The sequence below is a fragment of the Ranitomeya imitator genome, chromosome 5 (assembly GCF_032444005.1).
Source record: "Ranitomeya imitator isolate aRanImi1 chromosome 5, aRanImi1.pri, whole genome shotgun sequence".
Classification (NCBI taxonomy): Eukaryota; Metazoa; Chordata; class Amphibia; order Anura; family Dendrobatidae; genus Ranitomeya; species Ranitomeya imitator.
This window is the reverse complement of record NC_091286.1, coordinates 198,960,233-199,248,590: the sequence shown is the minus strand read 5'-3', so window position 1 is coordinate 199,248,590 and position 288,358 is coordinate 198,960,233. Positions and strand designations below refer to the sequence as shown.

General features: G+C 44.4%; 2 protein-coding genes and 1 long non-coding RNA gene across 4 annotated transcripts; 2 read left to right on the top strand and 1 right to left on the bottom strand.

Moving 5' to 3' along the window:
• Positions 1–66,181: 66,181 nt before the first annotated feature.
• Positions 66,182–138,679, top strand: LOC138681714 (actin, alpha cardiac muscle 2). 2 transcript variants are annotated; one of them, XM_069769499.1, is made up of 7 exons: positions 66,182–66,201; positions 132,113–132,253; positions 132,971–133,295; positions 135,328–135,489; positions 136,550–136,741; positions 136,842–137,023; positions 138,272–138,679. In XM_069769499.1, exons 2-7 carry the CDS (start codon positions 132,125–132,127, stop codon positions 138,413–138,415), a joined length of 1,134 nt encoding a protein of 377 aa, XP_069625600.1. In that variant the 5' UTR covers positions 66,182–66,201; positions 132,113–132,124; the 3' UTR covers positions 138,416–138,679. The 2 variants fall into 2 exon arrangements, with proteins under 2 accessions (XP_069625600.1, XP_069625599.1); XM_069769498.1 differs by lacking the exon at positions 66,182–66,201 and adding an exon at positions 128,346–128,833.
• Positions 134,253–187,645, bottom strand: LOC138681715 (uncharacterized). Its single transcript, XR_011321970.1, has 2 exons — positions 187,436–187,645; positions 134,253–136,786 (listed from the first exon to the last, which is right to left on the bottom strand). It is a non-coding gene; the product is annotated as an uncharacterized lncRNA (long non-coding RNA).
• Positions 187,646–187,675: 30 nt separating this feature from the next.
• Positions 187,676–251,100, top strand: CCSAP (centriole, cilia and spindle associated protein). The gene is made up of 4 exons (XM_069769497.1): positions 187,676–187,787; positions 232,881–233,208; positions 239,718–239,962; positions 249,502–251,100. Exons 1-4 carry the CDS (start codon positions 187,686–187,688, stop codon positions 249,679–249,681), a joined length of 855 nt encoding a protein of 284 aa, XP_069625598.1. The 5' UTR covers positions 187,676–187,685; the 3' UTR covers positions 249,682–251,100.
• The last annotated feature ends 37,258 nt before the right edge of the window (positions 251,101–288,358 follow it).

The window sequence follows — 288,358 nt, the reverse complement described above, 5'->3', positions numbered from 1 at the left end:
CTGTACGTAACCCCTTTCTCATGTACAGCACCATGGAATTAATGGTGCTATCTACTATATAATTGTCTAAGGGTCACTTCCGTCTGTCTTTCTGTCACGGATATTCATTGGTCGCGGCCTCGGTCTGTCATGGAAATCCAAGTCGCTGATTGGTCGCGGCAAAACAGCCACGACCAATCAGCGACACGGTAAGGAAACACGGCACTCAGTAGATATGAGGGTTGGCGGTGCTCAAGTAGGGTGTCCACCCCGTATATTAAAGATGAATGAAACTTGGCACTCAATTTTTGAGAAGAAAAGCTTCTTAGTTTATTGATGCATCCAGACAAACAAAACCGCTAAACGTTTTCGGTCCACACCGGACCTTCGTCAGAGCGTTTCTTAGACATTGACTGGATGAGGAAGCTAATGAGCCTGAATGAGCGTCAGCCAGAGCACGGGATATAGGAGCTGCAGTCTGCAGGATCACAAAGGAAGGTGAAGCGCCAGAGGAGAGGCACAAAGCCTGGAGGGAGTAACGGCGCTGGATCCTGAGCGCTAGTAGAGCAGAGGAGAGCGACAATCAGCGACAGGCACAGTCCAGAAGAAAATGGCCGCTCCTTACTCCCCGCAGTCAGTGCCTGGCGCCCGCATACTCCCCTCCGGTCACCCCTCACACAGAATTAATGCCGGCGGTAACGGACCGCGTTATGCCGCGGGTAACGTTACCGCTGCTATTAACCCTGTGTGTCCCCAACTTTTTACTATTGATGCTGCCTATGCGGCATCAATAGTAAAAAAAAATGTAATGTTAAATAAACAAAAAAACCTGCTATACTCACCCTCCGTTGTCTGCCGAGCTGCTCGCGACGGCCGCCATCTTCCATTTCCGGCGATGCATTGTGAAATTACCCAGAAGACTTGACGGTCTCGCGAGACCGCTAAGTCATCTGGGTAATTTCACAATGTATCCTGGGAACGGAAGATGGCAGCAGCCGTGTGCGTATCGCCGGAGCTTCGTCAGGGGTGAGTATATAACTATTTTTTATTTTAATTATTTTTTTAACAGGGATATGGTGCCCACACTGCTGTATACTATGTGGGCTGTTAGAAACCGCGTGGCTGCTATATACTACATAGGCAGTGTTATATACTATGTGGGCTGCGTGATATACTCCGTGGGCTGTGCTATATGCTACATAGGCAGTGTTATATACTGCGTGGCTGCTATATACTGCGTCGGCAGTGTTAAATACTACGTGGCTTCTATATACTGCGTGGGCAGTGTTATATACTGCATGGCTGCTATATACTGCGTGGGCAGTGTTATATACTACGTGGCTGCTATATACTACGTGGGCAGTGTTATATACTGCGTGGCTGCTATATACTGCGTGGGCAGTGTTATACTGCGTGGCTGCTATATACTGTGTGGGCAGTGTTATACTACGTGGCTGCTATATACTGCGTGGGCAGTGTAATATACTACGTGGCTGCTATATACTGTGTGGGCAGTGTTATATACTACATGGCTGCTATATACTACGTGGGCAGTGTTATATACTGCGTGGCTGCTATATACTGCGTGGGCAGTGTTATACTGCGTGACTGCTATATACTGCGTGGGCAGTGTTATATACTACGTGGCTGCTATATACTGCGTGGGCTGTGTTATATAGTATGTGGCTGTGTTATAAACTGCGTGGCCACTGTTATATATTGCGTGGCCTGTATTAACGCATCGGGTATTCTACAATATGTATGTATATAGCAGCCATAGTATATAGTACAGGCCACGTAGTATTTGTCTGCTATATACTACATGGCTCCTATATACTACGGGGCGTGTGCTATATACTATGTGGCTGCTATATACATACATAAATACATATTCTAGAATACCAGATGCATTAGAATCGGGCCACCATCTAGTAATAATAATAAACTCGTTAAAGGGTTGATTGTGACTTGTAGGATCGCTACTTCCAACAGGTGGCGCTATAGAGTTTAAGTCCTCTTTTTCTCAGAAGTGGCATCTTGCATATTTGATTTCCCAGAGGAGCATTGCACGGCGAATAAGCCTCCCTACCTTGACAAGCCAGCTGGTATGTCACTCTCCATAAGGAGAAACGTTTCCCCTTAGACCCCAGTCCAGAGCCTCTCACCTAGCCAATTCAGTTCTCATACTTCACACTGACGAGGGCCAACAGCCCGAAACACCGTGTCTGCGAATTGAGGTACTGATTTGGCTTTTATACTAAGTCATATTGCACGACTCGTTAAAGGGTTGATTTTGACTTGTAGGATCACTACTTCCAACAGGTGGCGCTATAGAGTTTAAGTCCTAATTTTCTCAGAAGAGGCAATTTGCATATATAATAATAATAATACAACCCCTGGCAAAAATTATGGAATCACCGGCCTTGGAGGATGCTCATTCAGTTGTTTACTTTTGTAGTTAAAAAGCAGATCACAGACATAGCACAAAACTAAAGTCATTTCAAATGGCTTTTCTGGCTTTAAGAAACACTAAAAGAAATCAAGAACAAAAAATGCGGTTGTCAGTAATGGTTACTTTTTTAACCAACCATAGGGAAAAAAATTATGGAATCACTCAATTCTGAGGAAAAATTTATGGAATCATGAAAAAACACCCCAAAACATCACTAGTATTTTGTTGCACCGCCTCTGGCTTTTATAACAGCTTGCAGTCTCTGAAGCATGGACTTAATGAGTGTCAAACAGTACTCTTCATCAATCTGGCTTCAAATTTCTCTGATTGCTGTTGCCAGATGAGCTTTGTAGGTTGGAGCCTTGCCATGGACCATTTTCTTCAACTTCCACCAAAGATTTTCAATTGGATTGAGATCCGGACTATTTGCAGGCCATGACATTGACCTTATGTGTCTTTTTTCAAGGAATGTTTTCACAGTTTTTGCTCTATTGCAGGATGCATTATCATCTTGATAAATGATTTCATCATCCCCTAACATCCTTTCAAGTGATGGGATAATAAGTGTCCAAAATATCAACATAAACTTGTGCATTTATTGAAGATGTAACGACAGCCATCTCTCCAGTGCCTTTACCTGACATGCAGCCCCATATCATCAATGACTGTGGAAATTTGCATGTTCTCTTCAGGCAGTCATCTTTATAAATCTCATTGGAATGGTACCAAACAAAAGTTCCAGCATCATCACCTTGCCCAATGCAGATTTGCGATTCATCACTGAATATGACTTTCATCCAGTCATCCACAGTCCACGATTGCTTTTCCTTAGCCCATTGTAACCTTGTTTTTTTCTGTTTAGGTTTCTTACAGTTCGGTCACAGATGTTGACTCCAGTTTCCACCCATTTGTTCCTCATTTGTCTTGTTGTGCATTTCCTGTTTTGGAGACATATTGCTTTAAGTTTCCAGTCTTGACACTTTGAGGTCTTCCTTGGTCTACCAGTATGTTTGCCTTTAATAACCTTCCCATGTTGTTTGTATTTGGTCCAGATTTTAGACACAGCTGACTGTGAACAACCAACATCTTTTGCAACATTGCGTGATGATTTATCCTCTTTTTAGAGTTTGATAATCGTTTCCTTTGTTTCAATTGACATCTCTCCTGTTGAAGCCATGATTCATGTCAGTCCACTTGGTGCAACAGCTTTCCAAGCTGTGATCACTCCTTCTTAGATGCAGACTAACAAGCAGATCTAATTTGATGCAGGTGTTATTTTGGGGTATGAAAATTTACAGGGTGATTCCATAATTTTTTCCTCAGAATTGAGTGATTCCATAATTTTTCCCCTATGCTTGGTTAAAAAAAACGTAACTATTACTGACTACCACATTTTTTGTTCTTGATTTCTTTGAGTGTTTCTTAAAGCCAGAAAGTTGCCATTTGAAATGACTTTAGTTTTGTTCCATGTCTGTGATCTGCTTTTTTTCCTACAAAATTAAACAACTGAATGAACATCCTGCAAGGATTCCATAATTTTTGCCAGGGGTTGTTAGTTCACCCTGGGCTGGTGTCTCAGATAGACCACCATTTGAAAACCACAGGAAATGAAAAGGGACAGGGATTGCCAATGGAGAATTCATGGGTGGCAGATGGCAATACTAGATTAGTGTGAAAGCGTGAATGACACATTAACAAAAGTGCATAAAAACATATAGTACCTCACTAAACTGTTCCCTGCTGATATGAAATATTGCCTAGCTGCGGGGGTTGGCACCCTAATGTTCAGCGTATATGGCGCCCCCACTCAGCGGCAGCTCACCTTAGGAATCCCTAAAGATTAACTAATACCTTCATAGGCTTAGCCATATAATAGACCCAAGGGTGACCATATTAACCAATTTAAGGGAGAATGAAAACCAAAATAACACACAGCACAGATCAAAGACTGGTGTTATATACAGTTAGGTCCATAAATATTTGGACAGAGACAACATTTTTCTTACTTTGGTTATAAACATTACCACAATGAATTTTACACAAAACAATTCAGATGCAGTTGAAGTTCAGACTTTCAGCTTTCATTTGAGGGTATCCACATTAAAATTGGATGAAGGGTTTAGGAGTTTCAGCTCCTTAACATGTGCCACCCTGTTTTTAAAGGGACCAAAAGTAATTGGACAGATTCAATAATTTTAAATAAAATGTTCATTTTTAGTACTTGGTTGAAAACCCTTTGTTGGCAATGACTGCCTGAAGTCTTGAACTCATGGACATCACCAGACGCTGTGTTTCCTCCTTTTTGATGCTCTGCCAGGCCTTCACTGCGGTGGTTTTCAGTTGCTGTTTGTTTGTGGGCCTTTCTGTCTGAAGTTTAGTCTTTAACAAGTGAAATGCTGCTCAATTGGGTTGAGATCAGGTGACTGACTTTGCCATTCAAGAATATTACACTTCTTTGCTTTAATACACTCCTGGGTTGCTTTGGCTTTATGTTTTGGGTCATTGTCCATCTGTAGTATGAAACGACGACCTATCAGTTTGGCTGCATTTGGCTGGATCTGAGCACACAGTATGTCTCTGAATACCTCAGAATTCATTTGGCTGCTTCTGTCCTGTGTCACATCATCAATAAACACTAGTGACCCAGTGCCACTGGCAGCTATGCAAGCCCATGCCATCACACTGCCTCCGCCCGGTTTTACAGATGATGTGGTATGCTTTGGATCATGAGCTGTACCACACCTTTGCCATACTTTTCTCTTTCCATCATTCTGGTAGAGGTTGATCTTGGTTTCATCTGTCCAAAGAATGTTCTTCCAGAACTGTGCTGGCTTTTTTAGATGGTTTTTAGCAAAGTCCAGTCTAACCTTTTTATTCTTGATGCTTATGAGTGGCTTGCACCGTGCAGTGAACCCTCTGTATTTACTTTCATGCAGTCTCCTCTTTATGGTAGATTTGGATATTGATACGCCGACCTCCTGGAGAGTGTTGGTCACTTGGTTGGCTGTTGTGAAGGGGTTTCTCTCCACCATGGAGATTATTCTGCGATCATCCACCACTGTTGTCTTCTATGGGCGCCCAGGTCTTTTTGCATTGATGAGTTCACTAGTGCTTTCTTTCTTTCTCGGGATGTACCAAACTGTAGATTTTGCCACTCCTAATATTGTAGCAATTTCTCAGATGGGTTTTTTCTGTTTTCGCAGTTTAAGGATGGCTTGTTTCACCTGCATGGAGAGCTCCTTTGACCGCATGTTTACTTCACAGCAAAACCTTCCAAATGCAGCACCACACCTCAAATCAACTCCAGGCCTTTCATATGCTTAATTGAGAATGACATAACGAAGGGATTGCCCACACCTGTCCATGAAATAGCCATGGAGTCAATTGTCCAATTACTTTTGGTCCCTTTAAAAACAGGTTGGCACATGTTAAGGAGCTGAAACTCCTAAACCCTTCATCCAATTTTAATGTGGATACCCTCAAATGAAAGATGAAAGTCAGAACTTCAACTGCATCTGAATTGTTTTGTATAAAATTCATTGTGGTAATGTCTATAACCAAAATTAGAAAAATGTTGTCTCTGTCCAAATATATATGGCCCTAACTGTATTATATTATGATGATAACAGTAAGGCCGTAGTCACACTACAGCGAGATATGGCCGAGTCTCACAGGTTAAAAACAAGTTCTGGCACCGGCAAAAACCAGCTCTGGCACCGGCACTCCGGAGCGGAACGTGCGGCTCCATGTATTGCTATGCGGCCACACGCTCTGTACTGGAGTGCCAGTGCTTGGTTTTAACCTGCGAGACTCGGCCGTATCTCGCTGTGTGTGATCCTGGCCTAAGTCAAAAAAAGGTACTCATCATATGATGTCCAGACACGCCTTAGTGAAGGCAGACACATAAGAATGTAAATCAGATATGGTATGGCGGTCATTACGCATTGATGTAGATAGGCTAGCACTCCTGTACACTGTACACTTCCTCAGGCGACCGCATAAGACTCTTTATAATGAACTGAAAGGTGGGAGAAGACGACGCTGTCAGGGACATGTAATGAATTGGGAGGTGGCGGAGGATGCTCAGTACAAGATAACGTCTTCTCCCACCCCCAAATTCATTATAATGTTACCAAGGACCTTTAAAGAATGGGGGGGAGGTCACAGGACATGGACTAAGGTTATGTGCACACGTTCAAGATTTGCAGGGTAAAATTCTGTTGCATATCCTAATGTGTTGGCAGGAAACACGTTGAGTAAAATACATTTATTTTTTTGCAACGTTTTTGACATTCTATTGTTGCATATTTTCCTCACTTATTAGTACAGGAGAAATATGCTGCAAGAATTGACATTATGCAGATTTTAAACTGCTGCAAATCTCCAAGGAAAAAAATGAGTAGCGTGTGCATGAGACTTCTGGGATCTCATTCAATTCGCTTGTACTGTAAAACCTTGCATACAGTTAGGGCCAGAAATATTTGGACAGTGACACAAGTTTTGTTATTTTAGCTGTTTACAAAAACATGTTCAGAAATACAATTTTATATATAATATGGGCTGAAAGTGCACACTCCCAGCTGCAATATGATAGTTTCCACATCCAAATCGGAGAAAGGGTTTAGGAATCATAGCTCTGTAATGCATAGCGTCCTCTTTTTCAAGGGACCAAAAGTAATTGGACAATGGACTCTATGGGCTGCAATTAACTCTGAAGGCGTCTCCCTCGTTAACCTGTAATCAATGAAGTAGTTAAAAGGTCAGGGGTGGATTCCAGGTGTGTGGTTTTGCATTTGGAAGCTGTTGCTGTGAGCAGACAACATGCGGTCAAAGGAACTCTCAATTGAGGTGAAGCAGAACATCCTGAGGCTGAAAAAAAAAGAAAAAATCCATCAGAGAGATAGCAGACATGCTTGGAGTAGCAAAATCAACAATTGGGTACATTCTGAGAAAAAAGGAATTGACTGGTGAGCTTGGGAACTTAAAAAGGCCTGGGCGTCCACGGATGACAACAGTGGTGGATGATCGCCGCATACTTAATTTGGTGAAGAAGAACCCGTTCACAACATCAACTGAAGTCCAGAACACTCTCAGTGAAGTAGGTGTATCTGTCTCTAAGTCAACAGTAAAGAGAAAACTCCATGACAGTAAATACAAAGGGTTCACATCTAGATGCAAACCATTCATCAATACCAAAAATAGACAGGCCAGAGTTAAATTTGCAGAAAAACACCAAGAAGCCAGCTCAGTTCTGGAAAAGTATTCTATGGACAGATGAGACAAAGATCAACCTGTACCAGAATGATGGGAAGAAAAAAGTTTGGAGAAGAAAGGGAACGGCACATGATCCAAGGCACACCACATCCTCTGTAAAACATGGTGGAGGCAACGTGATGGCATGGGCATGCATGGCTTTCAATGGCACTGGGTCACTTGTGTTTATTGATGACATAAGAGCAGACAAGAGTAGCCGGATGAATTCTGAAGTGTACCGGGATATACTTTCAGCCCAGATTCAGCCAAATGCTGCAAAGTTGATTGGACGGCGCTTCATAGTACAGATGGACAATGACCCCAAGCATACATCCAAAGCTACCCAGGAGTTCATGAGTGCCAAAAAGTGGAACATTCTGCAATGGCCAAGTCAATCTCCAGATCTAAACCCAATTGAGCATGCATTTCACTTGCTCAAATCCAGACTTAAGACGGAAACACCCACAAACAAGCAAGACCTGAAGGCTGCGGCTGTAAAGGCCTGGCAAAGCATTAAGAAGGAGGAAACCCAGCGTTTGGTGATGTCCATGGGTTCCAGACTTAAGGCAGTGATTGCCTCCAAAGGATTTGCAACAAAATATTGAAAATAAAAATATTTTGTTTGGGTTATGTTTATTTGTCCAATTACTTTTGACCTCCTAAAATGTGGAGTGTTTGTAAAGAAATGTGTACAATTCCTACATTTTCTATCAGATATTTTTGTTCAACCCTTCAAATTAAACGTTACAATCTGCACTTGAATTCTGTTGTAGAGGTTTCATTTCAAATCCAATGTGGTGGCATGCAGAGCCCAACTCGTGAAAATTGTGTCACTGTCCAAATATTTCTGGCCCTAACTGTATTTTCCATGTGCACATAGCCTTATGGGTTGTTGCGGAGAGTCCCACAGACTGAATAATGTATATTATTGGGAAGCAGAAACTATAGGTAATGGGGGGGGGCACAGTGCTGCTTATCACTTTATATTTTTAATGGTGGGGTACATATCTGTACATATCATATACATATCTGTATTCAGAGGGGAGACACATGTATGTATACAATGTATGTGATCTTGTTATGTTTAGGGCTGCAATGATCATCGTGACAGGACAAGTAATGACTGGGAGATGTCGACATGAATGTCTGACCAGATGGAGAATAAACACCAGAAAATGGCTCTAATTAGACGAGACATCAGCAATAAGTTCCTGGCTGTAAACATTATTCTGTATCTGTACTGTGTGACATGCAGTAATAATGTTATCTGTAAAATCCCTTAGGCCACATTCTCGCATTCATGTGATATGTCCGTGTGCTTCTAGATTTTTTTTTATCAGACAGCACACGGAGTCATAAAGTTTTAGAGGTCCATTCACACATCTGTGAAAATCACAGATCTCAGAATAAGATCCGTGAGGGTCAGAGAATGTCCTGTTCTGATTTCGATCTTGAAAATTAGAATATGACATGCTCAATGGGTCTGAAAAAAGCTTGCAGCACACCGACACTGCACACACATACAGGAATGTAGCCTTATAATGTATAGCACAGTCCCTTAGTATATCGTGCACTCACTTATTTATAGCACAGTCTCTTACTATATAGTGCACTCACTTATGTATAGCACAGTCCCTTAGTATATAGCACACTTACTTATGTACAGCACAGTCCCTTAGTATATAGTGCACTCATTTACTATGTATAGCACCATCCTTAGTTACATAGTTTCCTCTTTTATTATGTATAACACCATCCCTTATTACATACCATCCTGTCACGATCCAGTTTTGGATTCGTGGCAGCTCTGTTTCCTCTATGTTTTAAATGTAGCTTTTTTCCTTTCAGGACTAGCAGGGGTTAATGTAAGTTTCCCTTGCTGGCAATCTGTTGCAACTGCAGAGTTGTTAGGTCAGCTGATGTGGGTGGTGACCAGTCCCACCATCCTTTAAATCAGGGGTGGGGAACTGTTGTGAATTCTGTTGTCAAGCTCCCTCCTGTGGTCATGAATGGTACTTCGGCTGGTTCTGTCCATGGGCTTCCTCTGTTGGTTGTGAGTGGGGCTGCGGCTTCTGAGTTTCCTTCCACAGGTGACGAGGTTAATTCGTTAGCTGGCTGCTCTATTTAACTCCACTTAGATCATTGCTCCATGCCACCTGTCAATGTTCCAGTATTGGTCTAGTTCACTCCTGGATCGTTCTTGTGACCTGTCTTCCCAGCAGAAGCTAAGTTCCCGCTTGTTTTTCTTTAGTTTGCTATTTTTCTGTCCAGCTTGCTATTTTGATTTTTGTCTTGCTTGCTGGAAGCTCTGGGACGCAGAGGGAGCGCCTCCGCAGCGTGAGTCGGTGCGGAGGGTCTTTTGCGCCCTCTGCGTGGTCTTTTTGTAGTTTTTTGTGCTGACCACAAAGTTACCTTTCCTATCCTCAGTCTGTTCAGTAAGTCGGGCCTCACTTTGCTAAATCTATTTCATCTCTGTGTTTGCATTTTCATCTTTACTCACAGTCATTATATGTGGGGGGCTGCCTTTTCCTTTGGGGAATTTCTCTGAGGCAAGGTAGGCTTATTTTTCTATCTTCAGGGCTAGCTAGTTCCTTAGGCTGTGTCAAGTTGCATAGGGAGCGTTAGGAGCAATCCACGGCTGTTTCTAGTGTGTGTGATAGGATTAGGGATTGCGGTCAGCAGAGTTTCCACGTCTCAGAGCTCGTCCTATATTATTTGTAACTATCAGGTCTTTCCGTGTGCTCTTAACCACCAGGTCCATTATTGTCCTTACCACCAGGTCATAACAGTACAGGTGGCCCAAAGTATTAATGCATCTCAATAGAGGGATAAGAGAAGTTTCTGAGACCATTTTTTTTTCTTTGCAGTGTGTTTTGTCTCTCTTTTCCCCTTTACCTCTGGGTGGTTCAGGATACAGGTGTAGATATGGGCATTCAAGGTCTGTCCTCTTGTATGAATAATCTCACTGCAAGGGTACAAAACATTCAAGATTTTGTGGTTCAGAATCCGATGTTAGAGCCTAGGATTCCAATTCCTGATTTGTTTTTTGGGGATAGATCTAAGTTTCTGAATTTCAAAAATAATTGTAAATTGTTTCTTGCTTTGAAACCTCGCTCCTCGGGTGACCCTGTTCAACAAGTGAAAATCATTATTTCTTTGTTACGTGGCGACCCTCAAGACTGGGCATTTTCCCTTGCGCCAGGAGATCCAGCATTGCGTGATGTTGATGCGTTTTTTCTGGCGCTCGGATTGCTTTATGATGAACCAAATTCAGTGGATCAGGCAGAGAAAATCTTGCTGGCTCTGTGTCAGGGTCAGGATGAGGTAGAGATATATTGTCAGAAATTTAGGAAGTGGTCTGTACTCACTCAGTGGAATTAATATGCCCTGGCAGCAATTTTCAGAAAGGGTCTCTCTGAAGCCCTTAAGGATGTCATGGTGGGATTTCCCATGCCTGCTGGTCTGAATGAGTCTATGTCTTTGGCCATTCAGATCGATCGACGCTTGCGTGAGCGTAAAGCTGTGCACCATTTGGCGGTATTATCTGAGCATAGACCTGAGCCTATGCAATGTGATAGGACTTTGACCAGAGCTGAACGGCATGAACACAGACGTCGGAATGGGCTGTGTTTTTACTGTGGTGATTCCACTCATGCTATCTCCGATTGTCCTAAGCGCACTAAGCGTTTCGCTAGGTCTGCCACCATTGGTACGGTACAGTCGAAATTTCTTTTGTCCGTTACTCTGATTTGCTCTTTGTCATCCTATTCTGTTATGGCATTTGTGGATTCAGGCGCTGCCCTGAATTTGATGGACTTGGAGTTTGCTAGGCGCTGTGGTTTTTTCTTGGAGCCCTTGCAGTATCCTATTCCATTGAGAGGAATTGATGCTACGCCTTTGGCCAAGAATAAGCCTCAGTACTGGACCCAATTGACCATGTACATGGCTCCTGCACATCAGGAGGATATTCGCTTTTTGGTGTTGCATAATCTGCATGATGTGCTCGTTTTGGGGTTGCCATGGCTACAGGTCCATAATCCAGTATTGGATTGGAAATCAATGTCTGTGTCCAGCTGGGGCTATCAGGGGGTACATGGTGATGTTCCATTTTTGTCTATTTCGTCATCCACCCCTTCTGAAGTCCCGGAGTTTTGTCGGATTACCGGGATGTATTTGATGAGCCCAAATCCAGTGCCCTACCTCCTCATAGGGATTGCGATTGTGCTATCAATTTGATTCCTGGTAGTAAGTTTCCTAAGGGCCGACTGTTCAATTTATCTGTGCCAGAGCACGCCGCTATGCGGAGTTATGTAAAGGAATCCTTGGAGAAGGGTCATATTCGCCCGTCGTCGTCACCATTGGGAGCAGGGTTCTTTTTTGTGGCCAAGAAGGATGGTTCTTTGAGACCTTGTATTGATTACCGCCTTCTTAATAAGATCACAGTCAAATTTCAGTATCCTTTGCCGCTGCTGTCTGATATGTTTGCTCGGATTAAGGGGGCTTGTTGGTTCACCAAGATAGATCTTCGTGGTGTGTATAATCTTGTGCGTATTAAACAGGGCGATGAATGGAAAACAGCATTTAATACGCCCGAGGGCCATTTTGAGTACCTGGTTATGCCATTCGGGCTTTCCAATGCTCCATCAGTATTTCAGTCCTTTATGCATGACATCTTCCGAGAGTACCTGGATAAATTCCTGATTGTATATTTGGATGATATTTTAATCTTTTCGGATGATTGGGAGTCTCACGTGAAGCAGGTTAGAATGGTGTTCCAGGTCCTTCGTGCTAATTCTTTGTTTGTGAAGGGGTCAAAGTGTCTCTTTGGAGTTCAGAAGGTTTCATTTTTGGGTTTCATTTTTTCCCCTTCTACTATCGAGATGGACCCTGTTAAAGTCCAGGCCATTTATGATTGGACTCAGCCGACATCTGTGAAGAGTCTGCAAAAGTTCCTGGGCTTTGCTAATTTTTATCGTCGCTTCATCAGTAATTTTTCTAGTGTTGCTAAACCGTTGACTGATTTGACCAAGAAGGGTGCTGATGTGGTCAATTGGTCTTCTGCGGCTGTGGAAGCTTTTCAGGAGTTAAAGGGACACTGTCACGTGGATTTGGAGGGAACAATCTTCAGCCATGGAGGCGGGGTTTGGGGGTTTTTGATTCACCCTTTCCTTACCCGCTGGCTGCATGCTGGCTGCAATATTGGATTGAAGTTCATTCTCTGTCATCCGTAGTACACGCCTGCACAAGGCAGTGCCAGAGTCAGGATGCACTTTGTGGGTGGAGTTTGTATGGTGTCGAAGGATGGTATAAATATCCAAATGGCTCTTGGCAGAAAAAAGATTCCCCACCCCTTCATTAAATGGCCACCTCACGCATCAGCTGACGGTTGGTGACAGAGTTATTCTATGGAGACCAGCCATGCAGTTGCAGCTCTCTTGTGTCAGCTACTTCTGGAGTTTGGAGTCCTGTTTCGGTATCATCTGTGGTGTGGAGCTTGGCAGCGGAGTCTGGAAGCTAAGTGTGATGTTTTTTCCTCACCTGCCTTGTGTTTGTCACTGTCCCCTGTGTTGTTCCATCTGCAGTGGTGAGGCTAGTGCCTTTGCCAGCCGGTGCACTAGCCAGAGCAGTGCTAGGTGACAGCAAGTGACCAGGTTCCTGATAGCAGTGGAGGGGAAGGACCCATTTAGAACGTTAGGGGAGTGCAGGGACAGGCTCAGGTTTGAGCAGGAGGTGTCCATCCATCATTTCGCTATCAGTAGGGCCTTCCTCTTCCCACTTCCATCCTGTTGTGTGTTTGTTGTGCTGTTCACTGACCGACCCCCTGTTGGGTCGTTGGAGGCTGCCATGTCCCTTGCTATCCGGGTGGATATATGCCTCAGGGAGACTTACACCGAATCTGCCCCCTGTTGTTCTTTCTAGGGAGGAGGACACACTGGTGCAGATGGATGAACCTATGCAGGTGGGAGGAGTCTCTTCTCAAACTGGGCTGCCTGCGGTTCGCCGTGGGATGGGGGCATGTTTCTACTGTGGTCTTACGAGTTATTACATCAATGTCTGCCCAGCTCGCGCCAAAGTATATACACCATCTCAAAAGCCGCATCCCCCTGGTAATGTGGAGGGAGGCGACCAGGGTGTGTATATTTCCTCCATCTTTTCGTCTCAGTGGACCATTCCTGCTGAAGTGGTAGTTGGTGGGGAAACTGAGACTATATCGGTGCTTGTTGATAGTGGAGCGGGAGTCAATTTGATGGATTCTCGCTTTGTTCAGACCCATGGTCTGATGGGTAGGACGCTAGCGAGACCCATAAGTGTTTAGGCAATTGACTCTGTCCCTCTCAGCAAGGGGAGGGTGACCCAAGTCAGATAATATTAACCTGCATATAGGATTCTTCATGAGGAGTCCCTGCCATGCTACGTCTTGGAGGGTATGCCAACTCCCATCGTCCTAGGCCTTCCCTGGCTGAAAAGACACAACTCGGTCATAGATTGGCATTCCAGGGATGTAGTCAGTTGGGACCAGTCTTGTAAGGAATCCTGCCTGGGAGCTACTGTCTCTGCCGTCCTTCTCCAATCTACTCCTTCGTTGGTGGCAGCTGAGGTGCTGCCAAGGAGTTGGGGCAGGATTCTACCCTCACCACAGGTAAACCCTGAGTCTCGAACTCCTCTCAGGAAGAGGGATCAGGGGAGGGTGGTGGTTCCCTCTGTCTGTAGTGAGGGTATGAGTTTGGTGACACAGGGACACCTCTGTTGTCTGATCCTCAAAGAGTTCACCATCCTTTGTATGGAAATAAATGTTCAGGTCTGGACCTGTGTGTGAATGAGTACGTGTGGTTGTCCACCAAAAACATCAAGTGGAAGTACGCAACTAGGACCTGGAGTTCTAGGGTGATTGGGCCGTATCGGGTGTCGACCATTCTCAGCCCGGGTACTTTCCAACTGGAGTTACCCCCCGTAATGCATGTACACAACATATCCCACAGGTCGGCGCTCTGTACATTTGTTGCGCCTCCGGAGCCTACGTTATTGCCATCTCCATTGGGCTGTATTTGCCATAAGTCTGAGGATCAGGTGACTGCGGAGGTGAATCTTTGTGTCCTCACTGTACATCATTTCTGGTGAGGTTCAGTGTTAAGGGACCCCAGATTCCCCATATTGAAAGGGGGGTGCTGTCACGATCCATTTTTGGATTCGTGGCAGCTCTGGTTCCAATATGTTTTAAATGAAGCTTTTTTTCCTTTCAGGACCAGCAGGGGTTAATGTTAGTTTCCCTTGCTGGCAATCTGTTGCAATTGCAGAGTATCTAGGTCAGCTGATGTGGGTGGTGACCACTCTCACCATCCTTTAAATGGTCACCTGATGCATCAGCTGACGGTTGGTGAGAGTTATTCTATGGAGACCAGCCGTGCAGTTGCAGCTCTCTGGTGTCGGCTACTTCTGGATTTTGGAGTCCTGTTTCAGTATCATCTGCGGTGTGCAGCTTGGCAGCACAGTCTGGAAGGTAAGTGTCATGTTTTTCCTCGTCTGCCTGGTGTTTGTCACTGTCCCCTGTGTTGTTCCATCTGCAGTGGTGAGGCTAGCACCCTTGCCGGCTATTGCACCTGCCCGGGCAGTGCTAGGTGACAGCGAGGGACAAGGTTCCTGACGGCGGTGAGGGGATGGACCAACTTAGGGCGTTATGGGAGTGCATGGAAAGGCTCAGGTTTGAGCAGGAGATGTTCATCCCTCATTTCCCTAACAATAGGGCCTTCCTCTCCCCATTTCCATCCCATTGTGTGTGTTGTGCTGTCCGCTGACCGACCCCCCCTGTTGGGTCATTGTATTTTGTGACACATCCTCTCTAGTTACCGTATAACTCGTGTATAAGCCAAGTTTTTCAGCACTTTTTTTTTTTTTGCTGAAAAGACCCCCCTTGACTTATGCACGAGTCATGGTCCCACTTACCTGTTCTCCGATGCAGTGCGGAGGTCCCTGGTGTCTCCGGAACATCTGCGTGCTCCCCTGCAGCCTTGGTAAGTATTCCAGTGGCTGCTAACAGGGCTGGCGGTAAGCATTGGCACCGGGACAAGTGCTGGGGTCCTGAGCAGGCAGGGACACCGGCACGCTATGGGGGCCAAGTATCTGTGTCGCTGCTTGCTCAGTCCCCCATCACAGGCAATATTCACATGTCCCCGTTCCACTGCTGCGCTGTCTTCTGCATCCTCTGGCTGTGACGTTCAGGTCAGAGGGCGCAATGACGTGATTAGTGTGCGCCCTCTGCCTGAACAGTCACTCAGAGAGCCGGCGACGCTGAGAAGCACCGGCCAGCGACAAGAGGTGAGCAGCAATATAGAATATACAGTTAGTTTGCATCTCGGCTTTGGGAAAATGGCCGCCGCGATCTCTAATGCGCACGCGCGGCATCCTGCGGCCATTTTCCTGAAGCCCCGTGCAGCAGAGCACTCGATCTGCGCACGCGCGGCCCCAGGAAGATGGCCGCCCCCACCGATGCAAGGGATTACAGCGCAGATCGCGCGCTGCTTGTTCACCACTACGCCACTACGCCACCAACGTAAAGCTGAGGAAGAACCAGCGATGTCACCACGCCCTCCCGACCTGACCAGCCTGATTGACAGGCGAAAACGGCGACTTTGGTAAGTTATATCTCAGCATAGGTGGGGAATCGGGGTACACTACATACACTATAGGAACACACAGCGCAGGCCCTATTTAACAGTATTTATAGCTCAATCTCAAAAAACGGGGTGACAGGTTCCCTTTAAGTATGCGGCGATCATCCACCACTGTTGTCATCCGTGGACGCCCAGGCCTTTTTGAGTTCCCAAGCTCACCAGTCAATTCCTTTTTTCTCAGAATGTACCCAACTGTTGATTTTGCTACTCCAAGCATATCTGCTATCTCTCTGATGGATTTTTTCTTTTTTTTTCAGCCTCAGGATGTTCTGCTTCACCTCAATTGAGAGTTCCTTTGACCGCATGTTGTCTGCTCACAGCAACAGCTTCCAAATGCAAAACCACACACCTGGAATCCACCCCTGACCTTTTAACTACTTCATTGATTACAGGTTAACGAGGGAGACGCCTTCAGAGTTAATTGCAGCCCTTAGAGTCCATTGTCCAATTACTTTTGGTCCCTTGAAAAAGAGGACGCTATGCATTACAGAGCTATGATTCCTAAACCCTTTCTCCGATTTGGATGTGGAAACTATCATATTGCAGCTGGGAGTGTGCACTTTCAGCCCATATTACATATATAATTGTATTTCTGAACATGTTTTTGTAAACAGCTAAAATAACAAAACTTGTGTCACTGTCCAAATATTTCTGGCCCTAACTGTATGATCAGCATAAACTGCATTATATGAGCATATTATGGGGCCCATCATCAACTTTAAGGAGCATTATATGGGGCAAATTTTTGTATGGAGCATCTTATGGGACCCATCATCATTTTTATGCAGCATTATATGTGGCATATTTTTGTATGGAGCATCTTATGGGGCCATCATTAACTTTATAGATCATTATATGGGGCACATTTTTGTATGGAACATCTTATGGGACATCTTATGGGGCCATCATCATCATCTTTATGCAGCATTATTTGGGGCATATTTTTGTATGGAGCATCTTATGGGGCCATCATCATCATCTTTATGCAGCATTATATGGGGCATATTTTTGTATGGGGCCATCATCAACTTTATGGAGCATTATATGGGGCATATTTTTGTATGGAGCATCTTATTGGACCATCATCAACTTTATAGAGCATTATATGGGGCATATTTTTGTATGGAGCATCTTATGGGGTCATCATCAACTTTATGGAACATTATATGGGGCATATTTTTGTATGGAGCATCTTATGGGGACCATCATCAACTTTATGGAACATTATATGGGGCTTATTCGGTATGGATCATCTGATCAGGCCCATGTCTCAATTAATGTAATTTTATTGGTGCATTTCGCACCCTAGGCTTATACTCAAGTCAATAAGTTTTCACAGTTTTTTGTGGTAAAATTAGCCTCGGCTTATACTCGGATCGGCTTATACTCGAGTATATACGAAAAACAACCCAACCACCAGAGCTATGGATATACCAGGATCGCAAAATTTGGTCATATAATTCAAAATAATATATTTATTAATTTATAGTAGCGATACAGAAAAAATATATAAAAAATATCTTTAAAATAAACAACAGTGTACCTATCAGGACAGTATATCTAATATATAATTGCCTAGAATACTACTTCCTGCAATTTGTGCCAACTTCCTGTCCGGAGCTAATGTCCGGAGCTAATGTCCGGAGATGATGTCCGGAGCTAATGTCCGGAGATAAGTGACGTCAACAGTGTCCAGTGTCTGATTGGTTGCCGCCTGCTGCGAGCGACCAATCAGAAACGTGCCGTACTGTGACACACTCCGCCCGCCATTTTGGTGTGATTTTTGAATTTTTACCTCACAGCAAGTTTCTACTGCGTGGAGGCGGGCCCAGTGACGTTGCTCTTCAAGCTCCTGCCGAATTTCGTCAAAAAAATGATAATACCATTTACCAAAACTATATATATTTAGTTGTGAAGTGGTTCAGTGACATTTTCACACCAATTTTGAACTTTTGTTTGGTGTTTTCTCCATATACTGCCTATTATTCACTGACTATTATACTGAGAGACTGCCGTTTATTTACCTCTTCTTTGCCACATTGGGTATATTGCTCTATTATTTGCCACATAAGGACATTGTCCATTATTGCCCAGCAATTTCTCTGCAATATAAACTGCCTATTTATTAATATCTGCATTCCTGCAAAGAACTATTGCCTATTATTAACTGGGTATTTTCCTACTACCTGACATTGTTCTTAAGCAAAGAACCGTTGTTGTGGCATTTGCCACAACACGCAAAGTTGTCGTCTGATGTCTTTCATCCCTCCCCTCATAAGCATGTTCATGGATCCTGTGTAACTGTACCTTAAATAACAAGAATTGTCAAGAGCTGGTGAGTGCAGCCATTTTTTGTTCTTTCTTACTATTATTTATTAATTGTATTATTTTTACATTTGAATAAATAAAGTATATATGGATTCTAGACTCCCGATTCTTTAGAATCGGGCTGCCATCTAGTATTACATATTTGATATATGAATCAAAGAATATATAAGCAATATGAGCCCATAAGCACAAATTATATAAAATGTCACAAGTTGACCTGTGCAGGTAATGATTTCCCAAATTTGGGTATAAAAAATCCCCTGAAAACTTCTATAAGTGCTAAAATATATATTTATAAAAATACACGTGCCATAGTGTAAAAAATAAATATATAAAAAATAATGCTGAGCGTATGCAACAATAAATTAAAATCACACAATGACTGTGCAATACCGCCAAATATACTGCCTCCCAACTGTCACTCAGGGTCTCCGGGCGCCACCTCCATTTCCTTCCTGAATGTCTCCGGCGCCTGCGCTGTAAGTTTTTTTTCGGGCATGTGCAGTTTGTGCTGCCCTTCGAACTTACAGCGCAGGCACTGGGGAGGACGTTCATGAAGGAAATGGAGGTGGCGAACAGAGGCCCTGAGTGACGGCTGGGAGGCGTTTGTGTCAGGGGGGAAAAGACATGCCCCCCTGACAAATTCAGGTATGAGGGGCACATTATAAAAGCGATTATTTCAGCATTTGCAGGGACCCGAACTAAAAGAGCCACCTTGACAGAATGCAGCATTAGTGCTGCACAAGGTGGATCTTTTAGTTAAAAACACCTGGGGGGGTGACAGGTTCCCTTTAAAACAGCAGTGAGAAATAAGTAAATAGCATCCTCCAGAGGGTGAATATCCAGCTGGTGACAGATGTATATGACAACAGTTGACACTCTGCTGCATCGACCCTTTACCAGTTCGGGAAGCAAACGGGTCCAGATTTACCTCTTAAATGCCGTTGTCAATAGCAACAGTGACATCTAGGTGGTTAAAAGATGGCTAAAACATCCCTTTTAACACTAACGCCCCCGGTGATCATAGTCGAGGGTACCGATAGTTGCCATGGCACCCCAAGGTCATCTGATGACCTCAGGGAATGGTGGCCTGTAAGACCTTGCTACAAGCAGGGTTTAACAGGCTGTGTCAGTGAAGAACTAACAGGTCTCATGTACTGCAGTACACTAGTATTTCAGTGTATGAGACGAGCGATCGAACTTACCCAAAGAATAAAGCTGTCTTATCACTTATATTTATACTGCGCAAAAAACGTGAAAAAAATAAGAACTCACACTCACAGCTTTGCACCATTCAATATTATCCTGAAAGAAGTTGTTTTTTTATCAGATGCACCACCAGAAAAAGTTGTAATAAAATTGGTGCCCCTCTTTTTTCATCTACACGGTATAAATAAGAACTATTTTTGCACTGCTGTTTATTTGTTCATTCTGCCTCCTAAAATACTGAGTTCACATTTATACTGTGCTTTCTCCACTGAGCACTTACGAATTGGTTTCTGTGAAAATCCCAAAAACCATGATTCAGACAAAACTGCTCACTATAGCAAGCGCATGTGTTGCGGTTGTCTAACAGCGGCGAATCATGCAGGAGCGGAGACTCGAACATATTACTCGAGCATGCCCAAGATACTCGGATAACACCAGAGCATGATCAGATAACACGAAATCTGAGCACGCTCGGTCATCACTAATGGGCATCTGAACTCAGAAATTTGCAGGTTTATGCATCATCAACAAAAAACAGGTAAAACTTATTATGAAATATAGTACTTGTGGTGCCCCAGGGTCCTGGTCATCACAGTAGCATTGATCTCCTCACGGGGAGAGTGATGTTACGCTTGAAGGCAAGAAGGGATAACTGTAATCAGGTACCACAAACATGCAACACATTCACACTCCAGGCCACCAGGGGGAGCTTTTGATCCTATTTACTAGGTGACTCCCCCATATATATATGGTAGTCTGTAGGGAAAGTTAGAGTTCTTGTCAGGAAACAGACTGGATCAGTCTGAGGCAGCAGACGGTTTACGGAGCTGTGTAGCCGCAGTGTAGCAGTTCCCGGAAAGAGACATTCAGAAAGCGGAATACATTGCAGTGAATGTACAGGAGAGGATACCAGGGGGAGACCAGCCCCGAGCAGGCTACCTCCTTCTGAGGCGCAGAGACCGGTAGCCGGAACACCGAGGATCGTAAGGCTCTCCACGACTTACATCAGAGACCGGCAGGACAGCTGAATTCCACGTTCCCTGTCCGCCTTAGTACCCAGGAGGCACGGTGACACACTTAGAGGCTGGGGCGTGCTAGAGTCCCTATAAACCGCCTCAAGTCACCAGTCATATGGGTCGTGTCCTATACGGGGGACAGAGAGAGAACATCTGTGAGGACCTTATGTGAAGCCCTAGGCAGTAAGGGACTACAACACCACGGCGCTAGAGGAAGGCTTTGATTTCCACCTGGGTAAGGGGACTCCTAACTTGCCTCCAAGCCGGCCGGACCCTGCCTGCCCTGTGATCTAGTGCCCTGGACTGTGGCTGCTGAAGTCTTCAGAAAATAAGGTAAAGAGCCTGCAAACCTGTGCCCTCGTTCTTAACTGCACCTCTCACCATCTTCCATCTACACATCGGGAGCCCTGGGGATATACTTCACCTGTGGGAAGGTATACCATCTAGCTGCCATAACATTACCCCAGAGGACCCCTTAAATCAGCGTCGGTCCCCACTGACCGAATACCACAGGTGGTGTCACGAACATAAACTTTATTCCCTTTAAAGACCTTTCCCTTTTAAAATGGGTGCCCAGGGCCACGGACTGGGTCACCACCGTGACATCCCCCTGTGAACAACACCGGTACCGAGTACCCCACGGCCCAGGCGGGGAGACTCATACTCATGGGCCTCTTCTAGGTTGACAGCATCCTTACATCCCAAATAACAATATTGTCATCTGTGACCATAATAAGTGTGAAATATTTCAGAGACGTAAGAAGAGGGAAAAAGGTTTCTTAGTATATCTATAAATAAATAAACTCCATCCGGCTTATGGGTTCTGTCCAATTTCATCTGGCAACTAGCCCCAGTTTGTAGATTTATCATACTCTATATTTAACATTCATGGCTTTCAGAACTGTAGTTCATTGTCAGTTAAAGATTAGGCTACGCTACCACAATGAGCTTTTGGTGCAATTTTGATGCTGCGTATTTTTGCTGTGTAAAAAATGCAGCGTCTTGCAGATCCAGCAAAGTGGATGAGATTTATAGACATCTTATGCCCACTGTGCTTTCTTTTACTGATTGTAAACTCACGTACAGTGCGTGTTTCAAATCCACAGCATGTCAAATTCTCTTGCTATACGATACACTTTATTGATCCAGAGGGAAATTACAGTATCACAGCAGCAGAACATAGACATGAATTACAACATAATAGCAGAAGTTTTGCAGATATAATCTCATACATTCCTATTCATAACTGGTCAGTATAATATACTATTATGATGCCAATAAAGCACTTCACATGGAGAATTTCACACTTACTGTAGGTAGTGGTTCATTCCCATAGCGGAATGATTTCCTGTATCTTTTCTTGTTGACCCTTAGTAGGATTAGATGGGTACTGAAGGTGCTCCTCTGCTTCATATAATGTGTGTGCGCTAGTGTTCATTATCGCCAAATACTTCTTCTGAATTCTCGCCTTCACTAACCCCTAAAAAGTGGCAAAATGGCAAACATCAGTCGAGCTTATTAGCATCAGACACCCGCACACTTTCAGGTACGCTGAGTTTTCTGTGAGTATTTTCTCCATAGACTTATATTTGACTAGATGGCGGCCTTATTCTAGCGCATCGGGTATTCTAGAATATGTATGTAGTTTATTTATGTGGTGTTTAAATCCCGCGCCAATATCGCTGATTGGTGGCGGTCGGCCGGGCGCGACCAATCAGCGATGCGTGGTTCAAATCCCGCGCTAATTCGCGGCTGGACTGCGCCTGTCCCTGATTGGTCACGGGCGACTGGCGCGACCAATCAGCGACGCGGGATTTCCGTTACAAACAGAATTAGACGATTATGTAGTAGATGTGGAAAATCCCCTGGAAAAAACATGCATTTTTAGTGCCCTAGCTTAGACAGTAATAATGGCCCCTCTGTGCCTTGCATAGTAATAGTACCCTCCTTTTGTGCCCCACACAATAGCAGTGCCCTCTCTGTGCCCCTACTCTATAATAATGCTTCCTTTGTACTTCCTTATGATACTTATGCTCCAGTTAGTTATACAGCAATATATAGAAATAATGTCCCACTCTTCCTGCTTTAATAATAATCCTCCCTGAACCCTTATAATAATTACCTTGTACCTCCTTATAATGAAAACTGCTCCCTCTACTTTCTTATAATCTTAATGTATTTCCCCTCTAGAAATAAAGATCCCTTAGTGGTCCTCCTTATAATAATTCCCCCTCCAATTCTGACTCCTTATAATAATGACGTTCAGTGCCTCTTTATTGTAATACAGTCCCTGAGCCGGTCCGTACATAGAAATCACAGGGCCCGATTATTCATGACTGTAATTGGCGGCCCCACGTGACCGCTCATACAGTAGAAGATGCGGCCAGGACAGGAAGCAGCGCCAGCCAGCGAGGGAGTCGGGTGAGTATTTTAAAGGGAACCTGTCACCCCGTTTTTTCAGATTAAGATATAAATACTGTTAAATAGGGCCTGCGCTGTGCGTTACTATAGTGTATGTAGTGTACCCTGATTCCCCACCTATGCTGAGAAATACATTACCAAAGTCTCCGTTTTCGCCTGTCAATCAGGCTGGTCAGGTCGGGTGGGCGTGTTCACAGCGCTGTTTCTTCCTCAGCTTTACGTTGGTGGCGTAGTGGTGTGCGCATGTTGAAGTGACTAATCCACTGTGGGCACGTGAAGACACAGCGTGCGATCTGCGCTGTCATCCCTTTCATCGGTGGGGGCGGCCATCTTCCTGGGGCCGCGCGTGCGCAGATGGAGTGCTCTGCTGCACGGGACTTCAGGAAAATGGCCGCGGGATGCCGCGCGTGCGCAGAAGAGATCGCGGCGGCCATTTTCCCAAAGCCGAGATGCAAACTCGGCTTTGGGAAAATGGCCGCCGCGATCTCTTGTGCGCATGCGCGGCATCCCGCGGCCATTTTCCTGAAGCCCCGTGCAGCAGAGCACTCTATCTGCGCACGCGCGGCCCCAGGAAGATGGCCGCCCCCACCGACTTTGGTAATGTATTTCTCAGCATAGGTGGGGAATCAGGGTACACTACATACACTATAGTAACGCACAGCGCAGGCCCTATTTAACAGTATTTATATCTCAATCTGAAAAAACGGGGTGACAGGTTCCCTTTAAGAACAGCGGGCGGGCGCACAGGGGGTATGAGGGGGTTGGGCACATAGATCTTTATTTTAAACATGATTATTCATATCTTCTCTACAGCAAACGCTGTTGCAGGGAAGATATGAATGGAGGCTTCAGCACCAGTGGGGGGGACAGCGCTTAATGTAGCGCTGTCTCCTGCACGGCACATGGACTGCAACACGGACAACGTCCGTGTGCGGTACGTGTTTTACACGGACCCATTGACTTTAATGGGTCCGTATAATCCATGCGCTCCCACGAAAACTGACATGTCTCCGTGTTTGGCACACGGAGACATGGTCCGCAAAAAATCAATGACATCTGCACAGATGCATTGATTTTAATGTGTCTACGTGTGTCCGTGGCTCCGGTACATGAGGAAACTGTCACCTCACGTACCGGAGCCACTGACGTGTGAAACCGGCCTAACACTTGTTTACCACAGCTTCCGTCTCCTCTTACGGCTTGTCTTGCAGTGAGCCAGTGTGGTAGTTGCAATGCAATAATGTTATCACACCGCCTGACATACCCTGTATAGTGCCACCACTGGAAGGCCACAAGTAACATGCATCCTGCTGGAGTAAGTTACAGAACACAGAGCTAGTGGCTCTGCATTCCTCCACAGCTGTTAACAGTAGCGGCATCCTTAGGACACCAATGCTGTTAACAGTGTTGCAACCAATGTGGCCCATGGCAGGCCCAGCCCATCTTCTATTTGCTAAATTTGCCCGATGGCTAGTCCTGGCCCTACTAACATGCTAAATAATAATTTAAAAAAATCTAATTTGCCACAAAAAGCTACAGTGTTACAGTCTATAATGTACAAAAGCTTTAGAAGTCTTTACCACTTTCTGTGTTAATGCTGGCATCATGCTTTCTTATTTTAGGGGAGCCATGTCAAATATGCCAAACCAGTTTCTCAGTCTAGTTTGAAGAAGAGAGGGCATGAGAGAGAGCATACTTTACTAGCAGTAGCATAGCTACCAGGAAGGCAGAGGGGGTGTTCGCCTTGGACCCCGAGCTCTGAGGGGGCCCACCCGAAGCTGCACTACTGTAACTGTATTGGCGTGCACAGCGTGCCCATACAATTACACTCTGTGACAGAGCAGGGAGAATAGATCTGCCTATGAGGGGTGCATTATACCATATAGAGTCTACATGGGGTGCATTATACTATATACTGTAGAGTCTGCCTATGGGACTGCATTATACTATATAGAGTCTTTTAGCTGCACAAAGCATGAATCAATGAATGAAAATTAATAAAAATGTATTTAATCTAAAAATATAATATAAACACATACATTATGTAATAAAATAATATTTACTGAATAAATATAAATAATACAGAAACAAGAAGAGAACAAATCATAAAATAACTCAGTTAAAATGCTGCTTTATTGTTCTTAAGTAGCTAAAAATTAAGCTTTTCAGTGTAGAAAAAAATCATAACATCAGTATTGCAAATTTATTATAGTATACATAAAAATGTGAAAAGAAAAACAGGAGAGGCAAAGGAATCAAATTTCATCAAGATGCTAACTTAGTTGCTTGCCATCTAGCAACTGTCAGTCAAGTAGGAAAAACTATACAACTCTGCTCACTAGTCTGGGAATGTCTGGAACCCTTTACTGTAAATCCGTAAGATATTGAGACCACAGAGTTGCTATTGCTCCTCTCTTCCACAAGCAATACAAAAAAATACCAAGCAAAAGATTTGACATAAAATATAGTATTACTCATTGGTGTTAGTAATCTAATATATAAAGCTGAATGTGTATGTATGTATGTATGTATGTATGTCCGGGATTGGCATCTGCACCGTTGCAGCTACAGCCACAAAATTTTGCAGTCACACGTCTGGACCCCGAGAGCGTCATAGGCTATGTTGTGAGGCAAAATTTTAACCCCGCACGTTCCAATTCACGAAAAATTTTTGCCTATCTACATAATGGGGAAAAAGTGAAAGGAAAAGTGTTGGAGGCAAGTTGACAGCTGTCAGATGTGAAGAAGGGGGACTTAAAGAATGAGAGCGATGGTGCCAAAGAGTATATACCGTACAATTGCTAAGGTGGGGCCCCGGGATACTCACCACACACGGGGATATAAACACACACACAAAATGCGCCACACACTACCACGCGCTTGAACACACATACCACCCTCAGCACACATTTCACCACACATACACCAACCTCGCCACATAGTAACATAGTAACATAGTTAGTAAGGCCGAAAAAAGACATTTGTCCATCCAGTTCAGCCTATATTCCATCATAATAAATCCCCAGATCTACGTCCTTCTACAGAAACTAATAATTGTAAGATATAGTAACATAGAAGTCGAAACACAAAGTCGGCACTGAAAACTGGCCACGCGCAAAACTCGCCACATGCAAAACTAGGCTCACGCAAAACTCGCCACACGTGCAAAACTCACCTCATGGAAAACTCGCCACACGCAAAACTTGCACACGCGGAAAAATTGCCACATGCACAAAAGTTGCAACATATGCAAAAATTGCCTCACACAAAACTTGCACATAATCAAAACACACCACACATAAAATTCGCCACGCGCAAAACTCGCCATGCGCAAAACTTGCTGCACACAACTTGATACACTAACCGGTCACATGCAACTCAACACACAAAAAGTTGCTACACGCATGTCGCCACACAAAACTCATCTCACAAAAGTCGCTACATGCATGTCGCCACATGCAACTCAACACACACAACTTGACACATGAAACTCGCCCTTAAATACACACAAGCCTGGTATTATCCTTCAAAAATAAAAATCTGATTAATAAGCAGACAAACTACAAGAGCAACAAATGTACCATATTCGAAATATGGCAGCTGTCAGTCACATGACCTATTATGTGTATGCGTCAGCTAATATATACTGCCGGGGTAAGGGCTTCCTGTTGGCTGGGGATTTATCAGGTTGCCAATAGCAACCAACCACAGCTCAGCTTCTATTTTGCTACAGTTAATTAATCTGAGCTCTGATTGGTTAACTCCTTTCTGACATCTGACATACTATCCCGTCGAGGTGGTAGGGCCCGTATGACCACCGACGGGATAGTACGTCATTACCAAATAGGTCACGCTTACGGGGGGAGTGCGGCCGATCGGGACCGGGGGTCAGCTGACTATCGCAGCTGACATTCGGCACTATGTGCCAGGAGCGGTCATGGATGTGATTGTGTTGCACTGAGGGTCTCCTACCTCCTCCTCCCTGCAGGCCCGGATCCAAAATGGCCGCGGGGGGCCCCCGGGGCAATGTAAAAAAAAAAAATGTACATGTGTAAAAAAAAAAATTTAAAAAATTCCTAAATAAAGAAAAAAAAATATTGCTCCAATAAATAAATTTCTTTATCTAAATAAAAAAAACAATAAAAGTACACATATTTGGTATCGTCGCGTCTGTAACGACCCGACCTATAAAACTGTCCCGCTAGTTAACCCCTTCAGTGAACACCGTAAAAAAAAACACGAGGCAAAAAACTACGCTTTATTATGAAACCACCAAACAAAAAATGGAATAACACACGATCAAAAAGACGGATATAAATAACCATGGTACCGCTGAAAACGTCATCTTGTCCCGCAAAAAACGACCGCCATACAGCGTCATCAATGAAAAAATAAAAAAGTTATAGTCCTCAGAATAAAGCGATGCAAAAATAATTATTTTTTATATAAAATAGTTCTTATCATATAAAAGCGCCAAAACATAAAAAAATATAAATGACGTATCGCTGTAATCGTTCTGACCCAAAGAATAAAACTGCTTTATAAATTTTACCAAGCGTGGAACGGTATAAGCGCCCCTCCAAAAGAAATTCATAAATAGCTGGTTTTTGTTCATTCTACCTCACAAAAATCGGAATAAAAAGCGATCAAAAAATGTCACGTGCTCGAAGATGGTACCAATAAAAACATCAACTCATCTTGCAAAATACAAGACCCACATAACTCTGTGGACCAAAATATGGAAAAATTATAGCTCTCAAAATGTGGAGACGCAAAAACTATTTTTTGCAATAAAAAGAATCTTTTAGTGTGTGACGGCTGCCAATCATGAAAATCCGCTAAAAAAACTGCTATAAAAGTAAATCAAACCCCCCTTCATCACCCCCTTAGTTAGGGAAAAATAATAACATTTAAAAAATGTATTTATTTCCATTTTCCCATTAGGGTTGGGGTTAGGGTTCGGGCCAAATTTAAGGTTAGGGTTGGGGCTAAAGTTAGGGTTAGGGTTGGGGCTAAAGTTAGGGTTGAGGCTAAAGTTAGGGTTAGGGATGGGGCTAAAGTTAGTGTTGGGGTTAGGGTTGGAGTTGGGGTTAAAGTTAGGGTTAGGGTTGGGGCTAAAGTTAGGGTTAGAGTTGGGGCTAAAGTTAGGGTTGTGGCTAAAGTTAGGGTTAGGCATGGGGCTAAAGTTAGTGTTGGGGTTAGGGTTGGAGTTGGGGCTAAAGTTAGGGTTAGGGTTGGGGCTAAAGTGAGGGGTAGGGTTGGGGCTAAAGTTAGTGTTGGGGTTAGGGTTGGAGTTGGGGCTAAAGTTAGGGTTCGGGTTGGGGCTAACGTTAGTGTTGGGGTTAGGGTTGGAGTTGGGGCTAAAGTTAGGGATAGGGTTGGGGCTAAAGTTAGGGATAGGGTTGGGGCTAAAGTTAGGGTTGGGGCTTAAGTTAGGGTTTGGATTACAATTAGGGTTGGGATTAGGGTTAGGGGTGTGGTTAGGGTTATGGTTGGGATTAGGGTTAGGGGTGTGTTTGCGTTAGGGTTTCAGTTAGAATTGGGGGGTTTCCACTGTTTAGGCACATCAGCGGCTCTCCAAACGCGACATGGCGTCTGATCTCAATTCCAGCCAATTCTGCATTGAAAAAGTAAAACAGTGCTCCTTCCCTTCCAAGCTCTCCCGTGCACCCAAACAGGGGTTTACCCCAACATATGGAGTATCAGCGTACTCATGACAAATTGGATAACATCTTTTGGGGTCCAATTTCTCCTGTTACCCTTGGGAAAATACAAAACCGGGGGCTAAAAAACTATTTTTGTGGAAATTTTTTTATTTTATTTTCACGGCTCTGCATTATAAACTGTAGTGAAACACTTGGGGGTGCAAAATTCTCACAACACATCTAGATAAGTTCCTTGGGGGGTCTAGTTTCCAAAATGGGGTCACTTGTGGGGGATTTTTACTGTTTAGGTGCGTCAGGGGCTCAGCAAACGCAATGTGACCCCTGCAGACCAATCCATCTAAGTCTGCATTCCAAACGGCGTGCCTTCCCTTCGAGCTCTGCCATGCGCCCAAATGGTGGTTCCCCCCGACATATGGGGTATCAGCATACTCGGGACAAATTGAACTACAACTTTTGGAGTTCAATTTCTCCTGTTACCCTTGGGAAAATACAAAATAGGGGCTAAAAAATAATTTTTGTGAAAAAAAAAAAGAATTTTTATTTTCACGGCTCTGCGTTATAAACTGTAGTGAAACATTTGGAGGTTCAAAGTTTTCACAACACATCTAGATAAGTTCCTTAGGGGGTCTTCTTTCTGAAATGGTGTCACTTGTGGGGGGTTTCAATGTTTAGGCACATCAGGGGCTCTCCAAACGCGACATGGTGTCCTTTCTCAATTCCAGTCAATTTTGCATTGAAAAGTCAAACGGCGCTGCTTCCCTCTGAGCTCTGCCATGCGCCCAAACAGTGGTTTACCCCCACATATGGGGTATCAGCGTACTCAGGACAAATTTTACAACAACTTTTGGGGTCCAATTTTTTCTGTTACCCTTGGGAAAATAAAGAATTGGGGGCGAAAAGATCATTTTTGTGAAAAAATATGATTTTTTATTTTTACGGCTCTACATTATAAACTTCTGTGAAGCACTTGGTGGGTCAAAGTGCTCACCACATATCTAGATAAGTTCCTTAGGCTGCTTTCACACATCAGGTTTTTTCATTACGGCAGATTACGGCTCTTTTCTGAAAAACCGGAACCGGCAAAAATAAAAACCGGAACCGTTTTTTCCCCATTGACTTGTATAAGCGCCGGATTGCGCTAGATGGCCCAGCGTTCCTTCCGTTTTTTTCCGTATCCGGCGAACATTTCGATTCCGGCATCTGGAAAAAACGTCTACTGTAACGTTTTTTGTCTGTGGCAAAAAAGCCGGAAGGGCCGGATCCGGCTCTTCCAGCTTTTCGCTACAATGCATGTCTATGGACGCCGGAATGCGCCGGATCTGGAAAAAGGCGGATTCGGCGGCCTGATCCAGTTTTTTAATGTGAGCATGCTCAGAACCGATAGGCCTGCCCCCAGGACACATATATAAAACAATGCTATTGAGGCCCTCACTCATTTTCAGCCTTCCAGCAAGAGAGCCCACACCCTGCCTTCCAGCAAGAGCCTAGCCTGCCTGCCTTCCAGCAAGAGCCTAGCCTGCCTGCCTGCCAGCAAGAGCCTAGCCTGCCTGCCTGCCAGCAAGAGCCTAGCCTGCCTGCCTTCCAGCAAGAGCCTAGCCTGCCTGCCTTCCAGCAAAAGCCTAGCCTGCCTGCCTTCCAGCAAGAGCCTAGCCTGCCTGCCTGCCAGCAAGAGCCTAGCCTGCCTGCCTGCCAGCAAAAGCCTAGCCTGCCTGCCTACAAGCAAGAGCCTAGCCTGCCTGCCTGCCAGCAAGAGCCTAGCCTGCCTGCCTGCCAGCAAGAGCCTACCTGCCATCAGCCATGTCTTCTTCTGGGAGCCTTCCCTCTAGTCGTCAGCACACTGAGGTGAATATATCTTTTTTATATAATTTCTCGCTCAAGCTCTCACGCTCTCTCTCTGTCTTGCTCTCTCTCTCTTTGTCTAGCTCTCTCTCTGTCTAGCTCTCTCTCACTGTCTAGCTCTCTCTCTATGTAGCTCCGTGTAGCTCTCTCTCTGTCTAGCGCTCTCTCTCTCTCTTTGTCTAGCTCTCTCTCTGTCTAGCTCTCTCTGTTTAGCTCTCTCTTTCTCGCTCTCTCTCTGTATGTATGTACAGTGGCGTAGGAAGGGGGGGAAGTTGTGCCGCCCGGGCAGCACAATGCGGGGGGTGGGTCACTGGGCCGCGGCCGGCGCTGGCTGAAGAAAAAGAGCGCGATCTGCGCTACATAGGGTTGAGCGACCTTGACCTTTTTAGAGTCGAGCCGTGTTTCGCGAAACCCGACTATCTTAAAAGTCGAGTCGAGTGGAATCGGCTGATTATCGCGAAAAGTCGGGTATCGACCGAAACACGAAACCCAATGCAAGTCAATGGGGGAGCATAGTCGGCAGTGAGTGGAGGCCAGGAAAACACCTACACTGCCCATTTTAATGGCAAAAACATCCATTCTTGTTACAGAAGCTTGTCAATCGTAATTTACCTTATAATAATTGGAAGGCATTTGAAATTGGGGGTCATTTGGCTAAAGTTGTGGGGGGTAGGGCTGCTTCAAGTAATTAGTGGGCCCAGTAAATCTGGACCACGTCACGGCAGTGGAGCAGGGAGAGGTAAGTATTTCAACTTTGCAAGTGCTGTGATCCTGAGCAAGCAGGGGGGGGCCCACTCGTTGGCATTGGCACCGGCACAGGGCCCCTCAAAGTACAGCGGTGTGTTTGCACGGCGGGGGCGCCTCCCACCGGCAGCAACACTTTTGCGTACTATGAGAGGCCCTGTGCCAGTGATGTCGCCAACTAGTATTCCTCCCCCTACCTGATGAAGGAACCTGCACTTTCATCTGCACCTTCCTCTTTGTCCCCGTGTAAGGTGGTATGGTATGCGGGAAGAGAAACCTGACTTTCAGCAGGGTCACAATCTTGCTGTGTAGCGTGCACGGGGAATGTTGCGTTATGGGTCAATGTACCAGCAGACTCATCTATCACTGGCTGGGCAATGGGCAGGATGAGGAAGAAACACAGATATAGGCCCAAAGAATAAAGTGGGCTAAATGCAGTTCAAAATTGGTAACACAGGATTAACCAGGGGGCATTGCAGTGGAGGACAACTGGAATGAGAGGCTGACACAGAGAGTAGGCCCAAATCAGTAAGTAGTCGAAATGCAGTTCAAAATTGGCAACAGTAGTAAACAGGCGGCACAGCTTTGTTCAGTGGAGGAGAACAGCAAGGAGTGGCAGACACTGTTAGTAGGCCCCAACCCAACTAGTAGGCCAAATGCAGTTGTTCCATTTAACAACTATTTAATAAGAGCCTGAAGATAGAAGCTCAGGAAAGGCAACCTGGAGAACACCTTGGAGCGGAAGACACCGTCTCTACAACCCAGACCCAACTTGTAGGCCTAATGCAGTGTTGTTTCAACAACTACTTAACGAGAGCTAGAAGACCGAAGCAATGGCGAGGAAACCTGGGGAACACCTTGGAGTGGAACACACCGTCTCTACACCCCATACCCAATTTGTAGGCCTAATGCAGTGTAGTTTGCAACAACTACTAAACGAGAGTAGGAAGATCGAAGCAATGTGGACGAAACCTGGGGAACACCTTGGAGTGGGACACACCGTCTCTCTACACCCCATGCCAAATTTGTAGGCCTAATGCAGTGTAGTTTGCAACAACTACTAAACGAGAGTAGGAAGATCGAAGCAATGGAGAGGAAACCTGGGGCACACCTTGGGGCAGCAGACACCGTTAGTAGGCCCTACCAAAGTAGTAGCCCCAATGCAGTTTTCAAATTCCTAGAGGCTGAAAACAAGACTATTGACGCTCTGCTTTTTTCAAAGGAGGACAGCTGTATTGAGTGGCGCAGACAGAAACAAGTAGTAGGCCTTGAACCAAAAATGTGGCTCACTGCAGTTTAAAAAAGGTTACGGGGGTACACAGGCAGCATTGCTCTGGGCAGTGGAGGACAATTTCAATAGTGGACCGCAGACAGACTTTGTACGCCTACTATTAAAAAAAGGATGCTCTATGCAATTAAAAATAGGTTCCAGGGGTCCACGGGCAGCAGTGGTGTGGTCAGTGGACGAGTATTGGAAGGAGGGACCGCAGACAGGCGTAGTAGGCCTAACATAACAAAATTAGGCTGTAGGCACTTTAAAATTGGTTCCAGGGGTACACGGGCAGCAGTGGTGTGGTCAGCGGAGGAAAATTTGAATTAGGGACTGCAGACAGACTTTGTAGGCTGTCCCCTGTGGACCATGCATCCAACACATTAACCCAGTGCGCCGTAATGGACACGTAACTTTTTGTGGACGTGCCTACTGGTCCATGCGTCTCTTGTCAGGTGCACCTTTCTACTGTTTGATTGCCTGAGTGCTATGACAATGCAGACTTTTTCATGCCGGTGGAGGGCTGGGATGGCTTTTCTCGCAAAAGAAATGTCGACTGGGTAGCTTGAACCGTGGTACAGCGTAGTTCATCTGGGCTTTCTAAATATAAAACAAAGAAAAAAAGGAGGCTCCATGCACTTTCAGCTGGGTTCCAGGGGTACACGGCCAGCATTGGTCTGGTCAGTGGAGAACTATTGGAAGGAAGGACCGCAGACAGGCTTCGAAGGCCTAACATAATAAATTAGGGCTGTAGGCACTTTAACATTGGTTCCAGGGGTACACGGGCAGCAGTAGACTGGTCAGTGGAGGCCTAGTGGAAGGAGGGACCGCAGACAGGCTTCGAAGGCCTAACATAATAAATTAGGGCTGTGGGCACTTTAAAATTGGTTCCAGGGGTACACGGACAGCAGTGGTCTGGTCAGTGGAGGAGTAGTAGAAAGAAGGGACCGCAGACAGGCTTCGAAGGCCTAACATAATAAATTAGGGCTGTAGGCACTTTAACATTGGTTCCAGGGGTGCACGGGCAGCAGTAGACTGGTCAGTGGAGGCCTAGTGGAAGGAGGGACCGCAGACAGGCTTCGAAGGCCTAACATAAAAACATTGGGCTGTAGGCACTTTTAAATAGGTTCCAGGGGTACACGGGCAGCAGTGGTCTGGTCAGTGGAGGAGTAGTAGAAAGAACGGACCGCAGACAGGCTTCGAAGGCCTAACATAATAAAATTGGGCTGTAGGCACTTTATAATTGGTTCCAGGGGTACACGGGCAGCAGTGGTCTGGTCAGTGGAGGAGTAGTAGAAAGAACGGACCGCAGACAGGCTTCGAAGGCCTAACATAAAAAAATTGGGCTGTAGGCACTTTATAATTGGTTCCAGGGGTACACGGGAAGCAGTGGTCTGGTCAGTGGAGGAGTAGTAGAAAGAAGGGACCGCAGACAGGCTTCGAAGGCCTAACATAATAAAATTCGGCTGTAGGCACTTTATAATTGGTTCCAGGGGTACACGGGCAGCAGTGGTCTGGTCAGTGGAGGAGTAGTAGAAAGAACGGACCGCAGACAGGCTTCGAAGGCCTAACATAAAAAAATTGGGCTGTAGGCACTTTTACATAGGTTCCAGGGGTACACGGGCAGCAGTGGTCTGGTCAGTGGAGGAGTAGTAGAAAGAACGGACCGCAGACAGGCTTCGAAGGCCTAACATAAAAAAATTGGGCTGTAGGCACTTTTAAATAGGTTCCAGGGGTACACGGGCAGCAGTGGTCTGGTCAGTGGAGGAGTAGTAGAAAGAACGGACCGCAGACAGGCTTCGAAGACCTAACATAATAAAATTGGGCTGTAGGCACTTTATAATTGGTTCCAGGGGTACACGGGCAGCAGTGGTCTGGTCAGTGGAGTAGTAGAAAGAACGGACCGCAGACAGGCTTCGAAGGCCTAACATAATAAAATTGGGCTGTAGGCACTTTATAATTGGTTCCAGGGGTACACGGGCAGCAGTGGTCTGGTCAGTGGCGGAGTAGTAGAAAGAAGGGACCGCAGACAGGCTTCGAAGGCCTAACATAATAAAATATGGCTGTATGCACTTTAGAATTGGTTCCAGGGGTGCACGGGCAGCAGTAGACAGGTCAGTGGAGGCCTAGTGGAAGGAGGGACCGCAGACAGGCTTCGAAGGCCTAACATAATAAATTAGGGCTGTAGGCACTTTGAATTCTCTTGCAGGGGTACACAGGCAGTGGGCACCATTGGTGTTGTCAGCGGCGGCCGATTGTAATGAGTGTCTGCCAGTTAGTAGTCCCAAAAAATCAATACATGTTAATGTCTCGCATTACAACAAAAAGAAAAACCAAAAGGGTGCAATCATTAGTTACAGGGTTGGGCTCCTCTGCGTAGTTTCAGACCTAGTAATTTTGCACAAAGTATTTACTTGTGTAAATATAGGACACTGCCCCTGACTATGTTAAGTACCATCATACATGTCAACACAATGGTATTGTCAGTGGCAGCAGAGGCGTAGCTAGAGCTTTTGCCGCCCGGGGCTGTTCCCGAGTTTGGCGCCCCCCCCCCCCCAGCTCAATACACACAAAGGTTACCAAAAATGGTTTTCCTGTTTTGTAGAACTTAAACTGGGCCTAATGGTGTCACCCCCACATGCCACACCTGTGACTTAATACCACCACACCATGACCAGGCCACATAGTGACCGAATAATACTACATACAAGGGACAAATACCACCGCACCATTTCCAGACCACATATTACCACCACATAGTGACTGAATACTACAATACTGATCAGTAATAAAAAAAAAAACCACAATACTATCACCATAAGTGCCAGTATTCACAGGAGATCTGTACTTAGTATGCAGTGTCTGTGTAGAGGTAATACAGAGATCACTGGTGACATTATACACAGGACCTCTATATAGTATACAGTGTATAGTGTCAGTGTATAGGTAACACTGACTCACCAGTGACGTCTCTAGGTGAAGTCCTTCATCTTTTATCCAGCACAGACCGCCATCATTCCTTCCAGCCAGGACTCGTTTCTGCAGGAAATAACACAGTTATCTCGAGCTCCGCTTGCAGAACACATTACTTAATTTTTCACAACTTCTACATTACACCACATGAAGAAAAAAAGGTGATATAGTGTCACTCTGCACAGTAACAGGACCGCCCCCCCATTTAAAACAGTATACTCAAAAAATAAAATAAATACATCACTGCAGTAATAATATCCCTTAATTATCCCCTATGGTAATAATATTCCCCACCCTGGCCCCGTTTATCTCATTCCTGGCTCCAGCCATATGTTGTCGTATCCTGCCCTCATGAGTATCCATTCTGCCCCATATGATCTCCCCATCCTGCCCCATCTGTCTCCATTGTATCCGTCCTGCCCCATGATCCAATCCTGCCCCGTGTCTCCAATCATGCCCCGTATCTACATTCTGCCCATGCCTCAAGTCCTGCCCCCAGTGTGTCCAGCATATTACCCCCATGTTGTCCAGCAATCTGCCCCAGTGTGTCCAGCATATTACCCCCATGTTGTCCAGCAATCTGCCCCAGTGTGTCCAGCATATTACCCCCAGTGTGTCCAGCAATCTGCCCCAGTATGTCCAGCATATTACCCCCAGTGTGTCCAGCAATCTGCCCTCAGTGTGTCCAGCAATCTGCCCCAGTGTCCAGCCTTTCCCCAGTGTGTCCAGCAGTCTGCCCCAGTGTGTCCAGCATATTACCCCCAGTGTCCAGCATTGCCCCAGTGTGTCCAGTATATTACCCCCAGTGTGTCCAGCAATCTGCCCCAGTGTCCAGCATTGCCCCAGTGTGTCCAGAAGTCTGCCCCAGGGTCTCCAGCATTGCCTCAATGTGTCCAGAAATCTGCCCCATGGTCTCCAGTATTGCCCCAGTGTGTCCAGCAATCTGCCCCATAGTCTCCTGTATTGCCCCAGTGTGTCCAGCAATCTGCCCCATGGTCTCCTGTATTGCCCCAGTGTGTCCAGCAATCTGCCCCATGGTCTCCTGTATTGCCCCAGTGTGTCCAGCAATCTGCCCCATAGTCTCCTGTATTGCCCCAGTGTGTCCAGCAATCTGCCCCATGGTCTCCAGTATTGCCCCAGTGTGTCCAGCAATCTGCCCCATGGTCTCCTGTATTGCCCCAGTGTGTCCAGCAATCTGCCCCATAGTCTCCTGTATTGCCCCAGTGTGTCCAGCAATCTGCCCCATGGTCTCCTGTATTATTGCCCCAGTGTGTCCAGCATTCTGCCCCATGGTCTCCAGCATTGCCCCAGCCCCAGACAGTCAGAAATAAAGAAAAAAAAAAAAAAAGTAAAATCCTCACCTCTCTCGTTCCCAGCGCAGGTCCGGTGCAGTCAGCGTCTCTCCGGCTCTGCGACGCTCAGGACAGAGAGGCAGAGCGGCGCGCACAGTAGTGACGTCATCGCGCCCTCTGCTCTGAGACGTCGCAGAGTCAGAGGAGGCTGCAGCTGCCGGCGCCGCAGGAACCAGGAGAGGTGAGTATAGAGCGGGGGGCGGGGGCGGGACTCGGGGGTGGGGGGAGCTGGCCCTGGTCGTGGCGGCGGACGGCGCCGCCCGAAGATTTAAAGGGGCGTCTTTTTTTTTTTTTTTTTTTTTATCTTCTTCTGCAGCGCCGGCCGCCCCCAGCATTGTGCCGCCCGGGGCGGACCGCCCCCCCCGCACCCCCCTTCCTACGCCACTGAGTGGCAGTAATTTATGGATGTCCGTGCATAGACTAAACATAGGTGTAACTGTGAGAGATAATTGTGCAAGTGGTAGAGCATTGTTTGAGCTGGGGGTGGGTGAACTCTCTTGTGGCCGGCGGTACATGCCCAGGGCCCCTCATGTTACAACAGTGTGTCTGACGTTGGGTGCGCACCACCACCGCCAGAGACACTTTATTGTACTATGAGGGACCCAGTGGCAGTGCCATAGACCAAAAGCGGGCACACCCACCTCTTCAGACAAACAGCACTCTCACGGGTGCTTGTGCCAAGTGGCGATACCACGGCCCCGTGTGGGGAGTTTGGCCATTTAGGGAGGTGTAAACATGTCGTATGCTGGACAATCAGCTGCTGCAAATTACGAGATTGGTAAAGTCATTCAGAGTAGTCCACAGGCAATACCTTTTCATAGGAAAGCTAGGTGTCGGCCGGGCAAGGTGGGGCAAAAGAATTCGATATCCAGTTGTGGTTCATTTTAATGAAGGTTAGATCATCAACATTTTGGGTGGCCAGACGAGTCCTTTTTTCTGTTAATATTGAACCTGCAGCACTGAATACTCGTTCTGATAGGACACTAGCTGCCGGGCAAGCAAGCTCCTGCAATGCATATTCTGCCAATTCTGGCCAGGTGTCTAATTTGGATGCCCAGTAATCAAATGGGAATGACGGTTGAGGTAGAACATCGATAAGTGATGAAAAATAGTTCGTAACCATACTGGACAAATGTTGTCTCCTGTCACTTTGAATTGATGCAGCAGTACCTGTCCTGTCTGCGGTCATAGCAAAATCACTCCACAACCTGGTCAGAAAACCCCTCTGTCCAACGCCACTTCGGATTTCTGCACCTCTAACACTTCTGTTCTGCTGCCCCCTGCTGCTCGTGTGAGAACGATCACGGGCACTGTGTGCTGGGAATGCCTGAAGCAAACGGTCAACAAGAGTTGATTGTTTGGTTGCTAATATTAGTTCCAAGTTCTCATGTGGCATAATATTTTGCAATTTGCCTTTATAGCGAGGATCAAGGAGGCAGGCCAACCAGTAATCGTCATCGTTCATCATTTTAGTAATGCGTGTGTCCCTTGTGAGGATACGTAAGGCATAATCCGCCATGTGGGCCAAACTTCCAGTTGTCAAATCAGCGGTTGTGTTTGGTTGAGGGGCAGTTTCAGGCAAATCTACGTCACTTGTGTCCCTCTAAAAACCAGAACCCGGCCTTGCCACGCCACCAATTTCCAGTGGCCCCGGAAAAGCTTCCTCATTAAAAATATACTCATCCCCATCATCCTCCTCGTCCTCCTCCTCTTCGCCCGCTACCTCGTCCTGTACACTGCCCTGACCAGACAATGGCTGACTGTCATCAAGGCTTTCCTCTTCCTCTGCTGCAGACGCCTGATTTTTTTATGTGCGTCAAACTTTGCATCAGCAGACGCATTAGGGGGATGCTCATGCTTATTATGGCGTTGTCTGCACTAACCAGCCGTGTGCATTCCTCAAAACACTGAAGGACTTGACACATGTCTTGTATCTTCGACCACTGCACACCAGACAACTCCATGTCTGCCATCCTACTGCCTGCCCGTGTATGCGTATCCTCCCACAAAAACATTACAGCCCTCCTCTGTTCGCACAGTCTCTGAAGCATGTGCAGTGTTGTGTGCCACCTTGTTGCAACGTCTATGATTAGGCGATGCTGGGGAAGGTTCAAAGACCGCTGATAGGTCTGCATACAGCTGGAGTGTATGGGCGAACGGCGGATATGTGAGCAAAGTCCGCGCACTTTGAGGAGCAGGTCGGATAACCCCGGATAAGTTTTCAGGAAGCACTGCACCACCAGGTTTAAGGTGTGAGCCAGGCAAGGAATGTGTTTCAGTTGGGAAAGGGAGATGGCAGCCATGAAATTCCTTCCGTTATCACTCACTACCTTGCCTGCCTCAAGATCTACTGTGCCCAGCCACGACTGTGTTTCTTTCTGCAAGAACTGGGACAGAACTTCCGCGGTGTGTCTGTTGTCGCCCAAACACTTCATAGCCAATACAGCCTGCTGACGCTTGCCAGTAGCTGCCCCATAATGGGACAACTGGTGTGCAACAGTGGCAGCTGCGGATGGAGTGATTGGGCGACTGCGATCTGTGGACGAGCTCTCGCTTCTGCAGGAGGACGAGGAGGAGGAGGAGGGGGTGCGAACGCCTACAGCCAAATGTTTCCTAGACCGTGGGCTAGGCAGAACTGTCCCGAAATTGCTGTCCCCTGTGGACCCTGCATCCACCACATTCACCCAGTGTGCCGTGATGGACACGTAACGTCCCTGGCCATGCCTACTGGTCCATGCATCTGTTGTCAGGTGCACCTTTGTACTCACAGATTGCCTGAGTGCATGGACGATGCGCTCTTTAACATGCTGGTGGAGGGCTGGGATGGCTTTTCTCGAAAAGAAGTGTCGACTGGGTAGCTCGTAGCGTGGTACAGCGTAGTCCATCAGGGCTTTGAAAGCTTCACTTTCAACTAACCGGTAGGGCATCATCTCTAACGAGATTAGTCTAGCTATGTGGGCGTTCAAACCCTGTGTACGCGGATGCGAGGATAAGTACTTCCTTTTTCTAACCAGAGTCTCATGTAGGGTGAGCTGGACTGGAGAGCTGGAGATCGTGGAACTAGCGGGTGTGCCGGTGGACATGGCAGACTGAGAGACGGTTGGAGACGGTATTGTTTCCGCCTGTGCCCTAGATGCAGTGTTTCCTACTACGAAACTGGTGATTCCCTGACCCTGACTGCTTTGGCCTGGCAAAGAAACCTGCACAGATACTGCAGGTGGTGCGGAAAATGGTGGCCTTACAGTGACGGCAGGGATGTTGCATTGGTGAGTAGCTTCATTGGCCGAGGGTGCTACAACCTTAAGGGACGTTTGGTAGTTAGTCCAAGCTTGCAAATGCATGGTGGTTAAATGTCTATGCATGCAACTTGTATTCAGACTTTTCAGATTCTGACCTCTGCTTAAGGTAGTTGAACATTTTTGACAGATGACTTTGTGCGGATCAATTGGATGTTGTTTAAAAAAATGCCAGACTGCACTCTTTCTACCATCGGATACCTTTTCAGGCATTGCAGACTGAGCTTTAACCGGATGGACACGCTGTCCTCCAACAGTTTTTGGCTTTGCCACGCGTTTTGGGCCAGATACGGGTCCGGCAGATGGAACCTGTTGCGATGTTGATGCCTGCTGCGGCCCCTCCTCCTCCGCTTCAGAACTACTGCTGCCTGCACCTTGTTCCCCCAATGGCTGCCAATCGGGGTCAAGAACTGGGTCATCTATAACCTCCTCTTCTAGCTCGTGCGCAACTTCGTCTGTGTCACCGTGTAAGTCAGTGGTAGAGCGTTCGTGACGGGGCAACATAGTCTCATCAGGGTCTGATTCTGGATCAGTACCCTGCGAGGGCAATGTTGTGGTCTGAGTCAAAGGACCAGCATAGTAGTCTGGCTGTGGCTGTGCATCAGTGCACTCCATGTCAGATTCAACTTGTAATGGGCATGGCCTGTTAACTGCTTCACTTTCTAAGCCAGGGACGGTATGTGTAAAGAGCTCCATGGAGTAACCCGTTGTGTCGCCTGCTGCATCCTTCTCTGTTGTTGTTTTGCTGAAGAGGACAAGGAAGCGACTTGTCCCTGACCGTGAACATCCACTAACGACGCGCTGCTTTTACATTTACCAGTTTCAAAAGAGGAGGCAAAAGAGCTAGAGGCTGAGTCAGCAAGGTAAGCCAAAACTTGCTCTTGCTGCTCCGGCTTTAAAAGCGGTTTTCCTACTCCCAGAAAAGGGAGCGTTCGAGGCCTTCTGTAGCCAGACGACGAACCTGGCTCCACAGCTCCAGACTTAGGTGCAATATTTTTTTTCCCACGACCACCTGATGCTCCACTACCACTACCATCATTAACAGCTGACAATGAACGCCCACAGCCACGACCTCTTCCACCAGACTTCCTCATTGTTTTAAAAACGTAACCAAAGTAACGGTATTTGTTGCTGTCAAACAACTTACACGGTGAGCTATAACTTCAGTATGATTTAGATATCCCTTTACAGGTGGGTGAGACCGCAAGTAAAATCAGGCACAATGTTACACACTCTGTTTTCGGTGGCACCAAATGAGAGAGATGCCACACACGCAGGACTGTCACTCAAGCAGAAATGTCAATATTGTTCTCCCACTTTTTTTTTTTATTTGTTCAGGGAGAATTTAGAAACCAAATAAAAAAAAAAATAGGCTTTCTATGGCCCACTATTTGAGAGAGAGAGATGGCACACCCAGGAGTCAAGACTGTCACACAAGCAGAAAGGGCAATATTAATCTCCCACTGTTTTTTTTTTTTTCAGGGAGACTTTAGAAACAAAATAAAATAAAATTATTTTTTCAGAGAGAATTTAGAAACCAAATAAAAAAAAGAAAATAGCCTTTCTATGGCCCAGTGCCCACTATATGAGAGAGAGAGATGGCACACCCAGGAGTCAAGACTGGCACACAAGCAGAAAGGGCAATATTAATCTCCCACTGATTTCTTTTTGACTTTTTCAGGGAGAATTTAGAAACAATAAAAAAAAAAATTAGGCTTTCTATGGCCCAGTGCCCACTATTTGAGAGAGAGAGATGGCACACCCAGGAGTCAAGACTGGTACACAAGCAGAAAGGGCAATATTAATCTCCCACTGTTTTTTTTTTTCCAGGGAGACTTTAGAAACAAAATAAAATAAAATGATTTTTTCAGGAAGAATTTAGAAACCAAATAAAATAAAATTATTTTTTCAGGGAGAATTTAGAAACCAAATAAAAAAAAATAGCCTTTCTATGGCCCAGTGCCCACTATTTGAGAGAGAGAGATGGCACACCCAGTAGTCAAGACTGGCACACAAGCAGAAAGGGCAATATTAATCTCCCACTGATTTTTTTTTTTCAGGGAGACTTTAGAAACAAAATAAAAAAAAATAGGCTTTCTATGGCCCAGTGCCCACTATTTGAGAGAGAGAGATGGCACACCCAGGAGTCAGGAGTGGCACACAAGCAGAAAGGGCAATATTAATCTCCCACTGATTTCTTTTTGATTTTTTCAGGGAGAATTTAGAAACACAATAAAAAAAAATAGGCTTTCTATGGCCCACTATTTGAGAGAGAGAGATGGCACACCCAGGAGTCAGGAGTGGCACACAAGCAGAAAGGGCAATATTAATCTCCCACTGATTTCTTTTTGATTTTTTCAGGGAGAATTTAGAAACACAATAAAAAAAAATAGGCTTTCTATGGCCCAGTGCCCACTATTTGAGAGAGAGAGATGGCACACCCAGGAGTCAGGAGTGGCACACAAGCAGAAAGGGCAATATTAATCTCCCACTGATTTCTTTTTGATTTTTTCAGGGAGAATTTAGAAACACAATAAAAAAAAAAATATAGGCTTTCTATGGCCCACTAGTTGAGAGAGAGAGATGGCACACCCAGGAGTCAGGAGTGGCACACAAGCAGAAAGGGCAATATTAATCTCCCACTGATTTTTTTTTAATTTTTTCTGGGAGTATTTAGAAACCCAATAAAAAAAAAAATTAATAGGCTTTCTATGGCCCACTATTTGAGAGAGAGATGGCACACTCAGGACTGGCACAGAAGCCCAAAGGCCAATATTAATCTCCCACTGTTTTTTTTTTATCAGGGAGAATTTATAAACCCCACAAAAAAAAACAACAGAAAAATGAAAAGGCTTTCTATGGCCCACTATGTGAGAGAGATGGCACACATAGGGATGGCACTCTAGCAGAAATGCCAATCTTAATCTCCCACAAAAAAAAAACAAAAAAACAGGGACTGTCCTACAATTACTATCTCCCTGCAGTAATCTCAGCCAGGTATGGCAGGCAGCAATAAGGAGTGGACTGATGCACAAATGAAATAAAAAGTGTGGACAAACAAACAAGATATCTGTGCAGAAAGGAAGGAACAACAGGATTTGTGCTTTGAAAAAAGCAGTTGGTTTGCACAGCGGCATACACACAGCAATGCAGCTATCAGGGAGCCTTCTAGGGCAGCCCAATGAGCTACAGCGCTGAGGAAAAAAAAATGTAGCTTCCACTGTCCCTGCAAACAAAAGGTGGTGTTGGACAGTGGAAATCGCTACAGCACAAGCGGTTTGGTGGTTAATGGACCCTGCCTAACGCTATCCCTGCTTCTGACGAAGCGGCAGCAACCTCTCCCTAGGCTCAGATCAGCAGCAGTAAGATGGCGGTTGGCGGGAACGCCCCTTTATAGCCCCTGTGACGCCGCAGACAGCAAGCCAATCACTGCAATGCCCTTCTCTAAGATGGTGGGGACCAGGACCACACTCTGCGTCCACCTTCATTGGCTGAGAAATGGCGCTTTTAGCGTCATTGAAACGCGACTTTGGCGCGAAAGTCGCGTACCGCATGGCCGACCCCACACAAGGGTCGGATCGGGTTTCATGAAACCCGACTTTGCCAAAAGTCGGCGACTTTTAAAAATGAACGATCCGTTTCGCTCAACCCTAGCGCTATACAATGATCTTCAAAGCCGTGACATTGTGCTTCAGAAAAGGAACAATAGTTTGCAACGAGTAGCAGAAACTCACAAGTCCTATGATGTACTGCAATATCCAAACATCTTTTGGCAGGGACAGGATGGCTATCACTTTGGAATACCTCAGACAGATCCTACAACAGGCAACCCTTCAGGAAAAAAAGTGTCTGCCATGGACTTCTATGCATATAGAATCATGACAAGATTTGCAGAGGAAAATCACATCTTGAAATGCAAACACCTCTTACACCAATTTATTATTGACATGTAAGCAAAGATTGAGAGTGAACGTCTTTCATATATCCGACTAAATCAAAAGAAGCTCAGGGCAGAGGAATATATTCACCTTAGAGATGCTGTTGCAAATGATGCTGATCCAAAAGAGTTGGGGAAAATGATTATTCTTCCATCAACTGTCACTGGAAGCCCACGACACATGCATGAATTCACACAGGATGCAATGAGTTATGTGAGAAAGTATGGCCGTCCAGATCTTTTCATCACCTTTACTTGCAATCCTGCCTGGGAGGAAATTGGAGGGCACCTGTTGCCGGGCCAAAAAACAGTGAATCGCCATGACCGTATTGCTCAGGTTTTCAAACAGAAACTTTCAAAAATGACTAATCTCATCACAAAATTACATATATATGGTGAGACGCACTGCTGGATGTATTCAGTTGAATGGCAAAAAAGAGGCCTTCCTCACGCCCACATCTTGATCTGGCTGAAGAAAAAACTACAGCCTACCGAAATTGACAATATCATCAGTGCCGAACTGCCAGACCTTCAGATTGACCCATTGCTGTTTGACACCATCACAATAAACATGATCCATGGTCCGTGTGGGTGTCTCAACAAAAATTCTCCCTGTATGATTGATGGCAGGTGTTCAAAGCATTACCCACAATCCCTGGTCCAAGAAACCCAAACAGGACAATATGGATATCCAGTCTACCGAAGAAGAAAGCCTGGGGATGGTGGTTTCACAGCAAAGCTCAAAATGCGTGTTGGATCATCACTCCAAGAGATAGAAATTGACAACAGGTGGGTAGTGCCTTACAACCCTTTGCTCTCAAAAATCTTCCAGGCCCACATAAATGTCGAATCTTGCCACTCTGTGAAATCAATCAAGTATATCAGCAAATATGTCCACAAAGGAAGTGATCAAGCAGTTTTTGAACTCCAGAAAAATGGACCTATTATATTGATGAAGTGAGGGCATTCCAGATGGGCAGGTACATAAGCAGCAATGAAGCTGTTTGGAGAATATTAGGATTCTCCATTCATGAGAGCTACCCACCAGTTGTGCATCTGAGTGTGCACTTGGAAAATGGACAGAGAATTTACTTTAACCCAGCAAACTTGCAGCAGCAGCTCCTAATGTGGCGCCCCAGGGTCCTGGTCGTCACAGTAGCATTGCTTTCCTCACGGGGAGCGTGATGTTACGCTTGAAGGCAAGAAAGCATAACTGTAACCAAGTACCACAAACAAGCAACACATTCACACTCCAGGCCACCAGGGGGAGCTTTTGACCCTACTTACTAGGTGACTCCCAATATATATATATATATATATATATAACTGGTAGCCTGTAGGGAAAGTGAGTCAGTTCCAGGAAGGTCCAGTCAGTGAGCTCTCGCTAGGAACCAGACTGGACCAGTCTGAGGGAGAAGAAGGTTTTACAGAGCTGTGTAGCCCCAGTGCAGCAGTTCCCGGAGACATTCATAAAGCCAAATACATTGCAGAAAGTGTGCAGGAGAGCAAAGCACAGGAGAGAATTCCAGGGGGAGACCAGCCCCGAGCAGGCTGCCTCCTTCTGAGGTGCAGAGACCGGTAGCCGGAACACCGAGGTTGTAAGGACCTCTATGACTTACATCAGAGACCGGCAGGACAGCTGAACTCCAAGTTACGTGTCCGACCTAACACCCAGAAGGCACGGTAGCACCCATCAGAGGCCGGCGCATGCTAGAGTCCCTATAAACAGGATCAAGCCACCAGTCATACGGGTTATGTCCCATCCTATCTCTCCTAGAGAGGGAGAGATAACATCTGTGAGGACCTTACTGCATGTGAAGCCCTAGGTAGTAAGGGACTACAACACCACGGCGCTAGAGGAAGGCTTTTGATTTCCACCTGGATAAGGGGACTCCTAACTTGCCTCCAAGCTGGCTGGACCCTGCCTGCCCTGTGGTCCTGTGCCCTGGACTGTTACTGCCTGAAGTCGACAGTAAACAAGATAAAGAGACTGCAAACCTGTGTCCTCATTCTTTACTGCGCCTTTCACCATCCTCCATCTACACACAGGGAGCCCTGGGGATATACTTCACCTGTGGGAAGTTATACCATCTAGCTGCCATAACCTCTCACCAGAGGATCCCTTAAAGGAGCGTCGGTCCCCACTGATCGAATACCACAGGTGGCGTCACAAACATAAACTTTCTTCCCTTTAAAGACCTTTCCCTTTTACATGGTCGCAGCCACCGTGACATCCCCTGTGAACACCGGACCCAGGCGGGGCAACTCATTAACACCATCTAAGACCACCCTCTTGGCATTTTTTGAGGTTAACAAGACCCTTTTGCAAAAACAATTCTCTACTGTGATTTACCAAAGTACTACACTTGGAATGCCTCCAGAAAAACACTGGAACGGAGGAAACGGGGCTTGATATTGAAGGATATCCAGGGGTGAAAGCAACTAATACTCTTGGTAGCGTCTACACTGTTCATCTGTCAAATGCAGAGTGCTTCTACTTGTGCATGTTACTTCATGTTGTCAAAGGCCCTACATAATTTTCTGACCTGAAGACCGGAGGCCATGTGTGTGAAACATTCAGGGAAGCTTGCCAAAGAAAAGGACTTCTGGAAAATGATGGACACTGGGACATGACCCTCAGTGAAGCAGCAGCCACACAAACCCCAAAGCGACTAAGACACCTGTTTGCTATTATTCTAACAACCTGTTGCATTTCAAATCCTCTTGAGATTTGGACAAAGTACAAAACTGATCTCAGTGACGACATCCTCATGCAGATTAGAAGGGAAAATCCTGAGCAACTCATCAACTTCACTGAGGAAATGTTCAATGAAACTTTAATGCTCCTTGAAGATCAGTGTATAGCAATGTCAGGAAAAGCCTTACAGTTGCTTGGTTTGCCTGCTCCAATAAGAAATCCTGACGGCATCCAAATGTGTAGGGAGATTGTCATAGAAACAAACTACAATATTCATGAACTGACAGCATTTGTGTCTCAGAACGAGCCAATATTGGTACCAGATCAAAGGGACGCCTATAACTACATTTTAAGTTTCAGTGAAACCAACAAAGGTGGAACAGAAAAGACATTTGTAATCAAAAATTTCGATTACAAAAAAAGATTGCACTTGCAGTGGCATCTTCTGGAATTGCAGCTACGCTTTTAAAAGGTGGCAGGACAGCACATTCGACATTCAAACTACCACTTAATCTGTCTCATAGTGACAGCCCCATGTGTAATATTGCCAAGGGATCACGACTGTCCAAATTGCTTAAAAAATGCAGTACCATCATTTGGGATGAATGCACCATGTCACACAAAAGGGCTCTGGAAGCAGTGGACAGACTGCTGCAAGACCTGCGTAGCAACCAATATCTCATGGGAGGAGTAGTTGTTGTTTTGGCAGGTGACATCCGCCAAACACTACCTGTTATTCCAAGATCAACCCCTGCAGATGAACTCAATGCCTGTCTCAAAGCATCGTACCTTTGGAGAAAAGTAAAGAAAATGTCACTGAACACAAACATGAGGGTCTACATGACAGGCGATGTTTCTGCTGGACTGTTTTCGAGCCAGCTGTTGAGTATTGGAGATGGCAAGGCACCAGTAAACTCAACCACTGGACAGATCACCTTCCCAAGCAACTTTTGTTGCATTGTGACTTCCATTGAGGAGTTGAAAGCAAAGGTTTTTCCAAACATTCAACTCCACTTCAAAAATTTTGGCTGGCTGTGTGAAAGGGCTATTCTAGCTCCCAAAAATGACAGCGTCAACAAGATCAAACTTAAAATTCTAAATCTCCTTCCAGGTGTGTGCACAACCTACAAGTCAGTGGATACAGTAATAGACCCTGCTCAAGCATTATTTTATCCAACTGACTTCCTCAATTCCTTGGAACCACAAGGACTTCCTCCCCCCAACTCTTTCTAAAACCTGGAGCACCTATTCTGCTATTGAGAAATTTGGATCCACCAAAGCTGTGTAATGGAACAAGACTCTTGATTAAGAACCTGTTTTGACATGTAATTGAGATAACCATTTTGACAGGGTGTGCCACAGAAAAAGATGTTTTCATTCCAACAATTCCTCTCATTCCATCTGATTTGCCTTTTGATTTTAAAGGCCTCCAGTTTCCTGTTCGACTGGCATTTGCTATGTCCATCAATAAGGCTCAGGGACAGTCATTAAAAGTAGTTGGAATCGATTTACAATCTCCATGATTTCCTCATGGTCAACTTTATTTGTCCTGTTCAAGAGTTAGAACAGCCAAAAATCTGTTCGTCTTTGCATCTGAAGGAAAAACTAAGAATGTCGTTTATCAAATGGCTCTTGAATAAGTAGTAGAAGATTACTTCACATTACTTGGCCAATTTAGTTAAATATGTGTGGAATATCTCTGGTGTTGAAATATATGTTGTGAAATGCTTCTATTAGCTTAGTTTTTGCCTTTTAATAATTACATTTCTATCTATTTGGTTTGTGATTTTTGTGTGCAGAATAAATTTTTGTTAACACATTCTATTTTGCTGACAGCAGTTATTAACCCAGACGAAGCCGGGTAGTACAGCTAGTTAAAGCAATAAACATACAATATATCACAAAAGTGAGTACACAATTCATATTGTTATAAATATTTTATTATATCTTTTAATGGGACAACACTGAAGATATGACTGTTATGACCTGGTGGTTAAGAGGCCACACTGATATGACCTGGTGGCTAAAACACAACATGGGACGAGCTCACCATAACATCTTTAAGGGTTTCAGAAAGACCTTTTCTGAAAATAGCAGCCAGAGCCTCTTCCATTTAGTGAGCACAAAACATTTTCTAAATTTCTGGCAGTATAACTCTGCCGCTTCCCGACCCTGACACAGGGCCAACAGTGTTTTCTCAGCATGCTCTACAGAGTTAGGTTCGTCATACAATAATCCAAGCGCTTGAAAAAATGTATCTGTATTCAATAATGCCGGATCCCCTGTTTCAAGAGCAAAAGCCCAGTCTTGAGGATCACCACGCAGTAAAGATATGATGATTTTTATTTGCTGAATGGGATCACCAGAAGAACGGGGTTTCAAAGCAAAAAACAATTTGCAACTATTTTTAAAGTTCAAAAACTTATATCTGTCCCCAAAAAACAAATCAGGAGTAGGAATTCTAGGCTCTAGAGCCGGAGTCTGGACAATATAATCTTGGATACTCTGGACTCTTGCAGCAAGTTGATCCACACGAGAAAACAAACCCTGAACCTCCATACCAGAGCATATATCCAGCACCACCCAGATATCAAGAGGAAAAAAAAAGACAGAACAGAGCACAGAAAAAAAAATGGTTCAGAACTCTTTTTTTTCCCTTCTTTTGAGATGCATTTAATTCATTTTTGGCCTGCTGTACTGTTATGACCTGGTGGTTAAGAGGCCACACTGATATGACCTGGTGGCTAAAACGCAACATGGGACGAGCTCTGAGAAGGTGGTATCTCTACTGACCGCAATCCCTAATCCTAACAACAACACTAGAAATAGCCATGGGATGTTCCTGACTCTCCCTAGACACCTCTTCACAGCCTAAGAAATAACTACCCCTAAAGAAGGAAATAGAAAGCTATCTTGCCTCAGAGAAAATCCCCAAAGGATAGATAGCCCCCCACAAATATTGACTGTGAATGGAGAGGGAAATGACGTACCATGAAATGAAATCAGAATTCAGCAAAGGAGGCCAATTCTAAACTAGATAGACAGAGAGAAAAGGATACTGTGCGGTCAGTATAAAAAACTACAAAATCCACGCAGAGTTTACAAAAATGAACTCCACACCGACTCAAGGTGTGGAGGGGCAAATCTGCTTTTCCAGAGCTTCCAGGTAGCCTGAATAAGACATAGTGACAAGCTGGACAAAAAGAGACATATTTGCAAAGCAATAGAGTCCAACAAAATGGACAAACAAAACTAGCAAAAACTTATCTTTTGCAGACAAGGACTGGCCATATGAGAAATCCAAGGAGAGAACCAAATCCAACCAAGAACATTGACAGCAGGCAAGAACTAAAGCCCAGAGCAGGTTTAAATAACAAACCCAGGCAAGGCGATTAGTGAAGGCAGCTGCTACAGCTACCTAAAGGAGCAGCAGTTCCACTCGAAACCACCAGAGGGAGCCCAAGGGCAGAACTCACAAAACTACCCAGAGCAGGCGCTGGTAAGCCAGGAGCAGTGCACGTCAGGTCGCTGATCTGACATAGTGCTCTGCAAAGTGTCAGATCAGCGATCTAACCCTATAACATGATGCCCCCCCAGGGCAATGTTATAAAGAAAAAAAAAATATTGTTCCCATAAATACATTCCTTTATCTAAATAAAATAAAAAAACAATAAAAGAACACATATTTAGTATTGCTGCGTCCGTAACAACACGACCTATAAAACTGTCCCACTAGTTAACCTCTTCAGTGAACACCGTAAAAAAAAAAGAAAAAAGAAAAAACAGGCAAAAAACAACGCTTTAATATCATACCTCCGAACAAAAAAGTGGAATAGCACGCGATCAAAAAGACAGATATAAATAACCATGGTACCGCTGAAAATGTCATCTTGTTCCGCAAAAAACGAGCCGCCACACAGCATCATCAGCATAAAACTAACAAAGTTATAGTCCTCAGAACAAAGCGATGCAAAAATAATTCTTTTTTCTATAAGAGTTTTTATCGTATAAAAGCGCCAAAACATAAAAAAAAGATATAAATGAGGTATCGCTGTAATCGTACTGACCCGAAAAATAAAACTGCTTTCTCCATTTTACCAAACTTGGAACGGTATAAACACCCCCCCCCCCCCCCCTTCCCAAAATAAATTCATGAATTGCTGGTTTTTGGTCATACTGCCTCACAAATTCGATATAAAAAGCGATCAAAAAATGTCATGTGCCCGAAAATGTTACCAATAAAAACGTCAACTTGTCCCGCAAAAAACAAGACCTCACATGACTCTGTGGACCAAAATATGGAAAAAAAACTATTTTTTGCAATATAAAGCATCTTTTAGTGTGTGACAGCTGCCAATAATAAAAATCCGCTAAAGAAGCTTCATCACCCCCTTAGTTAGGGAAAAATAAGAAAAAGTAAAAAAAATGCATTTATTTCCATTTTCCCATTAGGGTTAGGGCTAGGGTTAGGGTTATGGCTAGGGCTAGGGTTGGGGCTAGGGTTGGGGTTAGGGTTGGGGCTAGGGTTAGGGCTAAGGTTGGGGCTAGGGTTTGGATTACATTTACGGTTGGGATTAGGGTTAGGGGTGTGTCAGGGTTAGGGGTGTAGTTAGGGTTATCTTTGGGATTAGGGTTAGGGGTGTGTTGGAGTTAAAAGTGTGGTTAGGGTTGGGGTTAGGGGTGTAGTTGGGATTAGGGGTGTGTTTGGGTTAGGGTTTCAGTTACAATTGGGGGTTTCCACTGTTTAGGCACATCAGGGCTCTCCAAACACAACATGGTGTCCGATCTCAATTCCAACCAATTCTGCGTTGAAAAAGTAAAACAGTGCTCCTTCCAAGCTCTCCCGTGTGCCCAAACAGGGGTTTACCCCAACATATGGGGTATCAGCGTACTCAGGACAAATTGGACAACCACTTCTGGGTTCCAATTTCTCTTGTTACCCTTGGGAAAATAAAAATTTGGGGGGCTAAAAAACCATTTTTGTGAGAAAAAAATGATTTTTTATTTTCACGGCTCTGCGTTATAAACTGTATTGAAATACTTGGGGGTTCAAAGTTCTCACAACACATCTAGATAAGTTCCTTGGAGGGTCTAGGTTCCAATATGGGGTCAATTGTGGGGGGTTTCTAGTGTTTAGGTACATCAGGGGCTCTGCAAATGCAACGTGACGCCTGCAGACCAATCCATCTAAGTCTGCATTCCAAATGGCGCTCCTTCCATTCCAAGCTCTGCCATGTGTCCAAACGGTGGTTCCCCCCACATATGGGGTATCCGCGTACTCAGGACAAATTGCACAACAACTTTTGGGGTCCAATTTCTCCTATTACCCTTGGGAAAATACAAAACTGGGGGCTAGAAAATAATTTTTGTGAAAAAAAAGAATTTTTATTTTCACAGGGGTTCAGAGCTTTCACAACACATCTAGATAAGTTCCTTAGGGGGTCTACTTTTCAAAATGGTGTCACTTGTGGGGGTTTCAATGTTTAGGCACATCAGGGGCTCCACAACGCAACATGGCTTTCCATCTCAATTCCAGCCAATTTTACATTGAAAAGTCAAGCGGCGCTCCTTCCCTTCCGAGATCTGCCATGCACCCAAACAGTGGTTTACCCCCACATATGGGGTATCAGCGTACTCAGGACAAATTGCTCAACAACGTTTGGGGTACAATTTCTTCTGGTAACCTTGGTAAAATAAAACAAATTGGAGCTGAAGTAAATTTTGTGTGAAAAAAAATTAAATGTTCATTTTTTTTTTAAACATACCAAAAATTCCTGTAAAACACCTGAAGGGTTAATAAACTTCATGAATGTGGTTTTGATCACCTTGTCGGGTGCAGTTTTTAGAATGGCTTCAGACTCGGTTATTTTTTTATCAAATATACACCTCAAAATGACTTAAAATGTAATGTGGTCCCTAAAAAAAATGGTGTTGTAAAAATGAGAAATTGCTGGTCAACTTTTAACCCTTATAACTCCCTAACAAAAAAAAATTTTGTTTCCAAAATTGTGCTGATGTAAAGTAAACATGTGGGAAATGTTATTTATTAAGTATCTTGTGTGACATAGCTCTGTTATTTAATAGCATAAAAATTCAAAGTTGTAAAATTGCGAAATTTTCAAAATTTTCACCAAATTTCCGTTTTTTACCTAAACAAACAGAAAGAAGAATGGACTACAAGAAGGCTCGCACAACCATATGTAATATGAAAATGCAAAAACGTTTATTCAAAACACCACAAAACAACGAATAAAAACACTAAAAACACAATATCCTATATAAATCACCCACGTATATATATATATCTGTAGGAAATAAATCCATATGGCTGTATCATATGTACCATGCAATGAAACTGAGTTGAACACAGGATATAATACCTCAGACACTATAACAGCCGAGACCAGAGCCCACATAGATATAATAATTCACAGTGGCTCCGCTATGAAAAGAATACCCCCTAATAGAATCTGGATGAAGACATAAGTAATAATGAGGTATAATACCTATACAGACCTAAAGGGTGACATAGCGCCAAAATGTCAATCTGTTCAACTAAGTAAAAGAAGAGCTTGAGCCATCACCCGCACCTGAACCAGCCATGAGATCCTAAACAGGTGTCCATGCCTAAATGTCCGGCATAAGGATGCAAAAAATGGGGTGAAAGGAAAACGCCCCACGCGTATCGCCGCCGCGGCTTCGTCAGGGGAAATTTCCGTTTTTTTTCACAAATAAACGCAGGTAACATAACATAGTTAGTAAGGCCGAAAAAAGACATTTGTCCATCCAGTTCAGCCTATATTCCATCATAATAAATCCCCAGATCTACGTCCTTCTACAGAACCTAATAATTGTATGATACAATATTGTTCTGCTCCAGGAAGACATCCAGGCCTCTCTTGAACCCCTCGACTGAGTTCGCCATCACCACCTCCTCAGGCAAGCAATTCCAGACTCTCACTGCCCTAACAGTAAAGAATCCTCTTCTATGTTGGTGGAAAAACCTTCTCTCCTCCAGACGTAATAAACCTTCTCTCCTCCAGAGGTAATATCAAAGAAATGTTACCACTACCATGAAGTACAATATGTCTTGAGAAAACAATGTCAGAAACACCGGAATCCGTTGAAGCGTTCCAGAGTTATAACCTCATAAAGGGACAGTGGTCAGAATTGTAAAAATTGTCCCGGTCATTAACGTGCAACCCACCCTCGAGGCTTAAGGGGTTAATGACCGTGTGAGGAATGTTATACTATGTTGAATGCACTTGTGTGAGCAAATTAAGATTTGTTGCTCCCTTTACGATTGCCAACTAATGGCATCCCAGATATGCTGAATGGTGGACAAATCTTGACAGCCATGGTAACCACGCAGGCTACTCATAGTGTAGTACCCCAGAGTTGGATATTACCATAACTCTAGAGAATCAAAAACAGGTCCTCCAGCATAGAAATAATAAAACTTCATCTTTAATGGAAAAAAAAAGTCATAAAAACAGGCACAAAGGGGACAACATGTGGATCCCAGAGAGTTACCAACCGATGCGTTGGACAACCATGATTAAGACCGGAGTGTTGAAACACGTCGGTTGGTAGCTCTTTGGAATCTACATGTTGTCCACATTGTGCCTGTTTTTATCATTTTTTTTCCATTAAAGACAAAATTTTATTCACCCTATGCTGGAGGACCTTTTTTTCTTCATTCTCTTGAACTTGCACGCCCAAGCCAGTGCGGTTCCGTGTGTGGAACTCACTCTTGGAAGAGACTGCAAATGGTGAGCTGACTTTTCCTGTTCCCTATCCCTTTCTACATATTACCATAACTCTGTGTACTTTTATTTATTATTGAAGTTTAGTGTTATTTTATTATCAATGTGAATCAGCACTTAGTGGAGAAGACCAGTTAGTAAGGAGTTAAATTCCCCACTGAGACAGATGCAAAAGCACTGTCGGACAGGCCCACATGGACACCGGAGAATTCTCCAGTGGGCTCCACAGAGAGAAAAATGAAAGAAAAAAAGAAAAAAAAAAATGGATAAACATGTCCTGTAAATGAGCAGGAGGCAGGGGTCCTGACCCGCTACCAAGACCAGGGTCGGCATCACCACCTGGCAATGGAGGGGGCAACTAACGCTATGGGTTCATTGAGTCTCAAATACTCACTGCTCCTCATTCCCAGCAGCTGCAGTGTCTTCAGCGCCCTCTAACTCTGTGACATCTCAGGGCAGAGGCACAATGACGTCACTACAGTGCACTCTATCCTGAGCACTGCATTGAGTCAGAAGGCGCTGCGTATTTCGGACCTGCGGCAAAAACGGGAGAGGTGAGTAACTGATTTTTCTAATGAATGCAGCATTATCTGGGGCCCATTATATCCTGTATGGAGCATTACATGGGGCCTATTATGGGCACAGCTCCTGACAGTTTAACTCGCTAAATGCTGCGATCGACATACAGCTCTGGCAAAAATTAAGAGACCACCACATCAAAACCCTGTCATGGGCAGCCCAATCACCAAACCTGGACCCCATTGAAAACCTCTGGAATGTAATCAATCAAACAAAGAAGAACTGCTTAAATTTTAGCGCCAGAAGCAGTGTGAAAGACTGGTGGAAAGCATGCCAAGACGAATGACAGCTGTGGTTAAAAATCACGGTTATTCCATAAAATATTGATTTCTGAAGTCTTCCTAAGTTAAAACATTAGCATTGTTGTTTCTAAATGATTATAAACTTGTTTTCTTTGCGTTATTTGAGGTCTAAAAGCATTGAGTTTTGTTTTTTAATTTTGAGCATTTCTCCTTTTCAGAAAAAAATACAAAACTTATTGCTTGGAAATTCGGAGACATGTTGTCAGAAGTTTATTGAATAAATTAACCATTTACATGTTACTCAAAAATATACCTATAAAGAGAAAAATGAGACAAACTGAACATTTTGCAGTGGTCTCTTAATTTTTTGCCAGAGCTGTAGATCGCAGCATTTAGAAGGCAAACAGAAGGAGGGAGCCTATAAAGCATAGTAATGCTTTATAAGGGATCAGAGCTGTCAAAGTGAAAGTTCAATAGTGGGACAAAGTAAAAAAAAAAAAAAATTGTAAATTATAAAAAAAAGACAAATAATATATATATATATATATATATATATTGTACCCATAAACAAATCTTTTTATGCAAAAAAAAGTACACATTTTAAAACTGTCCCACTAGTTAACCCTTTCAGAAAACACTTTAAAAAAATATAATAAATAAAATAATATAATAAAAAATAATAAAAAACGAGGCAAAAAACTATGCTTTACTATCATACTGCCAAACAAAAAGTGGAATAAAACGTGATAAAAAAGATGAATGTAAATAAAAAATAGTATCGCTGAAAACACTATCTTGTCCAGCAAAAAACAAGCTGCAATACAGCTCCATCCTAAATAAAATGGGAATGGTTGGTGATTTCAACTTTCTTTTTGTGGCACATTAGTATATGGGAGGGGGGAAACCTTTCAAGATGGGTGGTGACTATGGCGGCCATTTTGAAGTTGGCCATTTTGGATCCAACTTTATTTTTTTAAATGGGAAGAGGGTCATGTGACCCATCAAACTCATTGAGAATTTCACAAGAAAAACAATGGTGTGCTTGATTTTAACATAACTTTATTCTTTCATGAGTTATTTACAAGTTTATGACCACATATAAAATGTTTTCAAAGTGCTGTCCATTGTGTTGGATTGTCAATGCAACCCTCTTCTCCCACTCTTGACACACTGATAGCAACACCACAGAAGAAATGCTAGCACAGGCCTCCAGTATCCATTGTTTCACATGCTGCACATCTAGTATCTTCGCAGCATAGACAACTGCCTTCAGATGACCCCAAAGATAAAAGTCTAAGAGGGTCAGATTGGGAGACCTTGGTGGCCATTCAACTGGCCCATGATGACCAATCCAATTTCCAGGAAACTGTTCATGTAAGAATGCTCGGACCTGACACCCATGGTCACCACCCATCTTGAAAAGTTTTCCCCCTCCCATATACTAATGTGCTACAAACAGGACGTTGATATCACCAACCATTCCCATTTTATTTAGGAGTATCCATATAAGTGGCCCACCCTGTAGTATCATACAACCTTAAGAATAAAGTTGTCTAATCACTTATACTGCATTAGGAATGGCAAAAAAATATATAAAACCAATTTTTCACCTGCTGTTGATTTGTTCATTCTGATTTCTAAAGATCGCAGTAAGGCTCGGCTCACATTTATTCTGCGCTTACACCGAGTGTCACAACTCTGTTTTTGGGCGTCCTAGGACCAGGGGCTTCTTCCCTGTCCCTAACGCTTGGATTGCCCTAGCTCGCCGTGTTCCCCGGATTACTTCTGATGGTGAAGATGTTGGGGCCACATACCTTGCCTTAGTTCATGATTCTGCCTTCAGTCTGTACCCCTCCCCCACCCAGGGAAGAGGGGAGTAGTAGTGTACCGTAATACACCAACCAAACTAACAAGTTAATACAAACAGAGATAAAGGAAATTACCAATCATACAAATATACACACATAACAACAGAGGTAAACACTGGGGAGTGGAGGATGGGGTTAAACCAAAGTAGGAGAAGAAAGGGAATTATCACACACTCAAAACCTTGCAACAGTCACAGATAAATCCACCAAACGCCTTCTCCAATAACAACCACCAACAACCACCAGCCATGCAGCATAAGCTAGCTCTGGCAATGATGGCTAGACAGGGCCCAGTCTATATAAGAGAAGTGAGTGGCTAATAATGCACAGCTGAGCTTTAATGCAGAAAAACTTCTAGGAACTCTCAACTGAATAGATTAACCCCTGCATTGTGTGAGGCAGTGAGGGGGATGTATGTGAGGGACGGTATGTGCGCATTAAGGCTATGTGCACACATAGGAAGGGTCCCTGCGGGTTCTCCCGCAGCGGATTTGATAAATCTGCAGGGCAAAACCGCTGCGGTTATCCCTGCAGATTTATCACGGTTTGTCTTGTGGTTTCCGCTGCAGGTTTTACTCCTGCACTTGTTTTACTATTGATGCTGCATATGCAGCATCAATAGTAATGTTAAAAATAATTTAAAAAATGGTTATACTCACCCTCTGACGTCCCAATCTCCCCGGGGCTGTATGCGGCGGTCCGGTTCCAAAGATGCTATGCGAGAAGGACCTTCGTGACATCACGTTCATGTGACCGCGACGTCATCGCAGGCCCTGCTCGCATAGCAACCCTGAGACCGGACGGCCGCGTGCAGCGCTGAGAGGTGAGCATATCATTATTTTTTTATTTTAATTCTTTTTTTTTATACAAATATGGTTCCCAGGGCCTGGAGGAGAGTCTCCTCTCCTCCACCCCGGGTAGCAACCGCACATAATGCATTTCTATGTGTGCAGAATCGCTGCGATTCTGCACAAAAGAAGTGACATGCTGCGGATTGTAAACCACTGCGTTTCTGCGCGTTTTTTCCCGCAGTATGTGCACAGCGGTTTGCGGTTTCCCATAGGTTTACATGTTTACTGTAAATGCAATGGAAACTCGCATCAAAATCGCTGCGGTTCCCTCATGGGTTTAATCTGAACCACGTCACTTGGAGATTTAGATGGAAATCTCAAAGTAAGTGCTCAACGTAGCATGCAAGATAAATCTGATCCCAAACGTTATGTAAAATGTTCCCAATGGAAGCTTCAACTCAATCCACAAAAAAAGCAAGTCCTTATTCGGGTCCGTCATCTGTCAGTGGAAATATAGGGGGCTTCCACGCTACTGGTAGTACAAAGGCTCTGGAAAAGCACTATGGCTCCTCGCCCCCCAAAAGAAATTCAGCAAATTCTGTTCTCCCAAATACAAATGCCCCCCTTCCTTCTGTGATGTAGCATCTACATGTTTGGCATTTCTGCAGTGATGAGAGCTGCCCGCCTAATTTACGGGTGCGTGTCTCCAAAAGCTCAAGCTAGGCACTACCATGTACTGGTCACTACAAGGTACTGTGGACCACAATGTACAGGCACTACAATGACAGTTTGCAATTTCTGGAAAACACCAATGGAGTCAAAATCGACATTACACCTGTAGATAAATTCCTAAAGGGGTATAACTTCCAAAATGGGGTCATTTGAGGAGGGATTTTGCTCTTCTAGGACTTAGGGGCTTTGTATATAGAGTCCACAAGCTATTCTAGGAAAATCTGTGTTCAAGGAGGCAAATAGCGCTCCATCCCTCCCCTCCCGAGTCTCACTGTATGACTAAGAAGTACTCTATAGCCATATATGGCTACATTCACCACAAATTGTGGAATAAATTATGGTCCCATTTTTACCCATTTCCCAGTATGAAAATATAAAATCTGCGGTTAAAACAAAATTTTGGTGGTAAAAATGTAATTATTTTATTTTTCTTCCCTGTCCAATGGTATAGAATTCTGTGACGCACCAGGTGTCAATATGATCACCGCACCCCTAGATGAATTCATTGAAAGGTGTAGTTTGTAAAATGTCATCAGTTAGGGGAGGTTTTGCTGTTATGGCACCTCAGGGACTTTGCCAATGTGACATGGCACCCTCAAGTCAATCCAACAAAATCTGAATTCTAATATTGCTCTTCTTCACTTCTGAGCTTTGCACTGTACTGCAAAAGTAGTTTTCAAGCATGTGGGTTATCGGTGTAAAAATGAAAACAATTGGGGCTAAAACAACATTTTTGTTGGAAAAATGTATATACTGTATATTTTTTTGCTTTTCATAAATCAACATTATAAAATTCTGTGAAGCACCTGTGGATTCAAGGTGCTCACCGCACATCTAGATAAATTCCTTGAAGGGTCTAGTTTCCAAAATAGGGTCACTTGTGGGGGGTTTCGACTGTTTAGGCACATCAGAGGCTCTCCAAATGCAACATGACACTCGCAGACCATTCCATCAAAGTCTCGTTCCAAAAGTCACTCTTTCCTTTGTGAGCCCTGCTGTGCATGCCAAAAAGCATTTTTTGCGTACTCAGGAGAAATTGTACAATAGATAGTTTGGGTTCCATTTTCTCCTGTTACCCTTGTAAAAATGATTCATTTGGGACTACAAGAACTTTGTTGTGGGAAAATTGTAATTTTTAATTTTCAATGCTCTACGTAATAAACTTTTGTGATATTGTACCAAGAGCCAAATGAGTCAATACATCTCCAAAAAGTTGGTAAAAGATGTTAGAATTTAAAAAGAAGCCATGCTACTAGCTCAAGCATTTCAGGCAACTGTTTCCCATATACAGTCAATTGCAATTGAGGTTAGCAGAATGAGCTTAAAAAAGAAGGGGACACTCAATGGGTACATGGAATACAAAAGCTAGTAATTAAAAAGTATGGTCATGAAGCCAAATCAGCATATATATGCATGTGCACAACACTGTGTGTAATAAGCACCTTATATAGTAAGGAAGTTATAATAATGTAAGTGTACCTGTGCCCATCACACATAATATCAGGGGCACATGGATATAATTAGGCTAAATATTTAGCTAGTGTCATGCGCATCCATATGCAGCCAAAAGGAGTCAATGCTTAATGTAGTGCAGTGCAACAGATAGCCACATAAACGTTCAAAGTAAATGTATTTAATGTCCAATGTAACTCACAAATTGAAAGCAAATGGTATCCTCCAGATCGCAGCCGGGAATCAAGACAGTCCATATCCAGGACTGATTGCTGTGGGCGACTGAACCGTCGTTTCACGCTGAGGGTGCCAGGCCTTTTGGCTTTGCTTGGCTCCATGTTACTTCACACACCTACTCTGCAGTTTGCAAACCAAGACTGACACACCCAACCCTTTGCTGCAGGTTTTTAAATGGAATCTGTGGCCATGGACCACTTGTAAGACCCGCCCTGGAGGGAGCAAACCGCTTCACTACCATCTTGCAGTTTGTTCTGAAAATAAAATCTCATGCCGGGTTTTCTTAAATCTGCCTTGGGCAAATGTCATGGTGCCTGGATATCTATGCTGCAGGGGAAGCTGCAAACAGCAGCTGAACAAAACGCCAAGTTACTAACCTGAACCCACGGGACCTTAGACATGAAACAGAGTGGACAGGTAACGAACAGGACCTAGACCATGTGACAGAGTGGGAGGAGGAAAAGGGGGCGGAGCCAGACGCCAGGGAAACAGAGAAGGGACAAGCACTAAAGAATTGTCAAACAAGCAGAAGTCGTAGCCAGGAGATTACGAGGTACCAAAACAGAGAGACAGGGGATCGTCAGAAGCAAAGCCAGAGTTCAGAAGCCAGGAACACGAACAGGGTAAAGCACGGAAAGCAAGACAACGCTATGCAAACCAAGCACACAATCCAGGAGTCACGCATACAGACAAACACAGAATCTATAGCTGACAGAGAAACCAGGCTAGGAGCGAGTATAAATACCCCTCCCAATATAGAAAAGAGGCTAGCAAAAATTAACCCTGACAGGACATTAACCATGTCCTGACCATGACAGTACCCCCCCCTTAACGGGGGGCCACTGGACCCCCAGGCTTCTCAGGGTATCTAACATGAAAAGCCCGCACCAGTCGATCAGCATGCACAGAACTGGCCGGAACCCATGACCTATCCTCAATAGAAAACCCCTTCCAATGTACAAGGTACTGAAGCCTACGACGCACCCACCGTGAATCAATGATGCGCCCTACCTCGTACTCCAGCTGACCCTCTACCAATACTGGCGGAACATTCAATGAAGAATCTTCTCTAACCGTCCCCACAGGTTTTAATAGGGACCTGTGGAAGACATTAGAAACTGTGAAAGAGGTGGGCAACTGTAACCTATAGGCCACCGGGTTGATCACCTCAATAATCTTGTATGGACCTATAAACCTGGGGCCCAACTTCATGGAGGGAATCTTAAGTTTGATGTTACGAGTAGACAACCATACCTTCTCCCCCACCGTCAGTGTAGGAGCTGACCCCCTCCTCCTGTCTGCAAAATGTTTGTACCTCTTTTGGGCTTTGGAGATGTTCGCCTGAACCTCCCTCCAAAGGGTTCTTAACTGTTGCACCAGACCCTCAGCACCAGGGCAACCAGAATCCATGCGGGAAAATTCTCCAAACTGTGGAACAAACCCACAATTGACTTCAAAGGGAGATTTGCCAGTAGACTGATTAATACGACAATTGAACGCAAACTCAGCCATGGGTAAAACCTCACACCAGTCCTCCTGTCTGGAAGAGGCCAGGCATCTCAAAATCTGTTCCAACGACTGGTTGGTGCGTTCAGTCTGTCCGTTGGATTCCGGGTGATAAGCAGAGGAAAATGACAACGTAACCCCCAACTTCTTACAAAAAGCTCTCCAAAACCTGGCCACAAACTGCACACCCCTGTCAGACACCACATTCACAGGGACCCCATGCAACCGAACTATATGCTGAATAAACAAGCGAGCCAAGGTTTCAGCAGAAGGCAACGCAGGTAGCGGCACAAAATGGGCTTGCTTTGAAAACCTATCAACCACAACCCAAACTACAGTGTTGCCCTTGGAAGACGGAAGATTAGTGATAAAATCCATGGAGAGGTGTGTCCAGGGTTTATCCGGAATTGGCAAAGGTACCAATTCCCCGGCCGGCCGGACCAGAGAGCTCTTAGAACGAGCACACACCCCACAAGAATTCACAAACTTTTTGATATCCGAACCCATAGAAGGCCACCAAAAGTTCCTAGCTACTGCTCCCCGGGTAGCTGCAATCCCAGGGTGTGCACTCAACACAGAATCATGAAATTCTTGCAGAAGTGTGAAACGGAAGTGATCGGGTACAAACAGTTTACCTTGGGGTTTATTCCTGGGAACTTGTGCTTGTGCATTCAAAATCTCCCTCTGTAACTCAGACGAGACTTCAGCCACAACCACTCCAGGTTGAAGAATGGAGGAAGGAGGTTCTGGAGGGGACACAGAATCAAAACTACGAGATAAGGCATCCGCCTTCACATTTTTAGACCCTGGTCGGAATGTAATGGTAAAATGAAACCGAGAAAAAAAAAGTGCCCACCGAGCCTGTCTGGGGGTTAATCTCTTAGCGGACTCGATATAGGCCAAATTTTTATGATCAGTGATGACCGTAACGGGAAAAACAGCCCCCTCCAGAAAATGCCTCCATTCTTCGAAGGCCAATTTAATTGCCAACAATTCTCTGTTGCCGACATCATAATTTCTCTCGGCCGAAGAGAATTTTTTAGAGAAAAAGGCACAGGGTTTAAGGTTAGTAAGGGTGGACGGACCCTGAGACAACACTGCCCCCACCCCCACCTCCGAGGCATCAACCTCCACGATAAAAGGTTTCGATGGATCGGGTTGTATCAACACGGGTGCTGAAGTGAAACATTTCTTCAGTGCCAGAAAGGAATTTTTTGCGGCCATGGACCAATTTTTTACATCCGCCCCTTTGAGTGTGAGGTCCGTCAAGGGTTTCACTACCTGCGAAAACCCTTTAATGAACTTCCTATAATAATTAGCGAAGCCCAGAAATCGTTGCAACCCCTTCAGGTCCTGAGGTTGCACCCAATCAGAAATGGCCTGAACCTTCCCAGGATCCATGCGGAATCCCTCCCCAGATACAATTAACCCCAGAAAAGACAGTTCTTGCAAAAAGAACGAGCACTTCTCCAGCTTAGCATATAAATGGTTCTCCCTGAGTCTTACAAGAACCGAGTGAAGATGGTGTAAGTGTGACTGACTGTCCTCTGAGTATATCAAGATGTCATCCAGGTAAATGACAACATAACGCCCAATCAGATCAGAAAACACAACATTAATAAAACTCTGGAAAACAGCAGGAGCGTTGGTGAGACCGAAGGGCATGACCAAATTTTCAAACAAGCCCTCGGTCGTCAGAAATGCTGTTTTCCATTCATCCCCCTCTCGGATCCTTATCAGATTATAAACCCCTCGTAAGTCAAGCTTGGAAAACCACTTGGCCCCAGTGAGTTGATTACATAAATCAGGAATTAGAGGAAGAGGATACGTGTTTTTAACAGTAATCTTATTTAGTTCTCGAAAGTCGAGGCACGGTCGCAAACCACCATCTTTTTTCTTGACAAAGAAAAACCCCACTGCAACGGGTGAGACAGAGGGCCGAATATGCCCCTTGCGGAGGCTCTCTGTGATGTACTCTTTCATAGATTGGCGCTCAGGCCCAGACAAATTGTACAGACGAGCCTTGGGTAATTTGGCTCCCGGGATCAAATCAATTGCACAATCACCGGGTCGATGTGGTGGAAGCGCCTCAGCCTCACTTTCGGAAAACACGTCTTCGAAGTCCTTCAGGTACTCCGGAATACCCTCCAGACCGACAGACGACACAAATACAGACTTAATAGGGTTAACAAGAGGTCCCAGGTTACAACACGGACCATTACCCTTACATCTCCATTGAGTGATTTCCCCTGCCACCCAATCAATGACAGGATTGTGGCGTTGCAGCCAAGGCATACCCAGTACCAGTCCTGCAGGTAGATTATTCATTACAAAGCAACTTAATTTTTCCACATGAGTGGAACCCACTTTCAGAGAAAAAACATCAGTCCCGAAACAAATTCCATCCCGGGTAAGAGGGGATGAATCAACAGCCACAACTTTAACAGGGTTTTTCAGCCTGACTGTCCCTATCTTATGACGAGTCACAACTTGGGCATCAATCAAATTAATAGAAGAGCCACAGTCAACAAAGGCGGTGGTCACCACAGGACCGCCAGCAAGTTCCAATTCCACTTGAAGCAATATTTTGGCAAGTGAAAAAACATGTACCTGGGAGTCTGGACAACCTCCTCGATTGTTGCCCAGACTCAGTCGTTTCTCAGACGGTTTCACAGAAGAAGGGCAGAGTGGACAGTTGCTTTTCCAATGTCCAGAGGCTCCACAGTAAAAGCACAATTGATTGTCTCTCCGGCGCCTCCTTTCTTTTTCCATAACCGAAACTGACCCAATCTCCATGGGTTCAGATACAGGAGCAGCGTCACGCAATTTGGAAAACAAGGAAGTCTCTTGCTGCATCACTCCTCTAGCACGGAGTCTCCGGTCCATTCGAACTGCCTGAGTCATGGCGTCCTCCAGGGTATTAGGAGGAGGATGAAGTGCCAGAGCGTCCTTCAGACGGTCGGACAGACCCATGCGGAACAACCCCCTCAGGGCTGCATCATTCCAAGAAATTTCAGCTGCCCAGCGCCTAAACTCTGAGCAGAACCATTCAGCAGAGTGCTTCCCTTGTGTCAAACTCATCACCATTTCCTCCGCCAGATGTACTCTATCAGGTTCATCATAAATGAGCCCCAGGGACTCAAAAAACAGGCTCACAGACATACGTTCAGGAGCAGAGGGAGAGAGGGAGAAGGCCCATGCTTGAGGGGACCCCCTTAATAAAGACATAACTACCCCCACCCTCTGTCTTTCATTTCCCGAGGCCCGGGGACGCAACTCAAAAAACAACCTGCATCCCTCCCTAAAGACCCTGAATAACTTTTTATCCCCAGAAAAAGAATCGGGTAATTTTACAGGTGGTTCGGGGTCCACCAGGGATACATCAGTGGTGCCCCCCTCCCGGGACCGCAAGGAAGCAGACATTTGTAAAGCACCTGCCACATCTCTCTGCACCTGCTGGTGAGAGTGGACCAGGGCTTGCTGTTCCACAGACAGCTTCTGCAACAACTGGGAGAGCTCATTAATCTGCCCCGTGAGAACCTGTACAGGATCCATGGCATACCAACAACCCCCCACCAGGGAAAAAGACTGTATGGTCAGCTATAATGTCACGGTGCCTGGATATCTATGCTGCAGGGGAAGCTGCAAACAGCAGCTGAACAAAACGCCAAGTTACTAACCTGAACCCACGGGACCTTAGACATGAAACAGAGTGGACAGGTAACGAACAGGACCTAGACCATGTGACAGAGTGGGAGGAGGAAAAGGGGGCGGAGCCAGACGCCAGGGAAACAGAGAAGGGACAAGCACTAAAGAATTGTCAAACAAGCAGAAGTCGTAGCCAGGAGATTACGAGGTACCAAAACAGAGAGACAGGGGATCGTCAGAAGCAAAGCCAGAGTTCAGAAGCCAGGAACACGAACAGGGTAAAGCACGGAAAGCAAGACAATGCTATGCAAACCAAGCACACAATCCAGGAGTCACGCATACAGACAAACACAGAATCTATAGCTGACAGAGAAACCAGGCTATGAGCGAGTATAAATACCCCTCCCAATATAGAAAAGAGGCTAGCAAAAATTAACCCTGACAGGACATTAACCATGTCCTGACCATGACAGCAAATAGCTTGTCCAATACCACACTTACTTGCAACCACAGCTATATATTTGACTGCAATGCACTACAGCGGCCTTAATATGTTTCTATGCGAATCCTGGGGGATACATAGCGACCCTCGCATATAATACCTGTCACTGCATCACATTAGTAATAGCAAAGAAAAGACAAATAGAGACCAACTTATAGCAAAAGATATTGTCTTTTACCCATATCCCACTGCATACACCCCAAAGAACGTTTCATGAAAAACACTGCCAGAAGATCCCTAAATGCAGTGCCCATAGAAGGGAGGAAGAGGTATGGGTATGGATTTTTGAGGGATTACAAGGTGCAGGCACGCGATTCCGGTGCCATAACTGACGTGCATGGGAGGGGGGTAGTATTACAATGAAGACAGAAGGTAGGGGTTTCTTCCAGGCACCGCACGCCTGGAAGAAATCATTAGCATACAGGAATATAACATTTCTCAACAAAAAAAAACACTAATATGAGGAATACAGGTAGGACTAGTTTAACATTTGCATTACCTGTATACCCATATTCATAGGTCATATACGTCCCAAATATCAAATTGGTCAAGTTACGTACAGTTGTGCTCAAAAGTTTACATATCTCTGCAGAATTTTTGCTTTCTTGGCCTTTTTTTTTCAGAGAATATGAATGATAACATCAAAACTTTTCCCCACTCATGGTTAGCGGTTGGGTGAAGCCATTTATTGTCAAACTACTGTGTTTTCTCTATTTAAATCATAGTGACAACCCGAAATATACAAATGACCCTGATCATTTGTATGTTGATGATCAATTTGTACATGATGACGTGAATTTAAATAACTATCCATACACAAAGAGACACACATTATCCAAATGGGACCCCCGAGTGTATCCTAAATTGTGTACTATACACTATACAAAAAAAGATTGCACTCTATGGTGCCAAAACACGTCAAATATGAAATACATGAAATATGAATAGCAAAATGGCTTTTTGAACATTAGGAAAAAAAATTTTTGAGACGCTTAGTACGGAATTTGGCCAAATAGTGTGAGCCCATCAACCATCGTCAAGGTGTTCTCATTAAACTGATGGGTACCTGACCTCCCTGTCCAAATGTGAACACTTACCGAAGGCTAATGTCTGTATGCTTGGGTGAATGTGGACACCTCTCTCAGCAAAGCCTACATATGGGTTGTCCAGAACCAAGTGTGATTAGATGTAATTAAAAAACAGATGGTGAAGGGAGGAGTGCTTAGTCAGTAAGCTAACATAGAAATGACAGAAAAACGACTGGCACATCCAAACTAGTGTGAATAGGTGCATACCAGGAGCAGCTACCTCCATATATAATATACAAAAAAAGGTTGCACTCTATGGTGCCAAAACACGTCAAATATGAAATACATGAAATATGAATAGCAAAATGGCTTTTTGAACATTAGGAAAAAAATTTTTTGAGACGCTTAGCACAGAATTTGGCCAAATAGTGTGAGCCCATCAACCATCGTCAAGGTGGTCTCATTAAACTGATGGGTACCTGACCTCCCTGTCCAAATGTGAACACTTACCGAAGGCTAATGTCTGTATGCTTGGGTGAATGTGGACACCTCTCTCAGCAAAGCCTACATATGGGTTGGCCGGAACCAAGTGTGATTAGATGTAATTAAAAACCAGATGGTGGAGGGAGGAGTGCTCAGTCAGTAAGCTAACATAGAAATGACAGAAAAACAACTGGCACATCCAAACTAGTGTGAATAGGGGCATACTAGGAGCAGCTACCTCCATATATAATATACAAAAAAAGGTTGCACTCTATGGTGCCAAAACACGTCAAATATGAAATACATGAAATATGAATAGCAAAATGGCTTTTTGAACATTAGCCTTCGTATCCTAAATTGTGTACATATTGATGTACAGAATAAAATATAGATTTATAGATGAATCATGGATTCTAGACAAAATTACAGAGATAACAAGGATCCTAAATACATGATGCAAAACTGAGCTTTTAATTTAATTATTTGGTGCCTTTGTACCAAGAGTAACAATTCAGCGGCATTCTAACTGGACCAAAATACTTTGTAATCACTTCCTCTAATGCCACCGCCGAGCCTGTCAATGAACCGTACCTTAAAAGTAGAAGAGTTACAGCCATGAAAGAACTTGAAGTGCTTCTGAATAGTTTTGAACATTGTTAATTCGTCTGTCTCTTTTGCTGCCAATATGTCCCTTACGTGTTGCCATGTCAGTATACACTGTTCCGTGAGGTGAGACATATCAAATTACATGAGCAGATGGCATAATATACAACATGTGTGGAACTGCATGAGAAGCAGTTAATATGAAATTATTTTTTGTCATTGGCATAATCAAAAGTGAAAGCTCTCACTATATTCTGCAAGCTATGCAATCCCCACAAGGGAAACATCTCCATCTTGGTCCTTTAGCATTAAATAGTGGGGTTGTTTTTTTGCTACTTAATGGCTTTAACCAGTAGGTCCTTAATGTTTTTATTTCTTCTTGCTGTTAATAAAGGTTTATCTGGCAAAGTCACGGCTAATGCAGAGTCTGTCTTGAGAACATCGCAATGTTTATTTAGGATGTGGCGGATACTTTCCTATTGTGAATTATATGTCGATATAAATCTCACTGTGTAATCATCCTGTTTTTTTTTTTAATTCTTTGTAAGCAACCTGGACTGAGGTGAGGATTTGGCCCTACAACAGTGGTGTATCACCAATAGTGGCAGAACGCGCCACTAATATTGTGCCAGTGAACCGGGAGCCCGATGTCATCACCCACACAGGTCCCCCCTCCGCCTATCAGCGCACGCACAGGATGATGTGGGTGGAAGCATCTTCTGATGATCAGGACATCAGAGCATTGGGTGAAATAAGGAGGGATGTATGTATTGTATGCACCATGGAAAGCGCATTTTATTGTATTATTATATGGAGGACTATGGAAGGTGTATTATATTGTATAGAGGACCATGGAGGGTGCATTTTACTGTATGGAGGACCATGGAGGATGCATTTTACTGTATGGAGGACCACGAAGGGGTGCATTTTATTGTATGGTGGACCATGGATGGTACATTATATTCTATAGAGGGCCATGGGGGTGCATTTTATTGTATGGAAGACTATGGGAGGTGCATTACATTGTATAGAGGATCATGGGGAGTGCATTTTATTGTATGGAGGATGATGGGTGGGGTGCATTATATTGTATGGAGAATGATGGGTGGGGTGCATTATATTTTTCCTTTTTTTTGGGGGGGAGGGGGGTAATCTGATCTTCTGCTATGGGGCCCCATGATTCCTATGTAGGCCCCTGCCTTACGGTATCCATTTTTGAGACTTCTCTTGATGTAGCCTCAAGACAGTAATCTGTCTCTGGAGTAATAGACTTGCCTCCCAAAATTATCCTCTGAGGAGCAAATCCTCCTCATTCTTAAAAATAGACCAATTGGAATTGGTCATATTGTTGATGCATTATGTGCTGAGGATGCATGCAAGAGAAAATTAACATAAGTCTTTCTGAATACCTCAGTTTGTACCAGGCCATTATCCGATTCCATGAGTTGAATATCCCCAAAAATCAATTTTGTGCTGATGATACCTCTATGTGATACGGATGTTCGAGTTCTGCCAGTAAAAAAATGTCATGAATTCTCTCAATCCAGCTACCGTACCTTGCCAGATTATAATCAGGTGATCAATATACCTGTACCAGCACTGCACATGGGAAGCAGCATAGCCGCTAACGACCTTCCTCTCCCAATATCCAAGAGAGAGGTTACCATATGACAACACACATGCCAACCCCATGGTAGTGCCTTGCTTTTTCAAAAAAATCTATATTTAAAAGGTAAAGAAATTGTGTTAATATAAAATGCAACAACTCCAAGATCAGGTCACTCCTAGGAGGGTCCAGATTGCTCATAGTAAGAAAAAATTGAATCGCTTCCAAGCTACCTTTATAGCATATATTCATATATAGGGACTCTATATCAGCCATGACTAAAACATATCAGATCCAAGAAAAACGAATAAACTTCTGTCAAGCACCTGTGGGCTCAAAGTGATCACCACACATCTAGAAAAATTCCTTGAGGGTTTTAATTTCCAAAATGGGGTCACATGTGGGGAGTTTCCACTGTTTAGGTACTTCAGGGGCTCTCCAAACAAGACATGGCGTCTGCTAATGATTCCAGTAAATTTGGCATTCAAATAGTCAAATGTTATTCCTTCCCATTTGAGCCCTGTCATGCGCCAAAACAGTAGTTTTCCCCCACATATGGGATATCTGCATGGTCAGGAAAAATTGCACAACAAATTCTGTTGTCCAACTTCTCCTGTTACACTTGTGAAAATAAAAAAAATGGGGTCTAAAGTAAAATTTTTGCAAAAAAAATATTATTTTTCTTTCCACATTCCATTAGTTCCTGTGAAGCACATGAAAGGTTAATAAACTTCTTGAATGTGGTTTTGAGCACCTTGAGTGGTACAGTTTCTAGAATGATGTCACTTTTGGGTATTTTCTGTCATATAGGCCCTTCAAGGTCACTTAAAATGTGTTGTGGTCCTGAAAAAAATTGTTTTGTAAATTTTGTTGTAAAAATGAGAAATCACTGGTCAGCTTTTAATCTTTATTACGTCCTAAAAAAAAATAAGTTTCAAAAGTTGTGCTAATGTAAAGTGTAACTTGTGTACATGTGGGAAATGTTATTTATTAACTATTTTGTGTGCTATAAGTCTCTGAATTAAAGGGAACCTGTCACCCCGGTTTTTCAGTACGAGATAAAAATACTGTTAAATAGGGCCTGAGCTGGGCGTTACTATAGTGTATTTTGTGTACCCTGATTCCACCCCTAAGCTGCCGAAATAACTTACCCAAGTCGCCGTTTTCGCCTGTCAATCAGGCTGGTCAGGTCAGATGGGCGTGGCGACATCGCTGGTTCTTCCCCCAGATCTTGCATATATTTCCGTTGGTGTCATAGTGGTTTGCGCATGCCCATCTTCTGAATCCACTGGGCAGGAGAAGAAAAAACGCGCGATCGGCGCTATTTCCCTGGTGATCTGTGGGGGCGGCCATCTTCCTGAGGCCGCGCCTGCGCATATGGAGTCCTCTGCTGCCCGGGGCTTCAGGAAAATGGCCGCGGTATGCCGCGCGTGCACAGATGGAGATCGCGGCGGCCATTTTCCTGAAGCCGAGTTCGCATCTCAACTTCAGGAAAATGGCCGCCGCGATCTCCATCTGCGCGCGTGCGGCATCCCGCGGCCATTTTCCTGAAGCCCTGGGCAGCATAGGACTCCATATGCACACGCGCGGCCTCAGGAAGATGGCCGCCCCCACAGATCACCAGGGAAATGGCGCCGATCGTGTTTTTTCTTCTCCTGCCCAGTGGATTCAGAAGATGGGCATGCGCAAACCACTACGCCACCAGCAGAAATATATGCAAGATCTGGGGGAAGATACAGCGATGTCGCCACGCCCATCTGACCTGACCAGCCTGATTGAAACGGCGACTTTGGTAAGTTATTTCGGCAGCTTAGGGGTGGAATCAGGGTACACAAAATACACTATAGTAACGCACAGCTCAGGCCCTATTTAACAGTATTTTTATCTCGTACTGAAAAACCGGGGTGACAGGTTCCCTTTAAGGGCATAAAAATGTAAAGTTTGAAAATTGCAAAAGTTTCCAAATTTTTACATGCAAATTACCTCTTCAGAGAAAAAGAGGACTTTGATTGTGACTTGTAGGATCGCTACTTCCAACAGGTGGCGCTATAGAGTTCAAGTCCACGGTTTCTCTGAAGAGGCAATTTGCATATTAAATTTCCCAGAGGAGCATTGCATGGCCTCTTTAACTTGACAAGCCAGAGCTGGTATGTCACTCTCCACAAGGAGAAACCTTGCCCCTTAGACCTAATTTTTACCAAATTTTCAACTTTTTCACAAATAAACAAAAGTCATATCGAACAAATTTGACCACAATCATGAAATACAATGTCACGAAAAAAACATCATCAGAATCAGTGGGAACTGTTGAAATATTCCAGAGTTATTACCCCATAAAAGTGACAATGGTCAAAATAGTAAAAATTGGTCTGATCATGAAGGTGAAGACAGGTGGTGAATCAAGAGAGCTACTATATGTCACTATATGTCACACAAAATACCGTAGTTAATAAATAACACTTACCACATGTATACTTTACCTCAGCACAACTTTGAAACCCAAAAATCAGCAATTTCTAATTTTTCCAACATTTACAAAACCATTTTTTTATGGTTCCACATCACATTAGAAGTGACTTTGAGGGGCCTATATGACAGAAAATGCACAAAAGAGACACCAATCTAACAACTGCACCCTCAAACTGTTCAAAACCACGTCCAAGAAGTTTATTAACCCTTCAGGTGCTTCACAGGAACTAAAGCAAAGTGGAATAAAAAAATGAAAATTTTACTTTTTCAGACAAAATATTTTACTTTAACTGAATTTTTTGCATTTTCACAAGGGTAAAAGGAGAAAATACAATTTGTTGAGCAATTTCTCCACAGTACGCTGATACCCGTTATGTGGTAGAAAACTACTGTTTGGGGGCACGGCATGGCTCGGAAGGGAGAGAGTGCCTTTTGAATTTTGGAGTGCAAAATTGTCTGTTATATTGGAAGCCATGTCGTGTTTGCAGAGCCCCGATGAATCTAAACAGTAGAAACATCCCACAAGTGACCCCATTTTGGAAACTAGAAACTAGTGTTGAGCCACCTCCCTAGTGTTCGGGTTCGGTTTGGTTCGTTGAACAGGGACGTGTTCGACGAAATGTTCGTCGAACACCGTCGAACCCCATTGAAACCAATGGCAGGCAAACACAAACATATACAAACACATACAAACACATGGAAAACACATGGAAAACACCTTAAAAGGTGTCCAAAAGCTGACAAACTGCTCAGAAGACACAACAAACACATGGAAAAGTCATAACTACACATAGTCATGCGAAAAGAAAAGAGGTGGAGGAGTAAAAGGAGGAGGAGACACAGATATAGGCATGTCATGCCCTTCTAAAATCAAGAAAGGCTGGAGTAAAAATGTAAACTCACTCTACCAACACCCAGACGTCTTGAGAAAAAAAAGAAAAAAAGAAATATCTTTAGGTAGAATGGCGGCGCGTCCATTCAGAACACTTTCCTTAGAAGACGTAGTGGTACCCCCATTGGGAGTTGTGCCAAAAAATGAACCCAATACATTCAGACTAATCCACCATTTGTCATATCCAAGGGGCAGGTCAGTAAACGACAACATCGACGCGGAACTTAGTACAGTACTATGTACTGTACCTCCTTTGACGAGGCAATCAGGCGGGCCAAGAAGTTGGTAAGGGGCACCCTAATGGTCAAAACAGACATTGAGGGGGCGTTCCGGTTACTACCTGTGCCTCCGAATAGTGTCCTCCCATTGGGCTGCTTCTGTGAAGGAGCATATTACATAGATCGCTGTTTGCCCATGGGGTGCTCCATATCCTGCTCACTATTTGAGGCATTTAGATGCTTCCTCAAATGTGTCGTCATGGACGTTTGTAAGGCGGCACATATTATCCATTACCTCGACGACTTCTTATGCCTGGGCCCAAAAGATTGGACACTCCAGAGTTGAGGGGTTAGATTGAGAAAGAAAGTAGGCGGTGTCGCTTGCTTTATGGGTGGGGTACACTGCTGAGTAGCAGAAATTGCTACTAGGCCCAAAAGGATTTCCTGGGCCAAATGCCGTTAAAAAATAGTACTTAGGTAAACAGGCGGTGTAGCTTGCTTCATGGGTGAAGTACACTGCTGAGTAGCACCAAATTCTACTAGGCCCAAAGGATTTCCTGGGCTAGATGCCGTTAAAAAATAGTAGTTAGGTAAACAGGCGGTGTAGCTTGCTTCATGGGTGAAGTACGCTGCTGAGTAGCACCAAATTCTACTAGGCCCAAAATGATTTCCTGGGCTAGATGCCGTTAAAAAATAGTAGTTAGGTAAACAGGCGGTGTAGCTTGCTTCATGGGTGAAGTACGCTGCTGAGTAGCACCAAATTCTACTAGGCCCAAAAGGATTTCCTGGGCTAGATGCCGTTAAAAAATAGTAGTTCGGTAAACAGGCGGTGTAGCTTGCTTCATGGGTGAAGTACGCTGCTGAGTAGCACCAAATTCTACTAGGCCCAAAAGGATTTCCTGGGCTAGATGCCGTTAAAAAATAGTAGTTAGGTAAACAGGCGGTGTAGCTTGCTTCATGGGTGAAGTACGCTGCTGAGTAGTACCAAATTCTACTAGGCCCAAAAGGATTTCCTGGGCCAGATGCCGTTAAAAATAGTACTTAGGTAAACAGGTGGTGGGTGGCTGGGCTACTCTGCTGACTAGCAGACACTGAAGCTTTGGAGCAGACCTCTGAATCCCAGGCCATAGTATGAGGAAACAACTCTGCAGACGACCCCACTCACCTGGAATTGACGATGGCAACGTCATGTAAAACTCAGCAAGGGGACTAAATAAGAGAGTCTCCATTTTTTCCAAAAATTCGGCCACAGACACCACTTAAGTGGCATCAATTTCGCCAGAGTTTTTTAAAATGGTTGGTGAGGTGATTTTCAAAAATCATTAAGCTTTTAGTCCCCCCAAGATGACACAGGGGTAGAAAAGTCCTTGCGGATCCAGGATTTGTTCATTTTGATGAACGTTAGTCTGTTTGCATTGTCACTGGACAGCCGCGTGTGCTTATCTGTCAGCACACCACCAGCAGCTCTGAACACACCTTCAGAGAGAACGCTGGCTGCGGGGCACGACAAGATCTCCAAGGCGTGAGTGGCGAGCTCAGGCCATTTTTCAAGATTGGAAGCCCAAAATGAGCAAGGGTCCAGTTCCATAGTTATGGCATCGATGTTAACTTGGAGATACTCTTGTACCATCCTCTCTAGGCGTTGGCTGTGCGTCAGACTTCTTGTCTCCTGTAGCCTTGCAAAAGATGGTCTAAAAGAATCTTGAAACGATTGGAAAAAATTGCTGTTACCACCAGATACGATGTTACTGTTACGGTTTGAGTGATGACACGATAGTCCCACGGTTGGCAAGTTAAAACTCAGAGATTCACTACGTGCACCACTGGAGTATTGTGGAAAAGCAGATGTTAGATTCTGCAACAGTCTCTGCTGATACTCCTGCATGCGGGAATCCCTTTCTATGGCAGGAATTATTTCGCCAAATTTGCTTTTGCACCGGGGATCTAAGAGTATGGCAACCCAGTAGTCGGCATTACTTCGGATTCTGACAATCCGAGGGTCATGTTGCAGGTAGTGCAGCAAGAAGGCACTCATGTGTCTTGCGCATCCAGGAGGACCAAGTCCTTGTTGTCTTGGTGGTGGCGAGGTGAAAATCATGCTTCCTTCGTCAGCCCTCTCCCCCCAACCTCGCACAACAGAAATTTGATCAAGGTCTCCCTCATCTGATGAGTCTTCCATGCCCAGCGCCAGTTCGTCCTCCACTTCTTCCTCGCCTCCTGCACCTTCCTCAACAGTTTTGCTGCTACCATGCGCCCTCGGTAATCCCTCTCCCCCAGCCTCCAATGCCAGCCGCCTTGGTGCTGCCAACCTTCTTGACCTTGGAGATATGATCCCTTCCACATACGACTCCTCCTGTTCCTCCTCCTCTTGTTCCACCACCTGACTCCGAACACTGTGTAAGGTGTGCTCCAGCATGTAAATCACCGGAATGGTCATGCTGATAATGGCATCGTCAGCACTAAACATCTTCGTCGCTATTTCAAAACTGTGCAGAAGGGTGCATAGGTCCCTGATCTGAGACCACTCCGGCAGCGTGATTTGCCCCACCTCTTGATCTCGTTGGCCCAGGCTATACGTCATAACGTATTGCACCAGGGCTCGTCGGTGCTGCCACAGTCGCTGCAACATGTGCAGAGTTGAATTCCACCGTGTGGGCACATCGCATTTCAGCCGGTGAACTGGCAGGCCCAACGACTTCTGTAGAGATGCAAGTCGTCGAGCTGCGGGATGCGAACTGCGGAAGTGAGCACACAGCGACCGTGCCCTCTGCAGAAGCCCATCTAGTCCGGGATAGTGGGATAAAAGTTGCTGGACAACCAGGTTCAAAACGTGAGCCATACAAGGCACGTGTGTGCGAAACCGGCTAAATAAGATTAAAATAGATAAATCTCCGGGTCCGGATGGCATACACCCACGAGTACTAAGAGAACTAAGTAATGTAATAGATAAACCATTATTTCTTATTTTTAGTGACTCTATAGCGACAGGGTCTGTTCCGCAGGACTGGCGCATAGCAAATGTGGTGCCAATATTCAAAAAGGGCTCTAAAAGTGAACCTGGAAATTATAGGCCAGTAAGTCTAACCTCTATTGTTGGTAAAATATTTGAAGGGTTTCTGAGGGATGTTATTCTGGATTATCTCAATGAGAATAACTGTTTAACTCCATATCAGCATGGGTTTATGAGAAATCGCTCCTGTCAAACCAATCTAATCAGTTTTTATGAAGAGGTAAGCTATAGACTGGACCACGGTGAGTCATTGGACGTGGTATATCTCGATTTTTCCAAAGCGTTTGATACCGTGCCGCACAAGAGGTTGGTACACAAAATGAGAATGCTTGGTCTGGGGGAAAATGTGTGTAAATGGGTTAGTAACTGGCTTAGTGATAGAAAGCAGAGGGTGGTTATAAATGGTATAGTCTCTAACTGGGTCGCTGTGACCAGTGGGGTACCGCAGGGGTCAGTATTGGGACCTGTTCTCTTCAACATATTCATTAACCCCTTCAAGACCCAGCCTATTTTGACCTTAAAGACCTTGCCGTTTTTTGCAATTCTGACCAGTGTCCCTTTATGAGGTAATAACTCAGGAACGCTTCAACGGATCCTAGCGGTTCTGAGACTGTTTTTTCGTGACATATTGGGCTTCATGTTAGTGGTAAATTTAGGTCAATAAATTCTGCATTTATTTATAAACACGGAAATTTGGCGAAAATTTTGAAAATTTCGCAATTTTCACATTTTGAATTTTTATTCTTTTAAACCAGAGAGATATGTGACACAAAATAGTTAATAAATAACATTTCCCACATGTTTACTTTACATCAGCACAATTTTGGAAACAAAATTTTTTTTTGTTAGGAAGTTATAAGGGTTAAAATTTGACCAGCGATTTGTCATTTTTACAACGAAATTTACAAAACCATTTTTTTTAGGGACCACCTCACATTTGAAGTCAGTTTGAGGGGTCTATATGGCTGAAAATACCCAAAAGTGACACCATTCTAAAAACTGCACCCCTCAAGGTACTCAAAACCACATTCAAGAAGTTTATTAACCCTTCAGGTGCTTCACAGCAGCAGAAGCAACATGGAAGGAAAAAATGAACATTTAACTTTTTAGTCACAAAAATTATCTTTTAGCAACAATTTTTTTATTTTCCCAATGGTAAAAGGAGAAACTGAACCACGAAAGTTGTTGTCCAATTTGTCCTGAGTACGCTGATACCTCATATGTGGGGGTAAACCACTGTTTGGGCGCACGGCAGGGCTTGGAAGGGAAGGAGCGCCATTTGACTTTTTGAATCAAAAATTGGCTCCACTCTTTAGCGGACACCATGTCACGTTTGGAGAGCCCCCGTGTGCCTAAAAATTGGAGCTCCCCCACAAGTGACCCCATTTTGGAAACTAGACGCCCCACGGAACTTATCTAGATGCATAGTGAGCACTTTGAACCCCCAGGTGCTTCACAAATTGATCCGTAAAAATGAAAAAGTACTTTTTTTTCACAAAAAAATTCTTTTAGCCTCAATTTTTTCATTTTCACATGGGCAACAGGATAAAATGGATCCTAAAATGTGTTGGGCAATTTCTCCTGAGTACACCAATACCTCACATGTGGGGGTAAACCACTGTTTGGGCACATGGTAAGGCTCGGAAGGGAAGGAGCGCCATTTGACTTTTTGAATGAAAAATTATTTCCATCGTTAGCGGACACCATGTCGCGTTTGGATAGCTCCTGTGTGCCTAAACATTGGCGCTCCCCCACAAGTGACCCCATTTTGGAAACTAGACCCCCCAAGGAACTTATTTAGATGCCTAGTGAGCACTTTAAACCCTCAGGTGCTTCACAAATTGATCTGTAAAAATGAAAAAGTACTTTTTTTTCACAAAAAAATTATTTTCGCCTCAATTTTTTCATTTTCACATGGGCAGTAGGATAAAATGGATCATAAAATTTGTTGGGCAATTTCTCCCGAGTACGCCGATACCTCATATGTGGGGGTAAACCACTGTTTGGGCACACGGCAGGGCTCGGAAGGGAAGGCGCGCCATTTGACTTTTTGAATGGAAAATTAGCTCCAATTGTTAGCGGACACCATGTCGCGTTTGGAGAGCCCCCTGTGTGCCTAAACATTGGAGCTCCCCCACAAGTGACCCCATTTTGGAAACTAGACACCCCAAGGAACTTATCTAGATGCATATTGAGCACTTTAAACCCCCAGGTGCTTCACAGAAGTTTATAACGCAGAGCCATGAAAATAAAAAATAATTTTTCTTTCCTCAAAAATGATTTTTTAGCCTGGAATTTCCTATTTTGCCAAGGATAATGGGAGAAATTGGACCCCAAATATTGTTGTCCAGTTTGTCCTGAGTACGCTGATACCCCATATGTGGGGGTAAACCACTGTTTGGGCGCACGGCAGGGCTCGGAAGGGATGGCACGCCATTTGGCTTTTTAAATGGAAAATTAGCTCCAATCATTAGCGGACACCATGTCACGTTTGGAGAGCCCCTGTGTGCTTAAACATTGGAGATTCCCCAGAAATGACACCATTTTGGAAACTAGACCCCCAAAGGAACTAATCTAGATGTGTGGTGAGGACTTTGAACCCCCAAGTGCTTCACAGAAGTTTATAACGCAGAGCCATGAAAATAAAAAAAAAAATTATTTTCTCAAAAATGATCTTTTAGCCTGCAATTTTTTATTTTCCCAAGGGTAACAGGAGAAATTTGACCCCAAAAGTTGTTGTCCAGTTTCTCCTGAGTACGCTGATACCCCATATGTGGGGGTAAATCACTGTTTGGGCACATGCCGGGGCTCGGAAGTGAAGTAGTGACGTTTTGAAATGCAGACTTTGATGGAATGCTCTGTGGGCGTCACGTTGCGTTTGCAGAGCCCCTGATGTGGCTTAACAGTAGAAACCCCCCACAAGTGACCCCATTTTGGAAACTAGACCCCCAAAGGAACTTATGTAGATGTGTGATGAGCACTTTGAACCCCCAAGTGCTTCATAGAAGTTTATAATGCAGAGCCGTGAAAATAATAAATACGTTTTCTTTCCTCAAAAATAATTATTTAGCCCAGAATTTTTTAATTTTCCCAAGGGTAACAGGAGAAATTTGACCCCAAAAGTTGTCCAGTTTCTCCTGAGTACGGTGATACCCCATATGTGGGGGTAAACTACTGTTTGGGCACATGCCGGGGCTTGGAATTGAAGTAGTGACGTTTTGAAATGCAGACTTTGATGGAATGCTCTGCGGGCGTCACGTTGCGTTTGCAGAGCCCCTGATGTGCCTAAACAGTAGAAACCCCCCACAAGTGACCCCATTTTGGAAACTAGACCCTGAAAGGAACTTATCTAGATGTGTGGTGAGCACTTTGAACCCCCAAGTGCTTCATAGAAGTTTATAATGCAGAGCCGTGAAAATAATAAATACGTTTTCTTTCCTCAAAAATAATTATTTAGCCCAGAATTTTTTATTTTCCCAAGGGTTACAGGAGAAATTGGACCCCAAAAGTTGTTGTCCAGTTTCTCCTGAGTACGCTGATACCCCATATGTGGGGGTAAACCACTGTTTGGGCACACGTCGGGGCTCAGAAGGGAAGTAGTGACTTTTGAAATGCAGACTTTGATGGAATGGTCTGCGGGTGTCACGTTGCGTTTGCAGAGCCCCTGGTGTGCCTAAACAGTAGAGACCCCCCACAAGTGACCCCATTTTAGAAACTAGACCCCCCAAGGAACTTATCTAGATATGTGGTGAGCACTTTGAACCCCCAAGTGCTTCACAGACGTTTACAACGCAGAGCCGTGAAAATAAAAAATCATTTTTCTTTCCTCAAAAATTATGTTTTAGCAAGCATTTTTTTAGATTCACAAGGGTAACAGGAGAAATTGGACCCCAGTAATTGTTGCGCAGTTTGTCCTGAGTATGCTGGTACCCCATATGTGGGGGTAAACCACTGTTTGGGCACACGTCAGGGCTCGGAAGTGAGGGAGCACCATTTGACTTTTTGAATACGAGATTGGCTGGAATCAATGGTGGCGCCATGTTGCGTTTGGAGACCCCTGATGTGCCTAAACAGTGGTAACCCCTCAATTCTAACTCCAACACTAACCCCAACACACCCCTAACCCTAATCCCAACTGTAGCCATAATCCTAATCACAACCCTAACCCCAACACACCCCTAACCACAACACTAACCCCAACACACCCCTAACCCTAACCACAACCCTAATTCCAACCCTAACCCTAAGGCTATGTGCCCACGTTGCGGATTCGTGTGAGATATTTCCGCACCATTTTTGAAAAATCTGCGGGTAAAAGGCACTGTGTTTTACCTGCGGATTTTCCGCGGATTTCCAGTGTTTTTTGTGCGGATTTCACCTGCGGATTCCTATTGAGGCACAAAGAATTGACATGCTGCGGAAAATACAACGCAGCGTTCCCGCGCGGTATTTTCCGCACCATGGGCACAGCGGATTTGGTTTCCATATGTTTACATGGTACTGTAAACCTGATGGAACACTGCTGCGAATCCGCAGCCAAATCCGCACCGTGTGCACATAGCCTAATTCTAAAGGTATGTGCACACGCTGCGGATCCGCAGCAGTTTCCCATGAGTGTACAGTTCAATGTAAACCTATGGGAAACAAAAATCGCTGTACACATGCTGCGGAAAAACTGCACGGAAACGCAGCGGTTTACATTCCGCAGCATGTCACTTCTTTGTGCGGATTCCGCAGCGGTTTTACAACTGCTCCAATAGAAAATCGCAATTGTAAAACCGCAGTGAAATGCGCAGAAAAAAACGCGGTAAATCCGCCATAAATCCGCAGCGGTTTAGCACTGCGGATTTATCAAATCCGCAGCGGAAAAATCCGCAGAGGACCAGAATACGTGTGCACATTCCTAACCCTAACCCTAGCCCTAACCCTAGCCCTAACCCTAACCCTACCCCTAACCCTACCCCTAACCCTACCCCTAACCCTACCCCTACCCCTACCCCTAGCCCTAACCTTAACCCTAACCCTACCCCTAACCCTAACCCTATTCTAACATTAGTGGAAAAAAAAAAAATTCTTTATTTTTTTATTGTCCCTACCTATGGGGGTGACAAAGGGGGGGGGGGGGGGGGTCATTTATTATTTTTTTTATTTTGATCACTGAGATAGATTATATCTCAGTGATCAAAATGCACTTTGGAACGAATCTGCCGGCCGGCAGATTCGGCGGGCGCACTGCGCATGCGCCCGCCATTTTGGAAGATGGCGGCGCCCGGGAGAAGACGGACGGGACCACGGCTGGATCGGTAAGTATGATAGGGTGGGGGGGGACCACGGGGGGGGGGGGGATCGGAGCACGGGGGGGGGGGAATCGGAGCGCGGGAGGGGTGGAACGGAGCGCGGGGGGCGTGGAACGGAGCACGGGGGGGCTGGAATGGAGCACGGGGGGGTGGAACGGAGCACGGGGGGGTGGATCGGAGTGCAGGGGGGTGATTGGAGCACGGGGGGGTGATTGGAGCACGGGGGGAGCGGACACGAGCACGGGGGGGAGCGGAGCACTGGACGGAGGGGAGCCGGAGCAGTGTACCGGCCAGATCGGGGGGGTGGGGGGGCGATCGGACGGGTGGGGTGGGGGCACACTAGTATTTCCAGCCATGGCCGATGATATTGCAGCATCGGCCATGGCTGGATTGTAATATTTCACCCGTTATAATGGGTGAAATATTACAAATCGCTCTGATTGGCAGTTTCACTTTCAACAGCCAATCAGAGCGATCGTAGCCACGAGGGGGTGAAGTCACCCCCCCTGGGCTAAACTACCACTCCCCCTGTCCCTGCAGATCGGGTGAAATGGGAGTTAACCCTTTCACCCGATCTGCAGGGACGCGATCTTTCCATGACGCCGCATAGGCGTCATGGGTCGGAATGGCACCGACTTTCATGACGCCTACGTGGCGTCAAAGGTCGGGAAGGGGTTAATGATCTGGTAGAAGGTTTACACAGTAAAATATCGATATTTGCAGATGATACAAAACTATGTAAAGCAGTTAATACAAGAGAAGATAGTATTCTGCTACAGATGGATCTGGATAAGTTGGAAACTTGGGCTGAAAGGTGGCAGATGAGGTTTAACAATGATAAATGTAAGGTTATACACATGGGAAGAGGGAATCAATATCACCATTACACACTGAACGGGAAACCACTGGGTAAATCTGACAGGGAGAAGGACTTGGGGATCCTAGTTAATGATAAACTTACCTGGAGCAGCCAGTGCCAGGCAGCAGCTGCCAAGGCAAACAGGATCATGGGGTGCATTAAAAGAGGTCTGAATACACATGATGAGAGCATTATACTGCCTCTGTACAAATCCCTAGTTAGACCGCACATGGAGTACTGTGTCCAGTTTTGGGCACCGGTGCTCAGGAAGGATATAATGGAACTAGAGAGAGTACAAAGGAGGGCAACAAAATTAATAAAGGGGATGGGAGAACTACAATACCCAGATAGATTAGCGAAATTAGGATTATTTAGTCTAGAAAAAAGACGACTGAGGGGCGATCTAATAACCATGTATAAGTATATAAGGGGACAATACAAATATCTCGCTGAGGATCTGTTTATACCAAGGAAGGTGACGGGCACAAGGGGGCATTCTTTGCGTCTGGAGGAGAGAAGGTTTTTCCACCAACATAGAAGAGGATTCTTTACTGTTAGGGCAGTGAGAATCTGGAATTGCTTGCCTGAGGAGGTGGTGATGGCGAACTCAGTCGAGGGGTTCAAGAGAGGCCTGGATGTCTTCCTGGAGCAGAACAATATTGTATCATACAATTATTAGGTTCTGTAGAAGGACGTAGATCTGGGTATTTATTATGATGGAATATAGGCTGAACTGGATGGACAAATGTCTTTTTTCAGCCTTACTAACTATGTTACTATGTTACTATGTTACTATGATATCACCCCGGCGAAGGGCCGCACCCAGGTTTGCAGCATTGTCGCACACAGCCTTCCCTGGCTGCAGGTTGAGTGGAGACAACCATTCATGGAACTCGGTCTCCAGAGCTGACCACAACTCTTCAGCTGTGTGACTCACATTTCCCAGACATTTCAATGTAAACACTGCCTGATGCCGTTGAGCCCTTCTGCGCAGTTACAACTCGGGTGGCATTTCCAGACAGACTTTGGGCGCAGGTGGAGGACCGAGAGGAGGTTGAGGAGGCAGAAGCAGTGGAGGAACTTCTAGATACAGAGGATCGACGAGCAACTCATGGCGACGGCAAGACTTGGACAGCAGCCCCTTCTCCTGATGTCGCCGTAGTTACCCAGTGCCCAGTCTCCGACATGTAGCGCCCCTGTCCATGTCTACTCGTCCAAGTGTCTGTGGTGAAATGCACCGTCACACAAAGAGTTTCTCAAGTAAGCGGTGATGTTGTGTGCGACATGCTGGTGTAGCGCAGGCACAGCTTTCTTTGAGAAGTAGTGGCGACTGGGCATCTGGTACTGGGGCACTGCGACGAACATAAGGTCTCGAAAGTCCTCTGTGTCCACCAGGCGGAAAGGCAGCATTTCTGTAGCCAACAGCTTGCAGATGGAGAAATTCAACCTCTTAGCTTTGTCATGGCTAGGAGGAAATGGTCTTTTACTTGTCCACATCTGAGGGCTGGCTGCCGTGCTTAGATGGAGTTGAGTAGGGTGTCCCCGGCAAACTGCTGGTCTGTGAGGAAAGTGCAGGCGGAGATGTTATGTTAAAAACACCTAAACAAAGGTGCCCTCTCGACCAACAGAGGGCGTACCTCTGGGTCCAAACACGAAAACCAATAAAGATGCGTACTGGGTAATGCAACCAACTAAAATATAAGTATAACACAAGGTAATAAATAGAGAGTTCCAAACCAGAGCAGTTAGAGGTATCAAAAAGCGATCATTTATTCTCAAATATATAAATACAAATACATAGGACAACAAAAGGGTGAATGAAGAAATAGCAGCTACAGAGATCAGTATAAAAAGATGGAAGAAAATACTGATAAAGACACATAAAAAATCCAAAACAACCCTGTTGCGTATACACTCATAGGCAGATACTCAATAACTAGAGTGGGTAAAAAATCAGAGGAAAAATGCCAAACATCTCAATAGAGATACAAAATACCCATATCACTAGATAAATCGCATATATACAGGACTGCCTAAATAAGCAAAGCCCCGTAAGTGTAATATGGAGAGAATAGATAGATACAACAGGTATACCACTCAGATGACTACCGGGATAATGTGCAGGCACTATACAGTACTATGAAAATACCTTGGGTCATACTGAGGATCAGAAATCAGACTGCCGTGGTGCTGCAACAGGGAAGGAGAGCCTCCACGCGCGTTTCGCCGTCGGTGGCTTCGTCAGGAGGCGTGGTTAGTGTAGGAAGGGGCCGGGGTATAAGTAGGGACCCTAGGGGGCTCATAAGCCAATCGGTGCACAGCTCGGCATGATGTGATTGCCCGCAGCCGGCGGGCGCCGCCGCGCGCCGGGCAGTATGGGCGGGAGGACAAACGTCATCTCCGCCCATCTCCACGGCAACGCAGGCAGCGTCCGTCCAGCGAGGGGCACCACAGCGCATGCGCGGGGTGCGCACAGGACTGAGCGGATGAAATACCCGTATGTAAATAGCGCTAGAAGTGGATGCTGGCTAGGTAAGTAAAAAGTGAAAATGTGCTGCCGCTAAGTGCCTATCAATATTGCATGGCATCACTCATAGTAGAAGCCACAGGACTAAATAGAAAATAACAAATATAGCCCAAAAAGCCCAAAGGAAGAAAAATATTAAGGACATGGTCCAGTATATTAACCGAATATATATAAATGTATAAGAATATAATAAGGACCAGAAAGGCTAATAATATGAATACCATGCATTACATAGATAAGAACATATATAGAGGTATATATGAGTGTAACATGGACACATCCGAACAGAAATATAGTTATCTACAGACACGAGATATAATAACGGCAGTCATGAAACTAGTACGTTGACACAGGCTGACTATAGGCGTAAAAAGCTACAAATCTATAAATAAGGCAACGGACCATAGAAAAATATATTACAATATGACAATAAATAATGTCCGACAGCAGTCAGCATAAGACGCAATAGTATTCAAATGACTGTGCAAAGATGAAGCGACAAATAGCATTCCTCCAATTGATGTCTTCTAGCGCTGATAAGCCTCCACGGGTCTCCCACGGTCGTAAAGAGTGATAGATAGCAACTAAATGAAAAGCAAAAATACAACAAATGAGAAAGTAAAAAGAAAACATGCAAAATAGAGCAAAACCGATTAAAAAAAAGATGTTATGTTGCCTTGATCATAATGTGGTGTCTATGTTGGAGAGCGCTCAACACCAGCAGGTGTTTCCACTTGCAAATGTCCTGACGACCTACCAATCACACTGGCCGTTGCGGGTAAAGAGGTGGAAGGTCTGCATCCAAAACCATGTGCGACTGCTGTCTCCACAGTCACAGAGGATGAAGAGGACGCGGATGCACTTGATGGGGCAGACGGTGGTTGACCCGGCACACTAGGCCGCATTGTAGCACAGTGAGCTTCCCACTGCAACTTATGCCTCATATCCATGTGACGGTTCATGCATGAAGTACTCAAGTTAGTGATTTTTTTGGCATCTACTGAGATTTTGTTGACAAATTTACAGACAACATGAGTTGGGTCATCTTTTGCAATGTAAAAAAATGCCCAGGCTATGCAAGGCTTAGAGCCCATGTGACCTGAAGAGCCACCACGACTTCTGGTCTGAGGCACAGTTGGGGTTGAGGATGCAGTTGTTGACGTGCTTCCAGTACTCTGTCTGTGTCTAGGAAGGCGCACCGTTACCTCATCGTCAGACTCGTCTCTAGCATCCTCCTCCACCTCCTCTGCTGACATCATGGACTGGCGGACTGGGGGTTGACAGTAAGTGGGGTCTACAACCTCGTCATCATCATCCTGTGTGTTCTCACACCTGTCTTCCTCAGAGCCAACCTCTTCCTGCCCCGACCGAAAAGTCAAGTTTTCGTTCCAATCAGGTATCTCAGTCTCATCATCATCTTCCTCATTGTCTCCACCAACAGGAGTTACAGTTTGGGAACGAGGGTCTACATTATGCTCAGAACCTTCTTCATCTGGGCCTGGATCCGACTCACAAAGATTCTGGGCATCAGTGCAGATCATTTCCTCGTCTGGATTCACAGAAGCTCTGGAGCAGACCTCTGATTCCCAGGCTGTAGTATGCGTAAACAGCTCTACAGACTCAACCATGTGTGTTACCCCATGCTCAGACGGGCAGCTGGAGACTTGGGAGCTGTGAGGAAGCAAGTGCGATTGGGGTGACAACTCTGAGGACTGGAGTAGTTGTGATGTTGAAGTTGACATGGAGGAGAGCCCACTTGAACGAGCACCGTTCAAGCACCTGCTGTTTTTGTGCCTCATCTGGAACTTTTGGCGATGCTTGTAGCGATGGTCGTAAGAAAGGGATCATATCAGATTGTCCACGAAAAGAAGTAGACATCTTACTTTGGCTGGAAGATGGTCTTTCTTCTGCAGATGTTACTGTTGCTTTACCACCTACCCCACGGACACAACCTTTTTTTCCCTTTCCAACACGCCTATTCCCCTTCCCACCAGCAGCAGGCCTTTTGCCACTCATTTTAGTGCTTAACTAATTGGCAACTCTGTATCTGTAGTTGTTGGCACAACAACCGATGGATGAAAACTGAGCAGAACTGAGTGGCCAAACTGTGGTACTAGGCCCAAAACTAATAACTGGATTAGATGCAGTGAAAATTGAGATACACAGGCGGTATAGTTTGTTTCACAGGCGGGCTACTGTTGTGAATTCTGTGGCAGAGCTCCCTCCTGTGGTCACAAGTGGTACTTCGGCTGGTTCTCTCTGTGAGCTTCCGTTGGTGGAGGAAAGTGGTACTGCGGCTTCTGAGTTTCCTTCCTCAGGTGATGTGGTGAAGTCGTTAGGTGCTGCTCTATTTAACTCCACCTAGTGCTTTGATCCTGGCCTCCAGTCAATGTTCTAGTATTGGACCTGTTTCCTCCTGGATCGTTCCTGTGGCCTGCTGCTCTGCATAGCTAAGTTCCTCTTTGCTATTTGTTTGCTGTTTTTTTCTGTCCAGCTTGTCAATTTGTTTTTTTCTGCTTCCTGGAAGCTCTGGGATGCAGAGGGTGTACCTCCGTGCCGTTAGTTCGGTACGGAGGGTCTTTTTGCCCCCTTTGCGTGGTTTTTGTAGGGTTTTGTGTTGACCGCAAAGTTACCTTTCCTATCCTCGCTCTGTTCAGAAAGTTGGGCCTCACTTTGCTAAATCTATTTCATCTCTACGTTTGTCTTTTCATCTTAACTCACAGTCATTATATGTGAGGGCTGCCTTTTCCTTTGGGGTATTTCTCTGAGGCAAGGTAGGCTTATTTTCTATCTTCAGGCTAGCTAGTTTCTCAGGCCGTGCCGAGTTGCATAGGGAGCGTTAGGCGCAATCCACGGCTGCCTTTAGTGTGGTTGGAGAGGATTAGGGATTGCGGTCAACAGAGTTCCCACGTCTCAGAGCTCGTTCTTGTTTTTTGGGTTATTGCCAGGTCACTGTATGTGCGCTGACCTCTATGTCCATTGTGGTACTGAATTACCTTTCATAACAGTACTGGAGGCCAAAAGTACTAATGATTCCCAATAGAGGGAAAAAAGAAGTTCTGAGACCAATTTTTTTTCTTTGCACTGTGTTTTGCCTTTTTTTTCCCCTAGACATTTGGGTGGTTCAGGACACAGGTGTAGCAATGGACATTAAAGGTCTGTCTTCATGTGTGGATCAGCTCACGGCAAGAGTACAAAGTATTCAAGACTTTGTGGTTCAGAATTCTATGTTAGAACCGAGAATTCCTATTCCTGATTTGTTTTTTGGAGATAGAACTAAATTTCTGAGTTTCAAAAATAATTGTAAACTGTTTCTGGCTTTGAAACCTCGCTCCTCTGGTGACCCAGTTCAACAAGTTAGGATCGTTATTTCTTTTTTGCGTGGCGACCCTCAGGACTGGGCATTTTCTCTTGCGTCAGGAGATCCTGCATTAAGTAATATCGATGCATTTTTCCTGGCGCTCGGATTGCTGTACGATGAGCCTAATTCTGTGGATCAGGCAGAGAAGAATTTGCTGGCTCTGTGTCAGGGTCAGGATGAAATAGAGGTATATTGTCAGAAATTTAGAAAGTGGTCCGTACTCACTCAGTGGAATGAAGGTGCGCTCACAGCTATTTTCAGAAAAGGTCTCTCTGAAGCCCTTAAGGATGTCATGGTGGGATTTCCTATGCCTGCTGGTCTGAATGAGTCTATGTCTTTGGCCATTCAGAGCGGTCGAAGCTTGCGCGAGCGTAAATCTGTGCACCATTTGGCGGTATTACCTGAGCTTAAACCTGAGTCTATGCAGTGCGATAGGACTTTGACCAGAGTTGAACGGCAAGAACACAGACGACTGAATGGGCTGTGTTTCTACTGTGGTGATTTCACTCATGCTATCTCTGATTGTCCTAAGCGCACTAAGCGGTTCGCTAGGTCTGCCATCATTGGTACGGTACAGTCAAAATTTCTTCTGTCTGTTACCTTCATCTGCTCTTTGTCATCGTATTCTGTCATGGCATTTGTGGACTCAGGCGCTGCTCTGAATTTGATGGACTTGGAGTATGCTAGGCGTTGTGGGTTTTTCTTGGAGCCCTTGCAGTGTCCTATTCCATTGAGAGGAATTGATGCTACGCCTTTGGCCAAGAATAAGCCTCAGTACTGGACCCAGCTGACCATGTGCATGGCTCCTGCACATCAGGAGGTTATTCGCTTTCTGGTGTTGCATAATCTGCATGATGTGGTCGTGTTGGGGCTGCCATGGCTACAAGTCCATAATCCAGTATTAGATTGGAAATCCATGTCTGTGTCCAGCTGGGGTTGTCAGGGGGTACATGGTGATGTCCCATTTCTGACTATTTCGTCATCCACCCCTTCTGAGGTTCCTGAGTTCTTGTCTGATTACCGGGATTTATTTGATGAGCCCAAGTCCGATACCCTACCTCCGCATAGGGATTGTGATTGTGCTATCGATTTGATTCCTGGTAGTAAATTCCCAAAAGGTCGACTGTTTAATTTATCTGTGCCTGAGCACACCGCTATGCGGAGTTATGTGAAGGAGTCTTTGGAGAAGGGGCATATTCGCCCGTCATCGTCGCCATTAGGAGCAGGGTTCTTTTTTGTAGCCAAGAAGGATGGTTCACTGAGACCTTGTATAGATTACCGCCTTCTAAATAAGATCACGGTTAAATTTCAGTACCCCTTGCCATTGTTATCTGATTTGTTTGCTCGGATTAAGGGGGCTAGTTGGTTCACCAAGATAGATCTTCATGGTGCGCATAATCTTGTGCGTATTAAGCGAGGCGATGAGTGGAAAACTGCATTTAATACGCCCGAGGGCCATTTTGAGTATCTAGTAATGCCATTCGGACTTGCCAATGCTCCATCAGTGTTTCAGTCCTTTATGCATGACATCTTCCGAGAGTACCTGGATAAATTCCTGATTGTGTACTTAGATGACATTTTGATCTTCTCGGATGATTGGGAGTCTCATGTGAAGCAGGTCAGAACGGTGTTTCAGGTCCTGCATGCTAATCCTTTGTTTGTGAAGGGATCAAAGTGTCTCTTTGGTGTTCAGAAGGTTTCATTTTTGGGGTTCATCTTTTCCCCTTCTACTATCGAGATGGACCCTGTTAAGGTCCAAGCCATCCATAATTGGACTCAGCCGACATCTCTGAAAAGTCTGCAAAAGTTCCTGGGCTTTGCTAATTTTTATCGTCGCTTCATCTGCAATTTTTCTAGTATTGCTAAACCATTCACCGATTTGACCAAGAAAGGTGCTGATTTGGTCAATTGGTCTTCTGCTGCGGTGGAAGCTTTTCAAGAGTTGAAGCGTCGTTTTTCTTCTGCCCCTGTGTTGTGTCAACCAGATGTTTCGCTTCCGTTCCAGGTCGAGGTTGATGCTTCTGAGATTGGAGCAGGGGCTGTTTTGTCGCAGAGAAGTTCTGATTGCTCGGTGATGAAACCATGCGCCTTCTTTTCCAGGAAGTTTTCGCCTGCTGAGTGAAATTATGATGTGGGCAATCGAGAGTTGCTGGCCATGAAGTGGGCATTCGAGGAGTGGCGTCATTGGCTTGAAGGAGCTAAGCATCGCGTGGTGGTCTTGACTGATCATAAGAACTTGACTTATCTCGAGTCCGCCAAGCGGTTGAATCCTAGACAAGCTCGTTGGTCGTTGTTTTTTGCCCGTTTTGACTTTGTGATTTCATACCTTCCGGGCTCTAACAATGTGAAGGCGGATGCTCTGTCTAGGAGTTTTGTGCCCGACTCTCCGGGTGTATCTGAGCCGGCGGGTATCCTCAAAGAGGGAGTAATTGTGTCTGCCATCTCCCCTGATTTGCGGCGGGTGCTGCAAAAATTTCAGGCTAATAAACCTGATCGTTGCCCAGCGGAGAAACTGTTTGTCCCTGATAGGTGGACGAATAAAGTTATCTCTGAGGTTCATTGTTCGGTGTTGGCTGGTCATCCTGGAATCTTTGGTACCAGAGAGTTAATGGCTAGATCCTTTTGGTGGCCATCTCTGTCGCGGGATGTGCGTACTTTTGTGCAGTCCTGTGGGATTTGTGCTCGGGCTAAGCCCTGCTGTTCTCGTGCCAGTGGGTTGCTTTTGCCCTTGCCGGTCCCGAAGAGGCCTTGGACACATATCTCTATGGATTTTATTTCAGATTTTCCCGTCTCTCAAAAGATGTCAGTCATTTGGGTGGTCTGTGATCGCTTCTCTAAGATGGTCCATTTGGTACCCTTGTCTAAATTTCCTTCCTCCTCTGATTTGGTGCCATTGTTTTTCCAGCATGTGGTTCGTTTACATGGCATTCCAGAGAATATCGTTTCTGACAGAGGTTCCCAGTTTGTTTCGAGGTTTTGGCGAGCCTTTTGTGGTAGGATGGGCATTGACTTGTCTTTTTCCTCGGCTTTCCATCCTCAGACTAATGGCCAGACCAAACGAACCAATCAGACCTTGGAAACATATCTGAGATGCTTTGTTTCTGCTGATCAGGATGACTGGGTGTCCTTTCTGCCTTTGGCTGAGTTCGCCCTTAATAATCGGGCCAGCTCGGCTACCTTGGTTTCACCATTTTTCTGCAACTCTGGGTTCCATCCTCATTTCTCTTCAGGGCAGGTTGAGTCTTCGGACTGTCCTGGTGTGGATACTGTGGTGGACAGGTTGCAGCAGATTTGGACTCATGTAGTGGACAATTTGACTTTGTCCCAGGAGAAGGCTCAACGTTTCGCTAATCGCAGACGCTGTGTGGGTCCCCGACTTCGGGTTGGGGACTTGGTTTGGTTATCTTCTCATCATATTCCTATGAAGGTTTCCTCTCCTAAGTTTAAACCTCGTTTTATTGGTCCGTATAGGATTTCTGAGGTTCTTAATCCTGTGTCTTTTCGTCTGACCCTTCCAGATTCTTTTTCCATACATAACGTATTCCATAGGTCATTGTTGCGGAGATACGTGGCACCTATGGTTCCATCTGTTGATCCTCCTGCCCCGGTTTTGGTGGAGGGGGAGTTGGAGTATATTGTGGAGAAGATTTTGGATTCTCGTGTTTCAAGGCGGAAACTCCAGTATCTGGTTAAGTGGAATGGTTATGCTCAGGAAGATAATTCCTGGGTCTTTGCCTCTGATGTCCATGCTCCCAATCTTGTTCGTGCCTTTCATATGGCTCATCCTGGTCGTCCTGGGAGCTCTGGTGAGGGTTCGGTGACCCCTCCTCAAGGGGGGGGGGTACTGTTGTGAATTCTGTGGCAGAGCTCCCTCCTGTGGTCACAAGTGGTACTTCGGCTGGTTCTCTCTGTGAGCTTCCGTTGGTGGAGGAAAGTGGTACTGCGGCTTCTGAGTTTCCTTCCTCAGGTGATGTGGTGAAGTCGTTAGGTGCTGCTCTATTTAACTCCACCTAGTGCTTTGATCCTGGCCTCCAGTCAATGTTCTAGTATTGGACCTGTTTCCTCCTGGATCGTTCCTGTGGCCTGCTGCTCTGCATAGCTAAGTTCCTCTTTGCTATTTGTTTGCTGTTTTTTTCTGTCCAGCTTGTCAATTTGTTTTATTCTGCTTGGTGGAAGCTCTGGGACGCAGAGGGTGTACCTCCGTGCCGTTAGTTCGGTACGGAGGGTCTTTTTGCCCCCTTTGCGTGGTTTTTGTAGGGTTTTGTGTTGACCGCAAAGTTACCTTTCCTATCCTCGCTCTGTTCAGAAAGTTGGGCCTCACTTTGCTAAATCTATTTCATCTCTACGTTTGTCTTTTCATCTTAACTCACAGTCATTATATGTGGGGGCTGCCTTTTCCTTTGGGGTATTTCTCTGAGGCAAGGTAGGCTTATTTTCTATCTTCAGGCTAGCTAGTTTCTCAGGCCGTGCCGAGTTGCATAGGGAGCGTTAGGCGCAATCCACGGCTGCCTTTAGTGTGGTTGGAGAGGATTAGGGATTGCGGTCAACAGAGTTCCCACGTCTCAGAGCTCGTTCTTGTTTTTTGGGTTATTGCCAGGTCACTGTATGTGCGCTGACCTCTATGTCCATTGTGGTACTGAATTACCTTTCATAACAGGCTACTCTGCTGACGTGCAGACACTGCTCCTAGGCCCAAAACTATTAACTGGATTAGATGCAGTAAAAATAGAGATACACAGGCGGTGTAGTTAGTTTCCCAGGCGGGCTGCTCTGCTGACGTGCAGACACTGCTCCTAGGCCCTAAACTATTAACTGGATTAGATGCAGTGAAAATAGAGGCACACAGACGGAGTAGTTAGTTTCACAGGCGGGCTACTCTGCTGACGTGCAGACACTGCTCCTAGGCCCTAAACTATTAACTGGATTAGATGCAGCGAAAACAGAGATACACAGGCGTTGTAGTTAGTTTCACAGGCTTGCTACTCTGCTGACGTGCAGACACTGCTCCTAGGCCCTAAACTATTAACTGGATTAGATGCAGTGAAAATTGAGATACACAGGCGGTGTAGTTAGTTTCACAGGCGGGCTACTCTGCTGACGTGCAGACACTGCTCCTAGGCCCAAAACTATTAACTGGATTAGATGCAGTAAAATAGAGATACACAGGCGTTGTAGTTAGTTTCACAGGCGGGCTACTCTGCTGACGTGCAGAAACTGCTCCTAGGCCCAAAACTATTAACTGGATTAGATGCAGTAAAATAGAGATACACAGGTGGTGTAGTTAGTTTCACAGGCGGGCTACTCTGCTGACGTGCAGACACTGCTCCTTGGCCCAAAACTAATAACTGGATTAGATGCAGTGAAAATTGAGATACACAGGCGGTGTAGTTAGTTTCACAGGTGGGCTACTCTGCTGACGTGCAGACACTGCTCCTAGGCCCTAAACTATTAACTGGATTAGATGCAGCGAAAATTGAGATACACAGGCGGTGTAGTTAGTTTCACAGGTGGGCTACTCTGCTGACGTGCATACACTGCTCCTAGGCCCTCAACTATTAACTGGATTAGATGCAGCGAAAATAGAGATACACAGGCGTTGTAGTTAGTTTCACAGGCGGGCTACTCTGCTGACGTGCAGACACTGCTCCTAGGCCCAAAACTATTAACTGGATTAGATGCAGTAAAATAGAGATACACAGGCGTTGTAGTTAGTTTCACAGGCGGGCTACTCTGCTGACGTGCAGACACTGCTCCTAGGCCCAAAACTAATAACTGGATTAGATGCAGTGAAAATTGACATACACAGGCGGTATAGTTTGTTTCACAGGCGAGCTACTCTGCTGACGTGCAGACACTGCTTCTAGGCCCTAAACTATTAACTGGATTAGATGCAGTGAAAATTGAGATACACAGGCGGTGTAGTTAGTTTCACAGGCGGGCTACTCTGCTGACGTGCAGACACTGCTCCTAGGTCCAAAACTATCAACTAGATTAGATGCAGTAAAATAGAGATACACAGGCGGTGTAGTTAGTTTCACAGGCGGGCTACTCTGCTGACGTGCAGACACTGCTCCTAGGCCCAAAACTAATAACTGGATTAGATGCAGTGAAAATTGAGATACACAGGCGGTGTAGTTAGTTTCACAGGTGGGCTACTCTGCTGACGTGCAGACACTGCTCCTAGGCCCTCAACTATTAACTGGATTAGATGCAGCGAAAATAGAGATACACAGGCGGTGTAGTTAGTTTCACAGGCGGGCTACTCTGCTGACGTGCAGACACTGCTCCTAGGCCCAAAACTATTAACTGGGTTAGTTGCAGTAAAAATTGAGATACACAGGCGGTGTAGCTAGCTTCACAGGCGGGCTACTCAGATGACTATCAGACAATGCTACTAGCCCAAAACAATTCACTGAGCTAGATTACACCAAATGCTGTGACAAACACTTGCACAGCACTGGCACAGACCTGCCTGGCAAACAGTGCTATGAACTGCTGTAACCTACCCTGAAAAGGGCTGATATTACAATTAGTCCCGACTCCTCTCGACTCCCTAAACCTATCTCTCTGACAATTCGCTCCAAAAAAAACACTCTTATTCTGTATAGCACCCACAGCAGCAGCGGTGCCGTCTAACACTAAGTTGCAGCAGTGAGGAAATGGTGGCAACGGGGCAAATGGCTGGTTCTTATAGGGCAAGGAGAACATGTGACATACACAGCCAATGACACATGCCCTTGCTTGTGTGCATCACATGCACATTGCTGTGTGTGCGCACTGCTGATAGGCTGAGAGACTGCACCGCCCCACTGTAAATGCAGGAAAGAAAAAAAAATGGAGATCGGCGTTATTTCAGCACAGATTTATCCCCCGCCCCCCCATCCACTATACACTGAAACAGTCTATTAACAATGATAAACAGTTTTAATGTGCAAATCAAGCTAGGCTTTTGGTGAACGAACAGTTATCGAACAGAAACTCGAACAGCCAAATTTTTTTTTTTTTCACAGTTTATATAATTTATTTTTCAGTATAAAGCCGAATTTTAAGCAAATTGTTCGGGTTTGTCGAACGACTCGAACACCGCCCAAAACAGCTCGAATTTGAAATTGGTGAACAGTTCTACTCGAACACCGCTCATCTCTACTAGACACCTCAAGGAATGTATCTAGATGTGTCATGAGCACCTTGAACCCCAAGGTGCTTCACAGAATTTTATAACGTTGAGCCAAGAAAATAAAAACTTTCTTCCCACAAATATGTTTTTAAGCCCCTAATTTTGAATTTTCAGAATTGTAACAGGAAAAAATGCACCATACAATTTGTTGTGCAATTTCTTCAGAGTATGCCGATACCCCATATGTGTGTTTGGGGGCACGGCAGGGCTCAGAAGGGAATGAGTGCCATTTGACTTTTTGGAACGCAAAACTGTCTGGAATCGTTAGTGAACACCATGTTAAGTTTAGAGAGCCCCTGACGTGCTTAAAAAGTGGAACCCCCTTTTATGACGGTGAGCCGTGAAAATATAAAAAAAAATCAAATTTTTCCCACAAAAATGTTGTTTTAGCTGCAAATTTTTTATTTTCACAATGATAGCAGGTGAGATTCCACAATGCAGTTTATTGTGCAACTTCCCCTGAGTATGCTGATACCACATACAGTATGTTGTGCAAAACTACTGTTTGGACAAATGGTAGGGCCATGTCTCGTTTTGTAGAGCCTTTGATGTGCCTAAACAGTGGACATTACCCCATTTTGGAAACTACACCACTCAAAGAAATCAACTAGAGGTGTGGTGTACACTTTGAACCCCAAGGTGCCAAGGTTTGAGGGTGCCATTTCACATTGGCAGAACCCCTATACACCCCATAAGTGACATTATTTGATGAATTCCATGAATGAATTCATGAAGGGGTGCAGTAAGCATGTTGACACCACATGTGCCTCACAGAATTTAATATAATTGGGCAATGAAGAAAGAATAATTACATTTTTACCACTAAAATGTTGTTTTAGACCCAAATTTAAAATTTTCAAAAGAGATAACGGGAAAAAATGGACCTCAGTGTGTTGTGCAATTTCTCCAGAGTGTGCCAATACCCTACATGTAATCGTAAACTACTTTTCAGGCACAGCGGAAAGCTCAGAAGGGAAGGAGCGCCATATTACAGTGCAAATTTTACTGTTATGGTTGGCGGGTGCCATGACCCACAGGAAAAGCCCCTAAAGTGCCAGAACAGCAGAACTCCCTATGGAAGATATTATTATCATCCCCACCACTGACACCAATATGTCATGAACCGGGGTTTGGTTGCCCCAGTTCTTTTCTGAAGGGGATTTATCTATATCCCACTTCCCAGTTCCGGTTTGGAACTTGCATCTCTCTGGCGCCCCCTTACCCTCAGGTCACACAGGGTACTACACCTAGGATAATTAGTTGCCAGAAAGGCTGCCTTACTTTGTACTGGCTAATGGGCATGCTGCAGCGAGGGCGATATAACTACTCCCATTCAGGCGGGAACAATAATTATCAATGCTGTCCGTCGCTACCAGGTTCCCTAAAAGAGCAGGACAAATCTGCTGCCACCAGCTCCGATTTCTTAATTAATAACAGGTCCGGAGCCAACCTGTTATGATTAGGTAATTCAGTACCACAATGGACATAGAAGTCAGAGCACATACAGTGACCTGACAATAACCCAAAAACATAGAACGAGCTCTCAGACGTGGGAACTCTGCTGACCGCAATCCCTAATCCTCTCCAACCACACTAAAGGCAGCCGTGGATTGCGCCTAACGCTCCCTATGCAACTCGGCACAGCCTGAGAAACTAGCTAGCCTGAAGATAGAAAATAAGCCTACCTTGCCTCAGAGAAATACCCCAAAGGAAAAGGCAGCCCCCCACATATAATGACTGTGAGTTAAGATGAAAAGACAAACGTAGAGATGAAATAGATTTAGCAAAGTGAGGCCCGACTTTCTGAACAGAGCGAGGATAGGAAAGGTAACTTTGCGGTCAACACAAAACCCTACAACCACGCAAAGGGGGCAAAAAGACCCTCCATACTGACTAACAGCACGGAGGTACACCCTCTGCGTCCCAGAGCTTCCAGCAAGCAAGAAAAACAAAAAGCAAGCTGGACAGAAAAAAAACAGCAAACAAAAATAACAAAAGCGGAACTTAGCTATGCAGAGCAGCAGGCCACAGGAACGATCCAGGAGGAAGCAACTCCAATACTAGAACATTGACTGGAGGCCAGGATCAAAGCACTAGGTGGAGTTAAATAGAGCAGCACCTAACGACTTCACCACATCACCTGAGGAAGGAAACTCAGAAGCCGCAGTACCACTTTCCTCCACCAACGGAAGCTCACAGAGAGAACCAGCCGAAGTACCACTTGTGACCACAGGAGGGAGCTCTGCCACAGAATTCACAACAGTACCCCCCCTTGAGGAGGGGTCACCGAACCCTCGCCAGAGCTCCCAGGACGACCAGGATGAGCCATATGAAAGGCACGAACAAGATCGGGAGCATGGACATCAGAGGCAAAGACCCAGGAATTATCTTCCTGAGCATAACCCTTCCACTTAACCAGATACTGGAGTTTCCGCCTTGAAACACGAGAATCCAAAATCTTCTCCACAATATACTCCAACTCCCCCTCCACCAAAACCGGGGCAGGAGGATCAACAGATGGAACCATAGGTGCCACGTATCTCCGCAACAATGACCTATGGAATACGTTATGTATGGAAAAAGAATCTGGAAGGGTCAGACGAAAAGACACAGGATGAAGAACCTCAGAAATCCTATACGAACCAATGAAACGAGGTTTAAACTTAGGAGAGGAAACCTTCATAGGAATATGACGAGAAGACAACCAAACCAAATCCCCAACACGAAGTCGGGGACCCACACAGCGTCTGCGATTAGCGAAACGTTGAGCCTTCTCCTGGGACAAGGTCAAATTGTCCACTACATGAGTCCAAATCTGCTGCAACTTGTCCGCCACAGTATCCACACCAGGACAGTCCGAAGACTCAACCTGCCCTGAAGAGAAATGAGGATGGAACCCAGAGTTGCACAAAAACGGCAAAACCAAGGTAGCCGAGCTGGCCCGATTATTAAGGGCGAACTCAGCCAAAGGCAAAAAGGACACCCAGTCATCCTGATCAGCAGAAACAAAGCATCTCAGATATGTTTCCAAGGTCTGATTGGTTCGTTCGGTCTGGTCATTGGTCTGAGGATGGAAAGCCGAGGAAAAAGACAAGTCAATGCCCATCCTAACACAAAAAGCTCACCAAAACCTCGAAACAAACTGGGAACCTCTGTCAGAAACGATATTCTCTGGAATGTCATGTAAACGAACCACATGCTGGAAGAACAATGGCACCAAATCAGAGGAGGAAGGTAATTTAGACAAGGGTACCAAATGGACCATCTTAGAGAAGCGATCACAAACCACCCAAATGACTGACATTTTTTGAGAGACGGGAAGATCTGAAATAAAATCCATAGAGATATGTGTACAAGGCCTCTTCGGGACCGGCAAGGGCAAAAGCAACCCACTGGCACGAGAACAGCAGGGCTTAGCCCGAGCACAAATCCCACAGGACTGCACAAAAGAACGCACATCCTGCGACAGAGATGGCCACCAAAAGGATCTAGCCACTAACTCTCTGGTACCAAAGATTCCAGGATGACCAGCCAACACCGAACAATGAACCTCAGAGATAACTTTATTCGTCCACCTATCCGCTGGGCAAAGATCAGGTTTATTAGCCTGAAATTTTTGCAGCACCCGCCGCAAATCAGGGTAGATGGCAGACACAATTACTCCCTCTTTGAGAAAACCCGCCGGCTCAGATAAACCCGGAGACTCGGGCACAAAACTCCTAGACAGGGCATCCGCCTTCACATTTTTAGAGCCCGGAAGGTACGAAACCACAAAGTCAAAACGGGCAAAAAACAGCGACCAACGAGCCTGTCTAGGATTCAACCGCTTGGCAGACTCGAGATAAGTCAAGTTCTTATGATCAGTCAAGACCACCACGCGATGCTTAGCTCCTTCAAGCCAATGACGCCACTCCTCGAATGCCCACTTCATGGCCAGCAACTCTCGATTGCCAACATCATAATTTCGCTCAGCAGGCGAAAACTTCCTGGAAAAGAAGGCGCATGGTTTCATCACCGAGCAATCAGAACTTCTTTGCGACAAAACAGCCCCTGCTCCAATCTCAGAAGCATCAACCTCGACCTGGAATGGAAGCGAAACATCTGGTTGACACAACACAGGGGCAGAAGAAAAACGACGCTTCAACTCTTGAAAAGCTTCCACCGCAGCAGAAGACCAATTGACCACATCAGCACCCTTCTTGGTCAAATCGGTCAATGGTTTAGCAATACTAGAAAAATTGCAGATGAAGCGACGATAAAAATTAGCAAAGCCCAGGAACTTTTGCAGACTTTTCAGAGATGTCGGCTGAGTCCAATCATGGATGGCTTGGACCTTAACAGGGTCCATCTCGATAGTAGAAGGGGAAAAAATGAACCCCAAAAATGAAATCTTCTGAACACCAAAGAGACACTTTGATCCCTTCACAATCGAAGAATTAGCACGCAGGACCTGAAACACCGTTCTGACTTGCTTCACATGAGACTCCCTAATCATCCGAGAAGACCAAAATATCATCCAAGTATACAATCAGGAATTTATCCAGGTACTCTCGGAAGATGTCATGCATAAAGGACTGAAACACTGATGGAGCATTGGCAAGTCCGAATGGCATTACTAGGTACTCAAAATGGCCCTCGGGCGTATTAAATGCAGTTTTCCATTCATAGCCTCGCTTAATACGCACAAGATTATACGCACCACGAAGATCTATCTTGGTGAACCAACTAGCCCCCTTAATCCGAGCAAACAAATCAGATAACAGCGGCAAGGGGTACTGAAATTTAACCGTGATCTTATCTAGAAGGCGGTAATCTATACAAGGTCTCAGCGAACCATCCTTCTTGGCCACAAAAAAGAACCCCGAGGATCTCCTGGCGCAAGAGAAAATGCCCGCGACGATGACGGGCGAATGTGCCCCTTCTCCAAGGACTCCTTCACGTAACTTCGCATAGCGGCGTGCTCAGGCACAGATAAATTAAACAGTCGACCTTTTGGGAATTTACTACCAGGAATCAAATCGATTGCACAATCACAATCCCTATGCGGAGGTAGGGTATCGGACTTGGGCTCATCAAATACATCCCGGTAATCAGACAAGAACTCTGGGACCTCAGAAGGGGTGGATGACGAAATAGACAGAAATGGGACATCACCATGTACCCCCTGACAACCCCAGCTGGACACAGACATGGATTTCCAATCTAATACTGGATTATGGACTTGTAGCCATGGCAACCCCAACACGACCACATCATGCAGATTATGCAACACCAGAAAGCGAATAACCTCCTGATGTGCAGGAGCCATGCACATGGTCAGCTGGGTCCAGTACTAAGGCTTATTCTTGGCCAAAGGCGTAGCATCAATTCCTCTCAATGGAATAGGACACTGCAAGGGCTCCAAGAAAAACCCACATCGCCTAGCATACTCCAAGTCCATCAAATTCAGGGCAGCGCCTGAATCCACAAATGCCATGACAGAATAAGATGACAAAGAGCAGATCAAGGTAACGGACAAAAGAAATTTTGACTGTACCGTACCAATGGTGGCAGACCTAGCGAACCGCTTAGTGCGCTTAGGACAATCAGAGATAGCATGAGTGGAATCACCACAGTAGAAACACAGCCCATTCTGACGTCTGTGTTCTTGCCGTTCAACTCTGGTCAAAGTCCTATCGCACTGCATAGGCTCAGGTTTATGCTCAGATAATACCGCCAAATGGTGCACAGATTTACGCTCACGCAAGCGTCGACCGATCTGAATGGCCAAAGACATAGACTCATTCAGACCAGCAGGCATAGGAAATCCCACCATGACATCCTTAAGGGCATCAGAGAGACCCTTTCTGAAAATAGCTGCGAGTGCACCTTCATTCCATTGAGTGAGTACGGACCACTTTCTAAATTTCTGACAATATACCTCTATCTCATCCTGACCCTGACACAGAGCCAGCAAATTTTTCTCTGCCTGATCCACTGAATTAGGTTCATCGTACAGCAATCCGAGCGCCAGGAAAAACGCATCAATATTACATAATGCAGGATCTCCTGGCGCAAGAGAAAATGCCCAATCTTGAGGGTCGCCACGTAAAAAAGAAATAATGATCCTAACTTGTTGAACTGGGTCACCAGAGGAGCGAGGTTTCAAAGCCAGAAATAGTTTACAATTATTTTTGAAACTCAGAAATTTAGTTCTATCTCCAAAAAACAAATCAGGAATAGGAATTCTTGGTTCCAACATAGAATTCTGAACCACAAAGTCTTGAATATTTTGTACTCTTGCCGTGAGCTGATCCACACATGAAGACAGACCTTTAATGTCCATCGCTACACCTGTGTCCTGAACCACCCAAATGTCTAGGGGAAAAAAAGGCAAAACACAGTGCAGAGAAAAAAAAATGGTCTCAGAACTTCTTTTTTCCCTCTATTGAGAATCATTAGTACTTTGGGCCTCCAGTACTGTTATGATTAGGTAATTCAGTACCACAATGGACATAGAAGTCAGAGCACATACAGTGACCTGACAATAACCCAAAAACATAGAACGAGCTCTGAGACGTGGGAACTCTGCTGACTGCAATCCCTAATCCTCTCCAACCACACTAAAGGCAGCCGTGGATTGCGCCTAACGCTCCCTATGCAACTCGGCACAGCCTGAGAAACTAGCTAGCCTGAAGATAGAAAATAAGCCTACCTTGCCTCAGAGAAATACCCCAAAGGAAAAGGCAGCCCCCCACATATAATGACTGTGAGTTAAGATGAAAAGACAAACGTAGAGATGAAATAGATTTAGCAAAGTGAGGCCCGACTTTCTGAACAGAGCGAGGATAGGAAAGGTAACTTTGCGGTCAACACAAAACCCTACAAACAACCACGCAAAGGGGGCAAAAAGACCCTCCGTACCGACTAACGGCACGGAGGTACACCCTCTGCTTCCCAGAGCTTCCAGCAAGCAAGAAAAACAAAAAGCAAGCTGGACAGAAAAAAACAGCAAACAAAAATAACAAAAGCGGAACTTAGCTATGCAGAGCAGCAGGCCACAGGAACGATCCAGGAGGAAGCAAGTCCAATACTAGAACATTGACTGGAGGCCAGGATCAAAGCACTAGGTGGAGTTAAATAGAGCAGCACCTAACGACTTCACCACATCACCTGAGGAAGGAAACTCAGAAGCCGCAGTACCACTTTCCTCCACCAACGGAAGCTCATAGAGAGAATCAGCCGAAGTACCACTTGTGACCACAGGAGGGAGCTCTGCCACAGAATTCACAACACCAACCCAAATTAGTAGTGTAATTCACTTCAGTGGACGTGACAGTGCGTTAGAGAGCGAGGAGAAACAAAGCTAGTAATTTTATATATTTTACTCCAAAAGGTAGGCAGCGTTTACAAAAGTATAAAAAAGATATTATAAAAGTAGACAAGTATCGTATGTAAAAACAATTAAAAATAAAAAGGGATTAACAGAAGAAAATCAACTTTTGGTTCTTTCATATCATTCAATGGTACGCCATGTGGTGGCTGGGGGAGGGGACCTTCCTCATAGTCTTCAGGTCAGATTGCAGAGCCTGTCATAGCTGAATCCCCCGGCAAATGACCCCCCCTTGTCTGGGCCTCTGAGTTTTATACCTTTGCCCAAAACTAAGGGGCTCCCCCCGGATGAACTCATGGGTTGAGCAGAGCTATGGAATGCCCTCCTCTTTCTTGAGTATATGAAAAAACATTATCCTACAAATCTTGGCATATGAACCTCATAGAAAGACGACACCCGTGTTGTTATGCTCAGCGTGGCACAGGGATTTGTTTAAGTATGGATATGGGGTAGCTGGGTGACCCAGTTAGGTAGTAATCTGTTTCTCAATTGTGCTGGTTCTGGAACCTAGAAAAGTCACTGGCTGATAGTTCTACTGAGGCATATGTCAAAATTGTGTTTGTCCCACTTCTATCATTAATCGGTGCTATGATATTTATGTTTGCAAGGACAAAGAAACGTTGTTTTTTTCTACGTGCTTCGACTTGTAGTTTTAGTTTAAAGCCATAAAACTCCTCAGTGAAAGTTGCTGGCACGCTGGTCTCACATTACAGCTGTATAGCAGTGGGGAGGGAGGAGGAAGGTGAAATCGCACACAGGCACATGCAGGCAGAGTAAACTGCAGCTGAATGCTCTGTATGAGGATACTGAAATAATAAGAAATTCTTTCTATTTCCTGACACTCCCCATAAGTGACCTCATTTCTCAAACTACACCTCTCAATGAATTAATCTAAGGCTGCAGTGATCATATTGACACCACTGGTGTGTTACATAAATTTATACCATTGGGCAGTGAATAAAATATAATTACATTTGTACCACCAAAATTTTGTTTTAGCCCATGGTTTTACACTTTCACAAAAAATGAGTAAAAATGGCACCAAAATTTGTCACGCAATTTCTGTTGAACAAGGCAATACCCCATATATGACTGTTCAGTACCACTCAGTCACACGGCGAGACTTGGGAGGGATGGAGCGCTAATTGCCTCCTGGATATTCTCAAAACTTGTAAGGAAAAAAAGTTGCTTGTCGCTATTTTCCAAGACCCATATGCATTTTTCGGGAAAGGGGCTGGGTGATAGCTTATATTTTTGCCCTGAGTTGACATTTTCATTGATACCATTTTGAGGTAGATAGGCAGTTTTGATTGCCTATTTTTGCATTTTATTGCAATGTAGTGGTGGCCAAAAACCCATAAATTCTGGCGTTTTGATTTTTTTCTCATTACGCCATTTAACGATCCGAATAATTTACTTTACAATTTAATAGATTGGACATTTCTGAACGCAGCAATACCAAATATGTGTATTTTATTTTAAAAAATTGTTTTATTTTCAATGGGGCAAAACAGGGCTGATTTGATTTTTTGTGTTTTTTTATTTTGTTTTAACGTTTCTTTTGTTTACTTTTTACTGGCTTCAATAGTCCTGTTAGGATACTTAAAGGGACTCTGTCACCTGAATTTGGCGGGACTGGTTTTGGGTCATATGGGCGGAGTTTTCGGGTGTTTGATTCACCCTTTCCTTACCCGCTGGCTGCATGCTGGCTGCAATATTGGATTGAAGTTCATTCTCTGTCCTCCATAGTACACACCTGCACAAAGCAATCTTGCCTTGTGCAGGCGTGTACTATGGAGGACAGAGAATGAACTTCAATCCAATATTGCAGCCAGCATGCAGCCAGCGGGTAAGGAAAGGGTGAATCAAACACCCGAAAACTCCGCCCATATGACCCAAAACCAGTCCCGCCAAATTCAGGTGACAGGTTCCCTTTAAAGCTGTGTTCATCTGATTGTCTGTGCTTCATATTGCAGTGCTTAATTGGCCGGCGCTTATAGGGAATTCACATTGATAGGCACGGGATTCTTCTGTATACCCCCCAGATATCATGACAACCCATTGGCGCCAGACGATCATGTGACAGTGGTGCCAATGGGAAGGACTTGTGATGCGTTTCTGGCTGGCATGTGTTAAATGCTGCTGTCAGCGATTGACAGCAGCATTTAACAGGTTAGAAGCACATGACAGCTGATTAGGTCAGCTGTCATGTGTGGGGAAAGATGCAGGCTCAGTGACGGAAAGGCAGGGACACGACCTTTGATGCGCCTATACGTCAAAGGTTGTGAAGGGGTTAAAGAAGCACTCCTACCAAAATTTTTATCCACTTAATACATTCCAGTCATCATATTACATAGCACTGTATGCTTACAATTGCTCATTTTGTGCTTCTACCCAGCTAATTGTTCTCTTTTCCATTAAGTCTATGACATCACGTGATTAAAAACAGAATAGCTGAATCCTTCTAAGCTCTATGTAGTAACAAGAAGTTTCTTTTTCCTGCATGTGTCATCACTGAAAAAGTCCCTGGCAGGGGGGAGCAGCTAGGTGAGTTGGAAAGGGGGATGACTCATGCAGGGAAAAGACTTCCTGTTTCTACATAGAGCAGAGAAAATAGTAAAATTAACTGGGTTAGGGCAAAATGAATAATTGTAAGTACATATAATGTGTTGATAGCAATATATTAAAAGGATAACTTCTTTGATGGCAGTGCTTCTCCAAGGACAAGAGAGCTGCACAGTCTGTGAGGAAAGCTGCATTAACAAGAGCAGGAGGGGAACCTGTCATCTATATATATAATTGTCTAAGGAGTACTTCCGTCTTTCTGTCTGTAACATCCGTAATGGAAATCCTGTGTCGCTGATTGGTCTCACCAGCTGCCTGTCATGGCTGCCGCGACCAATCAGCAACGGGCACAGTCCGATTAGTCCCTCCCTACTCCCCTGCAGTCAGTGCACAGCGCCTGCATACTCCCCTCCAGTCACCACTCACACAGGGTTAATGCCAGCGGTGACGGACCGTGTTATGCCGTGGGTTACGCACTCCGTTAATGCTGCTATTAACCCTGTGTGTCCCCAACTTTTTACTATCGATGCTGCCTATGCAGCATCAATAGTAAAAAGATGTAATGTTAAAAATAATTAAAAAAAAACAAAAAACCTGCTATTCTCACCTTCCGTAGTCCGCCAAGGCGCGCGCGGCTGCCACCATCTTCCATTCCCAAGATGCATTGCGAAATTACCCAGATAACTTAGCGGTCTCCTCAAATCGAGGACGTCAGACGCTAGGACGTGCTTAAAGGGACTCTGTCACCTGAATTTGGCGGGACTGGTTTTGGGTCATATGGGCGGAGTTTTCGGGTGTTTGATTCACCCTTTCCTTACCTGCTGGCTGCAAGCTGGCTGCAATATTGGATTGAAGTTCATTCTCTGTCCTCCGTAGTACACGCCTGCGCAAGGCAAGATTGCTTTGCGCAGGCGTTTACTATGGAGGACAGAGAATGAACTTCAATCCAATATTGCAGCCAGCATGCAGCCAGCAGGTAAGGAAAGGGTGAATCAAACACCCAAAAACTCCGCCCATATGACCCAAAACCAGTCCCGCCAAATTCAGGTGACAGGTTCCCTTTAACTCAAGAATCAAGCATAATGGAAGTGAAAGGCAAACTCAAGCATTTTTTTTTAAGAAAAATTCTTTCTTGCGTCAGGCTTAGATAATTCAAACAAGCTTCTTACAGAGACCCGAGCACATGAGTACCACGCAATACTCGGTACTGCTTGATATGCGATCGAGCACCCAAATGCTTGATCAAGTAGTGGTGAGTACGCTCACCCATCACTAATATCTTCACTCCCTGATCTATCTATCACAATAAATGACATCATGCTTTTCCCTGTGCCAGCTCAAAAATATTTCCAGAATCTGTTCCTTCCTCAACCATTCATCTTCTAAAATACTTGTGCATGCCTTCATCAGCTCCAGCCTCAACTACTGCAACATCCTCCTCTGTGGCCTACGTGCTAACCCTCTTGCACCTGTCCAGTCCATCCTTAACTCTGCTGCCCAAGTAGTTAATCTATCTCCTCACTACTCCTCCCCTTTACAAATCCCGTAATTGGCTCAAAATTCTTCAGCATATCCATTTTAAACTACTAACACTGACTTACAAATCCATCCGTAACCTGTCTCCTCCGTATATCTCTGAACTAATGGCCCAATATCTTCTCTCAAGTAATCTCTGGTCCTCCCAAGACATCCATACACTTATTCGTTCATCAACCAATCGTCTCCAAGACTTCACCCGAATATCCCCCATACTCTGGAATTCTGTGCCCCAACACGTTCAATTATCCACCACATTCGGATCCTTCAGACGGAGCCCTCAACGACAGGGTCCTCTTCCCTCTATACCAGTCTATCATTATTAGTTTATTTAATATAATTGATATCTGCATATTGTATGCGGAGGGGGCAGGATTTATATTTTTTCTATCCTGACTCTATTGTGGATATTCTACATATATTCTCTCCTGCTTTCCAAGATGGAGTTTGAGTCAGTATGTGTGTTTTGTGATTAGGTGTCCCTTACGAATGTCTTTAACAAACACAAAAACATAGGAAAGTTGGAGAAAACGAAACTGAGAGACACGCCTACCTCTTCTGCTGAGTGTAGACAGTATTACTTTTAGCCAATGAGACATATGTATACTAATGCCAGCACATATTTAGAGATAAGCTGAGCCAATTATTTTGTTACCATGTATGACTATTAAATACCTATATAAGATGATGTCATGAGGTAATAAAGAGAGATATGATTTGATGTGCAATGTCCTTGTACGTATTTGAATTTTACAATTTCATGTGGAGCAGGCACAATGTGTCAGAATATTATTATGTGGTGACAACAAAACCTGGCGAAATAAACAGGCGACCCGCTAGTTCAAAGGACCGATTGATCCAAATGTTTTGCTGGCGCCTGGAAAGACAATATTAGACAGGTGCAGCAGTAGGTAAGAAATTTTATTCTTCTACTACCTGAATTTGTCTATCTTGGCCTGGTGTGTTTGGGTAAGTGGGTCCGCAGGTCTCTTGATCTGTTCATAGTAAGTAGGTCCATTATTCTTAGACAAAGCACCCTTATGAGACCTTGTGTACTGTGTTGAATTCCTGTGTTGTCTGTTATGTGGAGTGTACATTTTGCATTTTACTGGTGGGGTTGGATTGTAACGATTAGTTGATTGTACTTAGTGAAGCCAGCGTTGTTGAATGTCGGCACTAGCCTTTTTTTATTGCTAAGGAAACCCATATGGTTTCGGCTCCTAGATGTAAAGGTACCGTCACATTAAGCGACACTGCAGCGATCTAGACAATGATGTCGATCGCTGCAGCGTCGCTGTGTGGTCGCTGGAGAGCTGTCACACAGACAGCTCTCCAGCGACCAACGATCCCGAAGTCCCTGGGTAACCAGGGTAAACATCGGGTTACTAAGCGCAGGGCCGCGCTTAGTAACCCGATGTTTACCCTGGTTACCATTGTAAATGTAAAAAAAAAACACTACATACTTACATTCCGGTGTCTGGTCACGTCCCTCGCCTTCAGCTTCCCGCAGGGTTATACAATCACCTCATGGCTAATATACATCCCTGCAGCATGTTTCTCATCCACCAGATGGGCATCCACTCATGTAACCACACATGCTTTGCCTTACCCCTGGGATGTATATTAGCCATGAGGTGATTGTATAATAGGTTATGTTTACATTGATTGCTTGCATTATATCCTGTTATAGTACATTGTACATTTATTTTCTTTTGTAATGCAAATTTTGACCTCTGTTACAATTGGCAGGATCTTTTTGGTTTTTGTGGGGAGGTTTTAGATGTTTTTAATATTGTTGCATCAATAAAGTTTACCTTTTTATACATATATACTCAGTAGTGGTGTGCGGCATTGTATAGAGTGGTTCTTTTTCTTCTTGTTTCTCATGGTTCATTGCCACTTCTCCACACCCCTTATGCTCTGACTTGTTGAATTGTCGTGCGCCAGTGTCCGTTTTATTACACCCTTTAGTTTTCATGTCTCATTCTTTGGGTAATGGGTGAATTTGCTCATGACTATTCGACATCTACCTCATGGTAGCAAACGCTCATTTTATCAAATTCTTCATCATACCTTCCAGTTTTCACTATATTGTGGCTGCTTATAATAAATCAGACATCTGTCATTACGTCTTCACCTATATTTTGTGGATGTTTGTGCCTAGTGAATTCCAAAATCCAGGCAAATGCATACAGTGGGTACAGAAAGTACTCAGACCCCTTTAAATTTTTCACTCTTTGTTTCATTGCAGCCATTTGGTAAATTCAAAAAATTTCATTTTTTTCCTCATTAATGTGCACTCTGCACCCTTTCTTCACTGAAAAAAAAACAGAAATGTTGAAATTGTTGCAAATTTATTAAAAAAGAAAAACTGAAATATCACATGGTCTTAAGTATTCAGACCCTTTGCTCAGTATTGAGTAGAAGCACCCTTTTGAGCTAGTACAGCCATGAGTGTTCTTGGGAATGATGCAACAAGTTTTTCACACCTGGATTTGGGGATCCTCTGCCATTCTTCCTTGCAGATCCTCTCCAGTTCCATCAGGTTGGATGGTGAACGTTGGTGGACGGCCATTTTCAGATCTCTCCAGAGATGCTCAATTGGGTTTAGGTCAGGGCTCTGGCTAGGCCAATCAAGAACGGTCACAGAGTTGTTCTGAAGCCACTCCTTTGTTATTTTAGCTGTGTGCTTAGGGTCATTGTCTTGATGGAAGGTGAACCTTCGGCCAAGTCTGAGGTCCAGAGCACTCTAGAAGAGGTTGTCATCCAGGATATCTCTGCGAATTGAAGGAAACATGAATGCGGCCAAATACAACCAGTCATCCTGTCCATGCAGCTGAAGAACACACCCATAGCATGATGCTGCCACTACAATGTTTCACTGTTGGGATTGTATTGGGCAGGTGATAAGCAGTGCCTGGTTTTCTCAACACATACAGCTTAGAATTATCACCAAAAAGGTCTATCTTCGTCTCATCAGAACAGAGAATCTTATTTCTCATAGTCTGGGAGTCCTTCATGTGTTTTTTTAGCAAACTTTATGTAAGCTTTCATATATCTTGCACTGAGGAGAGGCTTCCGCAGGGCCACTCTGCCATAAAGGCCCAACTGGTGGAGGGCTGCAGTGATAGTTGACTTTGTGGAACTTTCTCCCATCTCCCTACTGCATCTCTGGAGCTCAGCCACAGTGATTTTGGGGTTCTTCTTTACCTCTCTCACCAAGGCTCTTCTACCATGATTGCTCAATTTGGCTGGACGGCCAGGTCTAGGAAGACTTCTGGTGGTACCAATCTTCTTCCATTTAAGAATTATGGAGGCCACTGTGCTCTTAAGAACCTTGAGTTCTGCAGAAATTCTTTTGTAACCTTGGCCAGGTCTGTGCCTTGCCATAATTCTGTTTCTGAGCTACTTGGCCAGTTGCTGTGACCTCATGATTCTCATTTGTTCTGACATGCACTGTGAGCTGTGAGGTCTTATACAGGTCCTTCTCAAAAAATTAGCATATAGTGTTAAATTTCATTATTTACCATAATGTAATGATTACAATTAAACTTTCATATATTATAGATTCATTATCCACCAACTGAAATTTGTCAGGTCTTTTATTGTTTTAATACTGATGATTTTGGCATACAACTCCTGATAACCCAAAAAACCTGTCTCAATAAATTAGCATATTTCACCCATCCAATCAAATAAAAGTGTTTTTTAATAACAAACAAAATAACCAACAAATAATAATGTTCAGTTATGCACTCAATACTTGGTCGGGAATCCTTTGGCAGAAATGACTGCTTCAATGCGGCGTGGCATGGAGGCAATCAGCCTGTGACACTGCTGAGATGTTATGGAGGCCCAGGATGCTTCAATAGCGGCCTTAAGCTCATCCAGAGTGTTGGGTCTTGCGTCTCTCAACTTTCTCTTCACAATATCCCACAGATTCTCTATGGGGTTCAGGTCAGGAGAGTTGGCAGGCCAATTGAGCACAGTAATACCATGGTCAGTAAACCATTTACCAGTGGTTTTGGCACTGTGAGCAGGTGCCAGGTCGTGCTGAAAAATGAAATCTTCATCTCCATAAAGCATTTCAGCCGATGGAAGCATGAAGTGCTCCAAAATCTCCTGATAGCTAGCTGCATTGACCCTGCCCTTGATGAAACACAGTGGACCAACACCAGCAGCTGACATGGCACCCCACACCATCACTGACTGTGGGTACTTGACACTGGTCTTCAGGCATTTTGGCATTTCCTTCTCCCCAGTCTTCCTCCAGACTCTGGCACCTTGATTTCCGAATGACATGCAAAATTTGCTTTCATCAGAAAAAAGTACTTGGGACCACTTAGCAACAGTCCAGTGCTGCTTCTCTGTAGCCCAGGTCAGGCGCCTCTGCCGCTGTTTATGGTTCAAAAGTGGCTTTACCTGGGGAATGCGGCACCTGTAGCCCATTTCCTGCACACGCCTGTGCACGGTGGCTCTGGATGTTTCCACACCAGACTCAGTCCACTGCTTCCTCAGGTTCCCCAAGGTCTGGAATCGGTCCTTCTCCACAATCTTCCTCAGGGTCCGGTCTCCTCTTCTCGTTGTACAGCGTTTTCTGCCACATTGTTTCCTTCCAACAGACTTACCATTGAGGTGCCTTGATACAGCACTCTGGGAACAGCCTATTTGTTGAGAAATTTCTTTCTGGGTCTTACCCTTTTGCTTGAGGGTGTCAATGATGGCCTTCTTGACATCTGTCAGGTCGCTAGTCTTACCCATGATGGGGGTTTTGAGTAATGAACCAGGCAGGGAGTTTATAAAAGCCTCAGGTATCTTTTGCATGTGTTTAGAGTTAATTAGTTGATTCAGAAGATTAGGGTAATAGGTCGTTTAGAGAACCTTTTCTTGATATGCTAATTTATTGAGACAGGTTTTTTGGGTTATCAGGAGTTGTATGCCAAAATCATCAGTATTAAAACAATAAAAGACCTGACAAATTTCAGTTGGTGGATAATGAATCTATAATATATGAAAGTTTAATTGTAATCATTACATTATGGTAAATAATGAAATTTAACACTATATGCTAATTTTTTGAGAAGGACCTGTATAGACAGGTATGTGCCTTTCTAAATCAAGTCCTATCAGTTTAATTAAACAAAGCTGGACTCCAATGAAGGAGTAGAACCATCTCAAGAAGGATCACAAGGAAATGGACAGCATGTGACTTAAATAGGAGTTCTGAGCAAAGGGTCTGAATACTTTATGACCATGTGATATTTCAGTTTTTCTTTTTTAATAAATTTGCAAAAATAGGTATATATATATAAAAATAAGCGCTACTGGAGTGCTTAATTATATCCCCAAATTTGCAAAAATGTCTACATTTCTGCTTTTTTCAGTCAAGAAGGGATGCATATTGTACATTAATGAGAAAAAAATTACTTTTTTGGCTGCAATGAAACAAAGAGTGAAAAATTTAAAGGGGTCTGAATGCTTTCTGTACCCACTGTATATTCTTTTGTCCATTAATGAACTCTTCTTTGCTCAAAAACTGCAGTTGCTATAACACCTTGGCATTCTTTTACCGCCAGGTCTCAGCCTATGTGATGTGGGTGAATTTGCTCACATGCATGGATATTTGTTCCTTTTATTAACTATACTTGCCTGCGCTAGTGCAATACTTATTGTAAATATAGATCACCTGTAATGCTCTCAGGACCTTGATCCTCACAGGTCCTTTTATTATTTCTTGTCATGGCTGTAAGGCATTCCTACTGCACATGTGCTGACATGTGACCAACAGGTATTTTTGTGGTTTACATCTATTGCGCATACTCATATGCTGCTGTGTGACTATAAGGTCCTGCCTTACACAGGTCTTTTTATAGATTTCTGGTCTTCGCCGATGGAGATCCACAATGTGCAGGCACTAGCATGTGACCCACCAGTCCTACACATTGCACTGCTCATGCTCTGTTCCGTCTCTACTATGCTATTAACTACACAGTTTGCTGAACTTTCAACCATTTGAGTGTGGCTGATTTTTCTTATACTTGGACTATTTTGTTCATGCCTGCACCAACCTAGTGACAGTGTGCACATCTTTTTCCTGGATCTACTATGCTATTATGCAATTGCCCTACTTCACACCTGCCTTATAGATAATTTGAGTATAAAAGTATGACATACAACTCTCTTCCTTCACTTTCCTCTGAGGAAGCCACACTTTGTGGTGATATGCGTGGGACTCCTTCCTTCACATATCATGGTGTAATCGGGTGGTCTTACCATTCCTACCAACAAGTCTTATACAGCCTTGGTCTCCTGGCACCTCTTTTGTCCTCTTAAAGAATGTGCTGTATCCTCTATTTTCATTTGCTCTTTCCCCTTCATACTACTGCTTGGGTCTCACTTCTATTTTGGGGCTTATCTGCTTAGGACTATAAATATCTTTGTATCTGTTCATCTGTTCAGCTTGTTATTATGTAACACTAGATGGTGGCCCGATTCTAACGCATCGAGTATTCTAGAATATGTATGTTGTTTATTTATGAAGTTTTCAGAATAAAGCAATTTACACACAGGATTTGGCCGGTCGGGCACGACTAATTAGCGAAGTGTGATTCAAATCCAGCATCAATTCGCAGCCGGACTGCGCCTGTCGCTGATTGGTCACGCCCGGCCCCGAACAATCAGTGATGCCAAAGCCTGCTCCAGGTTTTTTGAGGGCCCCGGGCGAAAGAGTCTCAGTGGGCCCCCCTTTAACACATACCACAATTCATGATGCACAGATACAGCAGAGAAATATAACACAGCCAAGTAGCATACAGCCCACGTAGTATATAACACGGCCCACGTAGCATATAGCACAGCCCCCGTAGTAGATAGCAGACACGTAGTATATTGCCCAGCCACGTAATATATTGCACAGCCACGTAGTATACAGCACAGAGACGTAGTATATAACACAGCCCATGCAGTATATAACACCGGCCACATAGTATAGAGCACAGCGATGTAGTATATTGCCCAGCCACGTAATATATGCCACAGCCACATAATAATAATTTTTATTTATATAGCGCCAACATATTCCGCAGCGCTTTACAAATTCTAGAGGGGACTTGTACAGACAATAGACATTACAGCATAACAGAAATACAGTTCAAAACAGATACCAGGAGGAATGAGGGCCCTGCTCGCAAGCTTACAGACTATGAGGAAAAGGGGAGACACGAGAGGTGGATGGTAACAATTGCTTTAGTTATTCGGACCGGCCATAGTGTAAGGCTCGGGTGTTCATGTAAAGCTGCATGAACCAGTTAACTGCCTAAGTATGTAGCAGTACAGACACAGAGGGCTATTAACTGCATAAAGTGAATTAGAACACGATGCGAGGAACCTGTTTTTTTTTTTTTTATATAAATAGGCCACACAGGGATCGTTAGGTTAACGCATTGAGGCGGTAGGCCAGTCTGAACAAGTGAGTTTTTAGGGTACGCTTAAAACTGTGGGGATTGGGGATTAATCGTATTAACCTAGGTAGTGCATTCCAAAGAATCGGCGCAGCACGTGTAAAGTCTTGGAGACGGGAATGGGAGGTTCTGATTATTGAGGATGCTAACCTGAGGTCATTAGCGGAGCGGAGGGCACGGGAAGGGTGGTAGACTGAGACCAGAGAGGAGATGTAGGGTGGTGCAGAGCCATGGAGTGCTTTGTGGATGAGGGTAGAGGTTTGGACTGGATTCTGGAGTGGATGGGTAGCCAGTGTAATGACTGGAACAAGGTAGAGGCATTGGTGTAACGGTTGGTGAGGAATATGATCCTGGCAGCAGCATTCAGGACAGATTGGAGAGGGGAAAGTTTGGTAAGAGGGAGGCCAATTAGTAGAGAGTTACAATAGTCCAGACGAGAATGAATAAGTGAAACAGTAAGAGTTTTTGCAGAGTCGAAAGTAAGAAAAGGGCGAATTCTAGAAATGTTTTTGAGATGCAGGTAAGAAGAGCGAGCCAGTGATCGAATGTAGGGGGTGAATGAAAGGTCAGAATCAAAGATGACCCCAAGGCAGCGGGCATGTTGCTTTGGAGTAATGGTGGAACCGCACACGGAGATGGCAATGTCAGGCAAAGGTAGGTTAGTAGAGGGAGAGAACACGAGGAGTTCAGTTTTTGACAGGTTTAGTTTCAGATAGAGGGAGGACATGATGTTAGAGACAGCGGTAAGACAATCACTGGTGTTTTCTAAAAAGGTCGGCGTGACAACAGGAGAAGAGGTGTATAATTGGGTGTCGTCAGCATAGAGATGGTACTGGAAACCAAATCTACTGATTGTTTGTCCAATAGGGGCAGTATACAACGAGAAGAGGAGGGGGCCTAGGACTGATCCTTGAGGAACCCCAACAGTAAGGGGAAGGTGAGAGGAGGAGGAACCAGCAAAACATACAGTGAAGGATCGATCAGAGAGATAGGAGGAGAACCAGGAGAGAACGGTGTCCTTGAGGCCGATGGAGCGGAGCATAGTGAGGAGGAGCTGATGATCCACAGTATTGAATGCTGCAGAGAGATCCAAGAGAATTAGCATGGAGTAGTGACCATTAGATTTAGCTGTTAGTAGGTCATTAGAGACTTTAGTGAGGGCAGTTTCAGTAGAGTGTAAAGAGCGGAAGCCAGATTGAAGAGGGTCGAGAAGAGAGTTATCTGAGAGATAGCGGGTAAGACGGGAGTAGACCAGGCGTTCGAGGAGTTTAGAGATGAAGGGAAGATTAGAGACAGGTCTATAATTAGCGGCACAGTTTTGATCAAGGGATGTTTTTTTAAGTAATGGATGTTGTTGTGAATTCTGTGGCAGAGCTCCCTCCTGTGGTCACAAGTGGTACTTCGGCTGGTTCTCTCTGTGAGCTTCCGTTGGTGGAGGAAAGTGGTACTGCGGCTTCTGAGTTTCCTTCCTCAGGTGATGTGGTGAAGTCGTTAGGTGCTGCTCTATTTAACTCCACCTAGTGCTTTGATCCTGGCCTCCAGTCAATGTTCTGGTATTGGACCTGTTTCCTCCTGGATCGTTCCTGTGGCCTGCTGCTCTGCATAGCTAAGTTCCTCTTTCCTATTTGTTTGCTGTTTTTTTCTGTCCAGCTTGTCAATTTGTTTTTACTGCTTGCTGGAAGCTCTGGGACGCAGAGGGTGTACCTCCGTGCCGTTAGTTCGGTACGGAGGGTCTTTTTGCTCCCTTTGCGTGGTTTTTGTAGGGTTTTGTGTTGACCGCAAAGTTACCTTTCCTATCCTCGCTCTATTCAGAAAGTTGGGCCTCACTTTGCTAAATCTATTTCATCTCTACGTTTGTCTTTTCATCTTAACTCACAGTCATTATATGTGGGGGCTGCCTTTTCCTTTGGGGTATTTCTCTGAGGCAAGGTAGGCTTATTTTCTATCTTCAGGCTAGCTAGTTTCTCAGGCCGTGCCGAGTTGCATAGGGAGCATTATGCGCAATCCACGGCTGCCTTTAGTGTGGTTGGAGAGGATTAGGGATTGCGGTCAACAGAGTTCCCACGTCTCAGAGCTCGTTCTTGTTTTTTGGGTTATTGCCAGGTCACTGTGTGTGTGCTGACCTCTATGTCCATTGTGGTACTGAATTACCTTTCATAACAGGATGTATGATGGCATGCTTAAATGAGGAGGGAAAAATACCGGAAGTGAGGGAAAGGTTGAATATTTTTGTTAGGTGAGAGGTGACAGCCGGGGAAAGGGACTGGAGGAGATGTGACGGAATGGGGTCACTGGTGCAAGTGGTCGGGCAAGAAGATGCAAGGAGCCTGCTTACTTCTTCTTCTGTAACTGCTTCCAAGTCAGAGAGTGAACTAGATGCAGTGGGGGAGGGAGGACAGTGCATGGTATGAAGAGATTGGGAGACGATTTCCTGTCGAATGTGGTCAATTTTTTCTTTGAATTGGCCAGATCGTCAGCATGGAGATCCGTGGTTGGGGCCTGCTCTCTTGGGTTGAGTAGGGACTGGAACGTGTCAAAGAGACGTTTAGGGTTATTGGACAGGGAGGTGATGAGGGTGTTGAAGTAGGTTTGTTTGGAGAGGTGAAGGGCAGAATTGTATGTCTTTAGCATGAACTTATAATGGATGAAATCTTCGGGTACATTAGATTTTCTCCACAGACGTTCTGTGCACCTGGAGCACCGCTGCAGGAAACGTGTTTGCAGCGTGTGCCACGGTTGTTGCCGTCTGTGCCGAGTTGTTTTATGTATAGGAGGAGCAGCTTCATCCAGAACACTTTGCAGGGTTTCATTGTAATGCTTCAGAGCAGAATCAGGACATGAGATGGAGAAGATTGGGGCCAATGAGGACTGCAAGTTCTTCATAAGTTTCTGGGTGTTAATGGCCTGTATGTTTCTATAAGTGTGGAAAGTGGGGGTGATCTGAGCGGGATGGCAGTTCTTGATAGAGAATGAAAGAAGGTTGTGGTCAGAGAGTGGGAGAGGGGAGTTTGTGAAATCATCCACTGAGCAAAGCCGGGAGAAGACCAAGTCAAGGGAGTTTCCATCTTCATGTGTTGGAGAGTTAGTATGCTGCGAGAGGCCGAAAGAGGAGGATAGAGATAAAAGGTGAGAAGCAGATGGGGAGAGGGGAGAGGCAATGGGGATGTTGAAATCACCCATAAGGGTGGGGGTGTTACAGGAGAGAAAGTGTGGAAGCCAGGTGGCAAAGTGATCCAGGAACTGATGAGAGGGGCCGGGAGGACGATACACCACCGCCACTCGCATGGAGAAGGGGACGTAGAGTCTGACCACATGGACCTCAAAGGAAGGGAAGACAAGTGAGGGTACTTGGGGGATAACTTGGAAAGTACATTTGGGTGAAAGGAGCAGACCAACGCCTCCACCTGCTCTGTTGTCTGATCTTGGGGTATGAGAAAAGTGTAGTCCACCATATGAAAGAGCAGCAGCCGCGGTGGTGTCTGACTGCTGGATCCAGGTTTCAGTAAAAGCCAGGAGATTAAGAGAATTAGACATAGTATATAACACAGCCCACGCAGTATATAACACAGCCCATGCAGTATATATCATAGCCCACGTAGTATATAGCAGAGACGTAGTATATAACACAGCCAACGCAGTATATAACACAGCCCATGCAGTATATAACACAGCCCACGTAGTACAGTTGTGGCCAAAAGTATTGACACCCCGGCAATTCTGTCAGATAATACTCAGTTTCTTCCTGAAAATGATTGCAAACACAAATTCTTTGTGATTATTATCTTCATTTACTTTGTCTTAAATGAAAAAACACAAAAAGAATTGTCCTAAAGCCAAATTGGATATAATTCCACACCAAACATAAAAAAGGGGGTGGACAAAAGTATTGGCACTGTTCGAAAAATCATGTGATGCTTCTCTAATTTGTGTAATTAACAGCACCTGTAACTTACCTGTGGCACCTAACAGGTGTTGGCAATAACTAAATCACACTTGCAGCCAGTTGACATGGATTAAAGTTGACTCAACCTCTGTCCTGTGTCCTTGTGTGTACCACATTGAGCATGGAGAAAAGAAAGAAGACCAAAGAACTGTCTGAGGACTTGAGAAACCAAATTGTGAGGAAGCATGAGCAATCTCAAGGCTACAAGGTCATCTCCAAAGACCTGAATGTTCCTGTGTCTACCGTACGCAGTGTCATCAAGAAGTTTAAAGCCCATAGCACTGTGGTTAACCTCCCTACATGTGGACGGAAAAGAAAAATTGACAAGAGATTTCAACGCAAGATTGTGCGGATGTTGGATAAAGAACCTCAACTAACATCCAAACAAGTTCAAGCTGCCCTGCAGTCCGAGGGTACAACAGTGTCAACCCGTACTATCCGTCGGTGTCTGAATGAAAATGGACTGTATGGTAGGAGATCCGGGAAGACCCCACTTCTTACCCCAAGACATAAAAAAGCCAGGCTGGATTTTGCCAAAACTTACCTGAAAAAGCCTAAAACATTTTGGAAGAATGTTCTCTGGTCAGATTAGACAAAAGTAGAGCTTTTTGGGCAAAGGCATCAACATAGAGTTTACAGGAGAAAAAAAGCCATTCAAAGAAAAGAACACGGTCCCTACAGTCAAACATGGCGGAGGTTCCCTGATGTTTTGGGGTTGCTTTGCTGCCTCTGGCACTGGACTGCTTGACCGTGTGCATGGCATTATGAAGTCTGAAGACTACCAACAAATTTTGCAGCATAATTTAGGGCCCAGTGTGAGAAAGCTGGGTCTCCCTCAGAGGTCATGGGTCTTCCAGCAGGATAATGACCCAAAACACACTTCAAAAAGCACTAGAAAATGGTTTGAGAGAAAGCATTGGAGACTTCTAAGGTGGCCAGCAATGAGTCCAGACCTGAATCCCATAGAACACCTGTGGAGAGATCTAAAAATGGCAGTTTGGAGAAGGCACCCTTCAAATATCAGGGACCTGGAGCAGTTTGCCAAAGAAGAATGGTCTAAAATTCCAGCAGAGCATTGTAAGAAACTCATTGATGGTTACCGGAAGCGGTTGGTCGCAGTTATTTTGGCTACAGGTTGCGCAACCAAGTATTAGGCTAAGGGTGCCAATACTTTTGTCTGGCCCATTTTTGGAGTTTTGTGTGAAACGATCAATGTTTTGCTTTTTGCTTCATTCTCTTTTGTGTTTTTTCATTTAACCCCTTAGTGACAGAGCCAATTTGGTACTTCGTGACCGAGCCAATTTTTACAATTCTGACCACTGTCACTTTATGAGGTTATAACTCTGGAACGCTTCAACGGATCCTGCTGATTCTGAGATTGTTTTTTCGTGACATATTGTACTTCATGTTAGTGGTAACATTTCTTCGATATTACTTGCGATTATTTATGAAAAAAACAGAAATATGGCAAAAAAATTTAAAATTTAGCAATTTTCAAAATTTGTATATTTATGCCCTTAAATCAGAGAGATATGTCACAAAAAATAGTTAATAAATAACATTTCCCACATGTCTACTTTATATCGGCACAATTTTGGAAACAAATTTTTTTTTTGTTAGGGAGTTAAGGGTTAAAAGTTGACCAGCAATTTCTCATTTTTACAACACCATTTTTTTTTAGGGACCACATCACATTTGAAGTCATTTTGAGGGGTCTATATGATAGAAAATAACGAAGTGTGACACCATTCTAAAAACTGCGCCCCTCAAGGTTCTCAAAACCACATTCAAGAAGTTTATGAACCCTTTACGTGCTTCACAGGAACTGAAACAATGTGGAAGGAAAAAATGAACATTTAACTTTTTTTTGCAAACATTGTAATTCAGAACCATTTTTTTTATTTTAACATGTGTAAAAACAGAAATGTAACCATAAATTTTGTTATGCAATTTCTCCTGAACACGCCAATACCCCATATGTGGGGGTAAACCACTTTTTGGGCGCACCGCAGAACTTGGAAGTGAAGGAGCGCCGTTTGACTTTTTCAATGCAGAATTGGCTGGAATTGAGATCGGACATCATGTCACGTTTAGAGAGCCCCTGATGTGCCTAAACAGTAGAAACCCTCCACAAGTGACCCTAATTTGGAAACTAGACCCCCCATGGAACTTATCTAGATGTGTGGTGAGAACTTTGAATGCCCAACTGCCTCACAGAAGTTTAGAATGCAGAGTCGTGAAAATATTTTTTTTCCGCAAAAAAGATTTTTTAGCCCCCAAGTTTTTATTTTCACAAGGGTAACAGGAGAAATTGGACCCCAAAGGTTGTTGTCAAATTTATCCCGAGTATGCTGATGCCCCATATGTGGGGGTAAACCACTGTTTTGGCGCATGGCAGAGCTCGGAAGGAAGGAGCGCTGTTTTGGAATGCAGACTTTGATAGAATGGTCTGTGGGCGTTATGTTGCGATTGCAGAGCCCCTGATGTACCTAAACAGTAGTAACCCCCCACAAGTGACCCCAATTTGGAAACTAGACCCCCCATGGAACTTATCTAGATGTGTGGTGAGAACTTTGAATGCCCAAGTGCTTCACAGAAGTTTAGAATGCAGAGTCGTGAAAATAAAAAAATATTTTTTTTTCCACAAAAAAGATTTTGTAGCCCCCAAGTTTTTATTTTCACAAGGGTAACAGGACAAATTGGACCACTAAAGTTGTTGTCCAATTTATCCCGAGTACGCTGATGCCCCATATGTGGGGGTAACCCACTGTTTGGGCGCACGGCAGAGCTCAGAAGGGAGGGAGCACCATTTGACTTTTTGAGCGCAAAATTGGGTGACGTGTTTGGAGACCCCCTGATGTACCTAAACAGTGGAAACCCCCCCAATTCTAGCTCCAACCCTAACCCCAACACACCCCTAACCCTAATCTCAACCCGATCCATAATCCTAATCACAACCCTAACGATAATCGCAACCCTTACCCCAAAACAACCCTAATGTCAACCCTAACCATAACCCTAATCAAAACCCTAAATCCAACACATCCCTAATCCTAATCTCAACCCTAACCTCAAACCTAACCCTAATCCCAATACACCCCTAATCCCAACCCTAACCCCAAACCTAACCCTAATCCCAAGTGTAACCCTAATGCCAACCCTAACCCTAATCCCAACTCTAGCCCTAACTTTAGCCGCAACCCTAGCCCTAACTTTAGCCCCACCCCTAAATTTAGCCCCAACCCTAACCCTAACTTTAGCTCCAACCCTAAGGCTACTTTCACACTTGCGTCGTTTGGCATCCGTCGCAATCCGTCGTTTTGGACAAAAAACGGATCCTGCAAATGTGCCTGCAGGATGCGTTTTTTGCCCATAGGCTTGTATTGCCGACGGATCGCGACGGATGGCCACACGTCGTGTCCGTCGTGCACTGGATCAGTTGTGTTTTGGCGGACCGTCGGCACAAAAAAAGTTCAATGTCCGCCATTTCCGACCGCGCATGCGTGGCCATAACGCTGCCCCCTCCTCCCCAGGACATAGATTGGGCAGCGGATGTGTTGAAAAACTACATCCGCTGCCCACATTGTGCACAATTTTCACAACGTGCATCGTTATGTCGGGCCGACGCATTGCGACGGCCCCATACCGACGTAAGTGTGAAAGACGCCTAACCCTAAATTTAGCCCCAACCCTATATTTAGCCCCAACCCTGACCCTAAATTTAGCCCCAACCCTAACCCTAAATTTAGCCCCAACCCTAACCCTAAATTTAGCCCCAACCCTAACCCTAAATTTAGCCCCAACCCTAACCCTAAATTTAGCCCTAATTTTAGCCCCAACTGCTTTCTCCTGCCGGCCGGCAGATGGCGGGCGCACTGCGCATGCGCTCGCCATTTTGTTTCCCAAAGAAGATGCTGGCGGCCAGGAGAAGATGCAGGAGGACCCAGGGACACCGGTAAGTATAATAGGGTCCCCGAATCCCCCTATTTCTCTGTCCTCTGATGTGCGATCACATCAGAGGACAGAGAATTACACATCGCTTTTTTTTTTTTTGCGGTCGCCGGTAAACAGTTAATTATCGGCAATCGCAAAACAGGGTCGGTAAAACAGACCCCGATCATGTTCTTTGGGGTCTCGGCTACCCCCGGCAGCCGAGACCCCAAAGATTCTCCCAGTGCCAGCCGGCGGGCGCACTGCGCATGCGCCCACCATTTTTTTGCTGGAAAAAGATGGCGGTGCCCATCGGGAGCCACGAGGAGCACCGGGGGAGACAGGTGAGTATCGGGGGGCTATCTGGGACCCCTTTTCTCTGTCCTCTGATGTGCGATCACATCGGAGGACAGAGAAATTAAAAGGGAAATTGTGTTTTTGTTTTTTGTGATCGCCGGTAAACGGTTATTTACCGGTGATCGCACAAGCGGGGTCGGTAAAAACCGACCCGAATCATATTCTCTGGGGTCTCGGCTACCCCCGGCAGCCGACACCCCGGAGAAAATCGGACTCTGGGGGGCGCTATTTACTTTTTCCACAGCACCGTTAATTAACGGCGCTGTGGTTTAAGTACCCTTAACTGCCGCCGTTAAAAGGCGTATCGGCAGTCGTTAAGGGGTTAAGACAAATTAAATGAAGATAATATCAAAGAATTTGTGATTGCAATCATTTTCAGGAAGAAACTGAGTATTATCTGACAGAATTGCAGGGGTGTCAATACTTTTGACACAACTGTAGGTTATTATATGGTTAACTAGATGGTGGCCCGATTCTAACGCATCGGGTATTCTAGAATATGCAGGTCCACGTAGTATATTGCACAGTCCACGTAGTATATTGCCAAGTGACGTAGTATACAGCACAGAGCCACGTAGTATATTGCCCAGCCACGTAGTATATTGCCCAGCCACGTAGTATATTGGGCAGCCACGTAGTATATTGGGCAGCCACGTAGTATATTGCCCAGTCACGTAGTATATTGCCCAACCACGTAGTACAGTGTTCCCCAAGTCCGGTCCTCAAGAGCCACCAACAGGTCATGTTTTCAGGATTTCCTTAGTATTGCGCAGGTCATTGAATGCTTGCCTGTCCAGGTGATGCAATTATCACCTGTGCAATACTAAGGAAATCCTGAAAACATGACCTGTTGGTGGCTCTTGAGGACCGGACTTGGGGAACACTGACGTAGTATATTGCCCAGTGACGTAGCATACAGCACAGCGCCACGCAGTATATTGCACAGCGATGTAGTATACAGCAGAGCCACGTAGTATATTGCCCAGCCACATAGTATATTGCCTAGCCACGTATGTCACAGGTTAAAAAATAAAAATACTCACCTTCCGATTCGAGGGCCCCTTGTAGTTCTAACATACTCACCATACTTGTAGTTATGTCGCCTGTGCGAGGTAGAGGCGGCAGCTTCCGGTCCCAGCCTGCTCGCGCAGGGCCTGTGATGACGTCGCGGTCACATGACCGTGACGTCACGGCAGGTCCTGCTCGCGCAGGGCCTGTGATGTCGTCGCGGTCACATGACCGTGACGTCACGGCAGGTCTTTCTGCCAGACCATCTGTGCCAACGGAACGTGGCGGTTGCATCGCGAGGAGCAGGAAAGGCGGCGTTTTTTGAGTATATAATCGTTATTTTTTTATTATTTTTAACATGAGATGTTGTTACTATTGGCGCTGCATAGGCCGCGTCAATAGTAAAAAACTTGGTCACACAGGGTTAATAGCAGCGGTAATGGAGTGCGTTACCCGCGGCATAACGCGGTCCGTTACTGCCGGCATTAACCCTGTGTGAGCAGTGAGCGAAGGGGTGTATGCGGACGCCGGGCAGTCAGTGCAGGGAGTAATGAGCGGCCATTTTTTCCAGACTGTGCGCGTCGCTGATTGGTCACGGCAGCCATGACAGGCAGCTGCCGAGACCAATCAGCGAACGAATAACCGTGACAGAAGGACAGACAGACAGACGGACGTGACCCTTAGACAATTATATATATAGATGTGCTGAACCTGTCCTAAAGGAGAGAGCATGTTACATCATATGACAATTGAGAATCACGGTGTGAGGACATTTGGACACATGCAGCATGTTCCATTACTCTTATCCAGAAGACATACCCATTCCAGACATTTCTTTGTTTTGATTGTAAAACCAAAACATTGCAAAAAAACCCACCTGTTTTGGCTATATAATAACAGCCACATGCAGGCCGATTTAACAATTTCTGTCATACCTTCACACAGCCATGTTATTTTCTATCCCACGACTCAAAATCCTTAAACGGTGTTGTGATGAGTGTATGAAAAATAGTCCAATTTTCATCTGCATATCATCCATATATCCAGTTAGTGAGATGACACTGAATGGCATCCAGATAGTGAGAAAAATTACCCTTTCAGCTGGAGAGCCCTAATTCAATAACATTGTTCTGTGTGGTATCTGATTTTAACACTGAAAGCACATGAATGTAGAAAGGATTCATTCAGAATTCCATTATCCACGTGTGTTTTTCAATGATAGTACACTTACCTGGTAAAGTTTATGGTGCTTTTCATTGTATTTTTACATTCTATGTATCTGAACAAAAAATTATGGCGACAAGTCCATTTTTCAGCAACGTCACAGGTCAAAATTACGAATACAAAACTACGGGTGCATGAAAATCAAGGACAGCACACGGATGACGTCAGTGTATGGTCCGAACAAAAAAAAGAGAAAAGAGACTAGACTAATAAAAGTGAGCACATCCACAATATATTGAAATAATGAAACAACCTTTATTACACCTCAAACAGACAATGTTAAAACCACTTAAAAGACATATATAATGACCAATAAACCAACAACCCTCCAGGCTGTGTATGCCACAAGATAGAACCATGTTCCAATAGAATGATAACCTAGCTATGGGTGCAAATACATATCAATACTAGGTTATAGCCCATAAAGCTTTGGTAGCTATATCCACACATATGCATAGAGAAACATGTGTTAATGACCACTCGTATATAAAGCAATGACTGTTTGCAGTGATAAATCAATACATTTATATCTGACCCAATATGGAGAGGATACAATTATAATAAGTCTCAATACTCAGGTATACAGTATTTCCTCCTTAACTATGGGGATAAAGTCCCACAACTATAGGAACCCATACAGGCAAATAGCCATTGAAATGTGAAGGAGAAATGTCAAAATGACAGTTGTATGGCAGACCTGGGAATATAGGGCAAAAGCATACAACCTGATAAGCATTCACTGGGCGTTCTGTAGAAAGATCTGAGAAGGCTGAAATAGCCTATGAGCCATCAGTGATAGGAGCCATGATATCCATGGTTAGGACGGTGGTCACTGAAACCAAATGGTTACCTCCACACAGGTAGGGTTTACATCATCATTGATTACCTCTATTTAAGCCTCATGTGTTCCCTTATCACTACTTCCCTCACGAAGTTGCAGTGGCAGCAATACGCGTGGGGTCTTCACCTCACCCCTCTTTCATCCCTGAATCTTGAGACCATTTGGTTTCAGTGACCACTGTCCTAACCATGGATATCATGGCTCCTATCACTGATGGCTCATAGGCTATTTCAGCCTTCTCAGATCTTTCTACAGAACGCCCAGTGAATGCTTATCAGGTTGTATGCTTTGGCCCTATTTTCCCAGGTCTGCTATAACAACTGTCATTTTGACATTTCTCCTTCACATTTCTATGGCTATTTGCCGGTATGGGCTCCTATAGTTGTGGGACTTTATTTCCATAGTGAAGGAGGAAATATACCTGAGTATTGAGACTTATTATATATTATTGTATGCTCTCCATATTGGGTCAGATATAAATGTATTATTACTGCAAACAATCATTGCTTTATATATGAGTGGTCATTAACACGTTCTCCATGCATATGTGTGTATATATCTACCAAAGCTTTATGGGCTATAACCTAGTATTGATATGTATTTGTACCCATAGCTAGGTTATCATTCTATTGGAACAGGGTTTTATCTTGTGGCGTACACAGCCTGGAGTGGTGTTGGTTCATTGGTCATTATTAGTGATGAGCGAATATACTTGTTACTCGAGATTTCTCGAGCACGCTCGGGGGTCCTCCAAGTATTTTTTAGTGCTTGGAGATTTAGTTTTTCTTGCCGCAGCTGAATGATTTACATCTGATAGGCAGCATAAGTACATGTGGGGGTTGCCTGGTTTGTAGGGAATCCCCACATGTACTTATGCTGCCTATCAGATGTAAATCATTCAGCTGCGGCAAGAAAAACTAAATCTCCAAGCACTAAAAAATACTCGGGGAGGACCCCCGAGCATGCTCAAGAAATCTCGAGTAACCAGTATATTCGCTCATCACTAGTCATTATATATGTCTTTTAAGTGGTTTTAACATTGTCTGTTTGAGGTGTAATAAAAGTTGTTTCATTTTTTCAATATATTGTGGATGTGCTTACCTTTATTAGTCTAGTCGCTCTTCTTTTTTTGTTCGCATCATGTTCTATACAGACTAGTTAATGCACTCCATGTTTTACTGTCCTTGACGATATTTGCGATAGTGGTGCACCCTTTAAGGCTACGTTCAGATTAGCGTTGCGCGCCGCTGCGTCGGCGACGCAACGCACGAAAAAACGCATGCAAACGCACGCAAAAACGCTGCGTTTTGCGACGCGTGCGTCGTTTTTTTGACGAAAATCGGACGCAAGAAAAATGCAACTTGTTGCGTTTTCTTGCGTCCGACGCTAGCGTCAAAAACGACGCGTCGGAAAACGCAACAAGAAAAACGCATGCGTCCCCCATGTTAAACATAGGGGCGCATGACGCGTGCGTCTCCGCTGCGTTTCCCGACGCAGCGTCGGGAAACGCTAATCTGAACATAGCCTTAGTCAGTGTATGGTCCGTGATTATCAGCAATGTATAAAAGCGTTGCAATTTGTATGTTTTTTTTATACATGAAAAACACTGATGACACTCAGACTATGAAGAATCATCTGAATGAGTTCTAATACACTCGCCTGAACAAGCCGTTAAGCCTCAAGCTGAAGGTTGCCAAAAAAAAAATTATTTTTCACCACAAAGAAGCTCTAACACTTAGGCTAAGTTCTCACAATGAGTATTTAACGCTGCAAATTCTTATTGCACAAACTATATAACCGATAGATTAAACGAGATGAGGAAAATCCGCAGGTAAGACGCATGTAATTCACACAGGGCTATCAAGAAAGTTTTTTTTAAAATTACATGTCAAAAGAAGCAATAAAATATACAATAAAATGCATATTGAAAAAACAAGTAATCTAATTTGTGTAGAAATCCTGCAGAAAATCTGCCACTTCAAAAACGCACCAAATACTCATCGTGGAAACTTAACTAAAAACCCAACAGACTACATTAAGAGACTTCACAGCTTTCTGCCGTTTTTCTGTCATGTCTCCCCCTCAGACAGCTGCCTGATCCCCTCATCACTGTGACACAGGTACTGTGAGGTAATTCTGTGCCTGCAGTTTCCCGCCTTGGCGCTGCTAGGATGCTATGTTGCAGCACTGACTAGAGCTTACCGGCCACCTACACAGTTGTCCCCCCTAAATCTTTGTCTGAGCCTCCCACCCTGTTGTGCTGGTGAAGGGGGATTATCAGGTCATGCTTTACATGCCTCATGTCCGCCTCTTCCTTTGCTCTCCCAGCCGTGGAGCTGGCAGCAGGAACGGGCACTCCATAGTTCCCAAGTGAATCCTTTTACGGCCCCAGCCTCCTTTTACCTGGTGCCCGGCCAGGCTGGCCATGTATGGGCACTCTGCGACCAGTCTGGAAGCCCAAGGGGGGCAAGGTCGTTGCCCAGAGGCCTAATATGGCTAGACAGAAGGGGAGAGATCACGGAGTGGAAGGCTGGGCTGAGAGCGGTGCATGGGTTATATATAAATATGCTTTAGACTGCACTGCAGCCTGAGCAAGCCGAGAGCTGCCATAGCATCCCTGCGCTGATAGACCGGAGCCTGAGGTGAGCTGAACTGCACGGCTGGTCCGCTAGGGGGAGGGAGTGGGACGTGCGCCGGCTTCCTGTACCTGAGGTAGTGGGCGGGAAAAGGGAAACGCCATCTGCCAAGTACATAGTACAAGGTAGATAAAGCAGCTACTGTGTTGTGCGGAGCTGCCTGAGCCATATACAATACTATTGTATCACTGCAGGGAGTAATAGTTCAGTCAGGTAAAGGAAGCCTGCTACCTCTTGGACTTATAATTGGACTGAACGTAAAAAACCCTCACTTTATAGAAGTGGAAGGAAGAGGTGCTGATAATCTCCTTGTCTTGTGAGTTAGGCCCATAAGCTGTCAGTATCACAGATTCTGCTGAACCCAGAAGGGTTTTAGTAATTTTTTTTGTTAACATTAAATTAGCATTTTATTATTATTATTATTATTATTATTATTATTATTATTATTATTTTTAAATAGAGAAATAGACTATATCTAGTATACTGCTTGGTAATATTGTATTATTTGTAGCTTTTTTTAACATTTATAAATGTCCACATACAGCTGTAGGTTAATGTATGATTAGGGTAGTGTCATAGCATATTAAAAACCATCCACAGTGAAACACATGCTACTTTCAAGTTCTACCTGAAAATGCTTAGTCTTTTTTTCACAACATTTTGTAGATTTTTTTTCGTGACTGGAAAAAATGCATTAAATAAAATAAAAAAAGCCTAGGACTGCGTTTGTAGTAGGACTTGAAAATAGCATGCAATATCCTAACCATACATTAACCTGCTGCTGAATGTTACATTTATATGTTTTGGGGCATTTATAAGTAAAAATGGTTATAAATAATAAAATATTGCAAAGTAGTGTGCTAGCTATATTCTATTTCACTCTGATCAGAGTGTCAGGTTCCCTCAGATGGGAAAATCAGAACACACTTGAGGAGAAGATGGACAATAAAACTGCTCCATCTTCTCCATTGTGTCTGTGCAAAAATTGGACCGCACTACAATGTCATCCGAATGCAGTCCAATAATTGGCACACACTCATTGACTTGCATGGCTGAGTGTGATCAGAATATCGGATCAAATTTGGGCCTGCTGTGATGTTTTTCATATGACCGACTGAAAAATATCACAAGCGCGCGGCCACATAAAAGAACATTGGTTTGAGTGCAAGCCAATGTTTTGGCAGATCGCACTAAGATGAAAAATATGGTGGTGTTCATCTGGCCTTAGTTAAATATAATAATATTAAAAGATTGTAACTGCAAAAATGAATTAATGGTGCAAGGAGGACTGTAGAGGGGATTCAAAATATATTAAAGACGTGCACATTGTTTTGTGCTGTCCATGTACCAAAGTCTAATATGGTTAGACTCCTGTCATGAACTAAAGTATATTTTTTTTATCTAATTTGTACCACTTTTGATACACAAAATGTCTTTTTCAGGCAGGTACATTCCTAATCTCACCTAAAAATGTACTAAATAGAATTAATATATGCGTTGCAATGTGAGAATGACTTGCTTTGCTTATGTTCAGTCTTTTGGGTTTCTTTTAACCACTGCAGGTTGACAAATACATGAAACAGTTAATGAACCGACCTGGCCGTTCTTTAGATAACTTTTGCTTGGAATCTGCTCACTAGTATATTCAATACATGTTAGAAAAAGCTGGTGGCAAGAGATGGCATAAAAAAACGACAGAAAAAATAGCAAAAAAGTCACTAGCGTGTCTTGAAGAGTCTTTCTCCAAAAACTCAACAGCTTCACACACGTCTAAAAGATGTCGCTTGCACAAACCTGTTTTAGCGTAAACTGTAGTGCCAAGCTGCACCCTCTATATTAAGTCGTACATACGTGTCAGAAAATAGTCAGGGCTGGCATAAAAACAACAACAAAAAACACAAAATACTCGCGCAATTACATGTTGCCCCCAAAATTGTGACTTTTACAACCCAGCTTTCTGGCATAACCAGTTTAAAGGGACTCTGTCACCTGAATTTGGCGGGACTGGTTTTGGGTCACATGGGCGGAGTTTTCGGGTGTTTGATTCACCCTTTCTTTACCCGCTGGCTGCATGCTGGCTGCAATAATGGATTGAAGTTCATTCTCTGTCCTCCATAGTACACGCCTGCGCAAAGCAATCTTGCCTTGTGCAGGCATGTACTACGGAGGACAGAGAATGAACTTCAATCCAATATTGCAGCCAGCGGGTAAAGAAAGGGTGAATCAAACACCCGAAAACTCCGCCCATATGACTCAAAACCAGTCCCGCCAAATTCAGGTGACAGGTTCCCTTTAACCCCTTCATGACCTTGGGATTTTTCGTTTTTCCGTGTTCGTTTTTCACTCCCCTCCTTCCCAGAGCCATAACTTTTTTATTTTTCCGTGAATTTGGCCATGTGAGGGCTTATTTTTTGCGGGACGAGTTGTACTTTTGAACGACATCATTGGTTTTAGCATGTCGTGTACTAGAAAACGGGAAAAAAATTCCAAGTGCGGTGAAATTGCAAAAAAAGCGCAATCCCACACATGTTTTTTGTTTGGCTTTTTTGCTAGGTTCACTAAATGCTAAAACTGACCGGACATTATGATTCTCCAGGTCAGTACGAGTTCATAGACACCTAACATGACTAGGTTATTTTTTTTATCTAAGTGGTGAAAAAAAATTCCAAACTTTGCTAAAAAAAAAAAAAAAATTGCGCCATTTTCCGATACTCGTAGCGTCTCCATTTTTCGTGATCTGGGGTCGGTTGAGGGCTTATTTTTTGCGTGCCGAGATGACGTTTTTAATGATAGCATTTTGGTGCAGATACGTTCTTTTGATCGCTCGTTATTGCATTTTAATGCAATGTCGCGGCGACCTAAAAAACGTAATTCTGGCGTTTCTAATTTTTTTTCTCGCTACGCCGTTTAGCGATCAGATTAATGCTTTTTTTTAATTGATAGATCGGGCGATTCTGAGCGCGGCGATACCAAATATGTGTAGATTTGATTTTTTTTTTTTTATTGATTTATTTTGATTGGGGCGAAAGGGGGGTGATTTAAACTTTTATATTTTTTTTATTTTTTTCACATTTTTTTTAACTTTTTTTTTTTTACTTTTGGCATGCTTCAATAGCCTCCATGGGAGGCTAGAAGCAGGCACAACGCGATCGGCTCTGCTACATAGCAGCGATCTGCAAATGAATATCATAGATGGACGTTTATAAACATGTTTAGTGTATTGCCATTGCAGGAAATTAGTGTAATCTTTTAAAATAATGGTATATTTTTTGTGTCTGTTTTAAGAAAGCTACCATCATGTGTGACGATGAAGAGACTACTGCACTTGTGTGCGACAATGGCTCCGGGCTTGTGAAAGCTGGATTCGCTGGAGACGATGCCCCCAGAGCAGTATTTCCATCCATTGTTGGACGCCCCCGTCACCAGGTATACATATATATATTTGACTTCTATATTTTCATATATTATTTATTGTATTATATAGTAATAATACAATTATGTAAAAATAGTATGTGTAATATATTTTACATTAATGAACAACCCTTTTTCAATGGCGCTAATATGCCTGGTAAAATTTAAAAAAAAAAAAGCATACTTACTAGTGATGAGTGAATGTGCTCTGATGATGTGTTATCATATTATCTTGGTCATGCTCATATATTATGTTCACTCCCCTGCTTCTGTATGATTTACGGCTTTTAGACAGCCTCAATACATGTGAGGATTGCCTGTCATAGGGACTCAAACAGTATAAATGAGCACTCTCAGATTCTCGGATAAGATAAGACGTTATCTGAGCAGGTCCGCTCATCACTAATATTTACTTTCCAGGCCACCACTGCTCTTCTGCTCAAGTTGCTGTGTCCTCCCCAGTCATATTGTGACATTGCAGTTGATGGACTGCAGCCTTCACAGTTCCTTCCCACGAATCTGCATCTGACAGAACTGTGAAGGTTGCAATTAAAATGTACTCTTTTAAATTATACAATTGCCACATTTTACTATTGAAACAAAAATATTGTTTTTATCACCACTGGCTAAAGTAATAACTAGTAGGAATGTACTTCAGAGATTATCCTATCCCTCACACACTTTCCACATAAGCTACGGTACATTCAATACTTTTACATTTGTCCTTTTCAGGGTGTTATGGTTGGTATGGGGCAAAAAGATTCCTATGTCGGTGATGAGGCCCAGAGCAAGAGAGGTATCCTCACTCTGAAGTACCCAATTGAACATGGTATCATCACTAACTGGGATGACATGGAGAAGATATGGCATCACACCTTCTACAATGAATTGCGTGTTGCCCCAGAAGAGCATCCTACCCTGCTTACTGAGGCTCCATTGAACCCCAAAGCCAACCGTGAGAAGATGACCCAAATCATGTTTGAGACCTTCAATGTCCCGGCGATGTATGTTGCAATCCAGGCAGTGTTGTCTCTGTATGCCTCTGGCCGTACCACTGGTAAGAGTTCATCCACTAAACATTTTAATTGATAAAATAATTAAAAGTAATTATTTTACTTGGGTTTCATTCACACAGTGGTCATGCTGCAGCTTTAAACCACAGCAGCCCTGTGTGGCTGCAGTCTTTCCGCTGTTTCTCTGTATAATCACTTAAATCTTGCAGGGTTACAGTTCTTTTACTTGCAAACCATGCAGCTCTTAGGATTGGCATGTTTTGTTGTAGGTGAAACAGCTGTTTTCCTTCAAGATTAAGTAATTGTGCGTGAAAATAGTGGAAAGACCATAGTGGCTCACGGCTGCTGCAGTTTAAAGCCGTGGCATGATAGTTGTGTGTGAACACAGCCTTAACCCCTTAGTGACAGAGCCAATTTTGTACTTAATGGCCAAGCCAATTTTTAGAATTCTGACTATTGTCACTTTATGAGGTTATAGTTCTGGAACGCTTCAACAGATCCCACTGATTCTGAGACTGTTTTTTCGTGATATATTGTACTTCATGTTAGTGGTCAAATTTCTTCAACATGACTTGCGTTTATTTATGAAAAAATTGAAATTTTCAAACTTTAAATTTTTGTGCCCTTAAATCAGTCATATCGCTCAAAATAATTTATAAATAACTCTTCCCACATGTCTGCTTTACATCAGCACAATTTTGGAAACATAATTTTTTTTTGTTGTTGTTGAGAAGTTATAAGGGTTAAAAGTTGACCTGCGATTTCTCATTTTTCCAACAAAATTTACAAAGCCATATTTTTTTAGGGATCACATCACATTTGAAGTGGGTTTGGGGGGTCAATATGACAGAAAATACCACAAAGTAACACCATTCTAAAAACTGCACCCCTTAAGGTGCTCAAAACCACATTCAAGAAGCTTATTAACCCTTAAAGTGCTTCATGAGAACTAAAGCAATGTGGAAGGAAAAAATGAACATTTTACTTTTTTCACAAAAAAATTAATTTGGAACCAAAGTTTTTTTATTTTCACAAGGTATCAAAATGAACCAATAGAAAAAACTCCTATTGGTGTCGGTTGGCAGATCTTGGTGGGCGCACTGCGCATGTGCCCACCATTTTCTTCCTGGAAGGAGACGCTGGGGGGCAGCCAGAGGGTCCAGGGACAACGGGGGGTTCGGGGGACCCCATTTCACTCTCCTCTGGTGTGCTAGATGATATCAGAGGAGAGAGGAATTAATGGGAAATCAGACAAGACTCAGGATGGTAAAAACTGACCAGAATCATGTTCTATGGAATCCCGGAGATTTTCTGACATTAGGGGCGCTATAACCTTATTTCTCAGTGCCGTTAAAAAGCAAAGCTGAGGAATAAGTACCCTTAGGCCTCTTTCACACTTCCGTCATTTGGCCAACGTCACAATGCGTCGTTTTGGAGAAAAAACGCATCCTGCAAAGTTGCCCGCAGGATGTGTTTTTTCTCCATAGACTTGCATTAGCGACGCATTGCGACACGTCGCATCCGTCGTGCAACGAATGCATCGTGATTTTGCGGCCCGTCGTGACAAAAAAACGTTCAATGCAACGTTTTTTTCGTCCATCAGAACCGCCATTTCCGACTGTGCATGCGCAGCTGGAACTCCGCCCCCCCTCCTCCCCGGAACTCATAATGGGCAGCGGATGCGTCTGAAAACTGCATCCGCTGCCCACGTTGTGCACTATTTGCACAACGTACGTCGGGCCGACGGTTTGCGACGGCCCCGTACCGTCAGAAATGTGAAAGAGGCCTTAGCTGCTGCCGTTTAAAAGGCATATTGGTGGTCGTTAAGGGGTTAAAATTAAAAGCATATACATAGGTACATTTAATACAGTATCCTGAAATAAGCACATCGAAATGCCATGTTTATACACCCATTTTGCTAAATTTTCTTGTTAAACTACATCATTAAGTGGGTAGGTCTTCCATGTGACTTATTAAGCTTTTAAATTATCCTTGCTCTGAGTACCATATTCTTTAGCACAGTGTAGAGATAATCTGTATTATGGGTTGTAATATTTGAATGTTATTTGCTTGCAGGTATTGTGCTGGACTCTGGTGATGGTGTAACACACAACGTCCCAATTTATGAAGGCTATGCCTTGCCACACGCAATTATGCGTCTTGACTTGGCTGGTCGTGACCTGACTGACTACCTTATGAAGATCCTCACAGAGCGTGGCTACTCCTTTGTCACTACTGGTAAGTATTAGTGGAACTATCCTTTCCTCTCTACTGACATGTTACTTAAGTGGATTGTCTTATAAAGACGCCCTCTGAGGGCATCCCCAACCTAGCTGCCTCTTCTATTAACCAAAACAGAGCAATTATATATGGTGACTCTTCTTTTGGTGGACTCAAGTCATCATTCTGTCATCAGAACTAGATATGCACAGTTTCCTCCAGAAAAATCAGCTGTTTGTGGAGAATTCCAGGTAGTGGTCTTAATCCAATCAATAGACTGCTCTAGGGACCATAATTTGAAAGGGATTGTCTTAAGGTACCTTCACACTGAGCAACTTTCCAACGAGAACGACAGCGATCCGTGATGTTGCAGTGTCCTGGATAGCGATCTCGTTGTGTTTGACACGCAGCAGCGATCAGGATCCTGCTGTGCCATCGCTGGTCGTAGCTAGAAGTCCGGAACTTTATTTGGTCGTCAGGTCGGCGTGATTCGTCATGTTTGACAGCAAAAGCAACGATGGCTGCAATGGTTTTTCATGGAGCTAACAACCAGCGACAACGATAAGTACGTCACTTGATCGCTCCTGCATCGTTCAGCCGTTGCCGGTGTTTGACGTCTCCTAGCGACCTAAACAGCGACGCTGCAGCGATCAGCTCGTTGTCTATATCGCTGCAGCGTCGCTTAATGTGACGGTACCTTTAGACAAGACAATACCTTTCTGGTAAATGTAAATTTATGACATTATCTAGACACTGTGATAGAATGCATAATGTATGCGTTTTTATAGCGTTTTAGCGTGAAAAAATGCGGAAAAAAAAAACTGAACGTGTGCACATAGCCTGAAATAGCCAGAGTCCTTTTTTTATTATGCTAATCCTGTGTTGTCAAGTAATGCACGCAGAAGATCCTCTGATCTAATACTTCTGTTGGTTCTCTTTATAGGACAATCAGCTGACTTTTTTGTATAATATTTTGTAATTGTATTCCAGTGTTCATTGTAATATACCATTAGGTTTTGTTTGAGAGCACAATATTTGTCAGTATGTATTTTACTAAATTCAATATTCCCCATAACAGCTGAACGTGAAATTGTCCGTGACATCAAGGAAAAGTTGTGCTATGTAGCTCTTGACTTTGAAAATGAGATGGCCACAGCTGCCTCCTCCTCATCTCTGGAGAAGAGCTATGAATTGCCAGATGGACAGGTGATTACCATTGGCAATGAACGTTTCCGTTGCCCAGAGACTCTCTTCCAGCCATCCTTTATTGGTATGTATTCTGCATTTGTTATTCTGTATTTTGATGTATTGCTTCCTGTCAAACAAAGAAATAAACACAGTGACTAACTTTTATCTTATGAACATTTTAGGTATGGAGTCTGCTGGTATTCATGAGACAACTTACAACAGCATCATGAAATGTGATATTGACATCAGAAAGGACTTGTATGCCAACAATGTCATGTCTGGTGGTACCACCATGTACCCAGGTATTGCTGACCGCATGCAGAAAGAGATCACTGCTCTAGCTCCCAGCACTATGAAAATCAAGGTAATGTTGATATATAGTACATACATATTTAATGTAATATGCAATTCATACATCTGTTTTGTAATCTTGTATTTATGTTCTCTCAGAACATTGCAAAAATACCAATTAATTCACTTTTTTACATACAGCTCTGGCAAAAATTAAGAGTCCACTGCAAAATGTTTAGTTTGTCTGATTGTTCTCTTTATAGGTTTATTTTGAGTAAAATGTATATTGTTCATTTATTCTATAAACTTATGACAACATGTCTCCGAATTTCCAAGCAATACATTTTGTATTTTTTTCTGAAAAGGAGAAATTGTCAAAATTAAAAAAACAAACAAACAGTGCTTTCAGACCTCAAATAATGCAAATAAAACAAGTTCATAATCATATAGAAGCAACAATAATAATGTTTTTAACTCAGGAAGAGTTCAGAAATCAATATTTTGTGGAATAGCCATGATTTTTAATCACAGCTTTCATGCGTCGTGGCATGCTTTCCACTAGTCTTTCACACTGCTTCTGGCGCAAAAATTTAAGCAGTTTTTAGTTGATGGCTTGTGACTAGCCATCATTCTCTTGATTACATTCCAGAGATTTTCAATGGCGTTCAGGTCTGGAGATTGGGCTGACCATGCCTGGGTTTTGATGTGGTGGTCTCTTAATTTTTGCCAGAGCTGTATGTCTTACTGTTTAAATTGTTCTAATGATTTTATGACCTCCATGGAAGCCATTAACTCTATATTATTCCTCACATAGTACATCTGTAGTTTTCATAATAAAATGAAAGTTAGGCTACTTTCACACTAGCGTCGGTACGGGGTCGTCGCCATGCGTCGGCCCAACGTACCGACGCAAACTGCGAAAAAAATGAACAACGGGGGCAGTGGATGCAGTTTTACAACGCATCCGCTGCCCCATTGTAAGGTCTGGGGAGGAGGGGGCGGAGTTCCGGCCGCGCATGCGCGGTCAGAAATGGCGGACACAACGCACAAAAAAAAGTTACATGCAACTTTTTTTTGTGCCGACGGTCCGCCAAAACATGACGCATGCGTCACACGACGGATGCGACGTGTGGCCATGCGTCGCTAATGCAAGTCTATGGAGAAAAAACGCATTCTGCGGCAACTTTGCAGGATGCGTTTTTTCTCCAAAACGACGCATTGCGACGTACGTCACACGACGCTATTGTGAAAGTAGCCTTAATGGTGTAAATGATGTGTCTCCTGAGTTCAAAAGTTCTAATTAATTTCTTATCTCTTGCAGATCATTGCTCCACCTGAGCGTAAATACTCTGTTTGGATTGGTGGTTCCATTTTGGCTTCTCTGTCCACCTTTCAGCAGATGTGGATCACAAAACAGGAGTATGATGAAGCTGGCCCATCCATTGTACACCGCAAATGCTTCTAAACTTGTTTACTTGATCCTTGTTATAATCTGCTGTCTCAGGTTGACCATGTCCTTTGCTCTTGGCTGCAGATAGTGTCCTAACAGCCACTTTACTGTACAAATTACAACTTCTTTCATTTTTTTTTCCTCATACTTATTGTGACTCAAAAGTATGTAAAGTGTACATAAATTGTAATTTATTTTAAAATGTTTTGTAACTTCAAAAACATTGAACTAATGGAAGCAAAGAGAAATCTCAAGAAACAATAAATGAGTCATGGCCCACCAGCGTTACTTTATTATTTTCACATTTCTTATTTAAGGGATAGCTAACTAATATTACATTTCAATGTCTATTAAGGGTTTGCATTTCTGTGTGTACTAAATAGGTTGTATATCAAACTCCATCTGACAAATCTAGCATTTAAGTCAATACGGGTAAAGAAAGGTGGCAGAGATTAAAGGAGTTGTTTGATAAATAAAGTTGTATAGATAGCAAACATCAATCATTCTTCATTATGGTGCTAAAAAGATTTACACCAAAAAAGCATAGGCTGAAAAGCTGGATCCTGATGATTTCCTAACTTCTTTCTCCTGCTACGGTGTCCCGATTCACAATAGATTAAAAAATATTTTAAGTGACGTTTTAAAGAAGTACTCTGCACATCTAATATATTGTACTTGCTTCCTTTTTAAAGAAGACCATTCAGCAGGTCAAAAGTGAACAGCTTTTGCTCTTTTTCCATTTCTGCCCCCTCTGGCATCCTTCCCTGAATATTCTGTTTGTTTTATTGTGTGTTTGTTTATTTTCCTATTTTGCCACAGAGTTCAAGAGAAATGGGCCTTTTTAGTCAGTGCTATTTTTTTACGATCTTTATCTAGGGGGTAAGTGCTTACAGGGTAATAATATAGAGAAGCCTAACTACATTTTTCCAGAAAATCCTGTGAGCCCTGCCCCCTTGCTAACAAACATAAAAATTAGTACTATATTAAAAGGCACATATCTCTAAAACCCTTGGACATCTTTAACCCCTTCACCCCAAAGCCTGTTTTCACCTAAGTGACAGGGCCAATTTTTACAATTCTGACCACTGTCACTTTATGAGGTCATAACTCTGAAACGCTTCAACGGATCCCGGTGATTCTGACACTGTTTTCTCGTGACATATTGTACTTCATGATAGTGGTAAAACTTCTTCGATATGACTTGCATTTATTTGTGAAAAAAACAAAAATTTGTCGGAAATTATGAAAATTTAGCAATTTTCAAACTCTTAGTTTTTATGCCCTTAAATTAGAGAGTTATATCACATAATATAGTTAATAAACAACATTTCCCACATGTCTGCTTTACATCAGCACAATTTTGGAAACATAATTTTTTTTTGTTAGGACGTTATAAGGGTTAAAAGTTGACCAGCGATTTCTCATTTTTGCAACAAAATTTGCAAAACCATTTTTTTACGGACCACCTCACACTTGAAGTGACTTTGAGGGGTTTATATGACAGAAAATGCCCAAAAGTGACACCATTCTAAAAACTGCACCCCTCAAGGTACTCAAAACCACATTCAAAAAGTTTATTAACCCTTCAGGTGCTTAACAGGAATTTTTTGAATGTTTAAAAAAATTGAACATTTAACTTTTTTTTTCACAAAATTTTTACTTCAGGTCCAATTTGTTTCATTTTACCAAGGGTAACAGGAGAAATTGGACCACAAAAGTCGTTGTACAATTTGTCCTGAGTACGCCGATACCCCATATGTGGGGGTAAACCACTGTTTGGGCACATGGCAGAGCTCGGAAGGGAAGGAGCGCCATTTGACTTTTCAATGCAAGATTTGCTGGAATTGAGATCGGAGCCCATGTCACGATTGGAGAGCCCCTGATGTGCCTAAACAGTGGAAACCCCCACAAGTGACACCATTTTGGAAAGTAGACCCCCTAAGGAACTAATCTAGATGTGTGGTGAGCACTTTGAACCTCCAAGTGCTTCACAGAAGTTTATAATGTAGAGCCGTAAAAAAAAAATTTATATTAATTTTCACAAAAAATGATCTTTTTGCCCCAAATTTTTTATTTTCCCAAGGGTAAAAGGATAAATTGGACCCCAAAAGTTGTTTTGCAATTTGTCCTGAGTACGTCGATACTTCATATATGGGGATAAACCACTGTTTGAGCGCATGGCAGAGCTCGGAAGGGAAGGAGTGCCATTTGACTTTTCAATGCAAAATTGGCTGGAATTGAGATCGGACGCCATGTCGCATTTGGAGAGCCCCTGACGTGCCTTAACAGTGGAAACCCCCCACAAGTGACCCCATTTTGGAAAGAAGACCCCCTAAGGAACTTATCTAGATGTGTGGTGAGCACTTTTAACCCCCAATTGTTTCACTAAAGTTTAGAATGTAGCATTGTGAAAATTAAAAAATCATTTTTTATTTCCACAAAATGATGTTTTAGCCCGCAATTTTTTTTCCCCAAGGGTAACAGGAGAAATTGGACCACAAATGTTATTGTCCAATTTGTCCTGAGAACGCTGATACCCCATATGTTGGGGGGAACCACTGTTTGGGTGCACGGCAGAGCTCGAAAGGGAAGGAGCGCCATTTGAAATGCAGACTTAGATGGATTGGTCTGCAGGCGTCATGTTGCATTTGCAGAGCCCCTGATGTACCTAAACAGTAGAAACCCCCCACAAGTGACCCCATATTGGAAACTAGACCCCCAAAGGAACTTATCTAGATGTGTTGTGAGAGCTTTGAACCAACAAGTGTTTCACTACAGTTTATAACGCAGAGCCGTGAAAATAAAAAATATTTTTTTTTCCACGAAAATGATATTTTATCCCCTATGTTTTTATTTTCCCAAGGGTAACAGGACAAATTGGACCCCAAAAGTTGTTGTCCAACTTGTCCTGAGAACGCTGATACCCCATATGTTGGGGGGAACCACTGTTTGGGTGCACGGCAGAGCTCGAAAGGGAAGGAGCGCCATTTGAAATGCAGACTTAGATGGATTGGTCTGCAGGCGTCATGTTGCATTTGCAGAGCCCCTGATGTACCTAAACAGTAGAAACCCCCCACAAGTGACCCCATATTGGAAACTAGACCCCCAAAGGAACTTATCTAGATGTGTTGTGAGAGCTTTGAACCAACAAGTGTTTCACTACAGTTTATAACGCAGAGCCATGAAAATAAAAAATATTTTTTTTTCCACGAAAATATTTTATCCCCTATGTTTTTATTTTCCCAAGGGTAACAGGACAAATTGGACCCCAAAAGTTGTTGTCCAACTTGTCCTGAGAACGCTGATACCCCATATGTTGGGGGGAACCACTGTTTGGGCACACAGGAGAACTCGGAAGGGAAGGAGCCCTGTTTTACTTTTTCAAAGCAGAATTGGCTGGAATTGAGATCGGATGCCATGTCGCGTTTGGAGAGCCCCTGATGTGCAGCAGTTTTATTCTTCGGGTCAGTACGATTACAGTGATACCTCATTTATGTAATTTTTTTTATGTTTTGGCGCTTTTACACAATAAAAACTATTTTATATAAAAAAATTATTGTTTTTGCATCGCATTATTCTGAGAGCTATAACTTTTTTATTTCTCTGCTGATGATGCTGTATGGCGGCTTTTTTTTTTCGGGACAAGATGACGTTTTCAGCGGTACCATGGTTATTTATATCCGTCGTTTTGATCGCGTGTTATTCCACTTTTTGTTCGCCTGTATGATAATAAAGCGTTTTTTGCCTTGGTTTTTTTTTTTTGCGGTGTTCACTGAAGGGGTTAACTAGTGGGATAGTTTTATAGAGCGGGTCGTTACGGACGCGGCGATACCAAATATGTGTACATTTATTGTTTTTTTGTTTTTTTTACATAAATAAATGGATTTATTGGGAAATGTTTTTTTTTTTTTTTATTTGGGGATTTTTTTTTTATTTTTTTTTTACACATTCTATTTTTTTTTTTTTTTACTTTCTAACATTGTCCCAGGGTGGGACATCTCTGTATTAGATCAGATCGTTGATCTGACACTGTGCATAGCACACTGTCAGATCAACGATCTGACAGGCAGCTTAGCTGGCTTTCCAGCGCCTGCTCTCAGCAGGCGCCGGCTAGCCAGGTCACTTCATGACCCGGAAGGAGTCCGGCGGCCATCTTGGATCCGGGGACTCCTTCCGGGTCACCGGAGCAACGCGATCTCATTGCGTTGCTCCGGTGGGAGAGCGCAGGGAGCCCCCGTCCCTGCGCGATCCCCCTCTATGCCGCTGTCACTACTGACAGCGGCATCAGAGGGGTTAAATGCCCGCGATCGGCGATAGCACCGATCGTGGGCATTGCTGCGGGGTGTCAGCTGTCATATACAGCTGGCACCCGATCACCGCGGCGCTCAGCGCGAGACCGCGGTGATCGGTGCGCCGTACTAGTACTGCTGCTGGCACTAATGCAGTGCCGGCAGCGCAGTACTAGTACGGCGCATGTCACGAAGGGGTTAAAAAAAAAAACTTGATGGAGCAGCCAGAATAAAATAACAGCTAAAAAATACAGCCAATTTTGACCTGCTGACAGGTCTTATGTAAACCCGTTTTCCTCTCTTCAGGATCCATCTTGAATTTCAGATTTAACTTTATTTTTATTTTTTCCCTCAATGTTCTGTTATCAATCCCTGATGTGTGGGCAGCTACAGACAGTACCATTTCTGCCTGAGGTGGTAATCGTGTGATTATCCTCTCTCCTGTAGTCTATTACCGTATTTTCCGGCGTATAAGACGACTGGGCGTATAAGACGACCCCCAACTTTTCCAGTTAAAATATAAAATCTTCTCAAAAGTCGGGGGTTGTCTTATATGCCGGGTGTCGTCTTATAGGGCGGTCGAAGTATATAGTGGGGGGGAGTGGTCCCGATCACGAGGTGGGGGAGCGCCTCACCAGGAAGGTGTAAGTGAAGCAAACTGTCAGCGTCTGGGATGCCAGGGTTATGCAAATAAGAGAGAGAGAGAGCGGTGCTGTGCCTAGAAAAACACTCCTCTTTCACTAATCTGGCTCACCCTTGTATCCTATTATCTCCTTCTCTGCCTCTGCTTCACTTACACCTTCCCGTTGAGGTGCCCCCTCTCCTTGTCATTGGGGTCACTCCCCCCACAATATGTGGCGACCGCAGCTTACTCCGCACCTGCCCCATAAGACGACACCTGGCGTATAAGACGATACCCGACTTTTGAGAAGATTTTCAAGGGTTAAAAAGTAGTCTTATACGCCAGAAAATGCAGTAGCTAATAGATGATCTGCTCACTGTCCGGAGGCTGAACCGTGATCTTTTATATTATTACTACTGTATGACACTAGCTTTATAATCATCTTCATCAACTATATTTGTTTTTGTCACCCTTTACCTCTCTAATTCCCGGTGGAAAAAGTGTGTGGTACATTCCATGCAATTTCATCATGTCTCATTTTTTGGGTATTTAAAAAAAACTATGGAAACATGTTCGATAAAGTAAATAGCATTCTCGTTGTCTAGATCGCTGCAGCGTCGCTAAATGTGACGGTACCTTTATGGCAGGCATAGAACCAAAGATGGCTTGATAGCATAGAGCTTTTAAATCTGTATCGGGGCATTACAATATTATATTAGTTACAGTGTGTAATTTTAACAATTTTCATCAGCAGTTGTAAAATATGAGGCTAATTGAGTTTTGCAGCTATTATTGAAATACTGCAGGTGTTGTTTTCACAAAGCCACAGTAATAAAGAGAATAGACCAGTAACTGCAATAAGGGAACACGAACATCCCATAGTGTGCAGGTTTTGCATGGACTATATGTGCAGAAAGACTTTGCCACTTGATATTAGTTGATTCATTCGATAAATTGTAATTAGTTTAGATGTTTTTCTTGATAGCTTGTAATATGTCTATGTGTAATAGATCAGTTGAGATTGGAATTTGATCTAGCTATTTATATTGACCCTTTAGTGACAACTAGTACATTCTTTTTACTGACCTCACAAATCAGACAATAGCATCCCAAACGGGTGACAATTCAGCAGCTGTCAGCTGTACACTCTTAGCTGACACATTGCATCAGCCTTGATTGGTGTTGGAAGTAGCCATGTTTTTTTAACCCCTTAGATGCTGCTGTCATTAGTGACTGGCATCTAGATGGTAAACAGAGTGTGGGGGTTCCCTATTTAACCCCATTAGCCGCATTACAGTCACTGCTCACAGCACTGAGATTGACAACTGTAGGTATGCCCCAGCACTGACTGACAGACGGCTCTACAGTGCATCAGTGCAGAATCGGCTGTCAGTCAGTGCAAAGGCAATTTTACTGCTGCCGCTGTCAGTGCTGTGAGCAGTGACTATAATTTCTACGGACACGCCTGTATGACTGCAGTTCATTGCCTCCCAGTACAGTGGCCAGGCATCTTCATAACGTTAATAACCTGCAGATTAACCCTCTATCTTCTGGTCAATAGCATAATCAAATAGGACACGTTCCCTTTAAGGGGAATCTGTCAGCAAGATCAATACTCCCCCAACCACAGACATGGGCATGCAAGTTTTTGAAATGTAACTTTACGGACACATTTATATTTTCCATTTATTGCTTTATTCCAGAGTAATTAACGTTTTAATTCATATGCAAATTATGTTTTAAATGCTCTGGACCTTAACTCCTTCCCGACCTTTGACGCCATGTAGGCGTCATGAAAGTCGGTGCCAATCCGACCCATGACGCCTATGTGGCGTCATGGAAAGATCGCGTCCCTGCAGATCCGGGTGAAAGGGTTAACTCCAATTTCACCCGATCTGCAGGGACAGGGGGAGTGGTAGTACAGCCCAGGGGGGGTGGCTTCACCTCCCCGTGACTACGATCGCTCTGATTGGCTGTTGAAAGTGAAACTGCCAATCAGAGCAATTTGTAATATTTCACCTATTAAAACTGGTGAAATATTACAATCCAGCCATAGCTGATGCTGCAATATCATCGGCCATGCCTGGAAACACTGGTCTGCTCCCCCCCACCCCACCGATCGCCCCCCCAAGTCACCGATCTGTGGTCCGCTTCCCTCCATCCTGTGCTCCGCTCCCCCCCGTGCTCTTGTCTGCTCCCCCCGTGCTCCAATCCCACCCCCCCATGCTCCAATCCAACCCCCCTGCACTCCGATCCACACCCCCATGCTCCAATCCACCCCCCCGTGCTCCAATCCAAGTATATGGGGTACCAGCATACTCAGGACAAACTGCGCAACAATTACTGGGGTCCAATTTCTCCTGTTACTCTTGTGAAAATAAAAAATTGCTTGCTAAAACATTATTTTTGAGGAAAGAAAAATGATTTTTTATTTTCACGGCTCTGCGTTGTAAACGTCTGTGAAGCACTTGGGGGTTCAAAGTGCTCCCCACATATCTAGATAAGTTCCTTGGGGGGTCTAGTTTCCAAAATGGGGTCACTTGTGGGGGGTTTCTACTGTTTAGGCACACCAGGGGCTCTGCAAACGCAACGAGATGCCCGCAGACCATTCCATCAAAGTCTGCATTTCAAAAGTCACTACTTCCCTTCTGAGCCCCGACGTGTGCCCAAACAGTGGTTTACCCCCACACATGGGGTATCAGCGTACTCAGGAGAAACTGGAAAACAACTTTTGGGGTCCAATTTCTCCTGTAACCCTTGGGAAAATAAAAAATTGCGGGCTGAAAAATCATTTTTGAGAAAACAAATTTATTTTTTTTATGGCGTTATAAACTTCTGTGAAGCACTTGGGGGTTCAAAGTGCTCACCACACATCTAGATTAGTTCCTTTGGGGGTCTAGTTTCCAAAATGGGGTCATTTGTGGGGGATCTACAATGTTTAGGCACACAGGGGCTCTCCAAACGTGACATGGTGTCCGCTAATGATTGGAGCTAATTTTCCATTTAAAAAGCCAAATGGCGTGCCTTCCCTTCCGAGCCCTGCCGTGTGCTCAAACAGTGGTTTACCCCCACATATGAGGTATCGGCGTACTCTGGAGAAATTGCCCAACAAATTTTAGGATCCATTTTATCCTATTACCCTTGGCAAAATAGGAAATTCCAGGCTAAAAAATCATTTTTGAGGAAAGAAAAATTATTTTTTATTTTCATGGCTCTGCGTTATAAACTTCTGTGAAGCACCTGGGGGTTTAAAGTGTTCAATATGCATCTAGATAAGTTCCTTGGGGGGTCTAGTTTCCAAAATGGGGTCACTTGTGGGGGAGCTCCAATGTTTAGGCACACAGGGGCTCTCCAAACGTGAGATGGTGTCCGCTAACAATTGGAGCTAATTTTCCATTTAAAAAGTCAAATGGCGCGCCTTCCCTTCCGAGCCCTGCCGTGTGCTCAAACAGTGGTTTACCCCCACATATGAGTTATCGGCGTACTCTGGAGAAATTGCCCAACAAATTTTAGGATCCATTTTATCCTATTACCCATGTGAAAATGAAAAAATTGAGGCGGAAAGAAATTTTTTGTGAAAAAAAGTACTTTTTTATTTTTACGGATCAATTTGTGAAGCACCTGAGGGTTTAAAGTGCTCACTATGCATCTAAATAACTTCCTTGGGGCGTCTAGTTTCCAAGATGGGGTCACTTGTGGGGGAGCTCCAATTTTTAGGCACACGGGGGCTCTCCAAACGTGACATGGTGTCCGCTAAAGAGTGGAGCCAATTTTTCATTCAAAAAGTCAAATGGCGCTCCTTCCCTTCCAAGCCCTGCCGTGCGCCCAAACAGTGGTTTATAATACGTGGAAGATAGCCGTAGGCACTACTATAAGTTGTGGTGCACAAGTAGGTGCCCAAACCGTACTTATGTTGTAGATAAACTTGGCACACACGTGGTCAAATGAAAGTGAGATTTAATTGAAAGAGAGTACATACAATATTGACGTTTCGGTCTTAGGTTAGACCTTCATCAATGTACCTCTCTTAGAGTATTTCATAGACTGATGTACTAATAGGAGATTAATCCCTCTGCTTGTGGCTGGTGCAGCTATAAATAGCCGGCTACACTGGGCGCCGGTGCTGTGCTGGACGCGGCTTCCACCGCACAGCATCGGCGCCCAGTGTAGCCGGCTATTTATAGCCACAAGCAGAGGGATTAATCTCCTATTAGTACATCAGTCTATGAAATACTCTAAGCGAGGTACATTGATGAAGGTCTAACCTAAGACCGAAACGTCAATATTGTATGTACTCTCTTTCAATTAAATCTAACTTTCATTTGACTACGTGTGTGCCAAGTTTATCTACAAACAGTGGTTTACCCCCACATATGAGGTATCAGCGTACTCGGGACAAATCGGACAACAACTTTTGTGGTTCAGTTTCTCCTTTTACCATTGGGAAAAATAAAAAAAATTGTTGCTAAAAGATCATTTTTGTGACTAAAAAGTTACATGTTCATTTTTTCCTTCCATGTTGCTTCTGCTGCTGTGAAGCACCTGAAGGGTTAATAAACTTCTTGAATGTGGTTTTGTGCACCTTGAGGGGTGCAGTTTTTAGAATGGTGTCACTTTTGGGTATTTTCAGCCATATAGACCCCTCAAACTGACTTCAAATGTGAGGTGGTCCCTAAAAAAATGGTTTTGTAAATTTCGTTGTAAAAATGAGAAATCGCTGGTCAAATTTTAACCCTTATAACTTCCTAGCAAAAAAAAATTTTGTTTCCAAAATTGTGCTGATGTAAAGTATACATGTGGGAAATGTTATTTATTAACTATTTTGTGTCACATAACTCTCTGGTTTAACAATAAAAATTCGAAATGTGAAAATTGCAAAATTTTCGCTAAATTTCCGTTTTTATCACAAATAAACGCAGAATTTATTGACCTAAATTTACCACTAACATGAAGCCCAATATATCACGAAAAAACATTTTCAGAACCGCTAGGATCCATTGAAGCGTTCCCGAGTTATTACCTCATAAAGGGACACTGGTCAGAATTGTAAAAAATGGCCAAGTCATTAAGGTCAAAATAGGCTGGGTCATGAAGGGGTTAAAGGAAATCTTTCAGTAGGTTTTTGCTACCTCATCTGAGAGCAGCCTGATGTAGGCAAAGAAAAGCTGAACCCAACCATGAATCACTTAAGGTACCGTCACACTCAGCGACGCTGCAGCAATATAGACAACGAGCCGATCGCTGCAGCGTCGCTGTTTAGGTTGCTATAGAGACGTCAAACACGGCAACACCAGAACTATGCAGGAGCGATCCAGTGACGTACTTATCGTTCTCGCTGGTTGTTAGCTCCATGTAAAAACATTGCTGGCATCGTTGCTTTTGCTGTCAAACATGACGAATCACGCCGACCTGACGACCAAATAAAATTCTGGACTTCTAGCTACGACCAGCGATGTCACAGCAGGATCCTGATCGCTGCTGCGTGTCAAACACAACGAGATCACTATCAAGGCAATCTTGCCTTGTGCAGGCATGTACTACGGAGGACAGAGAATGAACTTCAATCCAATATTGCAGCCAGCATGCAGCGAGCGGGTAAGGAAAGGGTGAATCAAAAACCCCAAAACGCCGCCTCCACGGCTGAAGATTGTTCCCTCCAAATTCAGGTGACAGTGTCCCTTTAAAGCCTTGATAAAGCTGTTTGATAAGACAGAGACAGCTCACTAACTAATTTTGGTGTCTGATAACATGCAAGCAATGATCTATCAAGCTAAAGAGAGGGGTGTTGGACAGTGATCCACCCTGGGTCACAGTGGCTTGTTAGTGGTCTGCCACACCAAAAGTACTTACCATAGCATTTAATTTTCATTCTTATGCAAATGTATTAATTACTTGGGAATACAGCAAGAAATAGAACATATAGGGCTTGCTCACACAAGCAGATAGAAATCGGATCAATGTTATCTGAATCTGGAAAATCGCAGCATGTTATGATTGACTTTGGAAATTGGTTGACACGCACCCATTCAAGTCTATGGGTGTGTGTAAAACATCCGTGGAGTCAGGCAATGGAGAAGATGGAGAAAATAAAGGGGTATTCCAATCTCAAAGATCCTATCCCAATATGTAGGTATAATAATAATATTAGCAAACATCTCCAATTAGAAATGTAGTATAGTTTTTTTATTCACTGTCTCTTTCCTCATGTGCAGGCATTGCAGGACCTTAGGTATCCATAGTTACGACCACTGATAAAGTGACAGCTAGTTGCTAGACATGCACTGCCTGAGTTCATACAGCCAGTGCCTGATACATGCTGCTGCTGCCGCCCACACATTGTGCAGCATGTATCCGGTGCCAGGTTCTCATTAAGGAATATTAGTAAGCTTATTCATTGTACTAGATGGTGGCCCGATTCTAACGCATCGGGTATTCTAGAATATGCATATAGTTTATTTATGAAGATTTCAGAATAATGCAAGGAATACACAGAATTTTCTGAGTAAAATATATTTATTATCATTAAATTTTATTGCTCATAGAACTTAATACAATTGAATGAAATTAGGAAACAGATCATCAAAATACATAAGCCATTACATGACTATCTAACTGTATTTAAATAAATCATCGAACAAAAGAAGTACATCGACACTAATGTATTTGTTAACAATATCAACTCAAAATATTTTTGTACACCACATTTTTAGTGAATACCTTTTCACTACCTATAAGCAACTTTCCTTGTAACGGGGTAGGAAGAACTTGCACCTTGACGTTGGATCTCATTTTAACTCTTGAAAATGCAACGTAGAGTTGTCAATGACCAAAAACAGGCTCCGGTAGATATATGCCAACACGGTGTAGAGCTTGACCTTGTGACTTGTTTATTGTCATGGCAAAAGATGGTTTAACTGGAAACTGTCGACGCCGAAGCCTAAATGGAAGACCGGTGTCTGAAGGACATACCGTAAATCAATCTGTGGAATGAACACTTTATCTCCTTTTCCTGATCCAGTGATCACTCTTGCTTGAATGACGTTAGAATGGAGACCAGTAACAATATGGCGAGTTCCATTACATAGACCATTGTTTGTATTTAGATTCCGCAGCAACATTATGATTGTTCCAACTTTGAGTTGTAGTCTGTGGGATGGCATTCCTGATGGCGTAAGACTATTTAAAAATTCAACTGGATAATGCTCTCGTTCATCTTCATTATCTACATCCACTGAATCATCACTATTGTACAACTTATACTCTCCAGGCATTCTATCCATCACACGGGAATTTAGCAGAGCCACGTCATCGTTCTTGGGACAGAGAATTGCATGAGAAGAGGCCCTCTCAACACTACTTTGGTCGTTCATATCAATTTCAATGAATTATCCAAAAACATCACTTACGATGCAGTCAGTGCACAACATGTCTTCTGGTATTTCAATAATGTCTTCTCCAAAGTTGTATTCGTTGCTAAGTTCACCGTTACCAAGTTTAAGAAGCCAGTTGCTATACTCTGGGTCAGAAGATCGCATGTTGTTAATTAGTTGGAGCTTATTAAACTGTTTCCAAAGGTCAGCCATTTTTAAGCTGGACTCAATAACATCTGTTCTTGTTCCATTTGGTATGACTGGAAGGCATTGCCTAAAATCTCCGCCAATAACAAAAACTTTACCCCCAAACGGAATTTCATTTTTTTCAGCAACATTTGTAGTCATTACTTCACGCAGAAGTCTGTCAATTAAGCTCAAAGTGTATTTGGGTGCCATGGTGCACTCGTCAAGTATGAAAAGATTTGCGTTCTTTAACAGTTTTCCTGCAAATGTGTCTTGTTTTATTCTGGAAACAGAGATTTTGTTGACTGGAACTGGTATCCCAAAGAGTAAATGTTGTAGCCGATGGCAATACGACTTTTCCCAACCCTCTAACGTGATGCATTAAAATTTCATAGAGGTATGTTTTACTGCTCCCTCCTGGACCGTCAATAAAGAAACATTTTGGCCTTGCATCTGCTTGGTTTTCTATAGCGCTCACAATAGTATCATATGCAATCCGTTGTTCATTTAAGGAGTTTCTTTTCTCTGCTGCCAACAATACTTCGTAAGCTTCGTCATACTCTGGAACTTGTGGAACTTGAATTGCAGGCTGTGGCAAATTAAAGTCTGAAATCGTTTTTCCATGCAGTAGTAAGACATTTTTGGACATCTTGCATGGCCTAAGATTCGCAAATTTGACAATTTCCACTTCTTTTGTGAAAATGTAAGCAGTAATCCTCGATTAGATCTTCTTTAAAATTTGCCCAAAGTTGAGCCGGATTTGTAGGTGGTTCAAATACACAGATGTAGGCAAACAATTCACGAAGTTGCTTAGGCATATGTAGGGCAACTGCGTCTTCTAAAGTAAGTCTCCACACAGTATCATCCAATAGAAGTCCTAAAGCCAAAGCTGCAGCTTTAAATGTATCCTGCAATACTCCGTTAACTGTTTTCAAGTCGTCATAACTTGTAGCTCCTTTGACATGCAGTAGTAACAGCCGAAGGCAATATCTTTCTTGATCCTTGACACTAACAGTATACATGCGTCCAATTATTCTGCTAACTCCTCGTTGTCTTGGATTCCAAGTTTTATTCCAAACGTAATGCTCTGGAGTTTCTCGGTACAAATACTGCTTCGCGTTTTCTTGACGTTGGTTCAGCAAAAACCATTCCATTAATGTTGACGTCGTGCTTAAAGTTTTTGAGACATCTTTGACTTCAGTATCTTCAAAGAAATAAAGCTGCTGTTGATTTGGTAAATGAATAGCTAAACGTATAATGGCATGGGACTGTGAATGCATTGGAAATGCAAATATTCTCAAAGCGGCTTCTGGAGCACTAACGTATCTTGAGTCAACAAAAGTTGATGATTCATCGTGATTGACTGTTTTCTGTTGTATTTCTATGTTAGCTTTGTCATGCCCCTTGTAGAGATACTTGAAAAGATATTTTACACTTTTTATTGAAGCACAGATTTCTACGTTGATGTGACAGTTGTAGCGTTTTGATAAGTATGGGTTGTATGGGACTATCCATGAGTTATTTATAATTTTTTTGTTGCAAACAATGTTATCAATGTGTTGTCGCCGGTGGGATGGGAAGCCATCCAAGTCTTTAATAGTGTGCTGTTTCAACTCCTTGGGAAACCCTTTTGTACACTTTCCGTTTTCCATGCATGGACTTTTTGGATTTGCTACACCACATGGGCCATGAACCATATGATAGACTACAATATTATACAGTTCAGGATACTTTTCTTGGTTAGGAATTTCAGCCCACACTATGTTGTCAATTTCTTCCTCCGTACGAAACTTGGAATCTGCGTCTAAGATAATTAGTATATGCGCATGTGGGAGACCTCGTTTCTGAAACTCTATGACGTGTACCATTGCTACGACTGTTCCAAAAAGCCCATTTTTTATGTCTTTCAAAAGGCTGCTGAGTTTCAGTCGAAATACGCGTGCGACTAAGTCCGGTAGATTTTCAGTAATTTCCGGACATTTAGGATTACAGGTCATTGTCACAAAAATGTCAGGTCTTCCATACTTTGTTACTATTGCCATTGCATCTTGATAACGCTGTTGCATGTTACCTACCTTCAAACAACAGCGGGAGAATTACTATTTTTCCAATTGGAATTTCTTTTTCAATTGATTGTTTTTGCAAATGTTCTTGAAGAACGCAGTAGTCTTCAACTTTAAGTTGTTTTTGTCTCATTCTTATGAAATTTAGAAGATTAGCTTCAATTTTAACATATGCGTCAACTAAGTACTGTTGTGTCAGTTTCCCACCGTTTAAAATAGGATTGAAGTAATTTCGGACAGACAGAAGAAAACTAGTATTGCAGCTGTGTAATTCTTCTTGAAGTTCCTTGCTGGTTTAGGTTTTCATGCCACCCTTTGATCACCTCTTGGAAAGAATAGCGGATACAGAAGAGCATCAAGGTTGCTGTGCAAAATGCTAATTCGTTGTGTCTTAGGAACCAAAGGATTGTTTTGGTCTGGCTTAAGATGGACTAATATATCCCTTTGAAAAGGAGGCTCTCCATCATCATTTTGAAAAACAACTGCGACCTCACTTACACGTGGTTTGTTGTAAAGTTGGGGATTCTGTTTACGTTCTTGTTTAATGGCCATGACAATACACGGCATTTCCGTACCATTTTGTATAGCCCTCTGTTCCTCCTCAGCTTCGACGTCTTTTAGCATGCAATATGCAGCAGCAAATGGGCTTATTTTTTGTAAATATTCTGCAATTTGGTTCATCAGTTCAGCATCACACTTTTCGTTTTCTTTCAGATTCATCCTTTGTTCTTATAGCCTCATTTGTATCAATGATGTATAATTGTGCAAATTTTGGTGGTTGTCCTATTTCTGGGTGAAGTGTTCCAGTGCGGTGGTAGATCTGGCCGTGAATTTTAAAACAATATGGTCCGAATCCAGGGGGCAGTGCAATGTTGGCACCAAATGAAGCAAACGCATGATAACTGTTAATGCTTCTGATATTTTCCATAAAATTTCTACTGTGTTGATGCGTTCCTTTCATCAACTGCTCAAACAGATCTGAGTAGTGAGGTCTCGTTAGCATAACTTTTCCTTTTTGGCAGCATTGAGTAAACTGATTGTCAGATGGTTTTTCATCAATGAAATTCTGAGAGTCGCATTTAGAACAAACTGAATTCATATTCCCACAGAACTGTTCAATAATTGTACTTTCATTGTCTGTTACGTAATGTGCAAATTGTTGAATATTGTCCTGGGCTTGCCTTAGTTGGTAGAGCATTCTTTTTTTATGAATTTGGTGATCATGTTGTTCCTGTCGTACAACAGTTTGTTGTGGTGTCTCCTGTTGGCGACGTTGTCTGTGAGATTCCACATTCTGGGCTTGTCTGGCGGCAGTTTGTTGTGATGTCTCCTGTTCCCGATGTTGTCTGTGAGATTCCACATCCTGGGCTTGTCTGGCGGCAGTTTGTTGTGATGTCTCCTGTTCCCGACGTTGTCTGTGAGATTCCACATCGTGGGCTTGTCTGGCGGCAGTTTGTTGTGATGTCTCCTGTTTCTGACGTTGTCTGTGAGATTCCACATCCTGGGCTTGTCTAGCGGCAGTTTGTTGAAGTGTCTGTTGCTCTCGACGTTGTCCTTGCCTTGCTGCTGCTTTTCTGTCATCCTCATTGGCGTATTTTCGCTTGCGACCCATTCTAAGACAGAAAGCGTAAATCGTGATAGCATACAGTAAAGAAGTATCTGTTCAGCGCGCTGTGACTGACAGAAAGTGTTCATCAAACGTGACTGAACTACGTGGCACTGTAACTGACAGAAAATCATAATTAAACGTGACTGAACTACATGGCACTGTGACTGACAGAAAATGTTCATTAAACGTGACTGAGCTATGTCACATTGTGACTGACAGAAACTGTTCATTTAATTTGACTGAACTACATGGCACTGTGACTGATCTGACAGAACTTATTCAGTAAATGTGAGTGAACTATGTCTCGCTGTGAGTGGGGGTTAAAATGCATGCCAATATCGCTTATTGGTCGCGGCCGGCAGGCACGACCAATCAGTGAAGCTTGATTCAAATCCCACGCCAATTCTCGGTTGGACTGGGCCTGTCCCACCTCCGGCCACGAATTGGCGCGGGATTTGAACCACGCTTCGCTGATTAGTCGCGGCATGCTAGCGGCGACCAGAGACAGGCGCAGTCCGGCCTGAAGCATTGTTCAAATTCTGCGCCAATTCGCGGCCAGACTACACCTTTTGCTGATTAGTCGTGGCCGGCCGCAACCAATCACCAAAACGGTGTTTAAATCCCACACCAATCAGCGACAGGCGTAGTCCGGCCGTGAATTGGCGCAAAATTTAAACACCGCTTCGCTGATTGGTCGTGTGCTGTGTTTAAATCCCGCGCCAATGTCGGTGATCTACGTGGCATTGTGACTGACAGAAAATGTTAATTAAACGTGACTGAACTATGACTCATTGTGACTGACAGAAAGTGTTCATTAAACGGGACTGAACTACGTGGCACTATGACTGACAGAAAATGTTCATTAAACATGTCTGGACTACGTGGCACTATGACTGACAGAAAGTGTTCATTAAACGTGACTGAAATACATGGCACTATGACTGACAGAAAATGTTCATTAAATGTGACTGAACTATGTGGCGCTATGACTGACCGAAAATGTTCATTAAACGTGACTGAACTATGTGGCACTATGACTGTCACGGATCGCTGGTGTCACTTTTTCGTCACGTGCCTGCTCTCACACGTGACTTTGGGTTGTGCCTGCAATGGTTAATCTATCTCCCCACTCTCCATCTAGCATTCAACCTCTGTCCTATGCTGTAAGGGGAGCATAAATCACACACCGACCCAGGCCACACACCCGCTCATATGCGCTGCCACCACTCATCGAATACACGAGCGATGAGTCCCAGAAATAACTAATAAAAATATGTTTATCACTCATAAGGCTCACACACCTCTAGGCTATGGATTCTTTAGAACATTCAAGGTTCAACTTATTAAAGGTTTATATTTTAATAGAAAAAGGTTCAATGCTTACAATAATAAAAAGGTATAAAAATATGATAATAAAAAGACATACAACTTATGCAAAACAGTATCAAATAAACAGCAGAAAACTTACAGAAATCATCTAACTTGTAGTCTGCTTTCTGCTCCCTGAGGGGGGGGGGGTGAATGTAGTTGTGGAACACATCAGCTTTTCAGGCTGCCCTCATCATGTGAACACAATTCTCTGTCTGCAGCCTAAATTTATAACTTTGGTCTGAGGTCAGGTTTCTAGACCAGCCTCCCAGGTTAATATCATAATTGCGGTCTGTTTGATTGGGCACGGCCGCTCTACCAATGAATATATATTCTTTTCCTCTGGGACACGTGTGAAATGGTCCCCAGGGATACCTTCCCTCAGGCCACGATTTAGCCTCTCCCCTCCAAGATCTCAGAGGTGTCAAGTGTTCCTTTTGTTCTTTGGCCTTAGCCAGACCCCCTGGTGAGATCTGGAGACAGAATTCTTAAGGTACCGTCACACTAAGCGACGCTGCAGCGATACCGACAACGATCCGGATCGCTGCAGCATCGTTTGGTCACTGGAGAGCTGTCACACAGACAGTTCTCCAGCGACCAACGATCCCGAGGTCCCCAGTAACCAGGGTAAACATCGGGTTACTAAGCGCAGGGCCGCGCTTAGTAACCCGATGTTTACCCTGGTTACAAGAGTAAAAGTAAAAAAAAACAAACACTACATACTTACCTTCTGCTGTCTGTCCCCGGCGCTGTGCTTTCCTGCACTGACTGTGAGCACAGCGGCCGGAAAGCAGAGCGGTGACGTCACCGCTCTGCTTTCCGGCCGCTGTGCTTAACACAGGGCAGAGAAGCAGACTCCGAGGGACAGACAGCGGAAGGTAAGTATGAAGCGTTTTTTTTTTTTTACTTTTACGCTGGTAACCAGGGTAAACATCGGGTTACTAAGCGCGGCCCTGCGCTTAGTAACCCGATGTTTACCCTGGTTACCAGCGAAGACATTGCTGAATCGGTGTCACACACGCCGATTCAGCGATGTCAGCAGGAAGTCCAGCGACAAAATAAAGTGCTGGACTTTCTGCAGCGACCAACGACATCACAGCAGGATTCTGATCGCTGCTGTGTGTCAAACTGAACGATATCGCTAGCCAGGATGCTGCAAGGTCACGGATCGCTAGCGATATCGTTTAGTGTGACGGTACCTTTACTCTTCCCAAGGAAGTACATGTTAACACCTAGGTGCCACTGGCCTTCAGGACAGATGCTACATTATCACTAGTCACACATATAACCCTAGACAGATGTCAGATGTCACTACACACATATAGATATATATAATATATATACACATTTCACCACAATGACTGACAGAAAATGTTAATTAAACGTGACTGAACTACGTGGCCCTATGACTGACAGAAAGTGTTCAATAAACGTGACTGAACCACGTGGCAGTATGACTGACAGAAAGTGTTCATTAAACGTGATTGAACTACGTGGCACTATGACTGACAGAAAATGTTCATTAAACGTGACTGAACTACGTGGCACTATGACTGACAGAAAATGTTCATTAAACGTGACTGAAATACGTGGCACTATGACTGACAGAAAATGTTCATTAAACGTCACTGAACTATGTCACATTGTGACTGACAGAAACTGTTCATTAAACGTAACTGAACTATTACACAATGTGACTGACAGAAAGTGTTCATTAAATTCGACTGAACTATGTGGCACCGTGACTGACCTGACAGAACTTGTTCAGTAAACTTCAGTGAACTGCGTCTTTCTGTCAGTGGGGGTTAAATTGTGCGCCAATATCGCTGATTGGTCGCGGCCAGCGTGCCGTGATCAATCAGAGACAGGCACAGGCCTGAAGGATTGTTCAAATCCCACGCCTATTGGCGGCCGGTTTAAGCCTGTAGCTGATCAGCGAAAGGCGCAGTCCAGCCGTGAAATGGTGGGGGATTTAAATCATGCTTGGCTGATTGCTCGCGCCCAGCCGGCGCGACCAATCAGCCACATTGCCGCGGGATTTAAATCCCGCTTCGCTGATTGGGCGCGACCAATCAGCGAATCGGGATTTAAATCCCACGGCAATGTCGCTGATTGGTGGCACGTGCCGGCTGAGCGCACGTCATCACCTCGCGAGACCGCAATGCATGGACCCGAGCGTCGCGAGGAGCAAGAAAGGCCTGGGCTGTATCCGGGGGCCGACAGAAGGTGAGTATATAATGATTTTTTTTTTATTTTTTTTATTTTTAACATTAGATCTTTTTACTATTGATGCTGCATAGGCAGCATCAATAGTAAAAAGTTGGTCACTCAGGGTTAATAGCATCGTGATTTAAATCCCGCTTCGCTGATTGGTTGCGCCCAGCCAGCGCGACCAATCAGCCACATTGGCGCGGGATTTAAATCCCGCTTCGCTGATTGGTCGCTCCGGCTGGGCGCGCCCAATCAGCGACATTGACGCGAGATTTAAATCCCGCTTCGCTGATTGGGATTTAAATCCCGTGCCAATGTCGCTGATTGGTTGCGCCGACTGGGCGAGACCAATCAGCGAAGCGGGATTTAAATCCTGCGGCAATATCGCTGATTGGTCGCGCTGGCTGGGCGCAACCAATCAGCGAAGCGGGATTTTAATCCCGCGCCAATGTCGGCTGGGCGTGACCAATCAGCAAAGCGGGATTTAAATCCTGCGGCAATATCGTTGATTGGTCGTGGCGGCTGGGCACAACCAATCAGCGAAGCGGGATTTAAATCCTGCGGCAATATTGCTGATTGGTCGCGCTGGCTGGGCGCGATCAATCAGCGAAGCGGGATTTAAATCCCGCGCCAATGTCGGCTGGGCGTGACCAATTAGCGAAGCGGCATTTAAATCCCACGCCAATGTCGTTGATTGGTCGTGGCGGCTGGGCACGACCAATCAGGGAAGCGGGATTTAAATCCCGCGGCAATGTCGCTGATTGGACGCGCCGGCTGGGCACTACCAATCAGCAAAGCGGGATTTAAATCCCGCGCCAATGTCGCTGATTGGTCACGCTGGCTGGGCGTCACCAATCAGCGAAGCAGGATTTAAATCCCGCGGCAATGTCGCTGATTGGTCGCGCCGGCTGGGTGCTACGAATCAAGGAAGCGGGAATTAAATCCCGCGGCAATGTCGCTGATTGGTCATGCCGGATGGGCTCAAGCAATCAGGGAAGTGGGATTTAAATCCTGCGGCAATGTCGCTGATTGGTCGTGTCGGCTGGGGGCGCCCAATCAGGGAAGCGGGATTTAAATCCCGCGGCAATGTCGCTGATTGGTCGCGCTGGCTGGGCGTTACCAATCAGCAAAGCGGGATTTAAATCCCGCGCCAATGTCGGCTGGGCGCAACCAATCAGCGAAGCGGGATTTAAATCCCACGGCAATGTCGCTGATTGGTCGCGCCGGCTGGGCTCAAGCAATCAGGGAAGTGGGATTTAAATCCCGCGGCAATGTCGCTGATTGGTCGTGTCGGCTGGGGGCGCCAAATCAGGGAAGCGGGATTTAAATCCCGCGGCAATGTCGCTGATTGGTAACGCCCAGCCAGCGCGACCAATCAGCAAAGTGGGATTTAAATCCTGCGCCAATGTCAGCTGGGCGCAACCAATCAGCGAAGCGGGATTTAAATCCCGCGGCAATGTCGCTGATTGGTCGCGACGGCTGGGCGCTACTAATCAGCGAAACGGTGGGACTGGAGCATCGCGAGCTGCAGGAAAAGCTGCTGCGGAGGTGACGGAAGGTGAGAATTTAATGATTTTTTATTTTTTTTATTATTTTTAACATTATATCTTTTTACTATTGATATTGCATAGGCAGCATCAATAGTAAAAAGTTCGTCACATAGGGTTAATAGCAGCATTAACAGACTGCATTACACTGCGTTATGCCGCGGTGTAACGCAGTTGGTTTAACGGACTGCTACAACGCTATATGGGCGGCGGGCGCTGACTGGGAGGGGAGTATTGAGGGGGCACTGAGTGCAGGGGAGTAGGGAGCGGCCATTTCGCGGCCGGACTATGCCCGTCGCTCCCAAGAGTGCATTGCGGTCTCGTGAGATGATGACGTAGCGGTCTCGCGAGATGATGACGTAGCGGTCTCACGAGACCGCACGTCATCATCTCGCGAGACCTCAATGCATGGACCCGAGCGTCGCGAGGAGCGGGAAAGGCCTGGCCGACGGACGGTGAGTATATAATGTTTTTTTTTTTTTTTTTATTATTATTTTTAACATTAGATCTTTTCACTATTGATGCTGCATAGGCAGCATCAATAGTAAAAAGTTGGTCACACAGGGTTAATGGCAGCGTTAACAGAGTGCGTTACACCGCGGCATAACGCGGTCCATTAACGCTGCCATTAACCCTGTGTGAGCGCTGACTGGAGGGAGTATGGAGCGGGCACTGACTGTGGGGAGTAAGGAGCGGCCATTTTGCCGCCGGACTGTGACCGTCACTGATTGGTCGTGGCTGTTTTGCCGCGACCAATCAGCGACTTGGGATTTCCGTGACAGACAGACAGAAGGACAGAAAGACAGAAGTGACCCTTAGACAATTATATAGTAGATGATCAAAAAGTTTACACATTTCCAATATGTTTTTTGTGAAAGATTGGTAGCTAGTTTGTTATTGGTTCATGTGAACAGAACAAGATTAGGACAGAATGTCAACCCTTAGAAGCAAGCGATGAAGAAAAAAAACATGTAATGCCTTTTAAATAAGTAATAATAAAAGAAGTAGTGCTAAGAGTGCTGATGCCACTTCTGCCTAGCAATTTCATCTACATATTCTTGACCAGTGTATCTCCTCTTCTGAATAAAAACGCATTCTAATGATAGGACCATTGCTGCATGTTTTTTTGCTTAAAACATAGAAAATAGACAAAGCATCCTTTTTTGTGTGCATTCTTTTAATTAAGCAAATGTATTAATAAACAATGACATCATGTTTTCTTTTTGCATTATCTGTAATGCATCTCAAGTGAATCAATGTTAAGAGGAGTAGTTAAGAAACTCATTACTAGGAGCTTGGCATATGAATCATGTTGCTGTGTCCAAAACCCTGTCCCTATTTTTAAATAAATGCCTTGCTATATTTGCATTTCCTGATAACCGCACTTAGTAATAGATATCTTTCTTAATCACATCTTTATTTGAACAAAACACTCTGATTTATGTATTGGGTGTGGGCTTAAAAGAATATCTGTTATAATAAGTAAGTGATGCAAATATACTGCATTTAACAGTTCATTTCATATACATTTTTATACTTTGACCTTTATCAGCTACATTCAAATTGTAGATGTCATTTTAGATGTGCTGTAACACAGACATCATAACTAGAGATGAGCGAATATTTCAATGTTCGGTTCAGCTCACATACATACGCAGCACAAAAGCCGGGAAACACTGCCGTAGACCTTCTGCTGCCGTAGATTGCCGTAGAAATCATCCCTGTCAGTCAGAGAGCTGCGGTTACCATGCTGTCAGAAGACAGCGTGGGTGCTCAGTTGTGATTGGAGGTAAAAAGTTTACCTCCGGTCACTGGTGTCAGCTGCTAATTACAGTTAGGTCCATATATATTTGGACAGAGACAACATTTTTCTAATTTTAGTTACAGACATTACCACAATGAATTTTAAACAAAACAATTCAGATGCAGTTGAAGTTCAGACTTTCAGGTTTCATTTGAGGGTATCCACATTAAAATTGGATGAAGGGTTTAGGAGTTTCAGCTCCTTAACATGTGCCACCCTGTTTTTAAAGGGAACAAAAGTAATTGGACAATTGACTCCAAGGCTATTTCATGGACAGGTGTGGGCAATCCCTTCATTATGTCATTCTCAATTAAGCAGATAAAAGGCCTGGAGTTGATTTGAGGTGTGGTGCTTGCATTTGGAAGGTTTTGCTGAGGAGTAAACATGCGGTCAAAGGAGCTCTCCATGCAGGTAACACAAGTATCCTTAAGCTGCGAAAACAGAAAAAAACCATCTGAGAAATTGCTACAATATTAGGAGTGGCAAAATCTACAGTTTGGTACATCCTGAGAGAGAAAGAAAGAAAGCACTGGTGAACTCATCAATGCAAAAAGACCTGGGCGCCCAATGAAGACAACAGTGGTGGATGATCGCAGAATAATCTCCATGGTGAAGAAAAACCCTTTCACAACAGCCAACCAAGTGACCAACACTCTCCAGGAGGTCGGCGTATCAATATCAAAATCTACTATAAAGAGAAGACTGCATGAAAGTAAATACAGAGGGTTCACCGCACGGTGCAAACCACTCATAAGCATCAAGAATAAAAAGGCTAGACTGGACTTTGCTAAAAAACATCTAAAAAAGCCAGCACAGTTCTGGAAGAACATTCTTTGGACAGATGAAACCAAGATCAACCTCTACCAGAATGATGGAAAGAGAAAAGTATGGCGAAGGCGTGGTACAGCTCATGATCCAAAGCATACCACATCATCTGTAAAACCCGGCGGAGGCAGTGTGATGGCACGGGCATGCAAGGCTGCCAGTGGCACTGGGTCACTGGTGTTTATTGATGAGATGAGACATACTGTGTGCTCAGATCCAGCCAAATGCAGTCAAAATGATTGGTCGTCGTTTCATACTACAGATGGACAATGACCCAAAACATAAAGCCAAAGCAACCCAGGAGTTTATTAAAGCAAAGAAGTGGAATATTCTTGAATGGGCAAGTCAGTCACCTGATCTCAATTCAATTGAGCATGCATTTTCCTTGTTAAAGACTAAACTTCAGACAGAAAGGCCCACAAACAAACACCAACTGAAAACCACTGCAGTGAAGGCCTGGCAGAGCATCAAAAAGGAGGAAACACAGCGTCTGGTGATGTCTATGAGTTCAAGACTTCAGGCAGTCATTGCCAACAAAGGGTTTTCAACCAAGTACTAGAAATGAACATTTTATTTAAAATTATTTAATCTGTCCAATTACTTTTGGTCTCTTTAAAAACAGGGGGGCACATGTTAAGGAGCTGAAAATCCTAAACCCTTCATCCAATTTTAATGTGGATACCCTCGAATGAAAGCTGAAAGTCTGAACTTCAACTGCATCTGCATTGTTTTGTTTAAAATTCATTGTGGTAATGTCTATAACCAAAATTAGAAAAATGTTGTCTCTGTCCAAATATATATGGACCTAACTGTACAGTGAAAGCAGGAGCTACGGATATGAGTATTCATCAGCCACTCCTGCGCTGTAAATAAATTATTTAAAAAAACCTGTGTGGGTTCCCCTGTATTTTTGATAACCAGCCAGGCAAAACTCCATAGCTCGGGGCTGCAAACCTCAGCTGTCAGCTTCACCAAGGTTGGTTATCAAGAATAGATGGGTCCCCACTCTGTATTTTTATTTAAATAAATAATTTAAAAAAATAGGGAGTGGGGTCCCCCCATTTTTGACAGCCAGCCTTGCTAAAGCAGACAGCTGGGGGCTGGTATCCTCAGGCTGGTAAGGGGCCATGGATATAGGCCCCCAGACGAAAAATAGTAGCCCACAGCTTCCCAGAAAACGCGTATCTATTAGATGTACCAATTCTGGTGATTTGCCCAGCTCTTCCCACTTGCCCTGTAGTGGTGGCAAGTGGGGTTCATATTTGTGGGGTTGATGTCACCTTTGTATTGTCAGGTGACATCAAGCCCACGGCTTAGTAATGGAGAAGTGTCTATAAGACACCTATCCATTACTAATCCTATAGTTACATGGTAAATAAAGACACAGCCAGAATAAAGTCTTCTATTAGAAATAAGACTAAACACAGTTTTTCATTTTATTTAAAAATAACAAACAGTTATACTCACCTAACGCCTAATTCCACCGAAGCCCTCGTTCTCCTATAATAAAACTAAAATAAAAAAACAGCAATATACCTCTACTGTCTGTCGCTCTGTGCGACGCCGTAATCCATGTCTGGGGGACGAATAGTTTTCAACCTGGACAGTGCCAAGATGCGACCGTCCAGGCTGAGAACCACTGGTGACTGAGCTGCTGGGAGCGCAGCGTCAGTCACCGGCGGTGACCTCATCGAGGTTACCCCCGGTCACTGGTGTCAGATGATGGGACTACAGCTCCCATCAGCTGACACTTGCCGCTAATAACAGTGAGAGCAGGAGCGAAAGATGGGAGTATTCATCAGCCGCTCCTGCGCTGTAAATAAAAAAAAACATATGCTTGGGTTCACCTGCATTTTTGATAACCAGCCAGTCAAAACTCACAGCTGGGGGCTGCAACCCTCAGCTGTCAGCTTGAGCAAGGTTGGTTATCAAGACTAGAGGGCTCCACGCCATACTTTTATTTAAATAAGTTTAAAAAAACAGCGTGGATTCCCCTCCTTTTTGACAACTAGCCTCGCTAAAGAACACAGCTGGGGCTGGTAAGGGGTCATGGATATTGCCCCCCAGCCTAAAATTAGCAGCCCGCAACTGCCCAGAAAAGGCACATTTATTAGATGCACCAATTCTGGTGCTTTGCCTGGCTCTTCCCACTTGCCCTGTAGCAGTGGCAAGTGGGGTTCATATTTGTGGGGTTGATGTCACCTTTGTATTGTCAGGTGACATCAAGCTCATGGATTAGTAATGGAGAGGCGTCTATAAGACACTTATCCATTGCTAATCCTATGGTTGTATGGTAAATAAAGACACAGTCAGTGCACATAGTACATCACCCAACTTTCCACACAGACTTTCCTCTGCTCCTAGCATTTCAGCTAACCCCAGCTTACCCTGTGTTATTTATGATGTTGTTTACTCTGGCTTGATTGTATGCATCTGGTCCACCCTTAATTCTCTGACCAAGATGAGCAGAGACCAATCCTCTCTGCTTCACACCTGAATGCACTTAGTTGTACATATATTGCATAGTACAAGTCTGCAATGACTTTAGTCTGCTGTGTGATTCCTATAAGTGTGTCCTAGAAGTGTGAAAATTAATTTAGAATTAAAACCAGAATTGAAGCAGGAGGGAACTGAAGGTAACTGGCAAGTCACTGTAAACAATGTTTCTGTTTGTTTTCACTTTCACCCCTATAATTCTTCACTTTCTGCAAACTCTCCTAATCCCTACTCCTAGTAAAGAACTGTTCATCTCCTCTTCAATCCTCCCCATCCATCTCACCTCCTCTTCAGAACTCTTCCTTAACATACATTCCTCTGTCTCCAAGCAAAGACAGCCACCTCATGCCCCCTCCTGCTCCCACCTGCTAACACTTTCTCTGCTCCTCACTGCTGGTGATATCTCTCCAAATCCTGGTCCTCCTCACCACATCCCTACAGTCAGTTCTACCTCCCATACACGCTCTATCACAAATTTCCGTAACCTCTAATCTTATACCCATTCGCCCAGCCCCCATTTCCCCAGTCCCACTAACAGGAGCTCTGTGGAACGCTCGCTCTGTCTGCAACAAGCTTTTCTACATTCACGATCTTTTTGTTACTACCAAACTTTCCATCCTCGCCATCACCAAAACCTGGCTCACCCCTTCTGACACAGGCTCTCCTGCTGCACTTTCGTATGTTGGCTTCCACCTTTCTCACACACCCCGCCCTAGCGGCAAGCATGGAGTTGGTTTTCTCCTGTCAGATAACTGCTCCTTCACCCCAATCCCACTGCCACCCTCTGTTACCCTCCCTTCCTTTGAGGTGCACTCTGTGCGCATTTATGCCCCCATCAACCTCCAACTGGCTGTCATTTACCGCCCCCCAGGGCCAGCCACCACCTTCTTTGACCACTTCACCACCTGGCTACTTCCTTTCCTTTCTGTGGACATCCCCACTATCATCATGGGCGACTTCAACATCCCCATTCACACTTCCCTCTCAGCTGCCACTAAACTTCTATCTCTCACTTCCTCCTTCGACCTCACTCAATGGTCTTCTGCAGCCACTCACAAAGATGGTCACACATTGGACCTCATCTTCACCCGCCTCTGCTCCCTATCGAACCTCTCTAACTCACCTCTTCCTCTTTCTGATCACAATCTACTCACATTCTCTTCCCTCTCCACTGCTTGTCTACAATCCCCACCCCACAAACTTGCACACCCTCGCAGAAATCTTAAACACATTGATCTACGTTCACTCTCTGAATCCCTCCACCCTCTCACAGACATAAGTTCCCTACACAATGTGGATGACGCTGCAACTCTATATAACACCACAATAGCTGCAGCTTTGGAATCTCTTGCCCCTCTCACACACCCAAAGCTGACAAAATCAACAAACAGCCCTGGCACACCAGCCTGACCAAAGAACTGAGGCAAGCTTCCAGGGCTGCAGAGCGGAGATGGAAAAGATCCCACTCCAACGAGCACTTTATCGCATTCAAACAGTCCCTCACTACTTTCAAGACCACACTCGCCACAGCTCAACAAACCTACTTCTCATGTCTTATATCCTCCGTGTCACAACCCTAAACAGTATTCAATACCTTCAACTCGCTCCTCCGTCCCCCAGCACCTCCTCCCTCCCCACTCATCTCAGCTGAAGACTTTGCCTCATTTTTCAAGCAGAAGATTGAGAACATCAGAGACAGTTTTAGTTTTAGTTTTAGTCGACAACCCCCAGAGCCCTTCCTCCCAACTACCGAGCCCTCCACCTCCAAAACCAACTTCTCCACTATTACAGAAGATCGACTCTCCACTCTACTCTCAGGAACGTAATCTCACCACCTGTGCACTTGACCAGATCCCTTCCCACTTCATCCCAAACCTCGCAACAGTCTTCATCCCAACTCTAACCCATCTCTTTAACCTATCACTAACAACTGGTGTTTTCCCCTCAAGCTTTAAACATGCCTCAATCACACCTATCCTCAAAAAGCCCTCTCTTGACCCATCCTCTGTATCTAGCTCTCGCCCTATATCACTTCTCCCCTATGCCTCAAAACTACTGGAACAACACGTCCATCTTGAACTGTCCTCCCATCTATCTTCCTGCTCCCTTTTCGACCGCTTACAATCAGGCTTCCGGTCACACCACTCCACTGAAACTGCCCTAAGGTCACCAATGACCTATTAACCACCAAGAGCAGGCGACATTACTCTATCCTCCTCCTCCTGGACCTGTCCTCTGCCTTTGACACAGTGGACCATTCCCTATCACTACAGACCCTCTCATAACTTGGCATCACAGACTTGGCCCTATCCTGGATCTCGTCATACCTAGCTGACCAAACATTCAGCGTCTCCCATTCACACACGACCCCTATCTGTCGGAGTTCCGCAAGGTTCTGTTCTAGGGCCCCTGCTCTTCTCTATTTATACTCTTGGCCTTGGACAGCTCATAGAATCTCACGGTTTTCAGTATCATCTCTATGCTGATGACACACAGATCTACATCTCTGGACCAGATATCACCACCCTACTAACCAGAATCCCTCAATGTCTATCCGCTATTTCATCCTTCTTCTCCGCTAGATATCTAAAACTTAACATGGACAAAACAGAATTCATTGTCTTTCCCCCATCTCATGCAAACCCCCAACGAACCTATCCATTACAGTAAAAAGCTGCCCACTCTCCCCAGTCCCACAAGCTCGCTGTGTCGGCGTAATCCTTGACACTGATCTCTCCTTCAAACCACATATCCAAGCCCTTTCCACTTCCTGCCGCCTTCAACTCAAAAATATTTCACGGATCCGTACATTCCTAAAAACCAAGAATCTGCAAAAACCCTAGTCCATACCCACATCATCTCCCGCCTCGACTACTGTAACTTCCTGCTCTGTGGCCTCCCCTCGAACACTCTCGCACCCCTCCAATCTATTCTAAACTCAGCTGCCCAACTAATCCACCTGTCCCCGGCCCGCTATTCTGCGGCCTCTCCCCTCTGTCAATCCCTTCACTGGCTCCCTATTACCCAGAGACTCCAGTACAAAAGCCTAACCATGACATACAAAGCCTTCCACAACCGGTCTACTCCATACATCTGTGGCCTCATCTCCCGATACTTTCCTGCATGCAACCTCCGATCCTCACAAGATCTCCTTCTCTATTCCCCTCTTATCTCCTCTTCCCACAATTGCATACAAGATTTCTCTCGCGCATCACCCCTACTCTGGAACTCTCTACCACAACATATCAGACTCTCACCTACCATCAAAACCTTCAAAAAGAACCTGAAGACCTACCTCTTCCGGCAAGCCTACAACCTGCAGTAATCACCGATCGACGAAAACCACTGCACGACCAGCTTTATCCTTACCTACTGTATCCTCACCCATCCCTTGTAGATTGTGAACCCTCGCGGACAGGGTCCTCTCTCCTCCTGTACCAGTTGGGACTTGTAGTGTTCAAGATTATTGTACCTGTTTTTATTATGTATACCCCTCCTCACATGTAAAGCGCCATGGAATAAATGGCGCTATAATAAATAATAATAATAAAGTCCTTTATTAGGCTAGGTACATATTGCGTTTAGTATATTCCGTTTAACGGATCCGTTAAACGCATGTACAGAAATGAGCCACATTTGGTGAAAATTTGGTTTCACGTTAAGGCTGCTTTCACACATCAGGTTTTTTGTTTCAGGCTAATTCCGGCTCTTCCACAAAAAAACGGAATTGGAAACCGGAGAAACCGGATCCGGCTTTTCCCCCATTGAATAATATTGGCGCCGGATGGCGCTGGATAGCCCAGCGTTCCTTCCGGTGTGATGCCGGATCCGGTGTCGACTCGATTCCGGCGTCTGAAAAAAACGTCTACTGTAACGTTTTTTGTCTCCGGCGGAAAGGCCGGATCCGGCCTTTCCAGGTTTTTGTGGCAATGCATGTCTATAGACGCCAGATTGCGCCGGATCCGGGAAAAGCCGGATCCGGCGGCCTGATTCGGCTTGTTACACTGAGCATGCTCTAAAAACTATGGGCCAGCCCCCAGGACTATATATAAAGCTGTGCCATTGAGGCCTTCATTCATTTCCAGCCATACTGCAGAAGAGCCAACACCCTGCCACATCCTGCCAAGACGGAAGGAGCCAGAGAGCCTGCCACAGAGCCATAAACCTGCCAGAAACCTGCTACAGAGCCAGAAACCTGCCAGAGAGCCAGCCACAGAGCCAGAAGCCTGCCACAGAACCAGGTCTCCTGCCTGCCACAGAGCCAGAAACCTGCCTGCCACAGAACCAGGTCTCTTGCCTGCCACAGAGCCAGAAACCTGCCTGCCACAGAACCAGGTCTCCTGCCTGCCACAGAGCCAGAAACCTGCCTGCCACAGAGCCAGACCTGCCACAGAGCCAGCTCTCCTGCCTGCCACAGAACCAGGTCTCCTGCCCGCCACAGAACCAGGTCTCCTGCCTGCCACAGAGCTACAAACCTGCCTGCCACAGAGCCAGACCTGCCACAGAGACAGCTCTCCTGCCTGCCACAGAACCAGGTCTCCTGCCTGCCACAGAGCCAGCTCTCCTGCCTGCCACAGAGCCAGCTCTCCTGCCTGCCACAGAGCCAGCTCTTCTGCCTGCCACAGAGCCAGCTCTCCTGCCTGCCACAGAACCAGGTCTCCTGCCTGCCACAGAGCCAGACCTGCCACAGAGCCAGACCTGCCACGGAGCCAGCTCTCCTGCCTGCCACAGAACCAGGTTTCCTGCCTGCCACAGAGCTAGACCTGTCACAGAGCCAGACCTGCCACAGAGCCAGCTCTGCCTGCCACAGAGTCATACCTGCCACAGAGCCAGCTCTCCTGCCTGCCACAGAACCAGGTCTCCTGCCTGCCACAGAGCCAGACCTGCCACAGAGCCAGACCTGCCACAGACCCAGCTCTCCTGCCTGCCACAGAGCCAGCTACCTACCGCAGAGCCAATCCATAGTAGAGCAGCCATGTCTTCTGGGAGCGCTCCTCCTTCTCGTCGGCAACGCACAGAGGTAAATATGAACATAATTTAGCTCTCTTGCTCCATCGTTGGTGAGTGTGTGTGTGTGTATCTCTGTGTATCTATAATGTATTTTTTAATCTTTCATCTTTGTAGGAAGCTGTTGAAGCTGATTCCCTAGTTGAAGAGGTGCTCCCCGAAGAAGAGGGAAGGGGTGGAGAAACACATTGAGAGGGCTCACAATTGGTATGTATCTGTCATGTATTGCGGAACCACACCCTAGACAACACATAACACAAGATACTTAGAACACAACACATAGAAACTGATACTTTCAAACTTCACCCAACACATACAAAACTTATTATAGATATCACATGGCACACAATGCATAGAAAGGCTACCAACAAGCACATAATTTTTGTTATTTTTCTTCTAGAGTTCGGAATCTGGTGCTCAAGCAAGAGATCCTTCCAGTGGCTCCCAGGGTCGTCGGCGTGAAACTCGTGGCGGCCGTCGCCATGTAGGGTTTTTTTTTGCCTTGGAGGTTAGCAATGTTTCAAATTTTGTGTTCATTTTTGTTTTTCCCCTTTTCAAACAGGTTTCACAGCGTGCTCCTGATTCTGACGGTGAGGAGGTCGGCCTTGATATTGACCTCCTCATCGATTTTGTCTGAGACAGGGAGCCGCTGTGGAATATGGGTGACCACCGCCATGCTGATCTCTCAGTGACCCGTCGACTCTGGGAGCAAATCTGCCGAGAACTGATAGCGAGGTGGGAGGACCTTGATGATCAGGCCTAGATTCAAGAACGTAAGTATCCTCAGTTCAGTTTTGGTGATGCATTCTAATATGCTGTTTCTAACCAAGTTGTGTTTCTCCTTTTTTAACAGGTGAGCGGATTGTGAAAAGGTGGCGGTCGATCAGGGATCGCTTTAAGAAGGAGTTCAACAAAGAGATGCGGGCCCTGAGTGGATCTGGAGGAGGCAGGAGCACGTATAAATATGCAAGGGCCCTGTCGTTCCTCAGGTCAACGATGGTCACCCGAAGGTAAATATTACCCACCACATGCACTAACAAATGTTTAACATGTCTAAACCTCTTTTGCTCTTTCAGCCAGGGCCATGCAATGACAATATATTAATTGTTTGTTTTTTCTCTTTTGTTCCCCAGCACCGTCGGAAGCACTCGGGAGCCTGCAGCACAGTTGAACCCTTCTGGGGCGATCCCTCAGGAGGCCACCACCGAGGGACATTTTGACAGTGAGGAACCCTCTGCACCTTCCCACTCTGCACCTTCCCACACTTCTGATCCCTCTGTCCCATCCACGTGCGCTAGAGCATCCTGGCCGGTTCTATTGCATGTATCTGCTGAGGAGGATATAGCGTTTCCTGTACCCCACCCCTCTGCCGCAGCCACCTCTAGTACACCTGTAGCATCGGGGAGCCTTCGGCAGAGGGGTCAGGTACAGAGTTATGCGCCCGAGTTCTTACACCTGAACGCATCATTCCAGAACTGTCTGAAAGTTTTGTCCGAGCAAATGGCTGCAGGTTTTAATTTCATAAATAAAAGTATGCTAGAGATGCATACACTTCTGGTAACGATGCGTTCAGAGGCAAGACAGTCACCGAACAACACTTTTTTTCAGTCGGTACTTGAGCAAATGGCGACGCTATCTACTACTCAGCAGGTGCAAGTAGTGGAATCCTGCCAGTCTACTCTAGCGCTCATTGCCTCAAGAGCAGATACTCTTGCCACCCATGCTGCAACTCCCCCCCCCTTACTCCACTGTCCATCACTACAGCCACTACCATCCTCCTAACCCGTACCGCCAAACTGACCGTGCCCCATCCCACCAACCTCACCATCACCCACATCGTGCCTGTGCCCCGTCCCAACAGCCACAACACTTCCAGCGTTCCCGTGCCCCTTCCCACCAGCCACACTACCAGCCCCATGCCCCTTCCCACCAGCCACACTACCAGCCTCCCGCACGTGACCCTTCCCACCAGCCACACTACCAGCCCCGTGCCCCTTCCCACCAGCCACACTACCAGCCTCCCACCCGTGCCCCTTCCCACCCATATGATGATCCTGACCCATACGACTTCCCATCTACTTCATCATCGCCTCCTCTCCTTGCCCACTTCCAACAGCCTCTATCCCCCTCTTCCCAACCCTCTTCTCCACCCATCACTCCTTCTGCCTCCCAATCCTCCCAAAACATAACCTACACCCCTCCATCCTACCAAATTCCTAACCCCAATCCCACTTTCTTGTCCACCCGCTCAATTGCTTTCTCCACTCCTTCACCACTACATATAGATCATTCCCCACCACCAACACATTCCTCTCTCCACACTCCCACTGTCGAAGTGTCCCTATCCGACAGCCCCTCCAACAGTATCTCTACCCCGACGTAAGAAAACCTTTAATGTTCTGTATGCTGCATATTTTGGGGTTTAAAAAAAAGTTTGGTTGTTCATGTTCATGCAAAATTTTAATAAAACTTTTTTGGTTGAAAACTATCTTGTATTTATTCATTAGGGACAAATACCAATTTGGTTAAACAAGGTTTATTGGTAAGAGGTAAAACACTTTGGGTACAACCCAAACAGATGGACATCTTGGTTAAAAGGTAAAACCATGGTTAAAAGGTAAAACCAAACAGGTAAACAACATGGTTAAAAGGTAAAACCAAACCGGTACACAACATGGGTAAAACCTAATAGGTACACAACATGATTAAAAGGTAAAACCAAACAGGTAAACTACATGGTTAAAAGGTAAAACCAAAAAGGTACACAACATGGGTAAAAGGTAAAACCAAATAGGTACACAACATGGGTGTTTAAACTCTCTCATCCTGCCAGTGTATTCTTCCTTCGGGTGAAATAAAATATTCTGCAAAGTGATCCCGTATTCTGGAAACAGTGGCAGAACTTCTGTACGTCTGGTAGCTATAATCCGTCAAGGTGGTTTCGGCAGAGTGGTCCTCAATGGAAAGCTGTTCCTTGGATATAACATAATTGTGTAGGACAACACACGCTTTCACTACCTCATCCACAGTGTCTGTCTTCAAGTTAATGGATGTCAGGAGAACTCTCTATTTGGCGGTTAGGATCCCAAACGCACACTCTACCATTCTCCGTGCACGTGTGAGTTGGTAGTTGAAAATTCTTTTAGTATTGTTCAATCCACGACTGGAGTAGGGTTTCAAAAGATGCTCGGAAAGCTGAAAAGCTTCATCCCCAACACAAACAAATGGCATTGGTGGCTCTGAGGTTTGAGGCAGTGGTCTTGGGGGGGGGGGGGGAATTGAAAGGTTTGTCCATATAAATGCCGCCCCATAGAAGACAGTTTAAAAACTTGCGAATCATTAGAACGGCCATACGCCCCAATGTCCACCACTACAAACTTGTGATCCGCATCGGCGATGGCCATCAGCACGATGGAAAAGTACTTCTTGTAGTTGAAAAACTGAGATCCAGAACCAGCCAGTTTCACAATACGGATGTGTTTCCCGTCCACCGCACCGCACCGCAGTTGGGAAACTGACACACTTCCAGGAATCTGTCAGCTACTTCCAACCATGTCTGCATTGTGGGATGTGGAATGTATTCTTCATGCAGAGAGTCCCACAGTGCACAGCAAGTGTGCCTCACTATTCCAGATATGGTTGAAATGCCCAGTCTGAACTGAAAATGTAGTGAAAATAGGGATTCACCAGTTGCTAGGAATCTGTGAACAAAAGCAAGGCAGAAATTACTGCAAATTCAAAATATCAACGAAAGTGCCCTACAAGAGTGGATCCAAAAAGAATGCTTACCGAAGAGTGACCATCAGGCGCTCAGCCGGGGTAATGGAGAATCGGCAATAGGTATCACTCCTTCTTATTAGATGCTCAACCCGCTCCACCAATACATCAAAGTTCTCAGCTTTCATCCGCACATAGCTGAAAAACTTGTCAGGGCCACCTCGTAGCTCCATATACAAAGTGGAAAAGACTCCCCGGGTCATTCTCTGTGCCGTGATGGGGTGGATCCACAAACTGCGTCGTCGCAGATGCATGACACGCTGTCTCTCTTGCTCCTTCTCAATTACAATTGCTTTCAATCGATTCGCCTCCACGATGAAATCCACGTTATTCTGCAGAATCTTTGCAATAATACTGTCCATCTTGCTCTGTATCTTGCTCCTCTCCAACCTGTCACAGATGGGCTGTAGGAACACTGTATATATAGTTTTCAGCGGGCCAATCACCTTTTTAGCCTTTCAGGGGGCGTTTTTACAAGCCGGATCCGTAAAAAACCGGATAGAAAACCGGACGAAACAGATGGTAACCGGACGGGACGGATCCGGTTTCTCGCCAGATCCGGATTCTTGATCCGGCTGAAAACCGGATCCGTCTCATCCGTGTTTCATCCGGTTTTTACAAAATAAGCTGGATCCGGCGCTGCAGCGCGACGTCGGAACCGGCATGCGGCGAAAAACCTGATGTGTGAAAGCAGCCTAATGCTTGCATTAACGCACATGACTGCGTTTATGTCATTTTGGTGTCCATTTTTTTTTGCTCTTTTGTCAGCGTTGGGTGTGGGTGTATACACATTCTCCATTTTGAAAGCATTGAGTGAACTTCTGCGTGCAAGATGTTTGTGTTTGAGCTTATTAGATTTCGCTTGATGCAGTTGCGACTTCGGCAGAGAAGGCGTATTTCCCAAAGGAGATATTGGATCCATGAAGTGATTTTTTTACGGAATACATATGGTGCCTTTCACACCCTGTATGTTCAGCTTAGGGAACATCCCTTTAAATTTCAACTTTTCTTCGGATGTCCATTGAGACCTTTGATGTTCTGCTCTCGCATGTGAAGGATGAGATACATCATCAGCGCAGCACTTTCCGTGATAGTATTTGTGCGGAGCAACGTTTAGTGGTGACTCTGAGGTAATTATCCTTTTTTTAACATTGTTCTATTGACAAAGACAGGATGCAATTTATCGTGGAGCATGTCTTATAATTATGTACACTTTGGCAATTGTCCGATTCCATCTTAACTAAGCCTTTATTTTAGTTGTCCTTTAAAATCTTAACAATATGCCATAGTGCTATTTTTTTTTTTTTGTGATTGCCGACAGATATCTGGCTACCGGAGAATCTTTTGCATCACTGCATTTTCAATTTCGACTGGGGAAATCAACCTTTTGCCAACTAGTTTGTGAAAGTTGTGATGCCATTTGGAACAACTTACAACCACTTGTGCTACCAACCCCGACAACAGAAATGTGGCTATCGATTTCCAAACATTTTGAGGATGTGGCTAATTTCCCCAATTGTATTGGTGCCGTGGATGGCAAGCACATTCGGATTCAGAAACCAGTATATAGTGGATCCCTATACTATAACTATAAGAAATACTTTTCCATTGTATTGATGGCTATTGCGGATGCTAGATACCGTTTTGTTGCTGTGGATATTGGCGAATATGGACAGACGAACGATTCCAGAGTCTTCAAAGACTCCAACATGGGGAAATGTTTGTACAGCAACAACTTCAACATACCCTCAGCACGACCTCTTCCGGGGACCGAAGGCCCAAGTTTACCCTATGTTTTAGTTGGGGATGAGGCGTTCTAACTTGGATGCAATCTCCTAAAGCCATACTCAAGCCGTAGTCTAAACTACACAAGACGCATTTTTAATTATCGCTTGAGCCGGGCAAAACGTTATGTGGAATGTGCCTTTGGTATTTTGACCTTAAAATGGCGTATCTTACTAACTTGCATGCAACTGCAACCTGAAAATGTGGACCGTGTAGTGAAGGCATGCATCTGTCTGCACAATTTTGTTTCCAGACATGAACCCCTTTTTTTTTTTCTTTAGTTTATATAACCTTAATCTATTGTAAAAAGTTCAATCCATACAAGAATATGAAATGTTATAATAACAGTTTAACTTTACTAAAAATATTTTGAAGACATTGTTAGTCCAACCTGATTGTTGGTAGACATTTTTACATATGAGATCCCATAGGGATGAACAAAAACATACACGATTAACTTGGGTACAAAAAATTTTTACACAAACATTTTAAACGCAGTAATTGCCAAAGTTTGGTGATTGTTCAAACAGTAGTTACAGACTGTGATATTGCGCGGGCGTATTGTCTGCCCAACTGTACGTTAGACTGCTACATTGCCTTTGCATTGCCATACTTGGTTCACCCTGGCCTCTGTATTGTGGTTTGTATGACGGCATGTCCATGGTCTTGAGGAAGTGGGTTCCTGAGGGCCCAAAAATTCCTCGACTAGGTCATTAAATCTTTGCCTAAACATTATATTTCTGTGTGGCGGTATGTTTTGGACTACAGGCACATATGACAAAAGCAGGAGCTTCCACTCATTGGCTGCATATACAGATTCACGGGATTGCAATTCCGTAATTTCCCGCCTTAGACCCTCTAACCGTTTGAGTCCATCTACAACTATGGCATCGACTTCATCTTTGGCAGATGATCGCTTGTGTCCACGGTGTGCTTGCAAACGGGCACTGACAACAGGAGCCACAGTACTACTCTCCATTGATCGTGGCTCGCTCAGGCCAGACACATCTTCAGCGCCCGTCTGCTGGCTTGTTTCCTGTAGAGATGGCTCCGGTTCCTCTGCCTCTCGAGGCGCAGCGGTACTGCATATCGTTCTATATACAAAAAAATATTTAAAAGATTTTAATTAAATACTTGTTCGTCCTCACACCAAAGCTTTTTACTTACGAGCGCTGGGACAACGTTTTCTGTAGAAACAACAATTGCTCATAATGAACATAAGGGGTGAAACGTTTGCCACAAGATCCACTGGGGGTGTTTTGGCTGCTGCGGAAGTCCCGTACAAATCGATCTCTAATGAATCTCCACTGGGTATGGACAGCATCGGCTTCAAAGAAAAAAAACAAAAAAAATTATTTGACAGCTTGCAATCTTTACATTTTGCAAGTTAAGTTCAGCAATATTTACCATTTTTTTCTTATAGGTAGCGGACTTATCCAAATATCATGGGTCCAACTGGCATATTATTTTCTCCCACAACTTCCGGTTTTTAATAATATCGTTGTGGGAGCTGTCACTTTGATCCCATATGGACGGATTCGCTTCCACTAATGTTATAAGTGTCTCGTTCTCTATGTCCAAGGGCTCTTCGTCAATCGCAATGTTCCTTCTTTTTTTGGCGGGCTGCTTGGACTATGTAAACACAAAACGTTATATTAAAACTAGCTATTGAACCCGTTCTACGCCCGGGTGGCGAGCATTTATATTGGTATATGGTCTCCATCCTTCCTTGTATGTGCTGCTCCATCCTGCGTCCCCATCCTGTCATGTGCTGCTCCATCCTGCGTCCCCATCCTGTCATGTGCTGCTCCATCCTGCGCTCCCATTCTGTCATGTGCTGCTCCATCCTGCATCCCCATCCTGTCATGTGCTGCTCCCATCCTGCGCCCTGTTCTGTCATGTGCTGCTCCCATCCTGCGCCCCCGTTCTGTCATGTGCTGCTCCCATCCTGCGCATCCATTCTGTCATTTGCTGCTCCCATCCTGTCATGTGCTGCTCCCATCCTGCGCCCCCGTTCTGTCATGTGCTGCTCCCATCCTGCGCCCCTGTTCTGTCATGTGCTGCTCCCATCCTGCGCCCCCGTTCTGTCATGTGCTGCTCCCATCCTGCGCCCCCGTTCTGTCATGTGCTGCTCCCATCCTGCGCCCCGTTCTGTCATGTGCTGCTCCCATCCTGCGCCTCCATTCTGTCATTTGCTGCTCCCATCCTGTCATGTGCTGCTCCCATCCTGCGCCCCCCTTTCTGTTATGTGCTGCTCCCATCCTGCGCCTCCGTTCTGTCATGTGCTGCTCCCATCCTGCGCCCCGGTTCTGTCATGTGCTGCTCCCATCCTGCGCCCCCGTTCTGTCATTTGCTGCTCCCATCCTGTCATGTGCTGCTCCCATCCTGCGCCCCCGTTCTGTCATGTGCTGCTGCCATCCTGCACCCCCGTTCTGTCATGTGCTGCTCCATCCTGCGCTCCCATTCTGTCATGTGCTGCTCCATCCTGCATCCCCCTGTCATGTGCTGCTCCCATCCTGCGCCCCCGTTCTGTCATGTGCTGCTCCCATCCTGCGCCTCCATTCTGTCATTTGCTGCTCCCATCCTGTCATGTGCTGCTCCCATCCTGCGCCCCCATTCTGTCATGTGCTGCTCCCATCCTGCGCCCCCGTTCTGTCATGTGCTGCTCCCATCCTGCGGCACCGTTCTTTAATTTGCTGCTCCCATCCATATGCCCCATACGCTGCTCCATAAGATGCTCCATAGTATATGCCCCGTATCAGGTGGCGTAAGTAACAAATAGCTGTGGCATGAAGTGCCACAGCCTCATGCCACAGCAATTTGTTACTTGCGCCACCTGATTCCTTTCCGCCGCCATTTTCTTGGTCCTCCTGCTGGCGGAAACGGCGCCAGCGCAGTCCGCGCTTTCCGGCGCCATTTTCTTGAAGACACACCTGCAGTGTGTCTTCAAGAAAATGGCGCCGGCAGTGTCTTCAATAAAATGGCGCCGGAAAGCGCGGACTGCGCAGGCACCGATTCCGGCAGCTGGACCAAGAAAATGGCGGCGGAAAGGAATCAGGTGGCGTAAATAACAAATTGCTGTGGCATGAAGTGTCACAGCTTCATGCCACAGCAATTTGTTACTTACGCCATTCCTTATTCCCATTTTCTTCGTCTTCCTGCTGCCGGAATCGGCGCCTGCGCAGTCCGCGCTTTCCGGCGCCATTTTCTTGAAGACACACCTGCAGTGGAGCCGGAGTGTGTCTTCAAGAAAATGGCGCCGGCAGTGTCTTCAATAAAATGGCGCCGGAAAGCGCGGACTGCGCAGGAGTGTGTCTTCATGAAAATGGCACCGGAAAGCGCGGACTGCGCAGGCGCCGATTCCGGCAGCAGGAATCAGCGCCTGCGCAGTCCGCGCTTTCCGGCGCGTGACGCAAATGCAAGTCTATGGGTGAGTTACAATGTCCGTTGCATTGCGTTTTGCCTACTTAAAAATGTGTCCGTTAGATGGACTGCCCTAGCGCAATGTGAACCCAGCCTAAGAAATAAGACTAAACACAGTTTTCTTTTATATTTAAAAATAAAGTTATTCTAATTCCACCGAAGCCCTCGATTTCCTGTAATAAAACTGAAATGAAAAAACAACAATATACCATACGTGTCTGTCATTCTGTCCCACGCCATAATCCATGTCTGGGGAAGAAATAGTTTTCAACCTGGACAGTGCCAAGATGTGACCGTCCTGGCTGAGAACCACAGGTGAATCAGCTGCTGCGAGCACAGCCTCAGTGACTAGCGATGATGTCACTGAGGCTGCGTTCCCAGCCAGGCTGAACTGTGGTGACCTCGGTGAGATCCTTGCTAACACTGTGAGAACACTGTGAAAAATTCGCATGGTGCAGAGGTGAGTTCGTCTCTGCCCCATGCGACTTTCTCATGGTGCTAGTGGGGATCTCACCGAGGTCACCGCAGTCCCCCATTTTAATAGCCAGTAGCTCCATGGGTATTACCCTCTTCCCAGACTATAAACATCGTCTCCCAGCCCTCGGCTTTCCCTCTGCTGGTTATGCCATTTTTTTTTCAGAAAAATAATATTTTATTAATTAAATACATGTACAGTAAGCTGCACACACACTGCACTAATTGTATTTATCACTGACATCGATATATCTACCTATTCCATTTGTATTTACTGTAATAATAAATAAAAGATCTATGAAAATGAACAAATGAAAGTCAGACATTGCATTTCAACCATGCTTCAACAGAATTTTGAAAAAAATAAAACTCATGAAATAGGCCTGGACAGAAATGATGGTACCCCTGAAAATAATGTGGCAAAAGGGACATGTTAAATCAAGGTGTGTCCACTAATTAGCATCACCGGTGTCTACAATCTTGGAATCAGTGAGTGGGCCTGCATATAGGGCTACAGATACTCACTGTGTTGTTTAGTGACATGGTGTGTATCACACTCATCATGGTCCAGAGGAAGCGAAGGAAAGAGTTGTCTCAGGAGATTAGAAAGAAAATTATAGACAAACGTGTTAAAGGTAAAATATATAAGACCATCTCCAAGCAGCTTGGTGTTCTTGTGACTACAGTTGCACATATTATTCAGAAATGTAAGATCCAACCTCCCAGGACGTGGTCGCAGTAGGAAAATTGATGACAAATCAAAGAGACGGATAATACGAATGGTAACAAAAGAGCCCAGAAAAACTTCTAAACAGATTAAATGTGAACTTCAAGCTCAAGGAACATCAGCATTGTATGAGCCAAAGTGGACTTCGTGGGAGATGACCAAGGAGGACACCATTGTTGAAAAAAATCATGAAAAAGCCAGACTGGAATTTGCCAAACTACATGTTGACAAACCACAAAGCTTCTGGAAGAATGTCCTATGGACAGATGAGACAAAAATGGAACTTTTTGGCAAGGCACATCAGCTCTATGTTCACAGATGGAAAAATGAAGCATATCAAGAAAAGAACACTGTCCCTACTGTGAAACATGGAGGAGGCTCTGTTATGTTCTGGGGTTGCTCTGCTGCATCTGGCACAGGGTGTCTAGAATCTGTGCAGTGTACAATGAAATCTCAAGACTATCAAGGGAATCCAGCGAGAAATGTGCTGCCCAGTGTCAGAAAATTTGGTCTCAGTCACAGGTCATGGGTCTTAGAACAGGATAATGACCCAAAATACACAGCTAAAACACCCAAGAAGGGCTAAGAGGAAAACATTGGACTATTCTGAAGTGGTCTTCTATCAGCTCTGACCTAAATCCAATTAAGCATCTTTGGACAGAGATGAAACATTTTGTCTGGAAAAGGCAACCTTCAAACACGAGACAACTGGAGCAGTTTGCTCTTGAGGAGTGGGCCAAAATACCTGTCAAGAGGTGCAGAAGTCTCATTGACAGTTTCAGGAATCGTTTGATTGCAGTGATTGCCTCAAAAAGTTGTGCAACAAAATATTAAGTTAAGGGTACAATCATTTCTGTCCAGGCCAATTTCATCAGTTTTATTATGGTGCTTGAACCCCCTAAGTTCAAGCAACATATTGTAATCCAATTTCTTATATTTTATTCTTCTTCTCCGCGTTTCCCGCAATTAATGCGGCCCAAATCGCCCGGCGCAGAGACCCCGTTCAGGCGGCGTTTCAAAGCCCTTGGTGGGGACAGGTGTGCTATGCATTTTTGGAGTCGATCCGATTTGTAGTTTGTTTTTTTTAAATTGCATTTTAAATTTTTTTTCCCATAGGAATTAATGGTGACCTTTTTATGACCCCCAACTTGACCTTCCAAAGATGGCAGCTATGCAAATGTACGGTGTCCATTTTAGGACATGATCATTTATCAAAGTCAAACATCAGAATAAAGTGACTATGACACCCGACACTCGACTATGACACCCGACACCCCAACACTCCAACATCCCGACACTCCAACATCCGACACTCTCACACCCGACTATGACACCCGACACCCCGACATCCGACACTCTGACACCCCAACACCCGACTATGACACCTGACACCCGACTATGACACTCCGACACCCCTACACCCCGACTCCCTGACACTCCGACACCCCGACACCCCGACACTCTGACACCCCGACTATGACACCCGCAGCGTTGGACTGGAGTAGTTTGGGCCCACCAGAGAAAATCATTCTAAGGGCCCACTATGCTTAAGGGGTACTAGCTGCAGAGTCTTCCCTTCTTCACTGGATCCTGCATAAAAAACGGTCCGTCGGGCAGAGAAAACGTTCAGAGGAACGTTTTTTCTGCACATCGGAAAATCGGTCAGCGACGCATCCTGCGCTGCCCGTCACTGGCTACAATGGAAGCCTATGGGCGCAGGATGCGTCGATGCCTGTGAAAAGCAGGAATCCAGTGACAGGTCCCATCTTTTCAAAGAGAGCATCTCTCGCTCGCTCTCTTTTTACTATTGATGCTGCCTATGCAGCATCAATAGTAACAAGACATAATGTTAAAAATAATTAAAAAAAAAAAAAAATAAATAAAATCGCAGTATTCTCACCTTCCGGCGTTCCCGCGTAGCGTCACCAATGCTCCCGGCAGCAAGCGTTCCTAGTAACACATTGCGACTTCTCGTGAGATTTCGCAGTGTATTACTAGGAACGCTAGCTACCAAGAGCATCGCTGCGCGGGAACGCCGGTAGGTGAGAACACTGCGATTTTTAATTTTTTTTTAACCTGGTTTGTATTGTGTATGCGTTTTTGTAGCGGAAAACCGCTGTGAAGACGCATACACAACACGTGCACATAGCCTCGACGGGTCCGTCAGAAAGACGTGCCTAGTGCACACGTTTTCCACAATCTGCACAGGATCCGTCATTTCAACGTCTTGATGGATCCTGTGCAGATTTTGAAGATGGAAGTGTGAAAGTAGCCTTAGTTTCCATCTAGTTAAGCACCCTTATCGGCAGCAGATAATTTGGTGTAAAACCTAGAACAATTATATTCTATAAGCACAGAAAGATTTAAGGGTGGTGAGTCCTCTCCCCCGCTCACCTCCTCTATTTTGTCTCCCCCGTGCCGTGAAGATGGTCTCATGTCTGCTTTAATAAAAGGTAAAGCCTGCTTCTCAGGATCGGTGAGTGTTGCCACGTCTCTCTTCATTTCTGCTCTATATCCTAGCCAATGCCTTTATTTTCAATTTTTTGGATCTACATGTCCTAATTTCTTCAATTTTTTTCTTTCAACATGCATCAGAATGTCTTCTGCGGAGTCTTCATCTGATGAGGAGTTTGAGCCACGTCAGTCGGAAGTGGATCATGTGAGTGAGATGAGTTTTTGGCCCGTCAGCTTGGTAAGTATTCACTGTCACATCGACACATGTGACAATTTGATTTGATCTTTTTTTTTTAGAGCACTTCTACTGAGGGACAGACAGGGACGGAGCAGCGGAGTCAAGGTCCGGTGGGAAGACGGCAGCGGGTATGTATACAAGGCAGACTGTCCTCATTGTAATATTCTTGAATCTTCCTTTCTTTACCCTTGTATTTCTTTTCATTTTTCTTCTCGAATCCTTTTCTAAGTTGACTTTCATATTCATGCCATTTCTCATCATCTGTTAATTTTTTTTCCTAATGTGATTGAGCAAACTTAAATGATTTTCTTTATAATTTTAGGTTTCACGACGGGACGATGACCGTATAGATAACGATCTCCTGATAACCCTTGTCCAGGAGCGAGTTCCGTTGTGGGATGGCCGGGATCTACAGCATTCAATAAACAGCACACTACGCTGCTTATGGAGTGAGGTGGCACAAGCGTTGTGGGATGGCTGGGAGAATGCCCCGCCACGGGTCCGTAATGCATTTGGTAGTATTGCACTGCAGTGTGAAACAGCAGACCTTGGCCGTGCTGTCTTGACTGTGTGTGATGAAAGAAACTTTTCGGAGTTTCTTTCATCACACACAGTTGTCTTTGCACAGCCAAAAGTCCATTTTCTGACCATTATATTTTATTTTTATTTCACAGTGGAGAAAATAAGAACACATTGGCGTTCCATGAAGGACCGCTTCAACAAGGACGTGCGTGAAGAGAATCGTGCTGCAAGTGGTTCTGGAGCAAGGCTCCGACTGTACAAGTACCATCGTGTGCTGTCCTTTTTAAGACCGGTCCTTCTCATGAGAACGTAAGTATTTCTCACATGCTTTCGGTTGTATTGCATTGACATAATATGTAATTTCAAATTCCACAGGATGTACCGTCTTGTTATATTTTGGTATTAATTTTCTGTTTCCTTTTTTCACAGCACACCCAGCATGACTGTCGCCCCAGGTTCTGGAGCGGTCCTTCAGCCGGCAGCCACAGACCCGTCCCAGCCATTCAGCAGCGCAGCAGCAGGTGGGCCTTCCACACTCACTGGAGACCAGGGAGCTGGCCCATCAGGTATTCCCCTTTCGCAGTCCTCTTTCACTGCACCCTTTTTTGCGGGCTCATCCCGGCAGCGACAGAGGGCTTCGGATAGGTCATGCCCGAGTTTTTGCACTTGAGCTCGGTTTTACACGACGCAATCAAGGCTTTAGGTGACAGAATGGATGTGTCTCACAACCTCTTAAATTGCCGGATCCAGGATGTCACCAAAAGCCTTGATCAAGTTAAAGCCGACCTCCAGAGGCCAGCTCATCATTTTTTTAACCAAATAGAGCAGGGCATGTCGGAGCACCTTAGCCCTGATCTCCAGCTCAGTGTGATGCAGGCCTGCAATGTTGCTTTTGTGCAGGCTATGCAGCAGAGTCGCAATGTACAGCAGACAGTGGCGGCATATCCAACTGTGCCGTCACTGTCACGATTAACCTCCATTCCTACCTCTGCTGCATACCACTGCACGGCCACCTCTATTCCATCCACAGGTGTACTCCACTACAGCGCCAACACGATGACGAGTGCTGTTGGACATCCCACCGCCACCACCGTGACCACCGCTGCTCCGGCTTGGACCTTCTCCACTGACACTACGATGCCGCAGGACCCTGGCGTGGCTTTTCGGCCCGGCCCCCTCCCGATGCAGCAGGACCCGGGCATGGCGTATCGGATTGCCCCCCCCCCCCGATGCAGCAGGACCTAGGCATGGCTTTCCGGGCAGGACAACCCCCGATGCAGCAGGACCCAGGCATGGCGTATCGGACCGGCCCCCCCGATGCGGCAGGACCTAGGCATGGCTTTCCGGGCAGGGCACCCCCCGATGCAGCAGGACCCAGGCATGGCGTTACCCGCTGGCTGCATGTTGGCTGCAATATTGGATTGAAGTTCATTCTCTGTCCTCCATAGTACACGCCTGCGCAAGGCAAGACAGAGTCCCTTTAACATAGGAACCCTTCTTTGATATCTTCTTTTTTGGCATTTCCGCAGTGCATTCTGCTCTTGCGCATTATGCGATGCATGCGCAGTGATGTGCTGTATGCTATGCCCACAGTTGGGCAAAGCATAATGCGCAGGCGCAAGAGCACTGCGCAACTGCCAAAAAAGAGCGCGATCTGTGCGATTCACAAATCAAGTTTACGTCAGACACGCCGAGGAGCGGGGGGGGGGAGAGAAACTGGGATTTAACCACGCCCATTTGATCAGCGTGATTGACAGGCGAAAACGGCGACTTTAGTAAGATATTTTGGCAGCATGGTTGGAGAATCAGGGGACAAAAAATACACTATTGTAAAGCACAGCTCAGGCCCTATTTAACGACATTTTTATCTCATATTGAAAAAACGGGGTGGCAGGCTCCCTTTAATGCCCAGTTGCTAGTTGGGTTATGGATTGAAAACTAAGGAATTCCTAGAATAATTGGAAATTTTGGAGAGGAAATAACTTGTAAACTAACAGCTTCATGATAATTCGGTTCAATACAAATTTCAAGTTCAATTGTCTCGTAACAGGTCCAGAAGATGAAGGTGATCCATCCACAGTTTCCATATCGATTGGCATGGATTTAGTCCTACTTGCTATGTTATTATTGAGTGTAAGTCCATAAAATTTCCTCCTGCTCCAGAATCTAACATGGCAGAACATTGTATTTTTTAGTTCCCAATTATGCTCTTTGCCTTTATCCTGCATTACACATGAGATGGTCTGCACAACAGGATCTGGTTGTTCAAAAAGGTCAAAATCGCTTTCAGTTTTGGCATTTGTGCAAGCTATGGTCCTTTTAGGCTATGTTCACACATAGCGTCCTGTCCCTGCGGGTTCTCCCGCAGCGGATTTGATAAATCTGCAGGGCAAACCCGCTGCGGTTAGCCCTGCAGATTTATCGCGGTTTGTCCTGCGGGTTCCGCTGCGGGATTTTACCCCTACTATTGATGTTGCATATGCAGCATCAATAGTAATGTTAAAAATAATAAAATCATGATATACTCACCCTCTGACGTCCTGATCTCCTCGGCGCTGCAGGCGGCGGTCCGGTTCCAAAGATGCTGTGCGAGAAGGACCTTCGTGACGTCACGGTCATGTGACCGCGACGTCACCGCAGGTCCTGGTTGCATAGCAAACCTGAGACCGGACGGCCGCGTGCAGCGCTGAGAGGTGAGTATAACATTATTTTTTATTTTAATTCTTTTTTTTTTTAACTCAAATATGGTTCCCGGGGCCTGGAGGAGAGTCTCCTCTCCTCCACCCCGAGTACCACCCGCACATTATCCGCTTACTTCCCGCATGGTGGGCACAGCCCCATGCGGGAAGTAAGCGGATCAATGCATTTCTATGGGTGCAGAATTGCTGCGATTCTGCACAAAGAAGTGACATGCTGCGGGTTGTAAACCGCTGCGTTCCCGCGCGGTTTTTCCCGCAGCATGTGCACAGCGGTTTGCGGTTTCCATAGGGTTTACATGTTACTGTAAACGCTGCAAAATCGCCGCGGTTCCGTGGTAAAAACCGCAATGTGTGAACATAGCCTTATTAGAACAGTGAATGGCAAAATGTTCAGTGCCTCGACAATAGAGACATACATTTTCAGTATGTCGCCTCTCCTTCTCTACTGCAGAGAGAAGTTTATGGATTACATTAATTTGCATAGTTTCCGGAACACTTTACATTTCATGTTGGTGTTTTAAAGCTGATTGAGTAAAGGAGTAGTTAGGGGTGTTTTCAAATAATCACAGTCTTTCCTTTCTTCGTTCGGTGAGTCTCTGATCAATTTTGATATATAGTTGAATAAAGCCCTCTAAATTATATCAGGGGTCTCAACCCACCTAGCGGCGGAATTTGGAGTTATATTCAGCTACAGAGGGCCACCCTTGACGTAGGTTATGCAACTTGGTTTCAGCTGTAGCACAACGATTTGGGTCATCAAACGCTTCATCCATAGCAATGATGAAGGAAACTAAGTCATTTAGGTCAGAGTTCTTTTCCACATCAGGTGAGGTCCATGCAAGAGCCTCATCAGTGACAAATTAAAGGGACTCTGTCACCTGAATTTGGAGGGAACAATCTTCAGCCATAGAGGTGGGGTTTTTGGGTGTTTGATTCACCCTTTCCTTACCCGCTGGCTGCATGCAATATTGGATTGAAGTTCATTCCCTGTCCTCCATAGTACTAGCCCTCACCCAACCGGAGATCACTAAAAAATGGAGATGCTATGGGTATCGGAAAATGGAGCTATTGTTTTTCTTTTTTAACAAACTTTGGATTTTTTTTTCCACCACTAAAATAAAAAAGAACCTATGTTGGGGTCTATGAACTCGTAATGATCTGGAGAATCATAATGGCAGGTTTAGCATTCAGTGAACATGTTAAAAAAAAAAAAAAAAACTGTGGGATTGCACTTCTTTTGCAATTTTACCGCATTTGGAATTTGTTTCCCGTTTTCCAGTACACAATATGTTAAAACCAATGGTGTCATTCAAAAGTACAACTCGTCCAGCAAAAAAAATACCTCACATGGCCATACTGACCAAAAAATAAAAAAAGTTATGGCTCTGGGAAGAAGAGGAGTAAAAAACGAAAATGCAAAAAACAAAAATACCTCTGGTCGTTAAAAAGTTAAAATGTAAGTTTTATTAATCAGGGAATTTTTTTTTCTGGACCAAATACATAAAATATAGAACAGTGTAAAAAATATTCATGTCTGACCTTTGTTTGCTCCAATAAAACCTTGAGCCAGAAGAGCGGACTAGAATGGAGACTGCCTGAGGGTCCTGCACCAGCTCCTTCTGTCCTGAGGACCTCACTGCAGCACCTCCATTCTAGTCTCCTCAGCACTGACCCGTCCGACCCCACAGCCACAAACCACCTCCGATCTTCTAGCGCAGCCACAGCAGGATCCTCAGACACTGTTACTATGACACCCGGCCCCCGCTGCAGAGCAGGAAGAGGCGGTGCCATGTTCAGGCTCTGGAGGGCTCATTTTAACCCCATCATTGCCAGGTGTTTATGTCATACACGAGCAGCAGCTGATGGGCAGAAGCCTCCGGTCTTGCTAGCTGTGAGTATCCTATGGCTGTCGGGCAGATGGCACGCAGCTGCTGGTGCCATGAAGCCTGCAGGTACTTCTGCCGTCTCACAGGTGTCCTGGAGGAAGCCCCCACTGTTCGGTGTGCCCCCTGTAGCGGGGGGGGGGCTCTCCTTGCTGCTGGTGCAGTACTGAACTGATCCTTCCACACCAGCTGTCACCATGTTTAGTGCAATGGAGGCTGTGCTGTAACCTGGTCGGGGTCTTCTATCGCTACAGTTAGTGTTGCTGATACCCCTGCACTGGGCACGGTGGGCTGCTGGGGTCAGTAAGCCCCCAGATACCTGGCCTCTGCCTCCTACCCCTGGTCCCCGGAATGTGGGTGGTCAGTCACGCGATGCCTGTTCTTGCCTCAGAGCTGTACTTTGCCACTATCACGTTCCCCAGGTGGCACAGGGTTCTTGTATGTAGGGCCCCCAGGTGGCACAGGGTTCTTGTATGTAGGGCCCCCAGGTGACACAGGGTTCTTGTATGTAGGGCCCCCAGGTGACACAGGGTTCTTGTATGTGGGGCCCCCCAGGTGACACAGGGTTCTTGTATGTGGGGCCCCCAGGTGACACAGGTTTCTTGTATGTGGGGCCCCCAGGTGACACAGGTTTCTTGTATGTGGGGCCCCCAGGTGACACAGGTTTCTTGTATGTGGGGCCCCCAGGTGACACAGGTTTTTTGTATGTAGGGCCCCCAGGTGACACAGGTTTCTTGTATGTAGGGTCCCCAGGTGACACAGGTTTCTTGTATGTGGGGCCCCCAGGTGACACAGGTTTCTTGTATGTAGGGCCCCCAGGTGACACAGGGTTCTTGTATGCGGGTCCCCCAGGTGACACAGGGTTCTTGTATGCGGGTCCCCCAGGTGACACAGGTTTCTTGTATGTGGGGCCCCAGGTGACACAGGTTTCTTGTATGTGGGGCCCCCAGGTTTCTTGTATGTGGGGCCCCCAGGTGACACGGTTCTTGTATGTGGGGGCCCCAGGTGACACAGGGTTCTTGTATGTGGGGCCCCTAGGTGGCACAGGGTTCTTGTATGTGGGGCCCCCAGGTGACACAGGGTTCTTGTATGTGGGGGCCCCCAGGTGACACAGGGTTCTTGTATGTGGGGGCCCTCAGGTGACACAGGGTTCTTGTATGTGGGGGCCCCCAGGTGACACAGGGTTCTTGTATGTGGGGGCCCCAGGTGACACAGGGTTCTTGTATGTGGGGGCCCCAGGTGACACAGGGTTCTTGTATGTGGGGGCCCCAGGTGGCACAGGGTTCTGGTATGTGGGGCCCCCAGGTGACACGGGGTTCTTTGTGAGGCCCCCACTTTGCTTTCTTGCCAGTCGACATTATGTAAACCGTGTACCGGAAACCTGCAGGGATCCCTGGAGTGTAGCCCCCAAATCTGCGATTTAGGATGTAGTGGTCAGAGGTTGGCTCATATGTGCACACAGCTTCATTGCAAAAAGGTGGCAGGCATCAAATGGGACGGATATGTTGATGGAAGGGCAATGTTACTAATTTGTGGAAAATCCAAAGGTGTAACGAAGCAAATTTGTCATCTTTTATGGAGTCAGACGACCGCCACTCTGAGCCACCTAGGTGTGTTCACTTAAGGGCATCTCGCTGTAGTGTATTTTATTATTGCCATTTTTTATTTTGCTGTTAATCCTGTAAAAAACATAAAAAATAAAAAAAATCCTGGGAGCGATGTCCACTGGTCTAATATAAATATAGGCAGAAGCAGTTCTTCCCATCTTGGCTATACAAGATATAGAAAGGCATATATTGTATTAATACATGTATACCTTGTACAGCCGAGATCGGAAGAACTGCTCCTAGTCCCGGCCATCACTGCTGGTGGCAATGCAGACAGCTGCGGGCTGATATTAATAGCCTAGGAAGGGACCATGGATATTGGCCCCCTCTAGCTAAAAACATCAGCACTCAGCCGGCCCAGAAAAGGCGTATGTGAAAGATGCACCAACTCCGGCACTTAGGCTGGTTTCACTTTTGCTGTCGGGAGTGCTGCGGATGGCAGCGTACTTCCTCCTTTCTTCCTGCTTGAAGCAAAATTTTACGTTCCATGCGGCCGCCGTACACATCAAATCACCGCATGCGGACGCATCCACATACAGCGCACGTCCCTGCGTATTCAATGTTAAAGATAGGTACGCAGGGCAAGGCAGGACGCATGGAGAAGTAGGCGGAGCTTCAAGCAGGCAGAAGTTAGGAAGTACGCTGCCATTCGCAGCCCTCCCGACCGCTTGTGTGAAACCAGCCTTAGCCTCGCTCTTCCCACTTGTCCTGTAGCGGTGGCAAGTAGGGTAATAGTTGTGGGGTTGATGTCACCTTTGTATTGCGAACCACTCGCGCCTATTAACTAGTTAAATGCCGCTGTCAAACGCTGACCGCGGCATTTAACTAGCGCTTCTGGCCATCCAGCAGGAAATGCGCACATTGTTGATCCCCGTCACGTGATCGGGGGTCAATGATGCGTCGGCAAGACAACCAGACGTCTAATGAAAACCTCAATGGTTGTTGATGCCAGATTGCTGTGAGTGCCACCCTGTGGTCGGCGCTCATAGCAAGGCTGTAATTCAGCTACATAGGAGCAATCTGAGCATCGCTCCTATGTAGCAGAGCCGATCAGGCTATGCCAGCTTCTAGCCTCCCATGGATGCTATTGAAGCATGGCAAAAGTTTAAAAAAAGTTTTAAAAAATATAAAAGTTTAAATCACCCCCCTTTCGCACCATTCAAAATAAAACAATTAAAAAATAACCAAGCATACACATAATTGGTATCGCCGCTTTCAGAATCGCCCGATCTATAAAAAAAAAGGATTAACCTGATCGCAAAACGGTGTAACGAGAAAAAAATTAAAACCTACAGAATTACTTTTTTTGGGTCGCCGCGACATTACATTAAAATGCAATAACGGGGAATCAAAAGAACGTATCTGCACCAAAATGGTATCATTAAAAACATCAGCTCGGCACTCAAAAAATAAGCCCTCTCTCGATCCGTGATCACGAAAAATGGAGATGCTACGGGTCTCGGAAAATTGGTCAATTTTTTCTTTTTGTTTTTAGCAAAGTTTGGAATTTTTCTTTACCTATTAGATAAAAAATAACCTAGACATTTTTGGTGTCTATGAACTCGGAATGACCTGGAGAATCATATTGGCAGGTCAGTTTTAGCATTTAGTGAACCAAGCAAAAAAGTGTAGGATTGCACTTTTTTTGCAATTTCACCGCACTTAGAATTTTTTTCCCGTTTTCTAGTACACGACATGGTAAAAACAATGGTGTCATTCAAAAGTACAACTTGTCCCGCAAAAAATAAGCCCTCATATGGCCATAGTAACAGAAAAATGAAAAAGTTATGGGTCTAGGAAGGAGGGGAGCAAAAAACTAAAACACAAAACTGAAAAAAGCTCCGGTCATTAAGGGGTTAATGAAATAAAACACAACACAGTTTGACCATTTTATTGTTTCTGCTAATCCATGCAAAGCCCTCGATCTCCTGTAATAAAGAAAACAAAGAAACCAACAATATACCCATAGCTGTCTGTCGTTCAGTCCTACGCCGTAATCCATATCTAGGGGATATACAGTTTACAACCTGGAGTGGTGCTAATGCGACCGCCCCGGCTGTAAACTACTGGGGAATGAATGAGACGCTGCTGGCGCTTGCTTCAGAGACAAGCGCTGACGTCATTGAGTCTGTGCTCCCTCACAGCCTGCACTCAGATGAACTCTTGATACTGCTGTCACACTAGCAGTATTTGGTCAATATTTTACATCAGTATTTGTAAGCCAAAACCAGGAGTGGAACAATTAAGGGAAAAGTATCATAGAAACATATGCACCACTTCTGTATTTATCACGCACTCCTGGTTTTGGCTTACAAATACTGATGTAAAATACTGACCAAATACTGCTAGTGTGACGGCAGCCTGAGCGTGGGAAGAATACCAGTTGATTTTCCCATGCTCAAGAGTTCAGTGCGGTTCAGGTTGTGAGTGAGCACAGCATCAGTGACATCACCTCTATTCACTGAAGCTGTTCTCACAGCCGCCATGAACTGCTATGACCTCATCCCTGGCATTTCCCACGGTTCTGAAGTCACAGCAGTTTAGGCCGGCTGCGAGAACAGCTTCAGTGAATAGAGGTGATGTCAATGATGCTATGCTCCCTCACATCCTATGTATAGGATGCGATGATTTCGCATGTATTCAATGAACACATGTGGAATCACCGCGCGTACAAAATCCGGCAGCGCTTTGGATGAGCAGGTATCTGCTGCGTTCAAAACGCTGCATATCCGGACCATGGAAACATACCCTTAGATGCACTTTTTCCCCAAATTTTTTTTGCGGAAAATGGGGGTGCGTTTTATAGTCTGGATGTACTTACCAGGAGTGTGGCGACAGCAGGAGTCGGGCGATTCTGCTGGCCCTGGGCTGGGGTGTTCGGTGGTCCGACGTGCTGGGCAATGATCTTACTCCAGTACCAGGCTGGTGTGGCAGGTTCGGTGGATATTTTATGAAAGCCCGGAGTCCCCGCACTTCCATTGCTGTAATGCAGAGGCCTCCGGAAAAATGGCCATATATATTTTACAGTTGTGCTCAGAAGTTTACATACCCCAGCAGAATTTTTGCTTTCTTGGCCTTTTTTCAGAGAATATGAATGATAACATCAAAACTTTTTCTCCACGCATGGTTAGTGGTTGGATGAAGCCATTTATTGTCAAACTACTGTGTTTTCTCTTTTTAAATCATAATGACAAACCAAAACATTCATACGAGCCTGATCAAAAGTTCACATACCCCAGTTCTTAACCCATTAGTGACGGAGACAAATTTTAAAAATCTGACCAGTGTCACTTTATGTAGTAATAACTCTAATATAAACACCTATAAGTAGAGGCACCACACAAAAGTAGGCATATAAAAATTCCTTTATTAATAACAACAAGACCACTAAGTGGTCATAAAATTGCCTAAACAGGCAAAAGGTGAAACAAAACAGACACAAGACAAATGGTGGACAGAAAACCTGGATACAACAATACAAAATTCATATATATTCAGTAAAAATAGAAATAATACACATATGGAGTATGAGTAAATAACCTCACGCAGCAAGGCAGATATAGTGGAGTACGACAAAAGAAATCAATAGACAAGTGCTATAATAAATGCTTAATACATAGAAAGTAACAAGGCATAATCCACCCATTGCACACAGACCCGATATGTACCATGTGGAAAGTAGCAAGGCTAAAAAAGCCATATACACAAGTCCGTGGGCAATAGAGAGGACGCCATAACCTTATATAAGTAAAACCACTAAAGGTGCCTAAGCGGCAAGGATTATACCCACATGATGGAGAGGAACCAGGAGTCCACCACACCCGACGCGCGTTTCGCAAGGAAATGCTTCGTCAAGGGGTGGATAGACGTTGGGCAGGTACCTTTTTATATGTGTTTAATGGCCACAAGAGTGTACACAGCTGTGCAACGCTAGCGCTAGAAAACCGGAAGTTACCGTTGCCATAGTGTTGGCAATGAATACACAACGGATGCCGATACATAAGAACCACCAAGTAAAGTCTTGCGGAAGACCGCACCATAAACCGGTACACAACCGTGAAGCTGAAAGTCAAGTACTCCGTGATGTACAAAGAGCGGCGATCATTGCATGAAACACTTCCGGGTGACCGGCCGCAAAGTGAACAGATAGCGTGAAGAGAGGTCAAGTTGCCGTGTCAGCGCCACCATATAGTGGTAACCTGGCAACGGCAACGCGTGCATGCCTGATACACAGCAGGCAAATAAAGCAGCAGGTGGCGCCACCAGTGACGAGGCAGTGAAGTGAGAAAAACTACGACGATATATATATACTAGCTATTGAACCCGTTCTACGCCCGGGTGGCGAGCATTTATATTGGTATATGGTCTCCATCCTGGTATGTGCTGCTCCATCCTGCGCCCCCATCCTGTCATGTGCTGCTCCCATCCTGCGCCTCCATTCTGTCATTTGCTGCTCCCATCCTGTCATTTGCTGCTCCCATCCTGCGCCCGTTCTGTCATTTGCTGCTCCCATCCTGCGTCCCCGTTCTGTCATTTGCTGCTGCCATCCTGCGCCCGTTCTGTCATGTGCTGCTGCCATCCTGCGCCCGTTCTGTCATGTGCTGCTGCCATCCCGCGCCCGTTCTGTCATGTGCTGCTGCCATCCCGCGCCCGTTCTGTCATGTGCTGCTGCCATCCTGCGCCCGTTCTGTCATGTGCTACTGCCATCCTGCGCCCGTTCTGTCATGTGCTGCTGCCATCCTGCGCCCGTTCTGTCATGTGCTGCTGCCATCCTGCGCCCGTTCTGTCATGTGCTGCTGCCATCCTGCGCCCGTTCTGTCATGTGCTGCTGCCATCCTGCGCCCGTTCTGTCATGTGCTGCTGCCATCCTGCGCCCGTTCTGTCATGTGCTGCGGCCATCCTGCGCCCGTTCTGTCATGTGCTGCGGCCATCCTGCGCCCGTTCTGTCATGTGCTGCGGCCATCCTGCGCCCGTTCTGTCATGTGCTGCGGCCATCCTGCGCCCGTTCTGTCATGTGCTGCTGCCATCCTGCGCCCGTTCTGTCATGTGCTGCTCCCATCCTGCGCCACCATTGTATTATATGCCCCCCGCTCCAGTGTGTATGCCCCCGAATGCTGCTGCCATATAAAAAAAAAAAAAAAATACCATACTCGCCTATCGTCCGGCTCCACTGCAGGTATGTCTTCAAGAAAATGGCGCCGGAAAGTGGGGACTGCGCAGGCGCCAATTCCGGCAGCAGGAATCGGCGCCTGCGCAGTCCGCGCTTTCCGGCGCCATTTTCTTGAAGACACACCTGCAGTGGAGCCGGAGTGTGTCTTCAAGAAAATGGCGCCGGAAAGCGCGGACTGCGCAGGCGCCGATTCCGGCAGCAGGAATCGGCGCCTGCGCAGTCCGTGCCCTCCGGAGCCGGGAGCAGAGGAGCCGGGAGACGGAGCCGCAAGCAGCGCTGGAACCGGGAAAGGTGAGTATACTTACCCTCCCTCCTGGCGGTCCCTGACTCTCCGGTGGAGATCGCGGTATGCGTTCAGTGCTTACGCATACCGCGATCTCCCGGGAGCGTCGCTCTGTGAGGCCCAGACTGCGCCGACGCTTGCGCAGTCTATAGAGGCTTCGGACAGAGTGACGCTCCCAGCGTTATATTATAGATAGGTATGTATATATATATAGGTATGTAGCCTCTAAGAGACCAGAACATGCTAAGTGAAGAACCGGGTATAAGCTGAAAGGGAACGTATTAATAAACATATAAAAAAAGGGGGATGACAATGATAAAAGTGTAAACACTAAATGACTAAAACGTATTGTGCAAAATGTACTAATACCCATAGGGTGAAGCACTTGGCAAACCGGATAAGAAATACATTAGCGCAGCAGACACATACATAGTGTACACTATAAAGAACATACATATACATATATAAATATAAATATAAGAAAATATTACAGCAATATAACTCCGGTGATATAACGATAATCAATATTAAACACCAATATAATAGTGATTGTAGACATCAAGGGAATATGGACTGAAGGAGGTGCTCCATCACACGGACAACGACAATACTGGGACCAAAAACCTAAATAAAAAATAAAGATTATAACCAACGACAAAGAACAGCTCAGACACATTAAAATAGATAATTTTTTAATCACATTTTAATTAGTGATAATGCAGATAAACAACGCAAATAAAAAGCGCAAATAAAAAAACAAGGATAAACACACTGGAGCAAAGCTGGGAATAGAAAATCAAGTGACGTACACGACGTTACCCATTACAAAAACGGCTGAAAGCTGTTGTATTCATTTAGTCTGGCTGGAGATAATGTATTGAGTTTGTAGATCCATTTAGTTTCTTTTTGTGCTAATAAGCGTTTCCAATTACCCCCCGTGGTCCTATAAAGACCCTATCGATGCCTTTGAAAGTCAGGCCAGTGGGATCACAGTTGTGTACCTCCCGAAAGTGACGTGGAATAGGTTTGAGAATTGAAGTATCGCTGATGTCCTTAGCCCCTTCGATGTCCAGGATATGTTCTCTGACACGCCTACGAAATTCGCGAGTCGTCATGCCTACATAAATAAGGCCACACAAACAGGTGGCATGGTATATGACGGCTCTAGTAGTACAGTTGATGCTATACGTGATGGTAAATGTTTTGCTCGAGTCAGAATTGACAAAGTCCTTGGCTCTCACCACGTTTTTACATGCCACACATTTGTTGCAGGGGTAACAGCCCCATGCTGGGCCTTTGGAACCAAAAATAAATTTGGATGTATCACCTTTGTGGTGACTGTGCACCAAGTGGTCCCTTAGGTTGCGAGCCCTTCTATAAGTTACCGAAGGGGAATCGCCAATAAATTGGGCCAAAGTGTTATCAAGCGACAAAATAGACCAATGTTTTTGTAAAATCCTGAAAATCTCATCACTCCGAGAATTATAATCGAAGATACAACATACCTTAGAATCATGGGTTTTGTCCTTCCTTGGTTTGTAATTGTAACAACTCACTCCGGTTGCTCAGGCGTGCCCGCGTATAAGCTTGGCAAATTGACTTCCGGCCATACCCACGTTCTTCAAATCTCGTGCGTAGATCATTGGCCTGTTTTTCAAAATACAAATCGTTAGAGCAAATCCTTCTCGCTCTCAAGAATTGCCCAGTAGGGATATTCCTGAGCAGGTGCCTAGGATGTTGGGAGGTGGCATGGAGTAATGTATTGGCTGCCGTTTTCTTGCGGAAAAGATCCGTTTGGATGTCACCAAGTTCATCGACTTGGATAAGGACATCCAAAAACTCAATTTGTTGTCTACTGCTTTTGTAGGTAAGCTTGATGTTCAGATCATTGCTATTGAGGTGGTCAAAGAAGGAACGCAAATCCCTTTCTGACCCCTGCCACACCAAAAGCACATCATCAATAAAGCGCCACCACTCCACAACTCCAGCACAAAAATTGTTAGGATTGGTCTGAAAGATGTCCCTCTCCCACAGCCCCAGGAAGAGATTTGCATACGAGGGCGCACAAGACGCCCCCATAGCAGTCCCCTGGAGCTGCAGGTAGAGGGACTCCTTAAAGAAGAAAAAATTGTGTGTCAAAATAAATGACAGGGCACTGACAAGGAAGTTACACAGTGCCTGATCCAAACCACCTGATTCAAGAAAACATTGAGTGGCCCGTATACCATCCCTGTGCCTGATTGATGTATACAGTGACTCAACGTCACACGTTACAAGACACATATCCTCCTCGAGATGAATCCCCTCTAGCTTCCTAAGGACATCTGTAGTATCCTTAAGATAGGACGGGAGGGTCTCAATGAGGGGTTTCAGATGAAAATCGATTCATTTACATAGGGGGTCACAAATATTGTTGATCCCCGACACTATGGGTCTACCAGGGGGAGTCACTGGATCCTTATGGATTTTAGGTAATAGGTGAATTACCGCCACAGTCGGGTCTTCAATCAGGAGTCCTTCCATCTGTTTCATAGTGATGACATCTTGTTCAACGGCCTTCATGAGAAGCTCTTCTAATTCAGATCTAAATTTCGAGAGGGGGTTAAAGGTCAAACGCTTATAGCACTCAGTGTTATGTAGTTGTTTTAACATCTCCTTCTCGTATAATTCAATGGGCCATACCACCACATTGCCGCCTTTATCCGAGGGTTTAATGACCACGGATTTCAGATTTTGCAATTCTTTGAGGGCCACTCTCTCTCGAGGCGTAAGATTGTCTCTAAGAATTGTTTCAGGGACACTTTGGATATCTCGCATAACGAGTCGAACAAACAGATCAATCTCCGGGTAAGTGGAGATCTGTGGGAACTTAGTTGACTTGGGGAGGAGGTGACTAGGGAAATTACCTCTCGGTTGACCTTCTGCTTCTCCCGCCAATTCCTCCAAGATTCCAAGGATCTGTGTGTCAGATAAGATTGGCAGCGTAGAGGTATCCTCCTGCTTATGAAACATTTTCTTGAACGTGAGTTTCCTGGCGAATAGGTATAGATCCTTCACCATCGAAAACCTATCAAAATTGGAAGCCGGAGAAAAAGACAAACCATGACCCAGCACAGAAATATGATCAACAGACAATGGTACCTTAGATAGGTTAATTACCTTCAATTGGGAGGTAGCGTGGCTAGTTCCTGGGTTACGGGCAGGCTCTCTCTGTTTTTTCCCACCATGTTTGTAATCATATCTTCTACGATTATATCTAAGGGGATACCTTGTGCTACTGGTGGAAGACGTGGTTGACACCCCTGTCATGGACGCGTCTGTAGATTCAGCCGTTGAAATATCCCTCCTAGTCACCTTCCTCATGTTCCACTTGAAGACTTTATTTGAATTTTTGTCCTCTAGGTCTCTCTGGAATTTTCTAGTTTTAGTGCCAGAGATCTGGTTCTCCCACTCCATCATATTTTTCTCCATCTCCTTAATTGACTCAATCTCATCTTTAGAACATTCAGCGTTTAGTTTTTTCTGTATTTCACCGATTTCCATCTCTAGTTCCTCCAATGTCTTAATATTTATCTCAATTAAAATACTCATAAAAGTTGAGGAACATGTATTACATGCAGTCTCCCAACGGAGACGAAAACCGTCGTCCTCAACCGGAAAAGATGGAAAGACTTGCACCCTTAAACCACGCGGGGTAAGCCCCTTCTTGATATAATTTTCAAGTGATACCTTATTCCACCATGTGCGTGTTCGCCGGTTAAGGAGGTTAGACAAGGTTTTTTTGAGTGCAGTCTTCTGAGCTGTATCTTGCGTCTGTGGAGTCTCATCAGAGAAAATATTTTGAGCGCGTATCGTCCAGGAAGCATCTCTGCTCCTGAAGTCCATAGTGGATAGGATAAAAGAGACTGGAAAGATAGAGCACAACACCAAATAACGTATCCTATCGTGGTTAGCCAAACATAATATAAACACCTATAAGAAGAGGCACCACACAAAAGTAGGCATATAAAAATTCCTTTTGTATATGGCTTTTTTAGCCTTGCTACTTTCCACATGGTACATATCGGGTCTGTGTGCAATGGGTGGATTATGCCTTGTTACTTTCTATGTATTAAGCATTTATTATAGCACTTGTCTATTGATTTCTTTTGTCGTACTCCACTATATCTGCCTTGCTGCGTGAGGTTATTTACTCATACTCCATATGTGTATTATTTCTATTTTTACTGAATATATATGAATTTTGTATTGTTGTATCCAGGTTTTCTGTCCACCATTTGTCTTGTGTCTGTTTTGTTTCACCTTTTGCCTGTTTAGGCAATTTTATGACCACTTAGTGGTCTTGTTGTTATTAATAAAGGAATTTTTATATGCCTACTTTTGTGTGGTGCCTCTTCTTATAGGTGTTTATATTATGTTTGGCTAACCACGATAGGATACGTTATTTGGTGTTGTGTAGTAATAACTCTGCAACACTTCAACAAATCCCAATGATTTTCAGATTGTTTTTTTTCGTGACACATTATACTTTATGATAATGGTAAATTTAGGTCAATATGTTTTGTGTTTATTTATAAAAAATATCAAAAATTTGAGATAAATTTTAAAAAATTAGCAATTTTCAAAATTTGAATAATTATCCCTTTAATCCAAAAAGTCAAAACACAGCAAAACATTAATAAATAACATTTCCCACATGTCGGCTTTACATCAGCACCATTTGTAAAATGTTATTTTATTTTGTTAGCATTTTAGGAGGTTTAAAAATGTAGCAGTAATTTTTCATTTTTTCAAGGGAATTTACAAAATTTATTTTTTTAGGGACTTATCCATGTTTGAAGTGACTTTAGGGGTCCCACATATTGGGAAACCCCCAAACGTGATACCATTTTAAAAACAGCACCCCCTGACATACTGAAAACTGCTGTCAGGCACTTTATTAACCCTTCAGGTGCTTTACAGGAATTAATGCAAAGTGGTATGACAGAAGTGAAAATGTGCATTTTTACCACCTAAATGCCTCTAACTTCTGAGCAGATGACTACAGCCAACCAATATTTGGTCATGAATTGCCATGGCAAACATCAGGACCACACAATCCTGATCTGAGGGCACCAATTTGTATAAAGAGGAAGCCCCACACTCTGTTAACCATTTATAATGATGTAGTCACTATTGACAGCAGCATCTAAGGGGTTAAACAGATTTGAACGGTGCAAACACTGATCGTAGCTGATACAGCAAGTTGTCAGCTATAGTGTACAGCCGACAGCTGCTGGATTGTCACCTGTATGGGGAGGCTATTCTCTTATATCTCAGGTCAGTTAAAAGACGTATTGGCTGTCACTAAGGGGTTAATACTGTGTATTGCCACTTCTAACATCAATAACAGCTTGAAGTCTCTTGTGGTAGTTGTGGATGAGGTTCTTTATTTTCTCAGATGGTAAAGCTGCCCACTCTTCTTGGGAAAAAGCCTCCAGTTCCTGTAAATTCCTGGGCTGTCTAGCGCTTGAGATCTCCCCAGAGTGGCTCAATGATATTGAGGTCAGGAGACTGAGAACCTTCACTTTATTCTGCTGTAGCCAATGACAGGTCGACTTGGCCTTGTGTTTTGGATTGTTGTCATGTTGGAATGTCCAAGTATGTCCCATGCCCAGCTTCCGGGCTGATGATTGCAAATTTGCTTCCAGTATTTGCTGATAACGTGCTGCATTCATTTTTCCTTCAACTTTGACCAAGTTTCCTGTGCCTTTGTAGCTCACATATCCCCAAAACATCAGCGATCCACATCGTGCTTTACAGTAGGAATGGTGTTCCTTTCATCATAGGCCTTGTTGACCTCTCTCCAAATGTAACGTTTATGGTTGTGGCCTTGTTCCAGAAATTTTGAGGCTTGTCTCTGTGCTGATTTGCGTATTGTAGGTGAGATACTTTGTGGCATTTGCACAGTAATGGCTTTCTCCTGGCGACTCGACCATGCAGCTCATTTTTCTTCAAGTTCCTCCTTATTGTGCATCTTGAAACAGCCACAACGCTAGTTTTCAGAGAGTCCATTATTTCAGCTGATGTTATTTGTGGGTTTTTCTTTGCATTCCAAACAATTTTCCTGGCAGTTGTGGACAATATTTTTGTTGGTCTACCTGACCGTGGTTTTGTTTTTACAGAGCCCCTGATTTTCCATTTGTTAATGACAGTTTGAACAGTGCTGACTGGCATTATCAATTCCTTATTCTTTTTGTATCCCTTTCCTGTTTTATACAGTTCAGCTCCCTTTTCCCGTAGATTCATTGAGAATTCTTTTGCTTTCCCCATGACTCTCAATCCAGAAATTTCAGTGGCTGGATGAAAGATGCAAGAGTCTGTCTGGATCCCAGAAACTCACTCAGCTTTTATGCACACACACTGATTACAAGAAAACAGGTCAGAGGTGAGGATGTTACCTTTAGTAGCCTTTAGTAGCCATTCAAACCCATTTGTGTCAACTTCTATGCATGTTGTCTGGCCAAAATCACCAGGGTATGTAAACTTTTGATCAGGGTCATTTGGATGTTTTGGATTGTCATGATTTAAAAACAGAAAACTCAGTCGTTGGACAAATGTCATCACCCAATCACTAATTATGAATGGAGAAAAAGTTTTGGCGTTATCATTCAAATTCTCAAAAAAAAGGCCAAGAAAGCAAAAACTCTGCCGAGTATGTAAAATTTTGAGCACAAGTGTGTGTGTGGATATAGAGAAAAAGAGAGATAGATATATAGTTAGAGAGATATAGATAATTAGTTGAAACTAGAAGTTTATATAAAAAGACACATATGCATGTTTTTCCCAATATCTGACATGAAATCAGAATAAACCTTTTCCATTTTAGGTCAGCTAGGATTACCATAATCCATATACATAATTGTCTAAGGGGTACTTCCGTCTGTCTGTCCTTCTGTCATGGTTATTCATTCGCTGATTGGTCTCGGCAGCTGCCTGTCATGGCTGCCGCGACCAATCAGCGACGGCCACAGTCCGATTAGTCCCTCCCCTACTCCCCTGCATTCACTGCCCGGCGCCCGCTCCATAATCCCCTGCACTCACGCTGACACAGGGTTAATGGCAGCGGTAACGGCCCACGGTGTAACGCACTCCGTTACCGCTGCTATTAACCCTGTGTGTCCCCAACTATTTACTATTGATGCTGCCTATGCAGCATCAATAGTAAAAATGTCATGTTAAAAATAATTTTAAAAAAACAAAAAACCTGCTATACTCACCATCCGCCGCCTTTCTCGCTCCTCGCCATGCTCCCGGGACCGCTCCATTGCAAGCGGTAGCTTCCGATCCCGTCCCAGGGCTGGTGTGCGACAAGGACCTGCCGTGACGTCACGGTCATGTGACCGCGACGTCATCATAGGTCCTGCTCACACCAGCCCTGGCACCAGAAGCTGCCGCTTGCAATGGAGCGATCCCGGGAGCGTGGCGAGGAGCGGGAAAGGCGGCGGATGGTAAGCATAGCAGGACTTCAACGGGCCTTTGGCAGGTGAGTATATGGTTCTTTTTTTTTTTTTAAGTATCTATACTACGTGGCTCTGTGCTGGCCAATATACTACGTGACTGGGCAATATACTACGTGGCTCTGCTATATATACTATGTGGCTGGGCAATATACTACGTGACTGGGTAATAGACCGTACTACGTGGGCTGTGCTACATACTATGTGGCTGGGCAATACGTGACTGGGCAATATACTACGTGGCTGGGCAATATACTACGTGGCTGGGCAATATACTACATGACTGGGCAATATACTACGTGGCTGGCCAATATACTGCGGGGCTGGGCAATATACTACGTCGCTGGGCAATATACTTACGTGGACATGCATATTCTAGAATACCCGATGCGTTAGAATCGGGCCACTATCTAGTTATTAATATTTGCCAAATGCCAGACTGAGAGAGAGAGAATGTTTTAAGGCATTTTTATTGCGTGCCATTGCCCTTAAACTGAATGACTTGGGTCAAACGTTTGGGATATCCTTTCACAAGCTTGTCAGAATTTGGGCCTATTCTTCCTGACAAAACTGGTGTAACTGATCCAGGTTTGTAGGTTGCCATTCTCGCACCTGCCTTTTCAACTTTGCCCATAAATTTTCAATAGGATTGAAATGAGGGCTTTGTGATGGCCACTCCAAAACACTGACTTTGTTATCCTTAAGCCACTTTGTTACCATTTTGGAAGAATGCTTCGGGTCATTGTCCATTTGGAAGACCCATGTCCGCCCAGGCTTTAACTTCCTGGTTGATGTATTCAGATGTTGCTTCAGTATTGCCACATAGTCTTCTTCACAAAATAGATGGAATCATGAGAAAACTGCAGCGAAACAACCCCACAACACGATGCTGACACCGTGTTTCACAGTTGGGATGGTGTTTTTAGGTTTCAAAGCTTCTCCCTTTTTCCTCCAAACGTAACGATGGTCATTATGCCCAAAAAGTTCAATTTTAGTTTCATCAGACCACAGGACATGTCTCCAAAAATTAAGGTCTTTGTTCCTGTGTGCATTTGCAAACATTAAAGGGAACCTGTCAGCAGATTTTGCCGCTATAAGATGAGGCTACTGCCTTTCAGGGTTTATCTACAGCATTCTATAATGTAGATAAGCCCCCGGTCCGACCTGCAGGTGAAGAAAATAAGTTTTATTATACTCAACCCGGGGGGCGGTCCGATGCGGTCTAGTCCGATGGGTGCCACAAGTCCGGTCCGGCGCCTCCCACCTTCTTGCGATGCTGCCCTCCTGCTTCTTCATCACTCCCCGGCATCAGCGCTCCTGAGCAGGTTTACTTCTCTGCTCTGTTGAGGGCAGAACAAAGTATTACAGTGCGCAGGCCCTGGGCCTCTGACCTTTCCCTGCGCACTGCAGTACTTTACTCGCCAAAAGGGTGAGTATAATATAACTTATTTTTCTCTAATCCCCTCCACAACAGCACACAGAAGGTTGTCTCCCCATCCTAATTAGGGACAGGAAACAAGAGGTTTAAATAGCCCTCCCCTTCCCGAATCCCCAGTGTTTTCCTGTCCCTAAAGCAGGGGTGGGGAACCTCAGGCCCCAGGGCCATTTACGACTCTCGATGACCTTTTATTGGGCCCTCAAGCAGATTCTCATGAACCGCATTCTTATAGGGAACCTGTCACCTCCAAAATCGAAGAAGAGCTAAGTCCACGGCATCACGGGCTTATCTACAGCATTCTGTAATGCTGTAGATAAGCCCCCGATGTATCCTGAAAGATGAGAAAAAGAAGTTATATTATACTCACCCAGGGGCGTTCCCGCTGCGGTCCGGTCTGATGGACGTCGCAGGTCCGGTCCGGGGCCTCCTATCTTCTTATGATGACGTCCTCTTCTTGTCTTCACGCTGCGGATCCGGCGCAGGCGTACTTTGTCTGACCTGTTGAGGGCAGAGCAAAGTACTGCAGTGCGCAGGCGCCGGAAAAATTCAGAGAGGCCTGGCGTCTGCGCACTGCAGTACTTTGCTCTGCCCTCAACCAGTAATAGCTCTGGTTCCAGAAGCGGAACGTGGTCAGGGCCATTACACCTGGCTGTTTCTAGTAAAAAAGCCAAGTGGGAATTACCGGGTCATCATCAACTTAAAAAAGCTGAACCAGTGTACCGACGCCTTAAAATGAAATCAATAAAAACTACAATACCATTGATCGGGAAGAACTTTGTCATGGCTACCATAGACCTCCAGGAAGCATATTACCATGTACCCATCCATCTGTCCTACCACTGGTATCTAAGATTTGCGGTTACTCTAGATCAAGAAATATATCACTTCCAGTTTAAGGTTCTTTCGGTATATCATCGGCTCTCTTAACATTTACAAAGATAATGGCAGAGGTGGTAGCCTTCTTTAGAAAGCAAGACATCTGTATCATCTCCCACCTGGACAACCTTCTTGTTATGGCTCCCTCCAACACCACTCTAAGAGAGCACCTTCAATCAGTCCTACATACCCTGGCATCTTTAGGCTGGATGGTAAATCAGGAAAAATCGGACCTCAATCCGTCAACCAAGAAAATCTTCCTAGGAATCCTCCTTGATTCCCAAAACCTAAAATTATATCTCCCGGTCTCCAAGCAGTTTTGCGTAAGATCAAAAATGCAGATGCTAAAAATATAGAAGAGGGTGACCATAAGATTCGCCATGTCAACTTTAGGATCAGACTAGCGGTGGATACAGTGTCTGGAGGCAGTGCCCCTCACCCCGAACACCAGCGCTTTCAGCTTGTGGGTGCTACATCCTGATGTGCGGCCATTGCCCCACCATTACAGCACTCTAACTAAGCTCTATTTTACCTCCATTCTCTATAACGCAAGCTGTGGCGGCGCTTTTTGCACATTCTGTGCATCCCTGCTCTTTCTGAACCCAGCCCTACGGGCTTCTAACGGCACGTGACTGATGAAAGTCCTTATGGACTGAAATGTTTCAAGTGCTACAAATAAATCAAATCTTTCGCCGCTTAAGTTGAGTGCTAGACTTCTTTCTATGTGTATTGAAGGTCTGGGAACCTAGTCTAAGCACCACAGTATAGCTGTGCACGCGGTGTTTTCTCTCACAAGCTTTAGGATCAATGACTTCTTGCATCCATAAGGAGAAACGATACCCCTTAGACCCCAGTCCAGAGCCTCTCACCTAGCCAAATCAGTTCTCATGCTTCGCTCTGACGAGGGCCAACAGCCCGAAACACCGTGTCTGCGAATTGAGATGATTTGGCTTTTATCCTAAGTCATATTGCGTGACTCGTTAAAGGGTTGATTGTGACTTGTAGGATCGCTACTTCCAACAGGTGGCGCTATAGAGTTTAAGTCCTCTTTTTCTCAGAAGAGGCAATTTGCATATTCTTGCATCCAGGCAGTTATCTGTGCCAAGGCCCACTCAAGAGTGCTCCAGAAATGTATTCTCTCCCGCTGGAACAAAAGCTCAGAGACTCTCAGTTCAAGAATCTCTTTTCCTCAGCACGTAAAGCTATCCCTCAACTGGTGGCTCTGCCAAGAAAACCTGACAAAAGGGATACCCTGGATCCAATATCCTATGACGTTGGTTACCACAGACGCCAGCAAACGCAGTTGGGGAGCAGTAACATCTCAGGGAGTCTTTCAAGGAGTCTGGCCCCAAAACATGAACGACCAGTCTTCCAATTTCAGAGAATTGAGAGCTGTACAAGAAGCGCTGAGAGTAGCAGAACCATTAATCTAGGGAACTCCTGTCCGAGTTTACGCCGACAATATGACCACAGTAGCCCATCTTTGTCATCAGGGCAGCACAAAATACGAAAGTCTGCAACAGGTCTCGGCAAGAATATTTTGTTGGGCAGAACATCATCTCCTGTCCTTATCTGCCCTCCATCTGAAAGGATCCGACAGTGTCGAAGCAGACTACTTGAGCAGGACAGACATAGATCCAGGAGAATGGAGCCTCAATATAGGAGTATTCCAGGCTATAAACAAAAAATGGGGTCTTCTAGAGGTAGACCTATTTGCAAACCGAGGGAATGACAAAACAGAGCAGTACTTCTCCATAGGTCCAAACGAAGCCCAGTCAATGGTGGATGCCTTTGGTCACCCGTGGAACTTCAGACTAGCATACGCATTTCCACGAATTCCTTTATTTCCAAAGACTCTGCAAAAGGTCAAAACTATCCTGATCGCCCCTCTCTGGCCAAAAAGGAGCTGGTTTGGAGCCCTAAGACTGATGAACTCAGAAGGGCCTCTAATCCTACCTCTGGACCATGACCTTCTACATCAAGGTCCCATCTTTCACCTGGCTCCCCACAGCCTAAGCTTGGCAGCCTGGCTTCTGAAACCATAATCCTGAGAGCCAGAGGCTTCTCAGATGCTGTGATATCCACTTTACAGAAAAGTAGGAAGCCATTCACAAATGCTATTTATTGCAAAGTATGGAAAACCTCAGCAAGGTATGGAGCCACTCCCATCGATACCTACCACCCGGACACAGCAAAAATGTTATATTTTCTGCAGGACGGCTTATCCAAAGGGCTAAGACCAAGTACCTTAAAAGTCCAGGTGTCAGCCCTGAGCTCCTACTTCCACCAAAATCTGGCAGACCATCGATGGATAAAGACATTCATTTCAGCTACGTCTAGAATCCGTCCAAAGAAATCCAACATGGTCCCATCTTGGGATTTGAACATAGTGCTGAAAGGTCTAACTATACCACCATTTGAACCGATAGACCAGATCCAGATAGACAGATGATCCTGGAAAGGGGCACTCCTCGTAGCCATTACAATGGCAAGAAGGGTGGGCGAGATTCAGGCTCTATCGATCAGAGAACCTTATCTAAGAATCCTGAACGATAGAATAATATTCCGTCTAGACCCATCTTTTTTACCAAAAGTATCATCGGACTTCCACAGATCCCAGGAAATAATTTTACCCTCCTTTTGTGACAATCCAAAAGACGAGAGAGAATCAGGATTCCACTCTCTAGATGTTCGGCGGACAGTTTTCGCCTATCTGAATCAAATGAAGCCTTGGAGGAAAGATCAAAATCTTTTCGTTCAGTATCGTGGACCAAACAAAGGAAAGAAGGCCTCCAAGAGCTCACTAGTAAACTGGATCAAAAAAGCAATCAGAGACACTTAGAGAAATCAGGATCTATCTCCTCCTGAATCTTTGAAAGCCCACTCCACTAGAGCTGTCTCCATCTCCTGGGCAGAAAGGGCCAATTCTATTTCTATTTTTCTATTGTAATTCTATTTTCTTCACTTGCAGGTTGGATTGGGGGCTTATCTACAGCATTATAGAATGCTGTTGATGCAGAACAGGTGCTCCAGAAATGTATTCTCTCCTGCTGGAACAAAAGGTGTGCTTCCTGAGCGGTATGATGGTTGGACATTCCCATCTTGTTTGTACTTGCGTATATTTGTTTGTACAGATGATCAAGCCGCCTTCAGGTATCTTGAAATTGTACTCAAGCATGAGCCAGACTTGTGCAACTCCACAATTCTCTTCCTGATATCTTGGCTGTTTTCTTTAGACTTTCCCATAATGCTACACAAAGAAGCGGTGTGTTTCAGGTGTGCATTAAAATACATCCACAGGTGTGTTTCTAATTACCGTATATACTCGAGTATAAGCCGACCCGAGTATAAGCCGACCCCCCCCTAATTTTGCCACAAAAAACTGGGAAAACTTATTGACTCGAGTATAAGCCTAGGGTAGGAAATGCAGCAGCTACCGGTGAATTTCAAAAATAAAAATAGATACCAATAAAAGTAAAATTATATATATAATGCTCTGCACCGTTCATTATTGCCCCATAGATGCTCCATAGAAAGCTGTGCCCCATATAGATTGCTCTGCACCGTTCATTATTGCCCCATAGATGTGCCATAGAAAGCTGTGCCATTGCTGCTGCAATAAAAAAAAAAAATGACATACTCACCTCTCTTGCTTGCAGCTCCTCAGCGTCCCGTCTCGGCATCTCTCCGCACTGACTGTTCAGGCAGAGGGCGGCGCGCACACTAGTACATCATCGTGCCCTCTGACCTGAACAGTCAGAGCCAGAGGACGGGAAGACTGAGCGGCGCCCGGCGGGTGGAACGCGGACAGTTGAATATGTAATACTTACCTGCTCCCGGTGTCCCTGGCTCCTTCTCCTGGACAGCTGGTCTCCGGGTGCCGCAGCCTCTTCCTCTATCAGCGGTCACCGTTACCGCTCATTAGAGAAATGAATATGCGGCTCCACCCTTATGGGAGTGGAGTCCATATTCATTACTTTAATGAGCGGTCCCACGTGACCGCTGAACAGGGGAAGAGCTGCAGCACTGAAGACCGTGGGACTGCAGGGACAGCGCCAGGAGCCCCGGAAGCAGGTAAGTATGCCTCAGACCTCTCTCCCCCTCACCCGCCGACCGTGACTCCAGTATAAGCCGAGAGGGGCACTTTCAGCCCAAAAATTTGGGCTAAAAATCTCGGCTTATACTCGAGTATATATGGTAACTCAGATGTTGCCAAAAACCTTTCGGAAACGTTCAAACACATGACATCATATGGGCAGTCCAGAAGTTTTTTAAAGGCATAGTAATCTTAGTGTATGTAAACTTTTGACTTTGCAGTGAGTAATAGAATTGCCTTAAAACATTCTCTCTCTCTCATTATTCTGGCACTTGGCAAATATTAATAATTATGGTAATCCTAATTGACCTAAAACAGGAAAGATTTATGCCACGTGGACGCCCCAGGACAAAAACTGAACCAGCGCCCACCGTTTCTGACCCTGTTTGGACCTGGCCCCTGAAGATTACGAGCCACTGATTCCTGATTTTGCGGCACAATCAGGAATTACATTTGACACTACCGGCCTCACAAAAATAGACTTTATGAAAGTCTTTTTATCTCTGAGGATTTTGTAAACCTCAGGGTGAGCCAAACAAATTGGTATGCCCAACAATTTTTGTCACAAAACAACCAGTCATCATTTTCTAAGTAAACTCCTGTAGACGCTGAAGGAATAAGGGTTTGGGGCCTGGTTCTTCACATGGGGCAACTGAAGAAGCCAGAACTTCAGCAATATTGGATTGTTGAAGCTTTGTATAACACTCGAGTGTTCTAAATGGCAATGACCCATAAACGTTTGAGGCCATACAAAAATTCTTGCATTATAATGACCCCAACTTTGACCGTCTTTTCAAAGTTCGGCCAGTCATTGACTACTTTAGAAACTAGTTTGATGAAGTCTACGTGCCCCAAAGGGACATATGCGTGGATGAGTCCCTAATACGTGCAAAATATAATATAAGATATATATATATATATACACTGCTCAAAAAAATAAAGGGAACACTTAAACAACAGAATATAACTCCAAGTAAATCAAACTTCTGTGAAATCAAACTGTCCACTTAGGAAGCAACACTGTTTGACAATCAATTTCACATGCTGTTGTGCAAATGGAATAGACAACAGATGGAACTTATTGGAAATTATCAAGACACACTCAATAAAGGAATGGTTCTGAAGGGGACCACAGACCACATCTCAATACCAATGCTTTCTGGCTGATGTTTTGGTCACTTTTGAATGTTGGTTATGCTTTAACACTCGTGGTTGCATGAGAAGGACTCTACAACCCACACAAGTGGCTCAGGAATGCAGCTAATCCAGGATGGCACATCAATGCGAGCTGTGGCAAGAAGGTTTGCTGTGTCTGTCAGTGTAGTGTCCAGAGGCTGGAGACACTACCAGGAGACAGGCCAGTACACCAGGAGAGGTGGAAGGGGCTGTAGGAGGGCAACAATCCAACATCAGGACCACTACACCTCAGCCTTTGTGCAAGGAGGAACAGGAGGAGCACTGCCAGAGCCTTGCAAAATGACCTCCAGCAGGCCACAAATGTGCATGTGTCTGCACAAACGGTTAGAAACCAACTCAATGAGGATGATCTGAGTGCCCGACGTTCACAGATGGGGGTTGTGCTCACAGCCCAACACCATGCAAGACGCTTGGCATTCGCCACTGGTGCCCTGTGCTCTTCACAGATGAAAGCAGGTTCACACTGAGCACATGTGACACACATGACAGAGTCTGGAGACACTGTGGAGAGTGATCTGCTGCCTGCAACATTTTTCAGCATGACCGGTTTGGCAGTGGGTCAGTAATGGTGTGGGGTGGCATTTTTTTTTGGAGGGCCGCACAGCCCTCCATGTGCTCGCCAGAGGTAGCCTAACTGCCATTAGGTACTGAGATGAGATCCTCAGACCCCTTGTGAGACCATATGCTGGTGCGGTTCGCCCTGGGTTCCTCCTAATGCAAGACAATGCCAGACCTCATGTGGCTGGAGTGTGTCAGCAGTTCCTGCAAGATGAAGGCATTGAAGCTCTGGACTGGCCTGCCAAACTTGAATCCGATTGAACACATATGGGACATCATGTCTCGCACCATCATGTTGCACCACAAACTGTCCAGGAGTTGGAGGATGCAGTCCAGGTCTGGGATGAGATCCCTCAGAAGACCATCCGGCGCCTCATCAGGAGCATGCCCAGGCATTGTAGGGAGATCAAACAGGCACGTGGAGGCCACACACACTACTGAGCATCATTTCCTTGTCTTGAGGCATTTCCACTGAAGTTGGATCAGACTGTAACTTCATTTTCCACTTTGATTTTGAACATCATTCCAACTCCAGACCTCCGTGGGATATTAGTTGTGATTTAAGTTGATCATTTTTAGGTTTTATTGTTCTCAACACATTCCACTATGTAATGAATAAAGATTTACAACTGGAATATTTCATTCAGTGATATCTAGGATGTGGGATTTTAGTGTTCCCTTTATTTTTTGAGCAGTGTATATTAGGGATAAACCTAATGCATACTAAAAAGAGTAAGCAAAAATGAAGGAAGAAAGGTATACAAAAAATTGGTATCACCATTAAATATTTATTGAATATGCCAAAACATAAATGCAGACCACAAAAATGTTTAACCCCTTCATGACCCCAGCTTTTTTCGGTTTTGCGTTTTCGTTTTTAGCTCCCCTCCTTCCCAGAGCCATAACTTTTTTTTTTTTTATGGCCATATGAGGGCTTATTTTTTGAAAAACATCATTGGTTTTAGCATGTCGTGTACTAGAAAACGGAAAAAAATTGCAAGTGCGGTGAAATTCCAAAAAAGGGCAATCCCACACTTGTTTTTTTGTTTGGCTTTTTTGCTAGGTTCACTAAATGCTAAAACTGACCTGCCATGTTGATTCTCCAGGTCATTACGTGTCCATAGACACCAAACATGTCTAGGTTATTTTTTATCTCAGTGGTAAAACATTTTTTCCAAAGTTTGCTAAAAAAAAAAAAACATTGCACAATTTTCCGATACCCGTAGCGTCTCCATTTTTCATGATCTGGGGTTGGGTGAGGGCTTATTTTTTGCTTGCCGAGCTGTCGTTTTTAATAATACCATTTTGTTGCAGATACGTTCTTTTGATCGCCCGTTATTGCATTTTAATGCCATGTCGCGACGACCACAAAAATGTAATTCTGGCATTTCACTTTTTTTTTTTTCTCGCTATGCCGTTTAGTGATCAGGCTAATCCTTTTTTCTTTAATTGACAGATCAGGCGATTCTGTACGTGGCAATACCAAATATGTGTAGGTTTGATTTTTTTTTTTTTTTTTTATTTTGAATGGGGCGACAAGGGGGTGATTTAAACTTTTATATTTTTTATTTTTTTTTTCATATTTTTTTTAAAATTTTTTTTTTACTTTTGCCATGCTGCAATAGCCTCGATGGGAGGCTAGAAGCTGGCATAGCCTGATCGGCTCTGCTTCATGCTCAGATTGCTCCTATGTAGTAAATTTACTGCATTGCTAAGAGCGGTGACCACAGGGTGGCGCTCACAGCAATCTGGCATCAACAATCATAGAGGTCTTCAATAGATCTCTGGTTGTCATGCTGACGCATCGCTGACCCCCGATCACGTTCCGGGGGTCAGCTATGCGCGCATTTCCGGCCCAATCACCGGAAGCGCTAGTTAAGTCAGTGTTTGACAGCGGCATTTAGCTAGTTAATAGCGGCGGGTGGATCGCGATTCCACCCGCCGCTACTGTGGGCACATGTCAGCTGTACAAACAGCTGACATGTCCCGGCTCTGATGCGGGCTCACCGCTGGAGCCCGCATCAAAGCGGGGGTTTTGACCTCTGGCGTTCTATCCCGTCCAAGGTCAGAAAGGGGTTAAAGACAATTACAAAAGCCAAAGGCTAATACAACCTGGACCAAATGATAAGGTCCACCCCACAAGACCATACAATATTGAAAGGGTAAACAAGTAAAAAATGCAGTTGTTACATGAAATTTCACACATTAAACACTAATGTATAATAGATTTATAAACGTGACATAACAAGTGCCACTAAGAAATACAAAACATACAACAAACTCTTAAATGGTGTGCTGTCAGCTCAATGAAAAATCAACAAAAGAGGGGAACCGTAAAGATGAACAGGTAATGGAATGTAGCAACATAAACCCATAAAATAGAGGAAGCCTATATAATCAAAACATGTGGATATGCGCCTCCTGGCAGCCTGTGATCTGCTGCATAGACGGCGGCAAAAACATTACCCAATATGGTCCCTTGGGAATAGCGTCCTGTGATAAAGAGGGGGAAAAGCCCCATGCGTGTTGACACACAGAGATTTTCCTCATGGGAATTTCCAACCTGACGAACACTACACAACTTGAGTATGCCAACCTGACTTAGTCTACACTACTCACGAATGCTAACCTGACGAACACTATATAACTCGCGAATGCCAACCTGACGAGCTCTACACTACTCAGGAATGCCAACCTGACGAACTCTGCACTATTGGGAAAAAGGAGATGTGTTTCCATCTTCTTTGAATCGAAAAATTTATTAGAAAATGCTTCTTAAAAAAACCATGGCAAAGTTCATGTGGCAAGATATAGCTATGCGTTTCAAACACTCAAGGACGCATTGAGTGTTTTAAACGCGTAACTATATCTTGCCATGTGAACTTTGCCATTGCCATGGTTTTTTAAGAAGCATTTTCTAATAAATTTTTAGATTCAAAGAAGCTGGACACATTTCCTTTTTCTCATCAGTACTACGTGTGACCGCATGGGTTCTGTGCTTCAGCAAGCCATATGCCACTGTGGGTGAGCTGGTTCATTCTTTTGTCTTTGTTGAACTCTACACTACTCACGAATGCCAACCTGATGAACTCTACACTACTCATGAGTGCTAACCTGACGAGTACACTATTCACAAATGCCAACTCGACTTACTCTACACCAGGAGTGTCAAACTGCATTCCTCGAGGGCCGCAAACCATGCCTGTTTTCAAGATTTCCTTAGCTTTGCACAAGGTGCTGTAATCATTGTGTTTAGGTGATTAAATTATCACCTGTGCAGTACAAGGAAATCCTGAAAATATGACCTGTTTGCAGCCCTTGAGGAATGCAGTTTGACACCCCTGCTCTTCACAACTCAAGAATGCCAACCTGAGGAACACTACGCAACTCACAAATGCCAACCAGACAAACATGGTACAACTCACGAATGCCAACCTGACGAACACTACACAACTCAACCCAACCCGATGGACTCTACACAACTCATGAGTGCATCAGCACTCTACACAACTCATGTATGCCAATACATCATAAAATTCACATACCAGAAAACAGTAGATCAGTTCAACAATGGGGTCACTTGTGGGGCATTTCCATTGTTTAGGCACATTATGGGCTCCTCAAACGTGACATGATGCCTGCAGACCATTACTTCAAAGTAGGTATTACAAAATGTCACTCCTTCCCTTCCGAGCCCCGACGTGCACCCAAACTGTAGTTTTCTCCTATAAATGGGGTATCGGTGTACTCAGGAGAAATTGTACAACAACTTTTCGTGTCCAATTTTTCCTGTTGCCCTTGTGACAATAAAAAATTGGGGTTTAAAAGATCATTTTTGTAGAAATTTTATTTTTATTTATTTATTTTTTTTTTACGGCTTTACGTTATAAACTTCTGCGAAACACTTGGGGTTTCAAAGTGCTCACCACACATCTAAATACAATCATTGAGAGGTCTAGTTTCCAAAATGGGGTCACTTAGGTACATCTTGGGTTCTTGAAACACGACATGGCGTCCTCTAATTATTCCGGCAAATTTTACATTCAAAAAGTCACATGGTGCTCCTTCCTTTCAGAGCCCTGCCGTGCGCCTAAACAGCGTTTTTTTTCCCCATATATAGGGTATGGGCATGTTCAGCAGAAAATACACTACAAGTTTTGTTGTGCATTTTCTCCTGTTACCCATGTGAAAATAAAAGAAATTGGGTCTAAAGTTACATTTTAGTGAAAAAAAAGTTAAATGTTCATTTTTTTCTTTTCACATAACATTCATTTCTGTGTAGCACCTGAAGGGTTAATAAACTTCATGAATGTGGTTTTGAGAGCCTTCAGGGGTGCAGTTTTTAGAATGGTGTCACTTTTGAGTATTTTCTGTCATATAGACCCCTCAAAGTCACTTCTAATCTGATGTGGTCCCTAAAAATAAAAATGGTTTTGTAAATTTTGCTGGAGAAATTAGAAATTGCTGGTTAAATCTTAACCCTTATAACTTCCTAACAAAAGAAAAATTTGTTACAAAAATTGTGCTGATGTAAAGTAGACATGTGGGAAATGTTCTCTCTGATTTAAGGGCATAAGAATTCAAAGTTTAAAAATTACAACATTTTTGCTAAATTTGTTTTTTACACAAATGCAAGTCATATTGAAGAAATTTTGCCACTGCCATGAAAGTACAATACGTCACTAAAAACAGTCTAAGGCCGGTTTCACACGTCAGTGGCTCCGGTACATGAGGTGACAGTTTCCTCACGTACCGGAGCCACTGACACACGTAGACACAGTGAAATCAATGCATCTGTGCAGATGTCATTGATTTTTTGCGGACCGTGTCTCCGTGTGCCAAACACTGAGACATGTCAGTGTTCGTGGGAGCGCACGGATTACACGGACCCATTAAAGTCAATGGGTCCGTGTAAAACACGTACCGCACACGGACGTTGTCCGTGTGCAGTCCGTGTGCCGTGCAGGAGACAGCGCTACTGTAAGCGCTGTCCCCCCCACTGGTGCTGAAGCCGCGATTCATATCTTCCCTGCAGCAGCGTTTGCTGTAGAGAAGATATGAATAATCGTGTTTAAAATAAAGATCCATGACCCATAGGGGTGGAGCCGCATATTCATTACTGTAAATGAGCGGCCCCACGTGACCGCTCATACAGTAGAAGGTGCGGCCAGGACAGGAAGCAGCGCCAGCCAGCGAAAGAGCCGGATGAGTATTTTAATAACAGCGCACGGGGTGGGAGGGGGGTGGGGTCATGGATCTTTATTTTAAACATGATTATTCATATCTTCTCTACAGCAAACGCTGCTGCAAGGAAGATATGAATCGCGGCTTCAGCACCAGATGCAGGGGACAGCGCTAAACTTTAGCGCTGTCTCCTGCACGGTGCGTGTGGTACCCAGTGGGCACACGGGCGGCACACGTGTGCCACACTGATGTGCCACAGAAACGCACCGGCACATGGACACGGATAATTCCGGTACCGATTTTTCCGGTACCGGAATTATCTGGACGTGTGAGACTGGCCTAAGGGTATGTGCACACGCTGCGGATTTTGCTGCGGATCCGCAGCGTTTCCACAGCTGCGGATTCGCAGCGGTTTCCCATGAGTTTACAGTACCATGTTAACCTATGGGAAACTAAATCCGCAGTGCACATGCTGCGGAAAAAAACGTGCGGAAACGCAGCGGTTTATTTTCCGCAGCATGTCAATTCTTTGTGCGGATTCCACAGCGGTTTTACACCTGCTCCAATAGAAAACTGCAGGTGTAAAGCCGCAGCGGAATCCGCAGTAGAAACCGTGATAAATCCGCAGGAAAAACAGCAGCGGTTTTGCACTGCGGTTTTTCCAATTTCGCTGTGGAAAAATCCGCAGTCCTCAAGAATACGTGTGCACATACCCTTATAAGCCATGAGATCTGTTGAAGTATTCCAGAATTACAGTATAATCTCATAATGTGACAGTGGTCAGAATTGTAAAAATTGGCCTGGTCATTAACATGCAAACCACTTTGGGGGGTAAAGAGGTTAATCGTACTTGCGAAGATTTATTTAATTGTTAGGATGTGTGAGGATGGCGGCCATCAACCAGGGCTCAAACTGTCACAATGGCATTCTAGCACCATCACATTTTTCTGTCAATGGAAGCACTGTCTGCTAAATTACTAGAAACACTGTGCCTGCTGGAATACCAAAATTACTGTGCCAGAGTGAGTGTTAAAAGACTCTGCCTGCTAGTTAGATAAAACCTACTGTAAATTAAAAAAAACAAAAAAAACAATATGCCTCCTATTTTTTGTATGTCACTTATTGAAGTGGATTTTGCTTGGAAACCATGGTGGGTGGTCAGTATAAGGTTTGTCCTGTTGTTTCATTATTTAGTATCTTTTTAGTCATTTCCTGAGTGCGCTTGCTTTGTTGTTTTTGACCTCTGGTGGTTTTTTTATTTCAAGGGTATTTCCATAGTTTTTGGGTTGTAATGGCGGTTTGCAGTTGTTTTATTTTATACTTTATTCAACAATAAAGAAACCGCTGGACACTAAAACACTCAAAACGACCCCCGACTGTCTTTTGAGCTTTCACATTGACTAGTACTGTAAAAGTATAGAGCATTTTTAGAGCAGAAGCCGCCTGAAGATCGGGAGGTCATTTCTTTTTGCCCCTTGGAGTCACTTGAAAACTGAATTTGTTAGAAGACACTCAAGAGACTGGACATATGAACACACAGGCTTTTTTACATAGAAATGTACATGCTCATGATTTTGAGCATTTCTGAGCACTGTTTCAGTTAGCATGCGTCTGAAAAAGACATCAAGACTTTTTTACACTGCCGTGCATTATGTTCATTCTTTTTTACGTTTTTTTTTCTTTTTTAAGCGCTTTTTTTCAGGTGGAATCTGCCTGAAAATGAAATTGTGTATGCATACCCTCGGGGTACGTGCACACTGAGGTCCTGATTCCTTAAGACTGATGATGTTCACGCTGGTCTTGATGAGGAGTCTTGCTGAATTCAGACACTCCTGATTCATTAAGAAGCGCATGGCTCTTCATGAATCAGGTCGCTGTGCTTTGCCACAAATCTCACTTTCGTCCGGAAGCTGGTATGAGGCTATGTGCACACGTTGCGGATTTGGCTGCGGATCCGCAGCGGATTTGACGCTGCGGAATCGCAGCAGTTTTCCATGCGTTGTACAGTACCATGGAAACGTATGGAAAACCAAATCCGCAGTGCACATGCTGCAGAAAATACCGCTCGGAAACGCTGCAGTTTACTTTCCGCAGCATGTCAATTCTTTGTGTGGATTCCGCAATGTTTTACACCTGTTCCATAATTGGAATCCGCAGGTGTGAAAACGCATGTGAAATCTGCACAAAAAAACAGTAAATCCGCAGGTATAGCGCAGGGCGTTTTACCTGCGGATTTTTCAGAATCTGCATGGAAAAATCTGCACATGAATCCGCAACGTGTGCACATAGCCTGAGATTTCCTTTACAGGCAAAGCCATAGCTGGTCATGAATTAGATGAGCTTTGGTGCCATGCCCCTATCCTGCCCATTTTAGTAGAGCTGGGGAAAACTGTAAACACCAAGTCACAAAAAAAATTTTTTAAGGCAATTTACACCAGAATTTTGGCATAATCACTGTGATGAATAGGTGCCAAAGTCTTTTAGATGAGGTTTTGGAGTGGAAGCTGGGCACAAACTCCGAGGGCCATATACAGTGGAGCAAAAAAGTATTTAGTCAGTCAGCAATAGTGCAAGTTCCACCACTTAACCCTCCGTCACATACAATATTCGGACTAACGAGTTCACATACAATGTGCCTGTCAGGTGCCTGCTGGAAAAATACCTATAATATCTAATGTTTGCATTTTCAGTGCTCTAAAAGTGATCAGTGACCTTCATAGGGATGTAATAAAAGAGACTACACATAATCAGTTGCAAAAAAAAACATTTACTTAACATAAAACTAATTACTATGAAATACAAACTTTTCAAAACTCCCGCCAAATAGTCCCCAGTTCGACTCTCTCAAAAAAATGTACAAAGAAAATTTTTGAACACAAACTTAATTTTAAGGTACCTTAAGTACTATTAAAAACATATTCAATCAGAAGTAGATGCTGAGGTTTCCCCAGAAAAGTCACACTTGCAGAGCAAATAGCAAGAATTACACACCATTTTTGGATGTGTCAGGCAAATTGCTTTATGACATTTGAGACATTCATAATTTGAAAGACTTCTGGTTCCGCTTTCCGTTTGGCAGGTGGTGCATCTCCTTCTTTTGTGAGGTGGTGCAGATGGTGACTTTTCACCATCATCTTCTGGGCGGAACCTTTTGAGCTGAACTTGAAGGCGAGAGGGGATACCGATTGTTTTCACGCTTCTCCTGCGTAGCTCTCCAAGTACTAGTTCATGGGCCAATTTTTTCAGATACAATCGTCTACGGAGTGGTTCAAGCTTGTTTTCAAGATAAATTACTTGTGAATTTATACCACCCAAATTCAACATAGCAAAAAATATGACCATTGGCCAGCGTTTGATGTTTCTGCTGACGTTGAAAGTGGAGCACATCTGATCTGCTGCATCCACACCCCCTTTGGTGGCATTGTAAAATGTAATTATCTCCGTTTTTTTTTCTGCCCCAGTCCCAGGATCGATGGCAGCATCATCATGAAGTGTTGATAGAAGAAGTACGATTTTTTTTGGCATGTGGTACATAGGAAACTAAAGCCTTTCCATTATGGAATGCAAACATACTGCTGTACTGTTGTCTCTCTTTCACACTTACAAACTGTGGCGGCAATTCCCTTTTGTTTTTTCTTACAGTTCCCACATATGACAGCTTCTGAATTTTCAGATAATCAATCAGATCACAACTTGTAAACCAATTGTCAGCTGTAATATTGCGACCCGATCCAAATAAGGGTTCAGCCAGTCTTTTTACAACATCAATGGGTTTGTTGCTCACACAGTAAGGACCTTCTGGTTGTTTTCCTGCATAAACTTCCAGGTTGTAAGTGTAGGTCTTACTGGCATCAACAAGGGCATAAATTTTTATTCCATATTTGTTTGGCTTTGATGGAATATATTGACGAAAGGCACATCTACCACGAAAACCAGGGAGCATTTCGTCAATAGTGAGATTCTCTCCAGGGTAATAACTTTGTTTACAGTTTACAACAAATCTTTGAAATATATCACGAATTGGAGCAAGTCGGTCATGTGTTTTGCGTTCGGTTCGGGTAGTTCTGTCGTCAAACCGAAGGCAACGAATTAGAATCTTGAATCTGTTTATGGACATAACAAGGCTACATTTTTCAACTCCATCCCTATCTTTACCCCAAAGTTCCTCCAAACTTTGTCTATTTGCCCTATAAGCTCCTGCAAGGTACAGTAATCCAAAAAAAGCACGCAGTTCTGTTGCAGATGTACTTGTCCTTTATAATGTCTATATATTGGTTGGTATATGTGACAATAGAGTCCAGAATGTCATCTGTAAATATACTGTTCCAGCATTCAACTGCAGTTTTTGCATTACGTGCAGTTCCTATTACTGCAGGAAGGTGAGTAATAATGTTTAAAGGTTCCCTACGTTTTTTCTGGAATTGCTTCTTGTTCCATTTAGTATTTTTATCTTTTCCAATATAATATGATCCAACTTCTTCATCCTCACCACTGTCACCATCTTGCTCTGTTTCAGAATCCAGGACACATTCTTCCACCTCATCATGAGAATCAATCTCACTTTCCTCTCCTAAATCCTCATTCAGTGTGAGGTCTCTATCATCTAACAGCATGTTTGTTACTTCCTCAACATCAAGTTGTTTGGATAAATTGTACATTTTCCTCTCCATTTCAGCAGATAATCTGAAGCAAGAGAAGGAATATGTTAGGGAACTACTGTATATGCCTGAGCAGCACACTTTCTTTTATAAAATCTCCCTTTTCTCCAGTCACCTTCCACGACAGCGGTACTGGAGGATGTCTCCCCGCCCTAATGGGGGACAGGAAACACAAAGAGGTTAAATACCCTCCCCTTCCTGCCACCTCCAGTGTTTTTCCTGTCCCCTATGGGGCATGAAGAGGTCCTGCGGTAGTGCTGCCGTGGCCGGCGATCGGAGCACTCAGGTCTTACCTAGCCGGGCAGCCTGGGTCGGGATGTGTCTCCTCCCTGCGGCGCTGCTCCCGTCTCCCCACATGGTGCGGACTCGGGACCCTTTCTCCGCTCCTCCCGCGCTCCTTCGGGAGTAAAGCGGAGCGGTGTGGTGCGGCCGGGGTCCCCGCGCGGCTCCCCGGCATTTCCTCCTCTCCTCATGGCCGGAAACGGTGGACGCGCGAACCGGAAGTACCCGAACTTCCGGTTCACGGCTTGTGCATTCCAGCGGTGGAACGCACGCGCGTCGGACTACAGTTGATGGCGGCATAGCGGTCTTTCCCCTACGCCTGGGACCGGGAGGAGGAGCACAAGATCGGATGCAGCTTCCACGGTATTTAACCCTGGTAGTCACCTCCAGGTAAGGCCCCCTGTCTGACTGACTGGACTACAGTACTGACTGACCATGGAGGGTGACAGATCTATCTCTGCTTCTGCCGAGCCCTGCGTCCTCCCTCCTACCGTGAGTAGTGGGTTAAGGTCCCTCTATCCCTGTATTCCTTAGGGTGCCATATACTTAGTCCCCCTTCTCTCTCTTTTTTAGGGAGACAAGGCCTCTGCCCCTAGGAAGGACAGATCTTCCAAGACAAAATCGGAAGATCGAAAATGTGGTGTTTGTGCATCAAAGCTACCTTCTTCTTACAAGAAGAGACTGTGCCAGCCCTGCACTGACGAAATAATTCGCTCAGAACAGCCATCCTTGTTTGAGAGCATTAAATCCCTCATTAAACAGGAAGTTCAGTCCTCAGTATCGGCCCTTTCCCAGTCTCTGTTACCTCCGCCACCTCCTCCTAAAAAAAGGAAGATGGCAACGGTTACTTCTGATTCAGATTCTGGTGAACTTCATTCCTCCGGCTCGGAGGATTTGTGAGAGAATGAGGGCTCCACTTCCACCCCCAAAGAGGAGAGTAAAAAATATTACTTTGCCTCAGAGGACATACAGGAGTTAATTGGTATGGTCAGGGGGACAATGGGTGTCGAGGAGGAGGAGGAGGAGAAGCCATCAGTGCAGGATGAGATGTTCGGTGGGTTAAAACCTAAAAAATTAAAGGGGTTTCCTGTACATGAGAATGTACAGAGTCTCATCCTTCATGAATGGGAATCACCTGAAAAGGGTCTTGCTGTTCCCTCTGAGCTTAAAAATCGTTTTTCTCTCGATGGAGATGTCTCCCTGTGGGATACTCCTAAAGTAGACGTGCAGGTCTCTAGAGTGTCAAAAAAGACGACCCTCCCTTTCGAGGATTCTTCCCAACTCAGAGACCCTATGGACCGCAAGATGGAGAGTTTACTAAGAAGATCGTGGGAGACTTCTACCAATCTCCTTAAAACAAACGTTGCGTCCACCTGCGTGGCTAGATCCCTATTTCGTTGGCTCCGCACGCTGGAAGACCATCTTACCCAGGGAACATCTAGAGAAGTAATCTTAGATTCTCTCCCGCTTCTCCAAAAAGCTACGGGCTTCCTTGCCGATGCTTCGGCAGAGTCCGTAAGAGTGGCTGCCAAGTCGGCAGTTCTCTCTAACTCAGCCAGAAGAGCTCTATGGCTCAAGTCTTGGAGTGGGGATATAACGTCCAAAACAAAACTCTGTGCCATTCCCTTTCAGGGCCGCTATCTGTTCGGGCAGGCCCTAGATGATATTCTGGATAAAGCAACGGACAAGAAGAAAGCGCTTCCGGAACAGAGAAATCCGAAGAAACGTTTTTTTCGTCCCTCAAAAGAGCAACCCTTCCAACGGGAATTCAAAGGGAAAGGCAAAACAGGACGCTGGAGCTATCCTAAAGGAGGGAAGGGTAGGAACATCCTGGTTCCCCAGTCCCAGCAGACCCCGGACAAACAGTGACTACGCCCAGGGCGTTGGGGGGGCGACTCTCGAGCTTCATCAACCAGTGGAGGTCCATTTCGTCGAACTAGTGGGTACTCGACACTATCCAGAATGGACTAAAATTAGAGTTCGAGAGCCCTCCCCCTCATCACATAAGGATAACCTCATTGCAGAGTCTCAGCCCTCAGGGCGCATTCCTTTCCGGCCTCCAGAACTTACTCCAGGAAGGAGTAATTTCCCCAGTACCTCAGCAAGAAATTGGCAGAGGACACTATTCCCACCTGTTTCTGATCAAGAAACCTTCGGGGAAGCACCGAATAATAATCAACTTGAAACCCCTGAATCAAGTAATAACCTACAGGAGGTTCAAGATGGAGTCGGTCAAAACAGCGATCCCTCTGATAGGACAGGACTGGGCGATGGCTACAGTGGATCTGAGGGACGCTTATTACCACGTCCCAATCCATCCAGAATTCCGGAAGTACCTAAGATTCGCAATATCTCAGGATCGGGAGATAGTACACTACCAGTTCAACTCCCTTTCCTTCGGAATCGCCTCAGCTCCCAGAGTCTTTACAAAGATCATGACAGAAGCCATTATATTCATCCGTCTTCAGGGGATCTGCATAGTACCCTATCTAGACGATCTACTCATTGTCGCTCCCTCAGTCTCCCGCCTCAGAGCCGACTTAACAAGATCTCTAGAAATCCTAAAGTCGTTGGGTTGGATCCCAAATCTAGAGAAATCGGACCTTCGTCCCTCCAGGAGGAAGAAGTTCCTAGGAGTCCTTCTGGACTCAGAGGCGAGGAGTTCCTTTCTGCCCAGAGAACGTCAACTCGATCTGGTACAGAAGATAACAGCATTCAGAACCCTGAAGGCTCCTACTCTACGAGATTCCATGTCTATACTGGGATCTCTAACATCTTGTATCCAGATGGTACCTTGGGCTCAAGCCCACACGAGAGTCCTCCAAACCCATATCCTATCATCCTGGGACGGACAGCAGAGTTCTCTCTCCAAGAGAATTTGCCTTCCCAATCATGTCAAAACATCCCTGACATGGTGGCTACGGCTCCGAAACCTCCAACAGGGGGTCAGTTGGGATCAAATCCCGCGAAAGACACTAACATCCGATGCCAGTCAAAGGGGATGGGGAGCTATAGTCGAGGGATCCTATTTCCAGGGCACCTGGGGCCCAGACATCAGAGCAAGCTCTTCAAACTTCAGAGAACTGAAAGCGGTGGAAGAAGCATTAAAAGCTGCATCCTCCATTGTTCAGGGACACCATGTCAGAATATATTCCGACAATATGACCACGGTAGCATACCTTCGTCATCAAGGAGGCACAAGATTCAGGAAACTAAAAACCTTAGCCTCAAACATTTTTTTCTGGGCAGAGAAGCACGTCCTCTCTATTTCAGCAGTTCACCTGAAGGGGTCAGCCAATACCCAGGCAGATTTCCTGAGCAGAAGGGATGTACATCCAGGGGAATGGTGTCTGGACCAGGAGGTCTTTCTCTCCCTGATTTCCAGATGGGGGATCCCAGAGGTAGACCTTTTTGCCAACAGTCAGAATGCCAAGCTGCAAACTTATTTCTCCCTAAATATGACAGACAGAGCTCTGGGCATGGATGCGTTCTCTCACCCGTGGAGGTTCAACCTCGTTTATGCATTTCCTCCGATCCCATTGCTATCAAAAACTCTACAGAAGATCCGATCGGAACGAGTTACGGCGATTCTAATCGCACCAACATGGCCAGGGAGGAGTTGGTACAGCGCCCTGTTAGACATGGCCCAGGAAGGTCCAATATGTCTACCTCAGAAGGAAAATCTTCTTCATCAGGGACCGTTGCTGCATCCAAACCTTCACAGATTGAATCTTTCAGCATGGCTTCTGAAGCCGAGATACTAAAGGCAAGAGGTCTCTCAGATGGAGTAATTCATACTCTCCAGAACAGTAGAAAACCCATAACAAATGCCATTTATGCCAAGACCTGGAAGAAGTTTTCATCGTGGTATCTTCCAGATATTCCAGACCCATTTCATCCAAATATTGCCAAAATTCTGGACTTCTTGCAGAAGGGTCTAGAGTTGGGTCTTAGGCCTAACACCTTAAAAGTACAGATTTCAGCACTTGGCTCCTATTTCGATCAGGAACTAGCCAAACATCGGTGGATCAGGCGTTTTGTAACTTCAGCGAGTAGAATCCGTCCCAGAGTTCTCAACAATACTCCTCCTTGGGACCTTAATTTGGTCCTTAATAGTCTAACTCGGGACCCCTTCGAACCTTTATCTCAGTCTTCATTAAAGGTTCTTACCCTAAAAACGGTCTTTTTAGTGGCTATTACCTCTGCCAGACGGATAGGAGAACTACATGCCCTATCCATACAAGAGCCTTACTTAAGGGTAACATCTGATAATATAATCCTTCGTCTAGATCCTACCTTCCTACCTAAAGTAACATCAGACTTTCATAGAGGTCAGGACATAGTGTTGCCCTCATTCTACCCGGATCCTTCTAATATAAAAGAGGAGTCCTTCCACACTCTGGATGTTCGCAGAGTGGTTCTACATTATCTTTCACAAACAGAGAGTTGGAGGATTGACCAAAATCTCTTCATTCAACTCTCCGGGAAGAACAAAGGCAGAAAGGCTACGAAAAATACTATCGCCAACTGGATTAAACAAGCCATATCTCTGGCATACTCATCCCAGAATCTACCACCTCCTCCATCACTGAAGGCCCACTCTACACGGTCGGTGTCAACATCATGGGCAGAGAGAGGTGATGCTTCTACGGAGCAGATTTGCAGAGCCGCCACCTGGTCATCAGTACATACGTTCACCAGGCACTACAGGCTTGATTTCAATCGGGATTTAACTTTCGGCAGAACAGTTCTGCAAGCGGTTGTCCCCCCCTAGAAATTATTTGTTGGTATTACTCCAGTACCGCTGTCGTGGAAGGTGACTGGAGAAAATAGAATTATTCTTACCGTTAATTCGGTTTCTAGGAACCTTCCACGACAGCACTAATTTCCCTCCCTATCTGATGATTTTATTGGATGATTCCTACACTTAAGTGGTAACTATACATACTACTGTGTCCAGAAAAAACACTGGAGGTGGCAGGAAGGGGAGGGTATTTAACCTCTTTGTGTTTCCTGTCCCCCATTAGGGCGGGGAGACCTCCTCCAGTACCGCTGTCGTGGAAGGTTCCTAGAAACCGAATTAACGGTAAGAATAATTCTATTATTTCTATGAAATATCCTCACATTTTGTGCTATACATTCATAAAACAAGCTAAATAAACTATTGTGATGAATAAAAACATAAAATACCAACCTTACTGAATGTGACGTATTCACATACAATGAGCCTGAGAGATCTGTGCAGCTATATCCTCTCCCCTGAAGCTCTGAAATCCAACTGTGATATCAGGTTTCACAGACCTTCAAGAGACAGGAGACTACCTGGAGGGAGGGGGTTTCCTCACAATCTGGTGAGGAAGGAGAAATGAAAGTAAAAGAGAAGCGCCTGTCAGATAAGTTGTATGTGACGGAGGGTTAAAAAGATGAGGAGTCTGTAATTTACATCATAGGTAGACCTCAACTATGGGAGACAAACTGAGAAAAAAAAAATCCAGAAAATCACATTGTCTGTTTTTTTTATCATTTTATTTGCAAATTATGGTGGAAAATAAGTATTTGGTCAGAAACAAACAATCAAGATTTCTGGCTCTCACAGACCTGTAACTTCTTCTTTAAGAGTCTCCTCTTTCCTCCACTCATTACCTGTAGTAATGGCACCTGTTTAAACTTGTTATCAGTATAAAAAGACACCTGTGCACACCCTCAAACAGTCTGACTCCAAACTGCACTATGGTGAAGACCAAAGAGCTGTCAAAGGACACCAGAAACAAAATTGTAGCCCTGCACCAGGCTGGGAAGACTGAATCTGCAATAACCAACCAGCTTGGAGTGAAGAAATCAACAGTGGGAGCAATAATTAGAAAATGGAAGACATACAAGACCACTGATAATCTCCCTCGATCTGGGGCTCCACGCAAAATCCCACCCCGTGGGGTCAGAATGATCACAAGAACGGTGAGCAAAAATCCCAGAACCACGCGGGAGGACCTAGTGAATGAACTGCAGAGAGCTGGGACCAATGTAACAAGGCCTACCATAAGTAACACATTACACCACCATGGACTCAGATCCTGCAGTGCCAGACGTGTCCCACTGCTTAAGCCAGTACATGTCCGGGCCCATCTGAAGTTTGCTAGAGAGCATTTGGATGATCCAGAGGAGTTTTGGGAGAACGTCCTATGGTCTGATGAAACCAAACTGGAACTGTGTGGTAGAAACACAACTTGTCGTGTTTGGAGGAAAAAGAATACTGAGTTGCATCCATCAAACACCATACCTACTGTAAAGCATGGTGGTGGAAACATCATGCTTTGGGGCTGTTTCTTTGCAAAGGGGCCAGGACGACTGATCCGGGTACATGAAAGAATGCATGGGGCCATGTATCGTGAGATTTTGAGTGCAAACCTCCTTCCATCAGCAAGGGCATTGAAGATGAAACGTGGCTGGGTCTTTCAACATGACAATGATCCAAAGCACACCGCCAGGGCAACGAAGGAGTGGCTTCGTAAGAAGCATTTCAAGGTCCTGGAGTGGCCTAGCCAGTCTCCAGATCTCAACCCTATAGAAAACCTTTGGAGGGAGTTGAAAGTCCGTGTTGCCAAGCGAAAAGCCAAAAACATCACTGCTCTAGAGGAGATCTGCATGGAGGAATGGGCCAACATACCAACAACAGTGTGTGGCAACCTTGTGAAGACTTACAGAAAACGTTTGACCTCTGTCATTGCCAACAAAGGATATATTACAAAGTATTGAGTTGAAATTTTGTTTCTGACCAAATACTTATTTTCCACCATAATATGCAAATAAATTGTTAAAAAAACAGACAATGTGATTTTCTGGATTTTTTTTTTCTCAGTTTGTCTCCCATAGTTGAGGTCTACCTATGATGTAAATTACAGACGCCTCTCATCTTTTTAAGTGGTGGAACTTGCACTATTGCTGACTGACTAAATACTTTTTTGCCCCACTGTACATCATTGCATTTCCGCTAGTTTTTTTTGTGTGAAAACCTCTGAGTGACTTTTTGCTTTGTGACAAATTTAGCAAATAATTTCCCCCATTTGTTTCAAGTTATCTTAAGTGAATTCGTTTCCTGATATTTACATCATTGTGGCTTTTGCAGATATTCAAGATAGAATCATGAAATGCAACTTTTTACAATAGTCGCCAAATTTGGCGCAATGCTACTCCACCTCTCCGTGGGTGATTATGTACGACAGTTATTTGGTGCATTTTTTTGCAACATTATCTGCTAAAAGAATTGCAAAACCATTTTAAGAAAAAGAAAAAGTCCCATTTTGGGCTTTGCACAATATTTCTGAATGAAATCGATTAATTTGACGTTAACCCCTTCCCGACCTGTGACACAGCGTATGCGTCATGAAAGTCGGTGCCAATCCGACCTGTGACGCATATGCTGTGTCACAGAAAGATCGCGTCCCTGCAGATCGGGTGAAAGGGTTAACTCCCATTTCACCCGGCCTGCAGGGACAGGGGGAGTGGTAGTTTAGCCCAGGGGGGGTGGCTTCACCCCCCCCCGTGGCTACGATCGCTCTGATTGGCTGTTGAAAGTGAAACTGCCAATCAGAGCGATTTGTAATATTTCACCTAAAAAACTGGTGAAATATTACAATCCAGCCATGGCCGATGCTGCAATATCATCGGCCATGGCTGGAAACACTTATGTGCACCCACCCCACCCCACCGATCGCCCCCCCAGCCCCCCGATCTGTGGTCCGCTCCCCTCCGTCCTGTGCTCCGCTCCCCCGTCCTCCTGTCCGCTCCCCCCGTGCTCCAATCACACCCCCGTGCTCCAATCAAACCCCCCCGCACTCCGATTCTCCCCCCCACACAGCGATCCCACCCCGTGCTCCGATCCACCCCCCCGCACAGCGATCCCCCACCCCGTGCTCCAATCCACCCCCCCGTGCTCCAATCCACACCCCCGTGTTCCGATCCACCCCCCCCGTGCTCTGACGCCCCCCCCCCCCCGTGCCCTGATCTCCCCCCCCTTATACTTACCTAGCCTCCCGGGGTCCGTCCGTCTTCTTTGCTGGGCGCCGCCATCTTCCAAAATGGCGGGCGCATGTGCAGTGCGCCCGCCGAATCTGCCGGCCGGCAGATTCGTTCCAAAGTGAGTTTTGATCACTGAGATATAACATATCTCAGTGATCAAAATAAAAAAAATAGTAAATGACCCCCCCCCCCCTTTGTCACCCCCATAGGTAGGGACAATAAAAAAAATAGAGAATTTTTTTTTTTTTTTTGTTCCACTAATGTTGGGGCAAGAACTAGGGTTAGGGGTAGGGTTAGGGTTAGGAATGTGCACACGTATTCTGGTCCTCTGCGGATTTTTCCGCAGAGGATTTGATAAATCCGCAGTGCTAAACCGCTGTGGATTTATCGCAGATTTACCGCGGTTTTTCTGCGCATTTCACTGCGGTTTTACAACTGCGATTTTCTATTGGAGCAGTTGTAAAACCGCTGCGGAATCCGCAGAAAGAAGTGACATGCTGCGGAATGTAAACCGCTGCGTTTCCGTGCAGTTTTTCCGCAGCATGTGTACAGCGATTTTTGTTTCCCATAGGTTTATATTGAACTGTAAACTCATGGGAAACTGCTGCGGATCCGCAGCGTTTTCCGCAGCGTGTGCACATACCTTTAGAATTAGGCTATGTGCACACGGTGCGGATTTGGCTGCGGATTCGCAGCAGTGTTCCATCAGGTTTACAGTACCATGTAAACATATGGAAACCAAATCCGCTGTGCCCATGGTGCGGAAAATACCGCGCGGAAACGCTGTGTTGTATTTTCCGCAGCATGTCAATTCTTTGTGCGGATTCCGCAGCGTTTTACACCTGTTCCTCAATAGGAATCCGCAGGTGAAATCCGCACAAAAAAACACTGGAAATCCGCGGAAAATCCGCAGGTAAAACGCAGTGCCTTTTACCCGCGGATTTTTCAAAAATGATGCTGAAAAATCTCGCACGAATCCGCAACGTGGGCACATAGCCTTAGGGTTGGGTTGGAATTAGGGTTGTGGTTAGGGTTAGGGGTGTGTTGGGGTTAGGGTTGTGGTTAGGGGTGTGTTGTGGTTAGGGTTGTGATTAGGGTTATGGCTACAGTTGAGATTAGGGTTAGGGGTGTGGGGGGGTTAGTGTTGGAGGTAGAATTGAGGGGTTACCACTGTTTAGGCACATCAGGGGTCTCCAAACGCAACATGGCGCCACCATTGATTCCAGCCAATCTCGTATTCAAAAAGTCAAATGGTGCTCCCTCAATTCCGAGCCCTGACGTGTGCCCAAACAGTGGTTTACCCCCACATATGGGGTACCAGCATACTCAGGATAAACTGCGCAACAATTACTGGGGTCCAATTTCTCCTGTTACCCTTGTGAAAATAAAAAAATGCTTGCTAAAACATCATTTTTGAGGAAAGAAAAATGATTTTTTATTTTCACGGCTCTGCGTTGTAAACGTCTGTGAAGCAATTGGGGGTTCAAAGTGCTCACCACATATCTAGATAAGTTCCTTGGGGGGTCTAGTTTCTAAAATGGGGTCACTTGTGGGGGGTTTCTACTGTTTAGGCTCACCAGGGGCTTTGCAAACGCAACGTGACGCCCGCAGACCATTCCATCAAAGTCTGCATTTCAAAAGTCACTACTTCCCTTCTGAGCCCCGACGTGTGCCCAAACAGTGGTTTACCCCCACACATGGGGTATCAGCGTACTCAGGAGAAACTGGACAACAAATATTGGGGTCAAATTTCTCCTGTTACCCTTGGGAAAATTAAAAAATTCTGGGCTAAATAATAATTTTTGAGGAAAGAAAACGTATTTATTATTATCACGGCTCTGCATTATAAACTTCTATGAAGCAATTGGGGGTTCAAAGTGCTCACCACACATCTAGATAAGTTCCTTTCGGGGTCTAGTTTCCAAAATGGGGTCACTTGTGGGGGGTTTCTACTGTTTAGCCACATCAGGGGCTCTGCAAACGCAACGTGATGCCTGCAGAGCATTCCATCAAAGTCTGCATTTCAAAACGTCACTACTTCAATTCCGAGCCCCGGCATGTGCCCAAACAGTAGTTTACCCCCACATATGGGGTATCACCGTACTCAGGAGAAACTGGACAACAAATATTGGGGTCAAATTTCTCCTGTTACCCTTGGAAAAATAAAAAATTGCAGGCTAAAAGATCATTTTTGAGAAAATAATTTTTTATTTTTTATTTTCATGACTCTGCGTAATAAACTTCTGTGAAGCACTTGGGGGTTCAAAGTCCTCACCACACATCTAGATTAGTTCCTTTGGTGGACTAGTTTCCAAAATGGGGTCATTTCTGGGGGATCTCTAATGTTTAGGCACACAGGGGCTCTCCAAACGTGACATGGTGTCAGCTAATGATTGGAGCTACTTTTCCATTTAAAAAGCCAAATGGCGTGCCTTCCCTTCCGAGCCCTGCCGTGCGCCCAAACAGTGGTTTACCCCCACATATGGGGTATCGGCGTACTCAGGACAAACTGGACAACAAAATTTGGGGTCCAATTTCTCCTATTACCCTTGGCAAAATAGGAAATTCCAGGCTAAAAAATCATTTTTGAGGAAAGAAAAATTATTTTTTATTTTCATGGCTCTGCGTTATAAACTTCTGTGAAGCACCTGGGGGTTTAAAGTGCTCAATATTCATCTAGATAAGTTCCTTGGGGGGTCTAGTTTCCAAAATGGGGTCACTTGTGGGGGAGCGCCAATGTTTAGGCACACAGGAGCTCTCCAAACGCGACATGGTGTCCGCTAACGATGGAGATAATTTTTCATTCAAAAAGTCAAATGGCGCTCCTTCCCTTCCGAGCCTTACCATGTGCCCAAACAGTGGTTTACCCCCACATATGAGGTATCAGTGTACTCAGGAGAAATTGCCCAACAAATTTTAGGATCCATTTTATCCTGTTGCCCATGTGAAAATGAAAAAATTGAGGCTAAAAGAATTTTTTTGTGAAAAAAAAGTACTTTTTCATTTTTACGGATCAATTTGTGAAGCACCTGGGGGTTCAAAGTGCTCACTATGCATCTAGATAAGTTCCTTGGGGCGTCTAGTTTCCAAAATGGGGTCACTTTTGGGGGAGCTCCAATTTTTAGGCACACGGGGGCTCGAGTGGAGCCAATTTTTGATTCAAAAAGTCAAATGGCGCTCCTTCCCTTCCAAGCCCTGCCGTGCGCCAAAACAGTGGTTTACCCCCACATATGAGGTATCAGCGTACTCAGGACAAATTGGACAACAACTTTCGTGGTTCAGTTTCTCCTTTTACTATTGGGAAAATAAAAAAAATGTTGCTAAAAGATAATTTTTGTGACTAAAAAGTTAATGTTCATTTTTTCCTTCCATGTTGCTTCTGCTGCTGTGAAGCACCTGAAGGGTTAATAAACTTCTTAAATGTGGTTTTGAGTACCTTGAGGGGTTTTTAGAATGGTGTCACTTTTGGGTATTTTCAGCCATATAGACCCCTCAAACTGACTTCAAATGTGAGGTGGTCCCTAAAAAAAATGGTTTTGTAAATTTCATTGTAAAAATGAGAAATCGCTGGTCAAATTTTAACCCTTATAACTTCCTAGCAAAAAAAAATTTTGTTTCCAAAATTGTGCTGATGTAAAGTAAACATGTGGGAAATGTTATTTATTAACTATTTTGTGTCACATAACTCTCTGGTTTAACAGAATAAAAATTCAAAATGTGAAAATTGCGAAATTTTCAAAATTTTCGCCAAATTTCCGTTTTTATCACAAATAAACGCAGAATTTATTGACCTAAATTTACCACTAGCATGAAGCCCAATATGTCACGAAAAAACAATCTCAGAACCGCTAGGATCCATTGAAGCGTTCCTGAGTTATTACCTCATAAAGGGACACTGGTCAGAATTGCAAGAAACGGCAAGGTCTTTAAGGTCAAAATAGGCTGGGTCATGAAGGGGTTAATAAAGGTCAGTTAAATCCAGAAATAAGGAGACTTAAAAACCCTGACAATGATGAATCGAACCCTAAGTTTTTGAGGATTTGCCACACACCACACACTGAGGTGTGAGTCGTGACTGCTCCCCGGTAACAGCCCGGTATATAGAGAATTGTGGGCACGGATATTACTGAGGGCACCAGCACTTGTCTGTCTGTGCTGTGTGTCCAGACGCCACGCTGAGAGTTGCTGTGCCAACGGCGTGTACATAACCAGCGGTAACGGCGGTGTGTTCCCTCAGGTGCTGCCTCCCGGAGCCATGCACTGTAAGGCTCTGCGCAGCGAGTACATGAAGCGCTTCAAGGACCCGGAGTGGGAGGCGTCGTGCAGGAGCTGCTACCAGGAGATGCTGAAGTACCGGCTCGGCCGGCGGATGCTGGAGCACGCACACAACCCCTGGCTGTGGGACGGCTGGGACGGCAGCTCCGGCTCCAGCAGCGGCCACTCCACACCACCGACCAAAGCACCGGAGCCATGCCAGCCTCCACACAAGCTGCCACCTGCCGGACACCCAGAGGACACGGCCGGAGCGAGCAGCCAGGCGGCAGCCAGTGACCCCCTCATACAGGGTATGTTCTGTTATATGCCATGTCTGCCAGCCTCACCGTCACCAGGCTGAACGTGTCTCAGTCAGTCACAGTTACTTTTCACAGATTTATTAATGATCCCAAGAATAAAACACATGCAGTCTGCTCCACAAAATACACAGCGGCCATCAAAGTGGGCAACCAAGGGTCCATGACTGGTCCACTCACAGCACATTGTACAAATACTGGGAGTGTGAATGTGGCCATAGGGATGCTCAACTTTAAACTCTGGTCACTCCAGCAATTCTGGGCAGAAAAGTTGGCGTCCAAATGAGTAAATGGCCAATTTACACTGATTGAAATAAGTATTGTTAATTACTTTGGGCCACTGCGGTGATAGAGAATAACACCCTTGGTTGCCCACTGTTTACCTCAGGGCACTTCACTGCATTGTATTTTATTAAGATGGTGATTTTTGTTCATTATTAAACTTGTAAAAAGACTAATTCTTGCCCTTATGAAAATACTGAAAAAGAAACCAACTTTAGCATTGTCAGGATTTGTATACGGCAGATCCTGCAATCTATCAGTAGGGTCATCCCTAAGCAGTCTATATGGGCATGCAGGTTCTAGGAATAAAATGATATCTTGATTTCTGCGATCCGATGTCTTATTCCAGAGAATTTAATGTTTTTCTTACATGTAAATGAGCTGTATGAGATCTATGGGGAGGACATTGATCTGCATGAGAATCTCCCTCCAGAGATTATTTTATATGAAAGGAGGCATTACCTGTGTCCAGCCCATAGATCTTAACAGCTCCATTTACATATTAAAAAAAAAAAAAGGTGAATATCTCTGGGATAAGACATCAGATTTCAGATATCAAGTCAGCTTCCTATGACCACATGCCCATATTGACGGCTTAGGAGAGGTGATTTTACTGATTGATTCCCTTTAACCGAAATCTGAAACCTGTATTTAGTCTTTCAATTGAGCAAATGTGTTCCATTATCTTTCATTGCTCCAAATGTAACACGTGATCTGCACAAATAATGAGCAAACTTTGGATCAGGGATGTCAAACTCAAATACACAAAGGGCCTAAATTAAAGGGAACCTGTCACCAGGATTGGCCGATACGAGTTACGGCCACCACCTTTCACGGCTGATATACAGCATTCTATAATTCTGTAGATAAGTCCACAATTCGACCTGCAAGAGAAGAAAAATAACTTTTATTACTCACCTGCAGGGCAGTCCGGTCCGATGGTCCTGGTCTGGCGCTTCCCATCTTCTTGTGCTACCCCCCTCCTGCTTGCTTCATGGCTCCACGGCATCGTGCTCCTGCGCAGGCGTTCTTATCTGCCCTGTTGAGGGAAGAGCAGACTGCAGTACTTTGGTCTGCCCTCAACAGGGCAGATACGTACACCTGCACAGGAGCACGATATCGGGAGCTATGAAGCAAGCAGGAGGGCGGTATCGTAAGAAGAAAGGATGTTCCGGACCAAGACTAGCGACACCCCTCGGACCAGACCACCCTGCAGGTGAGTATAATAAAGGATCTGGAGCTTATCTTTGTCATTATAGAATGCTGTTGATAAGCCCTGCAATGCGGTGGCTGCAACTCGTATTGGCCAAACCTGGTGACAGGTTCCCTTTAAAAGCTTGGATAAAGTCGCAGGCCAACCTTGATATCTATTAAAGGGGTTGTTCACTACCAGGACAATTCCTTCATCTAAATATTTGGCTCCAATATAATAAAGCTTATACTCGCCTCATGTGCTGGTGCCATTCCAGTGGTGTCAGCACTCGTGTTCCCTGGTCTCTCGTGTTGTTGTATGACACGTGGTGCCTGGCACCCAGTCCGTGCTGGCATCACTCTTTCTTCTATCGTACGAGTTGAACATGGAAGTCAGCTGTGGCTGCTCTCTGACTTTATCTTCATGTTTAATTGGTACGAAGGCAGTGATGCCAGTGCTGATTGGGTGCCGGGCACCACGTGTCATACAACAACACCAGGGAACACGAGAGTATAGTTTTTTTTTTTTACTTTTAATGTGGCCAAACATTTAGATCAAGAAGTGGTGGATAACACCTTTTTTTTTTTTTTTTTTTTTTTTAATCTATAATTTGAGGAAGTTTTTCCTTTATCATCAAATATAATGATGCATTTTTCACATGTAAACAAACTTAAAGGGGGTGTCCCACTAACAAAGTATATTTTAATTAATAGATCTAGGAATAAAATATTGGAATAATATGATATGTTATGTAAGAGCAGCAAAAAGCATATGGCCTAATGGCCTAATTTAAATACGTAATAACAAGGGAAACAAATCCTCAAATAATAAAGTATGATACCAACAAAAATGCCCCCAAACACAGTAAGATACCCCCACAGTAAATTATTCCACATACGATATAATGTCCCTTCTGTACCACCCTCCCTTAAACACCTGACAAAGATTGGCGACCTCATCACAGTATGATTCGTCAACTGTAATCCCCATACAGCCCTCCTTCCAGTATAATGGCCACAAAAAGTGCTCCTTCCAGTATACTGGGCCCTACATAGTCCTCCATACAGTATAATGGGGCCCTGCATTGTCTTCCATACAGTATAATGGCCCCCACATAGTGCTCAATATGGTATAATGGCCCCCACGTAGTGCTCCATACAGTATAATGGCCCCACATTGTTCTCCTTACAGTATAATGACCCCCACATAGTGCTCCACACAGTATAATGGCCCAGCATAGTGCTCCACACAGTATAATGCACCCCATATACCATATAGTGCTCCATACAGAATAATAACCTCACAGTGCTCCATACAGTATAATGGCCCTCACATAGTGCTCTATACAGTATAATGGCCTCACATAGTGCTTCATACAGTATAATGGCCCCCACATAGTGCTCCATACAGTATAATGGCCTCAAATTGTTCTCCATACAGTATAATGGCCACAAAAGGGCTCTATATAGTATAATGGCCCCATTAGTGCTCCAGTATAATGCACCTTACATAGTGCTCCATACAGAATAATGGCCCCTCATTAAATAATAAATAAATAACTTCTCCCCTCTTCCCGCAACTTATGTCTCTTTACATTGTCTTCAGATCCTCTGCACATCCTGGCGTAGCGGGCATGATTACGTCATTACAACGCGCCCATATTGATGTCATTGTACCCTCTAAGCAGACGTCCGGGGGAATGATGGGAGGAGGGAGCATCATTGCTTTCAACTGTATCGGCATCCAGGATACCAAAATAAGTGTGCTCCTGGAAAGTGCGATGCTGGGCTGGGGACCTTGCCTGGTGTCACTGGCCAAACATACAGACAGGACAGCAGGGGATCGCAGCTTCTGCTTTCTGTGAGCTAAAACATTTCCTTGCCTGTTTTTTAAAAAATATATTACCTCAAAAAAATAATTATTTGCTATCCCATGCTCTAGTGTCTGTATACTCTCCTTAGTGTCCTACCCTGCCCAGGATCTGTGGTATGATCAGACCATGATCTTTTATGGTCAGACACACCCATTACACACTACACAGCAGGGGCACATTCATAAGATTATCTCAGCACAGGAACATTTTTTTAACACATCCAGTTGTGGAAGTTATTATTCCAAGATCTATTGATTAAAATTAAAACTTTGTTCATGGGAAACGACCTTTAGTCTATCACTGGCAACCATTAGCTAGCAGCAGGAGCATTTTGATGAGAACCAGGCATCATGGGACATATAGTCATATAGTCTATATGAGGGCTTGTGCACACTACCAATTATATCGGACATGTGCTATCTGTGGTTTTCACAGATGGCACTCACACCCATGATAAGCTATGGGGCTGTGCATATGTCTGATTTTTTTTTTTCTATGACCATGGAGTGTATGATCAAAATTGGCAATGCAAGTCTATGGGTCCGAATGTCAGACTGACTGAATGGAGAGGGTGGAGAAACTTCTTCCCCCCTCTATCCACCTCCAAGAAAAACTCATGCCGCTCTGATCAAACTCTGTATGGTGAGAAAATTATGGTGTGCACCTACCCTAAGGGGAATAATATTAGAGAGGAACAAAAAATCAAGATTGCAGACAACCCAAACATAGTACATCAACTGAAACAGGTGTACACAAGTCCTACACAAAAACCTCCATGTGACTCTTTACTAAAGAGCCTGTGCTGCACTATATAGGCAAAAAATTGAGCTGGAGTGCTTCTTTTATATTATTTGGTGCATCTATGTCTGTTCACCCAAAAGATTAAATGTACACCATCTACAGTGGTATCAAAAAGTGTTTGCCCCCTTCCTGATTTCCTATTCTTTTGCATGTTTGTCACACTTAAATGTTTCAGTAACAAGAAACAGGTGCATGCTATGTAAGGAATCACCAATATACAGTATATAGAAAGTACTCATCCAAAGACCAACCTGGATGTATCAGACAAAAAGGGATATAGATGGGGCCACATGGGTGGTCAAATAGTATAGCGGACGAGCAAACCCAACATTTGGGTTCCTGTCTTAGGTGTCACTATCTTTCTGGACACAAGTTAATTTTTGAAAGAGAGTTTCCTTCAACGTTTTTTGACAACATGATATTGCAACAGGTTTTATTTTTTCATTATACATTATATGTTTCGGATCATAAATATTATTTTGTTGCTCATCTTTATCGGTCAGTTTTTGGGGGCTATCAGTTGGCTATCAGTTCTTACCTTAGTAGTGGCGGTTTGTCACTGTCATATTATGGGCATGACCTGTTGGTATTTTGTACCAATTTTTCTCATTTTAAATTAGTTTAACTTGTGTTTTCCTCTGTATATTGTTCAATAATAAAATATATACTTTCTATATATACTGGTGATCCCTTACATAGCATGCACCTTTTTCTTGTTTCATACACACATCACCGTTTAGCATTCTTTAGGTGATCCCTTGTATACTTCTTTGGTGGTGCCCTCTTTTACATTGTTTTCATTACATAAATGTTCCAGATCACCAAACAAATTTAAATATTAGACAAAGCTAACACAAGTAAACCCAAAATGAAGTTTTTAAATGAAGGTCTGCATTATTAAGAGAAAAATAAATCCAAACCTACAGGGCCCTGTATATACTGGCATAGATGTGCATTATAATTTACAGCAGAAATTTGCATAACCTCGGACCACAAGGGTGTCTGGTAATCTGCACCTACCTTGGAAAGAGATGACAGAGTTGCAAATCTATAATAGGACCATATACAGTATTTAGAAAATGTGACATCAACCAGAATCTGCAGTTTGTTTTTTTTTTTTTAAAAACAAACAATTTAAATGATACTTTTTAGACATAGATTCCTCCGTACATGACTCCTTTACCTCGAATGTGCTGCATCATGCCTCATTCACACGACCTTGCTTAAACACATACTTGAAAAATTGGTACAAGTGTCATCAGTGTTTTGGTCTTTTTTTACCACCTGTGTATATGTCCGTTTTTACCATCAGTGTTGTACCATCAGTGTGTCATCAGGCTACGGTCCGTGTCTGTTTTTACCGTCAGTGTTACAAGGCTTCTCTTGTCCTTTTTTTGTGTTGTTAAATACATAAAGCACAGCTGACTCCCGGATGCCATTCGTGTCCTGTACGTATTTTTTTTACGGATCTACAGACTTGTATAGGCCATTGTTATCCATGATACTGGAAAAACTGGACATGTCACACGTGGTGTTTGAAAATACGCAAACATGTGAATAGCACTATAGATTATAATGTGTATGTATTGTATCTGTGAAAAAAAACTGATACATCCCGTACTTGCCACCTGGACATCTGAATGAGGCCTTAGGCATATTGGATTTACTAATGTTGGGTACACAATGATTATTAAAGAACATTTTCGGGGATGTTTTTTGGATTTCTTACTAATTTATTATGAGGAAAATAGGGCTACTACTGTAGTAACCCCATATGCCTCACATTAATCGTGAGTAACCCCATATACATCCCTTGAGGAATCCCATGAAGCACTTTGGGCCCAATTTAGTATTGCTTTTTGCAAATGCATTTTTTGGCCCAAAAAGATGTCTAAAGGACATGTGTTTTTTTTTCCTTCTTGATTCTCGATGGGAGAGTTATTGAGATGAATTTGGAGAGTGGGGGGGGGTTACTCCTGTACACTCAGCCTCTGTTCGTCCTGTTAAGAGTTCACACTGACATCAAGACAAGTGGGGATCTAAACCAGTAAAATCAAGCTAGAGAAAAAGGATATATATTTATTTTTTTAGTAAAAAATAATACAGACCTAGACGGACGTATTACATGCTTTAATTGTATATGTCTACATTTAGGCAGACACAGGCCGACACGGCACCCAGTCACATACATTTCATAGTATACACTTGACTCCTACATTGCAGTTGTAGATATATGGACCTAGCCTATATAAGACATTCCTAGAAATGCTTTTCCTGACTTTGAGTGATAAGTGATTGAACGTGATAAAGTTTTGCACACTTTTTTGCTGATTGGTATATATTGTACTATAACAGAGAATAACCAAGATGGAGAAAAGGCTACAAAATCAAATGAAAAATCTGCAAGTAATTCAAGAGCACAACATACCCGCAGTGTACCAACCAAACAGAATGTTCACAAGGCGGATACAAGTCCACAGAGAATGAGTTTGACAAAAGAAATCAGGCACCCGTTTGCCCTGTATGCGTCTGGTGAGAAAAAAAAAGACACAGGGAGTCAAAAAACACACAACGTGTGTGCCCCAGCCCTGGAAAATGAGGTATCATGTTTGTTTTCTTACTTGGCAGCTTTGGAGCATGGATGTTGTGAATTGTACCTAGAGGATATAGACTACTGTTGGAATCATTGGTACTGACCAACTGTCGATGATGTGCCCCTAGCTCATGAATAATCCACACGTGTAATGCAAACATTTTTGCTCCCTGATTTTAGCAGGTTATAGTTACCGTAAATACACTGTGGATTCAATAACATTTTCCCCTAAAAAAGATCAAGGGATTTAATACTGTGATACACAGAGCTGTCCATATCCATTAAGTGGTAGTTTCGTTAGAAAAAAAATGAAAATGTGCACCCCTGGTAAAATCAACAGCCAATGCTAGCAAATCTAATATACCGTAATTTTACATGGAGGCTATTTACATGAATGGCTTCCCTTGTAGTGCTAGGACTGCTTCATCTGCCAGGACGAAGGCCATTCGTACATAGAGGCTCTCTGTTATGGCTAATAGGGACGTTTTCTGAGCAGGCTACACTTATATAGAAAGTCCATATGCTATGGGGCAGAGGTCTCAAACTGCATTCCTCGAGGGCTGCAAACAGGTCATATTTTCAGGATTTCCTTGTATTGCACAGGTGATCATTTAATCACCTGTAGAGAATGATTCCAGCACCTTGTGCAATGCTAAGGAAATCTTGAAAACACGCATGGTTTGAGGCCCTCGAGGAATGCAGTTTGAGACCCCTGCCATAGGGCATGTAGACATGGCTTGGCTTTATGAGAGCAGCACTTATAGGCCGGCGTCACACACAGCGTAAAACAATACGGTCCGTATATTACGGCCGTAATACGCTGAAAAGTCCCCCAAAAAATGGTCCGTTGCTCCTCCGTAGGCAGGCTGTGTCAGCGTTTTTTGCGCATGGCATCCTCCGTATGTAATCCGTATGGCATCCGTACTGCGTGGTTTTCTCGCAGGCTTGCAAAACCAACATACCGCTATAGAAGTGATCCATGTGTCCCAAAAAGAAAAGAATATATATATATATATATATATGTCAGTAGACACATATATGTATATATATTAATACTTATTCCAGCGCTATACAGCTTGAAAGCCGGTAATTCAATTACCGGCTTTTTCTTTCTCCTTCATAAAACCCGACATGATTTGAGACATGGTTTACATACAGTAAACCATGTCTTCTCTCCATTTTTTTTGCAGATTCCACACTACTAATGTCAGTACTACAAATTACCTAGAAAGCTCCCTGGCTCCCTGGCTTTCTAGGTAATTTCCCACGATCTATGAACAGCCAGCAGAGGGCGCCTCACCGCAAATGATGCTAAATATAGATCATTGATCTATTTTTAGCCTCATTCCCTGGGGTTTTGCAGCGAGGAGCAGCCTGCATTAGCACAGCTCCTTGCTGCAAAATGTTTTAACCCCTTCAGAAGGATTTACATCGTTGGACGTTACAGATCTGCGGAGGGTAAGTATATTGTTGGTTTATTATGTTTCTTTACTCACAGAACGAGGGTCTTCAGTGACTGGATTGGGCGTTGAATAAAATACTACAACAACCATTGTTTTTATTTCATTAAAATAATTTTAAAGAATGTGTTTGTGTTTTATTTAACCCTTCACTACAATTGGATTAATAATGGATAGGTGTCATAATTGACGCCTCTCCATTATTAATTAGGCTTAATGTCACCTTACAATAGCAAGGTGGCATTAACCCTTCATTACCCCATATCCCACCGCTACACGGGAATGGGAAGAGAGTGGCCAAGTGCCAGAATAGGCGCATCTTCCAGATGTGCCTGTTCTGGGGTGGCTGGGGGCAGATATTTTTAGCCAGGGGGGGGCCAATAACCGTGGACCCTCTCCAGGCTATTAATATCTGCCCTCAGTCACTGGCTTTACTACTCTGGCGGAGAAAATTGCGCGGGAGCCCACGCCAATTTTTTCCGCCAGTTAACCCTTTATTTTAAGAGCTAGAACGGCCAAATTTTGCAGATACACACTACTGACATTAGTAGTGTGGAATCTGCAAAAAAAATGGAGAGAAGACATGGTTTACTGTATGTAAACCATGTCTCAAATCATGTCGGGTTTTATGAAGGAGAAGGAAAAAGCCGGTAATTGAATTACCGGCTTTCAAGCTGTATAGCGCTGGAATAAATATTAATATATATACATATATGTGTCTCACTGACATATATATATATATATATATACCTATTCTATGTGTACACATTTATTATATCTATTGGACTGTAAGCTGTCAGTGTGATTTTACTGTACACCGCACTGAATTACCGGCTTTTCTCTCTAACAGCGCTGCGTATTTCTCGCAAGTCACACTGCTTGTCCGTGTGTAATCCGTATTTTTCACGCTTCCATAGACTTTCATTGGCGTATTTCTTGCGCAGTACGGTGACAAACGCAGCATGCTGCGATTTTGTACGGCCGTAGAAAGCCGTATAATACTGATCAGTAAAATACGGCAAATAGGAGCAGGGGCATAGAGAATAATTGTGCCGTATTTTTTGCGAGTTTTACGGACGTAGATTCTGCGCTCTTACGTCCGTAAAACTCGCATGTGTGACGGCGGCCATAAAGAATTAAACTATAGTGCAACTCAACTGGAGACCTAGTTGTTGTCACCCACTGTAAGATCAGAGCCAGAAAAGAGAGAAAAATGATGGTACGCATAAACTGTGCCCATTCTCATATTTAAAACCAGTAACGTTAACATTTTGGCCATAAGCTATTTTTCAAATTAGGCTCTGTTTTAATAAATACTCATACTCTCCTTGAAATAATGCTGGAACTTTATAGGAACAATAGCTCTGTTTTTAATTTATAACTATATTTCCACATACAATAATGGAGCAGTGTTGTAAAACAGAGCTCTAGGAAGTTAATGTAAAGACATATTCTCTAAAAATGAATACTAAAATACTCAAGAAATGGAAATAAATATTTTAGCTTCTTTTTTTAAATTCTCCATTGATCCATGGAAGAAATGCCACAAAGTAAGCATACTTTCAAAAGTAGAGGTGTTAATAGTTTATTTTGTACCCATTAACAAAATGCAAAGTGAATGGACAAAAAGGAAATCTAAGTAAAATCGGTGTAACCACCCTTTGCCTTCAGATAAGCATTTAAGATCTGTGGTTAATTCTTCAAGATATTTGGAACAACATCTTTGCATAGTTTCTTCAAAAACTGTGTACAATTGTCCCTAGAAGAATTGATACTGTTTTTAAGGCTAAGGGTGTCCACAACAAATAGTGATTTGACTTGGATTTCTCTTTTTTTTTCATTCACTTTGCATTTTGTTAATTGATAAAATAAACTATTGACATTTCTATTTTTGAAAGCATTCTTACTTTGTAGCATTTTTTTCCCACCTGCCTATAATTTTTTTTACACTATTGGATATTAATAAAACTTGTGTGTCTTAGGAAGCTCATCCATTTCTCCCCTTCTTCTAACTGTTGTGTATCTGGCTGTACAACAAGAGGCTGCCCCCCAACAACCCTGCCTTGTCTGCAGCAGCCAAGATGGCTGCTCCCAAAAATGCTGCATAGGAAATAGACTGAAAAAAATATTAAGATGAAAACAAACTATTCCAATATGTTCCACAGTTCCATTTCATTTACTTAAAGATAATAGGGTTAACACCCATGAAAGGGTTATCCAGTTAGGAAAAAAAAACTATATAAGTGCTTTCCTGTTGTGAATTCTGTGGCTGAGTTCACTTCTGTGGTCACAAGTGGTATTGCAGTCTCTGGGCTTCCTCCCTCAGGTGTTTTGGTGAGCTCGTTGGCTGCCTTGCTATTTAGCTCCACCTGAGTTTGTCTTCCTTGCTCCTTGTCAATGTTCCAGTGTTGGATCTGAGCTACTGCATCTTTCCTTGGGCCTGCTGCTCTGCTAGATAAGTGCTTCTAGTTTGTATTCTGTTTTTTCTGTCCAGCTTGCTATTAACTTTTGCTGGAAGCTCTGAGAAGCAAAGGGGTGCACCGCCGTGCTGTTAGTTCGGCACGGTGGGTCTTTTTGCCCCCCTTTGCGTGATTCTGTTTTAGGGTTTTTTGTAGACTGCATAGTTCTCTTTGCTATCCTCGCTCTGTCTAGAATATCGGGCCTCACTTTGCTGAATCTATTTCATTCCTACGTTTGTCTTTTCATCTTGCTAACAGTCATTATATGTGGGGGGCTGCCTATTCCTTTGGGGTATTTCTCTGAGGTAAGTCAGGCTTGTATTTCTATCTTCAGGCTAGTCAGCTCCTCAGGCAGTGTCGAGTTGCATAGGTAGTGATAGGCGCAATCCACTGCTGCTTATAGTTGTGTGAGGATAGATCAGGTACTGCAGTCTACAGAGATTCCACGTCTCAGAGCTCGTCCTATTGTTTTTAGTTATTGCCAGATCTCTGTATGTGCGCTGATTACTGCACGCTGTGTTGCCTGATTGCCAGCCATAACAGTACAAGGAGCCACACCAATGATTCCCAATAGAGGGAAAAAAGAAATCCTGACATCATTTTTTTTTCTTAGCTCTGTCTTCAGTCTTTTTTTTCCCCTAGACATTAGAGTGCTTCAGGACACAGCTGTGGACATGGATATTCAGGCTCTGTGCTCCTCAATGGATAATCTCGTTGTAAATGTACAAAAGATTCAAGATACTATTGATCAGAAATCGATGCTAGAACCAAGAATTCCGATTCCTGATTTGTTTTTTGGTGACAGAACTAAGTTCCTGAGCTTCAGAAATAATTGTAAGCTATTTTTGGCCTTGAAACCTCATTCTTCTGGTAATCCTATTCAACAGGTTTTGATTATTATTTCTTTTTTGCGCGGCGACCCACAGGACTGGGCGTTTTCTCTTGCACCAGGAGATTCTGCATTGAGTAATGTTGATGCATTTTTCCAGGCGCTGGGATTGCTTTACGATGAGCCTAATTCAGTGGATCAGGCTGAGAAAAATCTGCTGGCTTTATGCCAGGGTCAGGATGATGTAGAAGTATATTGTCAGAAATTTAGAAAGTGGTCAGTACTCACTCTGTGGAATGAATCTGCACTAGCGGCTTTGTTCAGAAAGGGTCTCTCTGAAGCTCTTAAGGATGTAATGGTGGGATTTCCTATGCCTGCTGGTTTGAATGAGTCTATGTCCTTGGCCATTCAGATCGGTCGTCACTTGCGCGAGCGTAAATCTGTGCACCATCTGGCGGTATTGTCTGAGAGTAAACCTGAGCCTATGCAGTGCGACAGGACTATGACTAAAGTAGAACGGCAAGAACACAGACGTCTGAACAGACTGTGTTTCTATTGTGGTGATTCTACTCATGCTATTTCTAATTGTCCTAAACGCACTAGGCGGTTCGATAGCTCTGCCGTTATTGGTACTGTACAGTCCAAATTCCTTTTGTCCATTACCTTAATGTGCTCTTTGTCGTCGTATTCTGTCATGGCGTTTGTGGATTCAGGCGCTGCCCTGAATCTGATGGATTTGGATTATGCTAGGCGTTGTGGATTTTTCTTGGAGCCTTTGCGGTGTCCTATTCCGTTGAGAGGAATTGATGCTACACCTTTGGCCAAGAATAAGCCTCAGTACTGGGCCCAGCTGACCATGTGCATGGCTCCTGCACATCAGGAAGTTATTCGCTTTCTGGTACTGCATAATTTGCATGATGTGGTCGTGTTGGGGTTGCCATGGCTACAAACCCATAATCCAGTATTGGATTGGAACTCTATGTCGGTAACCAGCTGGGGTTGTCAGGGAGTACATGGTGATGTTCCATTTTTGTCTATTTCGTCATCCATTCCTTCTGACATCCCAGAGTTCTTGTCGGACTTTCAGGATGTATTTGAAGAGTCCAAGTCTGATGCCCTACCTCCGCATAGGAATTGTGATTGTGCTATCGATTTGATTCCTGGTAGTAAATTCCCTAAGGGTCGTTTATTTAATTTGTCCGTACCTGAACACACCGCTATGCGCAGTTATGTGAAGGAGTCCCTGGAGAAGGGACATATTCGCCCATCGTTGTCACCATTGGGAGCAGGGTTCTTTTTTGTAGCCAAGAAGGATGGTTCGCTAAGACCGTGTATTGATTACCGCCTTCTTAATAAGATCACTGTTAAGTTTCAGTATCCCTTGCCATTGATTTCTGACTTGTTTGCTCGGATTAAGGGGGCTAGTTGGTTTACTAAGATTGATCTTCGTGGTGCGTATAATCTGGTGAGAATCAGGCAGGGAGATGAATGGAAAACGGCATTTAATACGCCCGAGGGTCATTTTGAGTATCTGGTGATGCCGTTCGGACTTGCCAATGCTCCATCTGTTTTTCAGTCTTTTATGCATGACATTTTCCGTGAGTATCTGGATAAATTCTTGATTGTTTACTTGGATGACATTTTGATCTTCTCAGATGATTGGGAGTCTCATGTGAAGCAAGTCAGAATGGTTTTCCAGGTACTGCGTGCTAATTCCTTGTTCGTGAAGGGATCAAAGTGTCTCTTCGGTGTGCAGAAAGTTTCATTTTTGGGGTTCATCTTTTCCCCTTCTACTATCGAGATGGATCCGGTTAAGGTTCAGGCCATCCAGGATTGGACTCAGCCGACATCTCTAAAAAGTCTGCAGAAATTCCTGGGCTTTGCTAATTTTTATCGTCGCTTCATCTGTAATTTTTCTAGCATTGCCAGACCATTGACCGATTTGACCAAGAAGGGTGCTGATTTGGTTAATTGGTCTTCTGCTGCCGTGGAAGCTTTTCAGGAGTTGAAGCGTCGTTTTTGCTGTGCCCCTGTGTTGTGTCAACCTGATGTTTCTCTTCCGTTCCAGGTCGAGGTTGATGCTTCTGAGATTGGTGCAGGGGCGGTTTTGTCACAGAGAGGTTCTGGTTGCTCAGTGTTCAAACCATGTGCTTTCTTTTCCAGGAAATTTTCTGCTGCTGAGCGTAATTATGATGTGGGCAACCGAGAGTTGCTGGCCATGAAGTGGGCATTCGAGGAGTGGCGTCATTGGCTTGAGGGTGCTAAGCATCGCGTGGTGGTTTTGACTGATCATAAGAACCTTACTTATCTTGAGTCTGCCAAGCGCTTGAATCCTAGACAGGCCCGTTGGTCGTTATTTTTTGCTCGTTTTGATTTTGTGATTTCATACCTTCCGGGCTCTAAAAATGTGAAGGTGGATGCTCTGTCTAGGAGTTTTGTGCCCGACTCTCCGGGGTTATCTGAGCCGGCGAGTATCCTCAAGGAAGGAGTCATTGTGTCTGCCATCTCCCCTGATTTGCGGAGAGTGTTGCAGAAATTTCAGGCTAATAAACCTGATCGTTGTCCGGCCGAGAAACTGTTCGTCCCTGATAGGTGGACTAGTAAAGTTATCTCTGAACTTCATTGTTCGGTGCTGGCCGGTCATCCAGGAATCTTTGGTACCAGGGAGTTGGTTGCTAGATCCTTCTGGTGGCCATCTCTGTCACGGGATGTGCGTGCTTTTGTGCAGTCCTGTGGAATTTGTGCTAGGGCTAAACCCTGCTGTTCACGTGCCAGTGGGTTGCTTTTGCCCTTGCCGGTCCCGAAGAGGCCTTGGACACATATTTCGATGGATTTCATTTCTGACCTTCCCGTTTCTCAAAAAATGTCGGTCATTTGGGTGGTCTGTGATCGCTTTTCTAAAATGGTCCATCTGGTGCCCTTGGTTAAATTGCCTTCCTCCTCTGATTTGGTGCCTTTGTTCTTCCAGCATGTGGTTCATTTACATGGCATTCCTGAGAATATTGTTTCTGACAGAGGTTCCCAGTTTGTCTCGAGGTTCTGGCGAGCCTTTTGTGGTAGGATGGGCATTGACCTATCTTTCTCCTCGGCCTTCCATCCTCAGACTAATGGCCAGACCGAACGAACCAATCAGACCTTGGAAACATATCTGAGATGTTTTGTTTCCGCTGACCAGGATGATTGGGTGTCATTTTTGCCGTTGGCTGAGTTCGCCCTTAATAATCGGGCCAGCTCGGCTACCTTGGTCTCTCCATTTTTCTGCAATTCTGGGTTCCATCCTCGTTTCTCTTCAGGACAGGTTGAGTCTTCGGACTGTCCTGGTGTGGATTCTGTGGTGGACAGGTTGCAGCAGATCTGGACTCAGGTAGTGGACAATTTGACCTTGTCCCAGGAGAAGGCTCAGCTTTTCGCTAATCGCAGACGCCGTGTGGGACCCCTACTTCGTGTTGGGGATCTGGTTTGGTTATCTTCTCGTCATATTCCTATGAAGGTTTCCTCTCCTAAATTTAAACCTCGTTTTATTGGTCCGTATAGGATTTCTGAGATTCTCAATCCGGTGTCTTTTCGTCTGACCCTCCCAGACTCCTTTTCCATACATAATGTATTCCATAGGTCGTTGTTGAGGAGATACGTGGCACCTATGGTTCCATCTGTGGAGCCTCCTGCCCCTGTTTTGGTGGAGGGGGAATTGGAGTATATTGTGGAGAAGATTTTGGATTCTCGTGTCTCTAGACGGAAACTCCAGTATCTGGTCAAATGGAAGGGTTATGCTCAGGAAGATAATTCCTGGGTTTTTGCCTCTGATGTCCATGCCCCAGATCTTGTTCGTGCCTTTCATGTGGCTCATCCTGGTCGGCCTGGGGGTTCTGGTGAGGGTTCGGTGACCCCTCCTCAAGGGGGGGGTACTGTTGTGAATTCTGTGGCTGAGTTCACTTCTGTGGTCACAAGTGGTATTGCAGTCTCTGGGCTTCCTCCCTCAGGTGTTTTGGTGAGCTCGTTGGCTGCCTTGCTATTTAGCTCCACCTGAGTTTGTCTTCCTTGCTCCTTGTCAATGTTCCAGTGTTGGATCTGAGCTACTGCATCTTTCCTTGGGCCTGCTGCTCTGCTAGATAAGTGCTTCTAGTTTGTATTCTGTTTTTTCTGTCCAGCTTGCTATTAACTTTTGCTGGAAGCTCTGAGAAGCAAAGGGGTGCACCGCCGTGCTGTTAGTTCGGCACGGTGGGTCTTTTTGCCCCCCTTTGCGTGGTTCTGTTTTAGGGTTTTTTGTAGACTGCATAGTTCTCTTTGCTATCCTCGCTCTGTCTAGAATATCGGGCCTCACTTTGCTGAATCTATTTCATTCCTACGTTTGTCTTTTCATCTTGCTAACAGTCATTATATGTGGGGGGCTGCCTATTCCTTTGGGGTATTTCTCTGAGGTAAGTCAGGCTTGTATTTCTATCTTCAGGCTAGTCAGCTCCTCAGGCAGTGTCGAGTTGCATAGGTAGTGATAGGCGCAATCCACTGCTGCTTATAGTTGTGTGAGGATAGATCAGGTACTGCAGTCTACAGAGATTCCACGTCTCAGAGCTCGTCCTATTGTTTTTTGTTATTGCCAGATCTCTGTATGTGCGCTGATTACTGCACGCTGTGTTGCCTGATTGCCAGCCATAACACTTTCCCCAGCTTGGAAAATTAACTTTGATGTTACTAGTTACATACAAAAATGTGATTTAATACTGGGACCTTCAATTAAGTAGTGTCATGAGGGTCTCTGTGATATAAACATGATCTGATCATCACTACAAATTGTTTTCAGATTCACGAAGCTGCTCTGAGAGCAAAGAACAGAAGACAGAAAGAAAGGAAAAGGCATCTGCTGCAGAAGCAGCGAGCCCGCTCTGCAGACGCAGAAAGAGTCCTGAGGAGAAAACCTTCACCTGTAGATAATCCCTGGATGACTGAATACATGAGATGCTATTCAGCCAGAGCTCGCTAATGGTACAGTTGCCTGAATTCATTGCCAGTTCTGTCCACCGCAGATCAGATGGGTTTTCTTCAGTTCTGACAACAAGCACTGTTTCCAATTCACAGCAATATTGAGCCAAGCTGGAGCACACTTTTTCTAAAGGTTTTTATACTGTACATTCCAGATGTTCTTCTTTGAGTAGCTCTGTATGCTTTGATTAAGACGTCTCATTCTTTACACATGTATATTTTCGTATGTGTTTTATCTCAAAACTTATACAGTTCCCTCTTTATTATCCAAAAGTCCATCTGCTGCCGATGTATAAAGGTACTTGATTGTATAGCAGAAGGGGATCCTGATACCTGCAATGTACAAAGCTATCAAGGTGACAGCTGTAGTGATGTGTGTATTCAATGGAGAAGTTGTGTACGTTGTGTTTATTTTTAGACATTTTAGAGCTACCACCGTTGCTGAATGCAGAAGCCAATGACTATATGACTTTGTGTATTGTCTTCAAAATCGTGTGGCCATTATATTATGGGCTTTGTGTCATCCTTATGCTGTATGATGGAAACCCAGTCTTGTCGTGATTCAAATGAAAATACATGGGGGTGTGGCCTGGATTCCAGTCATGTAAGACATAGGAATCTTGAGCTCCGCTGAAGTATCCTGCAATGCGTCTGTTATGACGACTTCAGGAAGATTTCCACCTACCAAACCTATGTATGAAGATTGGAAATAAACATAAGATAATTTTAAGACAAAAATCGTGTTAATAAGAACTGGCACACCAGAGAAATCCACTTCAGAAGATAGCGGGCAATACCGTTTTAGGATAAATGATCCTTCAGTTTTTATCATCCTGAATTTCTAATGGTTCTTCTTAAAAAAAAACGCGAGTGACAGTGACTCTGAATAATTTTCCACTCGTAAAATACTTGTTACAGGACTAAGGCAGGTCTTTGAAGTATTTTGAGACTTTACTCACCTTTTATAGGTTTAGGCATTACGGAGATATTCACTTCATGAAATGGCGGATGAAGCCATTATTCTACAACTGACTTCCGGCTTTCATTAAACTGTGACTGATCCTCTATAATGTATGTGATGGCTCCCTTGAAATCATTTCTATTAATAAGGCCATTATAACAAGAGTCAGGAGAGAGTCACTGGAGTAATTTAAGACCCTAACCATCTTTATAGGTTTTGGCACAATGGAGAATTTTACGTGTGCTGAAGCCGCCAGCCACTAATATTCCTGGCTTAACTGTATTGCGGTAATTGATGAAGCACCTCTCAAATCATCTCTGACAGCTTCTCCCCCCAAAAATTACATCCATTGTATTATTATAAGAGGATCCAAACAAATTATAAGAATAAATATATATCTTATTATAAGAATTATAATACCAATAAAACCACTAGAAAAAAGGAAATGATTCTTTATTAATTAATCAAAAAACTAATTTTAATCAAAACTATTAACTTCCTATTTTATTCTTTAAAATCCTGTTTATAATTTATTACAATGGATTTCACTAAAAAATATTTAGATATACCGTAGTTTTAATTAAATTTTTTGACTCTTCTCTATTGGGAAATAATAGATTTTTAACGAAAATTTTCAGAGTTTTGATATTTATTACTACATATTAATTTGTAAAACATTCATTTCAGTGACATTATTATTTAAAATTATTCCTATACACTACTCAACTTAATTATCTACACTTGTGCTCAAAAGGTTACATACCCCAGCAGAACGTTTGCTTTCTTGGCCTTTTTTCAGAAAATATGAATGATAACACCAAAAGTTTTTCTCCACTCATGGTTAGTGGTTGGATGAAGCCATTTATTGTTTTTGTTTGTTTTGCTTTATTCATATATTGCTGTTGTTACACTTCTTTGATTTATAAAAAAAATGTCTCAATACAATCTTTACCCTATTTTTCTGACTATAAGGCACACTTTTTTTTCCTCCAAGAATGTGAAGGAAAATGGGGGATGTGTCTTATAGTCCAGATGTACCTGCTCTGGCTGAGGTTGGAGATTGGCGGAGTAGCAGGTCACAGGAGGCGGGAGCCGGCAGCTGTGGCTAACTCCTGTGCCCGCTTCTAAAGAGAAATGAATATTCACTGCATTCCATGCCCATGTGCGTGGAATGCAGTGAATGTTTATTCTCTTTAATAGTGGACACGCTATTAGCTGCAGCTGCTGAGCATTCATAGTGACATAGTAACATAGTTATTAAGGTTGAAGGAAGACTATAAGTCCATCTAGTTCAACCCATAGCCTAACCTGACATGCCCTAACATGTTGATCCAGAAGAAGGCAAAAAAAAACCCATGTGGCAAATAGTAAGCTTAACTTTGGGGAAAAAAATTCCTTCCCGACTCCACATACGGCAATCAGACTAGTTCCCTGGATCAACGCCCTATCAAGGAATCTAGTATATATACCCTGTAACATTATACTTTTCCAGAAAGGTATCCAGTCCCCTCTTAAATTTAAGTAATGAATCACTCATTACAACATCATATGGCAGAGAGTTCCATAGTCTCACTGCTCTTACAGTAAAGAACCCGCGTCTGTTATTATTCCTAAACCTTCTTTCCTCCAGACGTAGAGGATGCCCCCTTGTCCCTGTCTTAGGTCTATGATTAAAAAGATCATCAGAAAGGTCTTTGTACTGTCCCCTCATATATTTATACATCAAAATAAGATCACCCCTTAGTCTTCGTTTTTCCAAAGTAAATAGCCCCAAGTGTAATAACCTATCTTGGTATTGCAGACCCCCCAGTCCTCTAATAACCTTGGCCGCTCTTCTCTGCACCCGCTCTAGTTCAGCTGTCTTTCTTATACACCGGAGACCAGAACTGTGCACAGTATTCTAAGTGTGGTCGAACTAGTGACTAAAGAGGTAAAATTATGTTCTCATGTGCATCTATGCCTCTTTTAATGCATCCCATTATTTTATTTGCCTTTGTAGCAGCTGCCTGACACTGGCCACTGAACATGAGTTTGTCATCCACCCATACTCCCAGGTCTTTTTCATTGACGGTTTTGCCCAGAGATTTAGAATTAAGCACATAGTTATACATCTTATTACTTCTACCCAAGTGCATGACCTTACATTTATCCCAATTAAAGCTCATTTGCCATTTATCAGCCCAAGCTTCTAGTTTACATAAATCATCCTGTAATATAAAATTGTCCTCCTCTGTATTGATTACCCTGCAGAGTTTAGTGTCATCTGCAAAAATTGAAATTCTGCTCTGAATGCCCCCTACAAGGTCATTAATAAATATGTTAAAAAGAAGAGGGCCCAATACTGACACCTGTGGTACCCCACTGCTAACCGCGACCCAGTCCGAGTGTGCTCCATTAATAACCACCCTTTGTTTCCTATCCTTTAGCCCAGGGGTGTCAAACTGCATTCCTCGAGGGCCGCAAACCATGCGTGTTTTCAAGATTTCCTTAGCATTGCACAAGGTGCTGCAATCATTATGTGTGTAGGTGATTAAATTATCACCTGTGCAGTACAAGGAAATCCTGAAAACATGACCTGTTTGCAGTCCTCGAGGAATGCAGTTTGACACCCCTGCTTTAGCCAGCTCTTAACCCACTTACACATATTTTCCCCTATCCCCATTATTCTCATTTTATGTATCAACCTTTTGTGTGGCACCGTATCAAAAGCTTTTGAAAAGTCCATATACACTATGTCCACTGGGTTCCCTTGGTCCAGTCCGGAACTTACCTCTTCATAGAAGCTGATTAGATTAGTCTGACATGAACGGTCCCTAGTAAACCCTGTTCTGATACTGGGTCATGAGGTTATTCCTCTTCAGATACTCCAGTATAGCATTCCTTAGAATGCCCTCCAGGATTTTACCCACAATAGAGGTTAAGCTTACTGGCCTATAATTACCGAGTTCAGTTTTTGTCCCCTTTTGAATATTGGCACCACATTTGCTATACGTCAGTCCTCTGGTACAGACCCTGTTATTATGGAGTCTTTAAAGATTAAAAATAATGGTCTATCAATGACTGTGATTTTTAGACTCCGATGTACTTCCTGCTGGGTTAAGCAGGTGACATTTAATGGGGAATTTTTATCACTAGTCATTTTGTCCGCCATGGGATTTTCTTGTGTAAATACTGATGAAAAAAAGTAATTTAGCATATTGGCTTTTTCCTCATCCTCATCCACCATTTCACCTAGACTATTTTTAAGGGGGCCAACACTATCATTTTTTAGTTTCTTACTATTTACGTAGTTAAAGAATATTTTGGGATTATTTTTACTCTCTCTGGCAATGAGTCTCTCTGTCTCAATCTTTGCTGCTTTGATTTGCTTTTTACAGAATGTATTTTTCTGTATTTATTTAATGCCTCCTAACTACCTACTTCCTTTAATTCTCTAAATGCTTTCTTTTTGTCACTTATTGCGCCCCTTACAGCTCTATTTAGCCATATTGGTTTCCTCCTATTTCTAGTATATTTATTCCCATACGGTATATACTGTGCACAGGTCCTATCCAAGATGCTAATAAATGTCTCCCATTTTCTTTGTGTATTTTTATGTCTCAGGGTATCGTCCCAGTTAAATTGCACCAAGATCCTCTCTCATCCGTTGGAAATTTGCACTCCTGAAGTTTAGTGTCCTTGTAACCCCTCTACTACACATCTTATTAAAGGATACATGAAAACTTATTATTTTGTGATCACTATTCCCCAAGTGACCCCCAACCCTTATATTTGATATGCGGTCTGGCCTGTTGGTTAATATTAGGTCTAGCAGTGCCCCCCTTCTTGTTGGGTCCTGAACCAGTTGTGAAAGATAATTGTCTCTCATAGTTGTCAAAAACCGATTACCTTTGCTGGAACTGCAGATTTCCGTTCCCCAATTTATTTCAGGGTAGTTGAAGTCCCCCATAATAATGACTTCTCCTTGAGTCGCAGCTTCATCTATTTGCTTTACGAGGATATTCTCCTTTGCTTCCATTATTTTTGGAGATTTATAACAAACCCCTATCAGTAATTTATTATTTTTCCCCCTCCCCTTATCTCCACCCACAGGGACTCTACATTTTCATTAGATTCACCTATAATATCACGCCGGATGTATTCGCGTGTGCCCAATACTTAAAGCAATGAATATTCACTGCTCTCCACTCCCATAGGTGTGGAATCCAGTGAATATTCATTTACTTTAGTAGTGGGCACACGTGAACGCCCGGCAGCTGCAGAAAGCCGGTAGCTGCAGCTAACATTGTTCCCGGCGTGGAGAGCAGTGAGTATTCTGGCAGCTGTCCTCGACTTGTAAGCAATTCATGATGTTCCTGCCATGCTCTAGTTACAAGCATATATCAGCTGCTGGCATCGGAACAAGATGCGAGGGAATGCAGGATGGTAAGTATAATGGTTTGTTGTTTTTTTTTGATGGGGGGGACCATGCATACCAGCACGGAGATGGCGGGGCCCTGCATACAAGGATAGGGATGAGGGGGGCCATGCACACCAGGATAGGAATGAGGGGCCATGCATACCAGGCTAGGAATGAGGGGCCATGCATACCAGGCTAAGAATAAGAGGGACATGCCTACCAGGCTAGGTGTGAAGGGGGCCTGCATGCGCATGCCAGGAGAGGGAGGAGGGGGCTCTGAATACCAGGATCGGGATGAGGAGGCTATGCATACCAGGATAGGGATGAGGGGGCCATGCATACCAGGGTAGGGAAGAGGAGGCTATGCATACCAGGATAGGGATGAGGGGGCCATGTATACCAGGATAGGGGATATTAGTACAGCATTAAACACATTTGTTTGCTTCAATTTTTGTTTTTCCTAATTTCCTCCTCTAAAACCTAGGTGCGTCTTATGGTCCGGTGCGTCTTATAGTCTTAAAAAATACGATAATTTGAAAAAAAAAAAATGAGGATAAAAATAATGAAGACAAACGTTTGCCCCTCAACCTCATATAGTGGATTTTGCCGCTGCGGGTCCGCAGCAGTTTCCATAGCGTTTACAGTAACCTGTAAACCCTATGGAAACCGCAAACCGCTGTGCACATGCTGCGGGAAAAACCGCGTGGGAACGCAGCGGTTTACAACCTGCAGCATGTCACTTCTTTGTGCAGAATCGCAGTGATTCTGCACCCATAGGAATGCATTGATCCGCTTACTTCCCGCATGGGGCTGTGCCCACCATGCGGGAAGTAAGCGGATAATTTGCGGGTGGTACCCGGGGTGGAGGAGAGGAGACTCTCCTCCAGGCCCCAGGAACCATATTTGTGGGTAAAAAAAAGAATTAATATAAAAAATAAGCTATACTCACCTCTCAGCGCTGCACGCGGCCGTCCGGTCTCAGGTTTGCTATGCGACCAGGACCTGCGGTGACGTCGCAGTCACATGACCAAACAATAACAAAACCCAGCACTCAACTTAGTTGTGAGAAGAAAAACGGGTGATTTATTGTATCCCAAGCAAAACGTTTCGGTCACACATGGGACCTTCGTCAGTAACTGAAAAGTATATATTTCAAAACAGTACATAAAGTCAGGATAACAAAATCATAAATAATAAACAAAGTATATACACAACATCAACATGTACAGTTGTACATGTACATGGCAAAAGAGAGAACTTTCTGAGGTGCGCATATGGTAACAGAGAGTTGCAAATCTATAGTGGCACAGTGAGTAAGAAGGATGGTAAAGAAAGGTACATACCAAGAACTGGAATGGAAGTGAATGCTAGTGGCTATATATGCTGCCTAAAAATACAATTAAAAACATGGCAAGACCGGTCAGATCCGGGGTTGTGAGAAAATGGAACACGTGAGAAGCATGTTAATGTAAGCCTACCAATAATTTCCTGAGTGCAGCGCCAATTTAAATGAGAGTCTCCTGATGCAGCCTAAAGAAGATAGGGCAGTGATATAAGTACCATAATCAGTACCATAGTGAGTGTATGGGGCCAAGAAGGTGCACTCAGGAAATTATTGGTAGGCTTACATTAACATGCTTCTCACGTGTTCTATTTTCTCACAAATGTATGTACCTTTCTTTACCCTCCTTCTTACTCACTGTGCCACTATAGATTTGCAATTCTCTGTTACCATATGCGCACCTCAGAAAGTTCTCTCTTTTGCCATGTACATGTACAACTGTACATGTTGATGTTGTGTGTATATACTTTGTTTATTATTTATGATTTTGTTATCCTGACTTTATGTACTGTTTTGATATATATACTTTTCAGTTACTGACGAAGGTCCCATGTGTGACCGAAACGTTTTGCTTGGGATACAATAAATCACCCGTTTTTCTTCTCACAACTAAGTTGAGTGCTGGGTTTTGTTATTGCTTGGTCTAATGGTTTGGGAACCTACCCATGCACCACTTTAGGTTGTGCACACGTTTATCTATTATTTGCGGTCACATGACCGTGACGTCACGAAGGTCCTTCTCGCACAGCATCTTTGGAACCGGACTGCCACCTGCAGCGCCGAGATCGGGACGTCAGAGGGTGAGTATATCATTATTTTATTATTTTTAACATTACTATTGATGCTGCATATGCAGCATCAATAGTAGGAGTAAAATCCCGCAGCGGAACCCGCAGGACAAAACGTGATAAATCTGCAGGGATAACCGCAGCGGGTTTGCCCTGCAGATTTAACAAATCTGCTGCAGGAGAACCCGCAGGGACCCGACGCTATGTGTGAACACCTAACAGTAACAAGAATAATTTATCTTCAAAACCTACAGAAAAGTTCCTTTTAAATAAACTCCTCAACAAAAAGAATTATTTTTCTTCTTAAAAAGATTCATTAGTTGAGGAGATGGATATCGCAAACTCATCCAAAAGAAAGTACCGTATATACTCGAGTATAAGTCGAGGCACCTAATTTTGCCACGGAAAACTGTAAGCTTATTGACTTGAGTAAAAGCGGTGTATGCATTGTCCCCTCATCCCTGTCCTGCTATGCATGGCTTGGCATCCTCCCTCTTGCATGCATGGCTCGCCCGTACTCCCCCGTGTATGCATGGCTCCCCCGTACTTCCCCGTGTATTCATGGCTCCCCCGTACCCCCCCCGTGTATGCATGACTCCATCGTACTCCCCCGTGTATGCATGGCATGGCTTGGCTCAGCTCTCCTGCCCTCCTCCGTCATACTCACCCTTTCCTGACGCGGTCTCTGCGCTTCCCTGCTTCTCCGTTCTCCTGAGGCCGGCAGCTTCTTCCTGTGCAGAGCAGTCACCGCTCATTAAGGTAATGAGTATGCGCTCCACTCCTATGGGAGTGGAGACACGTACATATTCATTACCTTAATGAGCGGTACCACGTGACCACTCTGCACAGGAAGAAGCTGCCGGCCTCAGGAGAACGGAGAAGCAGGGATTTAGATCCAGCGACTGAGGGGGAGTATTGATGTCTGACTCGTGTATAAGCCAAGGGGGGGCGTTTTCAGCATAAAAAGATGTGCTGAAAATCTCAGTTTATACACGATTATATACAGTGACCCGAAGACAGGAACCACAAAAATTCCCAGGCTCCCAGATTTTGAATCTGATGATTTTTCAACAAATCTCAGTCCTGATTAAAACCATCCAAGGCTGGAACCCTCTGACAATTCCATCTTTAATTCAGTGGATCAACCAAAGCCTCCTCTGACAATTACACCTCAGAGAATGTTAGCAGTAATTTGACAAAAGCACTGAACAAAAATCTAAAAGTGGGATTTGGAAGACAGGAGAAACTATTACAAACCAGTATTTTTTTATTAAAAGTTTGAGGAGAATGGAAAGAGAATCGCATTAGTAAAAAATAAAACACCATTTCAAATGAAATAAGAGATACGCAAAAATCCTCAATTTAAGAACAAAAATTGCCGACCTTGAGGATAGAAAACACCGCAACAAAATTAAGCTTAAAGGGATTCCGGAAAGTGTACATCAACATAATCTGTCAGAGTAGATAATAAAAGTTCTTCAAAAGAACTATCCCCTCTCTCTCAATTAGACCTGTCAATAGACAGGGCACATAGACACCCATGTACAACTTTGATTCAGGTACCTATTACTAGAGCTTCAATACTCTGCATTCATTTCTATGAAACCATATAAAAGCTATTATCTTATATCAAAGAAAACACATCATTGATCCATATAGCAAAATAATAATATAATAATAATAATAATTTTTATTTATATAGCGCCAACATATTCCGCAGCGCTTTACAAATTATAGAGGGGACTTGTACAGACAATAGACATTACAGCATAACAGAAATACAGTTCAAAAGAGATACCAGGAGGAGTGAGGGCCCTGCTCGCAAGCTTACAAACTATGGGGAAAAGGGGAGACACGAGAGGTGGATGGTAACAATTGCTTTAGTTATTCGGACCAGCTATAGTGTAAGGCTCAGGTGTTCATGTAAAGCTGCATGAACCAGTTACCTGCCTAAGTATGTAGCAGTACAGACACAGAGGGCTAATACTGCATAAAGTGTATGAGAACATGATGCGAGGAACCTTTTTTTTTTTTTTTATTATAAATAGGCCACACAGGGATCGTTAGGTTAATGCATTGAGGCGGTAGGCCAGTCTGAACAAATGAGTTTTTAGGGCACGCTTAAAACTGTGGGGATTGGGGATTAATCGTATTAACCTAGGTAGTGCATTCCAAAGAATCGGCGCAGCACGTGTAAAGTCTTGGAGACGGGAGTGGGAGGTTCTGATTATTGAGGATGCTAACCTGAGGTCATTAGCGGAGCGGAGGGCACGGGTAGGGTGGTAGACTGATACCAGGGAGGAGATGTAGGGTGGTGCTGAGCCATGGAGTGCTTTGTGGATGAGGGTAGTAGTTTTGTACTGGATTCTGGAGTGGATGGGTAGCCAGTGTAATGACTGGCACAGGGTAGAGGCATCGGTGTAACGGTTGGTGAGGAATATGATCCTGGCTGCAGCATTCAGGACAGATTGGAGCGGGGAGAGTTTTGCAAGAGGGAGACCGATTAGTAGAGAGTTACAATAGTCCAGACGAGAATGAATAAGTGAAACAGTAAGAGTTTTTGCAGAGTCGAAAGTAAGAAAAGGGCGAATTCTAGAAATGTTTTTGAGATGCAGGTAAGAAGAGCGAGCCAGTGATCGGATGTAGGGGGTGAATGAAAGGTCAGAATCAAGGATGACCCCAAGGCAGCGGGCATGTTGCTTTGGAGTAATGGTGGAACCGCACACGGAGATGGCAATGTCAGGCAAAGGTAGGTTAGTAGAGGGAGAGAACACGAGGAGTTCAGTTTTTGACAGGTTTAGTTTCAGATAGAGGGAGGACATGATGTTAGAGACAGCGGTAAGATAAGGGTGTTTGCGGATCTGTCAAAGGAAACTCTAGATGAGCAGAAATCTTTTAAGGAGGTCTCATCTAATCTCCGCAACATAGGAATTTACTATAGACGGGGATTCTAAACCAAATTATTAATTCTCTTTAAGGGAAAACTATCCCAATATTTACCCCTGATGAAGGAATAAATGTCATCATTTCAACTAAAGAAGGGTAAACACCTAAGGATAATCGTTAGAGTGGATTTCTTACACTATCCTCTGAACCAAATTTAAATAGTAGCCATCCAAACCTTAATTAGATAAAAGATTGTGCTTTAACACTTCTATTAAAAATTTCTGAGCTCCAATAAAAATCGAGGATAAAATCTCTCCTCCTTAGGTTGTCGGATGGTTATCTTAGTCTATTCATATTATCTTTAATTTACATTTTGTGTCAGTTCTTATATTTAACCATTAAAAATATCTTCCTTCATTAGCACAATCTGATTTTAATACTTAAGGTACCGTCACACATAACGATATCGTTAACGATATCGTTGCAACGCCACGCTTTTTGTGACGTAGCAACGATCCCGCTAACGATCTCGTTAGGTGTGACAGCGACCAACGATCAGGCCGCTGCTGGGAGATCGTTGGTCGTTGAGAATGATCAGGACCTTTTTTTGGTCGCTGATCACTGACTGTCAGCGCTGGCCGTAAAGCAGAGCACAGCGGTGACGTCACCGCTGTGCTCTGCTTTACGGCCGGCGCTGACACAGTCAGTGCAGGAAGCTGACGCCGGGGGACGTGACAGACATCAGAATGTGAGTATGTACTGTTTTTTTTTTTTTTTTTTTTTTTTAACTTTTACAATGGTAACCAGGGTAAATATTGGTTTACTAAGCGCGGCCCTGCGCTTAGTAACCCGATGTTTACCCTGGTTACCCGGGTGCTGCAGGGGGACTTCGGCATCGTTGAAGACAGTTTCAACAATGCCAAAGTCTTTCCCCTGATCCTTGGTCGCTGGAGAGAGCTGTCTGTGTGACAGCTCCCCAGCGACCACACAACGACTTACCAACGATCACGACCAGGTCGTATCACTGGTCGTGATCGTTGGTAAGTCGTTTAGTGTAACGGTACCTTTACTCCCTAATCAAAACATTTGTTTGATAAGTTAATGATTGATTATCTTCCAAATTGTTTCTATTATCTACTTACAAGGACAGACACAGAAAGCTTGTGTTCCCTGTGCAAGCAATGTCTGGGCCCCCCTCCTTTTATGGCACCCAAGCTACAGATTTATATTACATGTATACACACACTTTTACAAACAGGTGCACACAAGTATGGTAATACACATAGATTATAGTAAATCTGTACACATTTTATTACTTACATATGATGTACCTCTAACCGGTGCATTCCTCCATCTTCAGCAGTTTCATCCTGGTGGTCTTCAGTCCATCCATCAGCACTGCTGGCCAGATCTCCAGCTGTCAGCCAGTCCTGTCTCCTGCCTCTTCACTACCTCTTATAGCTGCTGGGAATTGCCTCTGAGCAGTCCATGAATCGTACACTTCTCATTCCTTCTGAGAAGTTCTTGTAGCTGCTTGACCCATGTAAACATCGGCCATCACATCAACCTCCCCTTCTCCATTAGCCACTTAACACCCCCTGTATTGAGGTACTGCACTGGCCCTGCTTCTGAATGGGCCAGTGCAGCGGTTTTCCAATGAAGCCCCCTAAGTTCAGGGGGAAAGGTAGCTACAGGTGGGTGGGGGATTTATGTGACAGCTCATGGGAATATCAGGCAGTTCATTGTCAGACCTGCTCAGAAGGAAGGAGAGTTGTCAGATGTACAGACTGCTCGGAGGATGTTCCCAGCAGGAGACGGAATTGACTGAGATCAGCCATACTTACCAGGCCTGTCATCCTACATGTACCTGAACGACGCTAAGAAGTCAATGGCGTGTCCAGAAACCCTGAGCTTATGCATCATAGAGCGAGCGTCAGCATCAACTAGGAGGAGAAGAAGGGGGCCCCTTCTAATATATGCTGCAGAGTGTATGCCCCTCTCCGTCCGCAAAAGACTCCGGTACGGGCCTCCTTCCGCTCCTTTTAGTGTAGATGCTGCCCCTAGTTCTATGAGAGAACAAGACATTTCAGCAGCTATTGCATGCTATCCCCCCCCCCCCCAAAGGAAAAGGGTCCATCTTAAAAGATTTTTCCCTTTTATTTTGTACTCCTTTTGGTGGATATTAGTTATATTAGGATAAGTTTAGTGTATATTAAATTTTATTTCCGTGTAAAAGTATAATTTTAATTTTTAAACAATGAGTCTAAAGATATTTTCCTATTACGTAAGAGGGCTTAACAACCTGTATAAGAGACACTCAGTTTAGAGTGAGATCAGAAACAGCCACACAGATATTATTGGCCTACAAGAGACTAATTTTCTAAAACACAATCATCCAAAGTTTTACGACAAATATGTTCCCCATATATTCGAATCCTTTAATCTCGGGGGAAAAAAAGCAGTTGTTGAAACCATCATTAAAAATTCAATCCCCTTTCGGATGGTTGAGGAATTTAGCGGTCCTCGGGGGAGATCCAATATATTAGTATGTTACTTGAATAACCAATTGTGCACAATTACTAAAGTATATGCCCCGGACAAAAGACAGTTTCACTTCTTAGATAAATTGATGAGAAAAATTCAAAGTATAAGAAAGGGAACCCGAATTCTCCTTGTAGACTTTAACATGGTCTCTGACGGTTTTATGGACTGAACCTCTGCTTCCAGACAATCTTCCACTAGCCACTTCCACTGGCTGAGATATAATGAACTTTGAGGTTTTTTTGTTGCATAAACACCTCCAGAGAATATATGCATTTCTCTGATGTCCATAAAACATCATCCAGAATAGACTTGCTTCTTCCTGATGTTTTCTCTATTGCAAAATTTGAAGCAGTAAAACTCCTTCCAAAATGTTTCGGACTATTCTCCAATACTAGGTCATCTATTCCTAAGTCCCCTCTCACAAAACCATTACTTATGGAAGTGCAACTCCACCCTTTGAAATCACACTGAATACAAATCAGAGATTGAAAAAACTCTTTCACTGTGTGGAATGTCCACAAGGCAGTTTTAAGAGGTAAAATTATACAAATCTCCAAACACAAAAGAATTAGTAGGAAAAAAATAATCTCTCTTCAGCAGACCCAGATCAAGGTCAAAGAAGACCTTTTATCAAGTACGACCAATTCTCCCAACAGTGAGTGATATTTGAAAACTGAGATACGAATTGAAGTCAGAATTTTATTCCTCATATGATTCTCTCATTAAGACCTCCAGATTCAATTACTACTCTTACTTTAACAAGCCAACAAGTTTCATGGCACAAAAACTGAAAGTCGATTAAGGCCGGGGTCACACTGGCGTATTGCATCCGATGCAAGAGCATCGGATGCAATATGCTAATGACACTCGGCTCCTGCTCGCAGCAGAGCAGGAGCCGAGTGTCATGCGTCTGTGCTCCGATTCTCTCGCACAGGGAGGATCGGAGCACAGCTGCGGAGGAGGCGGAGAAATTATTTTCTCCATCTCCTCCATTGCTGGGGTCCGCTTATAGCGCACATCACTCGGATGTTATCCGAGTGGTGTGCGCTGTCTCACTCGCACCCATAGGCTTATATGGGTGCGAGTGAGCCGAGAGTTTTCCTCGGTCCGTGACAATCGCAGCATGCTGCGAGTGTCTCGGACCGAGGAAAACGGCCGACAAAAAGTCGGCTGCTGGGAGCGGCACCATATGCTAACATTGCTCCGAGTGCAATGCGATTTTTTTTTTTTATCGCATTACACTCGGCCGTATTACGGTCTAGTGTGACCCCGGCCTAAAGAGCAGAATCAACAACATTTTTTCCCTAAAAGAAACAAAATTTAATCTCGCATCTAGTGATTTATTTACACTTTTTTTTATTAAAGATCTGGTGCATAACCTACTGAATAATAAATGCTCTCTCTCTGAGGTAATTGTCACTGTCTTAAATGACATCAACCATAAGATATTTTGGAGCACAAAATTCTTATATAATTGGTTTAATTCCGTCTCTATTCTCAAAATTCCTATATGCTAAAATGGGAATCAGATCTAGAGATGATCTTTCCTTCTGAACAATGGGAAAAAGCACTAAAAACCTCGTATACATCGAACATTTCGATGTACCTACACGAATCATTTTATAAGGTACTCACTAGGTAGTATTATACTCCCATTAGATTAACCCACAAAGACCATTCCCCATTATGCTGGTAAAACTGCGGTCACCTTGTCAGCCTCCTGCACATATTCTGGAGTTGCTCGAAAATCAAAACTTTATGGAGAAAAACCTCTATTTTAATCAACAATCTAACCTAAAATAATATCCTGATTACTCGGTAAATGGCTGTCTTGTCGTTGGACTTAGACAAAGTATATCCCCCCTTTAGATTTATTATTCATATCTTTCTTGTAATTAAAAACATACTGTATTTTTCAGATTATAAGATGCACTTTTTTCCCCCCAAATTTGGGGGGGAAATGGGGATGCGTCTTATAATGGGAATGTACCTTACTGGTACCGATGCTGCAGGCCGCAGGCTGGGATGAAGGGGTGTCTGGCGGTGCTGCGGGTGTCCGGTGCTGCTACCCAGTGCTCTGCGCATGTCTCCGATGCCCGGCGGCACTGCGGGGGTTTCCGGCGCTGCTGCCTGGTGCTCTGCTGGTGTTTCCGGTGCTGCCGGGGCCCACCCCGGTAGTCCCATGGTTTCCTGTGCGGTGGACTCCTGGAAAATGGCTGCCGGGTGGGGCGGCGCATGATCAGATGGAGATCTGTGCACTGAGATCTCTGGAGATGAGATTTAAGCCCTGAAATCTCATCTGCCGAGATCTTTGTGCTGAGAGAGCCATCTGCTCATGCACCGCCTCACCCGGCAGCCATTTTCCCGGAGTCCACCGCACTGAAAATCATGGGACTGCAGGGGCTCTGGCCTGCCACAAAATGTCGGCAGAGCCCCTGAAGCACTGGAGACCGCTGCATCAGCACTGGGCAGCGCCGTCCGGGCACCCGCAGCACTGGAGACACCAGCAGAACATCGTGCAGCAGCGCCCGCAGCCGGACACTCCCGCAAGGCCGCCGGGCACCAGAGAGACGCCAGCAGAGCACCAGGCAGCCGCGCAAGACACCAGCAGCACTGCCAGACACCCCTTCATCGCAGCCTGTAGCATCACCCCACTCCTGCATCCTCCAGCCGCGACCCTGGGTCTCCACTTCACCGCAGCCACCACCTCCGGTAAGCAATAAGCCGCATGGATTATAAGAAGCGCCACCATTTTATTAAAAAAAAAATCTCAAAATTTGGGGTGCGTCTTATAATCCGGAGCGTCTTATAAAGCAAAAAATACGGTAGTTGCATCTTATTGGAAAAAACACAACTTCTCCTAAATTTTCAGACATCTTAGAAGAAATGATTCTGCATAAATCTCTCAAATTCAAATTTGCTATGGTCAATAACAAATTCACTAAACCTATGAAACAATGGAACTGTTGGGATCTACAATAACTTCTTACAAATCTTAAATTCTGACCTACAACTTAATTCTTTATTAAAGGGAACCTGTCACCCCCAAAATTGAAGATGAGCTAAGCCCACCGGCATCAGGGGCTTATCTACAGCATTCTGTAATGCTGTAGATAAGCCCCCAATGTATCCTGAAAGATGAGAAAAAGAGGTTAGATTATACTCCCCTGGGGGCGGTCCGATCCGATGGGAGTCGCAGGTCCGGTCCGGGGCCTCCTATCTTCTTAAGATGACGTCCTCTTGTCTTCACGCTCCGGCGCAGGCGTACTTTGACTGCCCTGTTGAGGGCAGAGCAAAGTACTGCAGTGCGCAGGTGAAGTGTGCAGGTGCAATGTGCGTGAAGACAAGAAGAGGACGTCATCGTAAGAAGATAGGAGGCACCGGACAGTGACACCCATCGGACCGGACCGCAGCGGGACCGCCCCTGGGTGAGTATAATCTAACCTCTTTTTCTCATCTTTCAGGATACATCAGGGGCTTATCTACAGCATTCCAGAATGCTGTAGATAAGCCCCTGATGCCTGTGGGCTTAGCTCATCTTCGATTTTGGGGGTGACAGGTTCCCTTTAAATTTAAAATTCTATAGTAACTATTGTGTATTGCTGACAATATTGTTTGTGTATCTTTGTGACAATTTGTATTATCCCCACTATGTAAATTTTGTACTTCCCCTAAAATTTCCCTTTTCTTGATTTCTCTTCCAAATTTACCTTGAAAACTCAATAAAAATTAATTGAACACAAATGAAAATACATTCACTAGATATTCTTACCAGCAATAATCATCACACTTCATGAATGTTTGCTATTATATTTGCCTGTAATTACTTTTCATTTTACTGTACTTATATCTCTGAGGTTGTTTGCACACTTTTTATCAAAATGTGTAAGCTGTTTTGACGTTGAAACTTAAATTTCATTATCTCTGTAGGAAAGTGAATTAGAAATTTAAAGAGAACCTGTTGCACCCAAAATACATATTAAACTAGCTATACAATGATATTATGAACTTGGAAACTTAGCCCTTATAGAAATCATACTAGCACTGTACTTATTAGTTGTACAGTGCTTGAGAAAATTATTTTGTATTCAAAATGAGGGGACTTTGATTCACATTTTGTGTAGCCGAGGGCTCCATGCACCATAACACCCCCTCAACTGGCATTGTGTGGATTTTCTATGTTTCAGATTAACAGCGCTTGCTCACCTAGAACTGACCACTGCCTAAAGTCATCCTGTGTTTATGTGCGTACACACTGACACTGCCTGGTCTCTCTCACACAGTGGCTATTGCTACAATGGTACACCCAGAAGTGTAGCAAGTGAGCAGTTTCAGAGAGGAGAACTTACATATTCACACCGTGAGTGTGTGGCCGGGCTCGGGCAGTGTCAGTGCGCAAGTGAGTGCCCTCAATCAGACCAGGGGAAATCCCTAAAATGATCATTGAGGGGACACAACAGTGCACTGAGGTCTAAGCCACACCAAAGGTGCACTAAAATCCCATCATTTGCATTTGAATTAAAAGTATTTTTCAGGCACTGTACCAGTAAAATGCACAGTGCTAGTGTGACTTTACAGCAAGTTTAATATGCAGTATAGTGATGTCAGTCTCCCTTTAAAGTAACACTCCCTCCCAATACTTAATTTTTTCATTAGTTAATATATATGAATGAATTTTAATCTGAAAATTCATTATATACTTCTCTTCTGTTAAGTCATGTGATCACATGGTGACATTGGGATGAAATTGCATGGAATGTACCAAACTACTTCTCTACAGTGGGGGGGAGACAAATATCACATTTGATGAAGGTGATTACACATCTAGTGGTACATAGTTTTAAAGTAGGTGATAAGAGCGCAGCCTCCTGACTGTATGCTGATATTCCCTCATTTAAGAGAAGAGTAGAGATATTTGCTCTAGCTGTCAATGTGATGTTGTACTGGTGCATCTAAGGATTTATGTTGTAAAATAAATAAGAAAGAAGCGAAGTCTGAAGATAAGGAAACAAGGATTTGAACTACATCTAAATAAGTTTACTGTACGGTATATGTAAACTGGAGACCTGCATAGGTCCTTATTGAGAAGAGAAAGCAAATGGATTTTACGTGCAAACGCTATGGGTCCATTAGGATTAAATGATAAAATCGAAATGACGCTTTTTTTGTAATGTTTTTTTGGTATGTTTTTTTCGGTGGCAATTATCATTCTTTTTTTCTAAATGTTTATCATTGTTTAGATGAGTTTATTACATCCAGTGTATTTAAATAGAGCAGTCTTTTTGTTATTATTCTTGGTGTTTTCCTTGTTTTTTTTTTAAATGTCTTGTAATAATTATAATTATTTAAGTATTTCACTTTCACGGTGGGTGGGTTTTACTTTCATTGTGCCGATTAATGGGAGTTCCCTTGTAGAAGTGGGAGTTAAAGGGTGCTTTCCATCTCCTTCCGGCATTGAGACCCGTAGAAGCGCGGTAGCGCGAAACGGCCGTCATTTTTTGTCCACGTTCTCCCCAAGTGTGCCCGCACATGTTCTAATAAAGGACTATCGCACAAAAGACCGGTGAGTGCATTCCTGTTTCTTTTTCTTCGCTTGGATTCTTATATCTTGTCTTGAAGGTGCACCCAGAGTCTAAAGTCAGGCATATATGGCACAGCAGCGGCATATAGTTGCAATTTTTATTGTACAGAGGCGGTGACACACACACAACGATGCCGTGGACTTTCTCTACATTTTTACAGGTATATGTAAACTGCAGAGTGCGATGAATTGGGTGTTGCAGGCATGGGGCAAAAAACAGTGAATTAATAAAGAAAATCTAACAGGAGATATGTGGCTGCATTAACACAGCCAGAGTTCAGGCAGCATGAATGTTTTACTCTGAAACAACGATTCTTCTCCGCCCTGTTCTAGGCTGACACGCGAATGAAAAGAGCTGGAAGAAGCCTCAGGAAAGCTACTTTGGACTAGTGCTCAAAGTCTCCAGCCAATATTCAATTCAAGCTGGTTTGTCAATTTCCCTTTTTTTGTAATCTTGCCTGAAGGAGCCCCTGTGCTCTGAAAGCTTGCAAACATATTGTTTTCTGGTTAGCCAATAAAGGTATCACTCCTGGAATACTTCTGTCATCATTGGGCAGAAAAGTATTAACATCGATTTTTCTGGCTAACACGGTACCACAATACAATTTGTTATTGTACATCATCAATTTCCCTTTAAAATGGTTGTTCCCTGAACAAAGTACAAGTTCCACAAATGGATGTGTTTAACTCAGCACAGGCATTTTTTTTTTTAATCTTGTGCCCTTGCTGTGTACTGTGTAATGGCTGCATTTGATCATACAAGAACATGGTCCGCACATCCAGCTCCTGGCTAGGGAAGGACACAGAAGAGAGCATACCTGTACAGACAGGACAGCATGTTTGATCACAGTATTGAGTGACTTGAAGCTCCTACATTACTGATTTGATTTATGATGTGCTCAAGGGGACTGGAGACAAGGCGGAAACACTCCTGTGATAAAAGAGGTAGAGAAATGTGTTGTTTTTTTTATAACTAATTTTTATTGATTTTATACATTTAGCAAAACAAAATTAACACAAATATTCACATTAGGATAACCGGAATAGAAAGTCAATGAAGATGGAGTACATTAAGGATTGACTATTGGGAAACATTTTCCTCTAGTGGTATCAAAAGATATGGCAAATGGGAACAATAAAAGACAAACTCAAATAACTCTTCATATATTAGTTATGCTTGATGCCATATTGAGCAAACTCCATCCACAAGAAGAAACATTTTAACAGGCTCTATGGCTCATTAGTGAGAGGGAGAGTGGCAAAGCCTCTTCAGTTCTCCAAAAAGAGATGGGTAATTGTTATTATATAAATATAGGAATAGAACAAACTAACCCACAGATATTTAATGGCCTCCGTTTTAGACCTAAGTTTAAAGTTGGTTATTAGTTATTCTAACATATTAGAAGGGCTGTTCAATGGTAAGGCTTCCGCCTTGGAGATTTTTAGTTTATACCCCAATAAATGTCCGTATTCTTTTAACCCCTTCACGACATGCGCCGTACTAGTACTGTGCATGCCGTGTCACCCCCTTTGATGTGGGCTCCGGCGGTGAGCCCACATCAAAGTCGCGACATGTCAGCTGTTTTGTACAGCTGACATGTGCGCGCAATAGCGGCGGGTGAAATCGCTATTCACCCACCGCTATTAACCTGTTAAATGCCGCTGTCAAACGCAGGCAGCGGCATTTAACCGGCGCTTCCGGCCGGGCGGCCGGAAATGATGTCATCGCCGACCCCTGTCACATGATCGGGGGTCGGCGATGCATCAGGAAGGTAACCATAGAGGTCCTTGAGACCTCTATGATTACTGATGCCGGCCTGCTGTGAGCGCCCCCCTGTGGTCGGCGCTCACAGCACACCTGCATTTCAGCTACATAGCAGCGATCTGATGATCGCTGCTATGTAGCAGAGCCGATCAGGCTATGCCAGCTTCTAGCCTCCCATGGAGGCTATTGAAGCATGGCACAAGTAAAAAAAAAATGTTTTTAAAAACAAGAAAAAAATATAAAAAATATAAAAGTTTAAATGACCCCCCTTTCGCCCCATCCTAAATAAAACAATTAAAAAAAAAAAAAAACCTACACGTATTTGGTATCGTATTTGGTTCAGAATCACCCGATCTATCAATAAAAAAAAGCATTAACCTGATCGCTAAACAGCGCAACGAGAAAAAAACCGAAACGCCAGAATTACGTTTTTTTGGTCGCCATGACATTGCATTAAAATGCAATAACGGGCGATCAAAAGAACGTATCTGCACCAAAATGGTATCATTAAAAACATCAGCTCGGCACGCAAAAAATAAGCCCTCACCCGACCCCAGATCACGAAAAATGGAGACGCTTCGGGTATCGGAAAATGGAACTTTTTTTTTAAGCAAAGTTTTGAATTTTTTTTTCACCACTTGGATAAAAAATAACCTAGACATGTTAGATGTCTAGGAACTCGTAATGACCTAGAGAATCACAATGGCAGGTTAGTTTTAGCATTTAATGAACCTAGCAAAAAAGCCAAGCAAAAAACAAGTGTGGGATTGCACTTTTTTTGCAATTTCACCGCACTTGGAATTTTTTTCCCGTTTTCTAGTAAAAGACATGGTATAACCAATGGTGTCGTTCAAAAGTACAACTCGTCCCGCAAAAAATAAGCCCTCACATGACCATATTGACGGAAAAATAAAAAAGTTATGGCTCTGGGAAGGAGGGAAGGGAAAAATGAAAACGCAAAAACGAAAAAGGGCCGTGACTTGAAGGGGTTGTGTCTATAAGATTAAGGCTGTGTGCACACGTTGCTGTTTTCGCGTTTTTTCCTGATAAAAACGCTATAAAACCGCAAAAAAACAGCATACAATAAGCATTCCATCATTTAGAATGAATTCTGCATGTTTTGTGCACATGATAAAAAACGCAGCATAATCATTAATTTTGCGGTTTTTTTTGCGGATTTCCCACTACAAAATGCATTGGGAAATGTCTGGAAAAAAAACGCATCAAAAACGCATGCAGATTTCTTGAAGAAAATTTCAGGTTTTTCTCAGGAATTTTCTGCGAGAAATCCTGAACGTGTGCACATATCCTAAGGGCGCTTTATATGGAGCTTAGTGAGGATCAGCATATGATATCTTAAAAATCTTGCCCTTTTGTTTCCACCCCAGAAATGTTCAGATTTTGTCTAATCATAGCTGCAAGGGGCTCAATACACATTACATATAGAAGGAGGGAGATATTCTTGTACAGTTCGAGATAGTGAAACTAGGGAAGTATGGAAAGGTAGCTTAATTGAGGCCTAAGGGGATCAACAAAATACCTTTAATGCTTTAATATGTCCTCATTACTGTAAATAAAAAACACCAATTAAAGGGAACCTGTCAGCAGGATTGTGCACAGTAACCTACAGACAGTGTCAGGTTGGTGCCATTATACTGATTAAAATGATACCTTGGATGATGAAATCCATCCTGTGGTTGTGTATTTGTTTATCTTTATTTTCAGTTTTGAGTTAATGTTAATTGAATACCTATCAAAAATGTCTGAAAAGGTAATTTCTGAAGTAAGGAAAATACCTTTTGTAAAAACATATCTTTCCAGTATTTAGTGCATATGTACATAGGATTATTGGTTTGCTCCTCAGAAGTGCCTCCAAAACAACGTACCTACCTGCCCCCTGGATCGCTTATGTGACTTAATCACCTGTAACTGACAGTTTGAGGATATTGGTATTGTCTCTTCCCCTCTCGTATTACTATTAAAGGCTGAATGGGCTGAGGGAAAAAAATTAATTGCAAATTTAAATGTGCCTGATTTTATCATAATGGGTCTCCTGTAAGAACACTATGTCCGCTTTCTGAGACTTTATCTCCTGCAGAGTGAGCCTTTTCTTAGGGGAATTAAGACCCCTTACATTAAGCGATAATCTGTGAGTCATGATGAATACTTAAAGGCTAATGTCTTGGTCCCAGTAGCATTATTCCTTTGTATGGAATATCCAGAATCTGACTCCAGTCTAGGACCTCCAGATGACTGCCAACTTCCCAGACACAGAGAATTTCCTCACCCTCAACTGAGGGAGCTGTACCAAAGCAAATGAAAGGGGTAGAAACACAAGGGTAAGGGATAGACAAAGACACAAACATTTTTTTTGTTGTTGAGAAAATACATACTTTCATAAACAAAATACCACATTTCCCAGGAAAATCTGGAACGGGGTTACTCCTGTGAAACAAAGGAAGCCCACTAGGAATTCATATGGAATAGTGTAACCCCCAAGACTGTTTTTTGTGGGGTTGGAGTCCGAGACTGAACCTGCGCTGAAAAAATAAAAAGAGGGAATGCGGGGAAAACAACCTTCAACAAACCAGTCCAGAGCACCACCAGGTTTTTTGATGTGTATAGCCTCTGGAGCACACACATCTTATAAACGACTCTGAATACAGTAATATCCAGTATGAGAGTATGAAAAAAAAGTCCAGCACTTGGGTAAAGAGAGCAATAAATTCAATATTCCCAAGACCCTTAAAAGAAAGCCTCAGTAATATTATTGATCCCTAATAAACGTGAACTCTGCTAGGTGTAGAAGAATAAATCCCTCCCCCATCCCCTTTTCCCCTCTTGTCACCTGGACCCTTCCAATCACTTCTTTTTTTTATTTTAAACCAGAGGAGCTGGACCTGAGGCTTCCCAGTCCACAATCTTGGGAGGTTGCTGACCCAAAGCTTCACAGAAAGCTGGTAGGTTCTCCAAAAAACGCAATGTCACAGAAATTCCTTGATGACAAGCTGTTTGGGCAAAAAGAAATTCTCACCTATAGGGGATTTGTTGGTTCATCAGGACATTTAATAAAGGTTTAAAGGGAATCTGTCACCTGAATTTGGCGGGACTGGTTTTGGGTCATATGGGCGGAGTTTTCGGGTGTTTGATTCACCCTTTCCAAACCCGCTGGCTGCATGCTGGCTGCAATATTGGATTGAAGTTCATTCTATGTGCTCCGTAGTACACGCCTGCGCAAGGCAAGATTGCCTTGCGCAGGCGTGTACTGCGGAAGACAGAGAATTAATTTCAATCCAATATTTCGGCCAGCATGCAGCCAGCGGGTAAGGAAAGGGTGAATCAAACACCCGAAAACTCCACCCATATGACCCAAAACCAGTCCCGCCAAATTCAGGTGACAGGTTCCCTTTAAGGAGTTTCCTATTCTGTAGGGTAATATGTGACAGATCCAGAAACAGGTTTATTTCAGCACCCAGATATATCTCCCTCTGAGACCTTGCCTTGCCTTTGTCATAATCCTTTCTTTAGTCTCGTGATCATGCAGAGAGCAAATAATGTCACATGGGTGAACTGTAGAACCTTTAGGCTGTAAGGCTCGATGTACTCTGTCAAACTTAATTGACGTTGAAGGAGGATCACCCAAAACAATTGAAATTTGTTTGAAACATTAGCTGAGGGTCTTCCTGTTCCCTTGACTCTGGAATACCACTTACTCCGATATTGAATCTCCTGTCCCTATTATCAAGATCTTCCAGTTGGACATGAAGGTCTTTTACAGTTTTTTGTTGTGTACACACTAACTGGTGCAGCTCCGCTAAATGGGATATAGTGGTGTCATGATCCTCTTCTAGGGAATCCATATGGCCCGTCAGTTGCTGCAGATCTGGTCTTACACATGCTATCTCTGTTTTGCAGACATCTCTAACCTTGGTTTGAAGTCCTCCTTTGAAGGGAAATGTGTTAGGAGTTTCCTCCATGAGGCAGAGGAGGGTACCGTAATTTGAAAACCCCTCTTCATCATCCAAAGAATCATCAGGAGGTTCACCCCATCTCCCCCCAGTGTTGATAAAATTAGATGACTTCAAATGTCCCTTCAAAGTAGTTGGATCTCCTGCACCTCAATCATCTGGCAAGATGGCACCAGGAACGCATATCTTTTTGATGAAAAAAGTGTCCAGGGCTGTTACAGAAGAACTGTGGTGTCTGTGCACATGGGGTGCATTTGGATAGCGCTGGGCAGGCCCGCCTGATCTAATAGAAGGGTGTCACTACTAGGCCTGCCTGGATGCTGTGCATCTCCATTGTGTGAACAGCGCCACATACAAGTTTTTATGTGCAGCTATGTGCCAAGCAGCCACCCCCTCCATTAGTTTGGTAGCTGGTGAGTGGCTGCGTCATCGGTTATGCTGCACCTGTGTTTCTATTTTACCACATGGGTCCACTGCATCCTGTCAGTGCATTTGTTTGGAGGCCTAGGCAGGTAAGAACCTCTGCCGTGTTTTGCTGTTTTTTCTAATTTTTGGAGGATCTCTGAATCCTCTTTTTGTGCTTTTGCTGTTTAGAGATAGGACTCATAAGCGTCAGGACCCTTGACGTGGGTTATGAGCTTACGTATTTTGGCCAGAATATAAACCAATACCTCACATATTTTTTTATGTGTTTTTTGCACTTTTTTTGGGGGTGCAGTTGGGCCCATTTTCTGCTTGTAAACTGTGGTGTCTGTGCACATGGGGTGCATTTGGATAGCGCTGGGCAGGCCCGCCTGATCTAATAGAAGGGTGTCACTACTTGGCCTGCCTGGATGCTGTGCATCTCCATTGTGTGAACAGCGCCACATACAAGTTTTTATGTGCAGCTATGTGCGAAGCAGCCACCCCCTCCATTAGTTTGGTAGCTGGTGAGTGGCTGCGTCATCGGTTATGCTGCACCTGTGTTTCTATTTTACCACATGGGTCCACTGCATCCTGTCAGTGCATTTGTTTGGAGGCCTAGGCAGGTAAGAACCTCTGCCGTGTTTTGCTGTTTTTTCTGTTACAGAAGCAGCCTCCGCTGATCCCATGTGTGCAAGGGTCTTAGATCTCCTACGACTCATCAGGTTTGATGAAATGGCTAGGTTTTAGTGCTGAAGAACCGGTTTACAAAGAAGCCTGGTGGGAGCTCTCCTGATCCACGTCTCCAACAGCACGGCATCTTGGACATGCGCCCCCGGGAAATGTTTTAACTCGCAGTTTCTACAGAACAGCCGTTGATCAATTAAAATATGGATAAGTAAATAGTTCCAATAAATTACACAGGTATGTGTGATTCTTATTTTAAAAAGGACCGCACACGGACAACAAATAATGTAGTGTAAATAAGTACTTAGTTGCTTTCTACTATTGATTTTCTTGGATGTCAAGTTTTCCAGTGTCTGCTTTTTTATTTTTTATTAGCAAGCCAAAATAATAAAATATCTAAAAAGTTTCCTATGAATCATCTCCTTGGTCAATAACTATATGTTCTTTAACACATTTATATACATGTATAATATTCTAGCATCCTTTTACAGTATAGGAGCTGAGGAGATAATATGTAAGTTTGCTCATTCTAGGATCAGGGGTCCACTGGGCAGTCCTGTAATTGATTGACTGTTCTTGCATACATTGTTTTTTCCAAATAACACTTAATATACTTTTAAATATTCACCATGACCTCATTGTCAAGAATTAACAGGTTTTTAAAGCAATAAAACACAAGTTAGGCCTCATTCAGATGTCCATTTTTCACAAACATTTTCTATCTGCGTGTGTCGTTGATAGAACACATACCCATTATCGTTCAAGGTGCTGTTTATAGATCTGTATTTTGTGGGAATTGTGTTTCTGTAAAAATAAATTATAGATAGGTGTCCAATTTTTTTAATCCAAGTCACGGATCAATAATATTCTTACATTATAATTAGTGATGAGCGAGTATACTCGGTACTCGAGATTTTCCGAGTACACTTGGGTGTCCTTCTAGTATTTGTAAGTACTCCGAGATTTAGTTTTCTGCGCCGCAGCTGAATGATTTACATCTGTTATCCAGCATAAGTACTTGTGGGGGTTGCCTGGTTGCATTTATTTAGCAAAAAAAAAGATGTATTTGTGGCCTACAAAATGTGGTAATTCAGGCCTACATTCAGCTTTATTTGAAGTCTGTTACCCTAGTTTGGTACACTATTTTAGTTTACAAATTTAACAAAAACAGGTAACATATCAAATAGTGTGGTATCTCGTTAAAAATACTTCTCTTTAAAGTTGTTATGGCTGCTTCATGACATGTGTTATATGCTGCAACTCAAACTACCACATCATCATCTTCTGCCTAGAGGCAGTCACTGCGCACATAGAAAGTCTGAGGAGCAGAGTGTGAATTCTTTTGTGGTGATGTACTCTGTCTCTGTATTACAAAAGCATGTGCTCCCACCAATAAAAGCGTTACTGCCAGAAAGCGAGGAGCCATGTTCACATTGACCGCCAGAAAGCGAGGCACCATGCGTTCCATGACCGTGAGTACAGCGCACGTTCGCCGTAGAGAGACAGTTCATGTTCCGTGTTCAGCTTTGCAAAACAATAACTAAAGGGTACAGAGGACATTGGTATGGTCAGCGAGGTACTCCATCAGCATTTTCCAAAACAAAGCACTCCTTGTGAGAGTCCTCCATGTCTCAGGGCCAGGGCGATAGGAGGGTGTGAGAAAACAATCACCGAACTTTGTTAGTGTTCTACTGCCTCTGCTGGATTGGAGTTGTCCAACGAACTGTGACCTCTTCTGCCAGCGTTTTCATATGGCAATTGTTTTAATAATTCAGCAAGAAGGGCCCTATGGTCATCCAACATTGTACTACACCTGTCTGCCTCTGGAATAAGAGAAATAAAGTTTTCCATGTAGCGTGGGTCTGGAAGTGTCACCAATCAGTATTCCCTGTCACCCAAAATTTAGAGAACGCGAGGGTGACTGGAAAGGCAGCGGAACATAAACTCAGCCATGCGTGCAAGACTGCTAACAGTCGATACTTCCGTGTCATCACCAAGAGGACAACTGACCATGCTCTCCTCCTCCTTGTCCTCCGGCCTCCACAACTTTAGACAAACCTCAGTAATATCATTGTAAATACATCCTTGTAAATACATTCCCCTGTAGTTTTTATCTCCCCCACCTCATTGTAGATAGTAAGTTGTCACGAGCAGGATGTTTTTTGGGGGTTTAATTATTGTTCTCGTTGTTACTTAGTGTAGATTGTGAGCTGTCACAAGGAGGGTTATTTTATTTCTGTTTAATTATTGTTACCGTTTTTACTTAGGACTGTTGTGTTTCAAACTATAAATAGGTTGATGCTATATAAATAAGTATAAATATTTTTATTAGAACACAGAGAAGCAGGATGGAGATGTTAATTATGGCGTCATTGGCGCTCACCATCTTGGTGAATTCATCAAAGTTTTGGAGGATGGTACATATGTCTGACATCCATGTCCACTCCTGAGATCTTATGTGTGAAGTTAGAACTGAATACCGACGGCCTTGTTGATGCTGATAGTCAACAACTGCCCTCTTCTGCTCACAAATCCTTTCCAAAATATGCAGTGTAGAGTTCCAATGCATGGGAAGGACATCACACACCAATCGGTGAGTCAAAAGCTGCAAGCACTGCAGAATCACGGCAAGGGCGGAAGAAGCTGCAGCTGACTTTCTAAAATGGGTACTCAGAGCCTCGTACTTTTCCTAGCAGATCTGGCACCTCCGTGCCGCTTTTCAGGAAACATTGAACAATGAGGTTAATCACATGGGCCAGGCATGGCACGTGTGAGAGCTTGCCTCGACAGAGAGCAGCCACCAGGTTCCAGCCATTGTCACACACGACCATGCCTGGCTGTAGGTTCAGTGGTATCAGCCACAGATCTGCCTGCTCTTTCAGAGCTGTCCACAACTCTTCATCATTGTGCGGTTTGTCACCTAATCATATTAGCTTCAGCACAGCCTGTTGCCGATTGCCTGAGGCAGTGCTGCAGTGCTTCCAGCTTGTGACTGATGTGATACTTTCGGAGCTGGAGCTGTCGACTGGTGGCATCCGAGATTGACATAGGGCCAGCAATACTCAGGGTTGGGTGGACGTGCACCATCCCAAGGTCGGACTGTGTCCCGGCTTCCACTATGTAACCCAGTATGCCAATAGTGAGATGTACCATCCCTGACCACAAGCACTTGTCCACGGGTCTGTGGTTAGGTGACTTTCCCAATAACAGCATTGTGGAGGGCACGGGTAATGTTGTGGGACACGTGCCTGTGTAATGCCGGGACGGCACATCGGTGCAAATAGTCCCGTATATTCGGGGCCTCAGGGTGATCCTCGACTCTGCCCTCTCTTTCAAGATACATTTCCAAGCCCTTGGCCACTACAACTAAAAAACATTTCCATGATCCGTACATTCCAAAAAAATGCCAAAATGTTTGCGCACACCCTCATGATCTCCTGCCTACACTATTGCAACCTTCTACTCTCTGGCCTCCCCTCTAGCACTCTTGCACCACTCCAATCTATACTGAAGTCTGATTGATGCCCGAGTAAACCAACTGTCCCTCTGTTATTTCCCAGCCTTTTCTCTCTGCCAGGCCCTTCACTGCCTTCCAATTGCCCAGAGGCTACAGTTCAAAACCCTAACTATGACAGACAAAGCCTTCCACAACCTGTCTCCATACATCTGCAACATGGTCTCCCAATATCCGACTGGTTCATGGCTTTCTTCTACGCTAACCCAGTGTGCCGTCAGTGAGATGTACCATCTCTGCCCACATGCATTTTTCCTGTAACAGCATTGTAGAGGGCCCGGGTAATGTTGTGGGATATGTGCTTGCTTGTCGAATGTCATGATGGCAGACAGGGAAAAATTGTGGCAGCTGGGTAACGAGTACCTTGTGATGGTAACCACCATCAGGTTGCTGAAAGCTTAGGTCTCACATGGGCATAAAATGCAACATTTCGAGCGCAAGCAGACGAGAAATGTGTGAATTTAGTACTGTGGCATTGGCTGCTTATTTCCGCTTGCGTTTCAAAGAATGGGGTATGGACAACTGAACGCTGTGCTGGGACAAGGACGTGGACGTGCTTGTTGATGGTGTTAGTTGAGTTTGTGTGCAGATGAAGGACATGAGGCATCTTTGCATGCACCATGGACAGGGGATTTGCTTTCACGCACAACATTGGAAGAAGCAGTGGTATCACCCGCAGACACTTTTCATGGAGCCTTGTGTTCAACCAACAAAGTCGGGTGCTTTGCTGCCATGTGCCTGATCATGCTTGTGATGGTTAGGATGGAAGTTTTGCCACCCCTGCTGATGCGGGCCTGGCTGTTGGTGCAAATGGCTTTCTGGGAGTTATCGGCAGAGTCTTTAAAAAACAACTTAGGTGTTACGGGGATATTCAGTGTCTCCCTCTCCCACACCACCTCCTCACCTCGACCATGGTCATTCTGTGTTCCCCAAGGCTCAGTTCTAGGACCCCTACTCTTCTCCATCTACACCTCTGGCCTGGGACAATAGATGTAATGGCACGGTTTGCAATATCATCAGTACGCCAATGACATGCAGATCTACTTATCTGTACCTGACATTACCTCCTTACTGACCAAAATCACCTGTGGTGGTTATCTACACTTAGTGCCATTCCTTTAACAGTGTTCTTTACACTAGAACAAATATTTTTTGACTGTGACATTTGGATATAATTGTTAATATGTGTGGCTGAAGATGAAGAAGCTTGTGCCACGTGTGTGTTTATAGTTACGGACGGTGCACTCCTCTTTTTTTAAATCAAATAATTTTGTATTAAAGCATATGACACGCAGTAACACAGTCTGACACTTTTTCCAGACAGGTACCACTAATACAAAACCAATTAATACATTTTCATTTTACAAAAATAGGACCCTTACCCCATTATCAACCCTCCCTCACCCCAGTCCCTTAGGCTGGGTTCACACTGCGTTAGTGTGACCCGTTTAACGGACATTACACCACTGCATAACGTGGTGTAACGTAGTCCATTAACGCCGCCATTACTTTCAATGGCGGACGCATCGCTAGCGCACACCCACAATAGACGTGCGCTAGCGATGTGCCATCATTGACGGACCCGAGATGCGGGCTGCAGCGTTTCTGGGTCTGTCACTGCTAGCGCAGATGGAGCTAGCAGATGCTCCATCTGCGCTAGCGCTGTGCAAACGTCGGCACTTGCGCTAGTGCAGTCCGTTTAACGGATGTGTTGAATGGACTGCACAACGCAAGTGTGAACTTAGCCTTACCCATTATCCAATCCAACCAACTGACAACATCACCTCTTGAAAATTGTACAACTGTACATGTTAAAGTCCCTCCCGAAGCAACTAAACTACTGCCATTCTACTCTGCAATAACTCAGCAGACGCCATGCCTGGATAATCCATCCATCCGCCGCACACTTTTTCAAATTTTTTATTCTGACCTCTCTTGATGTAGATATTCCTTTCCATAAGGAAAATAAAAAAATTATTAATAAATTCCTTTTTCCATGGTGGTTTTTCAGCCAACAAGTAAATCGCAATAAGCCTTCTCGCAGCATATAACAATCTTGCAATAATCAACCTTACACATTCATCCGTAGCAATGTCATCCATACAACCCAGAAGGCAAGTCAGCGGGTTACGCACCACATTTACTCCTCTCACCTCTTGAATCAAGTTAAGCACCTTCACCCAAAAGGGTTGGAGGCGTGCGCACAACCAAATCATTTGTATCAAATCTGCATCATCCTCAACGCACCTTGGGCATGAGTCACCTCTCACTCCTGCCTTCCTCATCCATGCCGTGGACCTGTACACACTATACACCATGTATAACTCCGACACCCTCTTAGCCTCAGTCAAGGACGCCCGGGGGATGTATTGAAGTACAGACTCACACTGGGACTCCAACAAAGGACCCACGTCCTCCATCCATTTTTCATTTAGCCTTAACAGATGTATCAATAAAAAGGTATCCATCAGACCCCTGTACATCATGGTAATGAACCCCCTTCTGCCTCACCTGAGGCCAATAAGATTCAACAAGCTATCGGACTGCAGAATCACGTGTGACCCCTCCTTTTGACAATTTAGGGCATGTCTCAACTGCAAATATTGAAAGAACATCTTCTGGGACAAAGGAAACTCAGTTCTAAGTGTCTCAAATGTTTTAATTTGACCGAACCCTGCAATGTCATGAGCTCTGCCAACCTAAGATCAAACCAAATCGGCTTATATCTCTTAAGTTCTGTTACTCCCCTCCAATACTTAATGTTCTGCCAGATTTTCCTCATCAGAGCTATTGTTGGGAATTGTTTGGGGTTAATTCTGAATTTGCCTGCTTCCAGACTGGCTAACAATGGGCCTTTCCCTACCACGTGTTCAATGATTATCCCCGCTTAAGCGCTCTGTTCTGGTTCTCCCCAACCTACCATATGCTGACATTGAAATGCTATATAGTAAATCCATGGATTGGGGACCGCCAAACCACCCTCATCCTTCGCCCTTAGCAGATGTTCCAATTTAATGCGCGCCAGGCCACCCTTCCAAATTAAGTCCCTAAATAGAGTATTGATCCTATAAAATTTACTCTGAGGCAGCCACACTGGAGCATTATGCAATATGTATGGGAGCTGAAGCAGAAGTATCATTTTGATCAAATGTACTCTTCCTGCAACCGACAGAAATAGCTTCTTCCAGGCCCCAGTCTTCTGCTGGAACTTCCCAAGCATAGAAGTCAGGTTGAGCTGTGCATAGTCCTCTATTTTGCCCGAAACCACGATGCCCAGATATTTAAACTCATGTACCATCCTTACGGGAGCCCTAGGGTGTAGTGTCTGTGGAGCCACCGCGTCCATGGGCAACAACACAGACTTATCCCAATAGATAATCTGGAAAAAGCACCACATTTTTATAGCTGTTCATAACAGCCCCCAAAGACTACTGCGCATCCTCCAAGAACAGTAACATCGTCCACGTACAAGGCAATCTTTTCTTCATAGTTTCCGTATCTAAATCCCTTTATGTCCCTATACCTCCGTATTGCCGCCGCCAAGGGATCAACAGCAATTCGAAACAAGAGAGGAGACAAGGGGCACCCCTGCCGCGTTCCCTTATACAAAGGGAAATCCCCCGACAAGAGCCCATTTACCCGCATCCTGGCTCTTGGAGAGGCATATAACAATTGCACCCAAATTATAAATCTCTCGCCAAAACCCATAGCCTTCATAACCGTCCACAAATACCACCATTCCACACTATCAAAAGCCTTAGCGGCGTTTAAAGACACCACAACCCTCTGATCCATATTGTCTGACTTTACCTGCATATTGAGAAACAATCGTCTAAGATTATATGCTGTAGAAATATTGGGCATAAAACGGACTGTTCCTGGTTTATTAGTGTCGTTATCACCTTGTTAAGATGATTAGCCAACATTTTGGCCAAGATTTTGATATATATGGTTAGTAATGAGATTGGCCTGTGGCTTTATCATTAGGCCTAGAGGCCAGTGCAGCGTCAAGCTCCTCCAAATTAAACGGCTCTTCAAGAAGTCCCTGATCAACCGTACAAAGTCTAGGAAGCTGAACCTCTGCCAGAAAACCATCCAGCTCCTCCATCGTTGGTTGTACCTGCGATTTAGAAAGATCGGAATAATACTCCGTCATCACCTCTAAAATTGCCCTGCAACCAGTATGCTCCGACCCATCCTTTCCCTTCAAAGCAACTGTATTTGTGGAGTCTCTCTGTGCCGCCAGTATTCTAGAAAGGGGATGACCCACCTTGTCCCCCAACTCGTGCACTCCTCTTTAAACTTATTTTTACACAAGCATCCATCAGTTTGTTTGGTTTTCCTCCAACACTGATCTGCTTTCTATAATTCAGCATCTCACGAACATGTTGCAGTTTGCTTTTTAGACAGACACGTGCGTCTTTTAATTTGCCAACATATTTTTGACCGGCATTTTTTAGGCTGAGTCGAACACGCGCATCTGTTACACCGATCTTCTGATGAGCATGAAACACATTCTGGAAATTGGTGGTGGCTAAACGACTAATCATTGTAGGCTGTTCCCTGGATCTCATACCTCCCATAGCCACCGCTGTTATTAATCATAAACGTTCCCATTCCTGTCATCACCATGCCCCTTTCCTGATCACTTCATCTAACGATTTGTCCGCCATATTTTTACTGCAAACCTGCACCTTCCCAGCAGCGACTGTGTAGGAAACCACTTTACAGCTTTGCAAGGTGTTTATGATGCCCGTAAATTTTTTTTTAGAAAAATTGCCACCCCCATGAGGAAATGTTTGTCAGCCCATGCACTTAGTGTATGGTCATTACAAGTGTAGGAGACGCAATCCTTTACATTGGGCCTAGGTTTTAATGAGGCCTTCAGCAATGTCTCCTCATATTCTACCACAACACCAGGGTTCACGTGTTCCCTGCTGCTACAGAAAGTCAAATTTTGGGAAAGGGTGTCTAGGATCCACATGAACAATTTATTACAAATTAACCTCCTATGAGCGAATGCTTGTCTGGCCAGGCACTCCGTTATAAGTCTAAAAGACCCACACCCCTACATTGGGCCTACTTCTTAACTCTGTCTCCTGCAATGTGTCCTTTACCTGCCACTAGATGACCAGGGTTAACGTCCTCTGTACTGTTATAGGCCATTGAAGTTTGGGCAAGGGGCCTGCGATGGCACGATTTTTAAAAAAGGTAACCCCATTGGGGAATTGTTTGGCAGATCATGCACTGCATTTCAAGTCTCAAGAGACACACACCACTACATTGGGCCTAATTCTTAACTCTGTCTCCTGCAATGTCTCTTGTTTAACTGCCACTAGATCACCAGGGTGATCGTGCTCTGTACTGTGCATTTTGGGCAAGGGGTCTGTGATGGCACTGTTGTAATCAGTCCAAAAAGGACCCCACATTGGGCATGGCATTCCATTGGGCCTGCTTCTTATCTCTGTCTCCTGCAATGTCTCTTGTTTAACTGCCACTAGATCACCAGGGTGAACTTGCTTTGTACTGTTATAGGCCGGTGAAGTTTGGCCAAGGGGGGTGTTAGGTGTCGAGTTCCCACCTCTGCACAGGGGGAATTTCAAACCACCTCCGCTGCGGTCTTCCATTTTTCTCCAGCCGCAGTGGCTGGGTTCTTCTTCGTGCAGAAGAAGAATGAGGAACTACGTCCATGCATAGACTACAGGGGTCTTAACGCCATCACCATTAAGAATAAATATCCTCTGCCCCGATATCTGAGCTTTTTGATAGGCTTCGAGGAGCAAGGGTGGTTACTAAACAAGATCTGAGGGGTGCTAACAACCTGATTCGCATCCGTGAGGGGGATGAATGGAAGACGGCTTTTAACATGCCCAGGGATGGGCATCATGAATATCTAGTGATGCCCTTTGGGCTCTGTAATGCCCCAGCCGTTTTCCAAGACTTTGTAAACGATATCTTTCGGGATATGCTCTCCACCTCGGTCGTAGTCTATCTGGATGATATTCTCATCTACTCTCCAGATATTGACTCCCACCAGAGAGATGTTTGCAGAATCTTCGACCTCTTACGAACTAACTCCCTCTACGCCAAGTTGGAGAAATGTGTGTTTGAGCAGGAGTCCTTACCTTTCCTAGGCTATATCACTTCCACCCAGGGATTGGCTATAGATCCTGCCAAACTACAGGCTGTGATGAACTGGCAAGAACCCCATTCTCTTAAAGCGGTGCAGCGCTTTATGGGGTTCACTATTATCGCCAGTTCATCCCTCATTTCTCAACCTTGGTAGCTGCCTTGGTAGCCCTCACCAAGAAGGGAGCAAATCCCAAATTGTGGTCTGTGGAGGTCTCCAAGGCCTTCACTTCTATTAAATCTCATTTTGCTAGCGCTCCCATCCTACATCGCCCCGATGTAGATAAGCCATTTATAATGGAGGTGGATGCCTCATCTGTTGGTGCTGGAGCAGTTCTCTTCCAAAAGGATGCTCAAGGTCAGAACCAAGGCCAAAACCTTCACACCAGCGGAGAGGAATTATTATATCGGGGACAGGAAGTTGCTAGCAATGAATTTGGCCTTCTCAGAGTGGAGACATCTCTTTGAGGGGGCTCGCTTTCCCTTCCAAGTATTCACAGACCAGGTTTATTTACAGACCGCCCAGCGGCTAAATTCTCGCCAGGCCAGATGGTCCTTGTTCTTCTCTCGGTTCCATTTCACCCTCCATTTTCTTTCCGGGGAGAAGAACATTTGTGCCGAAGCTCTCTCTCGCTCCGTTGTATCATCTGAGGAGGAGGAAGAGGAGCCTCAGCTTATTGCCCCTTCCGAGAGCCTGAGAACTGTGGCCCCGGTTTCGCTAGAGTCTGTGCCTCCGGGCAAGACTTTTGTACCATCCAGTTTGCGTCCAGAGGTTCTCTCTTGTTTTCACTCGTCTAGGGTGGGTGGACATTTCAGGACCAAAAGGACATCTGAGCTACTGGTGAGGACATATGTTCGGGCTTGTGACTCATGCGCCAAGAACAAGTCTCATATATCAACGGCCAGCTGGGTTGCTTCACCCCCTGCCGGTGGCAGACAGGCCCTGGGAGATGGTTGGGATGGATTTTGTGGTAGGCGTACCCAAGTCTCATAGCTGCACCATTATTTGAGTGATCACCGACCATTTTTCCAAAATGGTGCACTTGGTGACTCTTCCACGGCTACCTTCTCCACGGGCTCTGGTGGCGTTGTTTTTCAATCACATATTTCGCCTACACGGTATGCTGGACAAAATTGTCAGTGACCGGGGTCCCCAGTTTGCGTCTTGATTCTGGAGAGAGCTTTGTCATCTACTCAGCATTGAGTTGAATCTCTCCTCAGCATATCATGCTGAGACGAATGGGTTGGTAGAGAGGGCCAAGCAAATCCTGGTCACATATCTGTGACATTTTGTTTCTGCCAGGCAGGATGACTGGGCATCCTTGCTACCGTGGGCGGAGTTTGCGCTTAACGCTGTAGCTGACTCCACCGGTCAGACTCCTTTCCTCCTTAATTACGGCCAGCATCCGCGGGTCCCTGTGCCTATACTCGTGTCTTCCGCCGACTCCAGGGTGGCAGACTGGGCTGTGGAGGCAGTGGACATTTGGGACTGCTCTCAGGATGCCATCCAGGCCTCCAAGGATAGAATGAGGTCCTCCGCCGATGCACATTGCCGCCCTGCTCCGACCTTTGCTCCTGGCGACTTAGTGTGGCTCTCTTTTTTTTTGTTATGGCCATAACAACTTTATGCCTTTAGGGCAACACACTATCATCCTGCACTTTGAGCAGCTGTGTATATTCTGCATGCGCTTATTACCATCTGTTTTACATTTGTACACGTTTCGGCATATTTGTGTTGTGTATCTCAATATTTGCCTGTCTCCGGTCTTGGGGGTATTCCCCTTCTTTTGGGGATGTATTATTATGGTTTTTAAATGTTTTTATTGTGTGCTGTGTCCTTTTGACAACAATAAAATTCTATATTATATATATACATAATCCCTCTTTAGGTGATCCTCGGTTTGTGTATGTCTCCTTTTTCTTTGGTTTTTGACAGTACTCTTTTTGGACATACCCCGGGTTGATCCCAGCTTGATATTAGTATGATGGTGCCCTCCACCCCTCTTTTCTAGTGCTTAGTGTGGCTCTCCGCCCATAACATCAGGCTGCGAGTTGAGTCCACTAAGTTTGCACCTCGCTACTTTGGTCACTTCAAGGTCCTCGAACAGGTTAACCCTGTGGTCTACTGTCTGGCCCTTCCTTCACGCCTAGGTATCACCGACACCTTTCATGTGTCCATCCTGAAGCCTGTGTACATGTCCCAGTTTTCCGAGTCATCTGCCGGGACATCGGGTTCGTCTTCGGACGATTACGAGGTGAACACTATTTTGGGGTGCAAGGTGGTACATGGCAAAAAAATTTATTTGGTGGACTGGAAGGGTTATGGCCCAGAGGACAGGTCCTGGGAGCCTGCTGAGCACATTCAAGCTCCGCAGCTCATTGCTGCCTTCGAACGTGGCGAGGTCCAAGGGGGGGGGGGGGTAATGCTAGGTGTCGAGTTCCCGCCTCTGCACAGTGGGAATGTCAAACCACCTCCACTGCGGTCTTCCATTCTTCTCCAGCCACAGTGGAGCCTGTTCAGCGGAGACATTGGTCCCAGCGTCTGGCTCAGGCTGATACTGGGCGTCTGGTTACTACTGTTCTTCTAGGCTTTGCCTTTGTAGCCAGTACGACTCAGCGGTGAACAGACGTCTCTGGGACTAAGTCCTGCTTTTCCCCTTCTGAGCATGCCCAGGGTAAGACGTCTCATTGGAGGTCGGGGGTCACATGCTCAGATACTGCAGCAGCTCCCATTGGTCCTCTATGAAGGTCCTGAAGTTGTTCAGGTACTGTAGCAGCTCCCATAGGTCCTCTAGGAAGATCCTGAAATTGCTGCAGCTATAAAAGGTTTGCATTGCCACACGGCCATGCGCTAGTATCAAACCAATGTCTATGAGCTCAGCGCCAGTGTGGTCATGTCTGGATGCGGTTAGGGTTTGGCTGAAATAAGCCCCTAGAATACCGTCACCTCCGGTGAGAAGTTTGTATGAGTGTATTCAGGGCCTTGGCTGAAATAAGCCGCTAGAGTACCGGCACCTCCGGTGAGGAGTTGTTTGTCTGTTTTCTCTGACTGCATGACCACAGTTTGCTCTGGTTGGTAGCTGTGTACCTCTGTGAGGTTAACAGGGCACAGCATCTTGTTCCTAGCATCTCTGTAGTTAACAGAGTTCGCTTATACCGCCATATAGTGCCGCCATTTGCCAGCAGCAGGTTCTTCTCCTGCACGGTGGACCCTGGGTTGCGAACGCACCTAATAATCTATAATATAATGCTGGGAGCGTCACCCCCACAGAGTGACGCTCCCAGGAGATCACGGTATGCATAAACACTGAACGCACACCGCGATCTCCACCGGAGAGGCAGGGACCGTGGACGCGCCAGGAGGGTGAGTATATTCACATGTCCCCCGTTCCAGCACTGCATGCGGCTCCGTCTCCCAGGTCCTCTGCTGTGACGTTCACAGTTCAGAGGGCACGATGACGCGCTGCCCTCTGACTGAACTGTCACAGCCAGAGGAGCCGGAAGATGGCGGCGCGCAGCGCTGGAACGGGGGACAGGTGAATATAGCAAGTGCTGGGGGGCCTGAGCTAGCGGCGATACCGGCACCTGACCCCCACAGCACACCGGTGTCCCCGCCTGCTCAGGCCCCCCAGCACTCAGCGCCCATCGACGATAGGTGAGTATGGTATTTTTTTTTTATATATCGCAGCAGCATACGGGCCATATACAATGG

What these genes read in the sequence shown, in the direction of transcription:
- LOC138681714 (XM_069769499.1), top strand. Translation starts at nt 132,125, where the DNA reads ATGTGTGACGATGAAGAGACTACTGCACTTGTGTGCGACAATGGCTCC. An exon ending in CTACTCCTTTGTCACTACTG is followed by an intron (nt 135,490 to 136,549) that starts GTAAGTATTAGT and finishes TCCCCATAACAG; the next exon opens with CTGAACGTGAAATTGTCCGT. An exon ending in CTTCCAGCCATCCTTTATTG is followed by an intron (nt 136,742 to 136,841) that starts GTATGTATTCTG and finishes TGAACATTTTAG; the next exon opens with GTATGGAGTCTGCTGGTATT.
- CCSAP (XM_069769497.1), top strand. Translation starts at nt 187,686, where the DNA reads ATGTTCAGGCTCTGGAGGGCTCATTTTAACCCCATCATTGCCAGGTGT. An exon ending in AGCCTCCGGTCTTGCTAGCT is followed by an intron (nt 187,788 to 232,880) that starts GTGAGTATCCTA and finishes GTGTTCCCTCAG; the next exon opens with GTGCTGCCTCCCGGAGCCAT. An exon ending in CAGTGACCCCCTCATACAGG is followed by an intron (nt 233,209 to 239,717) that starts GTATGTTCTGTT and finishes GTACTATAACAG; the next exon opens with AGAATAACCAAGATGGAGAA.